Source organism: Leucopleurus acutus, assembly GCF_964270905.1.
Source record: "Leucopleurus acutus genome assembly, chromosome: 11".
Classification (NCBI taxonomy): domain Eukaryota; kingdom Metazoa; phylum Chordata; class Mammalia; order Artiodactyla; family Delphinidae; genus Leucopleurus; species Leucopleurus acutus.
This window is the reverse complement of record NC_139152.1, coordinates 29,808,297-30,073,296: the sequence shown is the minus strand read 5'-3', so window position 1 is coordinate 30,073,296 and position 265,000 is coordinate 29,808,297. Positions and strand designations below refer to the sequence as shown.

The 265,000-nt window shown below is 45.0% G+C and overlaps 1 long non-coding RNA gene and 3 pseudogenes across 6 annotated transcripts; all 4 read right to left on the bottom strand.

Moving 5' to 3' along the window:
* Positions 1-80,215: 80,215 nt before the first annotated feature.
* On the bottom strand, positions 80,216-83,492 carry LOC309969026 (centrosomal protein of 78 kDa-like; annotated as a pseudogene). Its single transcript, XR_014327203.1, has 2 exons — positions 82,950-83,492; positions 80,216-82,047 (listed from the first exon to the last, which is right to left on the bottom strand). The product of XR_014327203.1 is annotated as a centrosomal protein of 78 kDa-like (transcript).
* A 1,490-nt stretch (positions 83,493-84,982) lies between these two features.
* Positions 84,983-122,607, bottom strand: LOC309969027. Of its 3 annotated transcripts, XR_014326601.1 has the most exons (5): positions 122,328-122,607; positions 107,113-107,144; positions 106,607-106,709; positions 96,267-96,439; positions 84,983-85,448 (listed from the first exon to the last, which is right to left on the bottom strand). It is a non-coding gene; the product is annotated as an uncharacterized lncRNA (long non-coding RNA). The 3 variants fall into 3 exon arrangements; XR_014326602.1 differs by lacking the exon at positions 84,983-85,448 and having other exon boundaries at positions 92,795-96,439; positions 107,113-107,147; XR_014326603.1 differs by lacking the exon at positions 84,983-85,448 and having other exon boundaries at positions 92,795-96,439.
* Positions 122,608-129,467: 6,860 nt separating this feature from the next.
* LOC309968330 (serine/arginine-rich splicing factor 3-like) lies at positions 129,468-133,464 on the bottom strand (annotated as a pseudogene). Its single transcript has 2 exons — positions 133,440-133,464; positions 129,468-130,166 (listed from the first exon to the last, which is right to left on the bottom strand). The product of its transcript is annotated as a serine/arginine-rich splicing factor 3-like (transcript).
* A 17,977-nt stretch (positions 133,465-151,441) lies between these two features.
* Positions 151,442-190,859, bottom strand: LOC309968329 (RNA/RNP complex-1-interacting phosphatase-like; annotated as a pseudogene). The gene is made up of 5 exons (XR_014327202.1): positions 190,765-190,859; positions 157,272-157,304; positions 156,173-156,248; positions 155,057-155,187; positions 151,442-152,064 (listed from the first exon to the last, which is right to left on the bottom strand). The product of XR_014327202.1 is annotated as an RNA/RNP complex-1-interacting phosphatase-like (transcript).
* Between the last annotated feature and the right edge of the window lie 74,141 nt (positions 190,860-265,000).

Sequence of the window (265,000 nt, the reverse complement as noted above, 5' to 3'; positions counted from 1 at the left end):
CTATTCAAAGCCTGCAGTGCCACAGGAGGAAGGGGACTTACATGGCAGTAAGAACGCAAGCCGACTCTCTCTGGGAGGCACGGTGACTTCAGGCAGGAGGTCCTAGGTGGAATGCGAAGCCGAGGGTTTCTCTGAGTTCAGCTCAGCCTGGGGTAATGCGTAAGACTTCGACGCCATGTGGGACGTGCCAGAACGGTGTCCGTGAACGTGTGCGAGTGCTGAGGACCTTAAGCTGCTCCCAAGGAGAGTGCAGCGCGTTTCCCTACGCTCGGCATACACAGAGGGCCTCTAAAGGGCTACGGGCCTGGATGTTGCTTAGCAGACCCAGGTGGGCCTGGCGGTACTCAGTGTTCCTGCCGGAAACAGGGGGCCCGCGCCAGCCTCCTAGGTGTCCAGAAAACCCTGCTGCCGTTGAAGGTGCCCAGAGCCGAGGCCGTCGCCTCATGGCAACTGCTGCACGCCTCCGCTTCTGCACCGCCACTCGGGGCCTTACTTCCAGGCCTGTGTTGGTGCTGGGCGTGCCCTTAGCGACACGGCATGGTAAGATGCTGACTTTCTCCTCGGGCAGAGTGACTTCAGGTACGAGGTCCTCGAAGTATTCAAAGCACAGTGTTTTCCCATGGCAGCTCACACAAGGGCCATGACAAAGTCGGACTCACCCGAAATGCTGTCCTGAGGCTGTTCGAGGTCTCTGGAAATGTAGCGCTCCTCGAGGGACGTCCAGTGTGTAGCCCATCGCGCGGCACGCACAGAGGGCCTCGGGGGTGGGGGTGGGAGGGTCAACGAATGGGCCTCGAAGTTGCTCAGCCGCCCCACAGGGATCTGGAGGTACTCGGTGAACTTGGAGGGAAAGTGATGCATACCTGAGAGGCCTAGGAGTCCTCCAAAGGGTACTACTTCCTTTAAAATAAAGCCTCTAAGCGACTGAGAACTCATGGAGACAGCTGCCTGCCTCCCTTTCTGCACGGCTACTAGGGGCCTACGCTGGAGGCAACTTGTCACGTTGAGGTTCCCTCTAGCTCTAGAGCTTGTCAGGCGGACCAGAGCCGCGGCCATGGAAGCACCTGGTTTAGACAGAGCAGACTCATAACGTTCCCCGAAGCACTGTGACAGGGCTAACAGGCCTGTCGAGAGCAGGGAATGTCAGGTAGCTTCAAGGCAGCATGAACGCTGCCTTCCAAACGGGAAAGCAAGGCTACTTGCAGCAGGCCCCCGTTTCCGTGGGCGCACTCAGCAGACATCCCCGTGGTTTCTAGCAAGCCCAGAGACACAGGTCACCCTGAGTTTCCTTCCCTGAATCAACGTCTCGAAGTAGGGTGTTCTGCATCAAGCGAACTGCCTCAACCAAGGAACGGCGTAGCAGCTCCTCTGGACCTGTGGCTATTCAAAGCCTGCAGTGCCACAGGAGGAAAGGGACTTACATGGCAGGAAGAACGCAAGCTGACTCTCTCTGGGAGGCTCGGTGACTTCAGGCAAGAGGTCCTAGGTGGAATGCGAAGCCGAGGGTTTCTCTGAGTTCAGCTCAGCCTGGGGTAATGCGTAAGACTTCGACGCCATGTGGGACGTGCCAGAACGGTGTCCGTGAACGTGTGCGAGTGCTGAGGACCTTAAGCTGCTCCCAAGGAGAGTGCAGCGCGTTTCCCTACGCTCGGCATACACAGAGGGCCTCTAAAGGGCTACGGGCCTGGATGTTGCTTAGCAGACCCAGGAGGGTCTGGCGGTAGCCAGTGTTCCTGCCGGGAACAGGGGGCCCGCGCCAGCCTCCTAGGTGTCCAGAAAACCCTGCTGCCGTTGAAGATGCCCAGAGCCGAGGCCGCCGCCTCATGGCAACTGCTGCACGCCTCCGCTTCTGCACCGCCACTCGGGGCCTTACTTCCAGGCCTGTGTTCGTGCTGGGCGTGCCCTTAGCGACACGGCATGGTAAGATGCTGACTTTCTCCTCGGGCAGAGTGACTTCAGGTACGAGGTCCTCGAAGTATTCAAAGCACAGTGTTTTCCCATGGCAGCTCACACAAGGGCCATGACAAAGTCGGACTCACCCGAAATGCTGTCCTGAGGCTGTTCGAGGGCTCTGGAAATGTAGCGCTCCTCGAGGGACGTCCAGTGTGTAGCCCATCGCGCGGCACGCACAGAGGGCCTCCGGGGGTGGGGGAGTGGGGTCAACCAATGGGCCTCGAAGTTGCTCAGCCGCCCCACAGGGATCTGGAGGTACTCGGTGAACTTGGAGGGAAAGTGATGCATACCCGAGAGGCCTAGGAGTCCTCCAAAGGGTACTACTTCCTTTAAAATAAAGCCTCTAAGCGACTGAGAACTCATGGAGACAGCTGCCTGCCTCCCTTTCTGCACGGCTACTAGGGGCCTACGCTGGAGGCAACTTGTCACGTTGAGGTTCCCTCTAGCTCTAGAGCTTGTCAGGCGGACCAGAGCCGCGGCCATGGAAGCACCTGGTTTAGACAGAGCAGACTCATAACGTTCCCCGAAGCACTGTGACAGGGCTAACAGGCCTGTCGAGAGCAGGGAATGTCAGGTAGCTTCAAGGCAGCATGAACGCTGCCTTCCAAACGGGAAAGCAAGGCTACTTGCAGCAGGCCCCCGTTTCCGTGGGCGCACTCAGCAGACATCCCCGTGGTTTCTAGCAAGCCCAGAGACACAGGTCACCCTGAGTTTCCTTCCCTGAATCAACGTCTCGAAGTAGGGTGTTCTGCATCAAGCGAACTGCCTCAACCAAGGAACGGCGTAGCAGCTCCTCTGGACCTGTGGCTATTCAAAGCCTGCATTGCCACAGGAGGAAAGGGACTTACATGGCAGTAAGAACGCAAGCCGACTCTCTCTGGGAGGCTCGGTGACTTCAGGCAAGAGGTCCTAGGTGGAATGCGAAGCCGAGGGTTTCTCTGAGTTCAGCTCAGCCTGGGGTAATGCGTAAGACTTCGACGCCATGTGGGACGTGCCAGAACGGTGTCCGTGAACGTGTGCGAGTGCTGAGGACCTTAAGCTGCTCCCAAGGAGAGTGCAGCGCGTTTCCCTACGCTCGGCATACACAGAGGGCCTCTAAAGGGCTACGGGCCTGGATGTTGCTTAGCAGACCCAGGTGGGCCTGGCGGTACTCAGTGTTCCTGCCGGGAACAGGGGGCCCGCGCCAGCCTCCTAGGTGTCCAGAAAACCCTGCTGCCGTTGAAGATGCCCAGAGCCGAGGCCGCCGCCTCATGGCAACTGCTGCACGCCTCCGCTTCTGCACCGCCACTCGGGGCCTTACTTCCAGGCCTGTGTTCGTGCTGGGCGTGCCCTTAGCGACACGGCATGGTAAGATGCTGACTTTCTCCTCGGGCAGAGTGACTTCAGGTACGAGGTCCTCGAAGTATTCAAAGCACAGTGTTTTCCCATGGCAGCTCACACAAGGGCCATGACAAAGTCGGACTCACCCGAAATGCTGTCCTGAGGCTGTTCGAGGGCTCTGGAAATGTAGCGCTCCTCGAGGGACGTCCAGTGTGTAGCCCATCGCGCGGCACGCACAGAGGGCCTCGGGGGTGGGGGTGGGAGGGTCAACGAATGGGCCTCGAAGTTGCTCAGCCGCCCCACAGGGGTCTGGAGGTACTCGGTGAACTTGGAGGGAAAGTGATGCATACCCGAGAGGCCTAGGAGTCCTCCAAAGTGTACTACTTCCTTTAAAATAAAGCCTCTAAGCGACTGAGAACTCATGGAGACAGCTGCCTGCCTCCCTTTCTGCACGGCTACTAGGGGCCTACGCTGGAGGCAACTTGTCACGTTGAGGTTCCCTCTAGCTCTAGAGCTTGTCAGGCGGACCAGAGCCGCGGCCATGGAAGCACCTGGTTTAGACAGAGCAGACTCATAACGTTCCCCGAAGCACTGTGACAGGGCTAACAGGCCTGTCGAGAGCAGGGAATGTCACGTAGCTTCAAGGTAGCATGAACGCAGCCTTCCAAACGGGAAAGCAAGGCTACTTGCAGCAGGCCCCCGTTTCCGTGGGCGCACTCAGCAGACATCCCCGTGGTTTCTAGCAAGCCCAGAGACACAGGTCACCCTGAGTTTCCTTCCCTCAATCAACTTCTCGAAGTAAGGTGTTCTGCATCAAGCGAACTGCCTCAACCAAGGAACGCCGTAGCTGCTCCTCCGGGCCTGTGGCTATTCAAAGCCTGCAGTGCCACAGGAGGAAGGGGACTTACATGGCAGTAAGAACGCAAGCCGACTCTCTCTGGGAGGCACGGTGACTTCAGGCAGGAGGTCCTAGGTGGAATGCGAAGCCGAGGGTTTCTCTGAGTTCAGCTCAGCCTGGGGTAATGCGTAAGACTTCGACGCCCTGTGGGACGTGCCAGAACGGTGTCCGTGAACGTGTGCGTGTGCTGAGGACCTTAAGCTGCTCCCAAGGAGAGTGCAGCGCGTTTCCCTACGCTCGGCATACACAGAGGGCCTCTAAAGGGCTACGGGCCTGGATATTGCTTAGCAGACCCTGGTGGGCCTGGCGGTACTCAGTGTTCCTGCCGGGAACAGGGGGCCCGCGCCAGCCTCCTAGGTGTCCAGAAAACCCTGCTGCCGTTGAAGGTGCCCAGAGCCGAGGCCGCCGCCTCATGGCAACTGCTGCACGCCTCCGCTTCTGCACCGCCACTCGGGGCCTTACTTCCAGGCCTGTGTTGGTGCTGGGCGTGCCCTTAGCGACACGGCATGGTAAGATGCTGACTTTCTCCTCGGGCAGAGTGACTTCAGGTACGAGGTCCTCGAAGTATTCAAAGCACAGTGTTTTCCCATGGCAGCTCACACAAGGGCCATGACAAAGTCGGACTCACCCGAAATGCTGTCCTGAGGCTCTTCGAGGGCTCTGGAAATGTAGCGCTCCTCGAGGGACGTCCAGTGTGTAGCCCATCGCGCGGCACGCACAGAGGGCCTCCGGGGGTGGGGGAGTGGGGTCAACCAATGGGCCTCGAAGTGGCTCAGCCACCCCACAGGGGTCTGGAGGTACTCGGTGAACTTGGAGGGAAAGTGATGCATACCCGAGAGGCCTAGGAGTCCTCCAAAGTGTACTACTTCCTTTAAAATAAAGCCTCTAAGCGACTGAGAACTCATGGAGACAGCTGCCTGCTTCCCTTTCTGCACGGCTACTAGGGACCTACGCTAGAGGCAACTTGTCACGTTGAGGTACCCTCTAGCTCTAGAGCTTGTCAGGCGGACCAGAGCCGCGGCCATGGAATCAGCTGGTTTAGACAGAGCAGACTCATAACGTTCCCCGAAGCACTGTGACAGGGCTAACAGGCCTGTCGAGAGCAGGGAATGTCAGGTAGCTTCAAGGCAGCATGAACGCAGCCTTCCAAACGGGAAAGCAAGGCTACTTGCAGCAGGCCCCCGTTTCCGTGGGCGCACTCAGCAGACATCCCCGTGGTTTCTAGCAAGCCCAGAGACACAGGTCACCCTGAGTTTCCTTCCCTCAATCAACTTCTCGAAGTAAGGTGTTCTGCATCAAGCGAACTGCCTCAACCAAGGAACGCCGTAGCTTCTCCTCTGGGCCTGTGGCTATTCAAAGCCTGCAGTGCCACAGGAGGAAGGGGACTTACATGGCAGTAAGAACGCAAGCCGACTCTCTCTGGGAGGCACGGTGACTTCAGGCAGGAGGTCCTAGGTGGAATGCGAAGCCGAGGGTTTCTCTGAGTTCAGCTCAGCCTGGGGTAATGCGTAAGACTTCGACGCCATGTGGGACGTGCCAGAACGGTGTGCGTGAACGTGTGCGAGTGCTGAGGACCTTAAGCTGCTCCCAAGGAGAGTGCAGCGCGTTTCCCTACGCTCGGCATACACAGAGGGCCTCTAAAGGGCTACGGGCCTGGATGTTGCTTAGCAGACCCAGGTGGGCCTGGCGGTACTCAGTGTTCCTGCCGGGAACAGGGGGCCCGCGCCAGCCTCCTAGGTGTCCAGAAAACCCTGCTGCCGTTGAAGATGCCCAGAGCCGAGGCCGCCGCCTCATGGCAACTGCTGCACGCCTCCGCTTCTGCACCGCCACTCGGGGCCTTACTTCCAGGCCTGTGTTCGTGCTGGGCGTGCCCTTAGCGACACGGCATGGTAAGATGCTGACTTTCTCCTCGGGCAGAGTGACTTCAGGTACGAGGTCCTCGAAGTATTCAAAGCACAGTGTTTTCCCATGGCAGCTCACACAAGGGCCATGACAAAGTCGGACTCACCCGAAATGCTGTCCTGAGGCTGTTCGAGGGCTCTGGAAATGTAGCGCTCCTCGAGGGACGTCCAGTGTGTAGCCCATCGCGCGGCACGCACAGAGGGCCTCGGGGGTGGGGGTGGGAGGGTCAACGAATGGGCCTCGAAGTTGCTCAGCCGCCCCACAGGGGTCTGGAGGTACTCGGTGAACTTGGAGGGAAAGTGATGCATACCCGAGAGGCCTAGGAGTCCTCCAAAGTGTACTACTTCCTTTAAAATAAAGCCTCTAAGCGACTGAGAACTCATGGAGACAGCTGCCTGCCTCCCTTTCTGCACGGCTACTAGGGGCCTACGCTGGAGGCAACTTGTCACGTTGAGGTTCCCTCTAGCTCTAGAGCTTGTCAGGCGGACCAGAGCCGCGGCCATGGAAGCACCTGGTTTAGACAGAGCAGACTCATAACGTTCCCCGAAGCACTCTGACAGGGCTAACAGGCCTGTCGAGAGCAGGGAATGTCACGTAGCTTCAAGGTAGCATGAACGCAGCCTTCCAAACGGGAAAGCAAGGCTACTTGCAGCAGGCCCCCGTTTCCGTGGGCGCACTCAGCAGACATCCCCGTGGTTTCTAGCAAGCCCAGAGACACAGGTCACCCTGAGTTTCCTTCCCTCAATCAACTTCTCGAAGTAAGGTGTTCTGCATCAAGCGAACTGCCTCAACCAAGGAACGCCGTAGCTGCTCCTCCGGGCCTGTGGCTATTCAAAGCCTGCAGTGCCACAGGAGGAAGGGGACTTACATGGCAGTAAGAACGCAAGCCGACTCTCTCTGGGAGGCACGGTGACTTCAGGCAGGAGGTCCTAGGTGGAATGCGAAGCCGAGGGTTTCTCTGAGTTCAGCTCAGCCTGGGGTAATGCGTAAGACTTCGACGCCCTGTGGGACGTGCCAGAACGGTGTCCGTGAACGTGTGCGTGTGCTGAGGACCTTAAGCTGCTCCCAAGGAGAGTGCAGCGCGTTTCCCTACGCTCGGCATACACAGAGGGCCTCTAAAGGGCTACGGGCCTGGATATTGCTTAGCAGACCCTGGTGGGCCTGGCGGTACTCAGTGTTCCTGCCGGGAACAGGGGGCCCGCGCCAGCCTCCTAGGTGTCCAGAAAACCCTGCTGCCGTTGAAGGTGCCCAGAGCCGAGGCCGCCGCCTCATGGCAACTGCTGCACGCCTCCGCTTCTGCACCGCCACTCGGGGCCTTACTTCCAGGCCTGTGTTCGTGCTGGGCGTGCCCTTAGCGACACGGCATGGTAAGATGCTGACTTTCTCCTCGGGCAGAGTGACTTCAGGTACGAGGTCCTCGAAGTATTCAAAGCACAGTGTTTTCCCATGGCAGCTCACACAAGGGCCATGACAAAGCGGACTCACCCGAAATGCTGTCCTGAGGCTCTTCGAGGGCTCTGGAAATGTAGCGCTCCTCGAGGGACGTCCAGTGTGTAGCCCATCGCGCGGCACGCACAGAGGGCCTCCGGGGGTGGGGGAGTGGGGTCAACCAATGGGCCTCGAAGTGGCTCAGCCACCCCACAGGGGTCTGGAGGTACTCGGTGAACTTGGAGGGAAAGTGATGCATACCCGAGAGGCCTAGGAGTCCTCCAAAGTGTACTACTTCCTTTAAAATAAAGCCTCTAAGCGACTGAGAACTCATGGAGACAGCTGCCTGCTTCCCTTTCTGCACGGCTACTAGGGACCTACGCTAGAGGCAACTTGTCACGTTGAGGTTCCCTCTAGCTCTAGAGCTTGTCAGGCGGACCAGAGCCGCGGCCATGGAATCAGCTGGTTTAGACAGAGCAGACTCATAACGTTCCCCGAAGCACTCTGACAGGGCTAACAGGCCTGTCGAGAGCAGGGAATGTCAGGTAGCTTCAAGGCAGCATGAACGCAGCCTTCCAAACGGGAAAGCAAGGCTACTTGCAGCAGGCCCCCGTTTCCGTGGGCGCACTCAGCAGACATCCCCGTGGTTTCTAGCAAGCCCAGAGACACAGGTCACCCTGAGTTTCCTTCCCTCAATCAACTTCTCGAAGTAAGGTGTTCTGCATCAAGCGAACTGCCTCAACCAAGGAACGCCGTAGCTTCTCCTCTGGGCCTGTGGCTATTCAAAGCCTGCAGTGCCACAGGAGGAAGGGGACTTACATGGCAGTAAGAACGCAAGCCGACTCTCTCTGGGAGGCACGGTGACTTCAGGCAGGAGGTCCTAGGTGGAATGCGAAGCCGAGGGTTTCTCTGAGTTCAGCTCAGCCTGGGGTAATGCGTAAGACTTCGACGCCCTGTGGGACGTGCCAGAACGGTGTCCGTGAACGTGTGCGAGTGCTGAGGACCTTAAGCTGCTCCCAAGGAGAGTGCAGCGCGTTTCCCTACGCTCGGCATACACAGAGGGCCTCTAAAGGGCTACGGGCCTGGATGTTGCTTAGCAGACCCAGGTGGGCCTGGCGGTACTCAGTGTTCGTGCCGGGAACAGGGGGCCCACGCCAGCCTCCTAGGTGTCCAGAAAACCCTGCTGCCGTTGAAGGTGCCCAGAGCCGAGGCCGCCGCCTCATGGCAACTGCTGCACGCCTCCGCTCTGCACCGCCACTCGGGGCCTTACTTCCAGGCCTGTGTTCGTGCTGGGCGTGCCCTTAGCGACACGGCATGGTAAGATGCTGACTTTCTCCTCGGGCAGAGTGACTTCAGGTACGAGGTCCTCGAAGTATTCAAAGCACAGTGTTTTCCCATGGCAGCTCACACAAGGGCCATGACCAAGTCGGACTCACCCGAAATGCTGTCCTGAGGCTGTTCGAGGGCTCTGGAAATGTAGCGCTCCTCGAGGGACGTCCAGTGTGTAGCCCATCGCGCGGCACGCACAGAGGGCCTCCGGGGGTGGGGGAGTGGGGTCAACCAATGGGCCTCGAAGTGGCTCAGCCGCCCCACAGGGGTCTGGAGGTACTCGGTGAACTTGGAGGGAAAGTGATGCATACCCGAGAGGCCTAGGAGTCCTCCAAAGTGTACTACTTCCTTTAAAATAAAGCCTCTAAGCGACTGAGAACTCATGGAGACAGCTGCCTGCCTCCCTTTCTGCACGGCTACTAGGGGCCTACGCTGGAGGCAACTTGTCACGTTGAGGTTCCCTCTAGCTCTAGAGCTTGTCAGGCGGACCAGAGCCGCGGCCATGGAAGCACCTGGTTTAGACAGAGCAGACTCATAACGTTCCCCGAAGCACTCTGACAGGGCTAACAGGCCTGTCGAGAGCAGGGAATGTCAGGTAGCTTCAAGGCAGCATGAACGCAGCCTTCCAAACGGGAAAGCAAGGCTACTTGCAGCAGGCCCCGGTTTCCGTGGGCGCACTCAGCAGACATCCCCGTGGTTTCTAGCAAGCCCAGAGACACAGGTCACCCTGAGTTTCCTTCCCTCAATCAACTTCTCGAAGTAAGGTGTTCTGCATCAAGCGAACTGCCTCAACCAAAGAACGCCGTAGCTTCTCCTCTGGGCCTGTGGCTATTCAAAGCCTGCAGTGCCACAGGAGGAAGGGGACTTACATGGCAGTAAGAACGCAAGCCGACTCTCTCTGGGAGGCACGGTGACTTCAGGCAGGAGGTCCTAGGTGGAATGCGAAGCCGAGGGTTTCTCTGAGTTCAGCTCAGCCTGGGGTAATGCGTAAGACTTCGACGCCATGTGGGACGTGCCAGAACGGTGTCCGTGAACGTGTGCGAGTGCTGAGGACCTTAAGCTCCTCCCAAGGAGAGTGCAGCGCGTTTCCCTACGCTCGGCATACACAGAGGGCCTCTAAAGGGCTACGGGCCTGGATGTTGCTTAGCAGACCCAGGTGGGCCTGGCGGTACTCAGTGTTCGTGCCGGGAACAGGGGGCCCGCGCCAGCCTCCTAGGTGTCCAGAAAACCCTGCTGCCGTTGAAGGTGCCCAGAGCCGAGGCCGCCGCCTCATGGCAACTGCTGCACGCCTCCGCTCTGCACCGCCACTCGGGGCCTTACTTCCAGGCCTGTGTTCGTGCTGGGCGTGCCCTTAGCGACACGGCATGGTAAGATGCTGACTTTCTCCTCGGGCAGAGTGACTTCAGGTACGAGGTCCTCGAAGTATTCAAAGCACAGTGTTTTCCCATGGCAGCTCACACAAGGGCCATGACAAAGTCGGACTCACCCGAAATGCTGTCCTGAGGCTGTTCGAGGGCTCTGGAAATGTAGCGCTCCTCGAGGGACGTCCAGGGTGTAGCCCATCGAGCGGCACGCACAGAGGGCCTCCGGGGGTGGGGGAGTGGGGTCAACCAATGGGCCTCGAAGTTGCTCAGCCGCCCCACAGGGATCTGGAGGTACTCGGTGAACTTGGAGGGAAAGTGATGCATACCCGAGAGGCCTAGGAGTCCTCCAAAGTGTACTACTTCCTTTAAAATAAAGCCTCTAAGCGACTGAGAACTCATGGAGACAGCTGCCTGCCTCCCTTTCTGCACGGCTACTAGGGGCCTACGCTGGAGGCAACTTGTCACGTTGAGGTTCCCTCTAGCTCTAGAGCTTCTCAGGCGGACCAGAGCTGCGGCCATGGAAGCACCTGGTTTAGACAGAGCAGACTCATAACGTTCCCCGAAGCACTCTGACAGGGCTAAGAGGTCTGTCGAGAGCAGGGAATGTCAGGTAGCTTCAAGGCAGCATGAACGCAGCCTTCCAAACGGGAAAGCAAGGCTACTTGCAGCAGGCCCCCGTTTCCGTGGGCGCACTCAGCAGACATCCCCGTGGTTTCTAGCAAGCCCAGAGACACAGGTCACCCTGAGTTTCCTTCCCTGAATCAACTTCTCGAAGTAAGGTGTTCTGCATCAAGCGAACTGCCTCAACCAAGGAACGCCGTAGCTTCTCCTCTGGGCCTGTGGCTATTCAAAGCCTGCAGTGCCACAGTAGGAAGAGGACTTACATGGCAGTAAGAACGCAAGCCGACTCTCTCTGGGAGGCACGGTGACTTCAGGCAGGAGGTCCTAGGTGGAATGCGAAGCCGAGGGTTTCTCTGAGTTCAGCTCAGCCTGGGGTAATGCGTAAGACTTCGACGCCCTGTGGGACGTGCCAGAACGGTGTCCGTGAACGTGTGCGAGTGCTGAGGACCTTAAGCTGCTCCCAAGGAGAGTGCAGCGCGTTTCCCTACGCTCGGCATACACAGAGGGCCTCTAAAGGGCTACGGGCCTGGATGTTGCTTAGCAGACCCAGGTGGGCCTGGCGGTACTCAGTGTTCGTGCCGGGAACAGGGGGCCCGCGCCAGCCTCCTAGGTGTCCAGAAAACCCTGCTGCCGTTGAAGGTGCCCAGAGCCGAGGCCGCCGCCTCATGGCAACTGCTGCACGCCTCCGCTCTGCACCACCACTCGGGGCCTTAATTCCAGGCCTGTGTTCGTGCTGGGGGTGCCCTTAGCGACACGGCATGGTAAGATGCTGACTTTCTCCTCGGGCAGAGTGACTTCAGGTACGAGGTCCTCGAAGTATTCAAAGCACAGTGTTTTCCCATGGCAGCTCACACAAGGGCCATGACAAAGTCGGACTCACCCGAAATGCTGTCCTGAGGCTGTTCGAGGGCTCTGGAAATGTAGCGCTCCTCGAGGGACGTCCAGTGTGTAGCCCATCGCGCGGCACGCACAGAGGGCCTCCGGGGGTGGGGGAGTGGGGTCAACCAATGGGCCTCGAAGTGGCTCAGCCGCCCCACAGGGGTCTGGAGGTACTCGGTGAACTTGGAGGGAAAGTGATGCATACCCGAGAGGCCTAGGAGTCCTCCAAAGTGTACTACTTCCTTTAAAATAAAGCCTCTAAGCGACTGAGAACTCATGGAGACAGCTGCCTGCCTCCCTTTCTGCACGGCTACTAGGGGCCTACGCTGGAGGCAACTTGTCACGTTGAGGTTCCCTCTAGCTCTAGAGCTTGTCAGGCGGACCAGAGCCGCGGCCATGGAAGCACCTGGTTTAGACAGAGCAGACTCATAACGTTCCCCGAAGCACTCTGACAGGGCTAACAGGCCTGTCGAGAGCAGGGAATGTCAGGTAGCTTCAAGGCAGCATGAACGCAGCCTTCCAAACGGGAAAGCAAGGCTACTTGCAGCAGGCCCCCGTTTCCGTGGGCGCACTCAGCAGACATCCCCGTGGTTTCTAGCAAGCCCAGAGACACAGGTCACCCTGAGTTTCCTTCCCTCAATCAACTTCTCGAAGTAAGGTGTTCTGCATCAAGCGAACTGCCTCAACCAAGGAACGCCGTAGCTTCTCCTCTGGACCTGTGGCTATTCAAAGCCTGCAGTGCCACAGGAGGAAGGGGACTTACATGGCAGTAAGAACGCAAGCCGACTCTCTCTGGGAGGCACGGTGACTTCAGGCAGGAGCTCCTATGTGGAATACGAAGCCGAGGGTTTCTCTGAGTTCAGCTCAGCCTGGGGTAATGCGTAAGACTTCGACGCCCTGTGGGACGTGCCAGAACGGTGTCCGTGAACGTGTGCGAGTGCTGAGGACCTTAAGCTGCTCCCAAGGAGAGTGCAGCGCGTTTCCCTACGCTCGGCATACACAGAGGGCCTCTAAAGGGCTACGGGCCTGGATGTTGCTTAGCAGACCCAGGTGGGCCTGGCGGTACTCAGTGTTCGTGCCGGGAACAGGGGGCCCGCGCCAGCCTCCTAGGTGTCCAGAAAACCCTGCTGCCGTTGAAGGTGCCCAGAGCCGAGGCCGCCGCCTCATGGCAACTGCTGCACGCCTCCGCTTCTGCACCGCCACTCGGGGCCTTACTTCCAGGCCTGTGTTCGTGCTGGGCGTGCCCTTAGCGACACGGCATGGTAAGATGCTGACTTTCTCCTCGGGCAGAGTGACTTCAGGTACGAGGTCCTCGAAGTATTCAAAGCACAGTGTTTTCCCATGGCAGCTCACACAAGGGCTATGACAAAGTCGGACTCACCCGAAATGCTGTCCTGAGGCTGTTCGAGGGCTCTGGAAATGTAGCGCTCCTCGAGGGACGTCCAGTGTGTAGCCCATCGCGCGGCACGCACAGAGGGCCTCCGGGGGTGGGGGAGTGGGGTCAACCAATGGGCCTCGAAGTGGCTCAGCCGCCCCACAGGGGTCTGGAGGTACTCGGTGAACTTGGAGGGAAAGTGATACATACCCGAGAGGCCTAGGAGTCCTCCAAAGTGTACTACTTCCTTTAAAATAAAGCCTCTAAGCGACTGAGAACTCATGGAGACAGCTGCCTGCCTCCCTTTCTGCACGGCTACTAGGGGCCTACGCTGGAGGCAACTTGTCACGTTGAGGTTCCCTCTAGCTCTAGAGCTTGTCAGGCGGACCAGAGCCGCGGCCATGGAAGCACCTGGTTTAGACAGAGCAGACTCATAACGTTCCCCGAAGCACTCTGACAGGGCTAACAGGCCTGTCGAGAGCAGGGAATGTCAGGTAGCTTCAAGGCAGCATGAACGCAGCCTTCCAAACGGGAAAGCAAGGCTACTTGCAGCAGGCCCCCGTTTCCGTGGGCGCACTCAGCAGACATCCCCGTGGTTTCTAGCAAGCCCAGAGACACAGGTCACCCTGAGTTTCCTTCCCTCAATCAACTTCTCGAAGTAAGGTGTTCTGCATCAAGCGAACTGCCTCAACCAAGGAACGCCGTAGCTTCTCCTCTGGGCCTGTGGCTATTCAAAGCCTGCAGTGCCACAGGAGGAAGGGGACTTACATGGCAGTAAGAACGCAAGCCGACTCTCTCTGGGAGGCACGGTGACTTCAGGCAGGAGGTCCTAGGTGGAATGCGAAGCCGAGGGTTTCTCTGAGTTCAGCTCAGCCTGGGGTAATGCGTAAGACTTCGACGCCATGTGGGACGTGCCAGAACGGTGTCCGTGAACGTGTGCGAGTGCTGAGGACCTTAAGCTGATCCCAAGGAGAGTGCAGCGCGTTTCCCTACGCTCGGCATACACAGAGGGCCTCTAAAGGGCTACGGGCCTGGATGTTGCTTAGCAGACCCAGGTGGGCCTGGCGGTACTCAGTGTTCGTGCCGGGAACAGGGGGCCCGCGCCAGCCTCCTAGGTGTCCAGAAAACCCTGTTGCCGTTGAAGGTGCCCAGAGCCGAGGCCGCCGCCTCATGGCAACTGCTGCACGCCTCCGCTTCTGCACCGCCACTCGGGGCCTTACTTCCAGGCCTGTGTTCGTGCTGGGCGTGCCCTTAGCGACACGGCATGGTAAGATGCTGACTTTCTCCTCGGGCAGAGTGACTTCAGGTACGAGGTCCTCGAAGTATTCAAAGCACAGTGTTTTCCCATGGCAGCTCACACAAGGGCCATGACAAAGTCGGACTCACCCGAAATGCTGTCCTGAGGCTCTTCGAGGGCTCTGGAAATGTAGCGCTCCTCGAGGGACGTCCAGTGTGTAGCCCATCGCGCGGCACGCACAGAGGGCCTCCGGGGGTGGGGGAGTGGGGTCAACCAATGGGCCTCGAAGTGGCTCAGCCACCCCACAGGGGTCTGGAGGTACTCGGTGAACTTGGAGGGAAAGTGATGCATACCCGAGAGGCCTAGGAGTCCTCCAAAGTGTACTACTTCCTTTAAAATAAAGCCTCTAAGCGACTGAGAACTCATGGAGACAGCTGCCTGCCTCCCTTTCTGCACGGCTACTAGGGACCTACGCTGGAGGCAACTTGTCACGTTGAGGTTCCCTCTAGCTCTAGAGCTTCTCAGGCGGACCAGAGCCGCGGCCATGGAAGCACCTGGTTTAGACAGAGCAGACTCATAACGTTCCCCGAAGCACTCTGACAGGGCTAACAGGCCTGTCGAGAGCAGAGAATGTCAGGTAGCTTCAAGGCAGCATGAACGCAGCCTTCCAAACGGGAAAGCAAGGCTACTTGCAGCAGGCCCCCGTTTCCGTGGGCGCACTCAGCAGACATCTCCGTGGTTTCTAGCAAGCCCAGAGACACAGGTCACCCTGAGTTTCCTTCCCTCAATCAACTTCTCGAAGTAAGGTGTTCTGCATCAAGCGAACTGCCTCAACCAAGGAACGCCGTAGCTTCTCCTCTGGGCCTGTGGCTATTCAAAGCCTGCAGTGCCACAGGAGGAAGGGGACTTACATGGCAGTAAGAACGCAAGCCGACTCTCTCTGGGAGGCACGGTGACTTCAGGCAGGAGGTCCTAGGTGGAATGCGAAGCCGAGGGTTTCTCTGAGTTCAGCTCAGCCTGGGGTAATGCGTAAGACTTCGACGCCCTGTGGGACGTGCCAGAACAGTGTCCGTGAACGTGTGCGAGTGCTGAGGACCTTAAGCTGCTCCCAAGGAGAGTGCAGCGCGTTTCCCTACGCTCGGCATACACAGAGGGCCTCTAAAGGGCTACGGGCCTGGATGTTGCTTAGCAGACCCAGGTGGGCCTGGCGGTACTCAGTGTTCGTGCCGGGAACAGGGGGCCCGCGCCAGCCTCCTAGGTGTCCAGAAAACCCTGCTGCCGTTGAAGGTGCCCAGAGCCGAGGCCGCCGCCTCATGGCAACTGCTGCACGCCTCCGCTCTGCACCGCCACTCGGGGCCTTACTTCCAGGCCTGTGTTCGTGCTGGGCGTGCCCTTAGCGACACGGCATGGTAAGATGCTGACTTTCTCCTCGGGCAGAGTGACTTCAGGTACGAGGTCCTCGAAGTATTCAAAGCACAGTGTTTTCCCATGGCAGCTCACACAAGGGCCATGACCAAGTCGGACTCACCCGAAATGCTGTCCTGAGGCTGTTCGAGGGCTCTGGAAATGTAGCGCTCCTCGAGGGACGTCCAGTGTGTAGCCCATCGCGCGGCACGCACAGAGGGCCTCCGGGGGTGGGGGAGTGGGGTCAACCAATGGGCCTCGAAGTGGCTCAGCCGCCCCACAGGGGTCTGGAGGTACTCGGTGAACTTGGAGGGAAAGTGATGCATACCCGAGAGGCCTAGGAGTCCTCCAAAGGGTACTACTTCCTTTAAAATAAAGCCTCTAAGCGACTGAGAACTCATGGAGACAGCTGCCTGCCTCCCTTTCTGCACGGCTACTAGGGGCCTACGCTGGAGGCAACTTGTCACGTTGAGGTTCCCTCTAGCTCTAGAGCTTGTCAGGCGGACCAGAGCCGCGGCCATGGAAGCACCTGGTTTAGACAGAGCAGACTCATAACGTTCCCCGAAGCACTGTGACAGGGCTAACAGGCCTGTCGAGAGCAGGGAATGTCAGGTAGCTTCAAGGCAGCATGAACGCTGCCTTCCAAACGGGAAAGCAAGGCTACTTGCAGCAGGCCCCCGTTTCCGTGGGCGCACTCAGCAGACATCCCCGTGGTTTCTAGCAAGCCCAGAGACACAGGTCACCCTGAGTTTCCTTCCCTGAATCAACGTCTCGAAGTAGGGTGTTCTGCATCAAGCGAACTGCCTCAACCAAGGAACGGCGTAGCAGCTCCTCTGGACCTGTGGCTATTCAAAGCCTGCAGTGCCACAGGAGGAAAGGGACTTACATGGCAGGAAGAACGCAAGCTGACTCTCTCTGGGAGGCTCGGTGACTTCAGGCAAGAGGTCCTAGGTGGAATGCGAAGCCGAGGGTTTCTCTGAGTTCAGCTCAGCCTGGGGTAATGCGTAAGACTTCGACGCCATGTGGGACGTGCCAGAACGGTGTCCGTGAACGTGTGCGAGTGCTGAGGACCTTAAGCTGCTCCCAAGGAGAGTGCAGCGCGTTTCCCTACGCTCGGCATACACAGAGGGCCTCTAAAGGGCTACGGGCCTGGATGTTGCTTAGCAGACCCAGGAGGGTCTGGCGGTAGCCAGTGTTCCTGCCGGGAACAGGGGGCCCGCGCCAGCCTCCTAGGTGTCCAGAAAACCCTGCTGCCGTTGAAGGTGCCCAGAGCCGAGGCCGCCGCCTCATGGCAACTGCTGCACGCCTCCGCTTCTGCACCGCCACTCGGGGCCTTACTTCCAGGCCTGTGTTCGTGCTGGGCGTGCCCTTAGCGACACGGCATGGTAAGATGCTGACTTTCTCCTCGGGCAGAGTGACTTCAGGTACGAGGTCCTCGAAGTATTCAAAGCACAGTGTTTTCCCATGGCAGCTCACACAAGGGCCATGACAAAGTCGGACTCACCCGAAATGCTGTCCTGAGGCTGTTCGAGGGCTCTGGAAATGTAGCGCTCCTCGAGGGACGTCCAGTGTGTAGCCCATCGCGCGGCACGCACAGAGGGCCTCCGGGGGTGGGGGAGTGGGGTCAACCAATGGGCCTCGAAGTTGCTCAGCCGCCCCACAGGGATCTGGAGGTACTCGGTGAACTTGGAGGGAAAGTGATGCATACCCGAGAGGCCTAGGAGTCCTCCAAAGGGTACTACTTCCTTTAAAATAAAGCCTCTAAGCGACTGAGAACTCATGGAGACAGCTGCCTGCCTCCCTTTCTGCACGGCTACTAGGGGCCTACGCTGGAGGCAACTTGTCACGTTGAGGTTCCCTCTAGCTCTAGAGCTTGTCAGGCGGACCAGAGCCGCGGCCATGGAAGCACCTGGTTTAGACAGAGCAGACTCATAACGTTCCCCGAAGCACTGTGACAGGGCTAACAGGCCTGTCGAGAGCAGGGAATGTCAGGTAGCTTCAAGGCAGCATGAACGCTGCCTTCCAAACGGGAAAGCAAGGCTACTTGCAGCAGGCCCCCGTTTCCGTGGGCGCACTCAGCAGACATCCCCGTGGTTTCTAGCAAGCCCAGAGACACAGGTCACCCTGAGTTTCCTTCCCTGAATCAACGTCTCGAAGTAGGGTGTTCTGCATCAAGCGAACTGCCTCAACCAAGGAACGGCGTAGCAGCTCCTCTGGACCTGTGGCTATTCAAAGCCTGCATTGCCACAGGAGGAAAGGGACTTACATGGCAGTAAGAACGCAAGCCGACTCTCTCTGGGAGGCTCGGTGACTTCAGGCAAGAGGTCCTAGGTGGAATGCGAAGCCGAGGGTTTCTCTGAGTTCAGCTCAGCCTGGGGTAATGCGTAAGACTTCGACGCCATGTGGGACGTGCCAGAACGGTGTCCGTGAACGTGTGCGAGTGCTGAGGACCTTAAGCTGCTCCCAAGGAGAGTGCAGCGCGTTTCCCTACGCTCGGCATACACAGAGGGCCTCTAAAGGGCTACGGGCCTGGATGTTGCTTAGCAGACCCAGGTGGGCCTGGCGGTACTCAGTGTTCCTGCCGGGAACAGGGGGCCCGCGCCAGCCTCCTAGGTGTCCAGAAAACCCTGCTGCCGTTGAAGATGCCCAGAGCCGAGGCCGCCGCCTCATGGCAACTGCTGCACGCCTCCGCTTCTGCACCGCCACTCGGGGCCTTACTTCCAGGCCTGTGTTCGTGCTGGGCGTGCCCTTAGCGACACGGCATGGTAAGATGCTGACTTTCTCCTCGGGCAGAGTGACTTCAGGTACGAGGTCCTCGAAGTATTCAAAGCACAGTGTTTTCCCATGGCAGCTCACACAAGGGCCATGACAAAGTCGGACTCACCCGAAATGCTGTCCTGAGGCTGTTCGAGGGCTCTGGAAATGTAGCGCTCCTCGAGGGACGTCCAGTGTGTAGCCCATCGCGCGGCACGCACAGAGGGCCTCGGGGGTGGGGGTGGGAGGGTCAACGAATGGGCCTCGAAGTTGCTCAGCCGCCCCACAGGGGTCTGGAGGTACTCGGTGAACTTGGAGGGAAAGTGATGCATACCCGAGAGGCCTAGGAGTCCTCCAAAGTGTACTACTTCCTTTAAAATAAAGCCTCTAAGCGACTGAGAACTCATGGAGACAGCTGCCTGCCTCCCTTTCTGCACGGCTACTAGGGGCCTACGCTGGAGGCAACTTGTCACGTTGAGGTTCCCTCTAGCTCTAGAGCTTGTCAGGCGGACCAGAGCCGCGGCCATGGAAGCACCTGGTTTAGACAGAGCAGACTCATAACGTTCCCCGAAGCACTGTGACAGGGCTAACAGGCCTGTCGAGAGCAGGGAATGTCACGTAGCTTCAAGGTAGCATGAACGCAGCCTTCCAAACGGGAAAGCAAGGCTACTTGCAGCAGGCCCCCGTTTCCGTGGGCGCACTCAGCAGACATCCCCGTGGTTTCTAGCAAGCCCAGAGACACAGGTCACCCTGAGTTTCCTTCCCTCAATCAACTTCTCGAAGTAAGGTGTTCTGCATCAAGCGAACTGCCTCAACCAAGGAACGCCGTAGCTGCTCCTCCGGGCCTGTGGCTATTCAAAGCCTGCAGTGCCACAGGAGGAAGGGGACTTACATGGCAGTAAGAACGCAAGCCGACTCTCTCTGGGAGGCACGGTGACTTCAGGCAGGAGGTCCTAGGTGGAATGCGAAGCCGAGGGTTTCTCTGAGTTCAGCTCAGCCTGGGGTAATGCGTAAGACTTCGACGCCCTGTGGGACGTGCCAGAACGGTGTCCGTGAACGTGTGCGTGTGCTGAGGACCTTAAGCTGCTCCCAAGGAGAGTGCAGCGCGTTTCCCTACGCTCGGCATACACAGAGGGCCTCTAAAGGGCTACGGGCCTGGATATTGCTTAGCAGACCCTGGTGGGCCTGGCGGTACTCAGTGTTCCTGCCGGGAACAGGGGGCCCGCGCCAGCCTCCTAGGTGTCCAGAAAACCCTGCTGCCGTTGAAGGTGCCCAGAGCCGAGGCCGCCGCCTCATGGCAACTGCTGCACGCCTCCGCTTCTGCACCGCCACTCGGGGCCTTACTTCCAGGCCTGTGTTCGTGCTGGGCGTGCCCTTAGCGACACGGCATGGTAAGATGCTGACTTTCTCCTCGGGCAGAGTGACTTCAGGTACGAGGTCCTCGAAGTATTCAAAGCACAGTGTTTTCCCATGGCAGCTCACACAAGGGCCATGACAAAGCGGACTCACCCGAAATGCTGTCCTGAGGCTCTTCGAGGGCTCTGGAAATGTAGCGCTCCTCGAGGGACGTCCAGTGTGTAGCCCATCGCGCGGCACGCACAGAGGGCCTCCGGGGGTGGGGGAGTGGGGTCAACCAATGGGCCTCGAAGTGGCTCAGCCACCCCACAGGGGTCTGGAGGTACTCGGTGAACTTGGAGGGAAAGTGATGCATACCCGAGAGGCCTAGGAGTCCTCCAAAGTGTACTACTTCCTTTAAAATAAAGCCTCTAAGCGACTGAGAACTCATGGAGACAGCTGCCTGCTTCCCTTTCTGCACGGCTACTAGGGACCTACGCTAGAGGCAACTTGTCACGTTGAGGTTCCCTCTAGCTCTAGAGCTTGTCAGGCGGACCAGAGCCGCGGCCATGGAATCAGCTGGTTTAGACAGAGCAGACTCATAACGTTCCCCGAAGCACTCTGACAGGGCTAACAGGCCTGTCGAGAGCAGGGAATGTCAGGTAGCTTCAAGGCAGCATGAACGCAGCCTTCCAAACGGGAAAGCAAGGCTACTTGCAGCAGGCCCCCGTTTCCGTGGGCGCACTCAGCAGACATCCCCGTGGTTTCTAGCAAGCCCAGAGACACAGGTCACCCTGAGTTTCCTTCCCTCAATCAACTTCTCGAAGTAAGGTGTTCTGCATCAAGTGAACTGCCTCAACCAAGGAACGCCGTAGCTTCTCCTCTGGGCCTGTGGCTATTCAAAGCCTGCAGTGCCACAGGAGGAAGGGGACTTACATGGCAGTAAGAACGCAAGCCGACTCTCTCTGGGAGGCACGGTGACTTCAGGCAGGAGGTCCTAGGTGGAATGCGAAGCCGAGGGTTTCTCTGAGTTCAGCTCAGCCTGGGGTAATGCGTAAGACTTCGACGCCCTGTGGGACGTGCCAGAACGGTGTCCGTGAACGTGTGCGAGTGCTGAGGACCTTAAGCTGCTCCCAAGGAGAGTGCAGCGCGTTTCCCTACGCTCGGCATACACAGAGGGCCTCTAAAGGGCTACGGGCCTGGATGTTGCTTAGCAGACCCTGGTGGGCCTGGCGGTACTCAGTGTTCGTGCCGGGAACAGGGGGCCCACGCCAGCCTCCTAGGTGTCCAGAAAACCCTGCTGCCGTTGAAGGTGCCCAGAGCCGAGGCCGCCGCCTCATGGCAACTGCTGCACGCCTCCGCTCTGCACCGCCACTCGGGGCCTTACTTCCAGGCCTGTGTTCGTGCTGGGCGTGCCCTTAGCGACACGGCATGGTAAGATGCTGACTTTCTCCTCGGGCAGAGTGACTTCAGGTACGAGGTCCTCGAAGTATTCAAAGCACAGTGTTTTCCCATGGCAGCTCACACAAGGGCCATGACCAAGTCGGACTCACCCGAAATGCTGTCCTGAGGCTGTTCGAGGGCTCTGGAAATGTAGCGCTCCTCGAGGGACGTCCAGTGTGTAGCCCATCGCGCGGCACGCACAGAGGGCCTCCGGGGGTGGGGGAGTGGGGTCAACCAATGGGCCTCGAAGTGGCTCAGCCGCCCCACAGGGGTCTGGAGGTACTCGGTGAACTTGGAGGGAAAGTGATGCATACCCGAGAGGCCTAGGAGTCCTCCAAAGTGTACTACTTCCTTTAAAATAAAGCCTCTAAGCGACTGAGAACTCATGGAGACAGCTGCCTGCCTCCCTTTCTGCACGGCTACTAGGGGCCTACGCTGGAGGCAACTTGTCACGTTGAGGTTCCCTCTAGCTCTAGAGCTTCTCAGGCGGACCAGAGCCGCGGCCATGGAAGCACCTGGTTTAGACAGAGCAGACTCATAACGTTCCCCGAAGCACTCTGACAGGGCTAACAGGCCTGTCGAGAGCAGAGAATGTCAGGTAGCTTCAAGGCAGCATGAACGCAGCCTTCCAAACGGGAAAGCAAGGCTACTTGCAGCAGGCCCCCGTTTCCGTGGGCGCACTCAGCAGACATCTCCGTGGTTTCTAGCAAGCCCAGAGACACAGGTCACCCTGAGTTTCCTTCCCTCAATCAACTTCTCGAAGTAAGGTGTTCTGCATCAAGCGAACTGCCTCAACCAAGGAACGCCGTAGCTTCTCCTCTGGGCCTGTGGCTATTCAAAGCCTGCAGTGCCACAGGAGGAAGGGGACTTACATGGCAGTAAGAACGCAAGCCGACTCTCTCTGGGAGGCACGGTGACTTCAGGCAGGAGGTCCTAGGTGGAATGCGAAGCCGAGGGTTTCTCTGAGTTCAGCTCAGCCTGGGGTAATGCGTAAGACTTCTACGCCCTGTGGGACGTGCCAGAACAGTGTCCGTGAACGTGTGCGAGTGCTGAGGACCTTAAGCTGCTCCCAAGGAGAGTGCAGCGCGTTTCCCTACGCTCGGCATACACAGAGGGCCTCTAAAGGGCTACGGGCCTGGATGTTGCTTAGCAGACCCAGGTGGGCCTGGCGGTACTCAGTGTTCCTGCCGGGAACAGGGGGCCCGCGCCAGCCTCCTAGGTGTCCAGAAAACCCTGCTGCCGTTGAAGGTGCCCAGAGCCGAGGCCGCCGCCTCATGGCAACTGCTGCACGCCTCCGCTCTGCACCGCCACTCGGGGCCTTACTTCCAGGCCTGTGTTCGTGCTGGGCGTGCCCTTAGCGACACGGCATGGTAAGATGCTGACTTTCTCCTCGGGCAGAGTGACTTCAGGTACGAGGTCCTCGAAGTATTCAAAGCACAGTGTTTTCCCATGGCAGCTCACACAAGGGCCATGACCAAGTCGGACTCACCCGAAATGCTGTCCTGAGGCTGTTCGAGGGCTCTGGAAATGTAGCGCTCCTCGAGGGACGTCCAGTGTGTAGCCCATCGCGCGGCACGCACAGAGGGCCTCCGGGGGTGGGGGAGTGGGGTCAACCAATGGGCCTCGAAGTGGCTCAGCCGCCCCACAGGGGTCTGGAGGTACTCGGTGAACTTGGAGGGAAAGTGATGCATACCCGAGAGGCCTAGGAGTCCTCCAAAGTGTACTACTTCCTTTAAAATAAAGCCTCTAAGCGACTGAGAACTCATGGAGACAGCTGCCTGCCTCCCTTTCTGCACGGCTACTAGGGGCCTACGCTGGAGGCAACTTGTCACGTTGAGGTTCCCTCTAGCTCTAGAGCTTGTCAGGCGGACCAGAGCCGCGGCCATGGAAGCACCTGGTTTAGACAGAGCAGACTCATAACGTTCCCCGAAGCACTCTGACAGGGCTAACAGGCCTGTCGAGAGCAGGGAATGTCAGGTAGCTTCAAGGCAGCATGAACGCAGCCTTCCAAACGGGAAAGCAAGGCTACTTGCAGCAGGCCCCCGTTTCCGTGGGCGCACTCAGCAGACATCCCCGTGGTTTCTAGCAAGCCCAGAGACACAGGTCACCCTGAGTTTCCTTCCCTCAATCAACTTCTCGAAGTAAGGTGTTCTGCATCAAGCGAACTGCCTCAACCAAAGAACGCCGTAGCTTCTCCTCTGGGCCTGTGGCTATTCAAAGCCTGCAGTGCCACAGGAGGAAGGGGACTTACATGGCAGTAAGAACGCAAGCCGACTCTCTCTGGGAGGCACGGTGACTTCAGGCAGGAGGTCCTAGGTGGAATGCGAAGCCGAGGGTTTCTCTGAGTTCAGCTCAGCCTGGGGTAATGCGTAAGACTTCGACGCCATGTGGGACGTGCCAGAACGGTGTCCGTGAACGTGTGTGAGTGCTGAGGACCTTAAGCTCCTCCCAAGGAGAGTGCAGCGCGTTTCCCTACGCTCGGCATACACAGAGGGCCTCTAAAGGGCTACGGGCCTGGATGTTGCTTAGCAGACCCAGGTGGGCCTGGCGGTACTCAGTGTTCCTGCCGGGAACAGGGGGCCCGCGCCAGCCTCCTAGGTGTCCAGAAAACCCTGCTGCCGTTGAAGGTGCCCAGAGCCGAGGCCGCCGCCTCATGGCAACTGCTGCACGCCTCCGCTCTGCACCGCCACTCGGGGCCTTACTTCCAGGCCTGTGTTCGTGCTGGGCGTGCCCTTAGCGACACGGCATGGTAAGATGCTGACTTTCTCCTCGGGCAGACTGACTTCAGGTACGAGGTCCTCGAAGTATTCAAAGCACAGTGTTTTCCCATGGCAGCTCACACAAGGGCCATGACAAAACCGGACTCACCCGAAATGCTGTCCTGAGGCTGTTCGAGGGCTCTGGAAATGTAGCGCTCCTCGAGGGACGTCCAGGGTGTAGCCCATCGAGCGGCACGCACAGAGGGCCTCCGGGGGTGGGGGAGTGGGGTCAACCAATGGGCCTCGAAGTTGCTCAGCCGCCCCACAGGGATCTGGAGGTACTCGGTGAACTTGGAGGGAAAGTGATGCATACCCGAGAGGCCTAGGAGTCCTCCAAAGTGTACTACTTCCTTTAAAATAAAGCCTCTAAGCGACTGAGAACTCATGGAGACAGCTGCCTGCCTCCCTTTCTGCACGGCTACTAGGGGCCTACGCTGGAGGCAACTTGTCACGTTGAGGTTCCCTCTAGCTCTAGAGCTTCTCAGGCGGACCAGAGCTGCGGCCATGGAAGCACCTGGTTTAGACAGAGCAGACTCATAACGTTCCCCGAAGCACTCTGACAGGGCTAAGAGGTCTGTCGAGAGCAGGGAATGTCAGGTAGCTTCAAGGCAGCATGAACGCAGCCTTCCAAACGGGAAAGCAAGGCTACTTGCAGCAGGCCCCCGTTTCCGTGGGCGCACTCAGCAGACATCCCCGTGGTTTCTAGCAAGCCCAGAGACACAGGTCACCCTGAGTTTCCTTCCCTCAATCAACTTCTCGAAGTAAGGTGTTCTGCATCAAGCGAACTGCCTCAACCAAGGAACGCCGTAGCTTCTCCTCTGGGCCTGTGGCTATTCAAAGCCTGCAGTGCCACAGTAGGAAGAGGACTTACATGGCAGTAAGAACGCAAGCCGACTCTCTCTGGGAGGCACGGTGACTTCAGGCAGGAGGTCCTAGGTGGAATGCGAAGCCGAGGGTTTCTCTGAGTTCAGCTCAGCCTGGGGTAATGCGTAAGACTTCGACGCCCTGTGGGACGTGCCAGAACGGTGTCCGTGAACGTGTGCGAGTGCTGAGGACCTTAAGCTGCTCCCAAGGAGAGTGCAGCGCGTTTCCCTACGCTCGGCATACACAGAGGGCCTCTAAAGGGCTACGGGCCTGGATGTTGCTTAGCAGACCCAGGTGGGCCTGGCGGTACTCAGTGTTCGTGCCGGGAACAGGGGGCCCGCGCCAGCCTCCTAGGTGTCCAGAAAACCCTGCTGCCGTTGAAGGTGCCCAGAGCCGAGGCCGCCGCCTCATGGCAACTGTTGCACGCCTCCGCTCTGCACCGCCACTCGGGGCCTTACTTCCAGGCCTGTGTTCGTGCTGGGCGTGCCCTTAGCGACACGGCATGGTAAGATGCTGACTTTCTCCTCGGGCAGAGTGACTTCAGGTACGAGGTCCTCGAAGTATTCAAAGCACAGTGTTTTCCCATGGCAGCTCACACAAGGGCCATGACAAAGTCGGACTCACCCGAAATGCTGTCCTGAGGCTGTTCGAGGGCTCTGGAAATGTAGCGCTCCTCGAGGGACGTCCAGTGTGTAGCCCATCGCGCGGCACGCACAGAGGGCCTCCGGGGGTGGGGGAGTGGGGTCAACCAATGGGCCTCGAAGTGGCTCAGCCGCCCCACAGGGGTCTGGAGGTACTCGGTGAACTTGGAGGGAAAGTGATGCATACCCGAGAGGCCTAGGAGTCCTCCAAAGTGTACTACTTCCTTTAAAATAAAGCCTCTAAGCGACTGAGAACTCATGGAGACAGCTGCCTGCCTCCCTTTCTGCACGGCTACTAGGGGCCTACGCTGGAGGCAACTTGTCACGTTGAGGTTCCCTCTAGCTCTAGAGCTTGTCAGGCGGACCAGAGCCGCGGCCATGGAAGCACCTGGTTTAGACAGAGCAGACTCATAACGTTCCCCGAAGCACTCTGACAGGGCTAACAGGCCTGTCGAGAGCAGGGAATGTCAGGTAGCTTCAAGGCAGCATGAACGCAGCCTTCCAAACGGGAAAGCAAGGCTACTTGCAGCAGGCCCCCGTTTCCGTGGGCGCACTCAGCAGACATCCCCGTGGTTTCTAGCAAGCCCAGAGACACAGGTCACCCTGAGTTTCCTTCCCTCAATCAACTTCTCGAAGTAAGGTGTTCTGCATCAAGCGAACTGCCTCAACCAAGGAACGCCGTAGCTTCTCCTCTGGGCCTGTGGCTATTCAAAGCCTGCAGTGCCACAGGAGGAAGGGGACTTACATGGCAGTAAGAACGCAAGCCGACTCTCTCTGGGAGGCACGGTGACTTCAGGCAGGAGGTCCTAGGTGGAATGCGAAGCCGAGGGTTTCTCTGAGTTCAGCTCAGCCTGGGGTAATGCGTAAGACTTCGACGCCATGTGGGACGTGCCAGAACGGTGTCCGTGAACGTGTGCGAGTGCTGAGGACCTTAAGCTGCTCCCAAGGAGAGTGCAGCGCGTTTCCCTACGCTCGGCATACACAGAGGGCCTCTAAAGGGCTACGGGCCTGGATGTTGCTTAGCAGACCCAGGTGGGCCTGGCGGTACTCAGTGTTCCTGCCGGGAACAGGGGGCCCGCGCCAGCCTCCTAGGTGTCCAGAAAACCCTGCTGCCGTTGAAGGTGCCCAGAGCCGAGGCCGCCGCCTCATGGCAACTGCTGCACGCCTCCGCTTCTGCACCGCCACTCGGGGCCTTACTTCCAGGCCTGTGTTCGTGCTGGGCGTGCCCTTAGCGACACGGCATGGTAAGATGCTGACTTTCTCCTCGGGCAGAGTGACTTCAGGTACGAGGTCCTCGAAGTATTCAAAGCACAGTGTTTTCCCATGGCAGCTCACACAAGGGCCATGACCAAGTCGGACTCACCCGAAATGCTGTCCTGAGGCTGTTCGAGGGCTCTGGAAATGTAGCGCTCCTCGAGGGACGTCCAGTGTGTAGCCCATCGCGCGGCACGCACAGAGGGCCTCCGGGGGTGGGGGAGTGGGGTCAACCAATGGGCCTCGAAGTGGCTCAGCCGCCCCACAGGGGTCTGGAGGTACTCGGTGAACTTGGAGGGAAAGTGATGCATACCCGAGAGGCCTAGGAGTCCTCCAAAGTGTACTACTTCCTTTAAAATAAAGCCTCTAAGCGACTGAGAACTCATGGAGACAGCTGCCTGCCTCCCTTTCTGCACGGCTACTAGGGGCCTACGCTGGAGGCAACTTGTCACGTTGAGGTTCCCTCTAGCTCTAGAGCTTGTCAGGCGGACCAGAGCCGCGGCCATGGAAGCACCTGGTTTAGACAGAGCAGACTCATAACGTTCCCCGAAGCACTCTGACAGGGCTAACAGGCCTGTCGAGAGCAGGGAATGTCAGGTAGCTTCAAGGCAGCATGAACGCAGCCTTCCAAATGGGAAAGCAAGGCTACTTGCAGCAGGCCCCCGTTTCCGTGGGCGCACTCAGCAGACATCCCCGTGGTTTCTAGCAAGCCCAGAGACACAGGTCACCCTGAGTTTCCTTCCCTCAATCAACTTCTCGAAGTAAGGTGTTCTGCATCAAGCGAACTGCCTCAACCAAGGAACGCCGTAGCTTCTCCTCTGGGCCTGTGGCTATTCAAAGCCTGCAGTGCCACAGGAGGAAGGGGACTTACATGGCAGTAAGAACGCAAGCCGACTCTCTCTGGGAGGCACGGTGACTTCAGGCAGGAGGTCCTAGGTGGAATGCGAAGCCGAGGGTTTCTCTGAGTTCAGCTCAGCCTGGGGTAATGCGTAAGACTTCGACGCCATGTGGGACGTGCCAGAACGGTGTCCGTGAACGTGTGCGAGTGCTGAGGACCTTAAGCTGCTCCCAAGGAGAGTGCAGCGCGTTTCCCTACGCTCGGCATACACAGAGGGCCTCTAAAGGGCTACGGGCCTGGATGTTGCTTAGCAGACCCAGGTGGGCCTGGCGGTACTCAGTGTTCGTGCCGGGAACAGGGGGCCCGCGCCAGCCTCCTAGGTGTCCAGAAAACCCTGCTGCCGTTGAAGGTGCCCAGAGCCGAGGCCGCCGCCTCATGGCAACTGCTGCACGCCTCCGCTTCTGCACCGCCACTCGGGGCCTTACTTCCAGGCCTGTGTTCGTGCTGGGCGTGCCCTTAGCGACACGGCATGGTAAGATGCTGACTTTCTCCTCGGGCAGAGTGACTTCAGGTACGAGGTCCTCGAAGTATTCAAAGCACAGTGTTTTCCCATGGCAGCTCACACAAGGGCCATGACCAAGTCGGACTCACCCGAAATGCTGTCCTGAGGCTGTTCGAGGGCTCTGGAAATGTAGCGCTCCTCGAGGGACGTCCAGTGTGTAGCCCATCGCGCGGCACGCACAGAGGGCCTCCGGGGGTGGGGGAGTGGGGTCAACCAATGGGCCTCGAAGTGGCTCAGCCGCCCCACAGGGGTCTGGAGGTACTCGGTGAACTTGGAGGGAAAGTGATGCATACCCGAGAGGCCTAGGAGTCCTCCAAAGTGTACTACTTCCTTTAAAATAAAGCCTCTAAGCGACTGAGAACTCATGGAGACAGCTGCCTGCCTCCCTTTCTGCACGGCTACTAGGGGCCTACGCTGGAGGCAACTTGTCACGTTGAGGTTCCCTCTAGCTCTAGAGCTTGTCAGGCGGACCAGAGCCGCGGCCATGGAAGCACCTGGTTTAGACAGAGCAGACTCATAACGTTCCCCGAAGCACTCTGACAGGGCTAACAGGCCTGTCGAGAGCAGGGAATGTCAGGTAGCTTCAAGGCAGCATGAACGCAGCCTTCCAAACGGGAAAGCAAGGCTACTTGCAGCAGGCCCCCGTTTCCGTGGGCGCACTCAGCAGACATCCCCGTGGTTTCTAGCAAGCCCAGAGACACAGGTCACCCTGAGTTTCCTTCCCTCAATCAACTTCTCGAAGTAAGGTGTTCTGCATCAAGCGAACTGCCTCAACCAAGGAACGCCGTAGCTTCTCCTCTGGGCCTGTGGCTATTCAAAGCCTGCAGTGCCACAGGAGGAAGGGGACTTACATGGCAGTAAGAACGCAAGCCGACTCTCTCTGGGAGGCACGGTGACTTCAGGCAGGAGGTCCTAGGTGGAATGCGAAGCCGAGGGTTTCTCTGAGTTCAGCTCAGCCTGGGGTAATGCGTAAGACTTCGACGCCATGTGGGACGTGCCAGAACGGTGTCCGTGAACGTGTGCGAGTGCTGAGGACCTTAAGCTGCTCCCAAGGAGAGTGCAGCGCGTTTCCCTACGCTCGGCATACACAGAGGGCCTCTAAAGGGCTACGGGCCTGGATGTTGCTTAGCAGACCCAGGTGGGCCTGGCGGTACTCAGTGTTCGTGCCGGGAACAGGGGGCCCGCGCCAGCCTCCTAGGTGTCCAGAAAACCCTGCTGCCGTTGAAGGTGCCCAGAGCCGAGGCCGCCGCCTCATGGCAACTGCTGCACGCCTCCGCTTCTGCACCGCCACTCGGGGCCTTACTTCCAGGCCTGTGTTCGTGCTGGGCGTGCCCTTAGCGACACGGCATGGTAAGATGCTGACTTTCTCCTCGGGCAGAGTGACTTCAGGTACGAGGTCCTCGAAGTATTCAAAGCACAGTGTTTTCCCATGGCAGCTCACACAAGGGCCATGACAAAGTCGGACTCACCCGAAATGCTGTCCTGAGGCTGTTCGAGGGCTCTGGAAATGTAGCGCTCCTCGAGGGACGTCCAGTGTGTAGCCCATCGCGCGGCACGCACAGAGGGCCTCCGGGGGTGGGGGGGTGGGGTCAACCAATGGGCCTCGAAGTGGCTCAGCCGCCCCACAGGGGTCTGGAGGTACTCGGTGAACTTGGAGGGAAAGTGATGCATACCCGAGAGGCCTAGGAGTCCTCCAAAGTGTACTACTTCCTTTAAAATAAAGCCTCTAAGCGACTGAGAACTCATGGAGACAGCTGCCTGCCTCCCTTTCTGCATGGCTACTAGGGGCCTACGCTGGAGGCAACTTGTCACGTTGAGGTTCCCTCTAGCTCTAGAGCTTGTCAGGCGGACCAGAGCCGCGGCCATGGAAGCACCTGGTTTAGACAGAGCAGACTCATAACGTTCCCCGAAGCACTCTGACAGGGCTAACAGGCCTGTCGAGAGCAGGGAATGTCAGGTAGCTTCAAGGCAGCATGAACGCAGCCTTCCAAACGGGAAATCAAGGCTACTTGCAGCAGGCCCCCGTTTCCGTGGGCGCACTCAGCAGACATCCCTGTGGTTTTCAGCAAGCCCAGAGACACAGGTCACCCTGAGTTTCCTTCCCTGAATCAACTTCTCGAAGTAAGGTGTTCTGCATCAAGCGAACTGCCTCAACCAAGGAACGCCGTAGCTTCTCCTCTGGGCCTGTGGCTATTCAAAGCCTGCAGTGCCACAGGAGGAAGGGGACTTACATGGCAGTAAGAACGCAAGCCGACTCTCTCTGGGAGGCACGGTGACTTCAGGCAGGAGGTCCTAGGTGGAATGCGAAGCCGAGGGTTTCTCTGAGTTCAGCTCAGCCTGGGGTAATGCGTAAGACTTCGACGCCATGTGGGACGTGCCAGAACGGTGTCCGTGAACGTGTGCGAGTGCTGAGGACCTTAAGCTGCTCCCAAGGAGAGTGCAGCGCGTTTCCCTACGCTCGGCATACACAGAGGGCCTCTAAAGGGCTACGGGCCTGGATGTTGCTTAGCAGACCCAGGTGGGCCTGGCAGTACTCAGTGTTCCTGCCGGGAACAGGGGGCCCGCGCCAGCCTCCTAGGTGTCCAGAAAACCCTGCTGCCGTTGAAGGTGCCCAGAGCCGAGGCCGCCGCCTCATGGCAACTGCTGCATGCCTCCGCTTCTGCACCGCCACTCGGGGCCTTACTTCCAGGCCTGTGTTTGTGCTGGGCGTGCCCTTAGCGACACGGCATGGTAAGATGCTGACTTTCTCCTCGGGCAGAGTGACTTCAGGTACGAGGTCCTCGAAGTATTCAAAGCACAGTGTTTTCCCATGGCAGCTCACACAAGGGCCATGACAAAGTCGGACTCACCCGAAATGCTGTCCTGAGGCTGTTCGAGGGCTCTGGAAATGTAGCGCTCCTCGAGGGACGTCCAGTGTGTAGCCCATCGCGCGGCACGCACAGAGGGCCTCCGGGGGTGGGGGAGTGGGGTCAACCAATGGGCCTCGAAGTGGCTCAGCCGCCCCACAGGGGTCTGGAGGTACTCGGTGAACTTGGAGGGAAAGTGATGCATACCCGAGAGGCCTAGGAGTCCTCCAAAGTGTACTACTTCCTTTAAAATAAAGCCTCTAAGCGACTGAGAACTCATGGAGACAGCTGCCTGCCTCCCTTTCTGCACGGCTACTAGGGGCCTACGCTGGAGGCAACTTGTCACGTTGAGGTTCCCTCTAGCTCTAGAGCTTGTCAGGCGGACCAGAGCCGCGGCCATGGAAGCACCTGGTTTAGACAGAGCAGACTCATAACGTTCCCCGAAGCACTCTGACAGGGCTAACAGGCCTGTCGAGAGCAGGGAATGTCAGGTAGCTTCAAGGCAGCATGAACGCAGCCTTCCAAACGGGAAAGCAAGGCTACTTGCAGCAGGCCCCCGTTTCCGTGGGCGCACTCAGCAGACATCCCCGTGGTTTCTAGCAAGCCCAGAGACACAGGTCACCCTGAGTTTCCTTCCCTCAATCAACTTCTCGAAGTAAGGTGTTCTGCATCAAGCGAACTGCCTCAACCAAGGAACGCCGTAGCTTCTCCTCTGGGCCTGTGGCTATTCAAAGCCTGCAGTGCCACAGGAGGAAGGGGACTTACATGGCAGTAAGAACGCAAGCCGACTCTCTCTGGGAGGCACGGTGACTTCAGGCAGGAGGTCCTAGGTGGAATGCGAAGCCGAGGGTTTCTCTGAGTTCAGCTCAGCCTGGGGTAATGCGTAAGACTTCGACGCCATGTGGGACGTGCCAGAACGGTGTCCGTGAACGTGTGCGAGTGCTGAGGACCTTAAGCTGCTCCCAAGGAGAGTGCAGCGCGTTTCCCTACGCTCGGCATACACAGAGGGCCTCTAAAGGGCTACGGGCCTGGATGTTGCTTAGCAGACCCAGGTGGGCCTGGCGGTACTCAGTGTTCGTGCCGGGAACAGGGGGCCCGCGCCAGCCTCCTAGGTGTCCAGAAAACCCTGCTGCCGTTGAAGGTGCCCAGAGCCGAGGCCGCCGCCTCATGGCAACTGCTGCACGCCTCCGCTTCTGCACCGCCACTCGGGGCCTTACTTCCAGGCCTGTGTTCGTGCTGGGCGTGCCCTTAGCGACACGGCATGGTAAGATGCTGACTTTCTCCTCGGGCAGAGTGACTTCAGGTACGAGGTCCTCGAAGTATTCAAAGCACAGTGTTTTCCCATGGCAGCTCACACAAGGGCCATGACAAAGTCGGACTCACCCGAAATGCTGTCCTGAGGCTGTTCGAGGGCTCTGGAAATGTAGCGCTCCTCGAGGGACGTCCAGTGTGTAGCCCATCGCGCGGCACGCACAGAGGGCCTCCGGGGGTGGGGGAGTGGGGTCAACCAATGGGCCTCGAAGTGGCTCAGCCGCCCCACAGGGGTCTGGAGGTACTCGGTGAACTTGGAGGGAAAGTGATGCATACCCGAGAGGCCTAGGAGTCCTCCAAAGTGTACTACTTCCTTTAAAATAAAGCCTCTAAGCGACTGAGAACTCATGGAGACAGCTGCCTGCCTCCCTTTCTGCATGGCTACTAGGGGCCTACGCTGGAGGCAACTTGTCACGTTGAGGTTCCCTCTAGCTCTAGAGCTTGTCAGGCGGACCAGAGCCGCGGCCATGGAAGCACCTGGTTTAGACAGAGCAGACTCATAACGTTCCCCGAAGCACTCTGACAGGGCTAACAGGCCTGTCGAGAGCAGGGTATGTCAGGTAGCTTCAAGGCAGCATGAACGCAGCCTTCCAAACGGGAAAGCAAGGCTACTTGCAGCAGGCCCCCGTTTCCGTGGGCGCACTCAGCAGACATCCCTGTGGTTTTCAGCAAGCCCAGAGACACAGGTCACCCTGAGTTTCCTTCCCTCAATCAACTTCTCGAAGTAAGGTGTTCTGCATCAAGCGAACTGCCTCAACCAAGGAACGCCGTAGCTTCTCCTCTGGGCCTGTGGCTATTCAAAGCCTGCAGTGCCACAGGAGGAAGGGGACTTACATGGCAGTAAGAACGCAAGCCGACTCTCTCTGGGAGGCACGGTGACTTCAGGCAGGAGGTCCTAGGTGGAATGCGAAGCCGAGGGTTTCTCTGAGTTCAGCTCAGCCTGGGGTAATGCGTAAGACTTCGACGCCATGTGGGACGTGCCAGAACGGTGTCCGTGAACGTGTGCGAGTGCTGAGGACCTTAAGCTGCTCCCAAGGAGAGTGCAGCGCGTTTCCCTACGCTCGGCATACACAGAGGGCCTCTAAAGGGCTACGGGCCTGGATGTTGCTTAGCAGACCCAGGTGGGCCTGGCGGTACTCAGTGTTCCTGCCGGGAACAGGGGGCCCGCGCCAGCCTCCTAGGTGTCCAGAAAACCCTGCTGCCGTTGAAGGTGCCCAGAGCCGAGGCCGCCGCCTCATGGCAACTGCTGCACGCCTCCGCTTCTGCACCGCCACTCGGGGCCTTACTTCCAGGCCTGTGTTTGTGCTGGGCGTGCCCTTAGCGACACGGCATGGTAAGATGCTGACTTTCTCCTCGGGCAGAGTGACTTCAGGTACGAGGTCCTCGAAGTATTCAAAGCACAGTGTTTTCCCATGGCAGCTCACACAAGGGCCATGACAACGTCGGACTCACCCGAAATGCTGTCCTGAGGCTGTTCGAGGGCTCTGGAAATGTAGCGCTCCTCGAGGGACGTCCAGTGTGTAGCCCATCGCGCGGCACGCACAGAGGGCCTCCGGGGGTGGGGGAGTGGGGTCAACCAATGGGCCTCGAAGTGGCTCAGCCGCCCCACAGGGGTCTGGAGGTACTCGGTGAACTTGGAGGGAAAGTGATGCATACCCGAGAGGCCTAGGAGTCCTCCAAAGTGTACTACTTCCTTTAAAATAAAGCCTCTAAGCGACTGAGAACTCATGGAGACAGCTGCCTGCCTCCCTTTCTGCACGGCTACTAGGGGCCTACGCTGGAGGCAACTTGTCACGTTGAGGTTCCCTCTAGCTCTAGAGCTTGTCAGGCGGACCAGAGCCGCGGCCATGGAAGCACCTGGTTTAGACAGAGCAGACTCATAACGTTCCCCGAAGCACTCTGACAGGGCTAACAGGCCTGTCGAGAGCAGGGAATGTCAGGTAGCTTCAAGGCAGCATGAACGCAGCCTTCCAAACGGGAAAGCAAGGCTACTTGCAGCAGGCCCCCGTTTCCGTGGGCGCACTCACCAGACATCCCCGTGGTTTCTAGCAAGCCCAGAGACACAGGTCACCCTGAGTTTCCCTCAATCAACTTCTCGAAGTAAGGTGTTCTGCATCAAGCGAACTGCCTCAACCAAGGAACGCCGTAGCTTCTCCTCTGGGCCTGTGGCTATTCAAAGCCTGCAGTGCCACAGGAGGAAGGGGACTTACATGGCAGTAAGAACGCAAGCCGACTCTCTCTGGGAGGCACGGTGACTTCAGGCAGGAGGTCCTAGGTGGAATGCGAAGCCGAGGGTTTCTCTGAGTTCAGCTCAGCCTGGGGTAATGCGTAAGACTTCGACGCCATGTGGGACGTGCCAGAACGGTGTCCGTGAACGTGTGCGAGTGCTGAGGACCTTAAGCTGCTCCCAAGGAGAGTGCAGCGCGTTTCCCTACGCTCGGCATACACAGAGGGCCTCTAAAGGGCTACGGGCCTGGATGTTGCTTAGCAGACCCAGGTGGGCCTGGCGGTACTCAGTGTTCGTGCCGGGAACAGGGGGCCCGCGCCAGCCTCCTAGGTGTCCAGAAAACCCTGTTGCCGTTGAAGGTGCCCAGAGCCGAGGCCGCCGCCTCATGGCAACTGCTGCACGCCTCCGCTTCTGCACCGCCACTCGGGGCCTTACTTCCAGGCCTGTGTTCGTGCTGGGCGTGCCCTTAGCGACACGGCATGGTAAGATGCTGACTTTCTCCTCGGGCAGAGTGACTTCAGGTACGAGGTCCTCGAAGTATTCAAAGCACAGTGTTTTCCCATGGCAGCTCACACAAGGGCCATGACAAAGTCGGACTCACCCGAAATGCTGTCCTGAGGCTGTTCGAGGGCTCTGGAAATGTAGCGCTCCTCGAGGGACGTCCAGTGTGTAGCCCATCGCGCGGCACGCACAGAGGGCCTCCGGGGGTGGGGGAGTGGGGTCAACCAATGGGCCTCGAAGTGACTCAGCCGCCCCACAGGGGTCTGGAGGTACTCGGTGAACTTGGAGGGAAAGTGATGCATACCCGAGAGGCCTAGGAGTCCTCCAAAGTGTACTACTTCCTTTAAAATAAAGCCTCTAAGCGACTGAGAACTCATGGAGACAGCTGCCTGCCTCCCTTTCTGCACGGCTACTAGGGGCCTACGCTGGAGGCAACTTGTCACGTTGAGGTTCCCTCTAGCTCTAGAGCTTGTCAGGCGGACCAGAGCCGCAGCCATGGAAGCACCTGGTTTAGACAGAGCAGACTCATAACGTTCCCCGAAGCACTCTGACAGGGCTAACAGGTCTGTCGAGAGCAGGGAATGTCAGGTAGCTTCAAGGCAGCATGAACGCAGCCTTCCAAACGGGAAAGCAAGGCTACTTGCAGCAGGCCCCCGTTTCCGTGGGCGCACTCAGCAGACATCCCCGTGGTTTCTAGCAAGCCCAGAGACACAGGTCACCCTGAGTTTCCTTCCCTGAATCAACTTCTCGAAGTAAGGTGTTCTGCATCAAGCGAACTGCCTCAACCAAGGAACGCCGTAGCTTCTCCTCTGGGCCTGTGGCTATTCAAAGCCTGCAGTGCCACAGGAGGAAGGGGACTTACATGGCAGTAAGAACGCAAGCCGACTCTCTCTGGGAGGCACGGTGACTTCAGGCAGGAGGTCCTAGGTGGAATGCGAAGCCGAGGGTTTCTCTGAGTTCAGCTCAGCCTGGGGTAATGCGTAAGACTTCGACGCCCTGTGGGACGTGCCAGAACGGTGTCCGTGAACGTGTGCGAGTGCTGAGGACCTTAAGCTGCTCCCAAGGAGAGTGCAGCGCGTTTCCCTACGCTCGGCATACACAGAGGGCCTCTAAAGGGCTACGGGCCTGGATGTTGCTTAGCAGACCCAGGTGGGCCTGGCGGTACTCAGTGTTCCTGCCGGGAACAGGGGGCCCGCGCCAGCCTCCTACGTGTCCAGAAAACCCTGCTGCCGTTGAAGGTGCCCAGAGCCGAGGCCGCCGCCTCATGGCAACTGCTGCACGCCTCCGCTTCTGCACCGCCACTCGGGGCCTTACTTCCAGGCCTGTGTTCGTGCTGGGCGTGCCCTTAGCGACACGGCATGGTAAGATGCTGACTTTCTCCTCGGGCAGAGTGACTTCAGGTACGAGGTCCTCGAAGTATTCAAAGCACAGTGTTTTCCCATGGCAGCTCACACAAGGGCCATGACAAAGTCGGACTCACCCGAAATGCTGTCCTGAGGCTGTTCGAGGGCTCTGGAAATGTAGCGCTCCTCGAGGGACGTCCAGTGTGTAGCCCATCGCGCGGCACGCACAGAGGGCCTCCGGGGGTGGGGGAGTGGGGTCAACCAATGGGCCTCGAAGTGGCTCAGCCGCCCCACAGGGGTCTGGAGGTACTCGGTGAACTTGGAGGGAAAGTGATGCATACCCGAGAGGCCTAGGAGTCCTCCAAAGTGTACTACTTCCTTTAAAATAAAGCCTCTAAGCGACTGAGAACTCATGGAGACAGCTGCCTGCCTCCCTTTCTGCATGGCTACTAGGGGCCTACGCTGGAGGCAACTTGTCACGTTGAGGTTCCCTCTAGCTCTAGAGCTTGTCAGGCGGACCAGAGCCGCGGCCATGGAAGCACCTGGTTTAGACAGAGCAGACTCATAACGTTCCCCGAAGCACTCTGACAGGGCTAACAGGCCTGTCGAGAGCAGGGTATGTCAGGTAGCTTCAAGGCAGCATGAACGCAGCCTTCCAAACGGGAAAGCAAGGCTACTTGCAGCAGGCCCCCGTTTCCGTGGGCGCACTCAGCAGACATCCCTGTGGTTTTCAGCAAGCCCAGAGACACAGGTCACCCTGAGTTTCCTTCCCTCAATCAACTTCTCGAAGTAAGGTGTTCTGCATCAAGCGAACTGCCTCAACCAAGGAACGCCGTAGCTTCTCCTCTGGGCCTGTGGCTATTCAAAGCCTGCAGTGCCACAGGAGGAAGGGGACTTACATGGCAGTAAGAACGCAAGCCGACTCTCTCTGGGAGGCACGGTGACTTCAGGCAGGAGGTCCTAGGTGGAATGCGAAGCCGAGGGTTTCTCTGAGTTCAGCTCAGCCTGGGGTAATGCGTAAGACTTCGACGCCATGTGGGACGTGCCAGAACGGTGTCCGTGAACGTGTGCGAGTGCTGAGGACCTTAAGCTGCTCCCAAGGAGAGTGCAGCGCGTTTCCCTACGCTCGGCATACACAGAGGGCCTCTAAAGGGCTACGGGCCTGGATGTTGCTTAGCAGACCCAGGTGGGCCTGGCGGTACTCAGTGTTCCTGCCGGGAACAGGGGGCCCGCGCCAGCCTCCTAGGTGTCCAGAAAACCCTGCTGCCGTTGAAGGTGCCCAGAGCCGAGGCCGCCGCCTCATGGCAACTGCTGCACGCCTCCGCTTCTGCACCGCCACTCGGGGCCTTACTTCCAGGCCTGTGTTTGTGCTGGGCGTGCCCTTAGCGACACGGCATGGTAAGATGCTGACTTTCTCCTCGGGCAGAGTGACTTCAGGTACGAGGTCCTCGAAGTATTCAAAGCACAGTGTTTTCCCATGGCAGCTCACACAAGGGCCATGACAACGTCGGACTCACCCGAAATGCTGTCCTGAGGCTGTTCGAGGGCTCTGGAAATGTAGCGCTCCTCGAGGGACGTCCAGTGTGTAGCCCATCGCGCGGCACGCACAGAGGGCCTCCGGGGGTGGGGGAGTGGGGTCAACCAATGGGCCTCGAAGTGGCTCAGCCGCCCCACAGGGGTCTGGAGGTACTCGGTGAACTTGGAGGGAAAGTGATGCATACCCGAGAGGCCTAGGAGTCCTCCAAAGTGTACTACTTCCTTTAAAATAAAGCCTCTAAGCGACTGAGAACTCATGGAGACAGCTGCCTGCCTCCCTTTCTGCACGGCTACTAGGGGCCTACGCTGGAGGCAACTTGTCACGTTGAGGTTCCCTCTAGCTCTAGAGCTTGTCAGGCGGACCAGAGCCGCGGCCATGGAAGCACCTGGTTTAGACAGAGCAGACTCATAACGTTCCCCGAAGCACTCTGACAGGGCTAACAGGCCTGTCGAGAGCAGGGAATGTCAGGTAGCTTCAAGGCAGCATGAACGCAGCCTTCCAAACGGGAAAGCAAGGCTACTTGCAGCAGGCCCCCGTTTCCGTGGGCGCACTCAGCAGACATCCCCGTGGTTTCTAGCAAGCCCAGAGACACAGGTCACCCTGAGTTTCCCTCAATCAACTTCTCGAAGTAAGGTGTTCTGCATCAAGCGAACTGCCTCAACCAAGGAACGCCGTAGCTTCTCCTCTGGGCCTGTGGCTATTCAAAGCCTGCAGTGCCACAGGAGGAAGGGGACTTACATGGCAGTAAGAACGCAAGCCGACTCTCTCTGGGAGGCACGGTGACTTCAGGCAGGAGGTCCTAGGTGGAATGCGAAGCCGAGGGTTTCTCTGAGTTCAGCTCAGCCTGGGGTAATGCGTAAGACTTCGACGCCATGTGGGACGTGCCAGAACGGTGTCCGTGAACGTGTGCGAGTGCTGAGGACCTTAAGCTGCTCCCAAGGAGAGTGCAGCGCGTTTCCCTACGCTCGGCATACACAGAGGGCCTCTAAAGGGCTACGGGCCTGGATGTTGCTTAGCAGACCCAGGTGGGCCTGGCGGTACTCAGTGTTCGTGCCGGGAACAGGGGGCCCGCGCCAGCCTCCTAGGTGTCCAGAAAACCCTGTTGCCGTTGAAGGTGCCCAGAGCCGAGGCCGCCGCCTCATGGCAACTGCTGCACGCCTCCGCTTCTGCACCGCCACTCGGGGCCTTACTTCCAGGCCTGTGTTCGTGCTGGGCGTGCCCTTAGCGACACGGCATGGTAAGATGCTGACTTTCTCCTCGGGCAGAGTGACTTCAGGTACGAGGTCCTCGAAGTATTCAAAGCACAGTGTTTTCCCATGGCAGCTCACACAAGGGCCATGACAAAGTCGGACTCACCCGAAATGCTGTCCTGAGGCTGTTCGAGGGCTCTGGAAATGTAGCGCTCCTCGAGGGACGTCCAGTGTGTAGCCCATCGCGCGGCACGCACAGAGGGCCTCCGGGGGTGGGGGAGTGGGGTCAACCAATGGGCCTCGAAGTGACTCAGCCGCCCCACAGGGGTCTGGAGGTACTCGGTGAACTTGGAGGGAAAGTGATGCATACCCGAGAGGCCTAGGAGTCCTCCAAAGTGTACTACTTCCTTTAAAATAAAGCCTCTAAGCGACTGAGAACTCATGGAGACAGCTGCCTGCCTCCCTTTCTGCACGGCTACTAGGGGCCTACGCTGGAGGCAACTTGTCACGTTGAGGTTCCCTCTAGCTCTAGAGCTTGTCAGGCGGACCAGAGCCGCAGCCATGGAAGCACCTGGTTTAGACAGAGCAGACTCATAACGTTCCCCGAAGCACTCTGACAGGGCTAACAGGTCTGTCGAGAGCAGGGAATGTCAGGTAGCTTCAAGGCAGCATGAACGCAGCCTTCCAAACGGGAAAGCAAGGCTACTTGCAGCAGGCCCCCGTTTCCGTGGGCGCACTCAGCAGACATCCCCGTGGTTTCTAGCAAGCCCAGAGACACAGGTCACCCTGAGTTTCCTTCCCTGAATCAACTTCTCGAAGTAAGGTGTTCTGCATCAAGCGAACTGCCTCAACCAAGGAACGCCGTAGCTTCTCCTCTGGGCCTGTGGCTATTCAAAGCCTGCAGTGCCACAGGAGGAAGGGGACTTACATGGCAGTAAGAACGCAAGCCGACTCTCTCTGGGAGGCACGGTGACTTCAGGCAGGAGGTCCTAGGTGGAATGCGAAGCCGAGGGTTTCTCTGAGTTCAGCTCAGCCTGGGGTAATGCGTAAGACTTCGACGCCCTGTGGGACGTGCCAGAACGGTGTCCGTGAACGTGTGCGAGTGCTGAGGACCTTAAGCTGCTCCCAAGGAGAGTGCAGCGCGTTTCCCTACGCTCGGCATACACAGAGGGCCTCTAAAGGGCTACGGGCCTGGATGTTGCTTAGCAGACCCAGGTGGGCCTGGCGGTACTCAGTGTTCGTGCCGGGAACAGGGGGCCCGCGCCAGCCTCCTAGGTGTCCAGAAAACCCTGCTGCCGTTGAAGGTGCCCAGAGCCGAGGCCGCCGCCTCATGGCAACTGCTGCACGCCTCCGCTTCTGCACCGCCACTCGGGGCCTTACTTCCAGGCCTGTGTTCGTGCTGGGCGTGCCCTTAGCGACACGGCATGGTAAGATGCTGACTTTCTCCTCGGGCAGAGTGACTTCAGGTACGAGGTCCTCGAAGTATTCAAAGCACAGTGTTTTCCCATGGCAGCTCACACAAGGGCCATGACCAAGTCGGACTCACCCGAAATGCTGTCCTGAGGCTGTTCGAGGGCTCTGGAAATGTAGCGCTCCTCGAGGGACGTCCAGTGTGTAGCCCATCGCGCGGCACGCACAGAGGGCCTCCGGGGGTGGGGGAGTGGGGTCAACCAATGGGCCTCGAAGTGGCTCAGCCGCCCCACAGGGGTCTGGAGGTACTCGGTGAACTTGGAGGGAAAGTGATGCATACCCGAGAGGCCTAGGAGTCCTCCAAAGTGTACTACTTCCTTTAAAATAAAGCCTCTAAGCGACTGAGAACTCATGGAGACAGCTGCCTGCCTCCCTTTCTGCACGGCTACTAGGGGCCTACGCTGGAGGCAACTTGTCACGTTGAGGTTCCCTCTAGCTCTAGAGCTTGTCAGGCGGACCAGAGCCGCGGCCATGGAAGCACCTGGTTTAGACAGAGCAGACTCATAACGTTCCCCGAAGCACTCTGACAGGGCTAACAGGCCTGTCGAGAGCAGGGAATGTCAGGTAGCTTCAAGGCAGCATGAACGCAGCCTTCCAAACGGGAAAGCAAGGCTACTTGCAGCAGGCCCCCGTTTCCGTGGGCGCACTCAGCAGACATCCCCGTGGTTTCTAGCAAGCCCAGAGACACAGGTCACCCTGAGTTTCCTTCCCTCAATCAACTTCTCGAAGTAAGGTGTTCTGCATCAAGCGAACTGCCTCAACCAAGGAACGCCGTAGCTTCTCCTCTGGGCCTGTGGCTATTCAAAGCCTGCAGTGCCACAGGAGGAAGGGGACTTACATGGCAGTAAGAACGCAAGCCGACTCTCTCTGGGAGGCACGGTGACTTCAGGCAGGAGGTCCTAGGTGGAATGCGAAGCCGAGGGTTTCTCTGAGTTCAGCTCAGCCTGGGCTAATGCGTAAGACTTCGACGCCCTGTGGGACGTGCCAGAACGGTGTCCGTGAACGTGTGCGAGTGCTGAGGACCTTAAGCTGCTCCCAAGGAGAGTGCAGCGCGTTTCCCTACGCTCGGCATACACAGAGGGCCTCTAAAGGGCTACGGGCCTGGATGTTGCTTAGCAGACCCAGGTGGGCCTGGCGGTACTCAGTGTTCGTGCCGGGAACAGGGGGCCCGCGCCAGCCTCCTAGGTGTCCAGAAAACCCTGCTGCCGTTGAAGGTGCCCAGAGCCGAGGCCGCCGCCTCATGGCAACTGCTGCACGCCTCCGCTTCTGCACCGCCACTCGGGGCCTTACTTCCAGGCCTGTGTTCGTGCTGGGCGTGCCCTTAGCGACACGGCATGGTAAGATGCTGACTTTCTCCTCGGGCAGAGTGACTTCAGGTACGAGGTCCTCGAAGTATTCAAAGCACAGTGTTTTCCCATGGCAGCTCACACAAGGGCCATGACCAAGTCGGACTCACCCGAAATGCTGTCCTGAGGCTGTTCGAGGGCTCTGGAAATGTAGCGCTCCTCGAGGGACGTCCAGTGTGTAGCCCATCGCGCGGCACGCACAGAGGGCCTCCGGGGGTGGGGGAGTGGGGTCAACCAATGGGCCTCGAAGTGGCTCAGCCGCCCCACAGGGGTCTGGAGGTACTCGGTGAACTTGGAGGGAAAGTGATGCATACCCGAGAGGCCTAGGAGTCCTCCAAAGTGTACTACTTCCTTTAAAATAAAGCCTCTAAGCGACTGAGAACTCATGGAGACAGCTGCCTGCCTCCCTTTCTGCACGGCTACTAGGGGCCTACGCTGGAGGCAACTTGTCACGTTGAGGTTCCCTCTAGCTCTAGAGCTTGTCAGGCGGACCAGAGCCGCGGCCATGGAAGCAGCTGGTTTAGACAGAACAGACTCATAACGTTCCCCGAAGCACTCTGACAGGGCTAACAGGCCTGTCGAGAGCAGGGAATGTCAGGTAGCTTCAAGGCAGCATGAACGCAGCCTTCCAAACGGGAAAGCAAGGCTACTTGCAGCAGGCCCCCGTTTCCGTGGGCGCACTCAGCAGACATCCCCGTGGTTTCTAGCAAGCCCAGAGACACAGGTCACCCTGAGTTTCCTTCCCTCAATCAACTTCTCGAAGTAAGGTGTTCTGCATCAAGCGAACTGCCTCAACCAAGGAACGCCGTAGCTTCTCCTCTGGGCCTGTGGCTATTCAAAGCCTGCAGTGCCACAGGAGGAAGGGGACTTACATGGCAGTAAGAACGCAAGCCGACTCTCTCTGGGAGGCACGGTGACTTCAGGCAGGAGGTCCTAGGTGGAATGCGAAGCCGAGGGTTTCTCTGAGTTCAGCTCAGCCTGGGGTAATGCGTAAGACTTCGACGCCATGTGGGACGTGCCAGAACGGTGTCCGTGAACGTGTGCGAGTGCTGAGGACCTTAAGCTGCTCCCAAGGAGAGTGCAGCGCGTTTCCCTACGCTCGGCATACACAGAGGGCCTCTAAAGGGCTACGGGCCTGGATGTTGCTTAGCAGACCCAGGTGGGCCTGGCGGTACTCAGTGTTCGTGCCGGGAACAGGGGGCCCGCGCCAGCCTCCTAGGTGTCCAGAAAACCCTGCTGCCGTTGAAGGTGCCCAGAGCCGAGGCCGCCGCCTCATGGCAACTGCTGCACGCCTCCGCTTCTGCACCGCCACTCGGGGCCTTACTTCCAGGCCTGTGTTCGTGCTGGGCGTGCCCTTAGCGACACGGCATGGTAAGATGCTGACTTTCTCCTCGGGCAGAGTGACTTCAGGTACGAGGTCCTCGAAGTATTCAAAGCACAGTGTTTTCCCATGGCAGCTCACACAAGGGCCATGACAAAGTCGGACTCACCCGAAATGCTGTCCTGAGGCTGTTCGAGGGCTCTGGAAATGTAGCGCTCCTCGAGGGACGTGCAGTGTGTAGCCCATCGCGCGGCACGCACAGAGGGCCTCCGGGGGTGGGGGAGTGGGGTCAACCAATGGGCCTCGAAGTGGCTCAGCCGCCCCACAGGGGTCTGGAGGTACTCGGTGAACTTGGAGGGAAAGTGATGCATACCCGAGAGGCCTAGGAGTCCTCCAAAGTGTACTACTTCCTTTAAAATAAAGCCTCTAAGCGACTGAGAACTCATGGAGACAGCTGCCTGCCTCCCTTTCTGCACGGCTACTAGGGGCCTACGCTGGAGGCAACTTGTCACGTTGAGGTTCCCTCTAGCTCTAGAGCTTGTCAGGCGGACCAGAGCCGCGGCCATGGAAGCACCTGGTTTAGACAGAGCAGACTCATAACGTTCCCCGAAGCACTCTGACAGGGCTAACAGGCCTGTCGAGAGCAGGGAATGTCAGGTAGCTTCAAGGCAGCATGAACGCAGCCTTCCAAACGGGAAAGCAAGGCTACTTGCAGCAGGCCCCCGTTTCCGTGGGCGCACTCAGCAGACATCCCCGTGGTTTCTAGCAAGCCCAGAGACACAGGTCACCCTGAGTTTCCTTCCCTCAATCAACTTCTCGAAGTAAGGTGTTCTGCATCAAGCGAACTGCCTCAACCAAGGAACGCCGTAGCTTCTCCTCTGGGCCTGTGGCTATTCAAAGCCTGCAGTGCCACAGGAGGAAGGGGACTTACATGGCAGTAAGAACGCAAGCCGACTCTCTCTGGGAGGCACGGTGACTTCAGGCAGGAGGTCCTAGGTGGAATGCGAAGCCGAGGGTTTCTCTGAGTTCAGCTCAGCCTGGGGTAATGCGTAAGACTTCGACGCCATGTGGGACGTGCCAGAACGGTGTCCGTGAACGTGTGCGAGTGCTGAGGACCTTAAGCTGCTCCCAAGGAGAGTGCAGCGCGTTTCCCTACGCTCGGCATACACAGAGGGCCTCTAAAGGGCTACGGGCCTGGATGTTGCTTAGCAGACCCAGGTGGGCCTGGCGGTACTCAGTGTTCGTGCCGGGAACAGGGGGCCCGCGCCAGCCTCCTAGGTGTCCAGAAAACCCTGCTGCCGTTGAAGGTGCCCAGAGCCGAGGCCGCCGCCTCATGGCAACTGCTGCACGCCTCCGCTTCTGCACCGCCACTCGGGGCCTTACTTCCAGGCCTGTGTTCGTGCTGGGCGTGCCCTTAGCGACACGGCATGGTAAGATGCTGACTTTCTCCTCGGGCAGAGTGACTTCAGGTACGAGGTCCTCGAAGTATTCAAAGCACAGTGTTTTCCCATGGCAGCTCACACAAGGGCCATGACAAAGTCGGACTCACCCGAAATGCTGTCCTGAGGCTGTTCGAGGGCTCTGGAAATGTAGCGCTCCTCGAGGGACGTGCAGTGTGTAGCCCATCGCGCGGCACGCACAGAGGGCCTCCGGGGGTGGGGGAGTGGGGTCAACCAATGGGCCTCGAAGTGGCTCAGCCGCCCCACAGGGGTCTGGAGGTACTCGGTGAACTTGGAGGGAAAGTGATGCATACCCGAGAGGCCTAGGAGTCCTCCAAAGTGTACTACTTCCTTTAAAATAAAGCCTCTAAGCGACTGAGAACTCATGGAGACAGCTGCCTGCCTCCCTTTCTGCACGGCTACTAGGGGCCTACGCTGGAGGCAACTTGTCACGTTGAGGTTCCCTCTAGCTCTAGAGCTTGTCAGGCGGACCAGAGCCGCGGCCATGGAAGCACCTGGTTTAGACAGAGCAGACTCATAACGTTCCCCGAAGCACTCTGACAGGGCTAACAGGCCTGTCGAGAGCAGGGAATGTCAGGTAGCTTCAAGGCAGCATGAACGCAGCCTTCCAAACGGGAAAGCAAGGCTACTTGCAGCAGGCCCCCGTTTCCGTGGGCGCACTCAGCAGACATCCCCGTGGTTTCTAGCAAGCCCAGAGACACAGGTCACCCTGAGTTTCCTTCCCTCAATCAACTTCTCGAAGTAAGGTGTTCTGCATCAAGCGAACTGCCTCAACCAAGGAACGCCGTAGCTTCTCCTCTGGGCCTGTGGCTATTCAAAGCCTGCAGTGCCACAGGAGGAAGGGGACTTACATGGCAGTAAGAACGCAAGCCGACTCTCTCTGGGAGGCACGGTGACTTCAGGCAGGAGGTCCTAGGTGGAATGCGAAGCCGAGGGTTTCTCTGAGTTCAGCTCAGCCTGGGCTAATGCGTAAGACTTCGACGCCCTGTGGGACGTGCCAGAACGGTGTCCGTGAACGTGTGCGAGTGCTGAGGACCTTAAGCTGCTCCCAAGGAGAGTGCAGCGCGTTTCCCTACGCTCGGCATACACAGAGGGCCTCTAAAGGGCTACGGGCCTGGATGTTGCTTAGCAGACCCAGGTGGGCCTGGCGGTACTCAGTGTTCGTGCCGGGAACAGGGGGCCCGCGCCAGCCTCCTAGGTGTCCAGAAAACCCTGCTGCCGTTGAAGGTGCCCAGAGCCGAGGCCGCCGCCTCATGGCAACTGCTGCACGCCTCTGCTTCTGCACCGCCACTCGGGGCCTTACTTCCAGGCCTGTGTTCGTGCTGGGCGTGCCCTTAGCGACACGGCATGGTAAGATGCTGACTTTCTCCTCGGGCAGAGTGACTTCAGGTACGAGGTCCTCGAAGTATTCAAAGCACAGTGTTTTCCCATGGCAGCTCACACAAGGGCCATGACCAAGTCGGACTCACCCGAAATGCTGTCCTGAGGCTGTTCGAGGGCTCTGGAAATGTAGCGCTCCTCGAGGGACGTCCAGTGTGTAGCCCATCGCGCGGCACACACAGAGGGCCTCCGGGGGTGGGGGAGTGGGGTCAACCAATGGGCCTCGAAGTGGCTCAGCCGCCCCACAGGGGTCTGGAGGTACTCGGTGAACTTGGAGGGAAAGTGATGCATACCCGAGAGGCCTAGGAGTCCTCCAAAGTGTACTACTTCCTTTAAAATAAAGCCTCTAAGCGACTGAGAACTCATGGAGACAGCTGCCTGCCTCCCTTTCTGCACGGCTACTAGGGGCCTACGCTGGAGGCAACTTGTCACGTTGAGGTTCCCTCTAGCTCTAGAGCTTGTCAGGCGGACCAGAGCCGCGGCCATGGAAGCACCTGGTTTAGACAGAGCAGACTCATAACGTTCCCCGAAACACTCTGACAGGGCTAACAGGCCTGTCGAGAGCAGGGAATGTCAGGTAGCTTCAAGGCAGCATGAACGCAGCCTTCCAAACGGGAAAGCAAGGCTACTTGCAGCAGGCCCCCGTTTCCGTGGGCGCACTCAGCAGACATCCCCGTGGTTTCTAGCAAGCCCAGAGACACAGGTCACCCTGAGTTTCCTTCCCTCAATCAACTTCTCGAAGTAAGGTGTTCTGCATCAAGCGAACTGCCTCAACCAAGGAACGCCGTAGCTTCTCCTCTGGGCCTGTGGCTATTCAAAGCCTGCAGTGCCACAGGAGGAAGGACACTTACATGGCAGTAAGAACGCAAGCCGACTCTCTCTGGGAGGCACGGTGACTTCAGGCAGGAGGTCCTAGGTGGAATGCGAAGCCGAGGGTTTCTCTGAGTTCAGCTCAGCCTGGGCTAATGCGTAAGACTTCGACGCCCTGTGGGACGTGCCAGAACGGTGTCCGTGAACGTGTGCGAGTGCTGAGGACCTTAAGCTGCTCCCAAGGAGAGTGCAGCGCGTTTCCCTACGCTCGGCATACACAGAGGGCCTCTAAAGGGCTACGGGCCTGGATGTTGCTTAGCAGACCCAGGTGGGCCTGGCGGTACTCAGTGTTCGTGCCGGGAACAGGGGGCCCGCGCCAGCCTCCTAGGTGTCCAGAAAACCCTGCTGCCGTTGAAGGTGCCCAGAGCCCAGGCCGCCGCCTCATGGCAACTGCTGCACGCCTCCGCTTCTGCACCGCCACTCGGGGCCTTACTTCCAGGCCTGTGTTCGTGCTGGGCGTGCCCTTAGCGACACGGCATGGTAAGATGCTGACTTTCTCCTCGGGCAGAGTGACTTCAGGTACGAGGTCCTCGAAGTATTCAAAGCACAGTGTTTTCCCATGGCAGCTCACACAAGGGCCATGACCAAGTCGGACTCACCCGAAATGCTGTCCTGAGGCTGTTCGAGGGCTCTGGAAATGTAGCGCTCCTCGAGGGACGTCCAGTGTGTAGCCCATCGCGCGGCACGCACAGAGGGCCTCCGGGGGTGGGGGAGTGGGGTCAACCAATGGGCCTCGAAGTGGCTCAGCCGCCCCACAGGGGTCTGGAGGTACTCGGTGAACTTGGAGGGAAAGTGATGCATACCCGAGAGGCCTAGGAGTCCTCCAAAGTGTACTACTTCCTTTAAAATAAAGCCTCTAAGCGACTGAGAACTCATGGAGACAGCTGCCTGCCTCCCTTTCTGCACGGCTACTAGGGGCCTACGCTGGAGGCAACTTGTCACGTTGAGGTTCCCTCTAGCTCTAGAGCTTGTCAGGCGGACCAGAGCCGCGGCCATGGAAGCACCTGGTTTAGACAGAGCAGACTCATAACGTTCCCCGAAACACTCTGACAGGGCTAACAGGCCTGTCGAGAGCAGGGAATGTCAGGTAGCTTCAAGGCAGCATGAACGCAGCCTTCCAAACGGGAAAGCAAGGCTACTTGCAGCAGGCCCCCGTTTCCGTGGGCGCACTCAGCAGACATCCCCGTGGTTTCTAGCAAGCCCAGAGACACAGGTCACCCTGAGTTTCCTTCCCTCAATCAACTTCTCGAAGTAAGGTGTTCTGCATCAAGCGAACTGCCTCAACCAAGGAACGCCGTAGCTTCTCCTCTGGGCCTGTGGCTATTCAAAGCCTGCAGTGCCACAGGAGGAAGGGGACTTACATGGCAGTAAGAACGCAAGCCGACTCTCTCTGGGAGGCACGGTGACTTCAGGCAGGAGGTCCTAGGTGGAATGCGAAGCCGAGGGTTTCTCTGAGTTCAGCTCAGCCTGGGGTAATGCGTAAGACTTCGACGCCCTGTGGGACGTGCCAGAACGGTGTCCGTGAACGTGTGCGAGTGCTGAGGACCTTAAGCTGCTCCCAAGGAGAGTGCAGCGCGTTTCCCTACGCTCGGCATACACAGAGGGCCTCTAAAGGGCTACGGGCCTGGATGTTGCTTAGCAGACCCAGGTGGGCCTGGCGGTACTCAGTGTTCCTGCCGGGAACAGGGGGCCCGCGCCAGCCTCCTAGGTGTCCAGAAAACCCTGCTGCCGTTGAAGGTGCCCAGAGCCGAGGCCGCCGCCTCATGGCAACTGCTGCACGCCTCCGCTTCTGCACCGCCACTCGGGGCCTTACTTCCAGGCCTGTGTTCGTGCTGGGCGTGCCCTTAGCGACACGGCATGGTAAGATGCTGACTTTCTCCTCGGGCAGAGTGACTTCAGGTACGAGGTCCTCGAAGTATTCAAAGCACAGTGTTTTCCCATGGCAGCTCACACAAGGGCCATGACCAAGTCGGACTCACCCGAAATGCTGTCCTGAGGCTGTTCGAGGGCTCTGGAAATGTAGCGCTCCTCGAGGGACGTCCAGTGTGTAGCCCATCGCGCGGCACGCACAGAGGGCCTCCGGGGGTGGGGGAGTGGGGTCAACCAATGGGCCTCGAAGTGGCTCAGCCGCCCCACAGGGGTCTGGAGGTACTCGGTGAACTTGGAGGGAAAGTGATGCATACCCGAGAGGCCTAGGAGTCCTCCAAAGTGTACTACTTCCTTTAAAATAAAGCCTCTAAGCGACTGAGAACTCATGGAGACAGCTGCCTGCCTCCCTTTCTGCACGGCTACTAGGGGCCTACGCTGGAGGCAACTTGTCACGTTGAGGTTCCCTCTAGCTCTAGAGCTTGTCAGGCGGACCAGAGCCGCGGCCATGGAAGCACCTGGTTTAGACAGAGCAGACTCATAACGTTCCCAGAAGCACTCTGACAGGGCTAACAGGTCTGTCGAGAGCAGGGAATGTCAGGTAGCTTCAAGGCAGCATGAACGCAGCCTTCCAAACGGGAAAGCAAGGCTACTTGCAGCAGGCCCCCGTTTCCGTGGGCGCACTCAGCAGACATCCCCGTGGTTTCTAGCAAGCCCAGAGACACAGGTCACCCTGAGTTTCCTTCCCTCAATCAACTTCTCGAAGTAAGGTGTTCTGCATCAAGCGAACTGCCTCAACCAAGGAACGCCGTAGCTTCTCCTCTGGGCCTGTGGCTATTCAAAGCCTGCAGTGCCACAGGAGGAAGGGGACTTACATGGCAGTAAGAACGCAAGCCGACTCTCTCTGGGAGGCACGGTGACTTCAGGCAGGAGGTCCTAGGTGGAATGCGAAGCCGAGGGTTTCTCTGAGTTCAGCTCAGCCTGGGGTAATGCGTAAGACTTCGACGCCATGTGGGACGTGCCAGAACGGTGTCCGTGAACGTGTGCGAGTGCTGAGGACCTTAAGCTGCTCCCAAGGAGAGTGCAGCGCGTTTCCCTACGCTCGGCATACACAGAGGGCCTCTAAAGGGCTACGGGCCTGGATGTTGCTTAGCAGACCCAGGTGGGCCTGGCGGTACTCAGTGTTCCTGCCGGGAACAGGGGGCCCGCGCCAGCCTCCTAGGTGTCCAGAAAACCCTGCTGCCGTTGAAGGTGCCCAGAGCCGAGGCCGCCGCCTCATGGCAACTGCTGCACGCCTCCGCTTCTGCACCGCCACTCGGGGCCTTACTTCCAGGCCTGTGTTCGTGCTGGGCGTGCCCTTAGCGACACGGCATGGTAAGATGCTGACTTTCTCCTCGGGCAGAGTGACTTCAGGTACGAGGTCCTCGAAGTATTCAAAGCACAGTGTTTTCCCATGGCAGCTCACACAAGGGCCATGACAAAGTCGGACTCACCCGAAATGCTGTCCTGAGGCTGTTCGAGGGCTCTGGAAATGTAGCGCTCCTCGAGGGACGTCCAGTGTGTAGCCCATCGCGCGGCACGCACAGAGGGCCTCCGGGGGTGGGGGAGTGGGGTCAACCAATGGGCCTCGAAGTGGCTCAGCCGCCCCACAGGGGTCTGGAGGTACTCGGTGAACTTGGAGGGAAAGTGATGCATACCCGAGAGGCCTAGGAGTCCTCCAAAGTGTACTACTTCCTTTAAAATAAAGCCTCTAAGCGACTGAGAACTCATGGAGACAGCTGCCTGCCTCCCTTTCTGCACGGCTACTAGGGGCCTACGCTGGAGGCAACTTGTCACGTTGAGGTTCCCTCTAGCTCTAGAGCTTGTCAGGCGGACCAGAGCCGCGGCCATGGAAGCACCTGGTTTAGACAGAGCAGACTCATAACGTTCCCCGAAGCACTCTGACAGGGCTAACAGGCCTGTCGAGAGCAGGGAATGTCAGGTAGCTTCAAGGCAGCATGAACGCAGCCTTCCAAACGGGAAAGCAAGGCTACTTGCAGCAGGCCCCCGTTTCCGTGGGCGCACTCAGCAGACATCCCCGTGGTTTCTAGCAAGCCCAGAGACACAGGTCACCCTGAGTTTCCTTCCCTCAATCAACTTCTCGAAGTAAGGTGTTCTGCATCAAGCGAACTGCCTCAACCAAGGAACGCCGTAGCTTCTCCTCTGGGCCTGTGGCTATTCAAAGCCTGCAGTGCCACAGGAGGAAGGGGACTTACATGGCAGTAAGAACGCAAGCCGACTCTCTCTGGGAGGCACGGTGACCTCAGGCAGGAGGTCCTAGGTGGAATGCGAAGCCGAGGGTTTCTCTGAGTTCAGCTCAGCCTGGGGTAATGCGTAAGACTTCGACGCCATGTGGGACGTGCCAGAACGGTGTCCGTGAACGTGTGCGAGTGCTGAGGACCTTAAGCTGCTCCCAAGGAGAGTGCAGCGCGTTTCCCTACGCTCGGCATACACAGAGGGCCTCTAAAGGGCTACGGGCCTGGATGTTGCTTAGCAGACCCAGGTGGGCCTGGCGGTACTCAGTGTTCGTGCCGGGAACAGGGGGCCCGCGCCAGCCTCCTAGGTGTCCAGAAAACCCTGCTGCCGTTGAAGGTGCCCAGAGCCGAGGCCGCCGCCTCATGGCAACTGCTGCACGCCTCCGCTTCTGCACCGCCACTCGGGGCCTTACTTCCAGGCCTGTGTTCGTGCTGGGCGTGCCCTTAGCGACACGGCATGGTAAGATGCTGACTTTCTCCTCGGGCAGAGTGACTTCAGGTACGAGGTCCTCGAAGTATTCAAAGCACAGTGTTTTCCCATGGCAGCTCACACAAGGGCCATGACAAAGTCGGACTCACCCGAAATGCTGTCCTGAGGCTGTTCGAGGGCTCTGGAAATGTAGCGCTCCTCGAGGGACGTCCAGTGTGTAGCCCATCGCGCGGCACGCACAGAGGGCCTCCGGGGGTGGGGGAGTGGGGTCAACCAATGGGCCTCGAAGTGGCTCAGCCGCCCCACAGGGGTCTGGAGGTACTCGGTGAACTTGGAAGGAAAGTGATGCATAACCGAGAGGCCTAGGAGTCCTCCAAAGTGTACTACTTCCTTTAAAATAAAGCCTCTAAGCGACTGAGAACTCATGGAGACAGCTGCCTGCCTCCCTTTCTGCACGGCTACTAGGGGCCTACGCTGGAGGCAACTTGTCACGTTGAGGTTCCCTCTAGCTCTAGAGCTTGTCAGGCGGACCAGAGCCGCGGCCATGGAAGCACCTGGTTTAGACAGAGCAGACTCATAACGTTCCCCGAAGCACTCTGACAGGGCTAACAGGCCTGTCGAGAGCAGGGAATGTCAGGTAGCTTCAAGGCAGCATGAACGCAGCCTTCCAAACGGGAAAGCAAGGCTACTTGCAGCAGGCCCCCGTTTCCGTGGGCGCACTCAGCAGACATCCCCGTGGTTTCTAGCAAGCCCAGAGACACAGGTCACCCTGAGTTTCCTTCCCTCAATCAACTTCTCGAAGTAAGGTGTTCTGCATCAAGCGAACTGCCTCAACCAAGGAACGCCGTAGCTTCTCCTCTGGGCCTGTGGCTATTCAAAGCCTGCAGTGCCACAGGAGGAAGGGGACTTACATGGCAGTAAGAACGCAAGCCGACTCTCTCTGGGAGGCACGGTGACTTCAGGCAGGAGGTCCTAGGTGGAATGCGAAGCCGAGGGTTTCTCTGAGTTCAGCTCAGCCTGGGGTAATGCGTAAGACTACGACGCCATGTGGGACGTGCCAGAACGGTGTCCGTGAACGTGTGCGAGTGCTGAGGACCTTAAGCTGCTCCCAAGGAGAGTGCAGCGCGTTTCCCTACGCTCGGCATACACAGAGGGCCTCTAAACGGCTACGGGCCTGGATGTTGCTTAGCAGACCCAGGTGGGCCTGGCGGTACTCAGTGTTCCTGCCGGGAACAGGGGGCCCGCGCCAGCCTCCTAGGTGTCCAGAAAACCCTGCTGCCGTTGAAGGTGCCCAGAGCCGAGGCCGCCGCCTCATGGCAACTGCTGCACGCCTCCGCTTCTGCACCGCCACTCGGGGCCTTACTTCCAGGCCTGTGTTCGTGCTGGGCGTGCCCTTAGCGACACGGCATGGTAAGATGCTGACTTTCTCCTCGGGCAGAGTGACTTCAGGTACGAGGTCCTCGAAGTATTCAAAGCACAGTGTTTTCCCATGGCAGCTCACACAAGGGCCATGACAAAGTCGGACTCACCCGAAATGCTGTCCTGAGGCTGTTCGAGGGCTCTGGAAATGTAGCGCTCCTCGAGGGACGTCCAGTGTGTAGCCCATCGCGCGGCACGCACAGAGGGCCTCCGGGGGTGGGGGAGTGGGGTCAACCAATGGGCCTCGAAGTGGCTCAGCCGCCCCACAGGGGTCTGGAGGTACTCGGTGAACTTGGAGGGAAAGTGATGCATACCCGAGAGGCCTAGGAGTCCTCCAAAGTGTACTACTTCCTTTAAAATAAAGCCTCTAAGCGACTGAGAACTCATGGAGACAGCTGCCTGCCTCCCTTTCTGCACGGCTACTAGGGGCCTACGCTGGAGGCAACTTGTCACGTTGAGGTTCCCTCTAGCTCTAGAGCTTGTCAGGCGGACCAGAGCCGCGGCCATGGAAGCACCTGGTTTAGACAGAGCAGACTCATAACGTTCCCCGAAGCACTCTGACAGGGCTAACAGGCCTGTCGAGAGCAGGGAATGTCAGGTAGCTTCAAGGCAGCATGAACGCAGCCTTCCAAACGGGAAAGCAAGGCTACTTGCAGCAGGCCCCCGTTTCCGTGGGCGCACTCAGCAGACATCCCCGTGGTTTCTAGCAAGCCCAGAGACACAGGTCACCCTGAGTTTCCTTCCCTCAATCAACTTCTCGAAGTAAGGTGTTCTGCATCAAGCGAACTGCCTCAACCAAGGAACGCCGTAGCTTCTCCTCTGGGCCTGTGGCTATTCAAAGCCTGCAGTGCCACAGGAGGAAGGGGACTTACATGGCAGTAAGAACGCAAGCCGACTCTCTCTGGGAGGCACGGTGACTTCAGGCAGGAGGTCCTAGGTGGAATGCGAAGCCGAGGGTTTCTCTGAGTTCAGCTCAGCCTGGGGTAATGCGTAAGACTTCGACGCCATGTGGGACGTGCCAGAACGGTGTCCGTGAACGTGTGCGAGTGCTGAGGACCTTAAGCTGCTCCCAAGGAGAGTGCAGCGCGTTTCCCTACGCTCGGCATACACAGAGGGCCTCTAAAGGGCTACGGGCCTGGATGTTGCTTAGCAGACCCAGGTGGGCCTGGCGGTACTCAGTGTTCGTGCCGGGAACAGGGGGCCCGCGCCAGCCTCCTAGGTGTCCAGAAAACCCTGCTGCCGTTGAAGGTGCCCAGAGCCGAGGCCGCCGCCTCATGGCAACTGCTGCACGCCTCCGCTTCTGCACCGCCACTCGGGGCCTTACTTCCAGGCCTGTGTTCGTGCTGGGCGTGCCCTTAGCGACACGGCATGGTAAGATGCTGACTTTCTCCTCGGGCAGAGTGACTTCAGGTACGAGGTCCTCGAAGTATTCAAAGCACAGTGTTTTCCCATGGCAGCTCACACAAGGGCCATGACCAAGTCGGACTCACCCGAAATGCTGTCCTGAGGCTGTTCGAGGGCTCTGGAAATGTAGCGCTCCTCGAGGGACGTCCAGTGTGTAGCCCATCGCGCGGCACGCACAGAGGGCCTCCGGGGGTGGGGGAGTGGGGTCAACCAATGGGCCTCGAAGTGGCTCAGCCGCCCCACAGGGGTCTGGAGGTACTCGGTGAACTTGGAGGGAAAGTGATGCATACCCGAGAGGCCTAGGAGTCCTCCAAAGTGTACTACTTCCTTTAAAATAAAGCCTCTAAGCGACTGAGAACTCATGGAGACAGCTGCCTGCCTCCCTTTCTGCACGGCTACTAGGGGCCTACGCTGGAGGCAACTTGTCACGTTGAGGTTCCCTCTAGCTCTAGAGCTTGTCAGGCGGACCAGAGCCGCGGCCATGGAAGCACCTGGTTTAGACAGAGCAGACTCATAACGTTCCCAGAAGCACTCTGAAAGGGCTAACAGGTCTGTCGAGAGCAGGGAATGTCAGGTAGCTTCAAGGCAGCATGAACGCAGCCTTCCAAACGGGAAAGCAAGGCTACTTGCAGCAGGCCCCCGTTTCCGTGGGCGCACTCAGCAGACATCCCCGTGGTTTCTAGCAAGCCCAGAGACACAGGTCACCCTGAGTTTCCTTCCCTCAATCAACTTCTCGAAGTAAGGTGTTCTGCATCAAGCGAACTGCCTCAACCAAGGAACGCCGTAGCTTCTCCTCTGGGCCTGTGGCTATTCAAAGCCTGCAGTGCCACAGGAGGAAGGGGACTTACATGGCAGTAAGAACGCAAGCCGACTCTCTCTGGGAGGCACGGTGACTTCAGGCAGGAGGTCCTAGGTGGAATGCGAAGCCGAGGGTTTCTCTGAGTTCAGCTCAGCCTGGGGTAATGCGTAAGACTTCGACGCCATGTGGGACGTGCCAGAACGGTGTCCGTGAACGTGTGCGAGTGCTGAGGACCTTAAGCTGCTCCCAAGGAGAGTGCAGCGCGTTTCCCTACGCTCGGCATACACAGAGGGCCTCTAAAGGGCTACGGGCCTGGATGTTGCTTAGCAGACCCAGGTGGGCCTGGCGGTACTCAGTGTTCGTGCCGGGAACAGGGGGCCCGCGCCAGCCTCCTAGGTGTCCAGAAAACCCTGCTGCCGTTGAAGGTGCCCAGAGCCGAGGCCGCCGCCTCATGGCAACTGCTGCACGCCTCCGCTTCTGCACCGCCACTCGGGGCCTTACTTCCAGGCCTGTGTTCGTGCTGGGCGTGCCCTTAGCGACACGGCATGGTAAGATGCTGACTTTCTCCTCGGGCAGAGTGACTTCAGGTACGAGGTCCTCGAAGTATTCAAAGCACAGTGTTTTCCCATGGCAGCTCACACAAGGGCCATGACAAAGTCGGACTCACCCGAAATGCTGTCCTGAGGCTGTTCGAGGGCTCTGGAAATGTAGCGCTCCTCGAGGGACGTGCAGTGTGTAGCCCATCGCGCGGCACGCACAGAGGGCCTCCGGGGGTGGGGGAGTGGGGTCAACCAATGGGCCTCGAAGTGGCTCAGCCGCCCCACAGGGGTCTGGAGGTACTCGGTGAACTTGGAAGGAAAGTGATGCATAACCGAGAGGCCTAGGAGTCCTCCAAAGTGTACTACTTCCTTTAAAATAAAGCCTCTAAGCGACTGAGAACTCATGGAGACAGCTGCCTGCCTCCCTTTCTGCACGGCTACTAGGGGCCTACGCTGGAGGCAACTTGTCACGTTGAGGTTCCCTCTAGCTCTAGAGCTTGTCAGGCGGACCAGAGCCGCGGCCATGGAAGCACCTGGTTTAGACAGAGCAGACTCATAACGTTCCCCGAAGCACTCTGACAGGGCTAACAGGCCTGTCGAGAGCAGGGAATGTCAGGTAGCTTCAAGGCAGCATGAACGCAGCCTTCCAAACGGGAAAGCAAGGCTACTTGCAGCAGGACCCCGTTTCCGTGGGCGCACTCAGCAGACATCCCCGTGGTTTCTAGCAAGCCCAGAGACACAGGTCACCCTGAGTTTCCTTCCCTCAATCAACTTCTCGAAGTAAGGTGTTCTGCATCAAGCGAACTGCCTCAACCAAGGAACGCCGTAGCTTCTCCTCTGGGCCTGTGGCTATTCAAAGCCTGCAGTGCCACAGGAGGAAGGGGACTTACATGGCAGTAAGAACGCAAGCCGACTCTCTCTGGGAGGCACGGTGACTTCAGGCAGGAGGTCCTAGGTGGAATGCGAAGCCGAGGGTTTCTCTGAGTTCAGCTCAGCCTGGGGTAATGCGTAAGACTACGACGCCATGTGGGACGTGCCAGAACGGTGTCCGTGAACGTGTGCGAGTGCTGAGGACCTTAAGCTGCTCCCAAGGAGAGTGCAGCGCGTTTCCCTACGCTCGGCATACACAGAGGGCCTCTAAAGGGCTACGGGCCTGGATGTTGCTTAGCAGACCCAGGTGGGCCTGGCGGTACTCAGTGTTCGTGCCGGGAACAGGGGGCCCGCGCCAGCCTCCTAGGTGTCCAGAAAACCCTGCTGCCGTTGAAGGTGCCCAGAGCCGAGGCCGCCGCCTCATGGCAACTGCTGCACGCCTCCGCTTCTGCACCGCCACTCGGGGCCTTACTTCCAGGCCTGTGTTCGTGCTGGGCGTGCCCTTAGCGACACGGCATGGTAAGATGCTGACTTTCTCCTCGGGCAGAGTGACTTCAGGTACGAGGTCCTCGAAGTATTCAAAGCACAGTGTTTTCCCATGGCAGCTCACACAAGGGCCATGACAAAGTCGGACTCACCCGAAATGCTGTCCTGAGGCTGTTCGAGGGCTCTGGAAATGTAGCGCTCCTCGAGGGACGTCCAGTGTGTAGCCCATCGCGCGGCACGCACAGAGGGCCTCCGGGGGTGGGGGAGTGGGGTCAACCAATGGGCCTCGAAGTGGCTCAGCCGCCCCACAGGGGTCTGGAGGTACTCGGTGAACTTGGAGGGAAAGTGATGCATACCCGAGAGGCCTAGGAGTCCTCCAAAGTGTACTACTTCCTTTAAAATAAAGCCTCTAAGCGACTGAGAACTCATGGAGACAGCTGCCTGCCTCCCTTTCTGCACGGCTACTAGGGGCCTACGCTGGAGGCAACTTGTCACGTTGAGGTTCCCTCTAGCTCTAGAGCTTGTCAGGCGGACCAGAGCCGCGGCCATGGAAGCACCTGGTTTAGACAGAGCAGACTCATAACGTTCCCCGAAGCACTCTGACAGGGCTAACAGGCCTGTCGAGAGCAGGGAATGTCAGGTAGCTTCAAGGCAGCATGAACGCAGCCTTCCAAACGGGAAAGCAAGGCTACTTGCAGCAGGACCCCGTTTCCGTGGGCGCACTCAGCAGACATCCCCGTGGTTTCTAGCAAGCCCAGAGACACAGGTCACCCTGAGTTTCCTTCCCTCAATCAACTTCTCGAAGTAAGGTGTTCTGCATCAAGCGAACTGCCTCAACCAAGGAACGCCGTAGCTTCTCCTCTGGGCCTGTGGCTATTCAAAGCCTGCAGTGCCACAGGAGGAAGGGGACTTACATGGCAGTAAGAACGCAAGCCGACTCTCTCTGGGAGGCACGGTGACTTCAGGCAGGAGGTCCTAGGTGGAATGCGAAGCCGAGGGTTTCTCTGAGTTCAGCTCAGCCTGGGGTAATGCGTAAGACTTCGACGCCATGTGGGACGTGCCAGAACGGTGTCCGTGAACGTGTGCGAGTGCTGAGGACCTTAAGCTGCTCCCAAGGAGAGTGCAGCGCGTTTCCCTACGCTCGGCATACACAGAGGGCCTCTAAAGGGCTACGGGCCTGGATGTTGCTTAGCAGACCCAGGTGGGCCTGGCGGTACTCAGTGTTCGTGCCGGGAACAGGGGGCCCGCGCCAGCCTCCTAGGTGTCCAGAAAACCCTGCTGCCGTTGAAGGTGCCCAGAGCCGAGGCCGCCGCCTCATGGCAACTGCTGCACGCCTCCGCTTCTGCACCGCCACTCGGGGCCTTACTTCCAGGCCTGTGTTCGTGCTGGGCGTGCCCTTAGCGACACGGCATGGTAAGATGCTGACTTTCTCCTCGGGCAGAGTGACTTCAGGTACGAGGTCCTCGAAGTATTCAAAGCACAGTGTTTTCCCATGGCAGCTCACACAAGGGCCATGACAAAGTCGGACTCACCCGAAATGCTGTCCTGAGGCTGTTCGAGGGCTCTGGAAATGTAGCGCTCCTCGAGGGACGTCCAGTGTGTAGCCCATCGCGCGGCACGCACAGAGGGCCTCCGGGGGTGGGGGAGTGGGGTCAACCAATGGGCCTCGAAGTGGCTCAGCCGCCCCACAGGGGTCTGGAGGTACTCGGTGAACTTGGAGGGAAAGTGATGCATACCCGAGAGGCCTAGGAGTCCTCCAAAGTGTACTACTTCCTTTAAAATAAAGCCTCTAAGCGACTGAGAACTCATGGAGACAGCTGCCTGCCTCCCTTTCTGCACGGCTACTAGGGGCCTACGCTGGAGGCAACTTGTCACGTTGAGGTTCCCTCTAGCTCTAGAGCTTGTCAGGCGGACCAGAGCCGCGGCCATGGAAGCACCTGGTTTAGACAGAGCAGACTCATAACGTTCCCCGAAGCACTCTGACAGGGCTAACAGGCCTGTCGAGAGCAGGGAATGTCAGGTAGCTTCAAGGCAGCATGAACGCAGCCTTCCAAACGGGAAAGCAAGGCTACTTGCAGCAGGACCCCGTTTCCGTGGGCGCACTCAGCAGACATCCCCGTGGTTTCTAGCAAGCCCAGAGACACAGGTCACCCTGAGTTTCCTTCCCTCAATCAACTTCTCGAAGTAAGGTGTTCTGCATCAAGCGAACTGCCTCAACCAAGGAACGCCGTAGCTTCTCCTCTGGGCCTGTGGCTATTCAAAGCCTGCAGTGCCACAGGAGGAAGGGGACTTACATGGCAGTAAGAACGCAAGCCGACTCTCTCTGGGAGGCACGGTGACTTCAGGCAGGAGGTCCTAGGTGGAATGCGAAGCCGAGGGTTTCTCTGAGTTCAGCTCAGCCTGGGGTAATGCGTAAGACTTCGACGCCCTGTGGGACGTGCCAGAACGGTGTCCGTGAACGTGTGCGAGTGCTGAGGACCTTAAGCTGCTCCCAAGGAGAGTGCAGCGCGTTTCCCTACGCTCGGCATACACAGAGGGCCTCTAAAGGGCTACGGGCCTGGATGTTGCTTAGCAGACCCACGTGGGCCTGGCGGTACCCAGTGTTCCTGCCGGGAACAGGGGGCCCGCGCCAGACTCCTAGGTGTCCAGAAAACCCTGCTGCCGTTGAAGGTGCCCAGAGCCGAGGCCGCCGCCTCATGGCAACTGCTGCACGCCTCCGCTTCTGCACCGCCACTCGGGGCCTTACTTCCAGGCCTGTGTTCGTGCTGGGCGTGCCCTTAGCGACACGGCATGGTAAGATGCTGACTTTCTCCTCGGGCAGAGTGACTTCAGGTACGAGGTCCTCGAAGTATTCAAAGCACAGTGTTTTCCCATGGCAGCTCACACAAGGGCCATGACCAAGTCGGACTCACCCGAAATGCTGTCCTGAGGCTGTTCGAGGGCTCTGGAAATGTAGCGCTCCTCGAGGGACGTCCAGTGTGTAGCCCATCGCGCGGCACGCACAGAGGGCCTCCGGGGGTGGGGGAGTGGGGTCAACCAATGGGCCTCGAAGTGGCTCAGCCGCCCCACAGGGGTCTGGAGGTACTCGGTGAACTTGGAGGGAAAGTGATGCATACCCGAGAGGCCTAGGAGTCCTCCAAAGTGTACTACTTCCTTTAAAATAAAGCCTCTAAGCGACTGAGAACTCATGGAGACAGCTGCCTGCCTCCCTTTCTGCACGGCTACTAGGGGCCTACGCTGGAGGCAACTTGTCACGTTGAGGTTCCCTCTAGCTCTAGAGCTTGTCAGGCGGACCAGAGCCGCGGCCATGGAAGCACCTGGTTTAGACAGAGCAGACTCATAACGTTCCCCGAAGCACTCTGACAGGGCTAACAGGCCTGTCGAGAGCAGGGAATGTCAGGTAGCTTCAAGGCAGCATGAACGCAGCCTTCCAAACGGGAAAGCAAGGCTACTTGCAGCAGGACCCCGTTTCCGTGGGCGCACTCAGCAGACATCCCCGTGGTTTCTAGCAAGCCCAGAGACACAGGTCACCCTGAGTTTCCTTCCCTCAATCAACTTCTCGAAGTAAGGTGTTCTGCATCAAGCGAACTGCCTCAACCAAGGAACGCCGTAGCTTCTCCTCTGGGCCTGTGGCTATTCAAAGCCTGCAGTGCCACAGGAGGAAGGGGACTTACATGGCAGTAAGAACGCAAGCCGACTCTCTCTGGGAGGCACGGTGACTTCAGGCAGGAGGTCCTAGGTGGAATGCGAAGCCGAGGGTTTCTCTGAGTTCAGCTCAGCCTGGGGTAATGCGTAAGACTTCGACGCCCTGTGGGACGTGCCAGAACGGTGTCCGTGAACGTGTGCGAGTGCTGAGGACCTTAAGCTGCTCCCAAGGAGAGTGCAGCGCGTTTCCCTACGCTCGGCATACACAGAGGGCCTCTAAAGGGCTACGGGCCTGGATGTTGCTTAGCAGACCCAGGTGGGCCTGGCGGTACTCAGTGTTCGTGCCGGGAACAGGGGGCCCGCGCCAGCCTCCTAGGTGTCCAGAAAACCCTGCTGCCGTTGAAGGTGCCCAGAGCCGAGGCCGCCGCCTCATGGCAACTGCTGCACGCCTCCGCTTCTGCACCGCCACTCGGGGCCTTACTTCCAGGCCTGTGTTCGTGCTGGGCGTGCCCTTAGCGACACGGCATGGTAAGATGCTGACTTTCTCCTCGGGCAGAGTGACTTCAGGTACGAGGTCCTCGAAGTATTCAAAGCACAGTGTTTTCCCATGGCAGCTCACACAAGGGCCATGACAAAGTCGGACTCACCCGAAATGCTGTCCTGAGGCTGTTCGAGGGCTCTGGAAATGTAGCGCTCCTCGAGGGACGTCCAGTGTGTAGCCCATCGCGCGGCACGCACAGAGGGCCTCCGGGGGTGGGGGAGTGGGGTCAACCAATGGGCCTCGAAGTGGCTCAGCCGCCCCACAGGGGTCTGGAGGTACTCGGTGAACTTGGAGGGAAAGTGATGCATACCCGAGAGGCCTAGGAGTCCTCCAAAGTGTACTACTTCCTTTAAAATAAAGCCTCTAAGCGACTGAGAACTCATGGAGACAGCTGCCTGCCTCCCTTTCTGCACGGCTACTAGGGGCCTACGCTGGAGGCAACTTGTCACGTTGAGGTTCCCTCTAGCTCTAGAGCTTGTCAGGCGGACCAGAGCCGCGGCCATGGAAGCACCTGGTTTAGACAGAGCAGACTCATAACGTTCCCCGAAGCACTCTGACAGGGCTAACAGGCCTGTCGAGAGCAGGGAATGTCAGGTAGCTTCAAGGCAGCATGAACGCAGCCTTCCAAACGGGAAAGCAAGGCTACTTGCAGCAGGACCCCGTTTCCGTGGGCGCACTCAGCAGACATCCCCGTGGTTTCTAGCAAGCCCAGAGACACAGGTCACCCTGAGTTTCCTTCCCTGAATCAACTTCTCGAAGTAAGGTGTTCTGCATCAAGCGAACTGCCTCAACCAAGGAACGCCGTAGCTTCTCCTCTGGGCCTGTGGCTATTCAAAGCCTGCAGTGCCACAGGAGGAAGGGGACTTACATGGCAGTAAGAACGCAAGCCGACTCTCTCTGGGAGGCACGGTGACTTCAGGCAGGAGGTCCTAGGTGGAATGCGAAGCCGAGGGTTTCTCTGAGTTCAGCTCAGCCTGGGGTAATGCGTAAGACTTCGACGCCCTGTGGGACGTGCCAGAACGGTGTCCGTGAACGTGTGTGAGTGCTGAGGACCTTAAGCTGCTCCCAAGGAGAGTGCAGCGCGTTTCCCTACGCTCGGCATACACAGAGGGCCTCTAAAGGGCTACGGGCCTGGATGTTGCTTAGCAGACCCAGGTGGGCCTGGCGGTACTCAGTGTTCCTGCCGGGAACAGGGGGCCCGCGCCAGCCTCCTAGGTGTCCAGAAAACCCTGCTGCCGTTGAAGGTGCCCAGAGCCGAGGCCGCCGCCTCATGGCAACTGCTGCACGCCTCCGCTTCTGCACCGCCACTCGGGGCCTTACTTCCAGGCCTGTGTTCGTGCTGGGCGTGCCCTTAGCGACACGGCATGGTAAGATGCTGACTTTCTCCTCGGGCAGAGTGACTTCAGGTACGAGGTCCTCGAAGTATTCAAAGCACAGTGTTTTCCCATGGCAGCTCACACAAGGGCCATGACCAAGTCGGACTCACCCGAAATGCTGTCCTGAGGCTGTTCGAGGGCTCTGGAAATGTAGCGCTCCTCGAGGGACGTCCAGTGTGTAGCCCATCGCGCGGCACGCACAGAGGGCCTCCGGGGGTGGGGGAGTGGGGTCAACCAATGGGCCTCGAAGTGGCTCAGCCGCCCCACAGGGGTCTGGAGGTACTCGGTGAACTTGGAGGGAAAGTGATGCATACCCGAGAGGCCTAGGAGTCCTCCAAAGTGTACTACTTCCTTTAAAATAAAGCCTCTAAGCGACTGAGAACTCATGGAGACAGCTGCCTGCCTCCCTTTCTGCACGGCTACTAGGGGCCTACGCTGGAGGCAACTTGTCACGTTGAGGTTCCCTCTAGCTCTAGAGCTTGTCAGGCGGACCAGAGCCGCGGCCATGGAAGCACCTGGTTTAGACAGAGCAGACTCATAACGTTCCCCGAAGCACTCTGACAGGGCTAACAGGCCTGTCGAGAGCAGGGAATGTCAGGTAGCTTCAAGGCAGCATGAACGCAGCCTTCCAAACGGGAAAGCAAGGCTACTTGCAGCAGGCCCCCGTTTCCGTGGGCACACTCAGCAGACATCCCCGTGGTTTCTAGCAAGCCCAGAGACACAGGTCACCCTGAGTTTCCTTCCCTGAATCAACGTCTCGAAGTAGCGTGTTCTGCATCAAGCGAACTGCCTCAACCAAGGAACGCCGTAGCTGCTCCTCTGGGCCTGTGGCTATTCAAAGCCTGCAGTGCCACAGGAGGAAGGGGACTTACATGGCAGTAAGAACGCAAGCCGACTCTCTCTGGGAGGCACGGTGACTTCAGGCAGGAGGTCCTAGGTGGAATGCAAAGCCGAGGGTTTCTCTGAGTTCAGCTCAGCCTGGGGTAATGCGTAAGACTTCGACGCCCTGTGGGACGTGCCAGAACGGTGTCCGTGAACGTGTGTGAGTGCTGAGGACCTTAAGCTGCTCCCAAGGAGAGTGCAGCGCGTTTCCCTACGCTCGGCATACACAGAGGGCCTCTAAAGGGCTACGGGCCTGGATGTTGCTTAGCTTACCCACGTGGGCCTGGCGGTACTCAGTGTTCCTGCAGGGAACAGGGGGCCCGCGCCAGCCACCTAGGTGTCCAGAAAACCCTGCTGCCGTTGAAGGTGCCCAGAGCCGAGGCCGCCGCCTCATGGCAACTGCTGCACGCCTCCGCTTCTGCACCGCCACTCGGGGCCTTACTTCCAGGCCTGTGTTCGTGCTGGGCGTGCCCTTAGCGACACGGCATGGTAAGATGCTGACTTTCTCCTCGGGCAGAGTGACTTCAGGTACGAGGTCCTCGAAGTATTCAAAGCACAGTGTTTTCCCATGGCAGCTCACACAAGGGCCATGACCAAGTCGGACTCACCCGAAATGCTGTCCTGAGGCTGTTCGAGGGCTCTGGAAATGTAGCGCTCCTCGAGGGACGTCCAGTGTGTAGCCCATCGCGCGGCACGCACAGAGGGCCTCCGGGGGTGGGGGAGTGGGGTCAACCAATGGGCCTCGAAGTGGCTCAGCCGCCCCACAGGGGTCTGGAGGTACTCGGTGAACTTGGAGGGAAAGTGATGCATACCCGAGAGGCCTAGGAGTCCTCCAAAGTGTACTACTTCCTTTAAAATAAAGCCTCTAAGCGACTGAGAACTCATGGAGACAGCTGCCTGCCTCCCTTTCTGCACGGCCACTAGGGGCCTACGCTGGAGGCAACTTGTCACGTTGAGGTTCCCTCTAGCTCTAGAGCTTGTCAGGCGGAACAGAGCCGGAGCCATGGAGGCACCTGGTTTAGACATAGCAGACTCATAACGTTCCCCGAAGCACTCTGACAGGGCTAACAGGCCTGTCGAGAGCAGGGAATGTCAGGTAGCTTCAAGGCAACAGGAACGCAGCCTTCCCAACGGGAAAGCAAGGCTACTTGCAGCAGGCCCCCGTTTCCGTGGGCACACTCAGCAGACATCCCCGTGGTTTCTAGCAAGCCCAGAGACACAGGTCACCCTGAGTTTCCTTCCCTCAATCAACTTCTCGAAGTAAGGTGTTCTGCATCAAGCGAACTGCCTCAACCAAGGAACGGCGTAGCTGCTCCTCTGGGCCTGTGGCTATTCAAAGCCTGCAGTGCCACAGGAGGAAGGGGACTTACATGGCAGTAAGAACGCAAGCCGACTCTCTCTGGGAGGCACGGTGACTTCAGGCAGGAGGTCCTAGGTGGAATGCGAAGCCGAGGGTTTCTCTGAGTTCAGCTCAGCCTGGGGTAATGCGTAAGACTTCGACGCCATGTGGGACGTGCCAGAACGGCGTCCGTGAACGTGTGCGAGTGCTGAGGACCTTAAGCTGCTCCCAAGGAGAGTGCAGCGCGTTTCCCTACGCTCGGCATACACAGAGGGCCTCTAAAGGGCTACGGGCCTGGATGTTGCTTAGCAGACCCACGTGGGCCTGGCGGTACCCAGTGTTCCTGCCGGGAACAGGGGGCCCGCGCCAGACTCCTAGGTGTCCAGAAAACCCTGCTGCCGTTGAAGATGCCCAGAGCCGAGGCCGCCGCCTCATGGCAACTGCTGCACGCCTCCGCTTCTGCACCGCCACTCGGGGCCTTACTTCCAGGCCTGTGTTCGTGCTGGGCGTGCCCTTAGCGACACGGCATGGTAAGATGCTGACTTTCTCCTCGGGCAGAGTGACTTCAGGTACGAGGTCCTCGAAGTATTCAAAGCACAGTGTTTTCCCATGGCAGCTCACACAAGGGCCATGACAAAGTCGGACTCACCCGAAATGCTGTCCTGAGGCTGTTCGAGGGCTCTGGAAATGTAGCGCTCCTCGAGGGACGTCCAGTGTGTAGCCCATCGCGCGGCACGCACAGAGGGCCTCCGGGGGTGGGGGAGTGGGGTCAACCAATGGGCCTCGAAGTTGCTCAGCCGCCCCACAGGGGTCTGGAGGTACTCGGTGAACTTGGAGGGAAAGTGATGCATACCCGAGAGGCCTAGGAGTCCTCCAAAGTGTACTACTTCCTTTAAAATAAAGCCTCTAAGCGACTGAGAACTCATGGAGACAGCTGCCTGCCTCCCTTTCTGCACGGCCACTAGGGGCCTACGCTGGAGGCAACTTGTCACGTTGAGGTTCCCTCTAGCTCTAGAGCTTGTCAGGCGGAACAGAGCCGCGGCCATGGAAGCACCTGGTTTAGACAGAGCAGACTCATAACGTTCCCCGAAGCACTCTGACAGGGCTAACAGGCCTGTCGAGAGCAGGGAATGTCACGTAGCTTCAAGGCAGCATGAACGCAGCCTTCCAAACGGGAAAGCAAGGCTACTTGCAGCAGGTCACCGTTTCCGTGGGTGCACTCAGCAGACATCCCCGTGGTTTCTAGCAAGCCCAGAGACACAGGTCACCCTGAGTTTCCTTCCCTCAATCAACTTCTCGAAGTAAGGTGTTCTGCATCAAGCGAACTGCCTCAACCAAGGAACGGCGTAGCTGCTCCTCTGGGCCTGTGGCTATTCAAAGCCTGCAGTGCCACAGGAGGAAGGGGACTTACATGGCAGTAAGAACGCAAGCCGACTCTCTCTGGGAGGCACGGTGACTTCAGGCAGGAGGTCCTAGGTGGAATGCAAAGCCGAGGGTTTCTCTGAGTTCAGCTCAGCCTGGGGTAATGCGTAAGACTTCGACGCCCTGTGGGACGTGCCAGGACGGTGTCCGTGAACGTGTGCGAGTGCTGAGGACCTTAAGCTGCTCCCAAGGAGAGTGCAGCGCGTTTCCCTACGCTCGGCATACACAGAGGGCCTCTAAAGGGCTACGGGCCTGGATGTTGCTTAGCAGACCCAGGTGGGCCTGGCGGTACCCAGTGTTCCTGCCGGGAACAGGGGGCCCTCGCCAGCCTCCTAGGTGTCCAGAAAACCCTGCTGCCGTTGAAGGTGCCCAGAGCCGAGGCCGCCGCCTCATGGCAACTGCTGCACGCCTCCGCTTCTGCACCGCCACTCGGGGCCTTACTTCCAGGCCTGTGTTCGTGCTGGGCGTGCCCTTAGCGACACGGCATGGTAAGATGCTGACTTTCTCCTCGGGCAGAGTGACTTCAGGTACGAGGTCCTCGAAGTATTCAAAGCACAGTGTTTTCCCATGGCAGCTCACACAGGGGCCATGACAAAGTCGGACTCACCCGAAATGCTGTCCTGAGGCTGTTCGAGGGCTCTGGAAATGTAGCGCTCCTCGAGGGACGTCCAGTGTGTAGCCCATCGCGCGGCACGCACAGAGGGCCTCCGGGGGTGGGGGAGTGGGGTCAACCAATGGGCCTCGAAGTGGCTCAGCCGCCCCACAGGGGTCTGGAGGTACTCGGTGAACTTGGAGGGAAAGTGATGCATACCCGAGAGGCCTAGGAGTCCTCCAAAGTGTACTACTTCCTTTAAAATAAAGCCTCTAAGCGACTGAGAACTCATGGAGACAGCTGCCTGCCTCCCTTTCTGCACGGCCACTAGGGGCCTACGCTGGAGGCAACTTGTCACGTTGAGGTTCCCTCTAGCTCTAGAGCTTGTCAGGCGGACCAGAGCCGCGGCCATGGAAGCACCTGGTTTAGACAGAGCAGACTCATAACGTTCCCCGAAGCACTCTGACAGGGCTAACAGGCCTGTCGAGAGCAGGGAATGTCAGGTAGCTTCAAGGCAGCATGAACGCAGCCTTCCAAACGGGAAAGCAAGGCTACTTGCAGCAGGCCCCCGTTTCCGTGGGCGCACTCAGCAGACATCCCCGTGGTTTCTAACAAGCCCAAAGAGACACAGGTCACCCTGAGTTTCCTTCCCTGAATCAACTTCTCGAAGTAGGGTGTTCTGCATCAAGCGAAGTGCCTCAACCAAGGAACGCCGTAGCTGGTCCTCTGGGCCTGTAGCTATTCAAAGCCTGCAGTGCCACAGGAGGAAGGGGACTTAATGGCAGTAAGAACGCAAGCTGACTGTCTCTGGGAGGCACGGTGACTTCAGGCAGGAGGTCCTAGGTGGAATGCGAAGCCGAGGGTTTCTCTGAGTTCAGCTCAGCCTAGGGTAATGCGTAAGACTTCGACGCCATGTGGGACGTGCCAGAACGGTGTCCGTGAACGTGTGCAAGTGCTGAGGACCTTAAGCTGCTCCCAGAGAGAGTGCAGATGCAAAACTCTGGGATAAGGGCTGACTATATGTATCCAATACTTACTGGTTAATTTGCATCATCAATTTCTTATTTTATTATTAATATTACTACAACCAATAATAATGAGAGTTAATATTTGTTGAGTCTTTGCTATAGTAAAGATGCCTTTCTTAATCCTTTACATATGTTATTTCAGTTACTTTTTATAACAATCTTATGATATATGTATGACCATGGTTACATGGCTGGAAAGGGGCTATGTAAAGTTCTTAATCTGAATGTGAGACTGTGAAACTTTGTCAGCTGCCTTCAGTGTTTGGCCTTGGTCTAGCTGTGTAACTTTGGCACGTCATTCTGACTGTCAAATTTGCAGTTTCCTCATCTGTCATATAAAGATAGATCAAAATTACATGGGGATTGGGAGATTTGGATTGACATATATACACTATTGATACTGTGTATAAAATAGATACCTAATGAGAACCTACTGTATAGCACAGGGAACTCAGTGCTCTGTGGTGATCTAAATGGAAAGGAAATCCAAAAAAGAGGGGATATATGTATAGGTATAGCTGATTCACTTTGCTGTACAGTAGAAACTAACACAGCATTGTAAAGCAACTATACTCCAATAAAAGTTTTTTAAAAATTACATGGGGGATTGTTTTGAACATTAAATGAGATAGTAAATGTGAAACTGCTTTGTAAATAATAATATGATATATAAATGTTTATTGTTCCCACTATTACCATGATTATTCTGTGGTTGAATTAGGAAGAGGGAAACCTTTTTGATAAATTTGTAGTCAGAGAAGGCCTCTGACTATCATGATCAATGATGCTGATTTACAATCATGAGAGATATATCAGCCAGGCCTCTATTAGAGAAACAGAACCCTTGTGATTTATTATAGGGGTCTGACCTTATGCAATCATGGGACCTTGTTAAATAGGTTATGTAGTGTCTTCCCTGGTGGTCCAGTGGTTAAGACTCTGAGCTTCCACTCTAGGGGGCATGGGTTCAATCCCTCATCAGGGAACTAAGATCCTGCATACTGCAAGGCCAAAAGACAAAAGAAAAGGTAAAATCCATTGTGCAGGGAAAGAAGTAAAATGAGATGGGATGGAGAGAAGGAAAAAAAACATTTAGAAAAACTGTCTTAAAATAAAAAATAGGGCTTCCCTTGTGGCGCAGTGGTTGAGAGTCCGCCTGCCGATGGCAGGGGGGGTGGGGTGGGCGTGGGTTCATGTCCCGGTCCGGGAGGATCCCACGTGCCGGCGGAGCAGCTGGGCCCATGAGCCATGGCCACTGGGCCTGCGCATCCGGAGGCTGTGCTCCACAATGGGAGGGGCCACAGTGGTGAGAGGCCCGCATACCACAAAAAAAAAAAAGCTTATGTATAAGTATGTCTCTTAGCTCAGTTTCAGGGGCTGCAGACAGAAGTCACTGGGGTTGGTGATCAGGGAGAGTCTGGGAGAGCTAACTGAAACCCAAGAAGATGAGGTGCAACCCATGAGGACAGGCTGGAACCTACATTGGTCACTCACTAACAATTTCAAGCGGTAGTATGAGTCACCACAGCCATACATGAACCTCGTACAGGATTTAGAGAAGCTACAGGAGGAGATGTAGTAGGATCTGGGAGAGCTGCAGTTCTGGCTGCTGTCCTGTCCAACAAAGTGAGCCAACAGACCAGCTAGTGAGCTGAACAGTGCAACACCTTTCAAATGTAAACATAGATGCTGGGTATTTCAGCCTTGTAAATCTCAGGCAGATTTCTCTATTGCCAAACCCTGACTCTGAAACATGCAGAAAAAGGAATTCTGGGAATTGTAGTTCCAATTTAGCTAAACTGACATAATACAAAGCTCCCACAATAGACTTATAGCAAAGGTAGAAAAATCAAATGCCAACAAGGGTCAAGTTATTAAAACTAATGGATGAAACAGGCTGGATTTAGGAAAGAAAGCACATGCTCCATCAAAAGGAAGCAGACTCTTTTTGAGGGCCGGGGCTCAGTAATTGATGTTTTTCTTGTTGGACCAAACGGGATTTGTGTCAGGTATGTAAGGCTGGTTCAACACTTGAAAATTAATTAATATAATCCAACCAAGACAAATAAAGGAAAAAAAAATGTATAAATACATGTGGAAGAAGCATTTGACAAAATCCAGAGTGCACTCATGAGAAAAACTCTCAGTAAACTAGGAATAGAGAGGAACTTTCTTAACTTGATAAATACGATCTACAAAAAAAACAATAGCTAACATCACACTTACTGGAGAGAAACTCAATGCTTTCCCACTAAGATTAAGCACAAGGCAAGGATGTCCTCCTTTATTAGAACTTTTCAATATTGTGCTGCAAGTCCTTGCTAATGCAAAAAGGCAAGAAAAGGAAATAAAAGGTGTACAGATTGAGAACGAAGACATAAACCTGTCTTTGTTCACAGGTGACAGGATCATCTATGTAGAAAATCTTAAAGAGTTGACCCCAAACTCCTGTAACTAATAAGTGATTACAGCAAGGTTGCAGGATCCAAGGTTAATATACAAAAGGCAATTGCTTTCCTATATACCAATAATGAACAAGTGGAATAGGTTTAAAAAAAACCCGACACTATTTACATTAGCATTGCCAAAAATGTAATACTTCTGTATAAATCTAATAAAATATGTACAACCTCTATAGGAGGAAAACTACAAAACCGTGATGAATGAAGTCAAAGAATAACTAAATAAATGGAGAGATATTGCATGTTCATGAATAGGAAGACTTGGTATTATCAAAATGTCAGTTCTTTCCGACTTAATCTATAGAAATTCAGTGCGATCCCAATCAAAATCCCAGCAAGTTATTTTATGGCTATTGGCAAACTGATTCTAAAGTCCATATGAAGAGGCAAGAGACCCAGAATAGCTATCACCTCATTGAAGGACAAAGTTGAAGGAATGACACTACCCAGCTTGAAGACTTATTATGAAGGTGCAGTAATCAAAGGGTGATATTGGTGAAAGAACAAACAGATCAATGGAACAAAGAGAATAAAAAGCCCCAAAATAGACCCACATAAATACAATCACCTGATCTTTGGCAGAAGAACAAAGACAATACAATGGAGGAAAGATAGTCTTTTCATCAAATAGTGCTGAAACAACTGGATGTCCATTGTAAAAAAAAAAAAAAAAAATCGAGACACACACTTTATATCCTTCATAAAAATTAACTCAAAATGAACCACAGACCTAAATGTAAAACACAAAACTGTAAAACTCCCAGAAGATAACATAGGAGAAAACCTAGATGACCTTGGGTATGGCAATGACTTTTAAAATATAATACCAAAGGCACACTCCATGAAAGAATTGATAAGCTAGACTTCATTAAAATAGAAAATTTCTGCTCTGTGAAAATCACTATCAAGATAATGAAAAGACAAGCCACAGAGTGGGAGAAAACATTTGTAAAAGACGCATCTTGTTAGGGTAAAGTGGCAACTTGCAAGCTTCTTACATGTGTAACTGGTGTAATTTATTTTGGTATGTAGTGTGAGGTACAGACTTTAGTTTTAAATGGGTGTGTAGTTTTCTAGGCATCAATTTTAAAGATTATAACTTGACTTTATCACAATCAAACTTCCCAGACGTACTAAGAACTATTTGTGGATATTCTTTTCTGTTTAATTTGTACATGTGTTCATTCATGTAGTAATGCTACACACAATGTTTGAATTGTAGTGGCTTTATAGTTAAGTTATATAGCTGCCTGCTAATTAACAGATACTCAACTTCTAATAAAATTTAGGGCTTGTACCTGAATGCCCCCAGACTATGTTCTTCATTCAGACTCTTTACTATTCACTCAATATAAATTCAGAGCTGATATACATTAAAACTGAACTAAAGTGGCTACCATTTTTCAGTTTTCATCTATATTCCTAGATTTAAAATATGAGAAAGTAATAGAATGCAACATTTCTTAAAACCTCTAATGACTCACATTTTCTATCTCTAATTAAAACAGAATACCCTGTGGAATATCTTTGCATCATTTACCCGGTTTCATTAATTCTGGCTGCTGATGTTAATTTAAATTCACTCTGGTAAAATGAGAGCTCAGTATAATGTTTTAGCATACTCAGTGAGACTTACAAATAGTCATCTGCTAGGTGGTAAACAGTAAACAGTCTTGTTTATTGCAAATAATCTTAGCCAATAAATGTTATTTATGCTCCATTTAAGAATAAAGATGTTAATCTGAGATCACAGAAGGATCTTTTTGTTAAAGCTAAAAGCAATTCGCTTTGATTAGTTGCAAATGCAAATATTACCCAACTTCTTTCTCCTTCTTTGATAGTTGTATAGAAATAAAACTAAATATAAGAATGTCAGCCAAACCCACTACAAATAAAACTGCACTACAGACCCACTATCTTCAGTGATTTCTACATGATTTCTATGCTCAAACCTTCATTCTATCCTCTCTTCCTAAACAGAATTGTTTTGTGTTTTTTTTGGTTTTCAGTAACTTTTATTACACAAGAGATTCATATTTTTATAGAAAAATCATATAATCAAATAATCCAAAAATAGATTAAAAAGCAGCCATAATTCCACCTCTCAGATATATTATCACTGTATCTATTTTATAGTATAGCTTTCTTATATTTTTAACATCTTTATTGCAGTATAATTGATTTACAGTGTTGTGTTAGTCTCTGCTGTATAACAGTGCATCAGCTATACGTATGTATATATCCCCATATCCCCTCCTTTTTGCGTCTCCCTCCCACCCTCCCTATCCCACCCCTCTAGGTAGTCACAAAGCCCCGAGCTGATCTCCCCGTGCTATTTGGCTGCTTCCCACTAGCTATTTTACATTTGGTAGTGTCTATATGTCCATGCCACTTTCTCACTTCATCCCAGTTTACCCTTCCCCCTCCCTATGTCCCTAAACAGAATTTTAAGAAGTTAGCCAAGATAAAATGAGAAACTGATTTAGCCTTAGGTCCCAAATTTACAGTTCAATGATTTAGGAAAATCCCTTGACAGCTATACTGAGCCTCAGTTTTCACATTTGTGAAAGGGTGAGGATTAAAAAAACTGATACTTCTGGAAATGCCTGTCATTCTGATTGGATATTTTTAAAATATTAACTGAAATTTAAATGTATAAATTATAAAAAGAAGATGCCAGAAAGGACTATTATCATTTTATTACCCAGATAAACCCTGGTGGCCCACTGATAGGAGAAGGGGCTTCTCTAAGTAGTTTTCTTCATCCTGATTTCTGGACACTCCCTTCTTTAATCTGCTTTTGGAGGTACTGGGTGACATTTTGGCAAGTTTTATTCAATTTCTTTATGCCTTGATTTTAGGAAAGAAGAATAGTAGCTGTGCTGAGCTGTGCCAGGTCAGATAGAATTTTTGGAGTATTCTTTCTCTCTCTTGTAGACAGCCACTGTCATTTGGTAAGCCATAAGCCTTCCTTTGCTTTGACTGTGGTTAGTGTGTTTGCTGGATTTCTAAAATATATTTTTAGTGTTTACTTGTTTAGATTGAAAAGATTGGGCTATATTTTTAAAAGTTTATCCCTCCATTTTCGAAGGTCTTTTAAGTTGTGATATTACATGCAAGAGAGCTAACGGAATTCTGGACTCCATATTTTCATTTTTACCTTTTTTTTTTTCTCAAACTTTGAACCAACAATGGCTAAGAATGAGAGGAACTCAGACCCGAATATTTTTTCCCTTGTCAAGCACAGAGAATATGGGAAAAAATGAAATTGGGAAATTGTTTTGCTCATCTTCCTTTCCTCCTTTTTGGTCAGTTACCTTAGTCGTCCACCTCACTTTGTATTTCTAGTCTGGCTTCAGAAAGACCTGAATTTGATGAACTAGACACTGTTGTAGTAGTAGATTGCTAGAAGGAACCAAGATCCAGACGACCTTAAATGGTGGCTTCATGGAATTATATTCAAGGATGGTCCAGCTAATTTCCTCACTTCCATTGTGAAAGGAGTTTCCTATTCCTAAGAAAATGGACCTATTCAGACTGACACAGAAGAGGGAGATTTATCCCAGTGCATTTATATATGTATATATATTAAAATTATGTGTATATATATATATATAATGCCTAATGCAAATATCTCAGATGTTCTATTTTGTGTTTTTTCTTTAATTTTACTAATAAAATTGTGACCATTTTTTTACTCAAAAGAGGAGAACCTTAAAAATTAATTAAAAACACATTCTCAGTAGTCTAAGGTTCAGCGTGACTTGGCAGAGAATATTGCTGAATGGTTAGATAACAGTGCTGGTAGGCTTGGCTATTGTAACACTTTACATTTGAGTTTCTCTTCCTTGAAATTACAAGAACTATATGACTCAAGAGAAAGACTGATAATTAGGAGTATTCTGCTTGCTTTTTATATAGCCCATTGAAGAACATTTTGATTAATTATTTGGAGGTCATAGGAAGGTACCTTCATGATCTAACTTTTGAACAAGTAGTGTTGCAACAAAAAGCCATGACTTAAAATTAAAAAGGAAATTTGAAATGACCTATTTCTTTTGGCATCTCAAGCCAGATATCTGTCAGTAAAATGAGTCACTTTTCAGTCAAATGGGTGGTCAGCAATATAAATTTTATTGGGAAGCTGAAAGACACCATTGCCAAACAGAGCATCTGCAGCGTTCACATCTATATTTGAGCATCTTTCGTTTACCCAAGGGGTGCAGATGAGAAGAAGGAAGGCAGAGAAATGCACTTGCATAAAGCTTTTCAAGATGGATAGAAGAGACAGCATTCCCAGAGGCAGGTCAAGTTCAACCCAAGAACAGCTCTCTCAGTGCTTTCACAACTGGTTAAAATACAAGATCAGTAGTAACTCAGCTCTCAAATCAGTGCTGAAATCAAGCAGAAGTTTGTTAATATTCATACGGTTAACATACATCAAATAGGATTACTGAATTTTCTGAATCTAAAAGTTCTCCACAGTGTTGACATTTCCTTACTGAACTCCCAGGGTCGTTTGTTTTCAAAGGCTGTTGAGCTCAAGACGCATTTGGTTTTAAACAATCCTTCATAAAATATTCAACTTTCAGTCTAATATGATTGAAACCCAGCTTGAGTGTGTTTTATAATGCACTGAACTGGAAAGGCTATGGGCATTGAATTATTCAAAACATGGTAGGCGAAGGAGTGATATGTGGGGAGGAGTTGATCAAAGAAATCAGTGAGACTTGGTATGTCTTGTTATCTCATTTTATTTACCTTTTAGAATAGAACTCTTCCAAATACTAGAGGAAAGAAATCAATATCAATTTTCACCTGTCACGTTCCACACTTCAATTATTAATGAATGTCAAATTTGACCCCAGTTTTCTGTACCACCTGCTCTGCAATAATATTTGAGCCTTTATTAAAAATGTAAAATTGTCATTGAATTTCCAAATATGATTTGCCAGTGGCTAATTCAGCTTGTTTTATTAATAAGCAAGTTCTGATGAGTAATACTAATTTAATACGCCAGCATGTAAGGTTAAAGTGTGAATTATTCCTGCCGAAGGTGATGAGATATGACTGCGATGTGGTGGTAGGGCACTCACCTTCCTGAACGAACCCTGCGAGCACACAGTTCCTGGGAGAAAGCAGAACTTCATATTGTAGCAAATCTGATATTATTTTGCATGTCTCCTGTAGCAGTGGAATGCACACACACAAACATCATGGGTGAAAAAACACACATGCGCACCTTAGATGCTTACATTAATTTCTGAATATAGTTCTCCAGAAAGAAAAAGCTTTAGTGATGATTTTTATTTTTATAGTTTATTATTTTATCCATACTAAAACACTTCATCAAATCACTTCCTATTTTGTTGTCCATGGAATGCTTTCAATTTTGAGATGCTAAATACAAATGGAAATAATGATTATAGTCCTTGGCCATTAAAGACTAAGTTACAGAGAACCCAGTGACTGGAGGTCAGAGCTGCCACGGAATTATTCTCTGCTCCACAACCATTAGAATATCACTGTGTACCCACTTAAGGATAGAATGCTGCTATTGAGAAACTAGCTCTTTTATTTTTACTAAAAGGAGAGAACAGTAGGGGACCTTGGCTGCCTGAGTGTATGAGACTTTCTCTGTTTTGTACAATAAGCCAAAAACAATACATGAAATAGCCTCGGGTCTTTTGTCTTTTGTACCCAGCTCCTTCCTGTATTGCTCCTGATCAATTACACTTAAATCAACAAGAGTTGCTTGAACATTTTGACAGTTATGCTCCCCATTCCCTGAAGCATTTTTAAAGGGTTACTGAGATAAAGCTATTTCAAAAAATACTCCCTCCAAATTTTTTCAGGGTGGCATCAATGAAAGTAACTTAGAGGAAAAATACTCCACCTTGAGTTCATGGCCTATCGCGCTAAGGCCAGGCAAGCATAAACCTTCATAGCAAAACCTAAGTTTGCTCCAAGTTGAGAATTTGGTTTCCATGCTCTTATATAAAATGTATATGGAGAATTTAATTCCCTATAAGCCCTTTCCAAAGAGAGAATACAGTTCATCATTCATAAGAGATGATGAAAATTACAATTTTGTTGAATAGGTGGAATATATATTACATATAATATATATATTTATTTTTAATATATATATATAAAATATATAAAGTTACTATTCAGAGTCCTAAAAAATGGATTTTTCTTACTTACCAAGAATGAACAGTAACTTGATCTCTAAACAATAAAGCACCTGGTCATAAGAGAATCATAAAAAATATTTGATATCAGAATGAATTCACTGTTCAGGTGTAAAGAGGGAATAGCTTCAGTTTTCCTCTTTTGTGCACCCCATTATTGCATCCTGGACAGAGGGGATTTTCTTGATTTTAATCTAAAGGAGAAATGTTCACTTTTGTTGAGATGGAAATTGACAACCTCAGTAGGCAGAGGCACTGTTTTTATTTGGCTGAATTCATTTCTAGTGATAATTCAAGGTGTAATAGGGTTTTCTATGCCACTCCAAAATCTGAAAATGATAAGCATCTCACCAGAGTTTCAGGATGGCCCATTACCTATTCTGTGGAAAGGATATTCAAAATACCATGCTTCATCAATGTCTTCTTTGACTTATTAATCAATGGACAACTACTGAGTTAAGACAGTGTCTTATCCTTGCTTCAAAAAAATAAAAACAGGGTTTCCCTGGTGGCGCAGTGGTTGAGAGTCTGCCTGCCGATGCAGGGGACACGGGTTCGTGCCCCGGTCCGGGAAGATCCCACATGCCGCGAAGCGGCTGGGCCTGTGAGCCATGGCCGCTGAGCCTGTGTGTCCGGAGCCTGTGCTCCGCGACGGGAGAGGCCACGGCAGTGAGAGGCCCGCGTACCACAAAAAAAAAAAAAAAAAAAAAAAAATCCCACAAACACAAAAAAACTGTTAACGATGAAAACTTATTATGCCAGGCCTTAGTATGGCCTGACTTGGAAATTTAGTTTCAGAGGCTTTTGTGAATATACCAAGGAAAGAGGACCTAGGTGTATCTTATTCCCACAGGCCGCCAAAAAATATTTGCTTAATGGAGAAAAAATTAATATAGGAGAGTATAGGAGAGAACCTGACAGATGCTTAACATTATTGAGTGACAGCAATGCCCAAACTCATCTGTGATCAAACACTATGAAAGTATCCTCCTAAGGATAAACTTACTACAAATAAGAAGTGAAAATTCAATTATGGAGATACTTTCCGTTTCAGCTCTGATATGCAAAAAGCTTGGAAGTTGTCACTGTATCTTGTCCTTACAAGATAATGGGGTACAAAATGAAAATCAATGACTTTTCTCAGACGTGATTAATAAAACATGTAACTATGAAAGAATTTTAAAACTGTAATTATGTATGTGTATATATGTGTCTCTGAAAAATGTGTCAAAGAAAACTGAGGGTATCAGTAGAAACTCATTTAACTTCTATCTCTTCTTACCTTTATTTCCTCCCAAACTTACCAGTATCCAACCAACTCGAAGGATACAAGTGACTTTTATATACTGTGCAAGGTTTTTTTCTTATTCATATGTCCATGTTTCCCCAATTCTCTAAATTATTATCTACATCTTCAGGATCTCCTTTATCCGTTCCTTCATTTCAACATATAAGTCCTTCTCATTCTAAAAAAATCTTTTTTGCTAATTATTTTCTCTTTTCATCCAAACTCCTTCAGAGTAGCCTATTCCCAGTGTCTTCACTAGCCCCGCCTGGCCCCCACAGGCAGCCCTACACCCTCAATTTATTGCCATCTGGCTTTTTGTCCACCACTTCACTGAACTGCTCTAAGGTCACTGGGGACCTAACTGCCCAAATCCAATGGACACTCACATTCTCTGAAGGATGACACTGTCATCTACTTCCTCCTTCTTGAAACTTTATCACCTCACTCCTTCCCAGAATTCTTTCTCTGCTTATTACTTAAACGTTGTCAGTACTCACAATTCTCTGAAATCTCATCCATTTTCATGATTTTAATGACTGCTGATATGTGCTGATGACATTCAAATTTTTATCTTTCCATGTCTTCACGTGCATGTCCAGTTATCTACCAGTCTGTCTCCTGAATTCTACAGGTGCTTTACAATTCAACATGTCCAGAACTGAAGTCTTTTCCCAATTCAGTTCTTTATCCCCTATTTCCAAACTCAATGATACCACCACCCAACCTTAGTCACACAGATGGGGGTTCAGCCTCCGCCTCCTACTTCTTCCTTACTTCCCAAGATCAAGTCTTGCTTGTAATTTCCTAAATACAATTAGAACTTATTTCCTCCCTTCAACTATACCTTATTTCAGACCCCTTTCTTCTTGCTATTACCTGGTCTAGAAGTTACCAAATTGCTGTTTTGGTGGAACCAGTTGTTAGACACTTCTGTTAAAAAAGGACTCTAGAGTCAAATAGCTTTGAGGATGGCTGTGTACCATACACCTGCTTTGACGATCCAGAATGAACACTAGCCTACAGTAGCCCCGAGAAGCTGTACAGTAAAGAAACCTGATTAACTTTACTTAAGCCAGGTTCTCCCTTCTGCCGGCCTATAAACCTTTCAGTAGGGACTGGAGAGGAGGTGGCAGCGTGAAAGTCCCACTTGAAAATAAAAAACACTGCTCCTCAGAAGAGTGGGGCATAATTGTCTCCAGGCTTCTTCAAATTTCTCATCCATACTGACGTCAGTGGTCTAAAATGCCACCTGAACTTGTCCTTTCCATACTTAGCTGTTTTCTGAGGAAACCAGCTCCACGCACATGGGTGGTTAAGACCCGCTCTCCTCCTCCTCACGGCCTCCTTTAGGGGCACTTGCCACTGCCTGGTGACACTGCACTGATCCTCCAGAGCCTGTGCCTGTGGCTCCGTAACACACCTCTCGCACACTCACGGCTCTGGACTTCCGCTGTCCTCTCTGCCTTGAGTGTCCTTTCCCTTCACCGGCTGACTCACCAGTTTTCCACGAGTCCTTTAAGACTTAGCTTAGGGACTGCCTCTTTCGATGACTTTTCTTTGCCTCACAGCTCCCCCTCTTCTTCCACAAACACTGACCAAATGCCCTGAATATGCCCGTCACAGCATGTCATGTGCAGGATGAGACATCTGCTGTGCGTCTTCCCCTCTCACTCCACTGCTAAAGGGCCAACGCTACATCTTGCTCATTGTTTCACTGCTCTAACACCCAATCCATGACTAATGAACTAACTACTACTGTAGTAGCCCTCTTTGTAACAATCAGGCAGGAACTTCTAGAAGAAATCTGACACTCCAGCTGTTCTCTGCTCTCACCTTTCAGTCTGAATGAACTAAAGACTTATCTGTACATGTTTTACCAGGGAGACATAATTTAATCCAGAGATGTGTCATCACATACTCTTACATACTCTGCCGTTCAAAAATTCTGCTCACGATGGGGGAAGGAGACAGGTGTGCTTTCTGACAGTCCCACTGTTTTGCAGTTCTAGTGCTCACTGCCTTCTCTCTCAGTGCATTCCTTAAACCCTTCCTCTCTTAACAAGGAAACAGGATAACAAAGTAATTAAGAGCCTGGGTTCTGCCTATCTGTGAAACAGAAACATAACCAAGGACATAGAGAATAGACTGGTGGTTACCAAGGGGGAGGGGGTGGGAGAGGGTTGGATTGGGAGTTTGGGATTAGCAGATGCAAATTGGTGTATATACAGGATGGATAAACAAAAAGGTCCTACATGGGACTTCCCTGGTGGCGCAGTGTTTAAGAATACGCCTGCCAATGCAGGGGACACGGGTTCGAGCCCTGGTCCGGGAAGATCCCACATGCCAGAGAGCAACTAAGCCCGATGCCACAACTACTTAAGACCATGCACCTAGAGCCCGTGCTCTGCAACAAGAAAAGCCACCACAATGAGAAGCCCGCACACTGCAACTAGAGAAAGCCTGCGTGCGGCAACGAAGGCCCAACGCAGCCAAAAATTAAAAAATAAATACATTTATTTTTAAAAAAGTGGATGTATTTTAAAAAACCAAAAAGGTCCTACTGTAGAGCACAGCAAACTATATATCCTGTGATAAACCGTAATGGAAAAGAATATGAAAAAGAATGTATATAAATGTGTAACTGAGTAACTTTCCTGTACAGCAGTAATTAACACAACACTGTAATTCAACTATACGTCAATAAAAAAATAAAATTTAAAAAAATTGCCATAAAAATAGTCACATAAGGGGGACTTCCGCGGTGGTCCAGTGGTTAAGACTTCGCCTTCCAATGGAGGGGGTGAGGGTTCGATCCCTGGTGGGGGAGCTAAGATCCCACATGCCTTGCGGCCAAAAAACCAAAATATAAAACAGAAGCAATACTGTAACAAATGCAATAAACACTTTAAAAATGGTCGACATCAGAAAAAATCTTTAAAGAAGAAATTCACATAAATCAGAAACAAATGAAACATAATAAAGTCCATACATTAAAATAAATTCCATACATTAAAAAAAAAAATAGAGCATGGGTTCGGGTCACATCGCAGCTTCCCACTTACTTACAGCTGTGTAATTCTGGGCAACTCACATAATGTCTCCTCAGACTCCTCATCTATAAACGGGGATGGTAACAGTTCCCTACCTCAGAGCGTTGCTGTAGTCCATAAACACGGTAAGTGCCTTGGTAAATGTTTGAGGCTCTCTGGTTATTGTGAATTAAAATACCTCAATGGCTTCTGGCCATGTGATTTATAATAGTTTGATGTTTAACCAAATGGTAAAACTATTCCATTTATTATTCCCATATCTTTTTAACCCTTACACCCTGCTTTGTTGTTTATGTTTTCTCCCAACATAGAGTGCTAGTTCCAGGAGAGTAAAGGCTTTATTTTGTTCACTGCTGAAAGCAATAGCACCCAGAAAAGTACTGTACATATGAAGCCCTCAGTAAACACTAGCTGAATGAATGGTGCAAAGTGTCACAAGGAAAAGTACACCAAAACTTTCATTATAATAAAAAAGTATAGATAAATCTTTCTCTAATGGCTTCCAGTCAAGTAACTGAAACCACCATATGCTATAATAAAAACGTAAGTAATTTATTAAAATTTGAAGGCAAAAACATAATTTTAAATGATTTAGACCTATGTTAGGCGTGATAGAGTATGGATGCTTTCTTGAAATTTACAATCAGATCCAGGAGTATCACCTTCAGAATGTTCTAGTAGATTGAGTTTACTTTTAGTTGTCTTTGATGAAACAGTCACTATTCTACTCTCTTTAACAGAAGTGTGTTTTTTTGAAGACTCACTTTTAATTGGTTTATTAACCAAAGAATTATTTTGCCCAATTCCTTTGCTTTTATGCTTTACAGGTGAGTCAGAGCAGGAATGCAGGTCCTTCCCAGGTTGTCTCCTAGCAGAGAATTTTTAGGTATATTCACGTGCTTTGCTCATTCTCTCTGAAGACGACCTGCTATTTCTAGATAATTCCTCTTCTTTGCTTTGACTTTCAGTTCCAGAAATGATGTCTGCTGAAGGGAGAACATGTTCTAGCAATGAACTCTTCAAAAGACCCCTGCCGCTGCTCTGTGACTGGGACCCCCAGGTTGTCTTTGGAAGTTTCTAAGGCCTCCTGAGTAGACACTGGGACATGGAAGGAGTCGAGAGGCAAAGGAATCCTAGCATCACCTGTAATTTTCTGAAACTGGACGGAAAAACAAAAGACAAGACAAAAATTCAGTGATGAACAAAGCCAACCATTAAAAAGTAGAGTTCAAAACTTCAGTGTTACTCTGTGACCTTATTATTAACACAGTCAATATTCAGAAGATTTCAGAGCCAGTTTTTTTCTAATTATATCTTGCCAAGTGATTCTCAGCTTAACCTAGCTATATCCAAGGCTATGTCCGCTACATTTTCAGACTTTGGTGACTGGGGTAGTTATTACCCATTTCCTTTCCCTCACTAAAAATAAAACCCTATTCTGTAAGATAATTAATTTCTTTCCTATCCTCCAGGCACATGTAAACAGTATATAGTTTGTGACCAAACTCTGTTCTCAAGCTGTCAGTTCCCAAGACCAGTCTGAGATTGGTTGATATGGGCTCCAAGTAAGGCTAGAGGAAAAGCTGACAGGTTTTCCCCTCCCATTCCCATAACCAGGTGATTCACTGTAATATGTTACCTATTAGCTATGTCTGGATTACTTATTTTAAAAATTATATCAGTATGTGTACCTTCATTAGTATTCCTTCACTGTAAGCTGACTGCATACAAATAGAAACCTAGATAAAATATAAATAGAATAGACATTTATACAATTTAAAATCTGGAATATTTTCTCTAATGTTTTCTTTCTTCATTAAGGATAGTTTGCTTTAACTCATAAATTTTCTAAAGAACTTCCAGTCTCCTTATTTACAATAATACAGTATCATGAAATGGGCACACATTTACTAATCTCAGATTTGGAAAGGATTCCAGAATCTTATAGGTTCTGAGCATGTGAACTATTAGAGACTGATCGTTATTGTTTTCTCCCTGACTTGGTCATTTCCTTTTTGCTAATCACTCTTAGAATCATTAAGTGCTGTTCTGTCCACTTACTTGGATATTTTTCATTTGTCCTGGGGCACCCTGTTTTGATTCTGATTTTTCTTCTTCAAGTGCCTTCTTTTCTTCTTTACGTGGACTACTAACAGTAGAATTCATCTGGGGACGACCTAGTAAATGAAAATCTGACTGATCTATACCAGCCATTGTGGCCAGCTGCCCAAGCCTGGACCAGAGGAGGAAAGGAGAAAAGACAAAGGTTATTATAATCACATAAGAGCAGTTTAGATTTCCCCAGACCTACAATCATGAAATACTTCTAAAATCTTAAAAGCCAACATCCTACGCCAGACCACAAGCCTCTCTCTCCCCCAAATTCTCAGCCCTTTCCAGATTCATCCTCTAGGACACATCCCATCTCCTTACCTATTACCGCTCCATTTTAAACACTGTCTGACTAGCAGCTTCACATCTACCACGCACCTCGTCCACTACCTCTCACACCTCTATTCCCACACTTCTTTACCACATTTCCTCCAGTTTCCAAGAATGTGTTTGTTCCTTCCTTCCCAACACCAACACCAATTCATTCACTGACAAAACACCACTCCATCAACTATCAATCTCCACTTCCCTCTTCCAGCAAAATTGCTCCCAGTTGAGAACCACTGACCTATCTCCCCTGCAGATTAATAATAATTTTTATGTCTAAGGCAAAAATAACTTTAATTCACTTATCAAACAAGCAAAATATGTGAAAGATAGGAAAATTCTTATGCATTCCCGAATATTTTCAATGAAAACTGCCTTCAATTTAGTCTTTACAAAAAACTACACCTACTAATTACTCTATCTACAGGTTACTCTTTTATAATGAGCTCCCCACTCTACCAAAGCAGGCTTCCCTATTTGCATTTCTTAAAAAATTTAATTCCTCATTTTAAATAGTCAACTATATTACCTATAATTACACTAAATATGGCCACGGAAGTGATGAAAATTGCTCCAGTTCCTCAGCAAACTACCATCACAGTCGCAAAGAGAAGAATGCCATGAAGAGAAATGAACTAACCCAGCATCTTTAAGGAGATCCAAGAAAGCATGGAACTTCTGAAAAGAATTCTCAATGCTGCCCAAAACACCTGCATCATCCAGGATCATGCTTGTCAATGAGTGGGCATGAAGGGCTTCAGACAAAGAGAAATTCATATTTCTTAAGTGGGCATTTTCATGTTCCAGCTATAAAAGAAGACTAAAAATGTCTGACATGATTTTTTCTCATTGTCATCAAAAGTAGTCTTCCCTATTTTCAAGGAACAAAACTAAAACACTCAAAATGTAATTAATTTGTAATTAACCTAACTCTCCACCAGTAAAGACAGAGACCATATCACATAGTAACCAAAACCCACAGGCACCCAACAAAGTTTCCTATATAACACTTAGGTGGTACATAAAAAAACCAAAGTTACCGTTTTATTAATGATCTTTCACAAAAGATCACATTTCTAACTAGTTCAATTCATAATGGAGCCTTATTCTACATTAGAAAATTACCTGCTTTAAGTTTCTCTTAAATTAGAAAATGAAATATAGAATCTGATTTGAATAAAACATATTACAACTCTGCTGAATGTTAAGAATTAACTTTAGTGAGCAAAATATCTAATGCTTACGTTTAAAAGTCCTAAATCATACCCAACCCAATCTATTAAATGTACAATCACCAATATTTTCTTTGGCTTCTTGAAAATATTCCCCCCATGCACTCTTCCCCTTCCGCTCATCATCTATGCACTTAAAACCCCCTGTAAGCTCAACTCTAGTATTTCTCAGAAAGGCCATTAATGTTCATGATGCCCCTTTTGCCTTACATGAGCAGGTGGCTCAACATTTACTGAATGAGTGTCCGCCAATCCAACGGATGCACTTTCAAAAATTCCTCCCTACACTCATGCTGTGATAAATTATATTTAGATAGAACTTTTTAGATTATGCCCTGCTTTCATGCACATTACCTAATGTAATTCTCATAGTATATATTTTTATCTTACATTGCATTCTTAGAAGTTTTCCAATATCTTAAATTTATTTAAATGATTCTCTTTCCTAATTCATTGCCAGGAGAGTCTCATCGTGTCTTTTATATTACTGTATATACAGTATATGCACAAAAGTGCCTTCTTGAATCAAAGAATCATGAACAGGAAATAAGCTAATGTCATATAAAAGCGCACACACACACACACACACACACACACATACACAAAACCAGATTTTCACATTTTTAAAAACATGCTTTCTGGAATATAGATCATATGATCACTAAATACCAGTAAATGCAAAAGTCCACTTGATACAACAAATTTGCAACATATTACAGTTTTAAATCTTACAAATTATGTGTATATGGCTTAAAATCAAATCAAAATAAAACTAAAACACTCTCTAAAGCAGAAGAAGAAACTTGTTTACCTCACTGACTCGTTTATCAGCCTTCAGTCTTATTACTCTTTCCTCCTTTAACTGCTTTAGGCACTCCTCCAGGTTTTCCTAAACAGAGTCAATATTATAACTAATTCATAGTATAATATCCCAAAGCCTTTCCAGCTATTGGTCTCATCAGGATTTAGAGGCAGAGCCAGAAGTGAACTCAGATTTTAGTCTGCTACTGGTAATATCATACCATGCTAGTGAAATGAATTATCAAAACCTATCAAGTTAGCATAGGTAAGATTTATTTAAATTCCACTCTTTCCAACATAAATTTGTGGTAGCCCACCATAAAAGGCATATGCGTATAAATAACATAGTAAGTCAGAAATAAGAAGTTAAGACCCAGAAAGAAAAATTCTATTTTTATTTGTGGGTCTCCTTATAGTAGGAAGTCCTATTAATGAACATGCTTAACATACCTGAATTGCCTAATTGCAGATTCAAAAGCATGTTTTTAAGAAGTACTCACTTTTAAAGCAATTCACAGTCAAGCACTGTTCCTGGAGTTCCCTGGGTATGAAATAATCTAATCATCAAAACCCTAAAAGGGGGCTTCCCTGCTGGCACAGTGGTTAAGAATCTGCCTGCCAGTGCAGGGGACACGGGTTCGAGCCCTAGTCCAGGAAGAACCCACATGCCGTGGACCAACTAAGCCCATGCACCACGACTACTGAGCCTACGCTCTAGAACCCACGTGCCACAACTACTGAAGCCTGCACGCCTAGAGCCTGTGCCCCGCAATGAGAAGCCACCACGCTGCAACGAAGAGTAGCCCCCCGCTCGACGCAACTGGAGAAAGCCCGCGAGCAGCAACGAAGACCCAACGCAGCCAAAAATAAATAAATAAATGTATAAAAAAAAACCCTACGTGGAAAGAACGATCACTAACTCCATGGTTTTTTTTTGTTTGTTTGTTTTTTTGCGTTATGTAGGCCTCTCACTGTTGTGGCCTCTCCCATTGCGGAGCACAGGCTCCGGACAAGCAGGCTCAGCGGCCATGGCTCTCGGGCCTAGACGCTCTGCGGCACGTGGGATCCTCCCGGACCGGGGCACGAACCCGTGTCCCCTGCATCGGCAGGCGGACTCTCAACCACTGCGCCACCAGGAAAGTGCTATTTTACAGATGAGGGAAACAGAGGCAGAGAAGTAGAATAAGTAGAGCAGCACAACCAAGGTCACACCACTAAGTAGCAGAGCCACACTGTGGACTCAGGAAGCTGGGTGCCATTCCTGTTCACGGAGGTGGTAGTCTTCCCATTCACCAAGGTCACTGAAATAAAATGAACACTGATAAACTCTCTTAGGAGTTTTAGGAACTAAGACACTTCGGTCCTTGAAGTGGGGACACTGCTTGCAATTGGCAGAATTCTAACAGAGGCCCCAAGATTCCTACTTACTGAAGTACACAAACCTTCCACTTATCCAATCAAACTCTAAATCTAGGTGCTGTAGTGAAGGGATTTTGCAGATGGAATTAAGGTTCAAAATCAGTTGATTTTTTAAGATAGGGAGATTATTCTAGGTGGATGTGACCTACTCAGGCACCCCATGAAAAGGACCTGAACTCTTCCTGAATTGAAGTACAAAAGGGACAAGAGGGAGACTCTCCGTTGCTGGCTCTGAAGAAGTCCAATGCTGCGGCAGGGAAGGCAAGCGAGAGGCCTCTAGGACCTGAGACTGTCCCCTGACTGACAGCCAGCAAGGAATGGGGACCTCTGTCCTGCAACTGCAGAATCTGAATTATGCCAACAAGCCGAAGCAGCTTGGAGGCATTCTTTCCCAGAGCCTCGGGATGCTAACACAGCCAGACTGAAATCTTGATTTCAGCTCTGTGACCCACACAAACTATGGTGAACACCCAACGTTTGGGACTCAATGTCTTACACTTAAATTTCACGTGCTTTAACACTCTCGGGAGGGAACCCACATGTTCCCGTGTGTATCTGAGCAGGAAACCCAGTCACGCTGTGCCTGGACTTCTGACCTACAGAACTGTGAGCTAGTCAAATAGGTATTGTTTTCAGTCAGTAAGAGTGTACTAAAAGAATTAATATTCTACTCAACCTCCAGGCTCATGAACAAAATAAACGATTTTCATTGTTTTAAGCCACAGTTTCAGGGTGGTTTCCTATGCAGCGATAAACAATCAGAATACCTACACTTATGAAAACAGTAAGGTATATTTATACATTTTAGCTGCTTTGAACAATCACTTAAAGAATGAGGAACTCTATTATATGCCATCATTGGCAGAGGAGCTGGTATCACTTTCTGGAGAGTAGCTCTTGGTACCTAACAACAATCCTACATCAGGGGTTTACCCTAAGGAAATCAAAGATGTGGGCAGAGATTTATCTACCAACATGATGTCTTAAGATTGTTTATAACCAAACCCTAGAAGAAGGCTAAGAGCCTCCAAATTGGGATTGGTTTAAACAAAAACAGATCACCGAATGAAGGAATGCGCTATGAAGCCACTAAGAAAATAATGACAACAGGTCTCAACCAGAGTTAATGAATGGGCTTCAGGAGTTCTACATTCAAAATATATCTGTGAGTTTTTCCTGGGAGATGGTGCATAAGCTTAATCAAATTCTCTGATGTAGAAGAGTATTTAGTGGTAAGACAAAATATTTTTCATACTTTTTTCAGACAAAAGAGCAGATCAGGTGTGTGTACATGCAGAGGTGGCTTTTATTTCCTTCAATGAGTTGTTCATTGTTTTCAAAAATTTACTCAATGAACATATATTTTTATATTCAGATCATGTTTAAAAAACTGACAGTCTAAGAACTTCAAATTCTTTAATGTTTCATTACTAAAGCCGGCCAAGTTTTCAATGGGGAAAAAGGGGGAAAATTGCAAACTTCCTCTACTTTCAATATAATGGTTTAATAAATCTTCTAAAACCGATTTCAAAGAATTTCTAAACAAATAAGCAAATAAACAAAAAAACTCTCACCACAGTCAGAGGAAAGTAGAGTAAAACTTCCTGACTGGTTCTAAATAGCACATCAAAGTGCAATTACATGAAATAGTTTCTTCCTCTAGTGGAGGAAATTAGAACACAGTGTTAAATTTTTGTGGAAAAGTGTACCCTCCTCCCACAAAGTATTAATAATTCATGTCCCTTACATGGAAATATGGAACCAAAAAAGTTAGAAAGTAAAATTGCTTGATATTCTGTTACTTAAGTAAGACTAATGATAAGGCTTTGGAATAATTTTCCTTCCTGTCATCTGCTCTCCCTTCCTCCCTCTGTACACTGGCTAGGGTGATTTTTCTGGGACAAAGCTCCCATCACATTGGATATCAAATTTTATGTTCACCTTTTCTCCATTTAACATTGAAATCAATCATTTCTCATATAATCAGGGGATTCATAACCTTGATTTTTTTTGTGTGGGCTACAAAATATTCCACTGAGTGGGTTTACTGGTTAACCACTTTACACATTTAAATTCTTTCCAACTTTTCAATATTATAAGACAAAATAACCGTTTTTATGCATGAAGGCTTTTTTCCATATTGAGAATAATGTTCTTGCAATAAATCCATAAAAATGAGTTTGAGGTCAAAGCAAATGGACATTTTTAAGGCTCTGAGGTACCTATCTCCAAACTTCTTTCCAAAAGATTTATGAGATTTTATACTGCCATCAGCGATGTATCACTTGGTATATAACCTCTACTACAACTGTTGGCTTATTTCCTCACGTAGAGTGCAAGTTATTTGAAGATAGGGGGTGTATTTTATTAAGTGTTTATCCCCAGCACCTGTGCCTAGCACAACGTGGGCGGTCAATATATAATTGCTTAATAAGGAAAATCCCTGCCAATACAAGATGTACGTGTGTGAAAGACAGACTGTGTGTTTTTCTCTAACTGCATAGATGAAAACTTGTCATCTTCTTTAATGTGTAATTTTTTTTCTTATAATTAGCAATTTATTCTCTTTTAGATTATATTGTAAAAATTCAGATTCTCTGAGGCAAATGGACCTGGCACTACCCATTAGCTATATAACCTTGGACAAGTTCTATAACTCTAGGCCTCAACTTCCTCATCTATAAAATGGAGATAAGCTCCCATATCACAGAGCTCTCGTGAGGATTACATGAGTTAAAACACATATAAAATTAGAAGAGTGCTTGGTACACAGCATATGTTCAATTAATGCTGAATGAATAACATGTGAATGCAAACAGTAGTGAAGGGCTTAAAATGAAATAGTCTCATCCCACTCCCACATTCGGCACTCAAGAAGTGACCAATTCTTTACTCAGGTTTTTAATTGTAAAATACGATATGCGTACTGAGAAGTGCACAGAACAAAACTGTCAATGTGACAAATAAAAAGAGAATACTTACATAACCAGTACTCGAATCTGAAAGTATTGATACTTGTCAGCATCTCAAAAACCCCCCCATATCCTTTTCCCATCACAATCTCCTTCCCTCTTCCCAGTTAAACACCGTCCTCATTTCTTGACAATCCTTTTCTTTAACCTGCATGCATCCCTAACAAAAGAGTTTAGTTTTGTCAACATCTAATTTTATGTAGAGGATCATAGTATATGAAGTCTTTTCTATCGTATTTCTTTCGCTCAACATTGGTTTAAAAAATTCATCCACATTGCAGCCTGTAGCTCTAGTTCATTCAGTTTTATTGCTTGATAGTTTTCCCACTGTACGAATACACATAATTTATTTAATTTTTGACTCTTAATGGACATTTAGTTTGTTTTCAGTTTGTGCTAATGCAAATCATGGACAGGAATCCTGCTGTACCGGTTATTCTGGTGCATTTACACAGGGCGGGGGTGAGGGCTGCTGGGTCACAGGCTATTTATATACCTTCAGTTGATGGAGAGTGCTAAATGCTTTCCAAAGTAGTTGTGTCGATTTATACTCCAGTATAAGTAGGGTAGAAGATTCCCATAGTACTCTAGGTCTACAATACCTGATACTACCACACTTTATGTATTTGTCAAACTGATTGGCATGTAGTATCATTGGTTTTCACTCACTTTTCTCTTATTACTTAATGAAGTCCTACACTTTTCTGTGTTTACTGGCTGTTTGGATTTCCTTTTTTATGAGGTTTACATCAACTATTGTTATTTATTATTATTATTATTTATTTATTTTTGGCTGAGTTGGGTCTTCGTTACTGCGTGCAGGCTTTCTCTAGTTGCCGTGAGCGGGGGCTACTCTTCATTGCAGTGGCTTCTCTTGTCGTGGAGCACAGGATCTAGGCGGGTGGGCTTCAGTAGTTGCGGCACGTGGGCTCAGTAGTTGCGACTCACAGGCTCTAGAGCGCAGGCTCCGTAGTTGTGGTGCACAGGCTTCGTTGCTCCGCAGCATGTGGGATCTTCCCGGATCAGGGCTCAAGCATGTGTCCCCTGCCTTGGCAGGCAGATTATTAACAACTGCGACACCAGGGAGGTCCAACTATTGTTATTTTGAATTCTTCTCCGAGTAATACTCTTACATGACCATTTTCTGACTAAATTGGAGGCATTATCTGTTCCCTTTCTATTTTACTAAGTAAGGGTTTAGTTCATTTACACTCTTCCTATGTCCACACTGCTCAGTAAAGTTATGTCATCATTAGTTATTCCACTGCTCATGATCTCTTTGATTGGTAGTGATATACTTAAAAACCTACACTGTTGATCAACTATAAACTCTCTCAACGTCACGCTTTGTAAAATGAGGACATTCATACCATCTTCCCTTTTTTCTACCTCCTGTCTACCTTCCAAACCTAGCTTTTACGTTGTCAAAGTTGAAATTTATATTCTATGTGCAGTTAAGTCTTCTGTTATTTGACAGTCAGTAAGGAGTAAGGTTTAAGACAACAGGCAGAGAGCCTAAACTCAAAGCCTCGATCCAACCCTAAATTAGGTACAGCCTGGGCAAGTTCCTTCCCTGTCGTAGCTTCCTTTTCACAAAAGTGGGAATGATATTAGCACCAACCTCATAAGGCTATTCAGAGGATTAAATGAGTTAATATATGCAAAAACACTTAGAGCCTAATATATACTAAGTACATACTAGTACATTTCAGTACATACCAAGTTAATGCAAATACATACTAAGTATAGTTTAGGTTAGTTATTTGTTATTACATGCAAGTTGACAATAAAAGCTGCAAACCAAGACAGTATTGCCATTATTACAATGAAATTAATATTGCCCACTGCAGATGTACTGTCTCTGTGTATAGACTACACCTCGTTCCATACTGTGTCAGTGTCACTGCCCTTGTGCAGGCTGACCACATACCCCAAGCCGCCTTGGGCTGTTCCAGTTTATACCTGTTGTCCTGATGTTACAGCGTTAGAGCGCCTCCTTACACTACAGAAGTGTAAGGAGTTTGGACAAGTTCTGGTTTGAACAACAAATTAGATAGGTGGTCATTACCCCCGTGTGTCGCTGAAAAGGGGGACATCTATAGTGTCAAGTGTAAGTGGATTCTTCTCTTCCTCACCAATAGTAGGTTAAAAATCAACCATAGCTTAGTTTCCTTCAGGTTTATGTCAGTATAGCCTTTTTTCCTCTGGAGTTCAAGTTCCTTCTCCTCTTCCTCTCCCTCTTCCCTTCCAACAGTGCCTAATACCTAGTAAGTACGATATGCCTCAAGGTGTTTCTAAGCTCTCAATCACACAATCAATAGAAGCCTCTTCAATCTAGACTAGCTGCTCTCTGCACTGAATCCCCTATTACCTTCCTTCTTGGTTTATTGCCTCATTTTGCTGGATTATTTCTATAAAAAGCTTAAGGTGTAGCACAGGAGGTCAATTTTTCAAATTTCTTTCTGTACAAAATATCTTCTTCAGCCTCCACTTATGACTGATAGTTTGGCTGGATACAAACCCCTAGGGTGAAAATTATGTGCCTGAAAAACTTTGGAGGTATCTTTCTAATGCCTTCCAGGATCCATGGTGCTGATGACAAGTATGATAAAGTCAGATTTTAACTTTTTTTTTTTAGGTGACCAGTATTTTTCTCTCTGGAATGGATGTATCCTGTCAGTATTTTATTCTATGTTAATTTATTTTTTCAGTATTTTAAAGTTTCATAATGAAGGGTGCCTAGGTATGAGTCTATTCTTGTTCATCTTGCTCAAAACTTGAGTAACTATTTTCAATCAGAGGCCTGATGTCTACTTTCAGCTGTGGGGAATTTTGTTGCCCTTTGACAGCTTCCCTCCATTTTTTTTCTGGGTCTGGAGTTTCTAATAGTTACATGTTGCATCTCCCAGATGCAGCCTCTCTAACATATTGCTATCACATTTTCCATTGTGTCTTTCTTTTTTATATGAGAAATTTTTTTAATTCCTACTGAAGTTATTTCAGCAACCATATTTTCATTTCCAAGAGACCTCTCTTGCTTTCTGACCATTCTCTTTTTAATTAACACCCTAGTCTTATTTTATAGTTGCTAGCCCTTTTTAAATCTCCCTCAGAATACTAATTAGGGTTTTTTCTTAAATTATTTTGTTCCCTAAATTGTCCCCGGTCCTACCAGGATATGTTTTCACACTTTGTCCCCCTCTCTCATGTTGTAAGCTTTACTCAACTATCAGGCAAATGACAGTTATTTTCTATTTAAGAATGAGTGCAGAAAGCTCCCTGAAGTCAACGATTGATTGGTTTCTTATGCAGGAAGAAGCGGGGAGTAACTGTAATAGGATCTCCCGCAAACACAATTTTCTAGGGTGTGAAAACTCACACTAGCTGCCCTAGTTCTCGCCAGTTTCACTGTTTTCAAAATGAAAGCATCTCATTTCAGGAGCGTGAGGGCAGGGCTGGGAGTCCACTCCTCCAAACACAACCCTTCAATGAGCTCCCCTATTTCAGTCACACTTTTAACTAACTCCACCCTCTCTCCTACATGCGCATCTGAGCATGGGACTACTTCTGCAGGTGGGGTCAGAATCCTCCTCAGTTGCAGGTGGTCCCTGTGCATATTCTAGTTGATGCTTTTCCTCTGTTCTACTGCCTCAGTTTCACACTCTTCCACTTGTCTTCCGTCTTTCAAAACTGTGTTGAAATCTCTTGATTGTTGTGGGCTTATATACTTAAACACTTTGATACCATCCTTGTAGTGTCTTGTCAAAACGGAGAAGAGCTGAAAGGGTTCTCAGTGCATTTTGAATCTGCTATTCTGTGGTCCCAGTGTGTAAACTTCTTGGTCTTCCCCAGTGTCTATCATTACTATTAGAAATACAATCTCCTGGTCTACTCATGAAGGAAATGAATACAACACACCTAAAATGACAAGGAATGTGGATTAGATGCTCTAGGGTCTTGTCGTACTCTGCCATTTACTAATAAGCCACTTACGTGCTACAAATTGTAGGTGCTCATTTATAAAATGAAAGAGGGTAACTCTACATGAACTATAGATTTCTCCTACTCTAACATTTCATAATTTTCTAAGTTTTTTTCTTAAAATTTCTCTATATTATCATTAATTTTAATTAAAAAAATAAAAATCTAACTTTCTCTTTTGAAAATCAAAGAGTTAATTCCCATAGTCCTACAATAATGGGATAATTAGTTCTGAAACCAGTCATGTTTCATACGAAAAGAAAATCATATTAAATGATTTTTAAAAATTAAACATGGACTTTGTAGCACAAAGACAAGGTCCCCCCCAAATGGTGTTCCTTTATTTACTAGAAATGTTCAGCTCTTCATTAAAGTTGAAATAAAATAAATATATTATTTTTGAGGTGCAAAAATTTCTTATGAAAATCAATTTTTCTTTTCTGTCCATACAAACAAAATTATGGAATGACATTAGAGGTCAGGTTTATTTGGTAATAGAATGTAGCTTCTTGATATTTTTTATTTTAGGAAAGGAGAATATCAACATCAAAACTTTTTTCAACTTTATTTTTATTTAAAATGAGAACATATTTTCCTCTTGTAAAAAGAGAGTTCAACTAGAACTGTCAATTTTCTCATCTGTAAAACAAGATCTTGATGTAAATACATCACCAGTTAAACCCAGTTAATACAACTATTGCCATTATGTACAGTATCCACACAGAATTGTGTATAAAAAAAATAAGCTCAAAAGAAGGACCTGGAAGGCTCTGCTACGGAGAAAACTGAACAGAATTCAGCTGACTAGCTCGGTAATAACTCTCTGAACTGCTGAGAGGCCCCTTTAGTTCCTATGTTCAGGATGGTTGAGATTTCACTCTCACTTTTGTAAATGGTGATATTAATCGTTCTCTAATTTACCACTCTGTGTGACGAGGATGGACCTGAGATTAAGTGTCTCAGGAAGAAGACAGAAAACCACAGAGTTGTTAAACTCAAGTGCAAAGACTGGGGATTCAACACTATTCTTTATGCAACAGCAATTCACATTACCATTTGGTCAGATTCTTTCAACAAAACAGAAGATGCACTCACATGTATTAAAAGACAGAAATTAACTGCCATCTGTATCAATATGTTAATGTGCTTCAATCACATGTTTTCATGAAAGTGTAAACATAAAATCACCTTTAAGATCTAGGCCATGTGATCTGCTCCCTGTCATGTCAGATTATACCCTGTGAAGTTTACTGTCTTAAGAGTGACAGAGTTCTTTATACCTTGACAAATAACTAAAAGGAAAATAAAAACCCACACACACAATAAGATGAAGAGCCTATACATCTGTCAATCTTGATTTATTTGCTTTTCTTCAGTCAATTGGACGTTTATAGCCACATTCTTAAAATCATTAACTGCAATCTTCCCAAACAGGTAATTGATGAACTGATGCATTCTAAAACTTGTCAGTAACAAAGTGTTATTCCAGTTTACAGCAACAGTTTAATTCTATTTAGGTACTAAAATTGAATACACTGAATACTGCAAACTTTATTCCCAACCACTCAGTAAAGTACTACATACTTTTGAGACAAAGGGAAAAAAAAGAAAAACCTAAAAAGCATAAGACTCTTCTGATTTTCATTTCCAATGATACATGCCGATCTTGATGATCAATCAGCGACTTAAATGTCAACTATAAACCCAGTATTTTATTAGCTGCTATGCAGTATACTAGAGCAATAGAAGAGAGAGGACCTCAAACCCTCTCTTCCCTCAAATTGAAAGGCAGGCTTCCTGACCCCTCCAGACCACTACTGGACACAGGGAACACACACTGTTTCAGGACCCCAATCAAGAGTCACCTGCTTTGTGATTACTTCCATGACACACCCTCACCAACACCACTGAATTTGCTGCTCCTACAGGACATTACATATATTTCCTATTTTAACACATACCACAGTGCATTATAATTATGATTGCAGATACATGTTCTAACAATTTAAAGATCATGATGACTTTTTTGCTCTTTATATCTTGCTATTTCCCTTCCCGTAATATTTCTTGAAGAGAAACCATAAAAATATAAACAAACACAAAAAACAGAAAATATACAAAACATGTGGTTTGTGGCTTAACACAAACTTAATATTAATTCTGACACTATCCAGCATGACATGTATCCATGGTACATGTATCCATACCAGTATCCATGGTACAAATGAGAATGGACCAAGGTTTGAGCAGGTACAGGAGACAATCCAGGCATGAACAACACCAAGAAAAGGTAGACAGGAAGTAACATGGTGTGTAGGAAATCACGAGACCAGTCTGATGGGAAGAGACTTAAACAAGACTGAAACTCACTTTCTAAACCTCCATCTCCAATGGGACAATTCACAAGACACAGGTGCCCCAAAGTGGCCGATTTAGTCAATCCCTTTAACGGGGAGGAACAGTCTAAAATTTTACCCCTTTAGTTTGCCCCAAAAGCAACTATCAAATGTTGGCAGGACACAATGAAGGCTTACCTTTGTTAACATAGTTACGTCTCTCTCTCTCACAACCAGCCCACTTAGCTCCAGGTTCCTTAGCGCACCTGACGCACTTACACAGCGTCTAAGAGCTTTACACAACTGGAAGGTCACATCTTTATTTCTTATTGCAGGAACACAACTTCTGGAAACTTTATTTCTGTCAGAACCTAAAGCAAAATTATTGTAAAATGAGTAATTTAAACCATACATTTTATCACCGTTAAAAAGCATCTAAAAAGAAAAAAAAAGCATCTGCTCTGTGCTAAGGATTAGAAACGACTCCTACCCTTAAAGCCTCATTAAGGAGGGACATGTATAAACTCAAAATTTCAATCACATGAGATAAAGAACCATAACCTTTATGCACAGAGGTTCCTATGGAGGCAAAAAGTTATGTCTAAGTGACGGCTTCATGATAACCCTGAAGTACAATCGAGAAAGATGAGGCTATGCAGAGTTGGAGGAGGAGGTGCATCAACTGCAGAGGGAGCACCTGTGCAAAGACACTCAAGCCTGACTCCTGCTGGGCACTGTAAATACTGCAGGTGGGGATGACTAAAGGCCAGGGGTCCAAGTGTGAGAAGGGACAGAAAATAGAGACGTTGGTCGAATCAAGCCTGGGAGAGAGCATGGCTTGTATCCCACAGGTGATGAGGCCCGGGGCTACCACTGGCTGAGTAAGGGTGCCTCCGCTGATTAGCAAAAGGCACCCTGCTGCTGAAGGAACAGTTAGATAAAGGGAGTGATCACAAAAAGCTCCCCTTCCTCAGGGCCAAAGAGCCCCAGGAGGCTTGGTAGAGCACAGTTCAGACTACACGCCTCTGGGCAGAGCACACGCTGGGCGGCTAGTATGCACTAACTCTGTGTGGGCAAGCCATTAGCAGCATTATTTTAGGCGTATCTTTTCATGTTAGAAGATCACTCAACCACAGTAGGCAGATGAACTTAGAGGAACTGAGTCCAGGGGCCGCGAAACCACCCAGGAGCTTCTGCCATAGTCTGGGCAAAATGCAATGTGGATGAAGAAGCAAATTTAGGAGCAGGCCAAAATCTACAAGCTAGCCCCACTGGATGCAAGACATGAAGAAAGTTCAGTGAAGGAACTCTGAAGAGAATAGGCTCTGCAATAAATTTTTCTTACAATCAGTGTAAAATATTAGGCAAAATTAAGTACAGTGGCCTTTAAGGTCCCTTCCAGCTCTAATTTCTTTTGATTTCTAACTTATTACTCTGGTTAAGTAAAGTCCCTTCAGAGGTACGGAACAGTTCCTACACCTGAATGGGATGCAAAGAAAAATCTGATTTCTCTTCACCAGGGGATGAGTTGAACTGTCCTTGCAGAAGAGATAACACATGGTGTGAACCCCAGATCCTAGAAAAGGGCCAGGCTCACGATAAGTATTCAGCTTTTTGAAAACAAATGAACAATCATTTCCTCTCCTAGATCTTAACACCCTTTCTCTGCTGGCTACTTTCTTTCAGCTTATAAACATCCTCAATATACCCACTTAAAAAGCCCTCAGACCTATGATTCTTTGGATCTTCTTGTGGGTAACCTAAGTATCTCCAATGCCTTCAAATACCTGTCCTCCCAAAAAGCCCAGGTCTGTACCTTGGGCCCAGACCCATCTACCAGGCCCCTCTAAAGCACTGAAGATGAAGTAAGATCCTCTCCCCACCCCCAATCCCTTCCTACTGTGCTCTGTATCTCACAAAAAGATGCAGCTGTAAACTGTCACCCACACTTGCTGCCCTTCCTTTTCTAACTGGTCACCAGGCCCCACCCATTCTCTCTCGGATCTGCAAAATCCAGTTCAAGCTTTTATAACTTAAGTGGGACCCTTAGATTACAACTCATCCTGCACCCAATCAAGTACCTTCCACATGGAGGTCTGAGTGAGTCTCTAAGCCAGAAGTCCATCTCACTGTTCTTTAGGGTTTCCCACGGCCTTCAGGGTAAACATCTAAATTTCTGACAGGACAAACAAGGCCCCTTTCTGTTGGGCCCCACTAGGTTTCCAGTATCAACTCTCATTTCTTTCCTAAACCCTGAGTTCCAGTCCTGTATCTTAGTTTTGCCATATTTTCTTATATTTCTCCAACTATGACACACACTGCTCCCTCCTGCCACCCCAGGAGCTTCTACATATCCTTAGAAAGGATGGCACCTCCTCCAAAAAGCCTACCCTGAACTTTCCCTTCCAAGATTCTGTGCTCTGCAAAGGGGAAAGGTAGTGGGGAGGGATACATTAGGAGTTTGGGATTAACATATACACACGACTCTATATAAAATAAATAATCAACAAGGACCTACTGCATAGCACAAGGAACTCTACTCCATATCCTGTAACAACCTGTATGGGAAAAGAATCTGAAAAAGAATGGATATATGTATAACGGAATCACTTTGCTGTACACCTGAAACTAACACAATATTGTAAATCAACTATGCTCCAATATAAAATAAAAATTAAATTAAAAAAAACAAGATTCTGTGCTCTGTAGCACCAGAACCCACTTCTTCCAGAGCACAGACTACTGTGCTTATGTTTACTTGCCACCCAGTAGAAGGGGAGATTACCTAGGGCAGAAGCATCCTCTCCAGCAGCCCTTGGTTCTGACCACTCATTCAAGTGCCAGGATACTTTACACACATAACCTGCGTAATTAATTCTAAGAACCCACAGAAAGGGTGGTTTTTAATGTCATTTTATAAGTGTGGGGATTGTAGTGCAAAAGAAACCTTCCCAGGCCACAGAGAGCATAAACTCTGGAATTCAAACCCTAAGCTGCCTTCACACCAGTGCTCTTTCCACTATATGATAGGACTATTGAAAAAAATTTTTTTTTTTCCTGAGCCTTGTTTTAATGAAAAGGAAATGAAGCTGGTATATATCAATTTCCTAATCGCTTTGGCGTGTACCAGGCAAAGTCATTCAACAGACCAGGTAATATCTGTGGAACAATGAACGATGCTCCAAACTGTGCTAAGTGTTCTACATTGTAGAGTCTACAAGCATTAACAGAGTGTGACCTTGTAACCGCCACAGAGAGTGAGTCCTGTTAAGCCCATGCTACAGTTGAGAACACTGAGACCTAGAAGCCTTAAGGCACTCGGCCGGGGTCACCGAGCCGGCAGGAGTCGTAGGCCGCACGCCCCGTCTAGTGCACGCACACCCGGGCACTGGTTCTAGTGCCCACCCTCCACCTTGTACCATCTAAAACTCCGCTTCGCAGCGCCGACACGAGAGCCCCTGGAAGCGGAAAGTACAAACCCATCTCACCAAGCCATGGCTCGAAGAAGCTCTGGATACAGATCGGGGGCAGAGGGTGCTCAGGGGCAGCGCCCCGTCCACCCCGCGCAGGCGGTGGCCATTGAAGTCCAGCAAGCCCTCCCGCAGGGAGGCGCCCACGGCGGGCAGAGGCACCAAATCCTGCAATGCACACAGGTCCTCACAGCGCCAGAAGAAAGTCGGCCGCGCTGTCACGGCGCACCTTTGCTCAGTGATGATGAGCCGAGCGAGGCCTCGGGGATGCTGGCTGCACACACGATGCCCACACATGCCTGGAAGCCCCGGCTGGCCTCCCAGCCCCTCGGGCGGCCATCACAGTCCAGGGAGTGGTAATCAGGATCAAAGTGGTAAAGGTCCTGCATTCTTCTTTTTGCATTATTTCAAAACCGGCATCGCTGGCGTCAGGCAGTCCGGTAACTGGGTCCCGCGGACCGGTAATTGGGTTCATTTGCCTCTGCCTTATCTGCCTGCCATCTGCTCCCTGAAATGCAAACAGCTACACAGGGTGACTTGCTACAAGACAGTGCAGGGAGCTTAAGCACCAGATGCAGGATGTAATTTACATTGACAGCTAGGGAGTGATAGGAACAGGATGTAATTTAGCTTTGTGAAACATACATCTAGTTACAGACACTACAGATTAGTAACAGTTTAAATAAAACTAGGATCTATTAACTCTTTCAGGCCAGTTTATGTGTCTTCTCTAGCCTGTTCACTGTCCCCTTTACTTTCCTTATTTTCAGGAGAGGAAAAACTTCATTTCTATTTTTGCTGCAACACTATTATGCTTAGTGAAATAAGTCAAACAGAGAAAGACAAATACGGTATGTTATCACTTGCATGTGGAAAGTAAAAAATAAACAATAAATGTAACAGAAAGGAAATGAACGCACAGATGTAGACATCAAAGCAGTGGTTACCAGTGGGTAGAGGGAAGGCGGGAGGGGCAAGATAGGGGGAGGGGAGGGGATGAGGAGGCACAAACTACTATGCATAAAATAAATAAGCTATAAGGATAGCCAATGTTTTATAATAACTTTAAATGGAGTATAATCTATTAAAAAATTGAATCACTGGGTTCTAATATATTGTTATTACAATATAATACTGTAAATCAACTATACTTCAATTTTAAAAATGATCACCACAGTACATCTAGTTAACATCCATTACCATACATGGTAGAAATCTGTTTTTCTTATGATGAGGACTTTTAAGATCTACTCTCTTAGCAAACTTTAAATATGCAATACGGTATTATTAACTATAGTCACATCCCCAGGACTTATTTATCACTGGCAGTTTGTACATATTGACCACCTTTACCCATTTCACCCACCCTCCACGCCCTGCCTCTATGAGCTTTTTAAAAAATTCCATATAAAGTGAGATCATACAGGATTTTTCTTTCTCTGTCTGACATATTTTACCTAGCATAACACCCTGACGGTCCATTCATGTTGTCATAAATGGCAGGATTTGCTTCTTTCTCATGGCTGAATTATATATATATATATATATATATATAAATAATTTGGCATATATATATGCCAAATGTCCTTTATCCATTTATCCATCGATGAACACAGGGTTTTCCAAGTGTTGGCTACTGTAAATAATGCTGCAATGAATATGGGGGTTTCATTTTGATTTCATTTTGAATAGTTTCTGTTTCCTTCATAAAAATACCAACTAGTGGAATTGCTGGATCGTATGATAGTTCTATTTTTAAATTTTTGAGGACCTCCATACTGTTTTCCATACTGGATGCAACAATTTACATTCCTACCAACAGAGTCCAAGGCTTCCCTTTCCTCCACACCCTTGCCAACACTTGTTAGTTCCTGTCTGTTTTTTTTTTTTAACATCTTTATTGGAATATAATTGCTTTACAATGGTGTGTTAGTTTCTACTTTATAACAAAGTGACTCAGTTATACATATACATATGTTCCCATATCTCTTCCCTCTTGAATCTCCCACCCTCCCACCCTCCCTATCCCACCCCTCTAGGTGGTCACAAAGCACCGAGCTGATCTCCCTGTGCTATGCGGCTGCACGAATTTGCGTGTCATCCTTGCGCAGGGGCCACGCTAATCTTCTCTGTATCGTTCCAATTTTAGTGTATGTGCTGCCGAAGCGAGCACGTTCCCGTCTTTTTGATATTAGCCATTCCAACATGAATGAGGTGACATCTCTTTGTGGTTTGATTTCTCTGCTGATTAGTGATTTTAGGTGCCTTTTTAACTATCTCTGTATCTTCTTTGTAAAAATGTCTATTCAGATCCTCTGCCCATTTTTTTGCTGGATATTTTTTCTATTTTTTTGTATGAATTCTTCATATAATTTGAATACTAACCCCTTATAGGATATATGATTGGTAAAAATTTTCTCCCATTTGGTAGGCTGCGTTTTCATTTTGTTGTTGGTTTCCTTTGTTGTGCTTTTTAGTTGGATGTAGCCCCACTTGTTTACTTTTGCTTTTGTTGCCTTTACTTGGATCAACGTCTTTGCATAAGTTCTGGAAACAACTCTTTCATAGTTTCCATGGATCGTTTTTAGGGGAGAGGGTGAGTTGAGATGAACTACTAGTGAAAGGAGGGTCAATGGGTCGAACTATAGCTTCTGTTACTGTAGGTGGCCTCAAGGCCACAACTGATAGTCATTGTCTCCCTCCTGTGGTATCCATTCTCAATCCCCCTCATCCTTGGATAATATCTCTGCTAAAATGGATGGCTTACTTCGTGGGGTGACCCTCACGCTCGTCCCAGATGAGCTCTGGTCATCATTTCTTTCTCAAACCATGGCTGCTGTACTTGATCATTTACTGTGTACTTGACCATTTATTGTCAAAATTGGGAAAGGCAGTAACAAGAAATGCCCCACAGACTTGTTTTTAATCAATCATTTTCCAATTAAAATTTTTTTTCCCCCAGACATTTTTATCATCCCAAAAGGAAACTCTGGACCCATTGAGAAGATACTACTTCGCTCTCTCTACCAGGCCCTGGAGACCACCAATCTGCTTTCTTTCTCTTATGGATTTACTTATTCTGGATATTTCAGATAAATGGAATCATACAGTGTATGACCTTTGTGTCTGGCATCTTCAACTTAGCATGATGTTCGTGAGAGTCACCCACACTGTAATATATATTAGTATTGCATTCCTTAAAAAAATGTTTTTGGCCGTGTAACTGATATTTAATGGCTCCATTCCTTTTTATGACTGAATTACTATTCCACTGTATGTATATACCACAATTTGTTTATTCATTCATCCAATGATGGGCATTTGGGTTATTTCCATGATTTTTCTATTGTGAATAGTGCTGCTATAAACATGTGTACGTAGATTTGAATGTTTGTTTTCAATGATTTAGGAGTGGAATTGCTGAGTCATATGGTAATTCTATGTTTATCCCCAAAAACACACCCCAAAAAACTTCCTGAAAGTCTGTCCTTGTCTCAGAAGCAGCTTTTCAGGAAACATGACGGGCAACACTATGGACAGGGTTCCATGAGAGCGCATTTGTGATGCCTGGGGGTCTGGAGTTGGAAAGGGCTTCCCTTAGGAAGTGGCAGCTAAACTGAGGGCAAATTCAATGATTTTTCCTTCCTTCCTTCCTTCTTCCCTTCCTTTCTTCCCTCCTTCTTTCCTTCAGAGGGATGACATAGATGTTTTACACAGTATATCCTTTTAAAACTTTTGCAATTGAACACTGAACTTATTCATAACACGAATGAATATGTTAAGCAAGGTATTAGGGCTCAAATTATTAATATCATAGAACCATTACAGTGACAACCTGGATTGGAAACAATTTATTAGGAAAAAATATGGAAGCTTTTTTAATAAAAATTTTGATAAATAAAAAAGTTGACAAATCAGTGTATAGAGAGAATATTGGTTATTTGGGAAATTGTATCATAAAATGGATGGGCTCCACAAATTCTTCGATGTACTTGAAGAAAAGAGTGCTAAGTCAGTTTGGGCTGCTGTCACAAAGTACCATAAACGGGGCGGGGTGGGGGCTTGTAAACAACAAAAATGTATTTCTCAGTCCTGGAGGCTGGAAGTCTGAGATCTAGGTGCCAGGATCATCGCCTTCTGGTGAGGACTCTCTTCCGGGTTGCAGACTGTCCACTTCTCATTGTGTCCTCACAGGGCAGAGAGCAGAGAGAAAAAGCCAGCTCTCTCATGCCTCTCACAAGGATAAGAATCTCATCATGAGGGCTCCATCCCGATGAGCTCATCAAATCCCAAAAGATCCACCTTCTAATACCATCACATTGGAGGTAGGGTGTCAACATGTGAATGCTGGGGGGACCCAAATATTCAGTTTATAACAAGTATTAATGGGGAAATGAGAGCTTCTCTTAAGGATGTTAAGGGCTGTTACAAAGCTCAACGGTACATGCGTTTCCAGAGAGAACTACAATATAGAATAAGTTCTATAAGGCGTTCACAGAATAGATTCATCTTTCTTCCCGAAAACAGTCCTTGGTAACCAGGGACCCATTCCTGGAAATTCACTCTTGCTCAAGGAAATCCATCCTCTCATTTAAAAAAAAAAATCTTACGAAGCTACATGAATGACACAAAGGACTTTTCCCAGCTCTAAGATTCTGTGTGTAAAACCTGTTAGTCTAAATTTATTTCCAAAAGATAGACCCTCCACGGGGTCTGCTCCTGCAGGGAAAGTGGGACCCCCGCTTGTGTCCTGGCCCCCAGGTGTGGCTTCCTCAAGTTTGGGGTGAAGCCCCCAGCCCCCTTGGGCTCTGCAGCGGGGCGGTGGGCTCAGGGGAAGGAGCATGGTCTCTGGGGGTTTCTCAGCAGGAGATGCTGGGCGGGGCTGCCACACAGGAACCCAGCGGCCCTGGGTGGGGCGCAGACTCCCCAGGCCTGGGTGTCCCTGCTGCGCACGGCTGCTGAGAACAGGGTCCGCGATAAAGCTCTGCCTGGCAAACGGGGACTGTGGGCGGCTCCATCCTCCCCTTCCGTCGGCACAGCCCCATCACAGCCCTCCCTTCCAACAGGCAAAGCCTGTGACCTGCGGCCGGACAGCTCCACACCCTCATGCCCCAGTGCTCGCCCCACGCCGGGAACAGGCACAAGCCCTGGGCCGGCCTCTCTGGACGGCTCGAGCGGGATGGCTTCTTCGGCATGCCCGTCACCCACCCCGAGCCCAGGGATCGACAGGGAGGTCTGAAGGCCGTTCGGTCCCGGGCAGGGCGGAGGCACGGGCTTCGCGGCTGGGCTGGCCCTCCTCACCGCCTCCTGCCTCTGCGCCCCGGCCGGCCCGGGGTGGGCTTCCCGTGGCCCCGTCTCCTTCCCACCCCCGTCGCGCCTCTTGCCCCCCCCCTGCCCCCGGCCGCGGGCTCCACCCAGAGCAGCACCGAGTCGTGAGGGTGCAGGAGGGCACCCGCCTCGGGGCTTCCCCGACACCTACCCCCTGAGGAGGGTCCGACCGGAACCGCACACGAAGCGGCCCTGGCGGGAGGGAGACCAGGGGGTCGGGGGTCGGTGGGGAGCTTGACTCGCAGTTACTTCTGAGGGAAAGCTGAGCCCCCAGGGCTGGGGGCTGACCAGCCTCAGCACTCCCACGAGGGGGTGGTCAGGAAGGAGGGACCCTGTCCCTGGGGCCCAGGGCGCTCCCGCAGAGTCGCCAAGTGTGTCGGGTGCCCTGGACAGCTGAGGCACATTTTGCCCAAAGGTAAGTTCCAGTGCATCGCAGAGAGCAGACGAAATATACACATGGTGTTGCTAAGGGTTGAAACGAACCAATAATTCCTCTCTTTTCTCAGGATGTTCCGTTTGGCTGTTAATGAAATGTATTTCCAAGGAACGCAGGCATGTGGTTAAAAAGGCCAGCAGTGCCTGGGGGGGTCACAGCGAGACCCTCCCATCTCGCCCCCCTGGGCCATCCTGTGCTCTGGGAGCAGAGCTCTCAGCCAGAAGTGAAACACAGTAGCTTCCACATCCGGAAGTCTAAGATTTTCTGAAGCCCTTTAAAGGCCCCCTTCTCTGAGTGGTGCTTGACCTGCTGGTGTTTGGGGCGGGAGGGTGAGCTGGGTGGAGGGTCTGGGTGCCATCCCGAGGGAAGGGCTTTGGAGGCCTGTGTGAGCCTGAGACCAGGGACCCAGTGCCCATGGCCGAGGGGAGGCTAGCGCTGACTCCAGCCATGCCGAGCCAGACGTCGCCCTCCTTCCCGACAACCCAGCAAAGCCTGTCGCTCACATTCCTGGCTGTGCTGCTTACACTTGCCCTCTGAGAAGGCCAGCCTGGCAGAGCTCTGTTCTTGCCCTCTGGGCTGCTGGGAACTGAGTACCTAGCCTGGGTGCTGGAGGGGAGGAGCCATAGATGGTGGAGGCCCAGTCCCCGCCCAGGGTGCTGCCCCTCTGCTGAGCTGAAACTTCTAAGCAACGTCTTAATAAAACCAAAAGGGACGTGATATTGTTCTACCACCTGTGCCCGACCAATGTTAGCCCTTTGTCATATGGGGCAGTGCTGTCTAATGGTAAAGCTTCCACTATCAGATCCCCAATCCCTTCTCCTACCCCCTCCCATGGGGGTTCAGTGGGTACATCTGTATTTCATAGAACCTGAAACTCTGATTTTACAAAAGAGCTGGAGGTCTGGGGAAAGAACTGGTCTGATCTCAGTTAAGAATGCAACTTTATACCTGGACGATACTAGAGCACTTTAGCACCTCCTGTGTTTGAAAATGAGATCTTCACAAAGACCTCATGGGCAGGAGACAGGCAGGAGAGGGGACAGACTGAAGCTCTGTGACTGACTGATCAAGTAGCAGAGGTCCAGCTGACTTCCAGGCCTACCGCTGATTTACTATCACCAGAGCCACGTAACACACCTTCCACATAGAGAACCAGCAGAAAAATGAGTTTGAAGAGCATTTTAGCTAAATCCAAGGTCATTTTGATCATTAGTGAAAGTCATTCTCTTCCTACACACTGCCCACACCCTGAGCCCCCTTCCTAGAACCAAATGGGTTCTGAGATTAAAGTGCAAGTGACAAACCTGGGGGTGACCAGACTTTACTTTATCATCTCTTTCTTCTTCTTCCACGTGTGTTCCTGGTCTTACTCTTCCCGGTTCTTCTGCAGGGAGTGGTCCAGCAACCCTGTCAAGTAAAATCACACACCCTAAGGATGACTTTCACAGACTCCTCCCGTGGAGGCAGTTTTCAAAAGGTCTTCCTTCCTACCTACACCCACCCCCCCCCAAAAAAAATCAATCTTCATCTCAGGAGCCCTAAAAGGCACATCTTACCTCGAGATTTAATATTTAATACAACCTTTAGATCTAGTTCTGATAACTGCCAGTTGCCCCCAATTCACTCTTTGCAAGAGAATTCTACCTGAATCACAAGGTTAATAACCTGACTGCAAGCCCAGCATCCTTAAGCTATCTATGGTCACCCTGGCAACTCACTATAAAGTTCTTCTTTTTAAAAGATTTCAGAAAAGTAATTTCAGGCATCAAGATTACATATTGCACAGAACAAAAAGCTTTATTATTCTTACCGTTCTCTGGATGTAACTCTACGTCTCTTTTCCTCCTATGTGGAGAGAAGGGAAAAAGAGAAAAACAGTATTTCAAAAGAAGATCAAAACCAAAAGCAAAGGGCTTCCCTGGTGGCGCAGTGGTTGAGAGTCCACATGCCGATGCAGAGGACACGGGTTCGTGCCCCGGTCTGGGAAGATCCCACATCCTGCAGAGTGGCTAGACCCGTGAGCCATGGCTGCTGAGCCTGCACGTCCGGAGCCTGTACTCCGCAACGGGAGAGGCCACCATAGCGAGAGGCCTGTGTACCACAAAAAAAAAAAAAAAAAAAAAAAAAAGCGTGAGTCAAAGTATTAAATAAATACATTTGATGTGGTTAAAAACAGGGGTTGGGGGTTAATCTCGGTTTGGGGGAGATCTGGGCAACCTTCAGTCTGGTGTTGATGTCCCACCACCCTCAAAACAAAGAGAGGCCCAGGAGCTGGCCCGGCACACGTCTGCACACTACAGGTCATCTAGTGATGCTACGTAAAGTCAAAGATCCACCTCATGTCAGGGATTTGTTAACACTAGAAAAAAACCAAAGGAGTAATTTGGGATTCACATCAGGAAGTGATGATGACAACCTAGACTGGACACCAGCTCTTCTCTGATGAATACCTTAGTACACTACTTCCCTAAGTTCACAACACTTGCCATCTCCAGGATATCTGTATTTATGTATTTAAGAGGGATAAAAATATTGTTGTGATGAAACCGATCTATGTCTTGTCTGAGGTGGAGGTTACAAGAATGCATGCGTGCATACGCGTGACCACACATGCACAGTGAATAAAGTCTGTAGATTATGCTGATGTCCATTTTATGGTTTTGCTATTACGGTTATGTGCGACGTCACCATTGGAGAAAGTTGGGTAAACTACACAGGACCCCTCTGTACTATATTATATGAAATTAATCTGTATGTGTATATATAAAATTCTGCCTCCAGACTGCCTTTAGACTTGAGCTACAACATCAACTCTTCCCTGGGTCTGCCTCTCTTGGCCTGTCCTGCATATTTCAGACTGGCCAGCCTGAAGTCGTGTGACTCAGCTGCTTAAATTAATCTCATATACACAGACATCACTGGGTCTGTTTCTCTGGAGAACCCTACGATAGATTTTATACTAATATACTACTGTAATATATACATACATATAATCTGAAACAATACAGAAGAAACTGATACATGCTTGCCTCTCGCAGGAAGAACAGGACGGAGAGGGGGGAGCACGACCCTTACGTACCAAACAGCCTTTTGTGCTGCTGCCAGCCCGGCCGCCTCAGGTCCAAGCAGATATAATGGTGTGTGGCCCAGGCAGTGGCTACACAGCTAAGGATTTTAAGGCACAATGCAGCGAGATGCCAGGGCCACAGTCACACATGTGGAACATTCTAAAGCCAAGAGCGGTCACAGGATTCTGCGCATGGGCCCCTGAGGGCACTCTGGAGGCCGTCGCAGACCCTCAGGTCCCACGTGAGGAGACAGCCCGCTAGAACACAGCAGGCGGCCCTCCTCCCAGATCTCGCCTGGGTCAGCCTCCCCGGCACCCGGCCTCCTCTGCACAGCACTGGGCAGGCTCACAGAGGGAAGAGCGGCCCAAACCCAAAGGTCACACCAAACCCCACGGGAGAAGAGTAAACCAAGGTGATGAGGGGAGAGGGGAGGGGTCCCTCGGGAAGCTGGCCACTCAGAATTTCCAGCCTCTTCCACAGGAAGCCATCTCACGAAGCACCAAGACCTGTCCTGGGTCACACTCAGAGGACTTGACCCCTGACCCCACAGCCCCGCTTCCCAAGCCTCCTCGATGCTGACGATGCTGACGCAGATCAGCATGGAGGAATGGGGGACTGCACGGCTGGGGGGCTGTTGGGAACTCAGGACTGGCCCACCCCGAGGCCCTGCGCCAGCAGGCGCCACACTCACTGGATGGTCTCATTGATTTCGTGAGCGGCATCGTGGGGTTTAAACGTCCTGAAAGACAACGGGACAGGTTTCAGAGCCGTCCCTCCCCGCTCAGGTGACGGGGGCGACCAGGGGAGGCGGGTGCTGCAGCCCCCGGGACTCCCCGACATGCGGGACCTACCAGAGAGCTCCACCTACAGCGCTGGGGCCCTGTCCTGCCACGTGGGACACGCTGGCTCCGGGAGCGCCTGTTCCTGCAGCGCCCTGCCGCCCAGCGGGCTGCGGGGAAGGGACCGGGACGGACTTGAAGCCTCCGACCCTCCTGCCCCAGGACCTCCCCCGGGCGCTCCTGCAGCCTGGAAGCCACAGGTCTGCCTCTGAGTCCCTGAACTGCTGCAGGCCTCGGTCTCCATCTGTAAAATGGGGAAACACCACTTGTGCAACCACCATGAGCGGGCGAGCAGCGTTCCTCCCTCCCGCCCACGGCGGCACTCTCCGGGCCTCACTGCACCCGCGGGCTGGCCTCGCCGCTTTCCCCGAGGAGCACGTCGGGGGTTGCTCTGGCCTTTCGCCGGGGTCTTGGCGGCCAGCTAACCCAAGACCCCGCAGAAACCAAGTGAGGACAACGCATCGTGTGGACAGTCTGTAACTCTAGACTGCACCTCCGCCCCGCCGGTGAAGGTTCCTATCGCGGTGAGGAGGGGCCTCGAAGAGGATGCACAGCGAGAGGAGGGCCCCCGAAGAGCACGGGCTGAAGCTGGAGGTGAGATGGTCAGGCCCAGAGCTGCCAGCCCTGCCCCAGGACAGCAACTGCCCCTCTCAGACCAGGCCACCATTTCCACGCTTCACAGTGGAGGACGGCAACGCAGGCAGAGCCCCTACGGGCCAGGGCACGATGCCCGGAAGGTCCCAGGACAGGGGCCCCCACGGCGCAGCGGTCCTAACAGGTCAAACAACTCCAGAAACACCCTTTGTGTCCTAAGCCTCATCTTTGCAACAGCAGCCCTACTGAGCTATAATTCACACAGAATGGGCCCCCGCTTCAAGTATACACTTCAGTGGGTTTTAATACATTCAGAGCTGGGCAACCATCCCCTCTATCTAGTTCCAGAACATCCCATCACCCCATTAGCAGACGCGCCCCAATCCCCTCCCCAGCCCCTGACAACACTAGTCCATTCTCTGTTTCTGTGGATTTGCCCGTTCTGGACGTTTGTAAATAGAATTACGGTATGTGACCTTTTGCCCAGAATCTTATTTTTTAAGGAAAAGGAAAAAAACAATCTTCTATCATTCTTAATAATATCCTCCAACTTACCAAGGACGGAGCAGTAAATATCCATTGAACTCATATTACTTAGACAAGGCCGGGGCGGGAGATGGAGCATGTGCCGTCCGTTCGGTCCAGCACAGGACAGCCCTGCAGACCAGTGGTTCCCGACACGGGGGAACCGACCCGCAGCTTCAGCACCACTGCTGACCCAGAAACCCTGGGGAAGAACCACTGATGGGAACAATCGGCCCCAAGGCCTCCTGGCAAATGGCAGAAAACAGTGAGGACAGCTGGGTTTGGAAAACAGTCTGGCAGCTCCTCAAAGGTTAAACAGTTAGCAAATGACCCAGCAATTCCTCTCCTGGGTGTCTGCCCAAGAGAAATGAGAATATTCATCCACACAAAACCCTGAACGTTGGGCTTCCCTGGTGGGGCAGTGGCTATGAATCCGTCTACCAATGCAGGGGACACAGGTTCGAGCCCTGGTCCAGGAAGATCCCACATGCCGCGGAGCAATGAAGCCCGTGCGCCACAACTACAGAGCCCGCGTGCTGCAACTACTGAAGCCCGCGTGCCTAGAGCCTGTGCTCCGCAACAAGAGAAGCCACTGCAACGAGAAGCCCGCACACTGCAACAAAGACTAGAGCCCACTCACCACAACTAGAGAAAGCCCGCGCATAGCAACGAAGACCCAAGGCAGCCAGAAAAAAAAAACACACCCAAAACCCGAACATTAGTGTTCACAGAGGCGTGACTCACAACCGCCAAAAGGTGGAAACCACCTAAATGTCCATCAACAGATGAACGGATAAACAAATGTGTCCCTCCACAAACAGAAATATTATCCATCCACGAAAAAGAGTGAAGCACTGACACTCGCTACAACGTGGATGGACCCTGAGAACACAATGCTCAGTGAGAGAAGCCAGACGGAGGACACACAGTGTGTGTGATTCCACTGATGGGAAACGTCCAGAACAGGCAAGTGCACAGAGACAGAGAGTGGGTTCCTGGTTGTCAGAGGCTGGGGAGGGGGACAGGAGGGATGCTAATGGGGATGGGGTTTCCTCTCGGGGTGATGGAACGTTCTAAAATTGGTAGTAGTGACGACTACACTCAATGAATACACTACAAAGCAGGGAATGGCACGCTTTAGGTGGATGAGGTGAAGAGTGTGGGAATTACACCTCAAAACAGCTATCAACAACAGCAACAGGGACTTCCCTGGTGGTCCAGTGGTTAGGACTCTGTGCTTTCACTGCCGAGGGTCCAGGTTCAATCCCTGGTTGGGGAACTAAGATCCCATGAGCTGCACGGCGTGGCGAAAAACAAACAAAAAACCACAACACAATCTATAGGAGGAAATGTGAGGCAGTGTTAAAAGCACCTCCACCTCAGTAGGAAAATACCGAGCATCTAAGACACTCATGTGGCCGACGGACTCTGTTCCTGGTCCACAACATTCAGTGATTCCAGACAGACAGCCCTGGCAGCCCTGAATTCCCTGGGCTCCTGTACCCACTGAAAGCAGAGAAGACGCCACACTTCCCGCAGGGTCTGCTCAGAGACAAAAGCACACAGCACAGTGTACAAGGCACTGAGGTAGCCACAGGATGAGGAGGAGGGTCTAGAACTTTCCACCAATGCTCTCCCGCATCACACTCCTCCTGAGGGGAGCCGGCCCCCGTGCACTGAGGAGCCTCAGCAGCCCTGCGGGGCCCACGTGCAGAGGAGCCACGGGTGGGGCCTCCTGGAAGCCAGGCATCCCGCCCGGTCCAGCCTTCGGATGGGGCAGCCACGGCTGAAGCCCCTACTGCAGCCTCCTGAGGGACCCTCGGCCAGAATCCCCTGGCCTGCCTGCTCTGAATCCTGGCCCTCAGAAACCAAGGGAGGTCATCAGTGTGCGTTGTCTCAAGCTGCTAAATTCATGTCTGCGTTTAGGCCGATACCTTACACCCTGTGAGCACGGCCAGTAAGAACAAGTCTTAGAGCCACGGGAGGACGTGACAGTACCCAGAAGAGTCTCATTCCGGTCACCACTGTGGAGTTACAAAACAGCGTGCGCGCTCTGAAAGGACCCTGTGAGCATGCGCATGTGCCTGAGCGTGCGCCGCGTGGCAGTCCCGTGCCAGCTCGGACTGCGCTCCCTCCCTCGGCCCCCTCAGGAGGCTGGACGTGCCCCAGAAACGCTCCTCCTGCAGGGGCGGCAGGGACCCTCATGGCACGTGGGCCGCAGCCCTGGCCGAGCCACCGCATCTCAGGCCGCATCACACAGACCTGGGAAGACAGGGGCCTGGAATGTGGTCTCATCCGTGATGAGATGAACTCAAGCTTTCCCAAGCTTTAAAACCAGACCAAAAGGAAGGAAACAGTTTACGATGTGCCTCCTACAGTCTCAGGATGCTGCTTTAGGAACTGGCCAGCTTCCAGCGACCATCCTGAGTCGTATGATTTAAGATGCCCTGATCACCATCAATGATTCAGAAGCTCTCACAGCTTCTCGGTTGTGGCCTCTTCTTCTGCTTCACAGGCCTTCAGAACAGAGCGACACCAGAAGCCGACCCAGAAACGTCCGACTGAGAACAGCCCTGAGGAAGCCCGTGCTTAGGAGCACCCACACCTCCTCCTCTGGGGGAGCCCTGGAACTCCGGAGTTTGAGGCCAGCCCTGGTCTCGCTGCACAGGATGCCCGGCCTCCCAGTCCCAGCCACAGCCCCGGCCCGCTGCTGGCTGCTTGCTGAGTCACTGACTAACCCAGGCTCTTCTCACTGACAGCCTCAGAGCCTCCGCAGGAAGCCACGCAGAGGCTTAGCGGAATGCTGCTCATCACAGAGCCAGCGGCCTCAGTCCGGGGTCCTGGGAAAACAGCTGCAATAAGCACAACCATTCCCACCTGAAAAAGCACGCTGTGCACAAGCCGGGGGCTGTCATCAGGCCTGAGCCGCCACCAAGCCCGTCCCGTCTGCTCCCCGCCCCTGCCCAGCTCAGGTGAGGGCGGGAGCCGCCCACGGGGCTGGGGAGCCTGGCTGTCCCACTCAGCAGGCCCCTGCCTCGTCCTTGACTGTGAGGACAGGTGTGGGAACAGGAACTCCACCCGGACTCCCGCAGGTCTGGCTCTGCCCCTGCTCGTCCCCGCAGGCCCTGCGCCCGGTGTGAGGAGCCTGGACAGGAGGCCTCCTGGGTGCTCGCTGCCAGGGCACAGCCCACCCCTGAGCACGCAGGCTGGTTCATGGTGACAGGGGCACGACATCTGGAGACATCGTCCCTGGAGGACCCGGCGAGAGGCAGGGGGCAGAGACTAGGGAGGAGACAAGACGTGGACTCCGTCCTCCTCTTCCCACTTGCAGCAGGAAGACGCCGGGACCCAGGGGGCCTCCGAGGCAGGGGCATCACACCAGGACGAGCATCAGAATCCCTGGTCAGAATGCAGTTCTGGGGCCCACCCGCAAAGTTTCAGAATCAGCAGGTCTGGACCCCAGGAACCCGCATTCCTAACCAGTTCCGGCTGGTGGGGAGGCTGCTGGCCCAGGGCCCCGCTCAGAGAACCACCGGCCTGAAGCAAGCAGGGACTCTTGCTCTATCACCATCTGCTGAGGGCACGAGTGTCCAGCAGGTGCTGAGGGGTAGCACCCTGGGACTCTGCCCGTGGTCCCCACTCCCCAGCAGGCTGCAGGGGGCACTGCCTGTGGGCTGGGGGTCGCTGCCTTCTTCCCCGAGGCTCTGCACACCTCCGGAGCCCTGGGGTGGGGGCCAAGGCAAGTGGGACAGAGCGGCCAGGGTGGGATGCACGCACTACTTCCCAAAGTGGAGAAGCACAGCGGGAGGAGTCAAAGGCAGGGGAGATGGAACACGGTGGGTGGTCCGCCGGCTGTCTCTCTGCCTCTCCCAGTGGCCAGGCTTTGAGAGCAGAGATCTGGCTGGAGGAGTGGAAAATCCACAGAAGTCTCTCCGTCTGGGAGGCAAGCCAAGTGGGTGAGCAGAGGGCCCCGAGGCCCAGCAAAGGCGCTCAGCCTCACCTCTCAGCCTGCGGCCCCGCTGGGGAGCAGCCACTCGCCAGGGAGAGGGAGCATGGGGTGAAGGGGGAGGGGGAAGGTCAGCACCTGCGGTGGGCCTGAGTACTCAAGAAGTGAACAGGTTTTCACTTGAAAATGAGTGCATTTCACACAGGGGTGGGGGTGGCAGAGAGACTGGCTGTGGAGCATCACACGGGTCTCGTCCACAGTCAGCCCCGGATGTCCGCAGGCCCCCAGCAAGGGGGTGTTGCCTGGTCCCAGGACCGTACCTGAGGACAAGGCAGGCCAAGGATGGGAACCACCTGGTGAAGCGATGCAAAGGAGAGAACCAGGAAGGAGGCTCTCCTCCCACCGCGCACCCGGCCCGCTCCCCACAGGGCCAGGCTGACAAACCAGGCTGGTCTCGGGACTGAGCCGCGTCGCAAAACCCTGCCCGCGAGACCGGCACTGCAATAACAGTCAACATGGGAAAACAGGAAGGGGCTGCTGGGACCCCATGAGGCCAAAGTCCAGCTGGAGGAGGAAGAGAGAAGAGGGAGCGGGCCCGTGGCTCCCGGGCCACAGACACGGTGCAGGACACGGTGGACCCGCAGCCCTGACCAGGGTGTGTGGGACCCACTGTGCACACAGGGGCCCCGATGACCAGGGTCCAAGGAAGGAGCCGCCACGAGGGAGAGGGGTCTAGAGCCTCACTGTGCCCACAGCGGCCCCTGGCCACCTGGACGAGGGGCAATGGTGCACGCTGGTGCCACTCCAGTGAGCACAAGATGCACGCGGATTTCTAAGGCAGGGTGCGCGCGCACACACAAAGTAAAACTGCCCTTCAGTAATTCTTTAAATGGCACGTTGAAAACGTCGTGTCTGGGCTATACTCGGTTACGTATAATGCTATGAAAACGTACCTCGCCTCCTCCTTCTGACTCGTCACCTGGCTCCCACGAGGGCATGCGTGTGGCTCGTGTGCCCCCTCACCTACCGCTCCACCTGCGGGAGCGTTTCCAGACCTGACCCTGAGCCTGAGCTCCACGCCTGGGTCCGCAGCTCACGGAAGCCAGTCTGCACAGAGCCAGGACCGGCTGGGACGTCCTGCTGTCCGGGCAGCCGTCCTTCTGCAGGACGGGCGTGGATGTGTCCATAGGAGGACGGGGCACCACGGGGGCTCCAGGGGTGACAAGACCATTTCAGTTGCTTCAATCCAAACTAGCCCACCTGTAACAGGCCGCCCAGCCACCCAAGGAGCCGCTGCAAGTGCTGAGTGCCTGACGCCGGGCGTGTGCGTGGAGGGGCCGTCGTGGAGTGACCCCGGTGGGATGGGGGAACGCGACGACCAAAAGTTCACCACCAGAACTTTTCTCGCCCTCACCAAAGAAAATGCTTTACTGCCACAGAGCAGTCCGGCCTGAGGCCGAGGCCGTGACTGCAAGGGAGGGAAAGCCCAGGGATGGAGGAAGCCCTTCCGAGGGGGCACAGCTGGAGAGGGACTCGCCCGCGCTACCCGAGCGACAAGCGGCAGCACGGCCTCCACCCAGCGGTCTCAAAGGCCAAGGCGAGCCGCGCCCCCAGCCTTCCAACTGTCTCCCACTCCAGCAAGGGATCCTGTTAGCACCGTATCAGTGCCACTGGCGTCACCTCACCCCAGGACCAAGCCAAACGAACGCCTCTCCAGGGGCCTCGAGACCCCACGACCTGGGCCACGCACACGGGAGCATCACTCAGCTATGCAAAGGGGTGAAGCCCTGACACTCACAACAATGTGGACAGACCCTGAGAACACGATGCTCAGTGAGAGAAGCCAGACACAGAAGGACACACAGTGTGTGATTCCATTGATGGGAAACGTCCAGAACAGGCAGATCCACAAACACAGAGTGTCAGGGGCTAGAGCAGGGGACTGCCGGCCCTTTGCGCTGATGGAATGTTCTGGAATTAGAGGTGAAGGCTGCACAGCTCTGTGAATATAGTAAAAGCCATTAAATTGTACACTTCATATGTGTGAGTTCTGTGGTGTGAGAATGCTATCTCGACAAAGCTGTTATTTAAAAAGACACAAAACCCACAAGACCCAGCGCGGCTCCTCCTCCCCTTCTCCCGCCCCTTCACCTGGTGTCTGTCCCAGACCAGGTGTGGGCCCAGTGTGTCCTGCGGCCCCAGCACCTGCTGAGTGGGAGCCTCACTCAGCCTGCAGGGTGAGCACAGAGCAGACGCCAGGGAGCCACCTGCACACCAGGGGAAACGTGAGCCACCACCACCACAGGACGTGCAAATCCTTCCCTAGATCTCCCTGCCCCAAGCCCCATGACTCCCGCCATCCCAGTGGGCACCACCCCGTGGTGGTCCCTTCCCCCCTCCCCCCCCACCCCCCCCCGCCCCGGGCACACAGCCTGCAGAGACCCCTTCCCCACCCAGGAAAAGACGCGTCAGGTTTTTAAAGGACCAGCGTTCTCAGAGGTAACCTCTCTCACACACTGGCTGCCCGTGCACCTGTTGTGAGTCTGATGCGCTTTCCCGACATCGGCCGCGCACCCCATGACTAACTAAGGGGATTCAAACGGAAGCCCCTCAGAGATGAGGAGGCATCGTCATCCAAGGTCAATACTCAGTGAAGCACACAGCCTCCGAACTCCCAACTGCAGCTCACGGGAACCTGTGACTCAGCAGCCCTGCCAGGCGCCCTGGACAGGAAGAGGGCCCGGTCTGAAACAGGGGTGCCGAGGAACAGAGCCCCGGGCTAGGCACCGCGACAGTGGCCGTGGGTGGGGAGAGAGAGTCTGGGAAGGAACAAGAAAGGCGGGCGGTGAGGGAGGTAGTACAGAGCCATGCATGAGCTGCGGATGACCGTGGACAGGCACCCGGCATGTCCTCTGTTAAAACCCTTGGGACTGCTCGACGCCACGGGCACGGCAGGAGACCCGGCTGGTGGGAACGGCAGGGACAGCTTGAGGGGACAGAGAAGATGCCTCCAGGCAGCACCCTGAGTGGGAGGAAGGAAACAGGACTGTCATCCCACAGCCAGGGAGAGAAGGCACACGTACTGGGGAAGAGTGCCAGGACCACGAGAGGAGGACATGGCAGAAAGAAAGAGGGAGGAGAGGGGCTTCCTGGGAGACGTGCGCCGGGCCCGGGACCCAGGGATGCGCAGACACAGCCAGTCCCACCCTACAGCTCCCCGAATCCAAAAAGGACACCAAACACTCTGTATCTTGACTGTATCAATGCCAATGAAATCATTACATCAGTGCGTAGCTTTGTAAGATGCCACCATCAGGAGAAACTGAGTAAAGAGAACGTGGGATGTGTCAGACCTATTTCTGACGGCTGTGCAAGAATCTACGATAATCTCAAAATAAGAAGTTTAATTTAATTAAGGAAAAAAGGACACAGCTCCTAGAAGAAGGCTGGGGGCGGGTCCCCTGCAGCTCCCAGCAGCCTCCTGCCTAGTGAATATCCAAAGGGCCGGCTGGCTGCCTCTGTCTCCTCCCACCAGGAACAGAGCATACAGGCGGCATTTGGATGTTAGGGACCAAAGTATGAAAGCTAACAGCCACATGCATACGGAATACCAGGCTTTTCCCGGTGATCCCTTCCTCTTTAAAGAGGCTACTTCACCCACGGAAAGTCCTCAAAGGGTTAACCTGCCTTCCATCTGAGCTCAGATTAGGCAGGACTCACACCAGCAGAGGTCAGATCAGAAAATGTTTTCTGAGTCAGGGGGAGGGATGGCTCACTCAGCCGCCCACTTCAGCTACTACCCACTGTGGAGTGAAGGGCGTGACTGCTCAGCGGGTATTCATCAGAGACTCGTGGGCTCTCAGGAGGAAGCCAGAAGCAGGCGGGGACACTCACGCTGGGGCCACTCCACGCCCACAGCCTCAGTGAGTCACGGAGGGGAAGGACCACTGCACGCCCTCGCTGGCTCCTGCCCTGCCATCAGGCAGCCAAAGATACCACCTGCTTCCTCCTGAGCTGAGACCCGGTTTTCCCACCAAAAGGACCATCCTGCTTTAGAGATGCCACCGTGAGCTATAAGTAGATATCTGGGAACTCTCAGTCACAGAAGGAACAAAACTCATCCTGCACCCCGCCCTCCTTTTTGTCAATTGCGCAAAAGCCCATCTTGGAGGCTGGACATTTCCGCGTACAGGCGGTTGTGGCTGTTTGCACTTCCTCTTGCGGGTGCCCCCTCCTCAGAGAAGCCACGCATACCTCCCCCAGGGCAAATCTGGCAGCCCCACTCTCTGGGACCTCAGCTGATCCCATATACGGGGCACTACACCTCAGCTGAACTTCTGTGTTTATAGATCACCTACCGTCCTTAGTTCATAAGTTTTGAGAATAAGAATACTGTCACCCACAGAATGGGAGAAAATATTTGCAAACGAATCAACGGACAAAGGATTAATCTCCAAAATATATAAATACATCACGCAACTCAATACAAAAGAAACAAACAACCCAATCCAAAATGGGCAGAAGACCTAAATAACCATTTCTCTAAAGAAGACATACAGATGGCCAAGAAGCACGTGAAAATCTGCTCAACGTCATCAATTATTAGAGAAATGCAAATCAAAACTACAATGAGTTATCACCTCACACCAGTTAGAAGGGGCATCATCAGAAAATCTACAAACAACAAATGCTGGTGAGGGCGTGGAGAAAAGGAACCCTCTTGCACTGCTGGTGGGAATGTAAACTGATACAGCCACTATGGAGAACAGTATGGAGGTTCTTTAAAAAACCAAAAATAGAATTACCATATGATCCAGCAATCCCACTACTGGGCATATACCCAGAGAAAACCATAATTCAAAAAGACACATGCACCCCAATGTTCACTGCAGCACTATTTACAATAGCCAGGTCATGGAAGCAACCTAAATGCCCATCGACAGACGAATAGAAAAAGAAGTGGTGGTACATATACACAATGGAATATTACTCAGCCATAAAAAGGAACGAAATTGAGTCATTTGTTGAGACGTGGATGCATCTAGAGACTGTCATACAGAGTGAAGTAAGTCAGAAAGAGAAAAACAAATATCATACGTTAACGCATGTATGTGGAACTTAGAAAAATGGTACAGATGAACCAGTTTGCAGGGCAGAAGTTGAGACACAGATGTAGAGAACAAACGTATGGACACCAAGTGGGGAAAGCCACGGGGGTGGGGTGGGGTGGGGATGGTGGTGTGCTGAACTGGGCGAGTCGGATTGACATGTATACACTGATGTGTATAAAACTGATCACTAATAAGAATGTGCTGTATAAAAAAATAAATTAAATTAAATTCAAAAATCAAAAAAAAAATACTGTCTAGTGTCCTCCGCGCCCCCTGGAACACTCACTCTAAATATCCAGGAGGTGCTTGCAGAATGAATGAATCAATGAACAAACAAGCTCACTCATTTCAAACGTGCGGTCACACGAGTAATCTGACCTTCTAAGAAGTTAAGCTTCTGGAAGGAGCCCATTTTCTTAACGTATTCAGCATCGAGTCATCACAAAATATGAACTCTTAAAAGGAATGCCCCCTCACTTCCCATGAGAAAGCAAAATTCCTCAGCAGGGAAATGGGAGGGTAGCAGACATTACCCGCAAAGCTTTGGGAAGGCTGCGGCTCGCTGAGCACTTCACTAGGGCCCCTGACCGCCTGCCTGGTAGTAGGACAGACACACCAGGAACGGCTGCTGACCGGCAGAAAGAGCGCCCGGCCAGGCAGGCAGCACACCCCGCACCCTGCCCAGCGAGGTCCGGCCAGCAAGGGAAAGACGCTCTCTCCACTTCAGCACCGCCCACCACTAGAAAGCCAGGTCCTGCCAGGGCCTGGACACACAAAGCCTTCCTTACAAGGGTTACAAATCTGTGGTCTTGCTCTGCCTCGAATAAAAGACAGAGACGGGGACAACGTGACCATCTCCAGATGAACTTTCAACTTCGTTTCAAGTGCCTGGGTGCTGGGTCACAGTGCATTTCTAAACTCTTCCAATACTCAAAAATACCAATTTCTAAGATGCAGAAGGGTTGTTAAACATACACTTAGCACAGATTCCAGTCCCACTCCTGAGCATTTTCTCAAGTGAGGTAAAAACCCAAGTTCACATGGAAACCTGCCCTGGGATGTTTACAGCAGCTTTATTCCTGATCCCCTCAAAACTGGAAACATCCCACAAGTCCTGCCACCCGCAGGCGAATGGACAAACGGAACATGGAATACAACACAGCCAGAAAAAGGAGTGGCTTCTCATACCCGCAACAACAGGGATGACGGACTTCCCTGGTGGTCCAGTGGCTAAGACTTTGCGCTCCCAATGCAGGGGGCCCGGGGTCCATCCCTGCTCAGGGAACTAGATCCCGCGCGCTGCAACGAAAACATACTGCACGCGCCAATGAAGATCCCATGTGCCGCAACTAAGACCCGGCACAGCCAAGTAAATAACTAACTGAATCAATGTTTAAAACAACAACAACAAAAAACAAACGCGGGATGAATCTCGCATAGGTTTTGCTGAGCTAAAGCAGCCAGAATCAAAAAGCTACATGCTGTTGTTCCGTTTATCTGGCTTTCTGGAACAGCCAAAACCTTAGGGACAGACAGGAGATTAGCGGCCAAGAAACTAGAGGCGCGCTGGCGCCAAAGGGCAGCCAATGGCATGACAGGATTGCTCTGCCGCCTGACGGCGATCATCTGTCAAAACTCCTACAGCTGTGCACTACAAGTGAACTATGCTTCACGGCTACTAAGGATAAACAAATGATTACATTTTGAAAAATGCGCCGGCCAGCCAACCCGTCCGTGCATGACAAGTGCAGTAAGAGGGGCGGGGAGGCGAGGCAAGTGCATCAGCTGGACTTCTGAAGGTTCTCCCCACTTTCAGTGTCCCTCCCCTGGGATGTCTCCCCGCCCTGCCCACTGCTCAGGCCGCCCACCAGGGCCACCCGGAGTTACCCAACCGGAAAAGCCAGAGCCCAGGCTCAGCCGCGCCTCCGGGCACAGGAAGGGCAAAAAATAGAAAGCGCCAGTGCGCGGTGGCGGGCTGGAAACCCTCGGACCTCAGATAACTGCGGAGAACCGGGGCCCGGGAGTCAACATCGGCTCCCAGGCGGTCCCAGCGTCCCGACCCCGACCCCGGCCGCGACACACTTTCCACACACTGACAACACACGGAGCCCGCGCGAGGGCCGGGTCGCCTGGAGGCCGGTCCCCCGCAAGCCGAGCGCACGAAAGGGCGCCCCAAAGGCGCCGGCCCAAGGCGCCCGCTGCGCTTTCCCTCCGGAAGGTGGGCTGCGGGGCCCAAGCGTAAACCCTGAGACAAGGAACACGCGCACCACGCCGCCACGGGGGACGAGAGGCCGAGCGCCCACCTAGCCGGACACCCTGCATTTCTACAATCACCGGACGCCTGTGTAAATTTCCGTCTGGCCTGTCATTTTCCAAAGGCCACTCAAGATCAGGGGACAGAACGCCTCCTCTCCAAGTGTCCTGCCAGCCCACCCACTCAAGATCAGAGGAATAAAATGCCTAACTAAAACAAAACAAAATAGAAACAAAAAAAAACTGGAGTGAGGGAGGAAAGGGTGCCCTGAAAAATAAAAAAAAAAAAACAACTAAGCACGTTGACAGCGCTAAGAATAAACTACCAGGAAAAAGAGACCTACATGTCAGATCATGTCAGAAGGGCAAGCCCGCCGGCAGTCCGGCAGTCCAGGCCCGGGGGCACCGGGGTCCCCAGCCCTGCAGAGCCAACCGCAGACCGGCTCAGGCGCTCCTCGGAAGCGCGGGGTCCCCGCGGCCGCGTCTGTGCCCCCCGGCCGGCGCCGGCTCCCCTCTGCCCACCCTGCGCGCGGGGGCTGGAAACTACCGCGGAAGAAACACAGCGGGGCGGGAAGGGGGGCTCCAAAGAGGGTCTGGCGACTCGAGTCGCTCCGTTTCTCGGTGGGCTCAACGTGCGCCGTGGGGGAAGAGGGGCGGGGGTCCGGGAGGAGGGGACGGGCGGCACTTACGTAGACCGGCAGCGGCCACGGGTAGACAGCGGGCTCGGTCCCCAAGAGCGACTCCAGCCTCAGCTCCAGCTTCTCCCTCATGTCTTCGCGCGCGGTCCCCACACCGCGCTAGTCTGGCGGTTGGGGGAGGGGCGCGGCGCCGCCGGCGGGGGCGGGGCACACGGGCTGGCGGGAGGCTGAAGGGAGGGGCCTGGCCTGGGCCTCAGCTGCCGCCTCCGCGCTCCCGTCCGGCCCCAGGCTCCCTCTTTGTGCTCACAGGCCCGGGGCCCCCAGCGCTGCTGCAAACTCGGGCCGGCGTGAGGCGAGCACAATGAGCCGGGGGCCGGACTGAAACACTCCCGGCGCGCGCGGCCCGCCTCGTGGACTCGCACGCTCTCACGCACGCACGCACGTCCGCACGTCATCGGCTGCCCCTGGCCACACCCACCGGCCCGAAGTGGGGACCCGGGAAAACCTCTCAGGGCAAGCAGTGGCGGGTTCGACTCCCGATCTCGACGTGTGACACAACTCCCCCCCCCGCCCCCCAATAATAAGACTATAATTCCTATTAAATATGACAGGTGGAATCCCGGCTTCTGTTCCCAAAAATGCCGTGTATTTAGCCTATGCTAGGCACCAGACCGCGGACGCTCAGTACTGGCAAAAAAGGAAATGCCCTGCCCTCATAGCACTGCCATTTTAATTGGAATAGTAGTGACAATGGTCAAGGGAGAAAATAAAGTGTCATCATCGCCACGGGGATGGTTAATCTCATGTGCGCACTGTGTGGGGCCCCGGCAACCACAAACATTATTCCAGATGTGGCCAGGAAGGTATTTTTCAGAAGAGATTAACACTGAAATGGGTCCACTTTGCGTAAAGGAGATTGTCAATGCCGCGGCGTGGGTGGGCCTCGTCCATCAGTTGAAGGACTGGAGAGAAAAATGAGGTGCCCTAGAAAGAGGGAAGTGTTCCTCCAATGGACTTGGGACATCAGCTCTTCCCTGTGTCTCCAGCCCAGAGTCCTGCCCTGACTTGCCTGCCTCACGGTCACATGAGTCAACTCCTTAAAACGAAACTATATATGTAAAAATATTGAATATATACAAGCCTATTAATTTGTATATGTGTGTATACACATATATATGTATACACATGTTTATATGTGCATGCGTTTGTAGTATATGTGTAAGTACTATATACAGTGTACATACAAGCCTATATATTTGTGTGTATGTATTGTATACATGTATGTATGTGTATATATATATAGTATACATATTATAAAGGTGAACATGCCGTATATATACACACCCATATATTGATATATGGGTGTGTATATGTACAGTATATGTACAGCGTATGTATGTATGTATACAGTGTATATTTATGTATCGGTGTGTATATATGCTGTATACCTGTATGTGTATATGTTGTATAGGTATTATATGTATGTATGTATATGCTATATATATATATATACACACTTGCGTATGTATTTATATGTGTATGTACATGCACATATTTACAAATAGGTGTGTATGTGTGTGTATACATTGTATATATGTATCATATATGTTATGTGTATGTATATATACGACGAATTTATATATGCAGTACATATATATTTTTATTCTACATGCTTTTATATGTAGGTGTATATGTGTGTCTATATGTATGTACGTGTATGTATTGCATAATTATGTGTATGTATGTATACTGTATATATACACACCTAAATATCTTTGTATGTGTGTATATATGTATGATATAGACGTACCTAGGTGTGTATGTTGCATATGTTATACGTATGTGTACATACTGTATATATACAAACTGTGCATTTCATGTGTGTATGTATAGTGTACATGTATGTCTGTTGTATATATTATGTGTATATGTGTGTATACATACTGTATATATACAAACTATGCATTATATATATGTGTGTATACATGTATTTGCATATTGTATATACTATATGTGTATATGTCTGTATGCGTACTGTATATATACACAGCTGTATATTTTTGTATGCGTGTACATATGTACGTGTGTGTGTATATACACACATCCCCTATGGATTCTGTTTGTCTGGAGAACCCTCACTGATACGGACACTTATGACAATTGAGCACCTGCTCTTTGCCAGCCAGGGAGCCAAACGCTTGTCCTTTCTGTGTCTCCCTTAAGTGTCACAGGTCCCGGGAGGGAAGGTGATGCCGCTCCTACCAGTTGAGGTGCCTCAGGGTCAGAGAGGTACACAGGGCGGGGGCCTGGAGCCTGGTGGAGCCCAGGTGGAGTTCTAGCAGCAGTACAGCCTAGCAGTCCCACTTCCCCCGGTGCCTCTCACAAAGACGCCAAGGGAGAGACAGGGTCTGAAGGAGGGGATGAGGAAGCTTCCGTGGGTCTGCAAGCCCATACCAAGGCTGACTTGTCAAGGGTGTTAGAGGTCAGGACTCTGGTTACCCTGGGGATGGGGTTACACAGAGCCATTCCCATTCTGAAAAAGTATCCATTCTGCTCTTGTTTGTATGTTTACCCCCCCTCCCCCAAATCTTTTAAAAACAGATTCTCTTGGTTGCTGGGAGCACACACGGGGAAGTTGTGTGTGAGGGGGTGTGATCCAGGGGACAGGGAGGATAAGCCCCCCACTCGTAGGGCCAGGAGTGGCTCAGCTTTGTGAGCTAAGGATGGCCCGCGAGGTCCCAGAGAGAAGGGTCCCTGCTTCGTCCCTGCTCCGTGCACGCCATTCCCAGCCTGAGAAGTCCAGAGGCCCGCCCCCCGCACACACACACCAGGGAGGAGAGCCAGTCACCCTGGCTCCCAGGCTCCGGCTCCAAGGCTCCCGGCACTAGGAGCTATTTTCAGCTTTCATGTCCTAGGACAAGGCCAGAGCTAGTGTCTCCGGAAACTCTCTGTCTGTCTCTCGCCCGCCCGCCATCCCTCCCTCCCTCCCCCGCCTCTTCCCCTCCCGCTCCAGCTGTCCTGCCCTCCACCCTGCATTTCTACACAGGATGGCTCACAGACAGCTGCTCCCCGTGCCCACCCGCCACCATTCGATGGATGTCAAAGCAAGCCCTGGGGACTTCCCTGGAGGTCCAGCGATTAAGACTCTGAGCTTCCACTGCAAGGGGTGCGGGTTCGATCCCTGGTCAGGGAAATAAGATCCCACATGCCGCCCGGCACGGCCAAAGAAATAAATGAATAAAAAATAAAGTTATAGTGATGAAACAGCCCTAGTGGTGCAAGGATGGGACGTATAGCTCTATGGTAGAGAATAAAGGTCCAGAAACAGATAGATGAGAACTTGATATGACAGAAAGTGGGGAAATTAAGGAGTTTTCAATAAATGGCATTAGGACAATTGCATATCCATGTGGGAAAAAGTAAATTAGAAAAAAAGAAAAAAAGCAAGCCCTGGTCAGGTGTGACCTTGGGCCCAGGGCCATTGGCACACGTTGTCGTGTGGGATGTTCTTCCTTAGACTCCTCCCTCCCTCCTGTGTCACTGTCACTTCCTCCAGAACCTTCCTGGACTCCCCTACACAAGCCCGGGGTGTGCCCTCACCTGCCCACCCTGGATCACCGGAATTCCAATCCTGGCCCACCCTTCCTCGCCAGGTAAAGAACTGTGCCTGGTCAATAAGACCGTAGAGGTCCTTGGCCATTGCTATTGCAGTTGGAATTGTTACTGTGTTTACACACGGTGACCAACACCCGCCCCCAGTTTGCCCAGGACCGCTCAGGTTTGAGCGCTGGAACTGTGGGGAAACCCTCATTTCTGGGGAACCCCAGAAGGCTGGCCAGCCTATTTAGGATGGATCTTTCACTTGATATCCCAACCCCTGAGAGCCAGAAAGGGAATCTCCCCCCTCCTTCCATGGTAACCTTCATTCATTCATCCACTCATCCCTTTATTCAACTCCTTTATTCAGCAAGTATTTATGAAGCATCTACTACATAGCAGACACTCTTCTAGGTGCTGGGGACAGTAAACTGAGGTGGTGTGATTTATTACATGGGGATGATGTCTCGGAGACCACTGCAGGGCATGGGAGGTGGGAGAGGGAAGGGGCAGTTCTAAACGCAGGCTCTGACGGGATTGGGGCAGACCTTGCCCTAAGCCAGGCTGGTTGCTTCAACACAGCTGTCCTCACCCAGGGCCATCCTGCTTCCGCCTCACCCAGTTCTTCGGTGATGTCTGGGGAAAATCTGTGGTTGTCACAACTGGGGGGGAGGGGCCCCTGGAATCAAATGGGTGGGGACAGGGATGCTGCTGAACCCCACACAGTGCCCAGGAGGGGCCCCCAGCAGAGAATGACCCGCCCCAAATAACCCCAGTGCCATGGGGGAGACCCTGCACTAATATTATTCAGACCCACTGGTGCCCCTAGATTCCTGCACAGCCAGGGACTCTAACCGGGTCACCTCTGTATCCCGAGGTGACCTAGAGTGGGGCAGCCAGGAGGGCTGAGTATCAGGGATGAGATGACAAATCTCTGTGCCCACTCTCCTCGCCGCACCCCAGGGTCGATGGCCTCTATCTCCTCCCTATGCAGGTAGCTTTTCCCTGAGCCATTTCTTCTTGTCAAGGTCCCTGTCGCAGGTTGGCTTCCCCGAAGACGACATTGAGAGCAAGGATTGGAGTGCAGGTGGTTGACGTGAGACGTGCAGAGAACAGATACAGCTGCCATAGGGTCCCGCAATTCCACTCCTGGGCATAGATCTGGAGAAAACTCTAATTCAAAAATATACATACACCCCTGGGATTTCCCTGGTGGTCTAGTGGTTAAGACTCTGTGCTTCCAGTGCAGGGAGCATGGGTTCCATCTCTGGCCAGGGAACTAAGATCCCACATGCTGTGTGACAAAAAAATAAAGAAAGAAAGAGAGAAAGAAAGAAAGAAAAAGAAAGAAAGAAAAAGAAAGAAAGAAAGAAAAGATACATGCACCCCAATGTTCATTGCATCACTATTTATAATAGGCAAGATGTGGAAGCTACCTAAATGTCCACTGATGGATGAATGGATAAAGAAGATGTGGTACGTATATACAATGGAATATCTTCAGCCATAAAAAGAATGAAATAATGCTATTTGCAGCAACGTCGTGGATGGACCTAGAGATTATCATACTAAGTGAAGTAAGTCAGAAGAGAAAGACAAATATATGATCTCTCTTATAGGTGAAATCTAAAATACGACACAAATGAACTTGTCTACGAAACAAAAACAGACTCACAGACATAGAGAACAGACTTGTGGTCGCCAAGGGGGAGAAAGAGTGAGGGAGGGTTGGATTGGGAGTTTGGGGTTAGCAGACGCAAACTATTAAATATAGGATGGATAAGCTACAAGGCCCTACTGTCTAGCACAGGGAACTATATTCAATATCCTGTGATAAGCCATAATGGAAAAGAAAAAGAGTTTTATTTATAGGTTCCATCCCTAACTGAGCTGGCCCATCCCCTCCCATGGTTCTAAGTGCAGCCCGAGGCTGCAGACTTCCCACCATGGTCTTCAGCTCCAGAGCAAGCCACCTGCAAACCAGCCGCATCTTCCCAGGGGCTGGCAACTCTCCTTTGCTACTGATTCCAAGACACATCCAGATAGCACAAATGTGACCATGAAAACAAACTCAGGCATGTTCAAATCAGGGAAATAACATTCTTATCTCTGTTTAGTAGTTGCTTAATTTTAGAATAGCTTAGAGTTACAAAGAAGTTGCAAAGATCTGTACAGAGTGTACAGAGTGCTGTGGACCCCCCGACCCAGTACCCCTATTTCCAACACGTTAGTACTTTAGTACGTTAGTACGACATGCTTATCCAACTAAGGAACCGAGATGGATACGTTATTATTAACTAAAGTCCACACTTCATTAGAATTTCCCTAGCCTTCCCCTAACATCCTTTTTCTGTCCCAGTCTCCTCTGGGCTGTGACATTTCTCAGACGTCCCTGGGTTTTGATACCTTGAAAGTTTTGAGGAGGACTGGTCAGGTATTTTGTCCCTCAATTTGTTTTGTCTGTTGGTTTTCTGATGTTTTTCTTATGGTTGGGCTGGAGTTATGGGGTTTGGGGCGGAAGATCCAGACACAGATAAAAATGTCATTCTCCTCAGGTCAATCATCAAGGATACACACCATCAAGGATACACACATCAAGGATACACACCATCAATGGGGCTTGTGACAAACAATTTTACCCTTGATCACCTGGCCAGTATCGTCTTTTTTTTTTTTTTTTTTTTTTTTGCTGCGTTGGGTCTTCGTTGCTGCACACGGGCTTTCTCTAGTTGCGGCGAGCAGGGGCTCCTCTTTGTTGCGGGCACGTGCTTCTCATTACAGTGGCTTCTTTTGTTTCGGAGCACGGGCTCTAGATGTGTGGGCTTCTGTAGTTGTGGCATGGGGGCTCAGTAGTTGTGGCTCCCAGGATCTAGAGTGCAGGCTCAATAGTTGTGGCCCACGGCTTAGTTGATCTGCGGCACATGGGATCTTCCTGGACCAGGGCTCGAACCAGTGTCTGCTGCATTGGCAGGTGGATCCTTTTTTTTTTTTCCTTTGTTCCTTTTGGAACCAAAACTTTAATCTCAAGGATTCTCACAAAACATATTACAAATGACAGCATGAAAAAAAATATTGCACAGTAACTCAAAGTTCAGCTCTACAATATACTCTTAATCTGGCAGGACACTGGTACCTTGATAATCTCAACTTCTTACAAACATTACAAAGAGCTATGTATTCATGTACAGCAATCACAGAGGGGACTTATGACCTAACTCAAAGGTAAACTAACTTCCTTGAAAATTCTTAGATTCTAAACTCACTGGACAACCTCTTGTCCAGTGTGAAGACTAGTGGAATTCTTAAACCTCTAACCTAGGGTAAGGGTGCGGCTTTCATTTCTACCTGCTGGCTTGTGTTCACAACACGTTTTAAAGACTGCTTGCTTAACTACAGCTGCATACCATATCCCAGCTACAGAAAGTCTTTTCAATGTTTGCCAGTGTTGTTTCCATAATAATAAACATCACACTTTAGGTGGGCAGGAGTTAGAGTTTTATTATCAGTCTAGGCAAGATCAAAATTTCAAAGCAAATTCAATTTTGCTTAAGAGAACATTGTAAAGAAACAATTCTTCATATTACATGCCTCATATGACCCATTCCAAACCATAGAGAATGACACCTTTATGTGTCACTGTCCCAAGAGACAACAAATGTGAACAGCTAAAACATTTAAAAAGTGCAACAAGCTTCGGAAGTCTCAAACGAAACTTGAATTTTCTGTACATACTCCTGTCAAATGAAGTTATTTCCTGTGCACCACTCCTCTTGCAAAGTGGTCTGCTATTTCCTTTCATTTGACCTGGATCGGCTAGGAGACCTAGAGAAAGATCGGGACGGCTTGTGATTTCTCTCCTGGGACAGTGATCTCTCTCTTCTCCTATATCTAGAAAGGGACCTGCTCCAGCTGCGGGAGAAGCTTCTCCGTCTTGGAGATCTGTGGTGAGGGGGAGGACTCCTCCTCCGATAATCATCTCGAGGGCAACGACCCCAAGAAGGAGGCGGCCACGATTTCGACTTCTCCTTTCCCCATTCGACAGGTCCACTCTTACTCGGCAGCCACAGAGCGTTCTCCCGTCTAGTTCTCAGACAGCATCCGCTGCATCTCGGGGATCTTCATTTTCAACAAGAGCGAAGCCGGGAGGGTTTTTAGCAACCCACACACTTCGCAGTGGTCCATAATATCCTAAAGCTCGTTCGAATTCAGTCTTGTTACCACTGTTTCCAAGATTCCTTACATAAACGTTACAGTCCAACGGACAGGAATCCCGATGCAAGACCCTCCTGGCTCCTGGGTTTCATGGGCCACAGGGTGATCCCGGGCCTCTAGAATCTCGCAGCTGAATCGGCTCGCACAAGCTGTCCTGTGGGGATGCTTTTCCCCCATGTGTCCAGCCCGGGGCCCTGCTGTCTAGGCCCGACCTCCAGGGTGACAGGGTGAACCCCAGGTCCCAGGAGCAAACACTCAGAGCCCTGGTGACCAGACTCAGGGGGCTGGGGCGGCAGCTGGACATGTGTGGCCACCCTGGTGGTGTTTGGCCCCATCTGCAGTTCCAGTTCCAGCTGAGAAAGAGCCTCGCTGTGTTATTTTCTCCTGGTTGTGTAAGGATCCCCGGTGTCATTTGACAGAAATGTAGATGGTGTGTTCTTTCTCTCCTTTCTCCCTGCTTCCTCTCGACCCTCTCACCCTCCCTCTCCCTCTCTCCCTTCCTCTCTCTCTTCCCTCTCCCTCTTTCCTCTGCGTCTCTCTCTTTCCCTCTCTCCCTCCTCCCTCTCCCCCCTCCCCGTCCCTCTCCCAACTCCCTCTCCACCTCCGTCTCCCCCTCGCTCTCCCACATCCCTCTCCCTCTCCCCTCCTCCTCCCTCTACCTCCTCCCTCTCCCCCGTCTCTCTCCCGCCTCCCCCCTCCCTCTTCCCACCTCCCCCATCCCTCTTCCCTCTCCCTCTCTCCCTTCCTCTCTCCCTGTCCCTGTTTCCCTGTTCCGCACGCTCTCCCTCTACCTCTTTCCCTCTCCCTCTCCCTCCACCTCCTTCCCTCTCTGGAGAGGGAAGGAGGTGGAGGGAGAGGGAAAGAGAGCAGGAGAGGGAGGGGGGAGAGGGAGAGAGAGGGGGGAGGGGGGAGAGGGAGAGAGGGATAGAGGGAGTGAAAGACGTCTCTCCCTCCCTCCCTCTATCCCTCCCTCCCTCTCTCCCTCCCTCCCTCCATCCCTCTCTCCCTCCCTCCCTCTATCCCCCTCTCCTCCCTCTCCCTCTCTCCCTCCCTCTCTCCCTCTCCCTTCCTCCTTCTCCTCCCTCTCCCTCTCCCTCCAACTCTCCCGCTGCCTCCGTCTCTCCATCTCCCTCACTCCCTCCCAGAGAGGGAGAGATGGAAAGGCAGAGACAAGGGAGAGGGAGAGAGGGAGAGGGAAAGATGGAGGGAGAGGGAGAGGAAGGGAGAGGAAGAGAGGGAGAGAGATATGGAGAGGAGAGGGGGGGAGAGGGAGAGGGAAAGAGGTCTCTTCCTCCCCCCCTCTCCCTCTGTCCTCCTTATCTCCCTCTCCCTCCGTCTCTCCCTGTCCCTGTTTCCCTGTTCCGCTTTCCCTCTCCCTCTTTCCCTCTCCCTCTCCCTCCACCTCCTTCCCTCTCCAGAGAGGGAAGGAGGTGGAGGGAGAGGGAGAGAGAGCAGGAGGGGGGGGAGAGGGAGAGAGAGGGGGGAAAGGGAGAGAGGGATAGAGGGAGGGAGCGAAGACGTCTCTCCCTCTCTCCCTCTACACCTCTCTCCCTCCCTCTCTCCTTCTCCTCCCTCTCCCTCTCCCACCAACTCTCCCTCTCCCTCCATGTCTCCATCTCCCTCACTCCTTCCCAGATAGGGAGAGATGGAGGGAGAGGCAGAGATAAGGGAGAGGGAGAGAGGGAGAGGGAAAGATGGAGGAAGAGGGAGAGAAGAAGAGAGAGAGGGACAGAGGGAGAGAGAGATAAAAGAGGGAGAGAGAGAGGGAGAGCGGGAGAGGGAAAATGGTCTCTTCTTCCCTCCCCCTCCCTCTCTCCTCCGTCTCTCCCTCTCCTTCCCTCACCCTTTCCCTTCCTCTCTCCCTCTTCCTCCCTCTGTCACTCCCTCTCCCTCCATCTCTCCCTCGCCCTCACTCCCTCTCAGAGAGGGAGAGATGGAGGGAGAGGCAGAGACAAGGGAGAGGGACAGAGGGAGAGGGAGACTGGAACAGGGAAACAGGGACAGGGAGAGAGAGAGAGAGAGGGAGAGGGAGAGAGGGAGAGAAGGAGGAGAGAGGGAGAGGGAGGGAGGAAGAGACCTCTTTCTCTTTCCCTCTCCCTCTCTCCCTCTCTCTCTCCCTCTCTCCCTTTCTCTCTCACTCTCACTCTCCCTCCCTCTCCCTCTCTCTCTCCCTCTCTTCCTTTCTCTCTCCCTCTCCCTCTCCCTCCCCCTCTCCCCCTCTGCCTTACCTCTGCCTCTCTGGAAGGGAGTGAGGGAGATGGAGAGACGGAGGGAGAGGGAGAGTTGGAGCGAGAGGGAGAGGGAGGAGAGGAGGGAGGGAGAGGGAGAGAGGGAGGGAGGGAGAAACGTCTTTCGCTCCCTCCCTCTATCAGTCTCCCCTCTCCACCCTCTCTCTCCCTCTCCCCCTCCCTCTCCATCTCTCTCTCTCCCTCTCCCCCCTCCCTCTCCATCTCTCTCTCCCTCTCCCTCCACCTCCTTCCCTCTCCAGAGAGGGAAGGAGGTGGAGGGAGAGGGAGAGGGAAAGAGGTAGAGCTAGAGCGTGTGGAACAGGGAAACAGGGACAGGGAGAGAGGAGGGGAGAGAGGGAGAGGGGGAGAGGGAGAGAGAAAGGGGGAGAGGGAGAGGGGGAGGGAAAGAGGGAGAGAGAGAGAGGGACAGGGAAAGAGGGACAGGGAGAGAGGGAGGGAGAGAGGCAGAGGGAGAGATGGAGGGAGAGGGAGAGTGAGAGGCAGCGAGGTAGAGGGAGAGAAGGAGAAACGGGGAGAGAGAGAGAGGGAGAGCTGTAGAAGTGCTGAGGAGGCGGGCTCCCTCCCACTCCCACTCCCACCCTCTCCCTACTGCTTTCTCTTTTTTCTGCTTCAACAAACACCAGGCGCCTTTTAGATCAGCCCTGAAGTCAACATTGATGCTTGGAGAGCCTGACCTCCCCGCTGACTTCCAGCCCAGGACCGCCGCTGGGAGATGAAGTCTGCGTGGCCCTGGGCACAGGCTGCACAGGCACCTCCTCTGATGCCCAATCTCTCCTCGTTTACGAGGCAGCCGACACTCCCCTCCCTGACTCCCCAAGATTTGGGGCCTTTTTAATATGTGTCGATAATGCCATGAGCTACTATTTAACTCTTCCACGAGGACCCATCTCCCAAAATGCAGTGGTTTTCAGCCTTGGCTGCACTAGAGAACCCCCAGGGAAGGGAGAGACGTCTCTCCCTCCCTCTCTCTTTCTCTCCCTCTGTACTTCTGTCTACCTCTCTCCCTCTCCCTCTCCCTCTGGGGTGATGCCCGATGAGCTCAGAATCGCAGATGGCCCCCCCCCATCCCCTCTCTGTGGCTTGCATGGGGGATGCACCTTCTCACTGTGGCCCGGGCATGGCCTTGACATTCAGACATCGGGTCCTGCATGGACACTTGTGTTTGTTCCATAGCGCATGTGGCTGCAGTCTGTGCTTCTGTGGATGGGGGCTCTGCATGAGCCCTTCATCTTCCCCGCAGACACCACTGGTGCTCGCTCGGCCTCGCGGGTGATGCGGGGGGCACAGGGGACAGTCTTGTGTCCCCACCTTCTTGGGCTACAGACAGGCCACGCTGGTCCTGTGGTGACTGGGGGCTCCCAGGAGAACCCCACGGCAGACCGGAGAGGTGGCCCCAGAGAAGGTGGCGTACGCCTGGGGCCGGGCCTCATCAGTGAGCCACGGGCCACCTGCAGCAACAGGTGTCTCACCGTCCAGGGGCTGGGTGTTTGGGCGCCGTGGGGTTGAGCTACTGTCTGCACGGCAGCCGTGTTTGTCTTCTTGAGCCCGGGTAGGCCCCTTGGTGGCTCCTGGAGAGCCTGGCCGCATTTCTTCCTGCCTTTGGCCTTAGAGCCCATCACGTTCATGCCGTTTCCAGCTCCAAAAGGACCTGTGTTAATAAAGACCACGTGTTAGGACAGCACCAAAGTGTCTAGAAATCCGGGCCAGGAGGAGGAGGGAGGGGGATTGGCTGTGCCCGCCAGTGGCCTGGGAGCCCTGCCCGCCTGCAGAGACCTGGCCCGGGGCCCGCGGGGAGGGCGTGGCCCTCGGTCCCCAGCACCTTCCGTCTCTGGGTTCCAGGAGAACTGCGTGATCCTCAGGGAGCTGGTGAGGCTGCAGGCCCTGAAGTCCCGCCTGCTGGGGTTCTGCACGCATGCCAACTCCGTGCTGGAGATGAACATGGACAAGACCAGCCAGGTGGTGGCCACTGTCCTAGGTAACACCGCCTCCCCCTGAGTCCCAGTGGGGATGGGGTCAGGCGGACCTTGACCGGACGTGGTGCGGACCTTGACCGGACGTGGTGCTGCCTGAGACCCCACTGTGTCAGCACTTGGGGGTCACCTTCCCAGACCCTTCATTCTGCCTCGAGAGGTGCGGGGTTGGGGGTGGCTGGGGGGCCGCCCCAGGGACGTAGCCGAGCCTCTCCCCTCCGCCCGCAGGTGAGCTGGCCCAGAAGCTGAAGCCCCTCGGGGAGCAGGAGCGGCCGTGATCCTGGAGCTAAAGAAGGCCGAGTGCCAGAGACGGGGCCTGCACTTTGACGGCCCCATCAACACCTGGGACCTGCGCTACTACATGAACCAGGGGGAGGAGATGTGCTACCACGTGGACCAGTACCTGCTCAATGAGTCCTTCCCCATGCAGACGCTCACACGCGGGCTGCTGGGCATCTCCCAGGAGTTGCTGGGGCTGACCTTCGACCTGGAGGAGGGCACCAACATGTGTCACGAAGATGTGAGGCTCTAAACGGTCTGGGACGCGGCCTCGGGTAAGGTCATCCATCGGCAAGTTCTACCTGATCTCTATCCTCGGTGCGTGCGTGGGGGAACCTGTCGGCCGTGGGCCGGGGCTCCTCTGTGCAAGCGGGGCCCCATCCAGGTCCCTCCACAGGGTGGGGAAGTCCGGGCACGCGGCCTGCTTCGGCCTGCAGCCGGGCTGCCTACAGCACGATGGGAGCTGTCAGATCGCCATCGCGGCCATGGTGGCCAACGTCACCAAGCCTACGCCCAACCTGCCCTCTCTGCTGCAGCATGATGAGCGGGAGACCAACTTCCACGACGTCGGGCACGCGATGCACCAGCTCCGCTCCCAGGCGCAGGGCTGCAGGCAGGGGGCGGGGAGGGCCCGGGCATGCGTGGTCCTCAGGCAGGCCCTCGCCATGGGATTCTTTCACTGACATCACCCCGCACGTGGTGACGCCCTCGGTGTCAGCTTCCATCATCAAACCCCAGGCACTGGGCGCGTAAATAACGGAAATGGAAGCCCTCAAGGCTCTAGAGGCTGGAAGACCCAGATCAGGGAGTCAGGGCTGGTTCCCTGCATGTTAGATACGTGTACTCAAAAGTTGCCTTGAAAAAAGACAAAAGAAAAGAAAGGAACGTTGCCTGCAAGTCTGCTGACAGCCGGTGACGAGAACCAGAGGGAAGGCTCTGGGGCCGGGGGCGCAGTGCCCTGTGAGCTCGGGGGCTGCTGCCAGTCTCCGTGGAGGCTCAGCAAGTCCCAGTGACTTCCCCACGTGGGGGGCGCCAGCTGAGCGTCTGGGCCCAGGACCCACTGCTCGTTCAGTCTTCCTGTGGACTGCCCTTCAGCCTAAGAGCGATGCTCTCACAGGCTGCACCGGGGCGTGTGGGGACAGTTTACTGAGCTGTACAGACATCACTACTGCTTTGGACCATTTCTGTCACCCCGAAAATGTCCCTCACGCCCTTAGCTATCACTCCGTCCCCTCGCCAGCCCCTGACAACCAGGAACCCACTCGCTGACTCTGTGGATCTACCTGCTCTGGATGTTTCTCCTCAGTGGGGTCACGCCCTGTGTGTCCTTCTGTGTATGACTTCTCTCGCTGAGCATCGTGTTCTCAGGGTGTATCGACGTGGCAGCGAGCGTCAGGGCTTCACCGCATTGCGTGGCTGAGGGACGTAAAGAAGACAAGAGAAAAGAAAAGAACGTTGCATGCAAGTCTGGTGACAGCCGGTGATGAGATCCAGAGGGAAGGCTCTGGGGCCGGGGGCGCCGTGCCCTGTGAGGCCCTGGCGCTGCTGCCAGTCTTGGTGGGGCACGGGCAGCACCGTCCCTCAGGAGCTGCTGGACAAGCTCGTCAAGTCCCGGGAGGCCAACCCAGATGTGGCCGGACCGAGGGAAGGGAAGGGGGCTTCCGGTCTGCCCGGCTGGAAAGCACGGCCTGGACACGGTGCCAGCCCCCCGTCTCCTTCCTCCTGCCCCCCAGGCCTCTTCAACCTGTGCCAGATCGTCCTGGCCAAGGTGGTTCAGGCCCTGCACACGCAGACGCCCGCGGACCCGGCCCTGGAGAATGCCCGCCTCTGCCAGGAGATCCTGGGGTTCCCAGCCATGCCAGGTAGCCAAGCGCGCGCCGGGCCCACCTTAGCGGTTGGTTGGCGGCTACTGCCCAGGTCAAGAGGATCGTCTGGTGGTGTGTGAATGGGGACCGACTGACGGGCTCCGGCCAAGGCCCGCTGACCTCTGGCCTCTTCCTGCCACGGTTCCTTGGCTGGTCCCTCCAGCTATGGCCCGCGGAGTCCAAGGGTGGGGTGGGAGGCTCCGCACATGCTTTCTAGAGAGCCTGGAAGAGGCAGGAGAGGGCTTCATACCCCGGACAGAAGGCATCGGCGAGGTTTACCCATGCGTGTCGGTGCAGACACGCGGTTCACTCCCTCGTGAGCGCTTTAACCAGCGATCTCCCCGTGGTGGAGGGCGAGCCCTGACTCATCTCTCGCAGCCTCGGCAGCTGACCTTGTAAGAGGCTTAGGAGTGAACCCTCGTGAGCTTCAGCAGAAAGTTGGCAAAGATTTATTTGTGTCCCTGCACTGAACTGCCAGCAAGGTCCCCGTTTTCTACAAGTGTTAGGCCAATACTCTCTCTAGTGGCAGGGGACCCACCTGCCTGCGACCTTCGGCCGCCTGGTAGGAAGCTACGACACCCAGTCCTATGGTCAGTCATTCCTGCAAGAAACACTGGAACCAGTTTCTGCCAACCCACCAAAAAAAACGACTTAAAAGGCAACGTGGTGTCACAGGAAGGGCTTGTTTCTGTGTTTCTTTGTTTTTAGTTCATTAGGCCTCACTTAAAATTCGGATTCCACAATGCACTTGCTTTGGGATCTTGAACAACACTCATAACCTCTGCAAGTTTCAGTATAGTAAGTTTATGTGATTACCTTCATCTGTAATATCCCTGTGTTGCAAGCTTAATTAATTCAGATTAATTCATCTTAATCTTAATCTCAAATTCAGATCAAACACTAGTTCCTCTGTGACTTCTCGTCTGAACTGATTCAAAAGCCTCCTCTCCCGTCCTCATTTGGCTTCTCTTCTCTTCTCTTCTGGAATCTCATAAGAACTTCTATGACCTCTTTGGTTTTTTGTTGTTGCTGTTGTCTGATTGTTTGTTTTTTAATTGAAATATAGTTGATTTACAATGTCGTGTCCGTTTCAGGTGTACAGCACAGTGATTCCGTTTTCAGATTCTTTCCCTTATAAGTTATTACAAAATATTGAGTACAGTTCCCTGTGCCATAGAGGAGATCCTTGTTGTATCAATTCTATGCCTTCTTTGAATGACCGTAGCACTTGTTGTCTGTATCATTTTTATGTCTGTTGTGGCTTTGTGACTGAAAATGAAAATTTTCTCTTTGTTCATGTCCTGGCCCTTCCTTAAAAATGTGTTCATTTACCTATTTCATATTTATTGACTACATCTTAGACACCGTGTTAGCTGCTTGTTCTAGATGTTAGTAAAACATAGACCTTCCTGCTCAAAGGGTCACAGTATTTGTGGGAAAACAAAAAAACGAACAACTTACGTCTCAAATAGCTTTGTACTTCCCAAAGAGAGCACACCTCGTAGGTACAATAAATATATGTATTATACATAAATGTATAAATAGTTAATGGCATTAAAACCTTGAGATAACTGCTCTTCTATTCTGAGGAAATGATGATAATATCTCACCAGGAGCTCAACACCACTCTGAGAATGAGGGCTTAACCCCCGACCTGGCTCACTGCATCGCTTTCTTATATGAAAATAGACAAGTCTGTACATGCTCTCTACAAAAAGGCTTATCTGGCATGAATTTCAGATAGCAAGAAGAAAAATTCAAGAGGTTCAGAGAAGCATCCAGAAGCTCAGATGATTGTCTGGCACTAACACAACTTGCTTGACAGGAAAATAGAGCTGTAAATCTCACAAAATTAGATGATCTTCTAAGAATTTCAAAACCGCCTGCTATTAATTAGAAATCCTAGAAGAACCGCTTCTTTTAAAGCATACTGATAATATGCTTTACAGCTTAATATTCAGAAGCCTATGTTTTGGCTAAGTGAGCTTCAGGAATGAAGGAAACTTGTGGTTCAGTTCCATCTACTCTGGAACCTCTGGTCAAAACACCTACTTCTGTGCTCAGCCATCTTATCATCTGTAAAATGGAGGCAACTCTAAGAAAACATAGTTACAGAGATGTTGCACAGCTTCCTGTGTCACTGTCTTCATTTGTTTCAGAAAACCAATAACGTCTAAGCTACTACTGCAAAGAGTGCAGTGTTACTTGGGGTCATCTAGTGCAGCTCTGTCAAAGTAAAGAAAAGGAAAGGGGCCTAGAATAACTATAATTTTCCCAAGAGGACACTATTATTTGATGGCAAATCTGAGTCAAGAACCCTGATCTCTTTGATGCCATTCCATTGTTCTTTCGTTGGGTTCTCAACAACCCAGAGAAAGAAAGAGAAATAAAACTCCTATGTGCTGTGTCACTGGTACAGGACGTGGCAAGATTGGAATTGGAGAACTACATAGTAACAGGTATTTGGGAAATTCTTCAAACTAATTAAGATATATACCAGGTACATAAAAAACAGTTATGTTTTCCCAAGATGATTCTGTGGAATGAACAGAACTGGTAACTGAAGGTGCCTGTGTGCTGCAGTTCCAAACAGGATGGGTGAATGCTTGTTTTCTGGCACCTTTAAGACTCCACCCCAATATACACATTAAAATAAAATTAACATTTCAACTGGGTCATATTTAATTCTGCATGCTCTTGTAAGTCAGCAAAATAGTCCATATATCATTTAAGTTGTCACTCACTTTCTTTTCTTTTCTTTTTTTTGCGGTACACGGGCCTCTCACTGCTGTGGCCTCTCCTGTTGCGGAGCACAGGCTCCGGACGCGCAGGCTCAGCGGCCATGGCTCATGGGCCTAGCCGCTCCACGGCATGTGGGATCTTCCCGGACCGGGGGCAGGAACCCGTATCCCCTGCATCGGCAGGCGGACTCTCAACCACTGAGCCACCAGGGAAGCCCGTCACTCACTTTTTAACTTGAGTTTTAATTTCTAAAAGTCTTTCCAGACACAAAACAGAGGTGGGAAAATGGTATATGGGAAGCTGCAGAGATGAAATAAGCTTACTTCATTCGGCATAAAGATGAATACCCAAAAACTTCTGCATAGCTGGAAGTGTCCAAATCTACTATCTTCGTTTTGTAGTCAAGGCTTCCGGAAAAATATGCTAACAGATTCCTAATTACCCAAATGCCCCATATCTGTTTCAGTAAGTATCATTATATATTATGGAAATTTTTCTCAGTGACAGAGAAAGACATCCTGGCCGAGCATGCCCCTGCCCATGACACAGAGATGATGGTCTCAAGCTACCTTGAAGACGTTGAAGCCCACTTTATCCATTACTAATATTAATGGAGGACAAAACTTCATATTCTGTTTGCTCTGTGTTTGTTAAATCACTTCTTTCCTTCATTAAAATAGATGACACATAATTGAGTCTGTAGTGTGTGTATCACTGGAAACTGAACACATTTTTGTTGGTTTTATTAATGCCATAGGTTTCTAGGGGGGGTCTACTAAATAACTAAGTCTAGTTTCACAGTTACGAATAAATTATGATGTAATTTTGAATAAATTAAGCTCATCATAAAGGAAGGATACTGATAGTTGCTACTACCCCTTCCTTGAGGGGCTCTTGTAAAGCACTAAATAAAGTAACAGAGGCTTATATGCATGCATATATTTTCAATGATATTTGAACACACTTGAAAAGAACTCTACAGAATGCATTATAAAACCTCGATGCTGTGTGTCCCTAGTTCCCAGCTCTCTCATTAAAACTATTTAAATGAACAAAATGTTATCTATTAGGATAGCTATCAGAGTACTCCAACTACTACTTCTTGCAGTACCCTGTCCCAACCATTTGCCTTCCTCTTCCCATTAGTCCTTAATTCAGAAACCCCAGAGATTTGTTCATTAATTTATGAACACATTTCTTCATTCAGCCAAGAAAATTGATGGGTCCCTTACCAAATTTCAGGCACCCTTCTTCAGTATGTTTTCTAGGCATGTTCAGGAAACACAACAGTGATTAACACAGATGAATACAGCCTCTCTCGAGCTGAGGGGAGAGACAAAAGTAAAGAAGCAAATATAAAATCGTAAGTGTAAATACGTAAATAAAAATTGAATAAATGAGTAGAATAACTAGTATATCAGGTAAGTGCTGGAGAAAAACAGCAAGCAGGGAAGGGGGATGGAGATTGTTAGCTGGTAGGAGGAGGCTGCGATCTGAAACTAAGTGATCACTGAGGGCTTTCTGGGGAGGATAAAATTTACGAGGGAACCTAAGGTTGTGAGAGGGAGCAAGGTGCATATCTGGGAAGTGAATAGTACAAGCAGAGGGAACAGTCAGATGGAAAGGCAATGAGGCAAGAGTGGGCTCGGAGTATCCAAGGAGCAGAAAGGATGTCAGTGTGTGGAAAACAGAGGGAGCAAAGTGGAGAGGAGAAGGAAACAGTCAGAGAGGAAACAGAGGCCCAGATTTCTAGGGCTGTGGAGGCACTTTGAGGACTTTGCTTTTCCTGTGAAGAAGCCATTGAAGAGACTTGAGTGACATGATCTGACTTATGTTTTAACAGGATCTCTCTGGATGCCATGTTGATTAGAGACTGCAGGAGAATAAGGACAAGCCCCAGAAGACCAATAGTTGATTCAAATGTCAAGAAACATTTATGCCTTCACCCTTCAACTTCACAAATGATGCCATTTCCATTGAGCTATTGAAAAATATAATCTGGCTTTCAAAACAATAAACCAGAAGGCATTTTCTCACATAAGCAAGGTCACAAACAACTGTCAGCTGAAGTTGAAATAGCAACAAATCAAATAATAACAAAAAACGTTTTTTACAGATTTTAAAACCTTACAAAGCATTTTCTTGTCCATTATCTAAGTTAATCCTCAAATCAACGCCATGAGATAGTTATTATTTTCCCATTAGAAGTGACCACATATTAAATCCTTAGTGATTGCTCAAGAAAAGCTGAAATCTTGAGTGTACATCTATTAATGCCAAGGTTGGGTTTTTTACCCATGGGAACATTGGATGCTAAAATCCACAGGGATTTTCAGCTCAAGATGGCAGACTAGGAAATATATTTACTTTCTGGTCCTCCTGAAACCATGTTTAAATAAAACTGTAGAAATACCAAAATTAATCAACCAATAAAAACCAAGACATTGTGGAAGTCATCAACCACAGAAAGATTTCAACACATTTCGAGAAGGCGAACAATGAAACGGAGGGGCCATGAATAAAATAATGAAGAAAAGACTACCCTAAGTAGGGTCTGCACAAAGCCAGTCAGCTTTTGCTGAGCCCTGGTTATAGTAAAGGACAGAGGAAAGAAGAGGGGCTGAAAACAAGGAGACAAAAGTCATTTTAGGAAAAAACGTTCATTTAATGAGCTCCAGGGAACACTCAGCCTGCTGCCATACTCACTCATGTATTACAGTGGATTGTTGGTAAGCAAGACAAGAAAACAGGGAACCAACAAACAAAAATCAAGACACTGTTTCTTACTGAACTCTTCTCAAATGAGATCAAGAAATTAGGGTTCAATGCCATAGCTGTAAATCATTTCTGCTCCTGGAGAGGTTAGAAAGGGCTTATAATAGTTACCCTTTTTTTTCAGACAGAATTTAGGTCTGAGCAAAAGCTTTTGTGTCCTCCAACCTCAAAGTTTATTGGGGATGGAAGTCCAAATTTGCTTTGACATACCATAAAAAGAATCTCATGAGCAGAGGGTCAAACTACTTTTGGAATATATGAATTATGCCCAATGTGATTTTAAATAGATTTTAAACAAAAATATTTCAATTTTTACTGATCTATATGATTCTGGGTTCTGAAACTTCTACATGTTACATGCCTGATATATAACACACAATGTCAGTCCCAGGAGAGAGAAAACACTCCAATGAAGCAAGCCAAAGAAACAAGATTCGAACAAGGTAAAGTGATGTGTAGACCAAGACCAGGATTTTTCAATTCTTTCCTGTCATGCTGTAGCTTCCAGCTCCTGAATAACAACACATGTTTCCCTTGTCCTAGACACACAAGAGTATGTCTCCTCTATGGGGCGTAAGAAGCTCTAGAGTTACATATGTGTAGTAAAGAGTGGACCCAGCCGGCATACTCACAATGACCAAATTGTGTTGATCGTACTTTATTTTAAACCAATACATCGCTCCATGCTGAAGTTGCAATAAATGATATATTTGCTTTCTAGACATGAATGAGATGCCTTACTGGATATACTCCAGGAAGGCCAGAGAAACTGGCTTCTAATCCATACAGAATAATTCATTGATGAATTCCTTTCAGGATAGCCCCTGATTTATCTAGAATATAAGCTTTACATACCTGGATCCTTCAAACTAGACCAAAGGGAAAAATCTAGGCTGCAAGCCTCAATTAGAAATGTGGGATGGTGCTATGCTGACAACTGGTGGTCCGTGACCTATCTTCTGAGATTAGAACCCAGTGTGGTGGATGACCAATTCACACGTTGAACAAAAGAACACCTCCTACAGGGCAGTGTATGTGTTCATTACAGGTACGGCACTTAGGGCTAAGTATCATAAGGACTTCAAGAAAAAAAAGAAAAAGTAACACATGAAGCATATATGACAAGGAGGCACCAGAGTCCAGAGCACGAGCTCTGGAATCACACAGGCTTGCTTCGAATCCTGGCTAAGCCACTACCATCTGTATACCCTGAAGAACAGTCGAAGGTTTAAATGTTCTTTTACCAAATTTCGAAAAACAAGTGAAGAAAGAACCCACCTGCCAGGAAGGGACATCGTGGGGTGCAGCATCCAGTCGCGTCAGGGCTCTGCATCCCCTGCTCAGAAACCTTCACCGCCTGGCTCATGGTGATGCTGGCAGCTCAGCAGCCCTGGAGAAGGTGCTCCTGTCTCCAGGGCTCACGGACAAGCTGGGGAGGTCCACGGAGGAGGCGGGCCACAGCCTGGCAAGCTCTGGGTGCCTCCTCCACTCAGCTCTGGGCAGGCTCTGGCCTCTGGGCCCCGTCGCGGGGAAGGGCTGGCCGATACATACCCAGGGCTGAGGGGTCTGCAGAGCCGGTGCCCAGGCAGGGTGAGCTCTGGAGGAGAAGGCTTCCACAGTCCCCAACAGTCTCCGCATGGTGGCCCATCCAGTGCCAAACACCTGCCATCCACAGCGACAAGTCCCAGCCGCTAGAAAGTCCAGAAGGGGTCGGGCTCTTTGCCCTCGGGCCGGGTTTCTCCATGGGCTGGGCTTGTGTGGGGCCCCCAGCCCACCCCCTGACCCGCCCGCCCTTGCTCTGTGACACGTACAATGCAATGTCAACACCCAGGCTGAGCCGGCCAGTGTTCAGTGCGTGCTAGACCTTGAGAAGAGTTAGCAGCTAGGGAGAAGCTCTCCCACTTTCACTCGCTTTTCTCAGATCAGGCAGGCAGCCCATCTCATCCCAAAGCTATGGACACCACACCTCCTTCCCAGGCTATCGTTTTCCATTCTGCCCCTCTTTTCCCCAGCATCCCATTTACGGCTTCGGGTGTCATCGGTGCTGCAGCAGGCAGCACCTCTGACCCCGAAGCTATGGACACCACACCTCCTTCCCAGGCTTTCGTTTTCCGTTCTGCCCCTGTTTTCCCTTTCCATTCTGCCCCTCTTTTCCCCAGCACCCCATTTACAGCTTCGGGTGTCATCGGTGCTGCACCAGGCAGTACCTCTGACCCCGAAGCTATGGACACCACACCTCCTCCCTAGGCTATCTTTCTCCGTTCTTCCCTGTTTTCCCTTTCCATTCTGCCCCTGTTTTCCCCAGCCCCCCCCCCCCATTTACGGCTTAGGCCGGCATCGGTGCTTCAGCAGGCAGCAGCTCTGACACCAAACCTATGGACACCACACCTCCTTCCCAGGGCTGTCATTTTCCAGTCTGCCCCGTCTCCAAGTAGAACCACTACCTATTTCACACGGCTGTTCCTAGTTCTGGGAACACACCACTCACTGGTAGCAATGCCTCAGTCCATGCCTCGACTCATTTACCTGCAACGCTGGCCAACAGACAGACCAACACTTCAAAGTTATGACAGAAAGTTGAGTAAGTTATACACTTGGAATTGCATTTATTTTTATTAACAAGCACAACTGTAGTGCTTAGACTATAACAAGTAATATTCTAAGTGCTTAGCAAATATTAACTCACTTAATCCTCATAATGGCAACCCTATAGGTAGGTAATGTTCATAATATTCACCTTTTTTGGGGGAAACTGAGGCCCAGAGGGGTTGAATAGCTTGTCTAATGCCACACAGTAAGTAGCGGGCAGAAACCCAGGATGAAAACCAGACCGTCGAGACTTTCATCACTTTGCTGTGTCACCGTAATAGATGTTGTGGTTAGGGAAGGGACTAAACTGACAAGACTCTGAACTTGAGAAGGGAGAAATTAGAAAGTGACTGATCCTAGAAACTAGAGAGGATTTCAGCTCAGAAATTTCTGGTGATGAGACCTGGAAGAACAAGAACATGGTTGGAATATTAACTTGGGGTAGTATCTGAATCCACTGAGAAATGGTTTTGTCTTGTTTTTTTTTTTTAACTTAGAAAGGCCAGTTGGATGAAGATTAATGGAAAAAAAGTAGTAAGGAAAAGAGGAAGGTGCCTGAAGTGAGACATAACCTCTTCCCTGTAAGTACTAGGGGTGGGCGTCCTGTGGGAAAGGATGGAGCTCTCTCTACAGGTTTGTCACCAGGATGAACAAGGAGAAACATGGCAACCATTGTACTGGTTTTGATGATTCCTCAAAAACCAAGGCTTTAGTTTCCAAGAACTACCCATGGTAGCATACCTACCGTGTGTCAGACATGCCACCAAGTGTGTTTCCAGTCACACATTTTAATTGGAGAAATAGTTCCTATAAGGTACGCATTAGTTCCCTATGGCTGCTGTAACAAATTACTGCCAATGAGCTTGCGTAAAACAAAACACACTCATTCTCTTATGGTTCTGGAAGACAGAGGTCCAAAACCAGTTTCCCTGGGCTGGAACCAGGAGTTGACAAGGCCATCCATCCACCTTCTAGAGGCTCTAAGGGAGAATCTGTTTCCTTGACAGCATTCCTTGACTTCTGGCCACATCAATCCAACCCCAACTTCATCATCACATTCTCTTTGGAGTAAAAACTCCCTCTGCCTCTCTCTTACGAGAACACCAGTGGTTACACTGGGTCCATCCAGGTAGTCCAGAAGAATCTCCCCATCTCAAAACCCTTACTTTCATCCCATTGGCAAAGTCCCTTCTGCCATTTAAGGTGACATTCACAGGTTCTGGGGATTATAAGGTGGACATTTGGGGGCAATGGTACTATTCAGTCTACTACAAGATAGATACTATTATCTTCCTCAGATGTAGGAAATGAAGTTTAGGGAAGTAATTTGTCTCAGGTCTACAATTTCCAGAGTAGAGATTTAAATTCTGCCAGTGAGACTTTAGGACACACTCTAAACAACTTTAACCTGTGTCCTTAATTACTGCATAATCCTTGGTTAAGAGTCACACTTAGGTATCAAGACCCAACTGAATATAACACAAGTACTGTCTCCTCTTTCACTATGTTTGCCTGGTGTATTTATGAATCTTGCCCAGAGCAGAAGAGTTCAGAAAATTGTTATGCACCTTTACTAGGAGAAAGCATTTACTGTTTGATGTGCACGGAGTAATGGAAGGCTATTTAAAATAAAATAAAATAAAATATGCCACCAAATCGTCAAGTGTCACAACAGAGGTAACCCCGTGGGAGTCTTGAGGAGACTAAAATTATCTCCAATTGTGCAGGTGAGAAAAGTGTCACTAAAGGCAGTTGTAGTTCAGCCAAGCCCTACGGCACAGAAGTAGGAATTTGGATATGTACGAATGGGAAAAAAGACATTTTAGGCAGGGGAAACAGTTTAATGCTGAATGGATGAGAAATATACATTAGACCTTTCTAAATCAACTGGCTTATTAACTCAGTAAATCAGATTTGGTCAGTCAAACTAGCTTTAGCTGATTACTTATCCAGGGCATAGCTGTTGAGAGTAATTTTTGTCATAGAACAGTAAATAAAATTGTTGAACTATAGCTTTAGGCTTGCTAAGTGAAATAGATTGCTCTAGCTGATGTTCAAGTGACTTACTTGGTACTATTCACGAAATTGGGGGTTAACAACTGCTTAAGACAACATAGAGAACTGATCTTAAATAGTACTTGAAGTAGTTACTGTGTAAAGTATCTGTTCAGTAGCTCATGGTAAATGGATGTTTATAATCCCCACTGGACAACCAACTGCTTTTTTGCAAATGGTAATGTGAATTGCTGTTGCATAAACTATAGTAATGACCACCTATCTAATTTGTGGTCCAAACCAGAAATCTTCTAACAATACTGGTCTCCTAATAAAAGTAAGCATGAAGCTAACACACACTGGGTGTCTCCCGTGTGCCTGTGCATGCATCTATATCTCACTGAACCCCCATAACAGCCCCCAAGAGAGGGACTCTGAGTGTCCCCATGCTGCTGGTGGAGAAACAGGCACAGGAAGGTTCAATAGTCTATCTACCTAAGATAACACAGAGGGTGGGAGAGCCTGTTTTTAAACCATCTGCCTCCAATTCCAGGTGCCAGGAGCCAGATTCAGCCTACAGGCCTCTTCTGCTCATCTGGAGGTGAAACCATGTGTAAGGATTAGTCAAATCCTGTCTTCACTCCTCAAGGTAGCTTGAACACTTGCACGTCCTCCAAATAGCATGTAGCATAAGCAATAAGATGTTTGCCCCGGGTATTGGCCAGGAACTTGGAATCAGCTGTGTCTAGTTAGGCTGAGCTGGTTAAGACTGGAGAGGACCACCGATCTTCCACCTGGGCCAGTGCCTTTTGACCTCCTGCCATCAGAAGGCCGAAAACTACAGCCTGAGAATGTGCTGAGCCCCTTAGCCTAGTTACGCCAGCTCAGAACAATGATGAGCACACCTTTTTCCAATCACCTTTCCTCATGCTCCCCATGCCTCATACTGCCCTGCTTCTTTATTCTTTATCCCATAGATACCCCAAGCCCCTTGCCTTTGGGGAGGCGGATTTGAGACCTATTGTCACGTCACTTCCTCGCTTGGCTGCCTTGTGAATAAACCTCCTCTTTGCTGCAAACCTCAGCATGTCAGTGTTTTGGCTTGCTGCGCCTCAGACAAAATGGTAGGGAGCAGTGGTAAAGGTCCCTTGCCTGTGACGGAAGCTGGTTACTAGTAGTCACATTGCGGATGTTTTCTCCTCCTGGGGGGGGCAGACGTCCTGCTCTTCCAAAAAGAAGGGAGAAAGGCAGGAGCTGGACCCTTGCTCTCAGGGTCACCATCACCTAGGAGCTCGTTAGAAGCACAGAATCCAGGCCCCACCCAGAACTACTGAATTACAGCCTGCATTTAACAAGATCCACAAGAGAGGCATACCCATATTAAAGTTGGAGAGGCACCAAGCTGGAGTCCATGTAGCAGAGAAGCAGACAGGATTCTAGACCACGCAGAGTGTTCAAGGCCAACAGTTTGTTTTCTATTCTCAAAACAATGTTTTTGAGCCATGTTTATGAAGAATGTCCCAACTTGCTTTTAAGGTTTCTTGTGTGAAGAATGGACTGGAAGGAAACAAGATATATGGACACTAGTTAGGACCTCATGGCAACAGACAGGCAAGTTCAGTATTAGGATGTTGAGGAAGAGTTGACAGATTCAGAAGAAATTCAGGAGATAAACTGAAGCGGGCTTAATGGGGTATGAGATGGAGGAAAGGAAGGTCTTAAGGAATTAAAGGGTTTACTACACGTATGAGCAAAGCCTCAAAATTAATCCTTTGAACGTACAGAGGTAGAGCTCTCAAAGGACACCGGTTAGGAAGCAACAGTACGCCCTTTATAATTCCAAGAGACAACACAGATCAACTGTTTCGATGGAAAATTCGGCGGTACCGGTGCGTTTTTTCACTCAAACTTAGTTCCAGTGACTATTACTCACATTTTCTGTGCCTAAACAACACAGCTTGAGGAACTGAAGGGGATTCCATCCTGGTAATTAAGGAGGGTCCCCAACACCGACAGTCCCATCTTAAAAAGCAGTCCCCCTGCATTTTACCCGAGGAGCAATGGCCAGAGCCTCCCTTTTAAAACGATGGGGAGAAATCAGAACATCACACACTGTCCCTTTCAGCTACTGTGAACCGAGCCGCGAGACGACCAGTACCCCCTAGCACAGCGCGGACGGGCCAGCGCGCGGGGGCCACAGTGACAGGTGACAGCACAAGAGACGAAGCCCAGGCCCAGGGGCTCTGAGCTCCACCGGCAACGCCCAGGGGCGAAGGCGTATTACCTTTCCGGGATGTGCTTTCCGCCCTTCCTCATGGTCGACGAACTGGCTCATGTCACCCCCAAGATACCGCCCACCCAACACCAGGAGTGCCAAAGTCGCCAACCCGGCGTCCCCGGTGCCAGCACAAGGCCACGAACCACAGGCGCCTAGGCACAAGCCCACGCAGCTCGCTGACCTCCTTCTACCGCGCATGCGCCACCGCGTGGCCTGTCGAGATGACTGTCATCACGCAGGCGGATTAACGCGCTTGATTGGTAAAGAGGATTCTGATGCCTGCAATTTCCCTCCTTAGCCGGAGGCTGGTAGCACACGTCCATTAGTTCGTGTGTGTACCCTGCAGAATTCCAATCATACGAGACATGGAAAGTTGTCCGACTCTCCCAGTTCCTTGTGTGGTTCTTTCAGATATTTCCCAAGTGCTTACATTCACACTTGTATCTTGTATGTATTTGTACGTAACAGGTATCCTGTAGTTTATAGAAGAGCAGCACACTATACACATACTATATACATAGTCTACAACGTGTCTTGGATAGTGACGCTGTTATCTTTCTAAAATATAAACTTGGCTGGATTGCTCTGTTGCTTGAACATCTTCACTTAGCACAGAATACAGCCCAGGTTGTTAGCATAGCATTGAGAACTCTTTATAAACAAGTATCAGTCTGTCTCTCCAACTGAATTATAAGTTCAAACTATGACTTACAAGGACCTACATCATCCACCTCCCTCCTTTGCCCTGCCAGCCTCCCCGATCTCATTCTCTACTGCCCTGCCCTCACTCACTTTCCCCTGTCCAGCCACACTGGCTTCCTTACTAGTCCTCAAACATGCCAAGCACAGTCGTGCCTCAGGGACTTTGCACCTACTATTCCTTCTGCTTCAGAACACACCCTCCCACCCCATCTCCACTCTCCCAGAACACACCCTCCCACCCCATCTCCACTCTCCCAGATAGCCAATGGCTTGTTTCTCACTTCAAGGCTCTGCTCAATCGACATCTTAATAGAGGGGACTTCCCTGATCACCTACCACATTCCCTCACCTCTTCATCTTCTTTTGTTATTCTCCAAAGCACTTACCACCGCTTGACACTCCATATATTGACTTATTTATTCGTCTCTCTCCCCCACTAGAATGGAAAGTACGTAAGGGCAAGAACTTTGTTCTCTTCCTACTTCCTAGAACAGTGCCTTCAACTTAGAAGGTGTTATACAAATATTTGCTGAAAATCAATGTATGACTTCTTTGCCCTTTCACACTACCCTCTAGTCACACCAAAGGCTGCACCTCCAGAGCACAAGTTCAAGCCCTGTGCCTTCTGTACCTGTCCCCAATACCTGGGCTGTCCTTTCCTCATTCCGGCAAAATCCTCTTCCCCCAAGCCCAGCTCAAACGCTGTCTCCTCAGTCAGGCCTTCCTCAGTTTCTCCTCTATATTCCTGCTGCACTTGATTCTTTTATCATAATTAACCCACTTATACTCACTACATGTTTCTCTTCCTAGATAACTGTAAGTTGCTACTGAACAAAGACTTCTACTCACCTCTGTATCCCCGTGCCCTAACAACAAACCTATAAGGCTCTCGGTGTTTACTGAAACAATTTATTTTCTGAGTCTCTACCAATTCTAGGGAGTGCATAGTACAGTCTCCTCCTTATTATCAGTGAGCCTGGCACCTGTGGGAGGGCCTTACAGCAGAGGAAAGTCACCAATGGATCATAACTAAGGTCCTGAGACTGCAATGGCAGACAGCATGGTGAAGTTAGCCCACTGCATGCAGAAGACCCACAGAGGAGTCAGCATATGCAATGGACTACACTTGGTATAACATGTGAACAATCAAGGTTTACAAACGTGTTCTCATGCACTTGTAAGGATCTTCTAGCCCACGCGGAACACACAGAACACACACAAAGGAGCCTGGAGGAAGTGAGTAGGCCGGCAGCTGCGCCCTAACATCTTAAGAGGTAACATTTCTGTGACTACAGTTTAAACAAATCAGATAATTTGCCTCCTTTCTAGACACCCTGGTTATCACAGGACAGGCCAAGCCTCTCAAGTTTTAAAGCTAAAGTACACGGAAGATCTGTGAATAGGGCTTAAGATATTTAAGAGCTAGTACCTGCATTAAGCAACCAGGTTATAGAATGAAAATTTATCTTGAAATTTCCGTCTCTCCCTCTCTCTCTCGCCTCCTATCCCCTATCTTCCCACCTCCATCTCTATTCCTTCTCCCCTACTCCCTGTTTTATGTATATACGTGCATCATTTTATATATACACGGAATATTTACTGTCTGTTACGTTTAATAAAGTGCACACTCCTCAGGCTAAATTTAGAAAGAGGACAAAATGAACACTTTCACATGGGCGTCAGTGGTGTTCCAAAGACAAAAGATTCCTCAGTCTTAAAACATGGCAAACACCACGTTCCTTCTGATAGTTAGATGCTAGAAAAAGGCTAGTGGATCCTTAAAATTCACACGCTATTAAGACCTACTATCAACAGAGTAGATCTTAAAGCGGAAACAAGAAAACACCAGCCTTTTAAGTTCTTCCTGTCTGAAGATAAGAATAAGAGGTGGTAGTGTTCTTCCTCACTTGCACCCGAAGTGTAAAAGCGGCAAAAATATCTTAAACACATATATGATGAGGAAGCCGCTCTTCTGGTCCACTCTGTGTTGTTTTGCTTCTAGGGATGTCTCACTCTGAACCTTTGCTTTTTGTTTTCTCTTTTATGTACGCTAAGAACCCGAGAGTCTTAACCTTTTCTTCCACCTCTCAACCAATAAATAGGACAAAAGAACATTTTTATGTTTTTAAGTATTTTCCATTCAAATTTTTAAAAAAGAGATAAGTAAGCTAGCTCAGTTCATATTTCTCACAAAAATCACTTTCCAAACGAAACTAAATTGTTTGTGACCATAAACAGGAAAAACACCGTACTCTATTAGCACCATCTGACATTTCCACCTTAATGTTACCAAACACAACTTGACACTAATGTCAGAACTATTAAAAATGTTAAAAATCCCCAACCCCACTCAAAATGCATACCAAAGTTCAGGTAAAGGAAAAACAAAAACAAAAACAAAAGCAACTCACCGTTATCTTTATGTTCTTTCAGAAACCCATTAACAGCACACTGGAATTTAAAACTAGTGTCGTCATCTGACACCTGATGCCCAATTGTACAAATTTTTAAATAAGGAATAGTTTCTGGTAAGTCCTATAAGGCAAAACCATGAAAATATGTATTATTTCCTTTGTAGGGAAAGAATAAAAAATTAATTAGAGAAGGCAGAATATAAACCAGGAGAGTACATTAAACTTTGTATGTCAGTCATTCTGATGAGAGCCATTTTTTCCAAAGCTGCTTTAACCAGTAATTATCACTTGATTTTCATTAAAACTGCAGAACGGACAGTTACCAGGCATGCAAAAGGGAAAGCAAATCTATGTGAATGAATGCACATGTAACTCAAAATGATATAAACAGTTCTACCTACATTTATGTTCTATCTTACATTTCAAGGGCCATAAAGCGGCTGTGATTTAAGGAGAGGAGTAGAATAGAGTTAGAAGAACTTGGATTCGAATTAGGAAATAGAGGCAATTTCAGACATTGTTGAGAACTGGTATTCTTGAGGTGGGAGAAAGTAGACTATCAATAGAAGACAGAAAAGGATAAGTGAAAATTCTCTAGTTCTGAATTTAAATGGAAAGTAGCAGCAGGAACCTATGACATATTTTTAAAATATTAAAAACAAACATACATATTTCCTAGCTCTGACCACTGAAAAAGTCTAGAAACAACTGATGTCATGTCAAAAGGACTCAGGAGTCACCGAGAAGCTCCAACTGGCCAAAGACAAGGACTCAGTTAGAATAATAACTGTAACGGAGTCCACGGTGATAGGAATAAATAAAATTTTACAAAACTGGTCACCACTGGAGGATATTTGTGAATCAACTCATTATTTTGAAAACTGTTAAATAAAAGAAGAGAATCATGCCTCTACAACTGGGCAACCAAACAGTTGATGAGGGGAATCTTCTCCTCGTACAAATATACCCAGCTAATAAGTGAAAAAAAGAACAACAGAATTCACCATTCTTTGAAGCCTCAACTGAATTAATGGATGTAGGTATGAATCATCAGTGACTGCTAATACCACAGAAAGACACAATTATATATGTCTCCATGGAAAAACACATCATCACCTATGAAACTGTCTTGCCAAAACAAAACATGGAAGCTTCATTCAGATCAAGTACCAATTTACAGGAAATAAAAGGACTGAAGAATATTTTACCAACACATGGAATGTAATCATCGACATCTAGATGGGAAAAATTACCTGGTTTCTTTAAAAACAAAATTCAAGGAGGAAAAAAAAGTGAGAGAGACATGGAGGGAGAACCTATAGATTAAACAAGACTTCAGAGACCTAACAATCCACGGCAAAGTGTGGACCTTATTTGGATCTAATTCAAAATTCTTATAAACAATTTTTTATGACGTTTAGGAGACAACTGCAAATTTGAGCACTCCCTGGGTATTTAATATGAAAAAATGATATTAAGGAATAAAAGTCCTATATTTTAAATGCACGTACCAAAAACGTACAGGTGTAATTACATGCTGTCTCGGAGCTGCTTCAAGATAATATGGAATGGGGTGAAACAGGTGGGGGTATAGATAAAACATGACAGCCATCAGTTGGTAAATAAGAAAGCTGGATGAGTTCATGGGTATACAAGGAACACTCACAGTATTTTTATACTTTTGTATATGCTTAAAATTTGTGATAATTGTTTAAAAACAAGACGACACTGTAGAAAACAGTTTGGCACTTTCTCAAAGGTTAAGCGTAGAGCTACCGTATGATCCAACAACTCTGCTACTACCTACGCTGCACATCTAACAGAACTGAAAGCAGGGATTTGAACAAATATCTGTACACCAATGATCATAGCAGCATGATTCACAATACCTACAAGGTGGAAAACAACCAAGTGTCAATCAACCGTTGAATAACAAACTATGGTGTATATACACACAATGGGATTTTTTAAGCCAAAAAAGAAATGGCATTTCGTTACGTGCTATAACATGGATGAACCTTGAAAACACGATGTTTAGTGCAATAAACCAGACACAGAAGGACGAATACTGCAGATTCCACTTACACGAGGTACCTAGAATAGGCCAATTCACAGAGACAGAAAATAGAATAGAGGTTACCAAGGGCTGGTGGGAGGGAAAATGGGGTTGTTACTGTTTGATGGTTACAGAGTTTTTGTTGAGGATGATGAAAAAGTTTTGGTTATAGACAGCGGTAATGGTTACACAACACTGTGACTGTACTTAATGCCACTGAACTGCATATTTATAAATGGTTAAAATAAATATGATTTCTCTATATTTTACCACAATAAAAAAAAGGAATAACAGAGCTGAAATTTCAATTCTTCCTTTTCCGAGAGTCAGTTTCATCGTCTGTAAAATTAGTAATTGTAGTTGTCTATCCTCTGAGCTTAGTGCAGGGTAAGCACTCAGTAGGAGATATCAGTACTACTTCCACTTCAAGAGCAAAGGATTGCTGTGAAGATTAACTAAGTCAATGGATATGAAAGAACTTTCTAAATGGCAAACTGCTCTACAAATATTAAAAGACATTAGGTGTTACTGTCTCCCAAGGCCATGAAACAGGTCAGAAGAAGGATAATTCTTTTGCACTGGAATGTCCTACATGGGCCAAGAGAATATATGGGTTTCTGTACTATATCAGAAGGCATTAGGAAAAGGAAGCATAAAACTTAGAGAACAATTGTCTTTTACAGTGATGCTTAAACACGCTCAGGCAACTGCTTAAAATAAGTGCTAAAGACATAATGGACATACCTTTCTTTCTTTTTAGGATACTACTGTAACTACTAAAAGTTTACTTCATTTTCAAAATATAGAACACGGAAGCTTATAGAATTTCTTAAGCATATCTAGAGCCTACTGCCAAATACTATAGTTCAATTCATATCTTTAATCTCATTTTGAAACAGCAATTACAAATGTGTATTTAAGGAAACCACTAGCTTTCCTTTTTGAACCCACGAGAGAAGGCCAGGATTCACCTTAGCATAAGATGATAACTACTGAACTACTATGAATTATTACAGTATCAGAAAGAAGGTCATTTTCAATTACGGCTTCCATTTACCTCTGGCTTGTAATAGCGGCGAGTATTTGTTAAGTCAATAATCAGCCCAAGTTCTTCATTCTGTTCTTGGATTTTGTTAAGAGATCCAAAGGCGAGAAACGTTCTTCTGGAGCAAGATTCTTTTCAAAACTCTGTCAGAAAGAATAAAATAAGGAAGAACATATGTTTAAAATCCTTTACTATATTATCCATTTATTCAAACCCCGTGATGCTAACATATGAGATTCAAAGTAAAGTTTCCTCCTCTGGACTTTACAAGCGATATTACAATCCTTTCTTCCAGAGAGATTAGACGGAAGAAAATAAGCTCACTTCTATATAGTTATTTCTATGTTTGTTTATTTCATGTTGGTCTCCTAACCTGACTCTAAACTCCCAGAAGGCAGGGACCACATCAATTTTGCCTACCACTGTATTGCCAGCTCCAAGCAGAGTGCCTGAAAATAGACACAGAAATAAATACTTCTTGAATATCTACATATAGGAAGGATGGCTTTCACTGCTAAATATTCTTTCATGTATTTGGCTTATACATGTACCCTGTTCCATTGATCTCTTTGGTTATTCAAGTGTCAGCAACACACACTTTTTTTTAAATTAGTAGACTAGTTTTAGAGCAGTTTGAGATTCACAGCAAAACTGAGCAAAATGTACACAGTTCCCACTTATACCCTCTCTCCTTCATCCCACACAGCCTTCCCATTATCAACATGCCATACCAGTGTGCTTCATTTGTTAGAATCCATGAACCAACACTGACACATCATTATCAATCAAAGTCCATAGTTTATTGCATTCATGGTACAAGTAACTGACTATTTCTTTATTTCTAGTATAGTCATCCCCAAACATTTACATACTGAGACACATATTACTTTCTTATAAATTACTTTATTCTTTATTTATAGTTAGGGCATTGCATTGTTTTTTTTTTGTTTTTTAATTAAGTACAAAAGTTGGTTGTATTTGTCTATGAATCCCATTTCTGGATAGTAAAAGAGGTATTAAAAAGCATTTGCTATAAAAAGGGAAAATGGAGTACGACGGGGTTGAGAGCCAGGGCTCTATATGGTGAATTCAGATTTCTGGAAGAATACGGTATTAACTTTTGCTCACCTTTTTTAAAGGAACTTTGAAAGCAATGAAACGAGTCCCAGGCATCCGCTGTTCAACTGGGAGATAGTCTTTCCACCTGTTAATATATTTTTTGTTAAGCAAATTTTATGTTAGGCTGTCTCCCTGCATGGAATGAATGCGCCTTGAAAATGGAAATCATATCCCTGTACATCGGCTCCCGGGCGGTCCCAGCGTCCCGACCCCGACCCCGGCCGCGACACACTTTCCACACACTGACACACACGGAGCCCGCGCGAAGGCCGGGTCGCGCGGGCTTCCCCGCCGGGTCGCCTGGAGGCCGGTCCCCCGCAAGCCGAGCGCACGAAAGGGCGCCCCAAAGGCGCCGGCCCAAGGCGCCCGCTGCGCTTTCCCTCCGGAAGGTGGGCTGCGGGGCCCAAGCGTAAACCCTGAGACAAGGAACACGCGCACCACGCCGCCACGGGGGACGAGAGGCCGAGCGCCCACCTAGCCGGACACCCTGCATTTCTGGAATCACCGGACGCCTGTGTACATTTCCGTCTGGCCTGTCATTTTCCAAAGGCCACTCAAGGTCAGGGGACAGAACGCCTCCTCTCCAAGTGTCCTGCCAGCCCACCCACTCAAGATCAGAGGAACAAAATGCTTAACTAAAACAAAACAAAACAGAAACAAAAAAAAACTGGAGTGAGGGAGGAAAGGGTGCCCTGAAAAATAAAAAAAAAAAAACAACTAAGCACGTTGACAGCGCTAAGAATACACTACCAGGAAAAAGAAACCCTACATGTCAGATCCTAAAGTACAGAAGGGCAAGCCCGCCGGCAGTCCAGGCCCGGGGGCACCGGGGTCCCCAGCCCTGCAGAGCCAACCGCAGACCGGCTCGGGCGCCCCTCGGAAGCGCGGGGTCCCCGCGGCCGCGTCTGTGCCCCCCGGCCGGCGCCGGCTCCCCTCTGCCCACCCTGCGCGCGGGGGCTGGAAACGGCCGCGGAGAACCACGGCGGGGCGGGAAGGGGCCTCCAAAGAGGATCTGGCGACTCGAGTCGCTCCGTTTCTCGGTGGGCTCAACGTGCGCCGTGGGGGAAGAGGGGCGGGGGTCCGGGAGGAGGGGACGGGCGGCACTTACGTAGACCGGCAGCGGCCACGGGCAGACGGCGGGCTCGGTCCCCAAGAGCGACTCCAACCTCAGCTCCAGCTTCTCCCTCATGTCTTCACGCGCGGTCCCCGCACCGCGCTAGTCTAGCGCTTAGGGGAGGGGCGCGGCGCCGCCGGCGGGGGCGGGGCACACGGGCAGGCGGGAGGCTGAGAGGAGGGGCCTGGCCTGGGCCTCAGGGCCGCCTCCGCGCTCCCGTCCGGCCCCCGGCTCCCGCTTTGTGGTCACCGGCCCGGGGCCTCCAGTGCTAGCTGCGAACTCGGGCCAGCGTGAGGCGAGCACAATGAGCTGGGGGCCGGGCTGATACACTCCTGGCGCGCGGCCCGCCAGGGACTCTCACGCTCTCACGCACGCACGCTACCACGCACGCACGTACGCACGCACGTACGACGTCACCGGCTGCCCCTGGCCACACCCACCGGCCCGAAGTGGGGACCCGGGAAAACCTCTCAGGGCCAGTGGTGGCGGGTTCGACTCCCGACCTCGACGTACCCTGACCACCCCCCCCACCCCCCCCAATAATAAGACTATAATTCCTATTAAATATAACAGGTGGAATCCCGGCTTCTGTTCACAAAAATGCCGTGTATTTAGCCTATGCTAGGCACCAGACTGCGGACGCTCAGTACTGGCAAAAAAGGAAATGCCCTGCCCTCATAGCACTGCCATTTTAATTGGAATAGTAGTGACAATGGTCAAGGGAGAAAATAAAGTGTCATCATCGCCACGGGGATGGTTAATCTCATGTGCCCACTGCGTGGGGCCTCGGCAACCACAAACATTATTCCAGATGTGGCCAGGAAGGTATTTTTCAGAAGAGATTAACACTGAAATGGGTGCACTTTGCGTAAAGGAGATTGTCAATGCCGCGGCGTGGGTGGGCCTCGTCCATCAGTTGAAGGACTGGAGAGAAAAATGAGGTGCCCTAGAAAGAGGGAAGTGTTCCTCCAATGGACTTGGGACATCAGCTCTTCCCTGTGTCTCCAGCCCAGAGTCCTGCCCTGACTTGCCTGCCTCACGGTCACATGAGTCAACTCCTTAAAACAAAACTATATATGTAAAAATATTGAATATATACAAGCCTATTAATTTGTATATGTGTGTATACATATTATATATATGTATACACATATGTTTATATGTGCATGCGTTTGTAGTATATGTGTAAGTACTATATACAGTATACATACAAGCCTATATATTTGTGTGTATATATTGTATACATGTATGTATGTGTATATATACAGTATACATATTATAAAGGTGAACATGCTGTTTCATAGAGATAGTGATAAAAAGAAGAAAAAAGTAACATATCAAAATGATAAAATCATTAGAGTTTGCTTAAACATCAACTCATTACTCTCAAAAGAGATAATGGTAAGGAAATACACATTTTACTATCTTTATGGTAGGAACTGTATTTTAGATAGTCAAATAGCTCTGAGGGTCACTGTTCTTAAAAATGAATTCTATCTCAAAAATGGAGAAGAAATGATCAAATTTAAATAACTTTTTGCAATCTATATTGAAATAATGGATTTAGGCAACAGTCATGATGGCTGTTACCATTGTACTAAGGTGGAATTCTAATGGGAAGAATTATAAAGAAGGAGTTATGTCATGACTGGAATGCAGTAATCAATCTTAGTATCAGAAGCAGGTTACCATGTAGGTAATTAAGCTTCAGCTTCAGGTTCCCTTATTTGCATATGTCACTTCCAAGCTCTGGGAGGGGCCAGAACAGTGCATGATGTTTGAAGAAATTAGTTAGGTTTTATGAATTTTAATTTTTGTGTCTGTAATTTCTTTACTATTCTAACTAAACTTTTACATTTGTCACTTTTTTTGTAATTCTGTAGCCTTTTTGTTAAAGAAGAGACTTCAAATTGTAAAAGTTTCAGGCCTTAACTAATCTAGACTTATTCCTGATTAGAATCACTAGTCCTGAGACAAACAAACATACTATGCTTCTCCATGTTATACAATTGAATCACCCAAAATTATGTACACAGTATTCTTTTTTTAAAAAAAAATTTATTTATTTATTTATTTTTGGCTGTGTTGAGTCTTCGTTTCTGTGCGAGGGCTTTCTCCAGTTGCGGCAAGCAGGGGCCACTCTTCATCGCGGTGTGTGCGCCTCTCACTGTCACCGCCTCTCTTGTTGTGGAGCACAGGCTCTAGACATGCAGGCTCAGTAGTTGTGGCTCACGGGCCTAGTTGCTCCGCAGCATGTGGGATCTTCCCAGACCAGGGCTTGAACCCGTGTCCCCTGCATTGGCAGGCAGATTCTCAACCACTGCGCCACCAGGGAAGCCCTACACAGTATTCTTGACAAAAATTTTGAAGTTTAATATATTCAAACCTTTATATCTAACTAAAATACTGAGAAAATATGGAGAACAGGGGAAAAGTTAAACTACCTCATAAGGAAGCAATCAATAAAATCCAAAATTTGGAGTGTACTATAGAATAATTGCCTATATTTCTTTAAAATTTTAATAGAATTGAAAAAAATTAAATTGGAGGATTTTGTGTGATTTTTTAAAATTCTGATGTGATCAAAAACTGTGAAAATACATTTTTTAGAAGGTAAAGGAAATGGATTATGAATTGAATATTATTACATGACATTAATAAATAATTAAATTTGTAACAAGTGCTAATGTGATTGTGTTTATGTAAGAAATATTTTTATTACTATTTTTGAGATTCATATTAACTTTAAAGTTGTTTGGTTTAAAGAACAAATATTAGGGGATAGATTTAAAACATGGTTTTTTTTAAGCTAGATGATGAATTCATAAGATTTATTGACCTTTCTTCTTTTGTAAATATTTGAAAATTTTTATAATTTAAAAATATTTGTTAAATTTCCCCATAAACATTCTGTTTACTTAGACCATGACCAAGTGGGATTTATTCCTGGAATGCAAGGGTGGTTCAGCATATGAAAATCAATCAATGTAATATTCATACATCACATTAGCAGAAAAAACAAACCAAGCCAGAACAAAACACATGATCATCTCAATGGATTAAGGAAGAGCATTTGACAAAATTTAACACATTTCATGATAAAGACACTCTAAAAACTAGGAATAGAAGAAAATCACCTCAACATAATAAAGGCCGTATATGAAAAACTCATAGCTAACTTCATACTCAATGATAAAAGATTGAAAACGTTTTCTCTTAATGTCAAGAACAAAACAAGAATGTTCTTTTTCAACACTTATATTCAACATAGTCCTGGAAGTCAACCTGGGCAGTTAGACAAGAAAAAGAAAGTTAAACGTTCCAAATCAGAAAGGAAGAATTAATCTTATCTCTGTTCACAGATGACATGACATTATATGTAGAAAACCAAAACAATTACACCCCCAAAAAGAGAAAAAACAGAACTAATAAATGAACTCAGCAAAGTTATAGGATACAAAATCAATAACGAAAATTAGTTGCATTTCTGTATGCTAACGATGAACAATCAAAAAGGAAATTAAGAAAACCATTCAATTTACAATAGCGTCAAAAAGAATAAAATACTTAGGAATAAACTTAACCAACTAGAAAAAATATTTACACTGAAATTAAAGAAACAAATTTCAAAAAGACACAAATAAATGGCGAGATGTCCCATATTCATTGATTGGGATATTCAATATTGCTAAAATGTCAACACTACCCAGAGTAAACTACAGATTCAATGCAATACCGATTAAAATCACAATGATTTTTTTTTTTTGCAGAAATAGAAAAACCCATCCTAATGTTAACATGGAATTTAAAGGGACCTGAAGTAGTCAACTGGTTTTTAACAAGGATGCCAAGACTATTCAATGGGGAAAGAAACATCTTTTCAACAAGTGGTTTTGGGAGAAGTAGATGATCTACATGCATTAAGAAAGGAAGTTATGCTCTTAACATGTATAAAAGTTAACTGAAAATGGATCAAAGACCTAAATGTAAAAGCTAAAACTATCAAACTCTTAGAAGAAAACATGGTAAAATTTCATGACATTGGATTTGATCATGCTTTATTGGATATGACACCGAAAGCTCAGGCACCAAGAGAAAAAATAGATAAGTTGGACTTCATCAAAATTTAAAACTTTTGTGCATCCAAGGACACTATCAACAGAGTGAAGATGTAATCTACAGAATGGGAGAAAATATTTGCAAATCATATACTGCATAAGGGATTGATACCCAGAATACCAAAAGATGTCTTACACCTCAGCAATAAAAAGACAGGGCAGTCCAATTAAATATAAGGGAATTGAGTGGACATTTCTCCAAAGAGGATGTATGGGTAGTGCATGAGCATATGAGAGGATATTAAATATCATTAATCTTTAGGGAAATTCAGACTGAGAGCAGGATGGCATGTCACCTCACACACTTGGGATGGCTGTTGTTGAAACAAAACACAATGGCAGGTGTTGGGAAAGGTATGCAGAAATTGGAGTCTTTGTGCTTTGCTGATGGGAATATGAAATGGTGCAGTGGCTCTGGAGGACTGTCTAGCCCTCAAAAATTGTACACCGATTGCCATGTCATCCAGCAGTTCCACTTCTGGGTATATACCCAAAAGAGGTTGGAGTAGGGACTTGAACAGCCACTTGTACACCTATGTTCTGGCAGCATTTTTAACAGCAGCCAGGAGGTGGGGGTAACCTAGGTGTCTATCCAAGGAAGAAAGGATAAACAGAATGTAGTTTATGCATACTGTTGACTATTGTTCAGACTTGAAAGAGAAGGAAATCCTGGCATGTGCTACAGCAAGGATGAACCTTGAAGATGTTATGCTAGAAGTAGGCCAGTCACAGAAGGATAAATGTTGCAACATCCCACTTGTGTGGGAATAGTTAGGGTGCTTAGGTTCATGGAGACAGATACTGTTACTTGGGGCTGTGGGGAGGAGGAAATTGGGAGTTGGTATCTAACGGGTATAGAATTTCAGTTGGGGAGCATGGAGAGGTTCTAGAGATGGATGGTGGTGATGGTTGCACAGCAATGTGGGTACGCTTAATGCCACAGAGCTGAAGTGATAAGAATTGTGGATTTTGCCACAATAGAAAAAAATGAAAAAGTAACTATTAATGAAATATTTTTTAATTAAAAATACACAAAAGATATATTAAAATACTGTGTTTACCAAAAGGCATGCATAACTTCATATTTATCCTTTCACAGTTACAAACTCAACCTTTCTCAGTAATTTCTGGTGGTAAATATGGATTGATGCTTTTCACATTCATTAATCAATAATGTAGACTCCTGTGGGGACCTCCTTGAATTTTCACATGTACAGTATTACATCAGAAACAAGCACTACTGAAAGAAAAAATGAGGAAGAAACAAAAATAAAATCTTTATCATCTGTCATGTATGCACTTACACTGGTAGCCAGCAAATTTTTCTTTAAAACTCCAAAGTGTAAATATTTTAGACTTTTCAGACCATACAGAGTTTTTTGTAACTACATAATTCTTCTGTTGTTGTATAAAGGCAGCCATAAACAATACATAAAGGAGTGGGCATGGCTGATTCCAAGAAAACTTTACCTACAGGAACAGTCATGGGCCAGCCCTGGGTAATTTGCTGACTGTAATCTTTACCATGTAGTAGTTTGATTGCCAAGAGCTCCAGCTTTTCTTTGGGCACTCAGCTGAAGCTAATGGCTAGAATAAATTTAACATAGGTATGCCTGTGAAGTGCACTGGGAGGCCTCCTCAATAATTGCAGCACTTATGATTGGTGTTGGAATCATCCCAGGTTTATTCCTCTTCCATTATCTTTAAATTAAGAATTGCCATGTGATTTGCTTTGGCCAGTGAAATGTGAACAGAGTATTATATGGATTTCCAATTGGAAAAATTGAAATACAGGTGCAACTTGCCATCTAACCTTTTGCCTACTGCAGTGGTTGTAGAATTACGTGTCCAGAATGAGTCTGTATCACCCTAGATTCCTGAGTGACAGTTATAAGCAGAAAGCCCCAGCAGTACCACAATAGATATGCTTAATTGGCAAGAAATAAATTGTGACTGTGTTAATCCAGTGAGATTTTGTGATTGTAAATTATCACATCATAATTTAATCCATCCTGCTTGATAGTACACTATTTGATTAATAATTGTGTAATTTTAAATTTTCATTAATTGTAAATCATGATTTGCCAATATCTGAAGCAGTGATTAAAGGAGTTTTATGTGAAAGGGCATCGACAGACTTGTATCTGCTTTGTAATTAGGGATTACAATGCATATTTTATAGTGCTGAAGAATTCTGGAAATCTATGTCTTTCTGAAGCTGACCTAAGCAGTATGACATAGGCTCTTTTAGCTCACAGCCCATATTTGATGTTTATTTGGAGTACCATAAATCTATATCAGTGCAATTTTTATAACTTCTGTTAAATCTTGACTATCAGTATGAAAATTAGAGATTACAATGAATATTTTATAATGCTGATTTTAATACTGAGGCATGTCAAAATAAAGTGATTTTCCTTTACACACAGAAGAAAATAAAGATGTCAGTCACATTCCTTCCCTCTGCCTATTGAGAAAGCTCATCCCAATTACAAAACATCATGCTTTTTTATTATAGCTCTGTTTAACTGTATTTAAGTAGAAAAACTCTAATGTATAAATTGATAAACATAACATGAATTCTAAAAATCAGGATCAAAGAATAAGTTGTATTGTGCATATTGCTAATTCATGTAGTTCATTTCATTATAATGTATACTTGACTTTATAATATTGAACTTATAACCCTTTATCATGAACATTTTAAAAATAAAATCCAAATATCTACAGCATGCCAGTTGGGTCTCTGAATTTTATGTACCTGATCATTCTGATACACAGCATTTGTCACCTTAGTTTAATGTGCAAACAGCGCTGAGAGCATCTTATTCCATATTCCTTGCCACAGGTATAGACAAATGATGACAAGCTGTGAATCTAAAAACTGTCTTCAACGGTCTACTAGAACAGGTTGAATATTGAGAGTGAAAACATTTACTGATAAAATTTCTAACTCATGCCGTATTGGGGAATGGATGACAGAGGGAACGGACTCCTGGCAATCAGCATACACTAGAGAAAACATAAACACTGAATGTCTTTGCAACCTTTGTCACCTCCTATTTGCTTTACATTTGTCATTGGTTTTAGTGAATAGGAGCTGGGTTCCAAGAAATCTCTGCAGGTTTCTTCAACTTCTCTCGTCTCTGAACTTCTGCAACCAACACGTCTGCTTGAACCCAACAGCTGTGTTAAGTGTACGTTTAGAGTCTTAAGGGAATCTGCAACTTGAGTGCAGGCAGCACCAAAGTAAAGATCCCACATGGCTTTAATACATTTATACATTTTTAAAATCCCATTTTAGGTAAATTTGTCCCTGAGATCAGTGTATGTGAAATCTCAAGTAAAGCCTTAAACATGTGCTTGAGACACTGGTGTTTCACAGACTTCAAAAGCAACAGATGTGACAATCCAGGGTGAGTCATTCAGTGCCAATTTAGTCAGAGACTGGGAATATCAATGATGTTATGCTTTAATTCAAGTAAATATATTATCTGAGTTATTTTTTCTTAGCAAAGTGTCTGTTCATTAATTTTTTACAGTGCTTTTATATAGTTTACTTTGGCTTTCATTTTACAGCCTCCACTCAGTTCCAGTTACTTAGGTCAACACCATTTTCCCCAAAACTTCTTAAGTGAAGTTATTTCATACTTGTAATACAGTTAGATGTTTTGTCACATTCTGTGTTCCATTGTGGATTCTCCAGAATATCTAAATGAATGTTTTTTTTAAATTATGTATATTAAGGTTCACTCTTCGTGCTGTAAATTTCTGTGGGTTTTAACAGATGCACAGTATCATGTATCCACCACTACAGTATCATACAGGGTAGTTTCACTACCCTAAACAATCCTCTGTACTTCACCTATTTAACACTTCTCAGTCTCCAAACACCTGGCAACCACTGACTTTTTAAAATTATCTCTATAGATTTGCCTTTTCCAGAGTGTCATACAATTTTTCATGATTCTTTTCAGACTGGCTCCTTTCACTTAGCAATATGCATTTATAATTTATCCATATCTTTTCATGTTTGGTACCGCATTTCTTTTTCTCATGGAATGACATCTCATTGTTGGGATGTACCACAACTGTTTATTCACACCTGTTAAAAGGAGAACTTGGTTGCTTCTGATTTTTGACAATTATGAGTAAAGCTGCTACAAATATTTGCATGAAGGTGTCTTTTAGGATCTTTATCTTTGATTTTCTATAGTTTGAAAATGATACGCCTACATGTAATCTTTTGATATTTATTCTGTTGGATGTTCTCTGAGCTTCCTGGATCTGTGATTTGGTGACTGACACTAATTTGGGGGAAATTCTCAGTCATTATTGTTTAAAATATTTCTTCTGTTATTTTCTATTGTCTCCTTGTGGTATTCTTATATGTGTATGTTACACCTTTTGTAGCTGTCCCACAGACCTTGGATATTCTAGAGATTCTTTCTTCTGTCATGTCTAGTCTACCAATAATCCCATCAAAGGCTTTCTTCCCATCTCTGTTGCAGTGTTTTGCATTTCTAGTGTTTCTTTTGGGTTCTTTCTTAGGATTTCCATCTCTGCTGACATTATCCATCTGTTTTTGCATGCTGTTTATCCATTAGAGCTCTTAACATATTAATTATAGTTCTTTCAAAATCCTGGTATGATCATTCCCAATCCCTGTGATGTGTGGTTCCTTCTATCTCTTGTGTTTTCTTTGCCTTTTACTATGCCTTGTAATTTTTCTTGACAGCCAGATTTGAACAAAGAACTGCTGTAACCAGGCCATTAGTAATGTGGTGGTAAGGTGTGGGGGGAGGGGAAGTGTTCTATAATTCTGTAATCTCTAATAACTAGCTCTCAGTTGTTTAGTGGGCCAGTGCCTCTGGAACTTCACGAGTGTTTTTCAGTTTTTGTCTCTCTCCTTAGGTGAATGAGGATGGCTCAAGTGGGCTAGAGCTGTGTATTCCCCCTCTCCTATGTGGAAGGCTACAGCTGACTAGAGTTGGGTATTTCCCTTCTCCCAGGTGAGCTAGGCTCTGCTAATATCGCAGCCAATTAGACTCCGGTTAATTAATTTCTCCTGAGCGCTGGCCTTGTTAAGTAGAACAGCCTGCTCACTAGCATATTTCAAAATGGTTCCTCTTCCCTTCCTGCTGCTGACAGCACAAGGGGATTTTTCTCTGACACTTACTGTGAGAATCCAGCTGAGCTCCTGGAGGTAAAACTCACTAAAGTGTGGGAGCCCCACTATGACTGGGCTCCCCTGGAGTTTTTAAACGTCAGGATTGTCCACACTGAGCCTCCAGCAATTAGACAATTCCAGTTCAGGTTTTCCTGCTCCGGCACTGGTTCCCTTGGCAGTTTCTGCCCGCCAGACTCTGCTCAGGTGAGCCATGACTCTCTGTATTCACTTGTCTGACTTTCCAGTACTGGAGACAGCAGTTTGCACTGTGTCCTCCCCCTCTGTTATGAATTCAAGAAGAGTTGTTGATTTTCCAGTCTGTTCAGCGTTTTACTGGTTGTTAGGACAGAGTGGTGACTTCCAAGCTTCTTTCATGTAAATCAAAAACCTGAAGTCTGCAGGGGTTTTGTGAATATGTTTTAAAATAAGTTGAGTAAACATCTAGGAGCATGGCTGCTGGATTGTGTGGTAAGAGTATGTTTAGCTTTGTAAGCAATTGCCAACTGTCTTCCAAAGTGGCTGAACCTTTTGCATTCTCGCCGTCAGTGAATGAGAGTTCCTGTTGCTCTGCATCCATGTCAGCAATTGGTATTGTTAAAATTTTGGATTTAAAATCTTTCTAATGGTTGTGTAGTGATACCTCTTTGTTGTTTTAATTTGCAGTTCCCTAATGACAAATAATTTTTGGCATATTCCCGTTTATTTGCCATCTGTATGTCCTTTTTGGTGAGGTATCCAGATATTTTGCCTTAATTTTTTTTTTATTGTTGAGTTTTAAAATTTCTTTCTGTATTTTGCATACAATACCTTTATCAGACATGGGTTTTCCAAATAGCTTATCCCAATCTATGGCTTGTCTTTCTATTCCCCTAAAAGTTTACTTCAGAGGTTAGAAATTTTTAATTTTAAAAATCCAAACTACCAAGCTTTTCTTTCATGGAATGTGCTTTTGGTATTGCGTCTAAAAATGTGTCACCAAGTTCAAGGTCACATAGATTGTTCCTTACTTTACTTTCATACTGGTACACTTCAGCATCTTCTTACTTGCAAACTTCCTTTTTAAGCATTGCAATTCAGTAAAAGCCCCCAAACCTGAAGATTTTTAAGCTCCTAATTATCTAATCTTTAATTATTGGTTTTTCAGTCTGAACATGATGTAATCAAAATATAAAGGACTTTCTACCACAATAATTCTATGTTTTTAAACACACTTAAGTTGTTTATAAAGCTTCTCTTCAAAGGCTTAAATATTGATATTTGAAGAGAGGTAGCAAAGAGAAAATTCACACTGCCATGTGGGAACTTTTATTTCATTATTTTGCTGTTCTAGTTTCCCATTAGTAAATTTCACTTTGGTAAATTTTTAAAACCACCGCTTATTTTCTTTTCGAGTTTTATTAAGAAATAATTGACATATATTACTGTATAAGTTTAAGGCACACAGCATGATGGTCTGAGTTACATGTATTCTGAAATGATTATCACAGTGGTTTCAGCTGATATCCATCATCTCATATAGCTACAATAAAAAGAAAAGAAATATGAAAAACATATTCTCATTGTGATAAGAACTCTTAGAATTTACTCTTTTAACAACTCTCTGATATATCATACAGCAGTGTTAACTGCTATTAATTTTTTAATAAACATCTCTGTTAATTGAGATAAAGTTTAACACATTCCTGGACACAAGGTGCTGACACAACTTGGAATCCATGTGTCTTTTACATTGACTCTCATTTCCAAAGAAATTAAACATATGAAAATTCTTATACATTTTGGGTTTGATGTTTTTTAATACATTATAGATAAATAGACATAATAGATAAGTTTTGATAAAAATTGAAGAATCAAAGAAACCAGTGTATTCAGTACCCTAGAAACCTCAAACCCAAAGGAAATAGTAAACATGATCACAAAAGGAAATAATATGGAAGGAAAGCATAGGCTTTTATAAGTTGTCCTAGAATCATCTTCTCTTACATTATAACTTTAATGACTTTAAACTCATTTAATCTACATGTATTTAGTCAGCTTTTTTCAGTGATTATAGAACAATCTCTTAAATGATTTATGATTAAAATTGACTAATCTGGATAGGAAATTCTCTTTATATAATAAAAAAGTTCCATGTGAAATACTCTATTTAAATTAAGAGGAACAATTATGGAAAATTCCTACCATGTAATGACCTGGCACAATGAAAGTACTCAAATATGTTTGCTGAATAAGTTATAAAATGATAATAAAAAGTTAGCAGAGCAAAAAAAGATGAATAAATTAGATCCACATTTTTGAGTCTAGATTGACAAGATTATTAATATTTGCTTAATATCATTAGGTACTTGCTGTGTTTCGAGCTTTATTCTAACTATTTTACATTAATTACTCCTCCCAACACCCTTATGAGATAGTTGTACTTTATAAGAGCTTTGCCACTTCTAATAAATGTTTGCTTTCTATTTGATTCATATGTATTTCTAAGTTTGACTACAAGCCTATCCATATTTAAGATACTCATACCCATTGCATTGAATTAAAGGATTTGGGTGGCTAATCAAGGACAAGACATATGCTAGGGGGTGGCAGTAGCACACAAGGAGCTGCATTGTGGGCAGCACTTGGACAGGATGCATGTGAGGGGAGATCCCTCACAGCAGGAGACCTCTTAGACACATCAGCCTAGGTCCACCATCCATAAAGGGAAGAGGACAAATAAATGACTGGGGAAGAGAGCTGGAGAGGAGGCTTAAGTATCTAGGTGGTGCCTGGGTCAGAGAGCTTTCAAAACCAGCAGGGACTTGGGATCTTTAAAGGGCCATGGTTTACCTTATTTATGGCTAGTAGATGTTGGGTGCAGTTTCTTGGGGTTTGCAGAGAAGACTGGCTTCTAAATGACTAAAAATAGGCCTATTGGGGCTGTATTTAAAGCAATTGGATGTGTAAGAATTTGAGTTTAGCACCAGTAGGCTTTTGAGCTAACAGTCTAGACTGCTGTGATGAAGTAAAAACATGGGGGCCACAGTAAACAGGGGACATCTTTGGCTTATTTGTATAACACCTATAAAGTAATATCTATTCATTCTTAAATATACAAAATAAAACGTACATATTGCCGATTTTAAGTTGCTTGGGGTATATGTGTGTGTATATACATATAAATGTATATATTGCATGAGCTGTATTTTCAAGCACACGCACACATACACATGCACGCATAAACCCTAAAACTATTAAATATATGAAAAAAGCTTTCTACACGCACTATCAAGTTTTCCTTAGGGGATTTTTTCCTTGTGTCTTTCGGATTTAGGCAGTGGTATTAGGCAACTAGGGATGTCATAACAAAATGCCACAGAGTGGATGACTTAAACAACAGAAATGTATTTTCTCACAGTTCTGGAGGCTAGAGGTCAAGGTGATGGCAAGTTTGGCTTCTCCCTGAGACCTCTCTCCTTGGCTTCCTGCCTTCTGTGTCTTCATATGACCTTTTATTTGGTTTCTTTTCTTCTAATAAGAACACCAGTCTTATTGGATTAGGGCCCCATCCTTATGATCTCATTTAACCTTAATTACCTCCGTAAAGTCCCTAGTTCCAAATGCAGGCACATTGGATGTTAGGACATCAATGTGTGGATTTAGGGGGGACATAATTCTGCCTATAAGTACACTGTACCTCTGGATTGCAATTTTGTATGATATATGTATTTAGATATAGAGCCAATAATATATGCCCTGCACGATTTCACTATCTTAATTGCATGTGTATTATATACCACATTTTTATTTAAACTTGGACAAGAATTGCAGGTTCATTTGGCTTATGAAATTCAGTTCATTTATAACCTGTTTCACACAGCACTTTAGAACAGAAAATTAACTTTCTTAGCTGAATAAAACCAAAATGGAAACAAAATTTTAGTTCCTAAAAGAGCTTTGTAAATGATTTTGTATTGCACATTTTATTTAATTTATTCCAACCAGGATTAAAATATGTTAAATACTCTTTTGTTGTGAAGATATTCACAACTACGAAATGAAGTGGCCATTGTATTCTTAAGAGCTCAACATAATTAAGACTATACTTTATTGAGATCAACCAATTCCATTAAAATATCACTAGAAATGAATAAATTGAAAGGATCCTCAGCGAAATGAGAAGGAATGATTATGAGTTACTGAAATTTGAGCTCTATGAAGGCAGTATTTTGTTGCTGTGGTTTTGTTCATCTATACAAATAGGAGCAAAAAATTTGTTCATCTATACAAATAGGTAGCATTACATTGAAAAATAACTCTATATTAAGTTTATACTTCCCCACAAATATTTGGCAATGTTTAACGTTGTATCTTCATGCCAGGAACTTTTCTAGGATTTAGGAATAGATCTCTTAATAAAATAAACTCCCTGCCCTCATAGAACTTCATTCTAGCATAGAGACAGAAAATAATCTAACACTTCCTTTAATTTGGGTTTCCCCTTTAGAGCTAGCCAGTGACCCTGACAGAAGTTTTTAAGTATTCAATGTATAAAAGTACATCTATAATCTCTGAACTGTAAAGTTCACATACAATAATTGTACCTACAGTTGCTACATTTCAGGGCACTATCATGTCGACCTGCTGTATATGACTAAAATAATCAGCAATACAGTTCAGTTGTAGTTTCTAAATGTACTAGTGGTGAACAGAGGACCAAAATGCAAGATGTCATATAAAAGAGTGGTAAAGAAATGAGTTTTTTGCTCTGTTTGACTCAGTTTTCTGCTGCCTACTTACTATGATATGAGACAATGTATTCTATCTCTACAAAACTCAGGTGTTTCCTTTGTGAAATGAGAGAAATAATTAAAGGATGGCTCTGAGTATTATAGAAGATAATATGTGCATTGTACTTAACATGATACCTGGTATGTAAGATTCATTGAAATTCATGGTAGCTATTACTATTGCTAAAATGCAGATGTGTTGAAGGGGGCAAAAAGATGAGCTTTTTTTTCCATTTGGAGCAAATTTCTTAGATTTCACAACATGGATTAATTATTTTTAAACCAAACATTCCATTAGATATGGGAAATTTCCCATGACTACTATTATGATAGTAATCACCCTATAAAACTGATAACTTAATCTTAGCTGTGTATGTTCAGAAAAAAAAATTGAGACTACTTTGATGTATTATTTGTGGGGAGGTTTTTAGTAATTTCAGTTTTCTTGATACATTTGTATTCTCCATGTTTTATATGTGTTATTTTTGAAAAGTAAGAATGTAATTGGAGTGGCAGTTTACAGATAAGCAAGGAAAGGAGGCAGTTAAAATAAAAGTTTTTCAATAGTAAAAACTTTATAGTGGAAAAACTGGACAAACACTACCTCAGCCAGGTGGTCAAGGTCAACATCAACAGTGCTAAGTCATGTTCATAATATGTACCCTTGATATGACATGAAAGTGTCACTTTACTTCTATAGTTTTCCTTCCCCCAAATCCCAAACTCCAGTCTAATGAGAAAACATCGGTCAACTCTCAATTTAGGAACATTCTACAAAATACCTGAACAGTTTTCAAATCTGTCAAGGTCTCCAAAATATGCAAACAGCTCACATAGCTCAATATCAAAAAAGAAAAAAGAAACCAATCAAAAAATGGGCAGAAGACCTAAATAAAAATTTCTCCAAAGAAGACATACAGATGGCCAAAAAGTGCATGAAAAAATGTTCAACATTGCTAATTATCAGAGAAATGCAAATCAAAACTACAATGAGGTATCACCTCACACTGATCAGGATGGCCATCATCAAAAATTCTACAAACAATAAATGCTGGAGAGGGTATGGAGAAAAAGGAACCATTCTACACTCTTGTTTGGAATGTAAATTGGTACAGCCACTATGGAGAATAGTATGGAGGTTTCTTAAAAAACTACAAATAGAGTTACCATATGAGCCTGCAATCCCACTCCTGGGCATATATCCAGAGAAAACTATAATTCAAAAAGAAACAAGCACCCCGATGTTCATTGTAGAACTATTTACAGTAATCAAGACATGGGAGCAATCTAATGTCCATTGACAGATGAATGGATAAAGAAGATATGGTATATATACAATGGAATATTACTCAGCCATAAAAAGAATGAAATAACACCATTTGTAGCAACATGGATGGATTAAATATCATCATACTTAGTGAAGTAAGCCAGACAGAGAAAGACAGTTATCATATGATATTGCTTATATGTGGAATCTGAAAAACAAAGATACAATTGAGCTTATTTACAAACGAGAAATAGACCCATAGACATAGAAAACAAATTTATGGTTACCCAAGGGGAAAGGTGAGGAAGAGGAATAAATTAGGAGGTTGGGATTAACATATACATAGTTATATATTTTATATATAAAACAGATAACCAACAAAGACCTAGTGTATAGCACAGGGAACTATACTCAATATTTTGTAATAACATATATGGCCAAAGAATCTGAAATATGTATATATATATATATATATACACATAAACTTCAGTTTATGTATATATATATAAACTGAATCACTGTTCTGTATACCTGAAACTAACATGACATTGTAAATCAACTACACGTCAATAAAATTTTTAAAAATTAAAAAATAAACTTTCAAGGTCATCAAAAGTCAATAAAAGTATGATAATCTGTCACAGCTAAGAGGAGCCTAAGGTGACATTACAACTAAATGTAATGTGGTATCCTCAGTGAGTTCTTGGAAGAGAGAAAAGACATTAAGTAAAAATTAAGCAAATCTGAACAAAGTTTTGAACTTGTTAATAATTATTTAATAGTTAACAATTTGGGTTCATTAATTGTGACAAGTGTACCATATTAATGTACGATGCTTTGATAGAGGCTACTGAATATGAACTATTTGGGAACTTTCTGTACCAGCTTCACAATTTTTCTGTAAATCTAAAACTGTTCTAAAAAGTAAAGTTTACTAATAAATATATAATCAAAAAATTTTTTAATTCACATAGTTTGGATAGTTCAATGACAAAATGGTGGTGTTCAAAGAAGAAGTCTTGGAAATAAACACAAAATTAAAAGTCAACTTACAAAATGGATGGAACTATGCATGTGTTTTTTCTTTGTAAAAATATCAAAATTTTGGAAATATTTACACAGTCAAAATAAAGGCAAAAGAAAATAAAAGTAAAAGCAGAAGATTTTTAAGTCATATCAAATGGATACTGTTGTCTACACTTGGCCAAAATTTTGCATCAAAATTAGTATTTTTATCTTGTGATTTTCTAAATATGTAACAACTGGTAGAACTTAGACCTGGCAAATGAGAGCAGACAGTAGTAAACAGTACTCATAACTATATAACACCTAAATATTAGAGTGGTATTTCTAAAACAGAGTGTCAGCTCAGCCCAAAGACAAAACATTTAGACTGAGTACCTGAAGTCTTGCTATGTTACACAATGGGAAGAAAATTATATTACAAAAACAGATACAATGCAAGTTTCCCAGACCAGATAATCTCAACAACTATAAAGCCCTAAATCGATACCAGCCATAAACCTAAAGGAAGGAAGGAAGGACGGAGGGAGGGAGGGGCATTACAGCTCTTCCTGGCCTCACTGCCTCGCTTGCTGTCACTTGGGACTCCCCTTGCTCTTTGACTATGAAATTTGGTATATACATCTCCTCCTTTGGATAGCTTCCTATGCATCCTTCAAGACCTGCTCAAAAATCACTTTTGCCAACAAGTCTTTCATGAAACTACCAGAAAGAGTTAGCTGCCCCTCATCTGAGTCCCCATAGTATTGTGTTCATTTTGTCACTCCTTCAACAAACACTTAGCAATTACCTACTGTATTCCAGGCCTGTATTTGTATCTCTGTACCATCATTTCCTGAACTCTATGACAGCCATGTCTGATTCCCCTGCTAGACTCAGACTAGTGCTTGGTGGTCTCCTCCTAAAATGAATGAGAAAAAGGAATCGGCAGTTACTCCTCACGGCCTGCCTTGTTTGAGGTGTGTCCTATTATAAACCATACTTTACAAATGTGAAAAATGAGACATGAGAATGCAAGGTAACATGTCTGAGGTAATACTGCTGCAAAATTTTCTTCTTTAGCCTTTTGATGCAATGGATTACACTGATTATTGAATGTTTAGACAGCTTTGAATACCTGGGATAATCCTAGTTGGTTATGGAGTACATTCTTTCTATGCATCTTTGGATGCAGTGAGCTATAATTTTGGTTAGGATTTTTGCAGCTACCCATGAGATATATCGGACTGTAGTTTTCTTGTCTTTTTCTGGTTTTGTTATGGGGGTAATTCTGGTCTCAAAGAATGAGTGAGGAAGTGTGCCCTCTGTTTCTCTTTTCTGGAGGATACTAAAGAGATTTGGGATCATTTCTTTCTTAAATGATTGGTACAGTTCACCAGTGAAAAAATCTGGGCCTGGTGCTTTCTCTTCTGGAAGGATAATTATTGTTTGAATTTCTGTAATAGATATGGGCCTATTAAGATGATCTATTTCTCCTTGTGTCAGTTTTGGTATGATGTGTCTTTCAAGCATTAGTCCATTTCATTCAAATTGTCAAATCTGGGATCATACAGTTTTTCATAATAGTCTACTATATTTTTAAATGATGGTCCCTCTTTCATTTCTGGTGTTGGTAACTTACGTCTTTATATTTATTCTTAGCCTGGCTAGAAGTTTATTGATTATATTAATGTTTTCAAAGAACCACCTTTTTGTTTCATTAATTTTCTCATTGTCTCTATTGGTATTTCTTTATTTTTTATTTTAAGATTCATTAATATCTGCTTTAAGTTTGTTACTTCTTCTTTCTTTTGGTTTATACTGCTCTTATTTCTCTAGTATCCTAAGGTGAAATCTTACATTTTTGGTTTTAGATCTTTATTTTTCTAAAAAATATGCATTCAATGCTATAAATTTCCCTCTAAGCATTGCTTTCACTACATCTCATAAATTTTGATAGGTTTTATTTCAATTTTCACTAAGTTCAAATTATTTTTAATATCTCTTGGCATTTCTTTTTTGACCCATGTATTATTTACAAGTGTGTTGTTTGTTTAATCTCCAAATACTTTGGGATTCTCTAGCCACTTTCTGTTATTGATTTCTAGTTTATTTCCATTGTGTTCTGAGAGCATACTTTGGATGATTTCAATTCTTTTAAAATGTGCTTGAGGTGTGTTTCATGTCCCTGAATGTGATGTATCTTGGTGAATGTTCCATGTGAGCTTGAGAGGAATGTGCAGTTGACTCTTAAATAACATGGGTTTGAACTGGGCAGGTCCACTTATACCTGGATTGTTTTTAAGAAATATTTAGTCAGCCCTTTAAATTTTTGGGTTTTGCATCTGTGGATTCAATCAACTTGGATTGAAATTTCCATTCATTTTACTACTGCATTTTATATGAGGGACTTGAGCATCAGCAGATTTTGGTATATGCAGGGGCTCCTGGGACCAATCCCCCTCAGATACCAAGGGATGACTGTATTCTTCTGCTGTTGGATAAGTATTTTATAAATGTCAATTAGATACAGTTGATAATGATGGTGGTTCAGTTCAACTGTACTCTCACTGATTTTCTGTAAGCAGAATCTGTCAATTACTGATAGAGGTCTGTTGAGGTCTCCAACTATAATAATAGAGTTTATTTCATCTTGCCATTCTATCTGTTTTTGCCTCACTTATTTTGGTACTTTGCTGTTATGCACGTACACATTAAGGATTAAGTCTTCTTAGAAAATTGACCCCCTTATCGTTATGTAATGCCTCTCTCTATCCCTGATAATTTTCCTTGTTTGAAGTCTGCTTTGCCTGACATTAATATAGCTACTCCAGCTTTCCCTTCATTAGTGTTAGTGTGGTATAGCTTTCTTCATCACTTTGCTTATAATCTATGTCTTTCTTTTTAAAGTGGGTTTCTTGCAGACACATATAGTCAGTTGTTTTTTTTATCCCCTCTGTCATTTTCTGTTTTTAATTTTTATAGTTGCATTTAATCCATTCACATTTAAAGTGATTATGTGTATAGTTGGATTAATCTCTCCCCTTTCTGTACTGTTCTCTATTCATTGCACTTATTTCTTATTTTTTAATATTCTACCCTTTTTCTGCCTTATCTGGTTTAATTAGGCATTTTATATGATTCTGTTTTCTCTCATTTCTTAACAAATCAGTTATACTTCTTTTTAAAAAATGATTTTAGTGGTTGCCCTAAGGATGGCAACATGTATTTACAACATGTATTTACAAGTCCACTTCTAAATAGGTCTATATTATTTTATGAGTGTGTAGGTACCTTAAAATATTTCATATTCATCCCTTCTAACATTGATGTCACTCATTTCACTTATCAGTAAGCTATACTCATCCAATATATTGTTGCTGTTGTTAGTTTGAACACTTATATATTAAATCAAGTAAGAAAAAGAAAAATAAAAGGGTTTATTTTACCTTTATGTGTTCCCTCTCTAATGCCCTTCATTTCTTTACATAGATCACAGTTTCTAACCTGCATCATTTTCTTTCTCTGAACTTTAAAAAAATTAAACTTCTTTAAACATTTTTTGAAAGGCAGATCTACTGGTGAAAAATTCCTCATTTTTGTTCATTTGAGAAAGTCTTTATTTCTCCTTCATTTTTGAGGAACAATTTTCCTTAATACAGAATTCTAGCTTGGTGATTCCTTTATTTCAACATTTTAAATATTTCTCTCCACTCTTTTTGCTTGCATTGTTGATGACAAGAAGTCTGCTATAAATCTTATACTTCTTTCTTCATAGGTAAGGTGTTGTTTTTCTGTGTGTGTGTTTCAAGATTTTTTCTTTGATTTTCTGTAGTTTGAACACAACATGTCAGGTGAAAGTTTTTTTATTATTTATCCCACTTGGACTGCTCTGAGTCCTTGATCTATGGTTTGGTGTCTGTCATTATTTTTGAAAAATTCTTAGCTGTTTTCACCTCACAAATTATATCAATCTTGTGAACTGAAATCCCATGTTTTTTATTACCAATTCATACTCTCCTCTAATAAGCCATTCATCATAGAAGACCTGCCACCTTACACTTCCTCTAGATCCACCTCTGCTGAGACCATTGCATCAAAGTGAGAACTAATCTCAAACTGATTTTTCCAATTTTCTCTTTGCACAGTGCTGAGTAGTGGGAACTTTAATTGTAACTGATCAATTTTTGTCTTTTATATAGTGTGCAGAATGTTTATTTGCACAAAACATAAATAACATATGTGTATATATATCTGCATGTATATGTTATATACACACACACACACACACATATATATATATATATATATATATATATATATAAATGTTATGATTCCTTGCTTGGAAGGATGGAATCTAGGGCAACAAGAAAAGGGGGAGTGAGACATGGTCTTCCTCTTATCTTTACCTTTTTTTCTCTCCTTTTCTTTTTTTACCTAAGTTATTTATTTAATTCATCTCCTGCTACAAGAAAAGTGATGGAAAATCAGTCTACTGGTCATCATTTGATGCAAATAAAGAACATGGGCTTAAGGTCCTATACATTTTACTGGTCCATGTGCAAGAATAGTCCAAATCTGAGCTGTGGTCCATGATGTAGAACAATGGTCCAGGTTTTCTTTATTCATCTTCATTGCAGGTCAGAAGTGGTTTCAAATGAGGGTTATGGAATAAAGAATGGTTACCATATCTCGAGGAAAAGGGCTTGGACCTGATGCAGAGATGGGGATAGGCAAAAACTTGGGTTCTTATGTTTTCTCTGGTGCAAACAGGAAGGCATTCAGCAGGCTGACTCCCACCCTGGGGAACATGACAAAGTAAATAGGGGCCTTCCAAGTGTGAGCTAAGCCCTCCTTGCTTGAGGCACCTCTAGACGTGGGAAGCCCCAGATGTGGTTGGGACATGCCTAGAACCCCGGAAACCCAGAGTCTAGCCACCACTCCATTTTCGACCTGATTCAAAGCTATCATTGCCTCTTTATTATTCTAGAAATTATAAAGAAATTATTATTCCTGATTAAAAACAGAATTATCAAATTTAAAATCATTGTGATAGCAGTAAGCAGCAAGTTATATTCCTTAGAAAATCAATGCAATGAAATACATACTCGGCATACATACATACTCAATTTTTCTCAGAATTCAGAAGAAAATAATAGAAACTAGGTGTGATGAGAGAATAGTTAAGTGAAAGAAGGTAGAAAATAAAATCCAATCTACAGAATATTGTAACTTCATGAAACAGTCACTTTTACAAATTACGAGATTTTTTTTTAATCCAGAAAGTGACATAGTTATTTATCAGTTACTAGTTTCAGATTCCTTTCAACATTTCTGAAGACACAAGTCAAGATGAAGCTGATAATTGCCCAACATTTGATCTGATAAAAACATAATGCTGCAAACGAAGGAGAACTTTCCTCTGGTGAATGGTGGACTGAGGGGGGAAAAATGAAGCACGTTTTCACCTCATGGAACTGAGAATGCATGAAGAAACGTTGATAAAGTATTTGATTAACTTAACCACAGATGTTCACAAACTGAGTTTTAAATAGATATTTATGGTTTTCCAAAGCAACCGAAGCAGCAGCCCATCTTCATGGGATCAGCTAGTGAGTATCAAAATTATTTAATACACTCTGTCCCCTACTGTCAAAAGTGAATACACTCAAGTGCTTGGCATTCTGTAGAATAGTGGTTAAGGAGAAACTTGAAATGTGTTTTCTCTTGTCCAGCAAGTTAACATTTTCTGTTAGGTTTCTGTTTTCTCTCAAAGGACCTACTCTTCTCTTGATGGTAAGTTATTCTCTTTAAGGACACACTGTCCCCCCGCCCCTCACCTCAACTACAGTAGTATACTTTATTCAGAGATTTCTGTAGGGCACAAATATCATGATATGATAATGCAAAATACATATGTACATTTTAGTTAGCAGATGGTTGGTCTCCTTATATAGATTTTAAAATACAAATCAAAATAAAATTCAGATGGAATAAGGATTTAAATATATGGAGCATAAAATTACTGAAATAATACAGGAGATAACTGAAACTCTGAGTTACACAATAAAAGCAGACATAATGATTTGGTTAAACACCAAAAGCTTCAAAAGGTTTAAACATATCTCAAAATAGAGAAATAACTTCTGCAATGCAAAATAATAAATATAGGGGCAAGAGATTTCATTAAAAAATGAAGGTAAGTATTATATTGAATAAATGCCAGGAAGAAGAAATTCAGGAAAGCAAATGTAAAAAATGTGACAGATACAATGAAATGCTCAAACTAACCAGTGTTCAACAAAACAAAATTTTTTTTTTAACATCTTTATTGGAGTATAATTGCTTTACAATGGTATGTTAGTTTCAGCTTCACAACAAAATGAATCAGTTACATATATACATATATTCCCATATCTCTTCCCGCTTGCGTCTCCCTCCCTCCCACCCTCCCTATCCCACCCCTCCAGGCGGTCACAAAGCACCGAGCTGATCTCCCTGTGCTATGCGGCTGCTTCCCACTAGCTATCTACCTTACGTTTGGTAGTGTATATATGTCCATGCCTCTTTATCGCTTTGTCACCGTTTACCCTTCCCCCTCCCCATAGCCTCAAGTCCATTCTCTAGTAAGTCTGTGTCTTTATTCCTGTTTCGCCCCTAGGTTTTTCATGACATTTTTTTTTTTTAAATTCCATATATATGTGTTAGCATACGGTATTTGTCTCTCTCTTTCTGACTTACTTCACTCTGTATGACAGACTCTAGGTCTATCCACCTCATTACAAATAGCTCAATTTCGTCTCTTTTTATGGCTGAGTAATATTCCATTGTATATATGTGCCACATCTTCTTTATCCATTCATCCGATGATGGACACTTAGGTTGTTTCCATCTCTGGGCTATTGTAAATAGAGCTGCAATGAACATTTTGGTACATGACTCTTTTTGAATTATGGTTTTCTCAGGGTATATGCCCAGTAGTGGGATTGCTGGGTCATATGGTAGTTCTATTTGTAGCTTTTTAAGGAACCTCCATACTGTTCTCCACAGTGGCTGTATCAATTTACATTCCCACCAACAGTGTAAGAGGGTTCCCTTTTCTCCACACCCTCTCCAGCATTTATTGTTTCTAGATTTTTTGATGATGGCCATTCTGACTGGTGTGAGATGATATCTCATTGTAGTTTTGATTTGCATTTCTCTCATGATTAGTGATGTTGAGCATTCTTTCATGTGTTTGTTGGCACTCTGTATATCTTCTTTGGAGAAATGTCTATTTAGGTCTTCTGCCCATTTTTGGATTGGGTTGTTTGTTTTTTTGTTATTAAGCTGCATGAGCTGCTTATAAATTTTGGAGATCAATCCTTTGTCAGTTGCTTCATTTGCAAATATTTTCTCCCATTCTGAGGGTTGTCTTTTGGTCTTCTTTATGGTTTCCTTTGCTGCGCAAAAGCTTTTAAGTTTCATTAGGTCCCATTTGTTTACTCTTCTTTTTATTTCCATTTCTCTAGGAGGTGGGTCAAAAAGGACCTTGCTGTGATTTATGTCATAGAGTGTTCTGCCTATGTTTTCCTCTAAGAGTTTGATAGTTTCTGGCCTTACATTTAGGTCTTTAATCCATTTTGAGCTTATTTTTGTGTACGGTGTTAGGGAGTGATCTAATTTCATACTTTTACATGTAGCTGTCCAGTTTTCCCAGCACCACTTATTGAATAGGCTGTCCTTTGTCCACTGTACATTTCTGCCTCCTTTGTCAAAGATAAGGTGACCATATGTGCGTGGGTTTATCTCTGGGCTTTCTATCCTGTTCCATTGATCTATCTTTCTGTTTTTGTGCCAGTACCATACCGTCTTGATAACTGTAGCTTTGTAGTATAGTCTGAAGTCTGGGAGCCTGATTCCTCCAGTTCCTTCTTTCGTTCTCAAGATTGCTTTGGCTATTCGGGGTCTTTTGTGTTTCCATACAAATTGCAAAATTTTTTGTTCTAGTTCTGTGAAAAATGCCAGTGGTAGTTTGATAGGGATTGCATTGAATCTATAGATTGCTTTCGGAAGTAGAGTCATTTTCACAATGTTGATTCTTCCAATCCAAGAACATGGTATATCTCTCCATCTATTTGTATCATCTTTAATTTCTTTCATCAGTGTCTTATAATTTTCTGCATACAGATCTTTTGTCTCCTTAGGTAGGTTTATTCCTAGATATTTTATTCTTTTTGTTGCAATGGTAAATGGGAGTGTTTTCTTGATTTCACTTTCAGATTTTTCATCATTAGTATATAGGAATGCCAGAGATTTCTGTGCATTAATTTTGTATCCTGCCACTTTACCAAATTCATTGATTAGCTCTAGTAGTTTTCTGGTAGCATCTTTAGGGTTCTCTATGTATAGGATCATGTCATCTGCAAACAGTGACAGCTTTACTTCTTCTTTTCCGATTTGGATTCCTTTTATTTCCTTTTCTTCTCTGATTGCTGTGGCTAAAACTTCCAAAACTATGTTGAATAAGAGTGGTGAGAGTGGGCAACCTTGTCTTGTTCCTGATCTTAGTGGAAATGCTTTCAGTTTTTCACCATTGAGGATGATGTTTGCTGTGGGCTTGTCATATATGGCCTTTATTATGTTGAGGAAAGTTCCCTCTATGCCTACTTTCTGCAGGGTTTTTATCATAAATGGGTGTTGAATTTTGTCAAAAGCTTTCTCTGCATCTATTGAGATGATCATATGGTTTTTCTCCTTCAGTTTGTTAATATGGTTTATCACATTGATAGATTTGCGTATATTGAAGAATCCTTGCATTCCTGGAATAAACCCCACTTGATCATGGTGTATGATCTTTTTAATGTGCTGTTGGATTCTGTTTGCTAGTATTTTGTTGAGGATTTTTGCATCTATGTTCATCAGTGATATTGGCTTGTAGTTTTCTTTCTTTGTGACATCCTTGTCTGGTTTTGGTATCAAGGTGATGGTGGCCTCGTAGAAGGAGTTTGGGAGTGTTCCTCCCTCTGCTATATTTTGGAAGAGTTTGAGAAGGATAGGTGTTAGCTCTTCTCTAAATGTTTGATAGAATTCGCCTGTGAAGCCATCTGGTCCTGGGCTTTTCTTTGTTGGAAGATTTTTAATCACAGTTTCAATTTCAGTGCTTGTGATTGGTCTGTTCATATTTTCTATTTCTTCCTGATTCAGTCTTGGCAGGTTGTGCATTTCTAAGAATTTGTCCATTTCTTCCAGATTGTCCATTTTATTGGCATAGAGTTGCTTGTAGTAATCTCTCATGATCTCTTTTATTTCTGCAGTGTCAGTTGTTACCTCTCCTTTTTCATTTCTAATTCTATTGATTTGGGTCTTCTCCCTTTTTTTCTTGATGAGTCTGGCTAGTGGTTTATCTATTTTGTTTATCTTCTCAAAGAACCAGCTTTTAGTTTTATTGATCTTTGCTATTGTTTCCTTCATTTCTTTTTCATTTATTTCTGATCTGATTTTTATGATTTCTTTCCTTCTGCTAGCTTTGGGGTTTTTTTGTTCTTCTTTCTCTAATTGCTTGAGGTGCAAGGTTAGGTTGTTTATTCGAGATGCTTCCTGCTTCTTAAGGTGGGCTTGTATTGCTATAAACTTCCCCCTTAGAACTGCTTTTGCTGCATCCCACAGGTTTTGGGTCGTTGTGTCTCCATTGTCATTTGTTTCTAGGTATTTTTTGATTTCCTCTTTGATTTCTTCAGTGATATCTTCATTATTAAGTAGTGTATTGTTTAGCCTCCATGTGTTTGTATTTTTTACAGATCTTTTCCTGTAATTGATATCTAGTCTCATGGCGTTGTGGTCAGAAAAGATACTTGATACAATTTCAATTTTCTTAAATTTACCAAGGCTTGATTTGTGACCCAAGATATGATCTATCCTGGAGAATGTTCCATGAGCACTTGAGAAAAATGTGTATTCTGTTGTTTTTGGATGGAATGTCCTATAAATATCAATTAACTCCATCTCGTTTAATGTATCATTTAAAGCTTGTGTTTCCTTATTTATTTTCATTTTGGATGATCTGTCCATTGGTGAAAGTGGGGTGTTAAAGTCCCCTACTATGAATGTGTTACTGTCGATTTCCCCTTTTATGGTTGTCAGTATTTGCCTTATGTATTGAGGTGCACCTATGTTGGGTGCATAAATATTTACAATTGTTATATCTTCCTCTTGGATTGATCCCTTGATCATTATGTAGTGTCCTTCTTTGTCTCTTCTAATAGTCTTTGTTTTAAAGTCTATTTTGTCTGATATGAGAATTGCTACTCCAGCTTTCTTTTGGTTTCCACTTGCATGAAATACCTTTTTCCATCCCCTTACTTTCAGTCTGTATGTGTCTCTAGGTCTGAAGTGGGTCTCTTGTAGACAGCAAATATATGGGTCTTGTTTTTGTATCCATTCAGCCAATCTGTGTCTTTTGGTGGGAGCATTTAGTCCATTTACATTTAAGGTAATTATCGATATGTGTGTTCCTATTCCCATTTTCTTCATTGTTTTGGGTTTGTTATTGTAGGTCCTTTCCTTCTTTTGTGTTTCTTGCCTAGAGAAGTTCCTTTAGCAGTTGTTGTAGAGCTGGTTTGGTGGTGCTGAACTCTCTCAGCTTTTGCTTGTCTGTAAAGGTTTTAATTTCTCCATCAAATCTGAATGAGATCCTTGCTGGGTAGAGTAATCTTGGTTGCAGGTTTTTCTCCTTCAACACTTTCAATATGTCCTGCCACTCCCTTCTGGCTTGCAGAGTTTCTGCTGAAAGATCAGCTGTTAACCTTATGGGGATTCCCTTGTGTGTTATTTGTTGTTTTTCCCTTGCTGCTTTTAATATGTTTTCTTTGTATTTAATTTTTGACAGTTTGATTAATATGTGTCTTGGCGTATTTCTCCTTGGATTTATCCTGTATGGGACTCTCTGTGCTTCCTGGACTTGATTAACTATTTCCTTTCCCATATTAGGGAAGTTTTCAACTATAATCTCTTCAAATATTTTCTCAGTCCCTTTCTTTTTCTCTTCTTCTTCTGGAACCCCTATAATTCGAATGTTGGTGCGTTTAATGTTGTCCCAGAGGTCTCTGAGACTGTCCTCAGTTCTTTTCGTTCTTTTTTCTTTATTCTGCTCTGCAGTAGTTATTTCCACTATTTTATCTTCCAGGTCACTTATCCGTTCTTCTGCCTCAGTTATTCTGCTATTGATCCCATCTAGAGTACTTTTAATTTCATTTATTGTGTTGTTCATCGTTGCTTGTTTCATCTTTAGTTCTTCTAGGTCCTTGTTAACTGATTCTTGCAATTTGTCCATTCTATTGTCCATTCTATCTCCAAGATTTCGGATCAACCTTACTATCATTATTCTGAATTCTTTTTCAGGTAGACTGCCTATTTCCTCTTCATTTGTTAGGTCTGGTGGGTTTTTATCTTGCTCCTTCATCTGCTGTGTGTTTTTCTGTCTTCTCATTTTGCTTATCTTACTGTGTTTGGGGTCTCCTTTTTTTTTTTTTTGCAGGCTGAAGGTTCGTAGTTCCTGTTGTTTTTTGAGTCTGTCCCCAGTGGCTAAGGTTGGTTCAGTGGGTTGTGTAGGCTTCCTGGTGGAGGGTACTAGTGCCTGTGTTCTGGTGTATGAGGCTGGATCTTGTCTTTCTGGTGGGCAGGTCCACGTCTGGTGGTGTGTTTTGGGGTGTCTGTAGACTTATTATGATTTTGGGCAGCCTCTCTGCTAATGGGTGGGGTTGTGTTCCTGTCTTGCTAGTTGTTTGGCATAGGATGTCCAGCACTGTAGCTTGCTGGTCGTTGAGTGAAGCTGGGTGCTGGCGTTGAGATGGAGATCTCTCGGAGATTTTTGCTGTTTGATATTATGTGCAGCTGGGAGGCCTCTTGTGGACCAGTGTCCTGAAGTTGGCTCTCCCACCTCAGAAGCACAGCACTGAGTCCTGGCTGCAGCACCAAGAGCCTTTCATCCACAGGGCTCCTTAATTTGGGATGATTCGTTGTCTATTCAGGTATTCCACAGATGCAGGGTATATCAAGTTGATTGTGGAGCTTTAATCCGCTGCTTCTGAGGCTGCTGGAAGAGATTTCCCTTTCTCTTCTTTGTTCTCACAGCTCCCAGGGGCTCAGCTTTGGATTTGGCCCCGCCTGTGCGTGTAGGTCGCCGGAGGGCATCTGTTCTTTGCTCAGACAGGACGGGGTTAAAGGAGCCGCTGATTCGGAGGCTCTGGCTCACCCAGGCCGGGGGGTAGGGAGGGTCACGGAGTGCAGGGCGGGCCTGTAGCGACAGAGGCCGGCGTGACGCTGCAGCCTGAGGCGCGCCGTGCGCTCTCCCGGGGGAGCCGTCCCCGGATCCCGGGACCCCGGCAGCGGCGGGCTGCACAGGCTCCCCGGAAGGGCGTGTGGCTAGTGACCTGCGCTCGCACACAGGCCTCCTGGCGGCGGCAGCAGCGGCCTTAGCGTCCCATGTCCGTCTCTGGGCTCCGCACTCTTAGCCGCGGCTCGCGCCCGTCTCCGGAGCTCTCCCAAGCAGCGTTCCCAATCCCCCCTCCTCGTGCACCAGGAAACAAAGAGGGACGTAAAAGTCTCTTGCCTCTTCGGCAGGTCCAGACCCCTCCCCAGACTCTCTCCCGGCCAGCCGCGGCGCACCAACGCCCTGCAGGCTGTGTTCACGCCGCCAACCTCAGTCCTCTCCCGGCGCTCCGACAAAAGCCGGAGCCTCAGCTCCCAGTCCCGCCCGCCCCGGCGGGCGAGCAGACAAGCCTCTCGGCTGGTGAGTGCCGGTCGGCCCGATCCTCTGCGCTGGAATCTCTCCGCTTTGCCCTCCGCACCCCTGTTGCTGTGCTCTCCCCTCCGCAGCTCCCAAGCTCCCCCACTCCCAAAACAAAATTTAAAATAAAAATAATATGAATGTTTTGTCTATATGTTTAATTCATGAAATTTGTTAAATGTAAACTATTCAAATTGATGGAAATATAAACATTGGACTAATATTCTGAATTGTTTTGGATTTTGCTTTCTATTTGATGGTAAGATTTAGAGACTTTTTCATGTCTGTTTATAGATTTATAACTTTTTCAAAATACCTTCATAGCACATATTCTGGATCCTTCAGAATTTATTTGTCATTCTTATGGGGATTTCGAGTTGTCCTCACTTGGTTGCTATGCCGCAATTCTATACGAGAAAACCTTATCCATACAATTTGGTTTTGATGTGTTTTCTTAGCACTCATTATCTCTCCTGAAGAAACCTGCTCCTTTTCCCAAATTTTAATTCAGGAAACACAAGGATAGTCACCTAATTTTAGAACTTTGTTTTGTGTTATTGAGGTCTGTATTGTTAATCTTATGATCTCACAGTTCTTCCTCAGTTTGGTCATATTTCCTTATGCTAACAACATCTTCTTTTGAGAGCTAAAAAGTATTTTTTATTCTTACTGAAGATGCACTTAAAATATTTTTCATTAACTTTTACTTTTGTTGTTGGCACCAAATTACTGAGAAAAGGGCAAAAGAAACAACTTTATTCAGCCATATATAATTACAAATCAGTTTGTTGATATTTAGTAATATTGGTTCTTATTATCCATTATCCTAAATTAAAATTTAGTATATTTACAGACACTCAGAAACACTAGGAAGTTAAAATTACATATTATTTCTTTGCTCTTGAAATTACATTTGATAAGCTTTTGTATATTTTTAAGGAACAATCTGTGTCTTCAGCACTTTTTGATGTAGCATTACATTAAGAACATTTTCCATGTTATTAAATATTTTTTGAAAGCATGTTAATACCTACAAAACATTCCATCTTATGCAAGTACCACATAATTTATCTGTGCCTTTATTACTTGATATTAAATGTGTTTCTAATTTCTTCTATCCCCAAACATTCTATAATAAGCATCTTTGTACATTAATCCTTGTTAATTGCTTTATTTCTTTAAAATAATTCTTATAATGCTATATAAGTAAAGTATGCTGTGGGCACTCAAAACCATAGAGAAAACAGTACATCTAAATAAGAATCATAACACATCGAGGGGGATTTTAAGTGAATGAACCTAGTGATTAATTTTAAGAACATAAAACTTGAGACAACCAGATATTATGTGCTCCCTAATGTGAAGAAATAAGAAGTGTAGCACATCAACTATGAAGAACTCTTACCAATCAAATCTGAATCAAAACTGTAGTTCCCAATCACTAATTTGTTAAAAAAGAAAAACATGAAAATCGGAGAAATATGTTAAAAATAAAACAGGAATACACACAGAAAAATGCAAAATTTTGTTAACTCTACAAGGCAAATGACCACCCACAAGGAAGAATAAACGTCATGGAAAAAAGAGAGAGGGACAACCTACAGATTTAAAGACAAGAGAATAATCAACCAAGCTATCAATATTCTGAGCCCTGTTGGGATTCTGATTTCAATAAAACAACTTTGGAAATAAATTATGATACATCATGCAGATATATACACTGACTAGATTTTTTAATATTAAGGGTTTATTGTTAAATTTGTGGGTGGATAGCTGGAAAAGCTTTTGTCTTATTTTGTATTTTTTTAGTCCTTATGCTATTTTTTCCCCGATGAAATGTTATGTTTAGGATTTTCATCTATACTATTCAGGGGTTAAAGTAACTCTGAAGTAATCCTAAAGTAACCTTAAAGTAATCGTGTTTTGGGCAGAGCCAAAACACGATTGGACATATGTTGATAATTATTGATCTTCTCTATATTTACATATTTTTTGAGAATTTAAAATGCCACAAAAGGGAGCAACGGGAAATGAGTTTACTATTTCGGTGGGGAATAGATAATACAGTCTTGTTATATATATATATGGTTTATCCTGAAGAGATTTGGGAAAGGATGTGATATGATGGGATTCACAAGTGAGAGTGCACTCTTACAAACGTGGACATGAATTCATCCAGGAGCAAGGAGACCATTAATACCTTCCTCTATTTCTATAATTCCAGTCCCCTCTCTGTCACACTCTTATGGGCTATAATTTCTCTACAGAATGATAATAGAATGATAAAGAAAATAAGAATGAATTAAAAATGAGATGTGAAAGCCAAAGGGACTCCTTGGTAGAGGCAAAGAAGCCCTCGTTTTGCAGCAGGAGTGCAGAGAAAGCCAAACATGAGGCCTGAGATTTATTAGTCTGTGCGACTAACTTCAAAGGAGGTTAAACTTGGCAGATTTGTTATACCAAGGGCATTGCCCCCATTGGGAAAATCTGAAGCTTTAACACACAGAATCTAGACATGCGGATGATTGCTTCTGAAGATTTTGATTCTTTTGATTCCTCTGACTCTTCTAAGCCTGCAGAAGTGTTCCATTCCTTTTTGCTAAGAGCAGTCATCTCAATAATCCTGAAAGGCAGCAGATATACCACTCAAGATCTGCCCTCACTTTCCCTCCTGGCCACTTGGCTTATACCTAGGTTTTAAGTCACAATATCAAGCAACTGAGGATGCACTTGGCTTCATAAACAAGGTACTGTAATTTAAAGATGCTGCAAATCTATCTGACATGTATCAGTAGCCATCTGGGATGTATGAGTGGCACTGTGTTAGAAAATTCTTTATCAGAGGGACTGGAACATAGAATTGGAAAAGGAAGAATTTATTTACCTGAGAATATTCTTTGGAGATAAAGGATTTAGTGTCCTGGAAAGAACCTCAGGAGATTGTACAAACTAATAAGGTGGCTCCCAGTGGCATGGTACACACAGTGGCCAAGCTGAACAAAACTGAAGTGCATGAACTGCAATGTCAGATGATGGATAAAGAAATTAAAAAGTTCAGAGAAGTAGACGTGCTAGAATGGATGTAATATGTACAGTCAGAAGATAAGCATGATGGTTATGTTCCCTGGGAAGGCCCAAAGGACACAAATTTATCAAGGCCATATGAATGGCCTGGTGAGACAGGAAGCATCATTAAAAAGTTCAGGGGCTTCCCTGGTGGCTCAGTGGTTGAGAGTCCGCCTGCCGATGCAGGGGACGCGGGTTCGTGCCCCGGTCCGGGAGGATCCCACATGCCGCGGAGCAGCTGGGCCCATGAACCATGGCCGCTGGGCCTGTGCGTCCGGAGCCTGTGCTCTGCAATGGGAGAGGCCACAACAGTGAGAGGCCCGTGTACAGCAAAAAAAAAAAAAAAAAAAAAAAAAAAAAAAAAAATTCAGTAGTGTCTCTACTTTTCATTTTAGGGCTGGAGATAGAAAATACTGTTACAGAATTTATCTAGCTGAAAACAATGTCCATGAATGGACTTTAAAATAGTAGAGTCTAGGTGGCAGCAGTTAACTGTCAGTACCCAGGTGGTACTTAACCACATATGTTGTGATCACTAGCAAAGTTGGAGTAATAGCCCTGGGAACCAGATACACAGGGTCTTACAAGGATGGTTAATAGAATATGACCTCCCTAGGGGCGAAATAGATTGGTGTCTGACAAAGTCACTACTCAGCTTGAACCAGCAGAAGAAATCAAGGTTTGGTGATTGGGCATCTGAGGATAGCCACCCTAATAAATATGTCATGATTCCTTGCATAGGTTTCAGACTGGGGACCATTGTTCAGAATCAGAGCCCACTAAACAGTGGTTCCAAGTGGAACAATTGCAATACCATAGCATGTATACAAAGCAATGATTTGCTGCATTTTTCCTCAAGAAAATTATGGCCATTTACTCACTTGACTATAAATTGGGAGATGGGGATTACTCATATTTTTAGCACTGTTGGTATAGGTTATGGAGTTTCTGTGTTATTGAACTACGAATACTTTGAAACATTATTGTGGCCTTCCTATATGTATGGGGGCATATGGGAGACAGCTAATAAATCACTCACATAGACCACCTGATGGTCATTTCCCTGGACCCTGAATGTTTAATTGGTATTAACATACTTGGAAGTTAGTACAACTTCCAGATTGGGTCCTTGGTTGTAGATAACTACCAAAATAGGGAAAGCCACATGGAAGCCTCTGAAACTGTTCCTGTCATGAGAAAGTAAGTAAAAATATATAAATAAAAATTGTATCATATATGTTTTATATAGAGTTTAGGAGATTTATATCAGCCATGACTTTCTAACAGATGCAAGGATGGTGGTCCTTATCACATCCCCAGTTAAGTTACCTAGCAATGATCTTGCAAAAACCAGATGGATCCTGGAAGGTGACTGTAGACCGCTGCAAGCTCAGCCCAGTAGTTGCCCTGATTGAAGTTGCCATGATGGATGTGATAACTTTGTTAGAACAGATAGAGCCTCAGGTTCTGGTATATGGACATTGTTTTGGCATATGCATTCTTTTCTATTTCAGTAAGAAAAGAGGATCAGGGAGAGTTTTTGCTCACTTCAAATGTGTTATTTTTTAGAGCTAAGAAAAATTCTAGTAGAGATTTGCTGAAAAGATAGTGTCAGAAGCTCATTTTACCATTTTGGTATCATTCTTTGGCACAGGGAAGTTGATTCTTTCCTCACATGCACCTAACATACCTTGTTTGCCTTTTGAAAATTTATGCTGCTATTAAACATCAAAAATTATATCACATGGAAATGTCTTCCTGGGAGGGTGTGCTGTTACTGTTGAGTCATCTTTCTGTGGTATCATTAGGTACAAAAGCTTTGAAGTAAGACCTAAAGCCAAAATTCTCACAGATGTGCATGAAAATAGACTTCAAAAAGGATCTCTGTGCTCTTTCACAGGCAGGTAAACATGTGTGAGAGAGAAAAAAGAAAGCAGGAGAGACAGAAACTCACTTAAAGGCTTAACTTTGAACAAAACAGGCCTTAGGCCTTTTCTTTCAAATTGGTGTCTCTTTATATGACTTCCTGCCCCTCTACTAGGTAACAATTGAAGTCTCACTTTGTGAACTAATTTACATTGACCTCTTCCTTAGACCTCAATAGTTCTTTTTAAAGTGAGGTTTGTTTTCCCTAATGAGGATCAGCTGTGAGCAGGAGCGGCCAAAATAAATTCCCTTTAACAAGCTGTGCCTCTGCTTAGGCTGAAATTTGGAGAAGAGGAGAGGCCAAGAATACATAAAAGGTCTTGAGCCTGCCGGTTAACATTGAAGATCCTATAAACGCAATGTATTTAGACTTACCACATTTTTCTTTATTAAGGAATTATTATATTCCAAACACTAAAGCTACAAAATGAGGATAAACAAAGCCATGAAAAGAATGACCATCTTTGATAGCTCTTGGGCCATAAATTAAACTTTCTCTATTTTTAATAAGTGTACAAAATTTAGATCAAGGTTCACTTTATTAAAATTATTTTTCTTTGTCTTTTCATTTTATCAACTAGTGGCTTAGAAGTACTCATGCCATCACAAAATGAAGAACAAGAAAACAAAACTACAAATTAGAAAGGGTCAATCTATCAGGATTATAGCTTGATCTCTCAAAGCCTAGAGCTTACTAAAACCTCAAAATAATTTCATCAAACAATGTTATAACTGGAGATAAACAGCCCAGTTTTCTTTAAGTTTTCAAGTCTCTTGTCTTCTATTATTAGTTTGTCATATGATTTATTTTCCAAAAAAACAAGGATCTATCAAATTGTGCCACTAAATCTCTTCTCTACTTTGATCTTCATTTATGATTTAAGGCAAAACAGCCTATGTGATGCTCAGCTTTATGGCATGTAGATTCTTTGCTCTTCATGTAGAAGCCAAGCTTCCCTCACCTCCAAGCATTCTGGAACTGATTGATGGCAAGCCTACCTCAAAAAGTCTTTTCTTATCCTCAGTAGGAATATAACAATAAATAGGAAGAAATGATGATGCTACTGAAGCCGGTGAGCACAGCTGCTCATTTCATCAGTTCTGCTGTTACCTCTGGCTCAGAGGTTCCCATTTTCTCTGCTTCTATGGGATGTGTCAGGACTGCTCTGACAGCAAGCCCCATAGGCACATGGCATAAAGCTTCTTGCTTTTAAAGCCGGCTTTTACTGACTCACCAGTTGAGTGTAGTAGCAGTTCTAATGATAACTGGGGAGCTAGTAGAATAATCCAAAAAGTGCTGCCCTCAAATTCTGAGTTAATGAAAAGAAAACAAATTTAGAGTAAACACATCATACTCTGAAGATAAAAGAAAACATATTCTTCTAGTTAACACTAATTATACGAATATTATTATTATCATATTCTTTTTTCTTAAAAGCTCATGAGCTTTGGGTCAGAAAAATGTGGGTGGAAGTCCCGACTTTATAACCTATGAGCATTATGACTAGAGAAATTAGAATAATCCTATAATGTCCTTGAAATTCTTGAACTCAGCTACAAATCACTTGGTATAATCATGTGCTGATTAAGATTTTGTGATGTTTAAATAACATGTATTCATGATTAGGATTATGAGAGACACAGAAGTAATCACTCAGCATGGATTTTTTTTGTCTTTAAAAACAAAAAAACATTAAAACTCTTTCTCTCTGCCAGGTTAAATATACCTACCTTAAAAGCAGGGGGTTCCCTGACTTCTTTCTCTATTTCTATAGATTTTGGTGTTTTATTGGCCATAATGAATTGAATCATGGCCCCCAAAATATAGGTCCATGCCCTTATATTCAGAATGTCTGAATTATTCCTAGTATGGCAAAAGATGTGATTAAGTTAAGAATCTTGAGAGGCAAAACTTATCTTGGATTAACCAGGAGGGCCCTAAATGCAATCACATTTATCTTTATGAGAGAGAAACAGTTTTGAGACAGACAGAAAAGGAGAAACACGAACACAGGAGGAAGAAGCTGTGTGACCCAGAGAGACTGGAGCAGTATAGCCACAAGCCAAGGAACACGTGGAGTCACCAGAAGTTGGAAGTGGCAAAAATAGATGCTCCGTTCTAGCTTTGGGACGGAATGTAGCCCTGCCAACACGTTGATTTAGGACTTTTGGCCTCTAAAACTGTGAGACAATAAATTTCTATAGATTTAAGGCACCGGTTTCTGATGTTTCTATAGGAACCACAGGAAACTAATGCATTGCCATTTTATCACTTTGTGCATTCCAAGTGTATCTTGGCAACTTATCGATAGACTGTTACGACCTTGAAAGTGGAAATCACATCTTACTCCGCTTTGTGTAGAATTCAGTACCTCGCCCAAGTCTTTACAGTTAGCAAGGTCTAGAACAAAATTCCCAAATGGATTAATAAATGCCATCATCAGTGAGAGAATTATTCTGGACCCAGTTCCTAAATACAATGATTAAGAATACTGATTTGGTGAAAAGTCAGCAAAATTGAACAATTATCTAGATGTACCTTTTGGGGAAAGGATAAAATGAAACATGCATTTTAACACTGAAAAGATTTAAAAGTCACATAGGAAATAACTGTTATTGACCTATCTAAGAGATGAACTGACGATCTAAGAGAAAAATTCGTAAAAGGACTTTTGTGTATTGTGTTGATTGTACTTCTGGGTTTTAGTCCAAATTGTAAGGAGCCTGAAAGTTGTTACTTGCTTCCTCACAACAGGAAAAGTGATGAATAAACTGAAAAGCAGCAACTCTTTTTAGAGTCATCAGGGAGCTAAAGCCACAAGGCAAACTGCTGCCCCTAAACCTGGAGAAATAGGAGAATACAGAGAATCACAGCTTATTGGGAGTATAAACCCAGAAGTGGAACAGAATCCCATCACTGGTGCCAATCCCAGTAGGAACACAAACTGTATTGACAGAGTGCTAGAGGCTCAGTGTGCACTAGCTTGAGAGTTAAAATCTCCATGTGGCCCCAATCTTTTATACGTTTTACCTCTAGGAGTCCCATTAGATTCTTACTGTGAAGAATAGAGGAAAAATTCTCTCATACTTCTGGCAGGGGGAGGGGAAAAGTCACTATTCTGAAATATGCCCACATGTCCCTGTTCTTAACAAAGTACACCCTCAAGGGAAACTTTTACCAGAGCCAAACAGTTTGGAATTTATCTAAGCCTAACGTCACTGGCAGAAGAGAAATACCCAACTCCAGTCCTCCAGCTCTTTGAAAGAGAAGAAAATCCTAGATGATATGTTTGAATACATGTTCAGGAAGCAGAAATGCAATGAAAGAGTAATAACTGTTACAGCTGGTCAGAGAAGTTACCACCCAGAGTGACTGCTTAAGGCATCCTGGCCATTACCCAGTCAATTTGATAAAGAATCCAAGAAAGATTCAACACCAAGACCCAAGATAATTACTGAGGGATGGACTCCAGCAATATTACTGAGTTAAAAACAGGAAAGCATGAAGATCAGGAAACAAGGGATGGGACGTAGTGGAGGAAGTCCTAAGTTGAAGATGAATGGAAGTTCAAGGAAGAAGACTGCTGCATGAGTGGAGAACAACCAGTTCAAAGTGTAACAGAAGAACCATCTGCAAGAAAATATTATGGTTGGGAAAAAGTCTAATTCTAGAAGGAGAATAGATCTCTGGATCATTTGGGGAAAATTTAAAAATAGTTACAGAAAACAAGACAAAGGAAGCACTGAAGTATTTTCTCCAGGAAAACACAAGAAAGACACAGGAAAGATATTCAACTGTGTGCACAACTGGGTCATGCAGTGAACACACTTTACATGTTTTTTTTTCCTATATATGTGTATTTGTTTGTTAATTTTATTAAGCAAAGAGAAGAAAAGAGCTATTCTTGTTTCATAGGGGTGAATTTGTTTTTTAAAAAATAATATTCATAAAAGTACATACTACAGAGGTTTCAGCTTGATTGATAGTGATTTGCAGATATATCTAATCTACTGAACGATCTCAGAATTTCATAAACTTTTACTTGTGAAGAAACATTTTACATAAAACGGCCCTTTGTTAAATTTTGGCCTAGCCAGTTTTTGGTTTTTGCAGCAAAATTATTTGGTTAACGTATTAAGATACAACTATATGGTTTCTTTTTCATTTCTCTTTATCTAATCTTATTTCGTGTTTTTTTCCCTTCAGTTTTCTACCTCATTACACTTTCCTCCTTTTATAATCTCATCCCTTTTTAAAATATGGAACTGATTCTCTTCTAAATAATACACAGTGAATATGTGCATAGATAGAAATTAATTGGGAGAGTTATTACTTCTAAAAGAGGGAAAGGAAAATAGGATAACAACATAGAAATGTGCTTCCTGAACTGCCTTTTCTGTAATCTTTCTCTTCCATTATGGCACATCTATTTTTTTTCCTCTTTACTGTGTATGCCTAGATTCTGGATCATTTCAAATCCATTTTTTCTGGCACATTATGTTCCAACATAGTGCCATTTTTTTGTTCTTAAACAGATTACTTATTTCTTATATCTTCTTGGGTCTCACTTTGTTTCTTCCTCTGATGGGGAACAAAACACTTCAAGAAATCCATCACTGTGCTCTTAGAGTGGTTTTCCTTAGGCATTGTTTGAAGTTCTCAGTTTAACATGAAAAAAAAATGATTCACATAAGTTATGCACATTGTTACATAAAAATGCAAACTAAAGATGAATATAGTATATTCTATCTTCAGAATTCTCAGCTCAATCATGTAACGTTTATAAAGATATTATATATCAATCTTTCTTATAAAATATATTGTCTAAGAAGTTCCACATCAATAATAATCAATTTATTACTAATAACTGACAAATAAATACCACTATTCTTTGAGGCCTATATTATTTTTTAAAATATTTATTTATTTATTTATTTGGCGGCACCAGTTCTTAGTTGCAGCAGATGGCCTCCTTAGTTGTGGCAGGCCGGCTCCTTTGTTGCAGCACGTGGGCTCCTTAGTTGTGGCACGTGAACTCTTAGTTGTGGCATGCACGTGGGATCTAGTTCTCTGACCAGGGATTGAACCCGGACCCCCTGCATTGGGAGCATGGAGTCTTATCCACTGCACCACCAGAGAAGTCCCTGAGGCCTGTATTATTACATGCAATTTACATATGAGGAAATAGAGAGTTTAGAGATATGAGTAGTTGCTCTAGATGACACAGTTCATAAATAAGAAATGGTGCTGAAATTTAAACATATATTTAAACCCACACATATTTAAATCCAAATTTGGTGTATATATTAAATATTGATAGATATTGTAAATATTGATAAATATTGGTGGTAATCTATTACATTTCATGGTAATTTACACTGTATATTTGTTTGATTTTGACCATTTTTTAGCCTCACAATAGGCTGGCTGAAAGGAAATAAAGAAGATAACTTTTCTATTAGAATAAAATTCTATATTTTTAATCCATGATATGGAGTTGAAAACTAAAATTCAAAAGATCAATAATGTATACATAATAATGGGTAATATTGGCTTCTTAAATTGTTAAAAGTAAATATGTCAGAATAAGCCCGTGTAAGATTTAATTATAGGCTCAAATAGATCCATCCCTACAAGCAGGGTAAAGCATTTTCACTGACAGAGCATGGAGTCCCTGTTATTGAATTCTGCTCAATGCTAAAGAAACAGACATCAATTTGGTGACTTAAACGTTTAATTTTCTAAAGACACAAGAGTGAACACCCAGTGGAATGAGAATTGTGCACGCAATTACAATTTGTATTGTAGACAACAACCAAACACGGCAAAGTGACATAAAATAAGGTTTGCATGGACTGAGATATTTAACATGCTTTTGACTGAGAATGTCTAACAATGTAAATATATTACTTTTTCCTTGTGGATGTATACGTATAATAAAATTTAATGAAAAAATCTCAGTGGGTATTATGAAACTTAATTAAATAATATAAAATTAGTCTGGAGAGGAAGTTTAGGATCATTTACCATACTTCCCCCTTTTGTGGTCCAAGTCCCCACAATGCCTGCTCTTCTTTACTGGGATTTCCAGTCCATTCACATTTCGACTTCCTTCCATCATCTTCTCATTTCTGTTTCTATATTTTAAATCCCTTGGCTTCTGATTCCAACCTCTCTTTTCCTAGTGCTTAAGAAAGTGTTGTGCCTGTTTTTCTTTCACAGTCTCAGCCCAGTTACACTTACTTCTGGACATATTCTTTAAACTGACTTCTCCAGGCCTAGGCCAGCTGTAATATTATAGGGAGAAAATCAAACATCCAAGTGTGTGGCTACACTTGTGAACTGTCTGCCTCCAATTGTTTGGCAAAACCACAGTCTCCTTCTGCTCAGTCAACCTCACAATCACTGGGGGAGGATCTAAGTTTTTAATCCTTCCAGGCCTTCATTCCAAAGCCTCATTTCTCCTTTTTTTTTTTTAACATTTTTATTGGAGTATAATTGCTTTACAATGGTATGTTAGTTTCTGCTTTTTAAAAAAGTGAATCAGCTCTACATACATATATATCCACATATCTCCTCCCTCTTCAGTTTCGTTCCCACACTGCCTATCCCACCCCTCTGGGTAGAGACAAAGCACAGAGCTGATGTCCCTGTGCTATGCAGCTGCTTCCCACTAGCTATCTGTTTTACATTTGGTAGTGTATATATGTCCATGACACTCTCTCACTTCGTCCCAGCTTACCACTTCCCCCTCCCCATGTCCTCAAGTCCATTCTCTACGTCTGCATCTTTATTTCTGTCCTGCCCTTAGGTTCTTCAGAAACAATTTTTTTTCAGATTCCATATATACGTTTTAGCATATGGTATTTGTTTTTCTCTGTCTGACTTACTTCACTCTGTATGACAGTCTCTAAGTCCATCTACCTCACTACAAATAACTCAACTTCGTTTCTTTTTATGGCTGAGTAATATTCCATTGTATATATGTGCCACATCTTCTTTAGCCATACATCTGTTGATGGACACTTAGGTTGCTTCCATGTCGTGGCTATTGTAAATAGAGCTGCAATGAATATTGCGGTACATGAATCTTTTTGAATTATGGTTTTCTCAGGGTATATACCCAGCAGTGGGATTGCTGGGTTGTATTGTAGTTCTATTTTTACTTTTTTAAGGAACCTCCATACTGTTCTTCATACTGGCTGTATCAATTTACATTCCCACCAACAGTGCAAGAGGGTTCCCTTTTTTCCACACCCGCTACAGCATTTATTGTTTGTAGATTTTTTGATGATGGCCATTCTGACTGGTGTGAGGTGATACTTCATTGTAGTTTTCATACTTCATTGTAGCATTTCTCTAATGATTAGTGATGTTGAGCATCCATTCATGTGTTTGTTGGCAATCTGTATATCTTTGGAGAAATGTCTATCTAGGTCTTCTACCCAATTTGGACTGGGTTGTTTGATTTCTTGATATTGAGCTCCATGAGCTACTTGTACATTTTGGAGATTACTCCTTTGTCAGTTGCTTCATTTGCAAATATTTTCTCATATTCTGAGGGTTGTCTTTTCATCTTGTTTATGATTTCCTTTGCTGTACAAAGCCTTTTAAGTATCATTAGGTCCATTTGTTTATTTTTGTTTTTATTTCCATTTCTCTACGAGGTGGGTCAAAAAGGATTTTGCTGTGATTTATATCATAGAGTGTTCTATGTTTTCCTCTAAGAGTTTTACAGTGTCTGGCCTTGCATTTAGGTCTTTAATCCATTTTGAGTTTATTTTTGTGTATGATGTTAGGGAGTGTTCTAATTTCATTCTTTTACATGTACCTGTCCAGTGTTCCCAGCACCATTTATCAAAGAGGCTGTCTTTTCTCCATTGTATATTCTTGCCTCCTTTATCAAAAATAAGGTGAACATATGTGTGTGGGTTTATCTCTGGGCTTTCTATCCTGTTCCATTGATCTTGATTTCTGTTTTTGAGCCAGTACCATACTGTCTTGATTACTGTAGCTTTGTCCTATAGTCTGAAGACAGGGAGCCTGATTCCTGCAGCTCCCTTTTTCTTTCTCAAGATTGCTTTGGCTATTTGGGGTCTTTTTGTGTTTCCATACAAATTGTGAAATTTTTTGTTCTACTTCTGTGAAAAATGACATTGGTCATTTGATAGGGATTGCATTGAATTTGTAGAGTACTATGGGTAGTATAGTTATTTTCACAATGTTGATTCTTCCAATCCAATAACATGGTATATCTCTCCATCTGTTTGTATCATCTTTAATTTCTTTCATCAGTGTCTCATACTTTTTTTATTTTTGCGGTATGCGGGCCTCTCTGTTGTGGCCTGTCCCATTGCGGAGCACAGGCTCCAGATGCGCAGGCTCAGCGGCCATGGCTCACAGGCCCAGCCACTCCGCGGCATGTGGGATCCTCCCGGACTGGGGCACGAACCTGTGTCCCCTGCATCGGCAGGCGGACTCTCAACCTCTGAGCCACTAGGGAAGCCCCAAAGGGAGGATTTTAATGCTGCAAAATAGCTTTGACATGTAATTCTCCTTTCCCATAATCTGGCTAATGATACCTACATTCATTGGCAAAATTAAAAATATTTTGTTACTCAATTCCTAATTACAAAATATTTTATAATGAGTAAATGGATTACAATTATAGATATTCTGCCCTCTGTTAAAAAAAGCATTTTATACACAGAAAAAATTTTTACTCCTGTCATCTCATGATGAAGACATTTCCACCGCCTGCACCATTGTCCCTACCATGCTCAATTCAGACTCAGCAATCGGAGAATCTACCCTGACGAAGGTTTTGTCGGCTAGGGAGATGGAAGATACATTGGTGTGGACCTGTGTGTATGTGTGTGGTGGCCATGGCTGTGGCAAAGGAAGACAACTGGAAAGCGCCCCCTCTGTGCAGCCTGCAACTCATTTTATTGGCAATGAATTTGGCAAGGGGATGCAAACCAAGTAGCAAATTGTTGGCATTTAGTTTTAAAATCAAATATGAGTAATTCTGGTGGAAAAGAATCCATTGTTGAAAAGTACCATTTCTGTTAAAGCACAACATGTAGACATATGTAATCATATATGTACACACATATTTACTTTTTCTGTTCTGATACGACATTCATTCTACCAAGGGGGTCAGAGCTTTTAGGTAAGATGCTTTACTGCTATCACCAGTGGTTTCTCAAACCTCACACCTCTGCTTCCATATCAACCCTGTGCAAAATGTCATCAGTATTATCTGGGGGTGTTTAAGAACTTATTCTCTTTATTCATAGATTTGCTAGAACACCTTTTCATTCTCAATATGATATTATATTTATAAAGTTCTTAGAAGGTCACACAAGGTCAGATTTAATGGTTTGCTCGATTATACAGGAGAGAACTAGGTGAGGACACTTGGACACGACTGGCTTCTAAGTTTAATTTTCTCTCTTAAAATTCCATGAAATCTGTGCTCATTACTCAACACTTTCATTGCTCAAAAGAAGACGTCACTTGAAGGGAAACCTGTTATACAAAGATGTCCTAACATTTCCACATAATTCATCTCTGTACCCGAAGCGATATATCACTTTTCTTGATTAATGCCCACCAGAACAAAATAACCTGGAATGGTTTCTTGTAGTTTGCATTAATATTATCTGGCCTACATACCTAGAGGTTACTGGTCTATTGAGTAGTAGTTAATAGCTAGCTGTAGAATGCATATTTAATTTTTCAATTTAAATGCCTAGATAATGCTGGGGGCAGTGCAGATATATAAACAACTTGTTCTTGGCCTTAAGAGGTGTGATTATTGCTTAGGATGAGCAATTATTCAAGATATCCTCAGGGGATGTGAGATGTGACAGATGACACACTGACACTATTTAGAAGGAGCCTGCCAGATGGTCAGAACCTGCAGTTGTGGAATGAGGACAGTATGAAGGGACCTGGGGCAAAAAAAACAGTTTCTGTAGCAATCTGGTAGCAGTAACATTTGGAAACCTGAGAGACCCGGTCCAAGGGTATGGGAGAAAAACTTCACAAAGTACATGAGTTAAATAAGAACTGAAAGTAGACTCATTTCACAATTCAGTCTTTTCCTGATTAAATCATCTTCTATGGCCTGAGAGGTTGGCTGTTTCTACTTCATCTTGATATAACATACAAGTTACAGTGAAATTTAAAATTTTACTTTAAAAAGTGAATTTTTTTTCCCCCTTGGGCTACAGAGAAAAGAGTTGGTTATTGCTCTGGCCACAGTTTCAGCACGTTCTTTAAGTCGCCCTGTTATCAAAATATTTTGCGCTCTTCACAGTCTCCATATGCTGTTTACAGCTTGTAGTGCTGAGGATCATTAATTCTTTGTCCAACCAGTATATCATTGGTGGATGAGTACACAAGGAAGTATGAACTACAAATGAATGTTTGGAGGACAGGAAGGCAAGAGTCTCTGTCAGCCTCATTTTTAGTGTTATATTAGAGAAGCACAATACAATGGTGGGAAAACAGTTATTAAAGGGAAACATCAAAATTTACCCATCCCAGCAAGAATATGCCCTTCAGATGAAACATAATATTTCTGACATGTTTTAAATGTAAGGAATGATAATTTGCTAGATTATAGGAGAGAGAAGCTGTCACTGTAATTACACATCACTATTCTTTAGATTTTTTTTTTTTTGCGGTACGCGGGCCTCTCACTGTTGTGGCCTCTCCCATTGCGGAGCACAGGCTCCGGACGCGCAGGCTCAGCGGCCATGGCTCACGGGCCCAGCTGCTCCGCGGCATGTGGGATCTTCCCGGACCGGGGCACGAACCCGTGTCCCCTGCATCGGCAGGCGGACTCTCAACCACTGCGCCACCAGGGAAGCCCATATTCTTTAGATTTTTAATTAAATATTTTAATATAAGTCAAATACAATAAAATGCTCTCATGCCAATGCCATGATTACTACAGTTTTATAGTAAGTCTTGAAAGTGAAAAGGTAAGTGTCTGACCACCTTTAAATTATTTTTCAAAATACTTCTGGCTATTCTAGGTAAATGGCATTTCCAATAAATTGTAAAGTTTGTCAAGTTTACAAAATTTCTTGCTGAGATTATGACTGGGATTGAAATGAAGCTATAAAGTCTTCCAAGCTATGTATGTAGTTCAATAATCTGTTTATTTAAATTTTAATTTTTCAAGGTTACTGGTCTATTGAGTAGTAAGTAGTTAATAGCTAGCTGTAATTTATAGTTTAGTTATTTTGTCAAATTCATTCCTAAGTATTTTGATTTTGATACTACTGTAAATGATGTCATTATGTTAATTTTATATTGAAATATGTTGTCCATGTCCAATTAAAAAATATCTAAAATATAGATATCTAAAAATATAGATATCTAAAAAATATCTATTGCTCTTTTATTTTGAATCTTGCCATGATCACTTTACTTTGTTGTATATATTTAGATTTCTTTCAGTTTGATTTTGGTTTTTTTTTTTGTTTTTTTTACAAAGATTATCATATGGTTTGAAGACAGTTTTACAGTGGGGCATTTTTGCCCTGTTGCAAAACTTAGAATGAAATTGTTCAGTCCTTCAACATTAAATATATACTAGTTCTAGGTTTTTCATAAATGACTTATCAAATTGAAAGGTAGTGCTCCACTCAAGACAGTGGAGTCGTAGGACGTGGAACTCACCTCCTCCCACACATACATCAAAAATACACATACAAATGGAACAATTCTCACAGAACACCTACTGAACACCAGCAGAAGACCTCAAACACCTGAAAGGACAAGAAAGATCTCTACATAACCAGGTAGGATGACAGGAAAAAAAAGAGGAAGCAGGACGGGACCTGCACACTTGGGAGGGAGCTGAAAAAGAGGGAAGGTTACCGCACTCTGGGAAGCCCCCTCACTGGCAGGGAGATCAGCCAGGACAGAAAAGGAGCTTCAGAGGCTCCTTTTGCTCCTTCTGCAGAATGCAGCCCCCTATCTATGGCAGGCAGAAAAGAGAGAGACCTACATGGATGCACGTGTCACTGCCCTGTGCACTCCAGCTGCCTCCTAGGAGGGTTCCTGTTCCAACCACCACCTCAGCAGGCCCTGGGAGCAGGCATCAGTGGGTTGCCCACTCACAGAGGTGGGGTTGAAACCACAGCTGAGCCCCAGGGGCTGTGTGACTCAGGAAGCAGGGCTGAAATCTCTCAACATGGCTGCGTGCACCATGGATTTATACCTCTGCCTCTGGCTTTGTAAATTCATCACCTGTGGGACAACCAAATAGACAATGGGTGCTCCTGAAGCTGGGACAGATCTGGCCTTAGCAGCTGTGGGCTTTGTGGGTGCATGCACACGGGGGGCTGGCCTGGGCCTGGGTCTGAGTTGCCTCCATAGCTCCCAGAGTGGGTCCAGGTTCGTAACTACTGCAGTCCATAGACCTGACTTCAGCGCACTGCACTGGTGGCCTTGTGGAAACAGTGCCTGAGAGACATGAGGCATTGTGTGATCCAATCCTGACTACCTCACACTGCAGCTCACAAACACAGCTCAGAAACAGATCTGGGGTTTCTACTCCAACACCTCGGGAGCAGATCCTGCCCCTGACAAGGCAGTGACAACCACAGAGCTAAGGGGAGGACCTGCTCAACCTCCAGTGCAGGACCTGGTCACCACAACACCAGTCACACCTCCTATCAAGGGGATAATGGCCAGCATATACTGAGGAAAGAGGTGGCAGGCATCTATACTAAAAACGGCCCTCACACCAAATATATTAAACCCATGCAGGTTACACAGGGATGTTCCCACATAAAAATAGTCTCCCAAGATCACAGTAGATAACTGTTTCTCCTCAACCCATAGAGCAAGAGAAAAAAAGTAAAATGAAGAATCAAAGGAACAATTCTCAATTAAAACATCAAGAGAATTCTCTTGAAAAAATAAACAATGAAACAGACCTCTTCAGTCTAACAGACACTGATTTCAAAAAGGAGATAATAAAAATACTGAAGGAGTTTAGAAAGGCTATTAACAGAAATGCAAATTACTGTAAAAAGGAACTATAAACTATAAGGACGAGTCAAGAAAAGTTAGAAAATTTATTTCCAGAGATGAAAGCTGAACTAAAGGCAATGAATGCAGAATGAATAATGCAGAAGAAGGAATAAGTGACCTGGAAGATAGAATAATGGAAATCACCCAATCAGAACAGCAGACAGAAAGCCAAATGATAAAAAATGAAAGCAATATAAGAGACTTTTGGGATAATATAAAGCAGGACAATCTACTGATAATAGGGATCCCAGAAGGAGAAGAAAGAGAAAAGAGGATTGAAAATGTATTTGAAGAAATTATGGCTGAAAACTTCCCAAACCTAAAGAAGGAAACAGCTACCCAAGTACAGGAAGCACAGAGGGTCCCATACAAGGGAAACCCAAACAGACCTACACCAATACATATTATAATAAAAATGGCAAAATTTAAAGAGGATTCTAAGGCAGCAAGAGAAAAAGAGTTAATTACAAGAGAACAATAAAGCTATCAGCTGATTTCTCTACAGAAATATTGCAGGCCAGAAAGGAGTGGTAAGATATATTCAAAATACTGAAAGGGAAAAATCTGCAACCTAGGATGTTCTACCCAGCAAGATTATCATTTAGAATAGAAGGAGAGATAAAGAATTTTTCAGACAAGCAAAAAGTAAAAGAATACAGCAATATTAAACCTATCCTAAAGGAAATATTGAAAGGTCTTCTCTAAATAGAAAAGAAGTAGGAATCTATAGGAAAGAGAAAATCACAATTGAAAAGTAAGTAACTTAAATAAGCCAGTACACAGATTAAAAAATATCAAAAATATTCTGTGAAAGCAATGATAACCACAATGAACAGCAAAAGGATATACAAGAAGATGTAAAAGAAGACATCAAAATTATAAAATGTGGTGCAGAAGAGTAACAAAATATAGATTCTTTTTTTCTAGAATATGTTTGAGTCTATATGACTACCGGTCTAAGGCAAGTAGATGTAGGAATGGAAAACTATACTTGAAAAATAGGGTAAGCACAAATCAAAAACATACAATAGATTTACAGAAACCAAAAAGAAGAGAACATAATTATAATACAAATTGAAGCACAAAAGGAAAAACAAGAAGGGACAAAGAAGAAATACAAAATCAATGGAAAAACAAGATTAAAGGGGAAATAAATATATATCTATCAATAATTACCTTAAATGCCAATAGAATCAATGCTCCAATCAAAAGACACAGAGTGGCAGAGTGGATAAAAGAACAAGAGCCTACAATATACTCCCTACAAGAGACCCACTTTAGGGCAAAGGACACACATAGACTGAAAGTGAGGGAATGGAGAAAGATATTTCATGCAAACAGAAATGAAAAGAAAGTGGGAGTCATAATACTCATATCAAACAAAACAGGCTTTAAAACAAAGGCTATAAAGAAAGATAAAGGACACTATAATGCCCAAAGGATCAATACAAGGAGAGGATATTACACTCATCAACATATATACACCCAATATAGGAGCACCAAAATACATAAAACAAATACTAACAGACATAAAGGGAGAAACTGACAGGAATACAATAATAGTAGGATACTTTAACACCCCACTCACATCAATGGACAGATCTTTGAGACAGAAAATCAGTAAGGCAACAGAGAACCTAAATGATACAATAGAACAGTAATGTAATTGAAATTTCAGGACATTACATCCAAAAAAAGAATATACATTCTTTTCAAGTGCACATGGAACATTGTCTAGGATTGACCACATACTAGGGCACAGAAACAAGCCTCAACACATTTAAGAGTATAGAAATCATTTCAACCATCTTTTCTGACCAAAATGGCATGAAACTAGAAGTCAACCACAGAAAAAGAAATGAGAAAAAAACAATTATATGGAAATTAAACCACTAAACAACATGCTACTAAAAAAACACAGTGGGTCAACAATGAAATCAAAGTCAAAAAAAAGCACCTTGAGGCAAATGACAATGAAAACACAATCATGCAAAAATCTATAGGATGCAGCAAAAGCACTGTATAGAGGGAAGTTCATAGCAATACAGACCTTTAAGAAACAAGAAAAATCTCAAACAATCTAACCTACCACTTAAAAGAAGTAGAAAAAGTAGAACAAACAAAACCTAAAGTCAACAGAAGGAAGGAGATAATAAGAGAGGAAAAAATAAAATAGAGATTAAAAAAATAGAAAAAAATCAATGAAAGAAAGAGCTGGTTCTTTGAAAGGGTAAACAAAATTGACAAACCTCTGGCCAGTCTCACCAAGAAGAGAGAAGTCCCAAATAAACAAAATAAGAAATGAAAGAGGAGAAATCACAACTGATATCACAGAAATACCAAAAGCCATAAGAGAACACTATGAACAATTGTATGCCAACATATTTGACAACCTAGAAGAAATGGACAACTTTTGAGAAATATAGAGCCCACCAAAACAGAATCAAGAAGAAATAGATAATTTGAACAGACAGATCACTAGAAGTGAAATAGAATCTGTGATTTAAAAAAAAAAATCCCTACAAATAAAAGTCCAGGGCCAGATGGAGTCATAGGTAAATTCTACGAAACATACAAAGAAGAACTTATGCTGATCCTTCTGAAACTCTTCCAAAATATTAAAGAGGAAGGAACACTCCCAAAGACATTTTTTGAAGCCATCATCACCCTGATACCAAAACCAAAGACACTACCAAAAAACAAAATTACAGGCCAATAACTTTGATGAATATAGATGCAAATATTTTCAACTGAATATTAGCAAACCAAATCCAACAACACATACAAATGATCATATACTACAACCAAGCTGGATTTATCCCAGGGTCACAAGGATGGTTCAACATATGCAAATCAAACAATGTGATACACCACATCATGAAAAGATAAAAACCATATGATCATCTCAATAGATGCAGAAAAATCATTTGATAAAATTCAACATCAGTTCATGATAAAAACCCTTATGAAAGTAGATATAGAGGGAACATATCTCAACATAATAAAAGCTATTTATGATAAACCCACAGCCAATATAATACTCAATGCTGAAAAGCTGAAAGCCTTCTTGCTAACATCTGGAACAAGACAAGGATGCCCACTCTCACCACTTCTCTTCAACATAGTATTGGAAGTCCTAAGCACAGCAATCAGACAAGTAAAAGAAATAAACTGTATTCAAATTGGCAGGGAAGAGGTAAACTTGTCATTATATGCAGATGACCTGATACTCTATATAGAAAACCCCAAAAACTCAACACAAACTACTAGAATTGATAAATGAATTCAGCAAGGTAGCAGGATACAAGATTAACATACAGAAATAAGTTGCATTTCTTTACACTAACAATGAAATATCAGAAAGGGAACATAAAATCACATAAAAAAAGATTATTTAGGAGTAAATCTCACCAAGGAGGTGAAACACTTATATGCTGAGAACTACAAAACATTAATAAAGGAAATTGAAGATGCCACAAAGAAATGGAAAGATATCCCATGCTCTTGAATTGGAAGAATTAATATTGTTAAAATGGCCATACTACCCAAAGAAATCTACAGATTTAATGCAATACCTATCAAAATACTCATGACATTTTTCACAGAACTAGAGTAATCTTAATATTTATATGGAACCATAAAAGACCCAGAATTGTCAAAGCAGTCCTGAGGAAAAAGAAAGCAGAAGGCATAACTCTCCCAGACTTCAGACAATACTACAAAACTACAGTAATCAAAACAGCATGGTCCTGGCACAAAAACAAATGCATCAATGCAATAGAATAGAGTCCAGAGATAAACCCATACACCTATGGACAATTAATCTTCAACAAAGAAGGCAAGAATATACAAAGGAGAAAAGACAGTCTCTTCAGCAAGTGGTGTGGAGAATGTCAGACAGCTGCATATACATCAATGAAGCTAGAACACACCCTCACACCATACACAAAGATAAACTCAACATGGCTTAAAGACTTAAATATAAGACACGACACCATAAATCTCCTAGAAGACATCACAGGCAAAACATTCTCTGAAATAAATCATACCAATGTTTTCTTAGGTCAGTCTTCCAAGGCAATAGAAATAAGATCATACATAAAGAAAGGGGACCTAATCAAACATACAAGCTTTTGCACAGCGAAGAAAACCATAAACAAAATGAAAATACAACCTATGGACTGGGAGAAAATATTTGCAAATGATGTGACCAACAAGGGTTTAATTTCCAAAATGTTCAAACAGCTCCTACAATTCAGTAACAAAAAAACCCAAACAGCCCAGTCGAAAAATGGGCAGAAGACCTAAATAGACATTTCTCCAAAGAAGGCATACAGATGGCTTATAGGCACATGAAAAGATGTTCATCATTGCTAATTATTATAGAAATGCAAATCAAAACTACAATGAGGCACCACTTCACACCAATCAGAATGGCCATTACTAAAAAGTCTACAAATAATAAATGCTGGAGAGGGTGTGGAGAAAAGGTAAACCTCCTAGAGTGTTGGTAGGAATGTAAATTGGTGCATCCTCTATGGAGAATGGTATGGAGGTTCCTCAAAAAAGTAAAAATAGAGTTGCCACATGATCCAGAAATTCCACTCCTGGGCATATACCCAGACAAAAGTATAGTTTGAAAAGATACATGCACCCCTATGTTCATTGCAGCACTATTTACGATAGCCAAGACATGGAAACAAGCTAAATATCCATCAACAGATGAATGGATAAAGATGATGTGTTATATACTTACAAAGAAATATTACTCAGCCATTATAAAGAATGAAATAATGCCATTTGCAGCAACATGGATGGACCTAGAGTTTATCACACTAAGCAAAGTCAGTCAGAAAAAGAAAAACAAATGCCATATCATATCCCTTATATGTGGAATCTAAAATATGACACGAACATATCTACGAAACAAAAACAGACTCATAGATATAGACAACAGACTTGTGGTTGCCAAGGTGGGGGTAGGGGAGGGAAGAATTGGGAGTTTGGAATTAGCAGATGCAAATTATTATATATAGGATGGAGAAACAACAAGGTCCTATTGTATAGCACAGGAAACTATATTCAATATCCTGTGATAAAACATAATGGAAAAGAATATAAAAAAGAATATACATATGTATAACTGAGTCACTTTGCTATACAGCAGAAATTAAACACAACATTGTAAGTCAACTATACTTCAATAAAATGTTTTTAAAAAGTAGTTGTTCTATTCATAGTTGACTGATTTTTAAAACTCATGAATATGTTTTCAGAAACTCATGAATATGTTTTTAGTATTGCAAATGCTTTCTTTGCACCTATTGAGATGGCTTTGTGAGTTACTTTTCCTTTATTCTGTTACTGTGGTGAATCATGCTGCTTCTCAAATACTGAAGAAATATTGCATTCCTGAGTATACATTTAACTGAACAATGATACATTGCCATATATGATGCTGTTTTGTGGAGGATCTTTGTATTTGTCTTCAAATGCGATATTGGTCTGTAATTTTCTTGCAACATCTATGTCAGACTTGGGTGTCAGAGATATGCTGTCCTCAAAAATGAGTTAAGTATTCTCTCATTTAGAATTAAATCTGTAAAGTCATTTTAATATACTCTTTGTAGGAAGGTTTATGGATAAAAATTAAATGTCTAATAGGTATAAGTTTAATCAGAAATTCTAGTTTTTTGAATCAGTTTTGGGACATTGTTTTTCTAAAGTTTTTGAAATTATTTCTCAAATTTTATAAATTCATCCATTAAATATGTTATCTATTTTATTGATTTAATGTTGTTCAGAAATCCCCATTATTCTCCTTTTAATGTCTGAACATCTGTCTAATGATGTTCTCTCATTTATTCCTGCTATTGATAACTTGTGTGTGTTATCACTTGTTTACCTAGTAGTCTTGTAAAGAATTTGCCAACTTTATTTCCCTCTCCAAATAACAACCATTTGCCTCTGTTTTCACTTAAAAAAATTCTTCCTTCTATTCTCTTTATGACTGCTTTCATCATTATTATTTCTTTCCTTGCATTTACTATGGGGTAAATTGCTCTTTTAAAAACTTTCTTAATGTAGAAACATCTATCATTGCTTTTAAACATTTTCTTTTTCCAATATGGGGATTTTGTAGTAAAAATTTTCATCTAAGCAATGCTTAATCTGGTCTCACAAATTCAGATAGGCTGTATTTTCATTATTCAACTTGAAATGTTTTAAAATTTCTCTGGTGTTTTATTTTTTGATTCACTGTTCGTATATGTGTGTTGATTAATTGAAAAATTCAATGATATACTAATATATTATCATTATTGATATGCAATTTAACTAGATAGTAATCAGAGCACGGACTGTTATATTTCAATCATTTAAAGTTTAATGGAGTTACTGATTTGTTATTTGATTATTGTTTGGCCCAGCAGCTAGTCTACCTTGGTGAATATCAGTCTGTAGAAACAAAAAATATACTCTTTAACAGTTGCTTATACTGTTCCATGAATGTCAATTTGGCCAGTTTGGTTGACAGTTCTGCTCACATTGTCTATATTGTTACTGACATTTATCAGTTTTATCAGTTACTGTAAGAAGTACTTTTAAAACTTTAAACCATCGTCTTGATCTGTTTTACCTCTTAATTCTGCCAATTTTGCTTTCAAAAATGTTGAAACACTTTTGTCACATAGATATTTAGGGATTTTCATGTTAAAATTGAGAAAAGATGCATACATTGTTCTATAAAATGTTGCTTTATAATGTGTGTAAAACACTTCAGATTTGTTGAATCTATTTGGCCTATGTCAGATTTCTAAACTAATAAAATGTAGAGATGTACATATTTTGAAAATTCTATAGTAAAAACATGTTCATATTCAACTTTTTTCTTGCTTAATTAAGATTTTCTTGATAGTAGTAAACTGTTACAATATTTTAATCAAGAAAAATGGTCTAGCCTTTATGGGTACTCTAAATTGATAGCAACAATCCTGCCTTGGAAAGTAATTTGCTGGGAGTAATCAGTTCCAACTCTTACCACTTTCTCTGTGTATGACCTCATTTATTTGTACTTAGATCCCTGGTCTATAAATGTGGCTTGTTGAGGTAATTGAATGAGTTCGTCCATGTAAATATATATCTTTTTAAATGGCAGCTACACATTAAGATCCCAAGTGTTGCCTAATGGAATGATCAGTAGCTTTATAAATGTAATGATTAATATTGCATAAGTTTAATTCAAGTCATACAGATAAAGTTAGATAGAGGCAAGTATTTTTTAAAGATGGTATTAAGAAAAAACTTTCTATACCAAATATGAAAATATAGCTGATACATATTTTAAGAAAGTGGATATTCTTTGATAATATTAAGGCTAATATTTTCCATGACAAACAGTGGTATTCAATTAGATCTACATGCTAGCAATAGAAAACACATCTAGTAATACTACCCACTTAAAGCAGCAGCAGGTGGAAGCTTTGAAAATACACCTTTATATTTTAGCAACAAGTTTCTCTTCTGGACACTATGGATATATAAGTATTTATAGGCTCTTAATTATTGATAATAGGTTTACAAATAGTATCTATATAATTTTATCTCCCTATTTACCCACCAATGTCAGTACCTATCTATCTATATCCACCTACATATATAAAGACAGAGATCAATATATCCATACATAAATGTATATAGAGAGAGATCAAGGCAGAGAGATTATCTATGTAGATGTATAGAGAGATATCTGTATATCTGTATCTCTGGAGAGAGATAGCTATCTATCAGTTTGGGGTGGTAGAGATAGAGAGAATATGTATTATCAGTTACTGAACTTTATTTTCTCAATATCTTGATTAGATGGGGAAAATAAAATTATTATATCTACTCTGTAGAATAAACACTATTCATCTGGTTGCAGTGACCCAACTTACAATCCAAAGGTCGTGACAAATATAGTCTCTCTTGAACTTTGTGGAAAATCTCATCCTTGTAAGAGCAAGGAAAAGAAAATATAGCCTTTACTATATTCTTTGAAAGCATTATTTAATTCTGTTACTGGCCAATCTTTATTTCCAGGAATAATTATAAATAAGTCAAAATAAATAAAATTAGCTATCTTAAAGTTTTGAGAGTCATTTCCCTCTTTACCCAATTTTTTTGTGATCATGCTAATAACCAAGAATAGAAAAAAGGAAAATGTAAACTAGAAAAAAGTTGAATTTGGAAGAGATTACAAAAACCTTTAAATCAAAAGAAGAAAATTCATGTTACCTTCATTTAAGCATGCCCCAATAAAGAAACTATGGAAAGAGCTTTAAGAAAACAATTTTGACAACTTAACTGTGTAGAAGATCATGTAGACTGAATTCAAGCTTCATGTAAGTAATATGACCATAATAAGGAAAATATGTCCTATTGCAATTTGGTCTATAAATATTCTGCCCATGTCATTGTAAGATTATTGACAAAATTCTTCTGGGAAACATATGGTTTACTGAGTTATAACAATGTTAATACCACCTGTGTCCCTAATTAGAACGTTTCGATTTAGTTAATCCTTAAAGATCAAAGTCATGCTCATTACTTGTTACCAGGGCTAAGTTAATCACATAATAATGAGTAATATCAAGATGTCAAAATCACTAGAACTTCTGAGGCTAACTGCATATAAAAAGGATCAAATAAATATACTTATCGTGGTCCGCTAAAGCACAATAAGTACATATTTCTATTTTTCCCCATAGTATATTGCCAGTTCCAGGTCCAATGCCTAGAACCCTCTGGGCACATAGCAGGCATTTAAACTTAATGTATAAATAAATGACTGAATGTAGTATGAGGTTCCATCTATACAAGAAGCAATAAAGTCAGAGGATCAGTGAAGTGGACAGATGAAATTACAGAATATACTGATGAGATGATTCATATTTCAAAAACAAGAAATGATTTTTTTTTACCCCTGCTCCTAGGTTTTCTGTAATTTGGTGGGAAAAAGCAAATCCAGTGAATCTAGTATACAGACTGAAAGCAATGAGTGACCCCCATGGAGTTGAGTAATGCCTAGGTCTATTTCAGTTTAGTTATACTAGTATTTTCCAACCCTGCACATATGAGAATCACCTAGAGAGAAGTAGAAATGAAAACCCCAATACCAGTGCTTCATCTCTAAACAATTTGGTTATTTATTTTGGGGTGTGTCACATGCATGAGTATTTTTAGAAGCACCTCATCTCAGATCATTTGGAAGTATAGCTTGGGTGAGAAATAAAATTTAGCCAGTTGAAGGAAATAAGAATTTCTAACCAGATGTGGGGAATAGTGTGAAGAAAAAAATACAAACATGAAACTTTACAATATAAGTATTGCAGCATCATGGTGGTGGAGGAAAGTGGAGAGTTCCCAGAGATGAAGCTGAGAAAGAAGAGCACAGAGAAATTTGTTTTAAATATTTAGAGGCCAGGCTTTTACTGTAGACACCAGAAAGGAATATAAGGATTTCCGTTAAAAGAATGGCAGAGTTATTAGGCTGCATTTTCTCATAGATGTTGTGGCTGCATTTGGTAAGTTAGTACCTCACTTGGGAGTTTTATAATACTATAAATAAGAGACAATATTACCTGAATTCAGAATAAGGATAAAGACAGTGAGAAATAAATAAAACTATATATGTATGCGTACATGTTTATATTAAGTTAAATTGGTAAATTCAACTTAATTTATCTGGAGAGACTAGTTTCTAATTTGAATGAGTGAGCATATAATATTATAATTAACTGAGTATTCCTACTAATATTAATGGTAATTTACTGATGTCAAGTTTCAGAGGCTATAAATGTTTGAGCTTCAGTCTTTATAAATCTGAAATGCAGGTTGTTAACCATTATCTTATTTACTTTTAAAAATTATCTCCTTTTGTCAGAGAAAGGGGGGATAATATATTGATAGAAGGACATGGAAATGCCAAGTGTATTAGTTTTCTATTGCTGCACAGCAAATTAACTTAAACAGTGGCTTAAACAAATCTATTACCTCACAGCTAACCCATGAACAACAGGGGTTTGATCGGAGCTGGTCCACTTATATGCTGATGTTTTTCAATAGTAAATACTGCAGTACTACACAATCCCTGGTTGATTAAATCTGCTAATACAGAACTGTAGCTAAGGAGGAATCACATATATGGAGGGTCCACACTAAGTTAAACGTGGATTTAATTTAGAGTGGACCCTCTTTGCACCTCACTAACTCCTGCATTGTTCAAGTGCATTGTTAAGTGGTTTAGAAGTCTAGGCCCAAGTGGCTGGATTGGGTCTTATATGTCCCCAAATTAAGGTGTACCCAGCTGAGCTCTTACCTGAAGGATCTGAGGAAGAATCAGATTACAAGCTCATTCCTCCTGCTGATTTAATTCTGTTTCTTGTGACTGTAGTTCTTAGGTACCTGTCTCATTGCTATTGGGTGAGAGCTTCTCTATGCTCAGATGCTGCCTGTACTCCTTTTCATGTGTCATCCCCATATTCAAAGGCAGCAATATGTATCAAGTCCATCTCGTGTTTCAAATCTCTTTAAGTTCTGCGGTTGCTACTGCATCTGACTTCCTTTTCTGCTACAAGCCAGAGAAAAGTCTCTGCTTTTTGGGCTCATGTTAGACCAGACCAAACCAGTTAATCTGTATTTTAAGATTGACTTTGGAATTTAATTATACCTGTAAAATCCCTTCACAGCAGTACCTAGATTAGTGTTTAGCTGAATAACCAAGGGATAGGAATCTTGGAAGTGGTGGGGGCCATTTATTAAATTATGCCTATAAGATAAGATACAATTATACACACAAGTATACACAGAGTTAAGATTCATCAGCTTTTAGTCAGTGATATAAATTTTTGGAGTAAATAAATTTGTACAAGATGACTATTCAGATGGTCAAAAGAGATAGAATTGTGCCAGCCCAAGGAACACTAATTGCAGGTATAGCAACAGAGTTAACAAAGAGTCTAAATAAAGATAGTTGATCAAGGAGGGCATGTTTATTTTCATCCTGGAAGCTAAGGTGGAGAGCATTTTTTAAAGGTTAGATCAATTTCCTATGTCAAATGCTGAAAAAACATTAAATAAGAATTCACAAGCAAATGCTGGATTTGGTCATTAATTATTCCAGTGATAGCTGAGTAACAGACATAATGAAATTCAGAAGCTGAACATTAGGAGGTCAAGAATATAGATTTGATAGCATTTGAAGTGGACTAATTTTTGAGAACCTTAAATAAGATGGGGAAGTCTTAAAGCAGTATTTAGATTCAATCCTGAATCTAATTCCAAGTGAGGGCCCGATAATATACCTGACATGTCTCCCTTTTGAAATAACAGGTTTCTTAAGAAATCAAAAGAATCTGCCCATCTACCCACTCACCTATCCACTCATCCACTCCCTATCTACCCTTTAGCCATGCATGCATCAAGCTCTAAGAAATAGAGAACGATTCTTTTATTTCATTAAATATTTTAAAAATACAGTGACTGGTACTGAATTATGAGAATTCTTCATAATTTATAATGGTAAATGATGGATCTAATCTAAATAAGATTTTAAACAATTTTTTTATGCAGATAGACTTTGTAAAATTAAAATGATACTTTCTAGAAGCACTAGGAGGGGAGCTGAAGGCGGCTATTTCTCACCAATGGTGTAAAGGGTACAGGAGAAAAGTTATCTTTCATACTGTGCTTCCATGTCACTCTTTTATAAAAATGTTTACGTGCATTATTTCTATAAGTTGGAAAATAATCCACAAAGGGTAAAGTTGAGGAGAAAAGCATTAAATTATATACATTCCATTGAGATGACTTAATTTTGTTTGAAAGAGTATTTTACTATTTTCTTACATTATAATTAACAATATAATCATTATCTCTGTGGTAAATTTGAGTTATCTTGTTCTTGTCAGATCATGGTTGCAACTGTCCTTTTATGTTATTACTGGGCATGAAGCACCATGAGACACTCTGGTAAAATCTTTGAATTTTCATATAATTCTCCCTTTCTAGTGCAAATTAGTAGCAGCAAATATATTTTTTCATGATAATAAGAGTATATTTTCTCATAAGGATAACAGCTCATCTACTGGTATGAGTACTTAAAATATGACCAGAAAGTAGGGGGTAACTAGAAGGTTAGAAGTAACTATTTCCTACTAGAAACATCTACTCTTACAAATTTCCCATGTTACTCAATGGTGTGATGGTGGGATCAGCTACTCCTACTGTAGCCTTTAGTTCCTAAACTTTTTTTTTTAAAGGTACTGTGGTCACAGGACCATGTGATGGCCAACAGTTAAAAGTTTATTCCTCATCTTGAGAACAGCAGTCAAAACTTTCAGGGTGTCTTCATAATACCTTCGTTGTGTCTTAGGGTAATTCCAGTGTTCTATTAATCTGTCAGCTTCTAGGCAATAAAGTATACAGTAGGACCAGAGTATCCCATGGACATATGTCATTGTCATATCTCATGCACCCTTAGTCTGAAGTAATATTATGCAGGATGTCATGATGTTAGTTGGATGCTTTCTGAGTCCTAAGTTGGAAGTACTAAGGCTCTCTCTGATGCTATCAGGTCCAATATACTGCAGTAGTGATATAGACAGTCTATATGCTTGTTTTCTTCAATAGCCCATCTGACTCTAGTTAATGCTCTTTGGAACAACTTACTGATATCCCCTGGACCTTTCTTATGCCTATCCCAAATGTACCATTTCCATTTTATAATGGATTGGTACTATTTTTAATCAATCTCATGACTTGGGTCTGACTATACAGTTCATAATGGAACCTCTGGTCGTATAATAATTTTCAGTCATATTATCAAGTCTTTAGTTTTTACATGGGCCTTGTGGCAGGCTTAAAGCTGCTTTACAGGGAGTAATTATCAATTGCAGATGGCAGGATCTCACTCCAGAACCCTAGGTAGCTTTATGAAGGCTATGAGAGACTCTACACTACATTTTTATCTGTCTTAGATACTTCCAGCACCACGGACTATAGTGACTTAAGTAATCAAACGGTGAGGGTCATGTACACTGAGGCATTAATGTGCTGCATACCCCTTTTGTTCTGGTTCCATTTAAAACTGAGAAGTAACCAAATCACTTGCTGAATGGGTCCAATCTATATTCCAAAATTTACTATGAGCTCTCTCCAAAACTTAGTAGGCTTAAGTGTTGTTCTTTGTTTGTAGAAGGTACAAAGCACAATATCTTTACCTTGGATGTTTCAGCATGCCCCAAATAAACCCTCTCCCCCAAATTACCCAAAATGATAGCCCTCTGAATCTTTGTAAGATTTATTTCCCCTCTTCTCATGTACAGGTATTATATGAGGACATCCAGACAATTTGTCACTTCTTGCTTACCAGGTCCAATTCATATCATATCATCAATAGAGTGGATTAATGTGTTCATCTGTGGGATGTCTACAATGAAGGTCCATTTGTACTATACAGAGTAAATATGTCCATGGGGGCACTATCATAAACCTAAACTACTGATGTCAGATGAATGCAAAATACTCCTGCTTCTCCTTCTCAATAGGGATTGGAAGGAATGTATTTGCAAGTCAATAGCAACATGCCATGTGCTAGAAGTTGCACTGAATTTTTCTAGTTAACCACACTACCTGCAGCAGAAAGCAAATCTTGTGACTAAGGTTTGATTACTCTTATGGCAGCCAGACAACTCCATGATCCATCTAAGAGCATTCCTTACATCTCTTAAGTGCTTACATTATTTATGAAGCTAGTTGATACTTTTCCACCAATATCATAAATCACACTGTTTATAAAGTCTTAGAAAGTGGAGTACTTCAGTAAGCCAGGGGTTTTCAATACCTCATTTTACTATCAATAATGCAGTGTTTACTTTCATCTGGCCAGCAAGTGATATGATTTCCCCCAACCCTATCCTCAGAGTTTACTTCCTAAGACCTCTTCTGTTTCCAACTCACTTGATTTGGGTTCTCCTGCAAGCAGACCCGAGACAACAAGGATCTGAGCATTGTTTCTTTAGAAAGTGATACAATAAAATATTGGTACGGTAGCAGGAAATAACAATGGGAAGGGAAAAAAATGGAGAAATAAAGTATGCATTATCGAACCAGTTACCACAGTGTGCACTGAAAGGTCAGTTTCTCTGTGGTAGTCTAGGGACAATCAAATATATGCCTCAGTTCTCCCAACTAAGGAACAAGAATTATGTGGTATTTATCGACCAAATTACTAATGTCATTGGATGAGGGTCTCTTCTGGGGGACTTATGCTCTATCACTCTGGTTTGCCTTGAATTTGGACCAGTGTACTTCTCAGCCCAGGAAAAAAAAAAACCACCTTTAGAAAAGGATTACAGGTATTTTTCAATAGGCTGCCTTCCTCCTGTAAAGCATGGACCTGGTACCGACAGTTTGTACTACTACCAGAGAATCTAGAAATTTGTACCAGGATAACACACAGACTGATCAGGTTTAGGGTGTGCTAGCAATAAAATAATTGACTAATTTGTATCATGAAAGGAAATGAAGGCCAGAAAGAATGAGAAAATCAGGATAAGAAGAGATCATGTGACTAGATGCTATGATGTGAATAAAGGGACAGGAGTAATGGGAGGAATACTACAAAGAGAAGGTTATTATCACCCTCCAAATCACACAGAAAAATAGATACTTTGGGGTTTCGAGTATATGTGACATCAGTATTATATAGCTTTACAAATAACATTAGAGAATTGATAGAAATACAGGCTTTGCCTCCACAACCCCAGTTACTTTTAATGTAACAATATCAGCTATGAAACTCTATAAGACTGCTGGGGAAGCAGTATCCATCAGAGAGCACCAGGTTTATGCTTAGCAATCAGAGGCAGCTTTGTCAGGCAGAATTAATGAAGAGCAGATTTTGGAGAAAGAACATTTTTATGTGATTACTTGTCTAGATTTATTTTTTTACATATTTTTTATTTGCTTTATTTTAAGTCAACATTCCAGAAAGCACGATTAAATCCAGGAGGGAAGTGGTCAGATACTGAATTAATAGCTGGTAACTCTGTCAGAGAATATGTGAAATCACCTAAGAGAGGGCTGAATGAATCAAAAGACACATGGTTATTCTTGTAATCTAAATCCCTAGGCAAGAGGCAATGTTATAATTCCTCCTACAGCTGTTCCATCAAATATCTGTTCTATTCCTACATATTTCCAGTGAAAGGGAACAAATGACCTACCCATCACTGTAAGCATTTGATGTGTAGGTCCATAACAAAAACGATATAAAAATAGACTATATGAAATTGAAGAAATTGAATGTTAGGGTGACTTTAAAAAGTTCACAGACAAGCCATTGCATATGATATGGATGTAGCATAGTAAATAGCATTTACTTTTACAGATTTAGTGAAGGCACTGCATGCCATTAGGAAGGAAAATAGAAATAGAACCATAGACCCAGAAAAGCATAGACTGGGCTACAAGAATAGCTATTTGTTCAGTGCTATTGAGGAAGAGAGCTCCTAATAGGGAATCAACTATATAAGCAGCCTGGGGTCAGAATGCAAATGGTTTTGAAAATCTAAGTGGTTTAGAATTCACTCTGTAGGAAATGAGGAGTCACTGATGGCTTTTAAATAGAGGGGTGGCATGGTTAGAAGTAAGAGTGATGTTTAGGCTTAAGAGAAAAGAGAGAGAAGATGCAATGAGAGCATGTAATCACAAAATTATTTAGTGGTAGAATAAAGAGAGGAGGGCAGTCTGAATGAGACAAGGCAGAATCTTTTGGAATAATTGTTTTGAACTTGTTATTTTCATTATGATTTTTTAAATTATGAAATAAAGTCCACAAGGGACATTATGAATGTTATCCCATCATAGTCTACATACCATCTCTGACCTATGAAGATGGAATGATGGGTGGTGGGGGCTTGGTACAGTGTACCTGAAAATTTCTTTCCCTGAAATCCATCACTGTATTCTACCTCTGAAACATCCCAACCCTGATCATCATCCCTGCACTGTTAGTTGTAATATTAAAAGGCATATTTTTAAATATTCATAAAGGGAATATATTAAATATATTTTATTTCCCATGAATATGTTCTTCAGTCCAAAGCCTATTTCAATGCAGTTACCTCAAAAAGAGGGATAAGAAGACAATAACAAAAAGAGTAAGTGACTATCTGGAGTTAAACTACTAAAGGCAAAAATTTTTTGATTTAGAAAATGCTGTGTATAAGACCCTTTAATAAATGCTTTTCAAGGGTGACATCAGCATCAAGACAATGTGAGATGTTCCCTTTGTCTTTTCCCTTCCATCTATAAATGGTAAAACGGGCATAACTCAAATGTGTCTTTGTCCAACATGCATGGGCAGCAGAGAATTCCATATATCTGTACACCTAAAATGTGGGTGGACTAGAAGATAGGAGGCAAAACCAGGGAAACAACAGATGCAGTGCCTGTAATCTTGGACCCCCATTTGCAGCAGCTGAACCTACAGCTCCACAGAACCAGGAAGCATCAGGGGAGGGAGCATACACAACACTGGCCTCCTGGCTGCAGGGGTATTTGTGGTCACAGGGAACCAGATGGCAGTGGGATCTGCAGTCTCATCCCTTGAGGCACCTGCAAATCCAACCTCCCCCATCTGCAGTGGTGGTGCCCACAAACCTGACAACCTTGGTCAAAGCAGAGACACCCCTACCCTGGCTTTCCCTCCACATTCTCCCTTTTCTTGCAGTGGTGGAGCCTGTTACCCAGGAGACCCCAGATGGAGTGAAGGTGTCCACCATCCCAGTGCCCCAGGTGGCAACACCAGTAACACTAGCAGCAGCAAGACAATATGATTTCAGAGGTATAAGCAGTGACAAGGGTTCCAGACAACACCTCTGACAAAGACGGTAGGTGGTGGAAAGTACCCATTCTGAAATATGGCCAGGGGCAACTCAGGTAAGACAAACTTAATTTGTGCTATACCGCTGCCTACTGAAAAACAAAAGAAAGACCTCTAATTACTAGCATGATAAATTCTTAGAATTTAAAAAAAAAAGGGCTTCCCTGGTGGCACAGTGGTTGAGAGTCCGCCTGCTGATGCAGGGGACACGGGTTCGTGCCATGGTCCAGGAAGATCCAACATGCTGTGGAGTGGCTAGGCCCGTGAGCCATGGCCGCTGAGCCTGCGTGTCCGGAGCCTGTGCTCTGCAACGGGAGAGGCCACAACAGTGAGAGGCCCATGTACCGCACCAAAAAAAAAAAAAAAAAAAAGGTTTACCCTAAGAAGAAATGTGATTGCTACTTCATATGTGCCAGCAGAGGAACAACTCATCAAGCATGAAGAGCCACAATAACATGGTATTACAAAAGGAAAATGACAATTCTCCAGAAACCAAACAAAGTCATGGAATATGATGATCTAACTAACCAAGAATTCAAATAGCTGTCATATGGAAACTCAAAGAGCTACAAGAAAACTCAGAAAGGCAGTTCAATGAGCTCAGGAATAAAATTAATGAACAGAAGAAATACTTTACTAAAGATATTGAAACTCTAAAAATAACCAAATAAATTCTGGAGCTGGAGAACTCAATGAGATGGAAGAATGCATTAAAAAGCACTGGAAATAAAGCAGACCATATAGAAGAAAAAATTCATGAGCTCTATGAAAACTATTCCACTCTGTTAGGAAGAGCAATATTAGAATAATGGATAGCCAGAAGGAAAAGAGAGGGAGAAAGTAACAGTATATTTAAAGAAATAGTTTGATAGTTTGATAATTTGATAAAACTATAAAGGAAGAGGAAAAACATGGGAATTGTTATGGCAAATGAAGATAAAATAGTTATTTTCTGCTGATACCATCTTGTCTATGAGAGGTTTTATACAAATCTCATGGTAACCACAAAACATAAATCTAGAGAAGAGACATGAAACATAAGAGGAAACAGAAAAATCAGTTGAAAAAAACTGAGAAAAATCATAGAAAGCCATCAAACTAAATGGCAGACAAACACAAGGAAAAATGGACAATGCAGATATAGAGCACCAGAAGATAAAATGAAATACTATGACCTCATCTATCAATAATCACCCAAAATGTAAAGGGAGTGAATTAGCCAATCAAAAGACACAGAGTGACTGAATGGATTAAAAAAAGACTCAATTATATGTTGCTTCCAGGAGACTCACACCAGCTCTAAAGAAAAACATAGGCTCACATTTAATGGATGAAAGATAGCACTCCAAGCAAATGGCAGTCAAAATAAAGTGAGTGTAGCCATACTCATTAGACAAAATAGACTTCAAGCCAAACAAGATAACAAGAGACAAAGATGAACATTATATAATAAGAAAGGAGACAATTCATCAAGAAGATATAACAGTTAATATATATGCACCAAACATAAAATCACTAAAATATATAAAGCAATTATTAACAGAAATAAAGGGAGAAATTGACAGTGACACACTAATTGTAGGGGACTTTTTGCAACCCACTTACATCAATGGATGGATCATCCAGATGGAAGGTCCACAGAAAACAGTGGTCTTAAATGAAAGATTAGATCAGATAGTTTTAAGAGATTTATACAGAAAATTTTATCCAAATGCAATAGAATACACATTCTTCTCAAGTGCACATGGAACATTATCAAGGATAGATCATATGCTGGAACACAAAACAAAGAAGACAAATTATATAAAGCATGTTTTCAGATCATAATGAAATGAAATTAAAAATCATCTACAGGAAGAAAACTGGAAAAGTCACAAATAGGTGGAGACTGAACAACTATTGGGTTAAGAAAAAAAATGAAAGGAGAAATAAAAAAATGCCTGACGACAAATGAAAATATGACATCAAAATCTATAGGATGCATCAACAGCAGTACTAAGATGGAAGTTTATTGTAATACAGACCAACCTAAAGAAATAAGAAAAATCTCAAACAATCTTACCTTACACCTAAAGGAACTAGAAAGAGAAGAACAAATGAAGCCCAAAGTCAGTAGAAGGAAGGAAACAATAAAGATCAGAGTGCAATTGAACACACACACACACACACACACACAAGCACACACACACATTGCAGGCCAATATCTTGTATGACATAGGTATAAACATCCTCAATAAAGTATAGGAAAACAGAATTCAGCAATACATTAAAAGGATCATACACCATGATCAAATGGGATTTATCCCAGGGATGCAAGGATAGTTCAACATCTGCAAAGTCAATCAACATGATACACCACATTAACAAAATTAAGGATAAAAACAATATCACTTCAACCGATGCAGAAAAAGCATTTGACCAGATTCAAATGCCCATTTATGATACTCAATAAAATGGGTATAAAAGGAACTTAACATAATAAAGGTCATATATGAAAAACACACAGCCAACACCACACTTAGTGCAAAACTGAAAGCTATCCATCCAAGATCAGGAACGAGACAAGAATGCCCACTCTCGCCACTATCATTAAACATAGTATTGGAAGTCCTAACCAGAGCAATTAGGCAAGAAAAATAAAGGGCATTTCAGTCAGAAAGTTGAACTGTCACTATTTGCAAGTGACATGATTTTATATATAGAAAACTTTAAAGACTCCACCAAAAATACTATCAGAAATAATAAACAAATACAGTAAAGTTTCAGGGTAAAGAAACCAATATACTAATACCTGTTTCATTTCTATACACTAATAAACCAGCAGAAGGAAGTTAACAATCCCATTGCAACAAAAAGAATACCTTGGAGTAAATATAATCAAGGAGGTAAAAGACCTGTACACAGAAAACTATAAGACATTGCTGAAAGAAACTGAAGATGACACAAAGAAATGTAAAGATATATCGTGCTCATGGATTAGAAGAATATTGTTTAAATGTTCATATTACCTAAAGCAATATATAGATTCAATGCAATCCCTATCAAATTTCAAAGACAACTTTCACAGAACCAGAACAAAAAAACTTAAAATTTATATGGAACCACAAGAGAACCCAAATAGTCAAAGCAATCCTGAGGGGAAAAAAGCCAGAGGTATAACACACCCTGATTTCAAATTATATTACAGAGTTATACTAATCAAAAGAGCATGGTATTGGCAGACACATAGATCAGTGAAACAGAATTGAGGGCCCAGAAATAAACCTATATATATATATGAACAACTTATAACAAAGGAGCAAAATACACACAAGGAGAAATGATAGTCTCTTTAATAAATGATTGGGAAAGCTGGACAGCCATGTTCAAAAGAATGGAACTGGACCACTATCCCATACTACACAAAAAATTTAACTCAAAGTGAATTAAAGACTTGAATGTGGGCTTCCCTGGTGGTGCAGTGGTTGAGAGTCCGCCTGCCGATGCAGTGGACATGGGTTCGTGCCCCGGTCCGGGAAGATCCCACATGCCGCAGAGTGGCTGGGCCCGTGAGCCATGGCCGCTGAGCCTGCGCGTCCGGAGCCTGTGCTCCGCAACGGGAGAGGCCACAACAGTGAGAGGCCCGCGTACTGCAAAAAAAAAAAAAAAAAAAAAAAAAAAAAGACTTGAATGTAAGACCTGTAACCATAAAGCTCCTAGAAGAAAACATAGGCAGTACACTATGACATTGATCTAGCAATATCATTCTGGGTATGTCTTCTCTGGCAAGGAAAACAAAAGCAAAAATAAATAAATGAGACTACAAACTGAAAAGCTTGTGCACAGCAAAGAAAACCATCAACAAAATGAATCGACAACCTAATTAAAAGATATTTGGGAAAAGATATTTGCAAATCATATCTGAAAGGGACTTGATAGCCTAAATATATAAATAACACATACCAAAAACATTTTTTTAATGGGTAGAGAAACTGAATAGATATTTTTCCAAAGAAGACATACAGGTGGCCAACCCTACAGATGCTGGACGTCACAAATTTTTAGGGAAACTCAAATCAAAACCACAATGAAATATCCCCTTACCCACTTTAGAATGACTATTATCAAAAAGGCCAGAAATAACAGTGTTGGAGAAGATGTGGAGAAAAGTTAATCCTCATACACTGCTGGTGGTGATGTAAATTGGTGCAGCCGCTATAAAAAACACTGTGGAGTTTCCTCACAAAATTAAGAATAGAGCCACCATATTACCCAGCTCTTTCACTTCTGGATATTTATCCAAATAATACAAGAACACAAATTCAAAAACAATACGCACTCTTACGTTCATTGCAGCACTATTTACAATAGCCAAGATGTGAAAACAACCTAAGTGGGTGACAGATGAATGGATAAAATAGATGTGGTATATGTACACAATGTAACACTACTCAGCCATAAGAAAGATGAAATCTTACCATTTGTGACAACATGGATAGGCCTCAGGCTAAATGAAGTAAGTCAGATGAAGAAAGATAAATACCACATGATTTCACTCATAGGTGAAATTTGTTCTTAAAAAAAAGATGAACAAACCAAAACAAAAACAGATACCGAGAACAAAGTAGTGGTTACCAGAGGAAAAGGTGGTAGGGGGAAGGTGAAATGGGTAAAGGGGGTCAACTGTATGGGAAGGGATGGAGACTAAATCGTTGGTGGTGAGCACATTGTAATTTATACAGAGGTCAAAATATAATATCGTACACATGAAACTTATATAATGTTATAAACCAAAAAAATCTGAAAACAAAAATAAACTAATGCTTTTGACCATGTTAGATTGTGGTCATTGTGATTTTGTGTGTTTAGGCACATGGTTATTTAAGTCAATTAGTCAACTCATGGACTATGCCATGAGTATGCAGTAAGCTATTTTATCTGAGAATGATTTTTCATATATTTATCATAACAGTAATTGCACATGCTATTTCAATATCTTAATGATTCTAATTTATGTATCCTGTAATATACTATATTACATATATATACTATATAATATATTATATAGTATACTATTATACCACTATATATACTATACTAATTGCTTTGATTTGTGATTTGATACTGTGATAATCCTGTGTTTTGAAAATTGGGTCTGTTGGCATAGTATAATGTAAAAAATTTTTTTATTCATGTTTTTCCCCAGACACTAAAGAGTTTATGACCAAGACCAAAAACAAACTGCAAATGAAATATAATACATATTTTCAATAAATATAACTTGTACTTTGTAATATAACCATAGAAGTTATACCAATTCAGCAGCCTATGTGTCTAATAAAGTAACTGTTTAGCATTATCACCGTCTTTTGAAACATTGTATGTATGCCAGTAAACATTGTCAACTCTTTCATCAATGCAAAAGGTTATATAACTGTAGCTTTAAACAGAATTTATGCAAGGAAACTATGAAAATCCTCTGATCCGACTCCTGGTTGATTTGTCCTCGGTACAAGATGCAGTCCCAATATCCTGGTTTTATCCCCACATTTTCTTTTAGTTCCTCTCCCTCTCTTCCCCCATCCATAATCTCTCTCAAGATAAAGATATTGCAAACATGGAAGAGTGAACACTAGTTATTAAATTTTTATCTACTAAGCAGGATAAGGTTATACAGAAGGGTATATTTTTAGGTGAGGTGATAAAGGGAAGATCTCTCTGAAGAGGTGAGGTTAAGAGACATGTAACTAAGGAGGAATACTATGGGAGTGTCCTAGAGTAGACTATTTTCAGCAGTCTGAAGAACAAATGCAAAGACTCTAATGACAGGGCATGCCTTGTCTGTTTATGGAGCTGCAAGATGGCTGGTTAGTCTGGAAAAAAGTAACCCAGTGGGAGAGTTAAAGGATGAGAAGCTAGATTATGTAGGGTGCAGTAGTCAATAGGAAGGACTTTTTATTCCCAGTGTGCTGGAAGTTTGGGAGGCAGGACTAAGGAGGAGAATAACATGATCTAATTGACATTTGAAAAGATGTATTCTGGTTGTGTGAAAAACTGATTGATTGTAAAGAACTGAAGTGGGAGCATGGAGATCAATTAAAATGTTATTGCTCAAGCCTGCATGAGATGCTTTGGGTGGCTATGTTGGTAGGATATGACATGTGGAGAAAGAATTAGATTTAAGATTTATTGTAAAATTTAATGAAACAAGATTTGCTAATAGGCTATGCTAAGACATGAGAAAAAGATGACAATAACTCCAAGTTCTGAGGTGTGAGCAGCTTGAAAAATGACAGTGCCATTTACTGAGTTAGGAAACACTGGGAAAGTACATACAGGTTAAGTTCATGATGTCTCTTCAACATCCAAGACAGTTAGATGTATGATTCTGGAGTGCAGGGAGGAGACTTCCACAATAGATGTTTGAGGGATAGCAACATATCTGGGGTAGACTGAGGAGATATTGCAACAAGGGCCTTAAATGGAGAAAGGAGAGAAGAGAAAGGAGGTGAGGACTGAATTCTGGGAGATGCTGAACTTAATAGGTGGGGGAGGGGTGTCTTAAAGATGGGAAGGGCTTATCAGGGAAGGATGAGAATAAAATCTCAGTGAGATATGAGAAAAATCAAGAGCATTTTGTATCCCAGTGTTTCAATATTCATTTCACCCTTACAGCCACTCTGGATGAGAGAATAGATAGCTATTTTATTTTTACCTATTGGGTAAACACTTGAGATTCAGAAAGGTTAGACATATCCATTATTACAAAGTTAGTAAGTAGTAAAAACATGCCAAGAACAACATGTCTTCTGAGGCCTAGACCAAAAACCTCAACTGAAAAGAAAAATGTCTTAAAATAAAATTTAAAATCTTATGAGTAGTTTTTTTTTAAACAGAGAAAATTATTTTATCAGCAGACCTCAGTAAAAGCTTAAATTTATAGGCTTTGAAGAAAGTACTTAAATTTTATCGATGACAGATGCCTTTCCCAGAGGTAGAAGGAAGCCTATAGCTCATCTTTTTATTCCAGGGCCAATGTGTCTGAAACATTCCAGTATAAAAAGTGGCTGTCCTATAATATAAACTAGCATAATTAATAGAGTAGACAAAAGCAGGATTACTTCTTTCATAGAGGAAATTCCACAGGGGCCTAGAAGACAGAATAGTAATGTTAAATATTTCTTAAAGTATGTGTAGGTCAATAGATTTCCCAACATATATATCCAGATTTGATAAAGATCAAAAGGAGAATTTAACTACCAAACAAAATCAACTAAAAAAAGAGTAAAATTAAGTAACATTTTTTTCTTGGCATCATTAGTCTCTTCTAAAATATCAAAATATGAAAAATAGAGTTCTCTTTTATTATGGTTTTGAATTATATTTAAAATTTAATCAGATACTTAATTCTTTAATATGAAAAATGGAACAATTAGAAATATAATAATTCACTACCACTTATCTCATCTGCAAATCTGTTAGTGTTGTTTCATATTTTGTATTATTATGCCTATAATGTTTATATTTTTAAAATATAACTTTGATTTTTCTATAATTAAATGAATATGGTATTTACACCACTGTTTCAAAGTTTATGCATTCCTGACTTTATCTTAGATTGTCTGCATTTTGCTAAGGAGAACAAAAAATGCTGCTGTACTTAGTTTCTGCAGTTTTAGAATTTCTAAACGTTGTGTCAGTATTTGAGCAAAAATGATTTGTTTTTCGTAGGCAACACATTTATTCTTTCAACAGCTATAAAACTGGGTTCATTTTCTCTGTGCTTTGAATGGTATATATGAGAAGCCCAAATCTAGTGTTTTGAGTTTTTTTTTTCTCCAGCTGGGATGTCTCTACAATTTCTTTTTCTTTAAAGGTCAAAAAATTAGCTCTATATGTCAGAGTTTTTAGACCTCAATTAATTTTTTTTGTTATAGAAAGTGCTATTTCCCACTGTAAATGAAAATGTTTCCTCATTAGAGGCAAATACTTCTAGCAGCTTAGGGTTTAATCCTTCCTGATTCCTAATATATTATTTCTACAATTTGTCAGTACCCCAACTCCTTATATTGTATTGGTATTTTCTGTCTTTGCTAGCTATCTTATTTAAATTGTTATTTTATTCTGAATTCTTTGTAATTTTTATTAAGATGTCCTGGGTACCACTTCTGGAAATGTGTTGCAAGTACATAGTTCAGAGTGAATTAGTTTACAGCATACCCTTCTAAAATTAGATACTAAAAAGTCAGTAGGGTCATCATTGGACAAAGTGTACACCACTGGTCAATCAATAAATATCATGTTAAGCTTCAAAGTTAGTGAGCAAAGAAAAAAACAGGGTTTTCGTTCCTGGTTATTGTTGCACTATTTCGAAGAATAACTAATTTACATATCTAAACATGCACATGGAAAACAATTGTGAATTTCTACAATATTCCCAATTTTGGAAAGGAAAGTAAATAATTATAATTCTCTTTTGCTGTCTTACAATAGTATGAGTTTAAGTTATGTATGTGTGTTAGCATGTGTGTGTGAACACTTATCTATGCATACTCAGTGAAAATGGGATATGGACAGTGGAACCTTGGGGAAAAAACTAAATTAAATTACTTCCAGAACCATCGGCTCCAGATCCCTAAATTGAGTAAGCAGAGCAAGTTCATAACACAGGTGAAATTCTCACAGATACAGCTTCTACTAAAGTGTAAAAAAACTAGAATATATAATCATAGTTTTTTATTACCTTTTCTCTATAAATTAATTGGTTCCTTTAGGATCATTTTGTGTGTGTATGTTTGTATTGTCTTCATTCTTCCTTTGTTCTGGTAACCCTAAATATTTCTACATCAGATTAGTCAATTATAATCGATAGCATCTCTTTTTTTTTTTTTACTATAATTGAACTCTACCCTGGATGAATGGGAAGGAGTATAAGCTTGAAGGCTTCCTCATAACGTTCAGACAGGCTGCCCACACATCAGATTCCAGATGAAGAAAAATCCTATAACCCTCGCTCACAGAACCTCAAGCTCCTAATGTTTAGGTTGATTATGTTCATGAGAAGGTATTTTTACAGATTCAACCATTATTGCTAGTATAGGTACCAGACACTATTGCTTTATGTAAAAGAGTTATGGAATTAATGAGACTGAACCTTACAACATATCTATAGGAAGTTCATTTATTCTCTCAATGCTATGGTGAATGAAACTGTTTTAATTTTCTTTTCAGGTTGTTTATTGCTAGCATGTAGAAACAATTTTGTATTGATTTTCACCATGAAACATTCCTCAAATTGTTTCAGTTCTTAGTTTTGTTGTGAATTCCTTTGGATTTCCTACATCAAGAATCATGCAGTTTGACAATAAAGACAGGATTACTTATTTTCTCAAGCAGGTAACATTAATTTCTTTCTTAATTTCTCTCTTTTTGATTTCCTTCCTTATTTCATTTGATCAAATTTCTAGGACACTGTAGAGTAGAAGTAGTGAAAAGTCTTCAAGAAAACGCTTTCAAGTTTTTACCATTAAGTTTCATGTAAACTGTATGTTTATGGTAGGTTTTTTTCTTTATTGGGTTTAGGGAGTTGATTTCTAGTCTTCATTTGGTGAGAATGTTTATCATTAATGGATGTGGATTTTGTCAATTTCTTTTGTTGCATCTATTGAAATGATTGTGTGGTTTTTATGTTTATCCTATTAATGTAAAGTATTGCATTAATTTTCAGATGTTAATTTGCATTCCTGGACCAAACTGTTTGATCATGCTGTTTAACCTTTTATATATTGCTGAATTATTTGTTCTTACTTTGAGAATACTTGTGTCCATGCTCATGAGATACTGATCAATAATTTGTGTAATATCTTTGTCTAATTTTTGGTATCAGATTAATACTGGCTTTGAGGAATGAATTGGAAAACACTTTCCTCCTCTATTTCCTAAAGAATATGTGAAGGATTCTGTTCATGCTTTTGGTAGAACTCAACAGAAAGACCATCTGCTTTCAGCCTTTTGTAAAAAAAAAAACAAAAAATAAACAAAAACAAAAAATTGATTCTTTTTACTTTTAATAGGTCTATTTAAGTTCTTTCATCAGTTTTGTAATTTGCATTGTTCTATATTTCTTTCATCTAATTTCTTTCATCTAATTTTTGGCAAAATGTTATTGACAAAAATCCTCCAATTTATGTAACATTAGTACTGATACCCCCCACCCCTCAATTCCTGATTTTGGCATTTGTTTCATTTGCCTTATTTACTTGGTAAGCAGAGAATTTGTTGAATCTCTCACTACTTCATTGTATAAATCAGCTTAACTATGTGACATTTTAAAAGTTTTATGATAGTGGTATAAGATTCAGTGAAGGAATGTAGGGCAGATGACTATCTCAATGCTGGTAGTACATAGAGTAGGGGTAAATCTTAACCAGATGGGTATATAGTATGAGGAGAAGTAAAGACCAGAGAAGAGGTCTCTAAAGTAGATTGAGAAAATACATATAACCTTGGGTAACGTATTTATTTAAAACTAAGCAATTTTTCCCCAAAGTTCATTCCCACTGCTGGTGGGGGAAAATAGACTTAAAGTTAATTCACTATCATCCAACTAAAATAACACAGTATATTTATAAATAAATACCACTTTAATCAATTTAAAATCTAATCTGTCTCTATAAAAAGACTGTTCATCTCTTTCCTATGGTGTTCAGGCCATTTCTTATGCCAAGGATACAAGGATAAAATTACATATTCTCATTGCACTGGTCCTGGGTTCCTCTTGTATATATTGCCTCTTTATGCTATCTTTTAATTCAAAAATCTTTTGAGATATTAAATTTAAACATCAGCCCCTGTATCCAATACACCGATTTCTGAAGTATCCAGAGTTGGTGCACCTCATGAAAAGGTATCTTAGTCATTAAAAAAGAAACCACTAGGATCTGAACTTTATCTAAACTTAGATCCCATTAGCACTACTAATAATTTGAGTCTCTATTCTGGCCCTTGGCTTAGGCTTTCACTTGCCATTTATACTAGTAGAGTATGTTACTCTTTCTCACATTTGTGCAACCAGGTTAGCTGACCTCCAATCCAGATACCTGCTACAACATACACTGGGTTTATGCAAGTTTTCTGAATTCTTTCTAAACCATATAACAAAGAGTGAGTTTCATCACTTCTATTCAACATAGTATTAAGAAGTGTTAGGCAGTGCACCTAGGCAAGTAAAAGGCATCCAAATTGGAAAGGAAGAAGTAAAACTCACTATTTGCAGATGATATTATATATAGAAAACTCTAAAGACTCCATCAAAAGACTCATAACTAATAAAATAATTCAGTAAAGACAGGTGGTAGCCAAAATGGTGGAGAAAGACCCTGAACTCATCTCCTCCCACAGACACATCAAAATTACAACTACTTACAAAGCAATTATCTATGATAATAACCTGAAGACTAACAGAAAAGACCTTCCACAATCATACATGAAGGGGGAACCACAGTGATATGGGTAAGGGGCAGAGACACAATATAGTCAGGTCCTACAACCCCAGGGTAAGCAACCCACAGAGAGGAGGAATATCACAATTGTAGAGGTCCTCCTCAAAGAGTGAGGTGTCTGAGTTCCACATCAGGCTCGCCCTGTTCTGGGAAGATGTGCTCTCAGAAAGTCTGGCTTTGAAAACCAGTGGAGCTTATGTTTGGGAGAGCAGGCAGGCAACAGGAAACAGAGAGACTGCTTTTAAAGGATATGCACAAAATCTCATACACTCTGTGTCCTGGCAGAGATGGAGTAGTTTAAAATGAGCCTAGGTTAGATTCATTTCATCTTGGAGGGCCTCCTGGAGAGGCAGGAGGCAACTGGGAATCCCTCTGGGAACAGAGATCCTAGTGGCAGCCATTTTGAGAAACTCATTCTACTGCTATAACAGTGGTTCTTGTAAGTGCCATTCTGGAATCCTCCCTCTACTTTCTTAGCTCTGGAGGCTCATTCATCACTAGTGTTGGTATCAGCCCTAAAACTCCTGAGCCATGCAGACAGCCACACAAGGACCTGACGTCAGCAGGCTGGCACCAGCCTTGAGCCACCTGGGCTGCGTAGCCAGCTAAACAGGGATCTGGCTCTGCCCTCCAGTGGGCCAGCAGCCACCCCGGGACTCCCTGTAATGTACAGCCAGCCATGTGAGAAGCCTACCCTGCACTCCCAGAGGGCTCTCTGCCACCACACAAGGCACAGACTTACAGCCATCTGGGCTTGGAACCAGTTCTGCCTACCAGTTCACCCACAGTAGTCAGTCCACCACAACTGAGGGCTGCACAAGCCCACATATGGGGCATCCCTAGAGCAAACGGCTCTGGTGACCAGAGGGGAGTGTGCTGCTGGGCCCTTTGGACATCTCCTACATAAGGCCAATTCTCCAAGATTGGGAAATGTAACCAATCTACTTAACATATACAAATAAATACAGAGAATTAGGCACAATGAGCAAACAATGTTCCAAATTAAGGAAAAGATAAAACCTCAGGTAACGAATTAAGTGGAGGAAAGCAATCTATCTGATAAAGAGTTCAAGGTAATCATCACAAAGATGCTCACTGAACTCAGGAGAAGAATGGATGAAAACAGTGAGAATTTTTAACAGAGTTAGAAAATATAAAGAACTGCCAAACAGAGCTGAAGAACTGAAATAAAAAATACACTAAGAGGAATCAGTGGTAGATTAGATGATACAGAGAAACTGGTTAGTGATCTGGAAGACACAACCTGTTCACTCAGCTTGTTCACTCAAGGAGAACAGAAAAGAATTTTTAAAAATGAAGATAGTTTAAGAGACATCTGGGACAACATCAAGCCTAATAGCATTTGTATTATAGGAGGAAAGAGAAGAGAGAGAGAAAGGGGCAGAGAACTTATCTGAAGAAATAATAGCTGAAAAATTCCCAAACCTGAAGAAAAAGACATCCAAGTCCAAGAAGCAGAGAGTCCCAAACAACATGAATCCAAATTAGGCCACACCAAGACACATTGTAATTAAAATGCCAAAAATTAGAATCTTAAAAGAGTAAAATAATGAGTTAAATATAAGGGAACTCCCATAAGGCTACTAGCTGACTTTTCAGCAGAAACTTTGCAGGTCAGAAAGGGGTGGCACAATATATTCAAAGTGATGAAAGGGAAAATCCTACAACCAAGAATATTCTACCCACCAAGGTTATTATTCAGATTTGAAGTAGAGATAAACAGTTTTATGGATAAGCAAAAGCTAAAAGAGTTTAGCACTACTAAAATGGTCTTACAAGAAATGATAAAAGGATTTCTCTAAGTGGAAAAAATTTACATCTAGAAATATGAAAGTTATAAAAAGCAATCTCACTGGTAAAGACAAACATGCAGTAAAGGTGGAAGACCAACTAATTATAAAACTAATAGGAAGGTTAAAGGACAAAAGTATTACAATTATCTATATTTCCACTGAGTACATAAGGAATGCACATACACAAAAAGATGTAAAATACGACATCAAAAAACAGACTTGGGCGGAGTAAAACTGTAAGGTGGTTAGAATGTGTTCAAACTTGAAATCATTAACTTAAAATAATCATATCTATTTTTTTGTACCCATACCTCATGGTAACCACCATCCAAAACCTATAATAGATATGTACACACAACAAGAGAAAGGAATCCAAATGTAACACTAAAGGTAGCCATTAAATCACAAGAACAAAAGAAGAAACAAAATAACCTACAAAAACCCCTCAGAAAATAATGAACAAAATGGCAATAAGTATATACTCTCAATAAATAAACATAAATGGATTAAGTCTAATCAAAAGATAGTGACTGACTGAATAAAAAAGACCCATATATATGCTGCCTTAAGAGAATCACTTCAGATCTAAAGACGCACAGACTGAAAGAGAGTGGATAAAAAGAGGTATTGCATGCCAAAGGAAATGAAAACTGGGTAGCAAAACTTCTATAAAAATATTCTTTAAAACAAAGGCTCATAAAGGACAAAGGATATTACATAATGATAAAGGATCAATACAACAAGGAGATATGACAATTATAAATATGTAATGCACCCACATAGGAACATCTACATACATAAAGCAAATATGAACATAAAGGGAGAAATTGACAATACAGTGATAGTAAGGGGCTTTAACAGCTTACTTACATCAATAGACAGATCATGCAGACAAAAAAGAAATCAGTGAGGAAACATTGGCCTTAAATGAGGTAGTAGGTCAGATATAAATATACAATTAATAGGTAAAATTAATACGTATATTTCACCAAAGACAGGAGAATACACATTATGTTCAAGTGCACATGGAACATTATTCAGGATAGATCGTATGTTAGGCTACAAGATATGTCTCAATAAATTTAAGAAGATTGAAATGTCAAGCATATCTTCTAACCACAACAGTATTAGACTACATATTAACTACATGGATAAAAACTGCAAAAAACACAAACATATGGTATCTAAACAACATGCTACTAAAGAACCAATGGGTCACTGAAGAAACAAAAGTTAATAAATACCTGGAGACAAATGAAGAAAAAACCACAACAATCCAAAACCTATTTGACACAGCAAAAGCAGTTCTAAGAGGGAAGTTTATAGTGATACAAGCATACCTCAGGAAACAAAAATCTGAAACTATTTTACCTCTAAAGAAACTAGAAAAAGGACAAATAAAACCCAATGTTAGAAGAAGGAAAGAAATAAAGATCAGAGTGGAAATAAGAGACTTAATAAAATAGAGAAAAAATTAAAACTAAGAACTGTTGGGCTTCCCTGGTGGCGCAGTGGTTGAGAGTCCGCCTGCCGATGCAGGGACACGGGTTCGTGCCCCGGTCAGGAAGATCCCACATGCCGTGGAGCGGCTGGGCCCGTGAGCCATGGCCGCTGAGCCTGCGCATCCGGAACCTGTGCTCCGCAATGGGAGAGGCCACAACAGTGAGAGGCCCGCGTACCGCAGAAAAAAACAAAACAAAACAAAAAACTAAGAACTGTTACTTTGGAAAAACTAATAAAGCTTTATGAAAACCCATTAAGAAAAAAGAGGTTTAACTAAAATCAGAAATAAGTTACAACACTACAGAAAAACAAATGATAAGAGATTACTAAGAACAATTATATGCTAATTAAATGAACAACCTAGAAGAAATAGATACATTCCTAGAAACATAAAATCTCCCAAAAGTGAATCAGGAAGAAATAGTAAATATAAACAAATTTACCAGTAATGAAATTGAACCAGTTAAAACAAACAAACAAAAAAACTCCCAAACCAAAGTCCAGGACCAGATGACTTCACAGGTGAATTCTACGAAACATTTAAAGAAAAGTTAATACCTGTCTCTCTCAAACTATTCCAAAATAATCTAAGAAGGAATCCTTCCAAACTCATTCTACTAGGACAGCATAATGCTCATCCCAAAACCAGACACCACCCACCCACACAAATTACACGCCAATATCCCTGATGAACAGAGATGCAAAAATCTTCAACAAAATATTAGTAAACTGAATTCAACAATACATTAAAAGGATCATCCACACCGTGTTCAAGTAGAATTTATCCCAGAGAGACAAGGAAGGTTCAATATGTGCAAATCAACCTGATATACCACATTCACAAACTGAATAAAATTTATATGATCATCTCAATAGATGCAGAAAAAGTTTGAAAAAATACTTCATTTATGGTAAGAACTCTCAACAAGGTGGGTGTAGAGGAAACACACCTCAGCATAACAAAAGCCACATATGTCATTCTCACAGCTCACATCACATTCGACAGTGAAAACCTGAAAGCATTTTCTTTAAGGTCAGGAACAAGACAAGGACAGCCATTCTTGCCACTTTTATTCAACATAGTATTGGAAGTCTTAGCCAGAGCAACTCGGCAAGGAAAAGACACAAAATGCATCCTAGGAAAAAGAAATAAAAATTGGAAAAGGGAAGTAAAACTGTAATCTGTGAACAACATGATTTTATATATATATAGAAAACCCTAAAGTCTCCATCCCAAAACTGCTAGAACTCAAATTCAGTAAAGTCGCAGAGTACAAAGTTAATAATGCAAAAATCTGTTGCATTTTATATACTAACAACAAACTATCAGAGAAATTGAGAAAACAATCCCATTTACAATTGCATCAAGAAGAATAAAATACCTAGGAATAAATCTAACCAAAGAGGTAAAATACTTGTACTTGGAAAACTGATACTGGTGAAAGAAATTAGAGATGACACAAACAAATGTAAAGATATACTGTACTCATGGATTAAAAGAATACGGGTAAGATGACCATACTCCTCAAGGCAATCTACAAATTCAGTGCAATCCCTATCAAAATACCAAAGGCATTTCTCACAGAACTAGAATTCTAAGATTTATATACAAACACAGGAGACCCCCAAAAGCCAAAGCAATCTTAAGAACAAATCTGCTCCCCAATTTCAAACTATATTAAAAATCTCCAGTAAACAAAACAGTAGGGTAGTGACAAAAAAGGAACAGAATAGAGGGTTTAGAAATAAGCCCATACTTTTATGGTCAATTAATTTACAACAAAGGAGGCAAGATTATACAATGGGGAAAAGACGGACATTTCAATTAATGGTGCTGGGAAAATGAACAGCTACATGCAAAATAATCAAGCTAGACTAGTTTCTCACAGCGTTTACAAAAATAAACTCAAAACAGATTAAAAAGATAAATGTAAGACCTGAAACCATAAAACTCCTGTAGAAAACCTAGGCAGTATGCTCTTTGACACTGATCTTAGCAATAATTTTTTTTGGATTTGTCTCCTCTGCCAAGGGACAAAAGCAAAAATAAAGACATGGGCCATGTCAAACTAGGAAGCTTTTGTACAGTAAAGGAAACTGAACAAAATTAAAAGCCCCCCTACTGAATAGGAGAAGATATTTGTGAACAATATATTCTATAAGGGGTTAATACCCAAAATATACAAAGAACTTATACAAATAAAAGGATTAAAAAAAACGGCAGGAGACCTGAATAGACAGTTTTCTAAAGGTAACATACAGATGTCCAACAGCAACATGAAAAACATGCTCAACATCACTAAGCATCAAGGAAATGTAAATCAAAACCACAATGAGAGGGCTTCCCTGGTGGCACAGTGGTTGAGAGTCTGCCTGCCGATGCAGGGGACACGGGTTCGTGCCCCGGTCCGGGAAGATCCCACATGCCGCAGAGCAGCTGGGCCTGTGAGCAATGGCCGCTGAGCCTGCACGTCCAACAAGTGTTGGCAAGGAGGTATAGAAAAAGGAACCATCACATACTGTTTGTGGTATTGTAAATTGGTGCAGCCACTATAAAAAACAGTAAGGTGTTTCCTCAAAAAAACTAAAAATAGACCTAACATATAATCTAGCAATTTCACTTATGGGTATTTACCCCAAGAAAACAAAAACATTAATTCAAAAAGATATGCACATGCAAATGTTTATTGTGGCTTTATTTACAATAGCCAAGTTATGGAAGCAACCTGTGTTCATCTACAGATGAATGGATATATATACGCAATGGAATACATTCAGTCATAAAAAAAGAATGAAATCTTGCCATTTGTGACAACATGGATGGACCGCAAAGGTATTATGCTATGTAAAATAAGTCAGAAAGACAAATACCAAATGATCTCAGTTATATGCAGAATATAAAACAAAAACAAAACAACCAAGCTCATAGATACTGAGAACAGCTTGGTGATTGGAAAGGGATGGGGGTAGAAGAAATGGGTGAAGGGGGTCAAAAGGTACAAACTTCCAGTCATAAAATGCCATGGGAATATAATGTACAATATGGTGACTACAGTTAATAATACCATAGTGCATATTTGAAAGTTGCTAAGAAAGTTGATCTTAACGTTCTCATCACAAGAAAAAAAGTATAACTATGTAAGGTGATGTTAACTGGACTTAGTGATCATATCAAAGTGTATACAAATATTGAATCATTATGTTGTACACATAAAATGTAATGTTATTTCATTTATAACTCAATTTGAAATTTAAAAAATTAAAATATAAAAATAATAGGGTGAGTTTGGGGAGGGTAGAAGGTTCTTATTTCTGATTGCTTATCTTCCTAAACATACTAGGTCACTTTCTAAACATGACATACAGCCAGTTCAAGTGATTTACTTCTACACATGCTTTGCCATCATTTTTAGTTTTTATTATCAACATAACATACATATATTGGTTCATCATTTCCCTGAAGAGTTTTAAAGGTCTAGTAGGGGAAGCATTCACTCTTTTGAAATTTTACCTTAGTCTACATCATGTACTATGATCCCTCGATATCCAGGAGGGATTTGTTCTAGGACCCCCCCCAACCAGATATCAAAATCCACAGATGCTCTAGTCCCTTGTATAAAATGGTTTCTCTAGGTTACTTATAATACCTAATACAATGTAAATGCTAGGTAAACGGTCCAGTGTGCAGCAAATTCAAATTTTGCTTTTTGGAACTTTCTAGAATTTTAAAAAATATTTTCAATCAGTGGTTGCTTGAATTCATGGATGCAGAGCCCACAGATATGAAAGGTTGACTGTCTCTGTATTTGACCACTTCCTTCTCCCTGGGACTTATCCTTAGTAGGTGGGCATTAGTTTCTTCAAGGGAAATAAGATTTACCTTCTCCTCAGTTCTCAATTTCATTCCCTACCTTAAAAAAAAAAAAAAAGGTTAATTTTCTTCCTTTTATTTGAGGTGCAACTGGCATAATTTTCCCTGGAACACTAAGATAAAAGTTCTAAATGAGGGCAAAGCTCTCAGAGAAATAAAAACAAAATATTCCCAGAGAAAAACATCAGTTTAGAGGTATTTCAAAATATTCTTATTTTTAAAAAACCTAACCATTGTATGAAATAAAAATCACCATTTTTTGAGAGCTTATTCTTAGCCACACTCTAATAGAGGGATTTACATAAACTTTAATTTCCATTCTCAGGTAAAACATTAACTCTTAAACATTCTTAGTAAATTTGTAGCTATGCTATTATGGGATATACAATCAAAGTTTATGCACCTATTCACTATTAAAGATGAAAGCTACCGTGGTACACACACACACACACCCACCCCAAGGGCAAGAACCATTTTCCAGAAGTTAATGGTCAGATGTTTTGGGGGTTTTTTTTGCAGTACGCGGGCCTCTCATTGCTGTGGCCTCTCCCGTTGCGGAGCACAGGCTTGGGACGCGCAGGCTCAGCGGCCGTGGCCCGCGGCCCAGCCGCTCCGCGGCATGTGGGATCTTCCCGGACCGGGGCACGAACCCGTGTCCCCTGCATCGGCAGGCGGACTCTCAACCACTGCGCCACCAGGGAAGCCCTGGTCAGATGTTTTAACAATAAAGTAGAATTCAAAAGGGAGATTATATTATTTCACAAAGTGTTCTGAATATTTGGCAAGGGGTAATACATTTTTTCCCTCAAGTCATTGCTTTTCTACTGTACTTTTGCAAGTAACTTCATCTTCATATATAATCTAGAGCTGATTGGAGCTGTTATGACCTTCTCTCATGTACTTTGAATCTACTGAGATTTGAGTTATAAACAAAAAGATTGAATTGTATTTAATACATGGGAATTTATATGTAACCTAAATCCTAAAGATCAGTGCTCACTGACTGAGAAAATCATAGGGCATGGTTGCTTTAGTAAGAGTGACTTCCAGGGAGTGCTGGAGAAAAAAAGAGGTCCAGTGAATTAGGCATTGAAGGTGTTCAGAGAATCAGCAAGTCTGATGGTGGTTTGAAGGGAAGCAGGGAGATCGGGAAGTAACTGAAGAGTCATTTCTTTTCCTTTGAGGTAAATGAACGGTTTCCTTACGACATATTTGTATAGTGAAGAAATGGAACCATATATACAATGAAGATCAAATAAGGAAATGTGAAAAGTAAACTGGTAGAAAATATCCTGTGTGTTTCTATGGCAATTTTCACAAATGTAGTCAAAAGATTGTATTTTAATGTTGGTTTCCCCTACTAGAATATAGACTGCATTATATCTATCTTGTAAACTTTTATATACTTGTTGTCTAACATGGTAGTGGCAATAAATACTTGAAGAAATTTATGTAAGCTTTGTAAAGAAATATAAACAAAGGGCTAAGGACCATAAAATAAATGGATATTAATACACTTCTTTCACTAAAAGTCAAGACCAGGATGGGGAGAGTTCAGATAATTAGGGATTGTGATTGGTCTTCTTATATGTTAGGCATTTCAAAGCTGCTGCACTGTTTTCACTGTAACTTAGAATACATAAACCTGTTGAGGAAGGTTGAGAAGTTGCAAAGGTAATGTAATTTAATTTTTAAAGCAGATATAAGCAATGCAAGGCCGAGTCCAACAAGAATACATGCCTTTGAAATCAGATTAACTAATACTGTGCCAATATTAAGGGATTAGAGCATTGTTCTCTGCTTTTATGATTCACATTCATTTACTAAATCTGTTACACTGAATAATAACAATCTACTCATGTAACTGTCTTCCAGAATGGATTGGATTTCCCTCCAAAGCAGAGACCATTTTCTAGTCTTCTTTATAGACTAGTCTTCTTTATAGATCAAAAACCATAGTAATAAACACTCTTAGGAAATGCTCACATAATAAACATTTTATGTTACTAAACCAATTTGATAAGTACTAGGTAGTATTCAAATTACCTTAAACTTTTTTTTTTTTTGAGAAATGCAAAGACTTTATTCAGAGCTTGCTATAGCCAGGGAGTCAGCCGTGATCACTTGTGTTTTGGCAGAGACTCAAGGGCAGGTAGAGGAGTGGGAAAAGGGGGAAGGTGTCAGGTATGCCATGATTATTAGAGGCTGTTGACAAACATTTAAGGTAAGATACGAGTATGCCATTTTCAGTTTTCTAATTAGTTATTCCCTTCAGCTTGAAGAGTGGAATGCATTAAGTTCTTTAGGTAGTTAATATTTCCTAGTGACATCCTTGAGGCATAGGCAAGAATCTTAATATTAAATTTGTGAGGTATGCTGACTTCCCCCCACCCCCCAAGTAAAAATATCACAGGTTATCCTTGTAGAAACTTAGATTCAAGTGTGACTTTGCAGTTGGCTTTTATCACAAACAAATGGAGAAAATTAAGTAAAAACATTTATAGAAGTGCATGTTCGAATCAGGTGGTAATAATTACAACTAGCACTTACTGAGTCTTTAAAGTCACTGTGCTAATCCCATACAGTCTTACTGCATATACCTCTCTTAAGACCCTGTGAATTGGGTCCAGGTATGCTCCCTGTGTCTCCTCATTCCCCTGGGAGCAGCATCTACCCAAGACATTGTCTTAGCGTCCATAGATAACAGAAGCACAAGAGAATAAGTAAACACACTAGAATATTTAAAAGCTCTGGTTTCATCACAGGTGCTGATCCTTCTTTTGCTCTATCTTGCTATGTGATTAAATCCAGATAGTGGGCTATACACTATGCATGGAGGTATACATTGTCCAAAGAGGTATTATTGCTGTGGGGAAAGAGAGTGACTATTTACTGAGTAATAATCCATTACACACTGGAATGCATGAAAGTATATAGTGATGGATAATACTGGACTTGAATATGGAATAGCTTTAAATGTTTTTCTGAAGGAAAGTCAAAGTGATTCCATAATTAAGTTATTTTCAATTACAGTGTGGGTATCAGGTAGGGTTCCTACAGGAAACAGATGGCATGGGGAAATTTTGTAATTTAGAAGAGTTTAATAAAGGAAAAATTTACAAGATAAAGCCAGGGTGTAGAAAACCCACAGAAATAGTTCAGTAGTTTGGAGCTGGCAAAAGCAGGGCTCTGTTAACACCCCTGGTTCTCAAGAGACAAGTAGGGGGGCCATGACTGGAACACAGTCACGAACTGTATCAAAACAACTGACTGACAGAAGCTGTGCTCTTGGATCCAGGCAGTAATCAGCCTGTGGTAACCCCATAGGTAGTAAGTCAAGTAGATAGATAACCAGACTTACCATTCTTGTTCCCTCCTATAGGCATCTGCTGCTTCCCATTGGTCAAACCTAGAAAAACTGCCATAAGATAACAGAGCCAGTCTCACTGATGAATTCCATATAGGATGGGGAATTGTTTTTAGGGGCACTAAATATATCCTGTACAATATGGCAAATAATTTATATTTCAATATAACTTTCAGGTGATGTATAGTTATCTCTATAATACTGCCCCCCTCATGTACTTCTAGTATACTACTATTATACTTTACATATACTACTTTATATATACTACTTCTTATTGAAGGAAAGACAGAGTTGCAACTAGTAAACTCATAATTACATTAGGGCAGCTTTAGAGGCTGTTTTGTCACAGCCAGTAATGAGCTGATATAGTATTAAGAATGGTCAAGATTAAAAATTTTTGTACTACTGATCTACCTGCCTGAAATTTTGGGTGTTTTTCAAAATAAGTATATACATGTATATAATATATATGTGTGTTATACTTGTGAACATTAAAACATCATGAGTTTAAGGATCTCTGACATAACAAAACATAGATCACCTGGCTGTGAATCTTATAACATTTAACTACATATTTGACCTTAAGAAAGACATTCAGATTCTCCATGTGTCATTTTCTTCATTTGTGAGGATCTATATAAAATGGTAAGAATTAAACAAGGTAATACAGGGAAAATCTTTAGAGTGATGCTTTTACACAATAAACATTCAATAAAATTTGCTGTTATTATTGAGAATAAGTTAAGTAAGACCACAATATTTGATGAAATTTCTAACATAATTTTTAGAATAAAAATGAGGGAAAGACATGACAAAGGCATTATAAATATTAGATGTTTAAGAGTTCAGTATGTTAAGCAAAAATTTAAGCGTGGAGGTAATGAAAATGAGGCTTATGTATTTACTTTAAATATTACATGATTTCATTAGGCTTTCACTGATATTACTACTTTTTAATTTTTAGTAATTTTAAAAATTTAAAAAGTTTTTAATTTTTAGTAATTTTCCCTCAATATCCTTTGTATTTTTTTTTTTATCGCTTCATGGATTTCACTAGGTAATGCTCAATTTATGGTAACATGCCTTTATTATAGAAAATGGTATGCTTATAACTTGGATTGTGTCTGCAATGCTATTTTATGCTTTGAAAGTCCAGGAAAAAATATGATTAACTTCCTGAGGCCTTAAGAGTGGTACAATTTTGCAAGCTTCTTGTTTTGCTTATTTCCTAGTTTTCAATACATCTCTATATGTCTATCTCCATCTTTTTACCTCCACAGTGGAACTAGCCTCCAAGAAATAAAACCACCCATTTCAAGAGATTATCTCATATTGTTTCCAAGTTAGGGACCACCAACTCAAGTTCATTTTCTGAGCTGAGAGATATGGACCACCCCTTGGGTTTGACCCATGGAATGATCAACTTCAGAGGATTTTTTTTTATCTTCTACATATGCTCCAAAATAAGTCCACAAATATATGTCCCACAATTATAACAACCATTAAACTAGAATTATGCACAGACATATGACATAAGTTATTACTCATACCTTCTGCTTCTATGTATGGAAAAGCTGCCAGTTTCTAAATTATCTACCAAGCAATGCAGAAGACCATTTATAGGAAGAGGTGACAGTATTTCAGCTTTAGTGTTTAACATATTTTAAGTACTTAATATTATACATGTGTTGGATGGAAATGATTATTCAGAAGTTACACTATTCAGTCCCAAAGACCGTCATTCTTTAGAAAATCTCCTAATTTCCTATTGCATGAAATAGACATTTTTCAAATTTCCCAGCTTTAGCAATATTTGACATGAACAAGTTCATGATGTGTTTTGCATAAACAAACTTCTCCCAAAGTTGATCCATTTTCTTACCATTTAAAAATAGAATATTCCATTTTCATTTGTTTTTTTTTTAAAAGGACTATGGATTTTCTTTTGTTCAAAATTCCCTAATAATAATCTCATGGGATATGATTACATACAAATTACATATCTTCTACACATAACTTCTGAATTGGAATTTCTAAGGGGCAAAACCTGACCTTTTTAAAAATAATTTAGTTGATTTTTTTTTACAATTATACAAATATATGAAATACAATTTATGTTTGTTTTGCTTATATTTGTTCATCTTGAAAAGTTTGGCTAAGTTTATTGTAGAAGGATATTTTTATATTACTTTAATAAAACCCAACATTTTATGTTTCTCATAAATTGTTTTTATACAGTTTTTTGTCATCTAAGTTATAATGGGTAAAACACTTTACTCACTTGCCCTTACCTTACAGTTATTACTCCTTTCATAAAATTCCACTTATATACATTATAAGGCATCAAAAATAGCTTTCAGTTTTACAGTGGAATTTATACTCTTCTATTATAAAACTTCTTCAGTTTGACCTATTAATCATATTTCAAGAATCAAAAATATTTTAGAAATATTTGTCTTCCTTTTCAGTTATTAGTGAGTTACACATCCATGTGTTTTGAGCTGAACTGTGTTCCCCCCAAATATGTTGAAGTTCTAACTTTAGTAACTCAGAATGTGAGGGTATTTGGAAAGAGGATCTTTATGTGGGGACTAAATTTAAAATGTTGTCTCTAGGGTGGGCTTTCACTTAAGAGGAACATAACAGTTCTGCTTAGCTTGACTAAACTTCAGACAGGTTTCTTCCTGACACTTGGCCCCTGACCTCTCTCTTTTTAGACATTAAAAAAGCTTGCAATTGTAAGTTCTTTCTCTGCCTCATTAAGATGTAAGTCCTCTCTCAGCCACTTGCCAGGCTTTTTAACCTTGATATAACCTTGCTTTATAACCAAGAATGTCTTTCTCAAAGACCTGGGAGCCATTCCCTTGAAATGTAATCATTAAGAAAGACAGAGGCCCTATCTCCTAGTCTCTGTTGGGAGGGTAGGAACCTGACTTCAATAAGCCTCAATTAGCAAACACAGGTAGCCAGTCTACTCCACTAACATCCCCTTCAGTACTTTTCCACTAGCTCACCCTAGAGCTTAAAAATTCTCTTGTCATTTGTCTCAGCTGAGTTGAGTTCAATCTCTTTATTATAATAGTCTAGACATCTCTTGCAATATCCTTGAATAAAATTTTCTTTGGCTGTTCATCTTGTCTGGTGCAGTTTTAATTTAACAGCTCTAATCCAATTTAATTAGAATCTTTAAAAAGGGGGAAAGTTGGGCACGGAGGCAGACATGCTCACCAAGAGAATGTCACATGAAGATGAAGGTAGAGATCTGAATGATTCAGAAGCCAAGGAATGTGAAGAATTCCCAGCATACTACTCATACCAAGTTATGAGAGAGGAATGGAATAGATTTCCCCTCACAGCCTTCTATAGCTTGATCTTGGACTTCTAGCCTCCAGAACTGTGAAAGAAAACATTTCTTTTGCTTAAGCCACACAGTTGGTAGTATATTGTTTCGGCAGCCCTAGGAAACTAATACATCGTATCATGCAGTGACAAGATTACCAATTTGTAGCCGAGAAAGCTAGTCTTGGAGACCAACTCTGCTGCTTCCTAGGTTAGGGCGCTGGGGTAAATCAATAAAGTTTCTAAGTTTCCACACCTTCACAGGCAACTGAATGACCTAACATTTTGAGAGGGGTTGGCTCATATTAGGGATAAATAAAATAAAATAAAAAACATTATTTCTCAATCAAAAGAATTTCTAAAGTTAAGATAGCAATAGCAAAAAGTTTCTTAAAAACAAACAAAAACATGCAACCAGAACTAAGCACTCAGCAGCAGTTTATCTTATGAGGAGAGAAAAATCTGGAATTTCAAACCCTTCACTTCTGAATTTACTACTTATTAGCATTTTCCATGGAAACCATATTGTGTTAAGTTTTACCCAAAGTACAGAACCTTAAAAGTGCCTATATATTTTCACTCCAAAATAGCTTATTTCACTGATATGTAACACCATCCCAACCTCAGTATAGATGTAGATGTCTTCTGTCATCTTCACAACCACCTCACAGAGGATGGAATCTCCAAATTCCCTAAGTAGAAACACTTTTTTTCTCTTTCCCTTTTTTTAAAGGGAGCATACGCAGAGTGGCTTAGAAAACTTACATTTCCATTATAAACCTCAGCTTTTTTATCATCAGCATGTGCCTTTTTAATACTACTTTATATTAATGTTGGTGCTTAGTAAAGTAATATGAAAGATAGTATAAAACTTCTTGGGACAGTATAATTTATAAAAGGAGAGGTTTTATAACAACAAGGCAACAATTTTATAACACCATTGTGCTTTTCTAGCCCTCACAAAGAGCTGAGGGAAAATAAACAAGGATCCATTTAATGTCTGGGTGAGTGCCAGTTTGACCAGGTTCCATGCAAATGAAAACAAAATAAAATTAAACTTAGACAAGAAAAAATAATGGCCTGTTGGAATAATCAGGTGTGGAACAATGTTTAAGGACAGAAACAAATGGTGAACTGCTTTGTTGTACTTTTCCTACTTTTTTACCCCAGGGAATACTCTTTTAAAGGTGAGTTAACGTCAGCTTAAGAATTTGGATAACGTTCTGATTAGTAGATCATATCAATATCTGCATTCATAGATTGGGTGAACCTATTGCTTTCAATAAAAATACTAAAAATTATCTATTGGACTAAAGATATAGGGAAGTTGTTGGACAGTGGGTGTATTTTTTATGTACTAATTTCAATCTCCTTTGTCCTAGGTTAATTAACAACAGCCTCTTAAAATAATTATCAGTCTTTTAATACATAGATCAAATTTGAGTTTGTCAAAATGGCTTGGATGTAGTAACCAAGCAGGTGATGGTGATTAAAGCAATTTCAGCTGCAGGAGGAAAAGATTCCTTTTCCTCTGTCAGTGGACTACCAGCAAAGATGATATAATCTCTCTGATCCATTACTATTGCATGGGCTGGCTTCAACTATTTTGACCTTTATTTATTTACACATATTATTTGACCATGAAGTTTTCCAAGCTCTTTATTAGACATTACAGTAAGAACATGACTAGAACATGAGTAGATCATGACTATGTGACTTGTAGAGGAGGGGTGGCTGTGGCTTAGGGTCAATAGGGAGCAGAAATAAAGTGATGACTGCCAACAAATTAATATCAAAAGCAGGATTTTGTAAGGGAAGCTTCACAAGAGCATGAAGATGTCTGGATGGGAAATAGAATGGTAACAGAGAGAGCAACTATAATGTTATTGCAATAGTCCAGGTGAGAAATGATGAGAATAAGATTGTGGCAAAGGTAAAGGACAGAATAAAGCCAGATTCAAGAGACTTGTACACCAGATGGACATGGAAGAAGAAAGTTTTTAGTAAAGGATAACCTCAAGGTTTTAAATTCAACGGCTGTGTAAATAACAAAGACATTATTAACAAGGATTGGTGCCAAAACAGGTTGGAAGGGAATGCAATTTGCTCAGTATCAGAGATAATTAGTTTCAGAAACCAGTTGGATATCCAAGATCAGTAAGAAATTGCTTTTCAGATTTAAAATTAAAAAAAAAAGCCTGGAGATAAAAGATAACAGGAGTAGAACTTATAAAGTGGGTAGATTTTGAAGGGAACAAATGAAATATATTATTTTTTTAAAGTTATAAGAAAAAACTCAAATTACTTTAGGCACTTGAAAAGATTTATCAGGAAACATAAATTTGGTCGTCTCTCCATCTTTGAGAACTGTTTGGCAGAGCTGCAAGTATACTCACACATTTCTTTCTAGTACTCTATAATTGAGTTGATTTTTTCCCCCCATAAACACCCCCTCACTGAATACAGAGAAAAAGAAGCAAAGAAATAAAAGCATAAAGCAAAATTTTGGTTTAATCTCACTGTTCTAGTTTTCTAGGGCTGCTGTAACAAATTACCACATATTTAGTGGATTAAAAGAACACAAACTTTCTTACCTTTCTATAGCTTGGACTTTTCCTGGGCTAAATCCAAGGTACTGGCAGGGCTGCGTTCCTTTCTGGAGATTCTAGGGGAGAGACCTTTTAGGGTTGGTGGAGTTCTTACCTCACATCACTCTGATCTTTCTTCTGCCGCCCACTTCCACTTTTAAAACACTTGTAATTACATTAGGCACACCTGGCTCATTGAAGCCATTCTCCCTAATTCCAGCTACAAATTAAATTCCTCTTTACCATGTAATGTAACATTTCCACCTGTACTGGGAATTTGGACATGGATATCTTTGGGGGGGGCTATTAGTTTGCTTTTGACATTGATAAATCTAGCTCAATGAAATTATTTTGTCTTTCTGATTAGATAAATATCATCTCTAACAATGTTCCAATATAAGTGGGATTGCTGCTCTGTGGCTTATGTAAATTTACATTTTGTGGGTGGAGGACAGGACGCCTGAGATCCCAGCTGTACCCGCTAAATTCTCTCTACTTTCTGATGCAAATCTGTGCTTTGTCTTCCCTTGATTGGAGAGCTTTCTGGTATAATTAATCCCATCTGTTTTAAACTGTGCGGTGCTATCACCAAAACCGCTTTAATCTAGCTCACTGTGTTAGATTAAAGACTTCATTGCTAGTGACAGTTTTGTCCTGATATTTTAGCCTTTGCCTTTCAATGGTGCACTGGTACTTTGTCCACAAACAGGAATTAAAGAAAATGCTAGATCCACTAAATAATGTACAGATCACATGGATGTAATAGTGCTGTTTCAAGGTCAACTGGCTATTCTTTCCCTTTGCCAAACCTAACATCTCTCTGCACCGAATCTATCCTCCTGGACACTCTGTGTTTCAGGCTCTTGATTGTGTAGCTTCAGGTTTCTCCATTTGTTTGAGGCCTCTCATAGAACTCCAAACCCCACCTTATGGTTTCATTGTGAGGAAGCAGAAATGTGAGTAATGGGCTCTCATACTTTACTCTCTTTCTCCTTCAATTTCTCACTTTTCTCCTTGCTATATCCTCCATCTTAAGGTGGCAAACATATTAAAGAGTTATTGGAAACATTATGTAAGGGGTATTGAAAAATTCTGCCTTATGTACAAAACTCTGTAATCTCAGTTTCTCCATGGTATAATTTTTACTGGGGGTCAATGTACATTTTTTAAATAAGGATTGCAGATGATAAAATATTTATTTAATATACTAAAATATTCACCCTATTGCATATGAATGTCAAGTAAATAGCTCTCTCTACCATTTCAAAGCAATTCAATCTTTACTCTCTCATCACTATTCTACTAATATTTTTAAAAATTTCAAGACATTCATACTTTCCTGAAGAAGCAAATGATTTCCTGAATTCATTTATACACCATAGCATATTACTTATTATCATTCAGTAACTACTTCCTGCAAGTATACTTATAAAATCCTAATTCAGAGAAATGGAAATGATATGCCTCTTCCTTCTTCAAAAAGGATTGAAAATTTTACTGCAAGGTGCATAATGTAAAAACATTATTAAAAAAAGGTTATATGTACTGGTATAATATTTATTACTCTTAAATTTGAGAGGAAATGACTTGCTTTATAATAAGCATAACATTTTCCATTAGTAAACGTTACACTTTCCACCACCATGATGAGTTTCTACTGCTTAAAAGAATGCTGATTAATAAATATTTCCCTTTTATCATCATATCTTAGAAAAATAAGGGTAGGTCTTGAGATGGAGGTACCACTCTAAAACAAAACCGTGCAAAAATATTTTCACCTTCCATAGCAAAAGAGTGTTCACTGTTTTAAACTAAATCTTTAATTTTTACTATCTATTTATATCTCAAATTTTAGAAGGATGAACTTTTTGTTTATGAAATTACATCATAACAGGAGACATAGTCTATAATTACTTAATATTTTTGGTTTATTTTGTTTAAATGTGAAACTGTGATCATTTAAATATTTATTTTCCAGCCTTTTTTCTTTTTATATCTGTTGGTTTGAGTAATTTTAAATACCCGTGGCTTTTTAATTATTTTAAAATGATATATTGACTTAGGAGTGCTTGGGTTATGTTTGAGACAAATAGACAAACTTTGGCAAGATAAATAAAGATAAAGAGAATATACAACTGAACTGTAACAGGAATAAAGATGTAAATAAAAGTACAAAAGTAGGATATTAAAACTTAAATATTAGGTGCCAAAATTGAACATTTGTATGCTAGTAGTTTTGAAAACTTATTAAGTGGATAAATTCCCTGAATAATTTAATTTGACTAAGATGTAAAGAAATAGAAAATTTAAATGGAAATTTAACAGATTCAGAGAATCTGAATCAGTAATAAATTCTGAATTTTCCACACAATAGTCAAATAGCTTTAGAATAGATTTTTTTTTTTTTGCGGTACGCGGGCCTCTCACTGCTGTGGCCTCTCCCGTTGCGGAGCACAGGATCCGGACGCGCAGACTCAGCGGCCATGGCTCACGGGCCCAGCCGCTCCGCGGCATGTGGGATCTTCCCAGACCGGGCCACGAACCCGTGTCCCCTGCATGAGCAGGCGGACTCTCAACCACTGCGCCACCAGGGAAGCCCCTAGAATAGATTTTTTTCCTAAACATTCATCTAGAGATAAGTCGTGTCTCACACATATACTTGCAGAGAGTTGAAGAAACAAAAAAAATGTTAAGCTCCTAAAAATGAAAAGTAGTAAAAGCAAAAATATAAAGACAATAAAATAACATATGTTAAAAGATAATACGTAATGAACCATTTGTTTGTTTCCCAGAAATTCTAGATTAATTTTTTTTAAATTTATTTTTGTTTATTTATTTATTTTTGCCTGTGTTGAGTCTTCGTTGCTGCACACGGGCATTCTCTAGTTACAGTGAGCAGGGGCTACTTCCCGTTGCAGTGCCCGGGCTTCTAACTGGGTGGCCTCTTATTTCAGAGCACGGGCTCTAGGCACATGGGCTTCAGCAGTTGTGGCTCCCGGGCTCCAGAGCACAGACTCAGCAGTTGTGGCGCACGAGCTTAGCTGCTCTATGGCATGTGGGATCTTCCCTGAGCAGGACCCGAACCGGTATCCCCTGCATTGGCAGGTGGGTTCTCAACCTCTGCGCCACCAGGGTAGCCTCTAGATTAAGTTAACAACAGAAAACGATCAATATGTTTTTAAACATTAACAAATTAAAGAAAGGAAGCCATATGGTTGTGACAATACCTGCAGAAAAAGGGGCAATACAATTATATATCATCTTATGATTAGAAAGTCTTAGTAAATTAGGAAAGTAAACTTTTAGCTTAATATTGAGACTGTGCAAAAAAATTTAATGACATATACCAGAAGTAATATATAAAGTACATTTTATCAACTATAACAAAATGGTCTTTACTGGAAAAATAAAACCTTAAAACCTTAGAGAAGACCTATAAAATTGATAGAAATATTATTTTTATAGACTGGCTAAAGGTTGCAAATTTCTGGGGAAAAAACAAATGGTTCATTATATATTATCTTTTAATATATATTCTTGCATTGTCTTTGTATATATATATATATATTTTTTTTTTGCAGTAAGCGGGCCTCTCACCGCCGTGGCCTCTCCCATTGCGGAGCACAGGCTCTGGACGCACAGGCCCAGTGGCTATGGCCCACGGGCCCAGCCGCTCCACGGCACGCGGGATCCTCCCGGACCGGGACACGAACCCGCGTCCCCCGCATCGACAGGCGGACACCCAACCACTGCGCCACCAGGGAAGCCCTGTCTTTGTATTTTTGCTTTTCTACTTTTCATTTTTAGGAGCTTAACATTTTTTGTGTGTTTCTTCAATTATACTTTCCAAACTGATCTATGTATTTATATAATTGAAATCTCAACCCAAATAGAAATATAGTCATTTATATGTGGTAATCAAATTTATCACAGAGCTTATACATTCTTGGGGGGTAAGGTGGACTAATAAATAAATGGGTATACAAAAATAATTATCATTATGTAAAAAGGAGATGAATGCTTATCTTACAACACAAACAACAGTTGATTCCAGATATGTCATTGGCTTAAATGCATAAGTGAAATTTATATATAGTTTTTGAAGATGATATAAGAGAATAACTTTATGGCTTTGGGTAGGGAATAATTTCTTAATATTCACAAGTTATAAAAAAGAAGAACATCATAAATTTAAGAACTTCTGTTGGTCTAGAGAAAAGAAATGATAAGCCAAAGTGGAAAATACTTTCCACAAATATAACTCACGAAGAATTAGTGTTCTAAGAGAATATTTACGATATATAAGTGAGTGAGTAAATTGTGTGTGTGTGTGTGTAAGAGAAAGACCACTAACAAAATTTTAAAATGGTAAAAATATATGAACAAAGATTTCACAGATAAAACATGAATAATAAAGGGACATTAGAGAGCAGTGAATCAAAACCACAGTGACCAATTTGGAAAACTTTCCAAAGTTGGACAAAACCAATTATTGCCAAAGATATGAGAAAGGGGCACATTTATTAACTACCTAGCAACTGCTCGTCTTACAGCAAATTGCTGCAGCCACTTTGGAAAATAATTTGGCGTTATTTAATACAGGTGACAAGTGCATGTTTTATGACCCAGCAATCCCACTACTCGGTATACATCCTAGAGACAATCCTACACATATGCTTCTGCAGACATGAAACCAGAATTTTCCTTGCAGCCCTGTTCATAAGAGTAAAACACTGAAAACTACCCAGATGTCCATCAACCATGGAATAGACTGCAGCTGCATGAATCAAATTGGGTGAATCTCAAAAGCATAACATTAACTGAGAATAGCAAGCTGCAAAAGAATATATACTAATTTCATTTATATAAATTGACAAATGCACTAGAAATGAATGAACGAACGAACTAAATGTATATACATACGTATTATGTATCTTACATGGATAGTAAAACTCTAAAGAAAAAGAGAGATTTAATAGCACGTAACTTGGAATAAGTGGTTACTACTCCCAAGGGAATGAAGTTGACAGGGAACAAACAGGGGCTTTTAAGGTATTACCCTGACTTCTGAATATATTGTTTGGTTTATCATGATGATTTAATTGTACATCTAAGTTATATGCAGCAGTTGTATGTATATTTAATGACTTAAAAACATTTTTTAAATGCAATGCTAATAATACATTATGTGCACAAACACTAGAGACGCAGCCCATTCAAAGGGCAGAGAGTTTGGAATCAGAGGAAATCAAGGTTGAATAGTTATTGCACCACTTACTATGTTTGTGACCTGGACATTTTTTAAAAGGGAGGCAATAATATCCATTCCATAGGGCTGCCATGAGAACTAAATGAAATAATGAATGCAAACTGCAGGCAGAATGCCTGGCACATAGATGCTCAAATTGAGATTCAGCAAGAAGGAAATTAACTCTCCTTTACTGACAACAGTTACAACAGAAAAGATGTGTTCGCTGCAGCAACTACATTGTAGGAGGAAGTGTCAAATTGTGAGTGAAAAATGCAACGGAGTAACAGCTTCCAATAAATAACACTGTAAGAAAGCAGAGTTTCGTCCTGCTCAGGCATGCATATACATAGGCAGAGGGGAGGTGTGATAGAAATGGCTCTCTTCTCACTGAGACTCTTTCACCCTCAGATGATCTGTCATTGTATGCAGAACACAGTGGCAGATTTATCCCCACATTTCAGGTTGCTCAGTAATGGTTCAGGTGAAAGCATTCAGGAGTGACATAAAGTGGGAACTCATAAATGACAGAGTCTATTACTGGGTGACAAGCTCCAGCCTAGTGACTTTGTATAGACTCTGCAGAAATGCTTTCATTGTCATGAGATTTAGGAGGAAAGGAAAATTCAATGATAACACTGGTCAGCACATTTAATGGCCTGATACTATTAGAAAAACAAAACCCTCCTATGGACAGAAGGCTAAACAGTTTAAAGTAATTGCTGTAATACAGAGCAATTACATTTACTGATGCAACTTGTAATTGTGGTGAAACCTAGGTGTGCTTTATATTTTCCTTAACATTTCAAGGAATATTGCTGTTTCCATATTCTGAATAAAGATATTAGATTTTCACTCTGCTTTTATTTTGTATTATAATCAGAATGATGATTAATGGTGTCCTTCTCTACAATTAAATGATCAGTCAAAAGAAAAATATGTATCAATAGCTTATACGTGTAACTAGTATTCCCTGTAAAAATTGCTTTGAGGGAAGTAGTGGGAATAAGCTGGCACTTGGGCTCGTGTAATTGTGCCTCATGCAATCTACCCTTCAGTGGTCAGTCATAATGGGACCTGGTTACTTCATAAGTTACTGTATTTAAATTTTGAATCATTTAAAAAATTTTAATGTTGGGGAAGTAATAATGCTGATATCTATCCAATTATTAGTTTTACAGGGAACATTAGAATCTTTAAAAATTACCTATACATACTTTAATTCTGTTCCTGTTAATATTTCATAGGATTCCTCTTTGATGTTAACCTAAAATGTACAGATGACATCCTTCGTCTCATGTTTTCTGTGATATGCAAGCAAACAGCTGCATTATCACTTCAACTAATTGAAAAATTAATTTTAAATATTATTTCTTATTTTTGCAATAAATATATCATTATTTTACTTTTTTTCTGTCAAAGTGTTAATCAGTTTAGGTAAAAGCAGGAGTCAAAACCATAGGTCCAACACCTGTAAATTACTAGCAATTTGCCTTGATAACCTAGAAATAATGATCATCATTTATACAGGCATTTTTACACACATTAAATCATACTTAAATACCAATGAAAGCATCAGTAAAATTCGTTACCAATCTTAATAAACTAGTAATAGAGAAGAATTTCCATAACCTGATAAAGTATATTTACGAACTCCAGCAAAAAAATTACAATAAAATTGAAAAAAAGTTTTTAAAGTTTTCTCTCTGAACAAAGGAAGAAGGCAAGGAAGCCTGTTGTTATCTCTAGTAGACTTATTTTTTAGAACTCTTGGAATAAGGCAAACATTAGAAGAAAACATAAAGCTATTATTATTGAGAAATATAATATTGATGAATAATTCAGTAAGTTGCTGATATACCATTATATTTATAAAATAAACTTATCAAGTTTTCTGAATATAAGACAAATGTGCAACAATTGATTGAATATCTATATACCAGATATAAGCCATATGGAAAGAAAATGGTATCATCGACAGCGAAATCAAAAAGCATGAAATATATCCGTATTAAATGTACAAGTCCTTTGCATTAAAGACTTTAAAAATTATTTATATACATTTTAAAAGAACTAAATAAATGCAGGATGATATCCTATTCCTGCCATCAATGATTCAGTATTGTTAAATGTTAATCTGCTCAGATCATTCTAAACATGCAACACAATCACAAACAAAATTACAATCGGGTTTTTTTGTGGATATTGTAAAATACATATTAAAATATGAAGTATAAGTAATGCAAAAGCAATTTAGTTAAAAAGAATTAAAGAGTTGGTGATTATTCTAATGATGATCACATTTATTGGAAAATAAATTAGGAAGCTATGTTTTGGATTAAGGATAAGCAAAAAAATCTATGGTACAGATTTGGGAGTCCAGAAACACACTCATGCATATATGGACACTTGATATATGACAATAGGGAAAGGATGGTCTGTTCAATAAATAGTGTTTTGTCAATTTGTTAAACATACACACACACACATATATAATAATGTACTAGTTAATATAATACTATATATATTAGAGTAAATATTCAAGTCACAAGCTGAGAAACAATATTTGCACAACATATAACTGACAAAAACTCATTTCTAGAAAAATATATAAAGTCCCACAAATCAATAAGAAAATACAGAGAATCTCATAAACAATTGACAGGATGGTTGATGAGGCACTTAAATAAAAATGACATCCGAATGGCCAATTACTGTATGAAAATGTTCCCATCAATCACAAGGGCAATACAAGACATAGTTACCATGAGGAAAAATAAATAAACAAGATAACACTACACACCCACCAGGTCGCTACAACTAATAGGATTGACAATAAAATATATCACTGACGGAGCTACATGTGGCAGGTAAAAATGGAAAACTGGCACTATCTATTGTTGACACCCATGCACCAACAATTTTATCCAATTATATGTACCAAATAGAAATGCAGAATATCAATATGTTCATCAAGAGACAAAACAAAAATACACATGGGAGCTTTATCTGTACTTGTTCTAAACTGGAAGCAAATCAAATATCTATCAACAATGTAATGAATAAATCAATTGTAATATATTCCTATATCATGAAATTATAAATCAAAGTAAATTAATGACCTATTGCTATAAGCAACATCCCTGATGAATCTCATCAACCCATAAGTGGGCTAAAGGAGACCCTCATATACTTGCACGCACACACATACATACACAACAACACCCACCATGCACAATGCATACACACACACACACAACCAGACAAAACTATCTAAGCTATTAGAAATAAAGGTAATGGTTATTTGGAAGGAGAGGCGGGAGAACATTTTTGAAGTACTGTTCTATGACCTGTGTAGGTGTTACTTAAGTGTTCTCACTATGTGCAAATTAATTGAACTATATACTTATAATTTGTGCATTTTTGTATATACATTATATTTCGATTAACACATTTTAAGATAGTGCTATATGGAAGACGTATACATTGTACATGGGTACATTTTTTTCTAATTTAGAATGATATTACACATCCCCTAGAGACAAAGATAAAGCTAGCCAAGAATCTCTGCACACATAAAAGGAAAGGCTTGGTGCAGATGTATCTAGGAATATCTATTGTTTATCTAATGGAGTTGGCATAAAATCATTTTCACACTGAAAAATCATTACTAGATTCTTTAAAATTCAATTTGAGCAGGAAATTTTCAAAGAAAACTTTGAAATACAAAATTGTCATTTTTAAAAGAATTTAATCATATAATATTTCAAATATGCATAAAAGTACATAAAATATAGAGCACCATTTATCTAGATTTATCAGGTATAAATACTTCACAATAGTTGCTGCAAGTGTCATTTTTGTTTAGAAATAAATGTGGAAGGTGTAACAGGCTCATACGACAAGTCCTTCCTTTCTTTATATAACCAGTGAAAAACTATTGTTCTAATTTTGATATTTATCTTTTCTTTGTTAACTCAACATTCATTTTTACTTTTGTTCATTTTCATTTAAGTAACTCTCATTGTTTTTAGTGTATGACTGCATCAAAATGTAATAGTGCATTCCCTTACTGATGGTCAGTAAACTTATTTTTAGTGCTACATATCACATATATACAACTTTAAAAGTCACCTAGTACCTAACCAATTAAAATGATAGGTAACATAAATGCTGTGAAATTAAGGCAAACAATTTGTTCTTTTTAAAAATATCAAAGACAATGAATGATTGATATGAAATTATCACCTGATTTCTATTTATTTGAAATCAGAATGCTGTGATAAGCAATTTATTCATATATGTTTTTAATCATCGTAGATTCTATGTCCATCTACCTTATGGTAATGGATTTTTAAGATATAAACTATCAAGGAATAAACATATCTACCTTTCTGTTTTATTTCTTGCTTATTTCACATATATCTGAGAGAATATTGGATCTATTTACTCTTTATCTTCATTCACAATCTTATACTATAAGATAACTTCCCAGTAAAATGAAATGTTTTTATTTCTCACAGAAAGTAGCAGGGCTTTGAAAGTGACTAATGTCAACCTCAAAAAGTAACATAGCCAGTTACTTTACCAGCAAAATGGGTGTAATCTGGAAAGCAGGGAATTGCAGCTCTGGGGCAGGCAAGATATAGTGAATCATTGGCAAGTGTGAAGAGACAAAAGGAAGGTCAAGTTCTACTAGGTTTTAGGAGGAAATTGGGGAAGGTTGTTTTGAATAAAATTTCACTGGAGAAGAACAGGAGTTCGAGGTTGTGGCAGTTTCTTACTGGTGGTTAGCACATTGTTGCTGGGGCAGGGAGGGATCTTCCTTTTCTGCTTCTTTTTTTAATAGATCTTTATTAGAATATAATTGATTCACAATAGTGTGTTAGCTTCTGTTGGACAACAAAGTGAATCAGCCATATGCATACATATATCCCCATATCCCCTCCCTCTTGAGCCTCCCTCCCACCCTCCCTATCCCACCCCTCTATGTCGCAAAGCACAATCTCCCTGTGTTATGCAGCTGCTTCCCACTAGCTATTTTACATTTGGTAGTGTATATATATCAATGCTACTCTCACTTTGCCCCAGCTTCCCCAATCACCCTGTGTCCTCAAGTCCATTCTTTATGTCTACATCTTTATTCCTGCCCTGCCACTAGATTCATCAGCACCATTTTTTTTTTTTAGATTCCATATATATGCGTTAGCATACGGTGTTTGTTTTTCTCTTTCTGACTTACTTCACTCTGTATGACAGACTCCAGGTCCATCCACCTCACTATAAATAACTCACTTTCATTTCTTTTTATGGCTGAGTAATATTCCTCGTATATATGTGCCACATCTTCTTTATCCATTCATCTGTCGGTGGACATTTAGGTTGCTTCCATGTCCTGGCTATTGTAAATAGAGCTGCAATGAACATTGTGGTACATGTCTCTTTTTGAATTATGGTTTTTTCAGGGTATATGCCCAGTAGTGGGATTGCTGGTCATATGGTAGTTCTATTTTTAGTTTTTTAAGGAACCTCCATACTGTTCTCCATAGTGGCTGTATCAATTTCCATTCCCACCAACAATGCAGGAGTGTACCCTTTTCACCACACCCTTTCCAGCATTTATCGTTTCTAGAGTTTTTGATAATAGCCGTTCTGACTGGTGTGAAGTAATACCTCATTGTAGTTTTGACTTGCATTTCTGTTATAATTAGTGATTTTTAGCATCTTTTCATGTGTTTCTTGGCCATTTGTATGTCTTCTTCTGTGAAATATCTATTTAGGTCTTCCGCTTGCAGGATACAAAATTAATGCACAGGAATCTCTGGCATTCCTATACACTAACAACAAAAAATCAGAAAGAGAAATTAAGGAAACAATCCCATTTACCATTGCAACAAAAAGAATAAAATACCTAGGAATAAACCTACCTAAGGAGGCAAAAGACTTGTACTCAAACTATAAAACATTGATGAAAGAAATCAAAGATGACATAAACAGATGGAGAAATATACCATGTTCTTGGATTGGAAGAATCAATATTATGAAAATGACTATATTACCCAAAGCAAGCTACAGATTCAATGCAATCCCTATCAAACTACCAATGGCATTCTTCACAGAATTAGAACAAAAAATTTTACAATTCGTATGGAAACACAAAAGACACTGAATAGTCAAAGTAATCTTGAGAAAGAAAAGCAGGCCAGAGGAATAAGGATTCCCAACTTCAAACTATACTACAAAGCTACAGTAATCAAGACAGTATGGTACTGGCACAAAAACAGAAATATAGATCAATGGTACAGGATAGAAAGCCCAGAGATAAACCCATGCACATATGGTCACATAATTTATGACAAAGGAGGCAAGAACATACAGTGGAGAAAAGACAGCCTCTTCAATAAATGGTGCTGGGGAAACTGGACAGCTACATGTAAAAGAATGAAATGAGAACACTCCCTAACACCATACACAAAAATAAACTCCAAATGGATTAAAGACCGAAATGTAAGACCAGACACTATAAAACTCTTAGAGGAAAACACAGGAAAAACACTCTTTGACATAAACTACAGAAAGATCTTTTTTGACCCACCTCCTAGAGTAATGAAAATAAAAACAAAAATAAACAAATGGGACCTAATGAAACTTAAAAGCTTTTGCACAGCAAAGGAAACCATAAACAAGATGAAAAGACAACCTTCAGGATGGGAGAAAATATTTGCAAATGAAACAATGGACAAAGGATTAATCTCCAATATATACAAACAGCTCATGGAGCTCAATATCATAAAAACAATCAGTCCAGTTAAAAAATGGCCAGAAGACCTAAATAGACATTCCTTCCTTTTCTTAAAAGCAGGAGATGAAATTCCCATGTAAAAAATGTCCTCCCTCATACCAGAAGAAAAACAACATTCTTAACATCATGGATAAAAAGTTGAAACCCAGAGAATGTTACACAAAGAATTCTATACAAAAAGACCCTTTAAAAATCGCTTCTCTTCCTTCTTCCTTCTGATTATTCAGACTGGTATGTGCATGAGAGCTCTCCCTTCTAAACTTCCTGATAATGTTTTAAATGAAGTTGTCTTTTATTTATTTTCACACCTTATAAAATTTAGTATAGTATAGTATAGAGTAGATTAAAATATTAGAATAAAGGAATGTAAAATAAATAATTCTTTTCCCTGTTTTTTTCACAATGTCTATTTTAGACTGTTCCTAGTCTAGTCTTGCTTTTATTCAAGACAGAGTCAGCTTTAGATAATTCCACCGACATACCACATATTTGTTTTCTTCTTGAACGTAAGCTCTCCCATGTTTCTGCATTTTTGGGGTATTCACTTTTCTTCTGTAATGCCCTCGTGCATGTGATATTAAAAATTAATAAACTTATGTATCTGTTCTCCTGTTAGTCTGCCTCTTATCAGTTTATTTCATAGAGACAGCTGTTGAACCTAGGAGGGTAGAAAGAAAGTCTTTCTTCCCCTACATCAGCTAGGGCTGCCATAACAAAATACCGCAGAATGGTAGCTTAAACAACAGGAATTTATTTTCTCAGACTTCAGAAAGCTGAAAGACCACAGTCAAGGTGCTGGCAGCATTGGTGTCTCTCCTTGGCGTGAAGACAGCCACCTCCTTGCTGTGTCCTCACATAGCTTTTTCTTTGTGTGCCTGTACCCCTGGAGTCTCTTCCTCTTCTAATAAGGACATAGTCCTATTAGATTAGGGCCCCACCCTTATGATCTCTTTTAACCTTAATTACCTCTTTAAAGACACTATTCCAAATAGTCTCACATTCTATGGTACTAGGGATTAGGGTTTCAACATATGAATTTTGGTGGGGGGGACATAATTCAGATCATAACAATACATTATAAAGAAATGGACAAAGAAGGATAGTAATGCACTTGGAAAGTTAGGGAGTGATAATCCATATAAAATGGGAAAGATGTATAGGAATATAAGAATGATATTATTTTACACAGTTTGGTTATAATGTTTTCTGTTTTGCCAAGGTGTGTATGTGCGTGTATACATGTCCATGTCCTTTGCTTTTTTTGTGTGTGTGCGGGCCTCTCACTGTTGTGGCCTCTCCCGTTGCGGAGCACAGGCTCCGGACGCACAGGCTCAGCGGCCATGGCTCACAGGCCCAGCCACTCCGCGGCATGTGGGATCTTCCTGGATCGGGGCACGAACCCATGTCCCCTGCCTCGGCAGGCAGACTCTCAACCACTGCGCCACCAGGGAAGCCCCCTTTGCATTATTTTTAAAATCAGAAACAAGAGCTGAATTTTTATCGAATGACTTTTCATTCAGGTAATATGAGGTTTTATTCTAGATTGCCTATTTTCTTAGTAGTTATACATATAAATTTAACTATTCACTGAATTTCACTTAATATTTCGCTCAACATGTCATCATCTGTATTTATAGGTGTTTTCATTTTTATAATTTTTGGTTTTATTTTTATGATAAATACTACTTCACAAAATAAATCATTTTCCATCTGCTATTATCAAAAATAGTTTACACAAAATGGCAATTGCTTCCTTTACCTATTACTGCATCACAAATCACCACAGCCTGAAGTGACTTAGAACAACAATTTACTATTTCTCATAATGCTGTGGGTTGCCAGTATGGATAGGTCTTCTGTGGGTCATGCCTGATGTTGCTCATATGGCCATAGTCGCACGATGACTTCACTAGGATTGGAGTGTCTCAGATGGCCTGATTCACAGGTCTGGCAGTTGAGACTGATTGTTGGCTGTGGTACCTCTGTTCATCTCCATCTTCCGGGAGGCTCTTCAGTTCATCTCCAGATGAATTCTGTTTTCTGCCAGGCACTTAGTGACAAATACAATTCTTTGCCTTCTCTCAAAAAACTTACAGTCCAGTTTGGGATAATTATATGTATTTAGATAAATTGTTTTATATGTTATGATAGAAGAATGCATGGTAATATTTTAGCGAAGATAGGAATTTATTTTTTAACTGTTTCACCAAGAAGACACATTTAAAGTGAATTATGAATAATGAGTAGGCTTCCAACAAAGAAACAATGGGCATAAAATTAGTTTTTTTACTTCTTTCCTCTTAAATTTTAGCTTTTCTTGTCATTCTATCATTGGCCTACTTATTTCTACTTCTGAATTCCTTATAATAGGAGCAATTATTGGAATTCAAAACTATAAACCACTGCTAAATGCTAGTTATATGTATATACAGACATATAAACAGGTGAACTTATAGACAGAGAGATTTTTTTCCAGCCAGGACCTGCCTATTAAATATAGGTACAATGATATCTATACCAAATCAAACTCCGGAATGTAATAACCTCCACTAGATTTCTGTAAACTTTAGAGGACTTACACAGTGAATAACCTTACTTGCACTAACTTATTCTTTTCTATTACTTTCTTACTATCTGATATGTGTTTTTTGTTTTTTTTAAAATTATCGATGTCTGGGGGTCAACCCATCTTGAGCCTTTTATTTAAAAGAATCATTGTTCAATTAATTTCCATAAGTTTGTATTTAGCTTAATATTATATCAAATTATTAATACCTAATCATGGTTTTGAATACTAAACAAAGTATTTCAGGTAGTAAGTAAACTTTAAAAGTTGCCAGATGCACAGTCAATATGATTAAATTAAGTATATTTCTGAATAGTAGCATCAAACAATTTAAAAGTAAAATTTTAAATACCATTAATAACATCAAAAATATAAAATCCGCAGAATACATTTCAGAAGATTTCTAAAACCTACAATAAAGAGTACAAAACATTGCTGTAAAAACATTAAAGAAATTCTAAATAATTGAACAGATACCAAATTTGTGAAAACATTGTAAAAGTATCAATTTTCCTCATATTCTTATATAGTCACTAAAATCTCAATGAAAATGTCTAAGATTTTTTTAACTTTTGTAGAAAGTGAGAAGGTGATTCTAAGATTTAGTTTGAAATGCAAAGAACCTACTGTAGTCAATATATTCTTGAGGAAGAATAAAATTGGAGGACATACATCCCAGATTTGACAAATTACTGAAAAAGCTAGTTATTAGCATCATAGTGTACTGGCATAAGAATAGACAAACAATATCAATAGTACTAAAATAGATCCATATATTTGGGCACTTAACTTATATCGAAGATTAAAGAGGTGAAATTATGTTGAAGCAATAAATTAATGAAAGATAATTGAATCAAGTAATTTTATCTCTATAATGGTAAAAAATAAATAAAACTTGACAACTATCTTATACCATTCTATGAAATGGACAAAACTTAGTTCATAGGCATAACTGTGAAAAGAAATCTAAAGTCTCTATAAGAAAACGCAGAGGGATATCTATATGACCCTGCAATAGGTAAAGATCTCTAATATAGGAATCAAAAACACTGAAGAACTAGTCATAAAACAAAA